Genomic DNA, 288,358 nt, shown 5'->3' with positions numbered 1-288,358 from the left:
CAAGCATGGCAGAGTCTAATTGTCACCCCGCTCCACCATATATGTACAACAGCGCTGACACTAAATACATTACAAATGCATGGTACTAAACTATTGGAAAATAAATTACATGCATGTAAGGTAATGGATTTTGTGTAAAAATGGAAGGATGACAATGGTGGCGGGAGAATGTTCCCATGTATGGAGCATACATGTTTTCCCCAAAGAGGCCAGAGTAAGTGAGGAGTGTGATCGCAGTCAAAATGGTGCAATTTACATCATTAATTACATAAAATGTTGGTATAAACCCATAGTTTAAAACTGGTTCTGCGGGGCAACATGTGATATTCCCCAATCCAATAAATGCCATTTCTCTAACAGTACACATGCGTGTTATTTAACACATTTTAGTGCAACCTGTGCCCAAAAGACCTCTTGAGTCCCTTCTCAACAATATCTGCCAGCACCTCATCATTCGTATGTGTGATTATTAATTAGGCAGAGAACACATCCCTTTTCCATCTTTTCAAGATGCTTTCTCAATTTGTCTTTGGCTTTTATTTCTTTTTACTTGCTTACTCTCAGATCTTTCATTGGGACTCACACGCCACCAATCAGGGACATGTCTGAGACTTCAGAATGTAGTGATAGTGAGGAACAGATTCAAGAAATGATCCATGACCCCCTTCTGTTTTACATGACTCGGGGATCAGATGGGTAAACTTCACAACTTTCGGGAGAAGATTTACTTACATTGGAAATGAAGACTTTTGTAACTGAGCTGTACTGCCATTTCTTATGAACTTATCTTAAAGAATTAATAGTGTTTTTTTTTTTGGACGACTAGGAAAATAAAACTACATGTAGTCCGATTGCTATAAAATGCAACCATCGCTTCATGGTCTTCAAAATTACTACTGTGCAATGAATTAGTTACAAGGTTAAATGTAAGCTTGAAAAGAAAGTAACATGCTTTTGAATAGCATTACAATTATTAATTTCAAGGCGAATTTTGAAGATAATTTTCAAATTGCAGACTTTTGTGCATCTGCTGTTAAGAAAGGGGTTATTACATTTGAAATACGATATTCGGTATTTCAAGAAAGATGTTTTTTTGTTTCTATTGTTGTCAGAGGGTTACTTTACTAAACCAACCAGGGATAACAACAGAAAACTTGGACACCGTTCCATATAGGTTCCCCATTCCAGCACAGAAGGCGGGTTACCCTCTCATACTCCTCAGGTAGTGATTCTACTGGGGCAGAACAATATGAAAATAGAGAGGGGTTATAACTGAGAAATCAACATTGTTTACATTGGGGTCGGGCCAGAGGGAGACCATGTGAGTCTTTTTCCAAGGGATCCTGAAACCAGGGTCCCGGGGAATAACCAGGGTACTCGTTGTTTTCTTTGTGTGTTTTTTTAGTTGTTTTACTGAAGAATAGAATAGAACTAGTGAAACTTAGCAAGGAATTCTGAGATTTAATGTATTGCACATCAGATACAATATGTTGGCCCTGCATACATTGAAATCAAACAAGATGTGTGTGTGCTCACTCCCCCTTTTTTCTCATTTACTTTTTTAGAGGCTTATTGTAATTTTAGTGAAAATATCTTCAGTTAATTGTGGATATTACTCTTTGCACATAGGATCCTGTCTCTTGTGTTTGAGGTCCTAATGAAGGTGTACAATGAAGTTGAGTGTGTTTTACCCTGTACGTACATGTTGACGAATTATAGCATGGAACAATTATTTCCCTATGCAATCGTTGTTATTCTGATGCTTATTCAATCGTTTCCAAAAAAAATCTCCTTTTAATATGTTAGAAATATGTTGGGGATTGTTTGTGTCTTTTTGCAATGAATAGTTAATTTTGATTTGCATTGTAATGACTGAATATAGCATTGACTGAATGTTAGAAAATGTGTTAGGGATTGGATTAATTTGCCCAAAGCTATTGTGGTGTGTGATATCTCATTTGTATCTGTTTTTTGTACTACATATTTACATGTTTTGCATTGGAAGTTATTTTTTATTTATTAATAAAACAATGACTGGAACACAAAGTGGGATGTGTAAACAGACATCCGGTGTCATTTGTGGATCAAAGCTAAATATTAGTGGTCTATTTCTAGAAGACTATTCTGAGATGTAAAATGTGTATGTCTTTCCTTTGAATATTTTCTTATTTGCTTGACATCTGTCCTGACCTCAGTTTGGTGATTCAGGTAAATGTTCATTCATTTCTTGATAGCACCACTTTTTTAAACACATGTACATCCGTTTGTTGTTCAAAGAAAATCACGAGACATGATTCAACAGTATATCCCAGCATTGCCACTGTAAATACATTGTCATAAAGCATGAGCAAAATGCAAGCGATGATGCTTGTCTCAAATAGTCAGACCAACATTGACAGCTTAAAACACATACTAATGCTTTTTATACCCAAAGGAAAGCAGGAGGCCTGACTCAACGATATGTGCCAGCATTGCCACTAGAAAGCACAATTCATTGCTAGTTGTTGCCCAGCACCTGTCCAGTGTTTCTCACCCTGCTCAACTGCAGCCCCATTTGCCCCAGGGACCAGTGTGCCCTACAAGGCCTCAGTGCTGAGAGAGTTATGTGCCAATTTTTTCCCAGTCCTAATATAGGTAAAATTTCGCACTTAACACTGCATTCTGTTCTTATGTGTACTTTGTACCAACTTCTGTGCCAACCTTGCTTCTCAGTCCGAAGTTGTGCCCAAATTACATCTTAGTGCTATGCTCTTCTCCAATTGTCGTGAGTGTTAAGTTCTCCCCAAGTATCCTCCTCATTCCCTAATTCTCCCCGAATTGCACCTTCATGTTCAATGCTGCTGCAATTTGGTCCTCATTAATGAGTTATTCCCCAATGTGCCCCTGTTGCCAGTTATTGCTACTCTTCAGTCCAGATTTCTACTCCAACTTGACACTCAGTGTATGCCAAACATTGCCCTGGTTTTACACTACTTTGCCCCTGAGTTTCAAATTTTGCTCCCCCTGTTGCCCCCATTGCAGATGTGTCCCCCATCCTAAACCTCATTGTCACATTTTGCTCAGTTGTACCCCTTTATCCCCCTTAGAGGCACGTTCTTCCACTATTTTCCACCCAATGCCACCCAATGCCAAGTTCAATCCCGAAGTGTCCCTCAGTGCCCAGTTCTGTCTACAATTTACTTCACAGTGACAAGTTCTTCCATAATGTACCACTCAGTGACACGTTCGGCCATATTCTGCCTCTCGTGCATTTACATGTATGCACGTGCATGCACATGTATGTAGGTGACTTACACAGCAGATGCCTAGCTAAAAGGCAAGCGAGAGCTGTACAATTAAGGTGACTAGAAGATAGTGGGGAGCATTGTCGGTCCATGGTGTTCATTGGTTAATGAATTGTTCCCTGAAAAGCAGGGTCTTCTGACCGTTCCTGAGTCGCAGAAGGAGGGCGCTAGCCTGATGCTAGCCTAAAGGTTGTCCCGGCCATGGGAGCACAGCAGGGGAGTGTTTGTGTTCTGCTCGTCACTCTCTTGCACTTCCTGGATACCAGTCCGGTGATTTGGTTCCTAGTGTTCCACTGACCAAAGAGATGGCGATTTTTTAGCTAAGTGTCACCATTGATTGTGCTTGCTAGGTCTGATGGGTGTTGTAGTCAAACACATCTATACACCTGCTATACTGCAACATAAATGATGAATTTTCCATTATGGATTTCATATGCAGCCTTAAGAGATCTGGCAGACTGGCATGCAGAAGCCCATACTACTATACACCAGAAATTACTGTATTGAACATATTTTGCAACAGGCTCAACAATCTATTGCGGGCTTTGAAACATCCAACTCAATACATTGTCATCAACACACATCTTCCTCTAGCGGGACACCACAGCTTTTCATGCCTGCAGATGCTGGCTTACTTGCAGGTGTCACAAACGTCTGTGTTTGTGCCTGTTCTCCTGAATCAGATTTCTGACATTAGCACAGTACGAGTGGACCCGATTTGTTAATCTGTCAACACTTCATGTTCTGATACTGTATTAATGATAAATCGAAAATCCGCCTACCACGTCCTTATGAAGCCTAAAAAGTGTTACATCTGTTTCATTTACCGGTGCATGGAAACATACTGGCTTGTGAATAACACACAATGATATATAAATTATATCAAAGATCTAACGACCCCCCGCCCTCCCCGTCTTCCATCTGCCTTCATTTGTTTTAATACATTGGCTCATTAAAACCCCATGCACTGAAACCCCCCGCTTTGGAAGGCAGATGAACTTGAATATGCTACATTAATGAGAATGATAATGAATACGCTGAGAAAAGGGACTTTCATGCAGTTTTGTGTTTCTGTACTATTATTATATATGTGTTAATGAGTTACTGAAACTCTTTCTTCCTATTCTGGAATAGGTCTGTACTCCAATAAATAAAATTTCGAGAGTGATCTTGTTTCATGATGCATCCAATTCGCTGTGAAGAAATATCAATTCTATGTTGATTGGGAAACAAATATTAATTTATTTATTTTTACATTCTTTTCTTTATTTTTACATTTATAGAAGCGTGCACTGCCCGTAGGCATCCAGGTGCTGTTACAGACAGTGAGATTAGGTATCCGGTACTAACAGTAGAGACAGATCATCAGAGGTTAGTTAAACAAGTGAATTTTGTTTTTTTTCCGGAATAGGTGAACGGAAGATTCTACTCGCATTTGGAGGGAGAGATTGTTCCAGAGAGTAGAAGAGCGAACCGGGAAGCAAGTGCCGCCAGCACTTATTCGCTTAAATCTCGCTATATTGAGGCAGTAGTTGTGAGTCGATCGGAGGGTCTAGTAGGCACTTGTCTTTTCATCTTCCGGTTGAGGTGTGAATGCGCATTGTTGGACAATCGTTGGTGAGCAATGGCGAGGATTTTGAATGTGATTCTCCTCGGGATGGGGAGACAGTGGGAAGATATTCTTGCCTCTGAGATGTGGTTGTGCTTCCTGAGGTCAAGCACAGCACGGAGAGCATCGTTTTGGATTATTTGTAGCTTGGACACGTTTTTGTCCTGATGTGCCACAGGGAAGAGCATTACAGTTGCCTAATTTAGACAGGATGAGTGCCCGTGCGATGGTAAGGCAGTTGTCGGAAGAGAGGCCTGGCTTACAGGTGGTTATGAGCTTAGTTGCATAGGCAGAGGTGGAGGCAACACGATTCAAATGACGTGTCATGGTAACAAATGCGTCTAAGTAGACACCTAGGCCCTGATTCATGGAATTGTTTCCGTGTAAAATGAGGACGTGCGTGCCATTCTGCCGGCAAATCCCTGTTTGATGAATGGGGATTTGCCGGAAGAATGGCGTGCAAATCCCAGTTTTACACGCAAATAATTCCATGAATCAGGGCCCTAATGTTTATACTGAGGTGGTGTTTGGGATAGTGTGGCCATCGATGGTAAAGTGGTGGAAGATTGGGACCCTAGTCGGGTATCCAATGAGTAGAAGCTCTGTATTTTCATCATTCAGACAAAGGCTGTCAGAGGCCATATTTGAATGATTTCATAGATGTTGTTTACTTGAGGGTGTCTCAAGGGTGGTTTCCAGAGAGCGGGATGAGGATTTGAGTATCCGTGGCATAGTTAGTGTAGGCGATACCCAACGAGTCGAGGTGGTCGAATAGGGGCTTTGTGTACATGTTGTAGAGGTTTGGTGAGACGCAAGAGCCTTGTGGGAAACCACAGAGGAAAGGTGTGGGGGGAGCAGCTGCCTTGCCAGAGGCTCTATTGACAAGGAATGCTGACATCCATTTAGCTGCCTCTTCAGAGAAATGCACAGAAGAAGTGAGCTAGTGACAGAGGGTTTGATTGTCGACGAGGTCGAAGGTGGCTGAGAGGTCGAGGAGTAGGAGGAGAGAGAGGTTGGCAGAATCCACAGCCTCATCAAGTTGTTTTTTGAGGTCTAGGAGGGCTGTTTCCATTCCATGTTTACAGGCAAAAGTCAGATTGGCAAGGACTCCAGATGTTGTGCTTTTCAAGGTAGTCTTGGATTTGCAGGTAAGCAATACTGTCAATGATTTTCAGAGGGAACAGGGCAGTGGTGAAGGGACGGTAGTTGGTCAGGGTAGCTGGCTCTAAAGTAGTTTTTTCTTTTTTTTTTAGTAGGGGGGAGACCCATGACTGCTTGAGTGATGTGGCAACTCAGCAGGATCAAGAAAGAGTTGACAATGGCTGTGATAAGGGGAAGTAAGGGTTCAGTGCAGTCCTTTACAAAGAAGGCTGGGCAGGTGTTGCCTTTGCAATGTGAGGGTTTAGAACCCTTTGATGGCAAGGTCCAATTCTGAGATGGGTTGGAACTTGAATGGTTGGATGTAGGCGTGTGGCCCGGGGGGGGGTGGGTGATAGGGCTTCTGAGATGGCAGCAAGTTTGTTACTGATTTTGCTTTTCAGTTGTGCAATCTTTCTATCAAGGGCATCCTGAGCATTGCTACACCAAAGGTTGTCTTTCTCAATATTGAGAGGTGGGAGGCTTGCATTCATTTCTAACCCTCTGAGAATTGCAAACAACTCTCGGGGGCAGGAGTCAGCATTTTCTGTTTTTCTATTGTAAGCAGATGCTTTGGAGGCATGGATCGCATTCTTGTATTGGGAGGATAAGGTGGAAAAAATTGTTTTTTGGAATTAGTTGGGTCTTTCTGCTAAGTGTATTCTGCTGATCTTTTTTTTTGAGTGAATGGCACATAGGTCGGTGCTGAACCAGGTGTTATTGTGACTGACGTTTTTGATTTGTAAGCTTTGAGTGGTGCTAGCGAGTTGACAGCATTATCTAACATTAGGTTGTAGTGGTTCACCACGGTGTCGATGTTATGGTGCATGGGAGGTTCAGCAGGGGGAAGAGGCAGGCACTGGTGAGGTTATGCGTACTGCGAGCAATGGTAGGAGGCAGTCAGGTGGCCAAATTAAGATTTTTGATGGAGATTGGGACGGTGAAGGTGATGACATGGTAGTTTGACCATGGGCAGGATAGATTGGAGGTGATAGAGATGTTACAAATATGATTAAGAATCCAGTCAAATGCAAAGCCATCTCTGTGTATTGTCAAGAATTCCTTGGATGCATCCCAAGGTATGTGTGGCGTTCGCTAGGACAAGTGTGTCTGCATCAGTGGCCTCATTGAAGCCTAGATTTAGGTCAACCAGGGTGAGTTGGGAGGTAGGTTTAAGGTTAGAGGAAATGGCTTGGGTGATCTCACCTTCAAATGTAGCGCTTGGTCCTGGGGGGTGGTTGATGAGTAGGAGCGAGATGGTAGTGTTGGGTGTGCTGCTAAGTCAGACTAAGATAGATTCACAGTTTGAGATGTCGGTGGTGGAGATGGCACGCAAATGGAGGGAGTCTATGTATATAAGGGCCACACCCGCCTTTTCTAAGCTTTCTGTCTTCACGTAGAAGTTCATTGCCTATGGCCATGGTGATACAGAGTGCAGGGCCAACAGTCAATGTAAAGGAAATTTCTGTGATGGCCAAGATATCAATGTCATTAGTAACAATGAGGTCTAGAATATCTAGTACATGGGCAACCAAGGATCTGGTATTGACAAGGGCAACCAGAGCATAGGGGAGGGGTGCGTGTGGGACAGGATAGTATGGACTTTGTGCCTGCATGACTGCTGTGGGGCCTTATTTAGAATTATTTAGTGGCTGGAGAGTCTGGGCTGGGTGTTGGAGGGGGGTAGAAGTTGTGCAGAGACAGAGCCTGAGGCAGGTATTTCATAGTGTGGTTGTAGGTGGGAAGGAAATGGGGTGGAAGGACCATGTATGTGTGCTTGCTACTAGGTGGAGTGAATGTTCACCAATAGGTTGTGGCCTGGTGTTTGACCTAACATTAGCAGTTGGCGCCTGAGTGATGGGGGTGTTGTAGCAGTGTGAGGCAGGTGGGGTGTTGTGCTCTCTTGCATTGGCTGAGTTTGTAAGGCTTTTATGCACCGTGGTGCCATATGGAGGCCATTTCTGGTGTGCAATATCCTCCTGACTTGCGCCAGTGTCTGCCAGCAGGGTCTGGGCAGGTGGCAAGAAGAGGGATGTGAGGGTAATGGCATCAGCCAGGGCTGGGCAGGTGGCAGGATGAAAGATAGTGAGGGTAAATGCATACTTGTTGCATGGGGGAATCTGGTTATGCCCTCAAAGTTAGATAGCTGCAGATAAAAGCAGCTGCTAAAGAGGAGACACCAGGTACTTGGCGCAGCACTGTGGTACACACAGGTAACCATTTGGGACAAGTAGCGACTTTAATACCTGATGGGGTCGGGAGGTCAGGGCGACACGGGGTTGTGGGAATCCTGCCATTATATATGGCAGAGTCTGGGGTGTTAGCGAGGAAAGAAGAGGGTGGGTCGTGGAAGTGGAGGTTGGGCAACGAGAACGATATTCGAGCTCTTCCATGGCATGTGCGGACCAGTGAGGAGTGCTTCTCATCACAGATGGATTGCAGCGGGTGTTCAGGTGATGAACGGAGAGCTGAGGGAGGAGAGGGTCTAGGAGAGGGCGGGTGATATGCATCCGTGTGCATGCATGTAAAGCAGTCAGGGGCAAGGACACACATAGGCAGTGCGCACGCAGGATGCTCATGCACATGTCGAGGCTTTCCTTGTAAGTGTTGTTGGACTGGCCGATCAGTGCAGTCATCGTTCCACTTATGGGTTGCATGAGTACTCGACACGCAGAGACCGGCAGGGACATCCGACACAGGCCTTTTGTGTGGACATTCTGGATGGACAGGCTTTGCCTCCTGGCTCACTTCTGGCTCACTCCAGCTGCTGTGATAATGCTGGAGGTCGGCCATTGGGCACGCAGGAGTCCTGGAGCAGTTTGGGATTCCTCAGGTGCTCTTGCTGATGCAGCGGCCATCTTAAATTGGTTCTTTGGGTCTCCAGACCCAATACTGCTGCTCGAAGTGCAGGGCACGCTGCATATGCCGGTTCCCAGTGAAGAAAGGGGACCGGCAGAGGAATCCGACTCATGCCTTTTGTGTAGGCATTCTGGGGAGGACAACTTCAACAACTTGCTCGCTATGGCTGCTGGGATAACACTGAATGCTTGGCACGGTTATGCTTTATTTTTTAAACTAAAACGTAGGGCATATCTCACATTTCAGATAAAAAATTGTTTCATCTGTCTATTCCATGATCATCTTTTTTAAGTCTGGTGAGTATCAAATCCAATGACAATTCAAATAGTAGCCACTTTGATAAGGCTGCTTAGCATACCAGGACATTCCGGTCCAATAGCACAGTGAGTAGAGGGCTCACTTTGACATCTATGCAGATCCTGCCGATGCAGGTTCGAATCCCGGCAGTGCAAAACTCAGCCTTTCATCTTTCCAATGTCAATAAATGAGCACCACACACCGTGTGTAATAATAAGCAGCGCTCAGATACCTGAAATTTCGTGCCCCTATATAAATGTTAAACTATTAAAATTATTATTTGGAAGGGCAAACTAGTTCGGGGCAAAAACCAAACTACCTGAAATTGTTGGTGGTTTGAGTAGCACATACCTTCAAAATGTTGCCCGAGGTTAATCTTGTGGGTGTTCAAGGTCAGCCATATTGAAAGAATTAGGGCTCCAATTGGATGCCAGGCTACTGTCATCCCTCACTCTGTGGCCCAAAAGCACACCCCACAGCCTATAAAGCCCCAAAATGGCAGCCAGGCCATTTTTTTTTTTATTCATTAGTCTTACTGTGAGAAGTGAGAAAACATGTGACACCATTCTTGGGGTACTGGATTTGGGGCAGGGAGGCCAAGAAATAGCTCCTTGCTTCAATTTAATTTTGACTGCCCCCACACCTTTCAATAGACCAACGTCACATAGACTGCTGGTCTACAACGTGCTTGGTATGTATGCCAAATAGTCCTGGAGAAATGACGGTACCTTTTTTATTAGTGACATTCCCTGTGGTATCTCTCTATGGTCAACTTTTTTTTTAACTGATATATAAGACTTATATTAAACATCCTTTGCTATCTGAGCTGTCACCTGCAAACAAGATTTCATCTGTTTAGTCAGTCAAATTATCCCCTTCGTCAAGAGCTATCACTGTTCTCCAATTTGCTCCTTCCTCATCAACTCAATGCAAAATTACTCTGTCTTCCCTCACTATTACTGCTTCTAACTCTATTATAATTATCTGCCCTTTCTCCATGTCCATGGGTACTTCTGGTTGAAAATATAATTTGTGGTTAAACTCAATATTCTGTCCTGTATTCTTGGAAGATATGCTAACAATATGTGCACTGCATAAAGGAAAACATTTGGGTTTAATAGCACTCCTCTGTGTGCTTCCTGACGATTAACTGCTGTTATAAATTCTTATGCATTCACATAATGAATCCCTGCGGAAGAACATATTATCCCATGGTCGGTTGTTCAGTTTACTCATCAAATCTCTCTCTAGTATGTTAACTCTTGTCTTGCCGAAATATAGTAGTGGCATGGACATGTCCTGTTCTCCTATGGTAATGGGTAAAGCGCCCGTAAAAGGAACCAATGTTGTCACCCCAGGAAATCTGTGTGCATTCATGGCAATGCCTGACATTCGGCGCCTGCCCTCTTTAACACTGGAATGAGTAGCCCCTGTATCTAATAAGAAGGAAAACATGTTGTCACCTATGAGCACACCTTACCTCGGTTCCTCTTGTGGGTCTGGTGTAATCGTAAGGATGGAGCACATCAAGTCGTTCTGGAGGCTGGCCTATTGTGGATATATGTACAGTCCTGTGTGCACGAGGAAGTTCAAGATTAAGTTCTGCTTTGCCGCTGAGGAACGCTGCTTTTCGTGTGCTTCTTGTGTTTTCCTGCTAAGCAGTCAGCTGATGCCACAGACTTTTGCTATGGACTTTTTCCTGATTCTATCAGTGTTTTCCCGCCCTCTTTCAACATTGTGAGTGACAGGATACTGTTGCCCCGCCCAGGAACTGGTGGCATTTAACGGCATATAATCTCCACGCACGCGCACAGCGTGCCCGCACGAGGAAGTTCATGATTAAGTTCCGCCTTGCCGCTGAGGGACGCTGCTTTTCGTGTGCTTCATGTGTTTTCCTGCTAAGCAGTCAGCTGATGCCACAGACTTTTGCTACTGACTTTTTCCCGATTCTATCAGGTGATTGACTTTGTTCAGCTGCCAAGTGCCAAGTGACTTTGCCTTTTTGGCTCGGCTGCCCTGCTGCCCTGCTGCCTGATTGCCCCTGTTTGATTGCTCCTGTCTGATTGTTTTGTTTTGTTTGTTTGTAGTGTTTTCCCACCCACTTTCAACATTGTGAGTGACAGGATACTGTTGTCCCGCCCAGGAACTGGTTGACTGTAAAAGGCATATAATCTCCACACACGCGCACAGTGCGCGCACTGAGGAAGTTCACGATTAAGTTCTGCTTTGCAGCTTCACCGCAATGCAGCAGCCGTGGCTCTTCCTCTCGTAGTTCCTGGGGTCTGGGTCACTTCAGTAAAGTAAGCGCCAAGTTTTTTTGATCATTTGTTGCTTACTGGTCTTTGAGGCTGGTACCTTGTTCATGGTTTTCATTCCCTATTCACTAAAAAGCGATATGCCTGACAATTCTGCTAAACTTAACGCATTCTCAACGATTCCAAAACATTTTCAAACACAGCTACCCCCTTTTACTTTGTCCACACGAATTCCAGACACTGACGTTTCAGCTCATCCTAGTGTGACTATGTCCCATAAAGCTAATCTTGAGCTGAATCTGCATAAGCTGCAACCTGAGACGAGTGGTGTGGTTGCCGAAGTGATATCCAACTCCATAGCTCAAACGCTACTTTGTACTCCTGGTCCGCCTCTCGTGGGCAGTCATATTGAACAAATAATCTCTGATAAAACCATGTTGGCCTCTCTGAAGGCAAGAAACGTAAGAAGAAAGTTTAGTGAAAGATCTCTAGCGGGTATCTCTCCAATTTCACCATTAGCCCTGGACAGCTCTAGCATCTCAATTTATGCTAGTCAGTGTGAATCTCCCACCACTTGGGTGCCACTAGAATTGACTTAGCACATGAGTCTTAGTCGACACCCTCGAACTCTGCCATTGCATCTTTTGCGCTTCCTACTCCAAGGGCTGTAAAACCGCCCTTGTGTGATTTGCCCTCCTTACTGCCTAATATGCTTGAATTAGCTCTCAATGCCGTTAACACCTCTGTTCTAGGCTTACACATTTTTTTTGAGCTGATGCAAGAAAAACTCAATTTCCAGGGAGCACAGTTGGAGGAGATTATCCGCTGGATTCATTTTCAAAAACATGGTCCAACGGTGGCAGCTCCCCCACCCCTAGAGGTAACATCTGTCAAAGAGGCCTCAATTATTACCTGTGGCAGCTTTACTATTGAAACTCTGTCTCCTTTTACGGCTCCAATGGAAATTGTTGACAGGACTAAACCTGCAATTCTGGGTTCTGTCACCCAATTACCACAATTCATCAATGTCATCCGAGCTATTGAAGACACCATAACCCCAGAGACCCCCATAATTTCTGCAGCCAATTCGCCAGTGGAAACTCTGTCTGGCGGAGAAGCGGAGTGCCCATTACTCGTGCCTCCTGTGGGGCATATCTTAGGTTCTCATGGTAAAAGACCAATGAGACAAAAATCCCGAAAACCTTACTCCATCATTAAAAAAACAAAGAACCAGCCTGCGCACAGAGGGAACAAGAACACCCTCAATGCCTTTTTTAAAGCGATCAGAGGCTCGATCCCTAAGGCCTCAACGAAGAAGGTTCTAGTCTCAGCTACTAGTGGAACCTCCCCTTCTGGGTCCTTTCTTCCCACTAAACCTACTATAACCTTGATTGCATCTCCTACAGAGTCTGTCCTTGAAAATGTTCTTCATCTTATGTGCAACCTACATCATATCAACCTTTAGATGCGCTGGTTGAGTCTTTGACACATTTAGATCAGGGGGTTCGTCTGGTCACTAAAAATGACACGATTAAAAACAAAAGTGTGTCATTTGGTTCCACTCATAAGGCGGCATCTTTACTTACAATGGAACAAAACCTTGGGGTGACATTGCAATTGAAACAAGCAGTTGATAAGTATCTTGAAGAAAAATGTGCTGATTGCAATGCCACCAAATTTCCCAATTACAAGAGAGCCATAACTCACAAATTAACAATGCTCAAAGATTTACGAGAAATGAGCCCTAAACAAGTGAATTGCAAACGCCAACTGAAAAAATATCTCATGTACAACATTCTGATATGAGACCAGTTGGCATGAATACTTCTCTTAATGGTGCCATGCCTAGAATTCCACAACCTCTGCAGAAACTCCTAACTTTTGCTTTAATTTAAAGTGTAGAGAAGGGCCTTATCCTTCCTACGATCTCAATAGAAGGAGCGTTTTGAACATCTTCAGAGATGTGGTTGAGCTACAAGATGTTTGCTCTCAAGACATTGATCAAATTGAGTTTGTTTCTGACATCTCCAATTTGATCATTCGTCTATGGATTCCATCAGGGTTAGTGGCAAACACAATCTGGCAGGCGAAAATGTCATTATTTGAAATGGGTTTTCTGTTGGCCCAGGATCCAAAAGAGATCTCATCTCAGCCCAAGGAATACTTTTCAAAACTCAACATATATGAAAGTTTTCAGCGGGATAACCAAATCGGGTGCAGAGCACAAAGGGCCCCAGTTAACGCGCAGCATTAACCATTAACTAATGAAAATGAGAATGTTTTAAGAATTGCAAGCTGGAATACAAGAGGCCATAGTCATTTGCAAACTTCCATCAAAAACCTTCCAGATGTATACCATCTTTTGTCCTTACAAGAAACATGGCTAACTGCGCCCCCTGTGTGGGATGGGTATGAAGTAATTTTGCTCCCAGCATTATTAACTAAAGGCAGACTGTCCTCAGGACTTTTGGTAGCGGTAAATTGCAAATTAGGCCTATCGATTGTATCATGCACAGCTTTTAGTATTCATCTGCAATTGGTCAAAGTTACTACTGCCTATCATTCCCTGGCAGTTTTGAATGTCTACAGAAATCCTAGTGCATGCTCAGATGTAGACTTCTATAATGGTTTAACTGCATTACTAGACATTGTAAATATTTCTGAAACCACATTGTATACCATTATCATGGGAGACTTAAATATGGATTGCACTAACTCTTGTCGTGAATCAAAGGAAAGTAAACATTGGTTGCATTATATGAATGAGAGAAATGTTGTCATGGTTAATGGATCCATCAAGGGTGATATTCCAGCTCAATAGACTTGGTATCGAAATCGCAGTACAAGTACCATTGATTACATTTTTGTTGATAAGACTTTGTTTAGAATGTCCCAAGAACTGATAATTACTGCTTTCCCCTGCAGTGATCACAAGATGCTAACCCTTTCTTTTGCATGGCAAGCACTTAACACCAGAGTCACCACCGCAAATTGTGGCTTTGGGATTAACAGTGCAAGGTCCAGAATAAAATGGACGGATGCTAGAGTTATTGAGTTTGAGAAACTGATAGCGTCTAATTTGTCTAATGTGGGTGTACAATATACTGAGATACTTGCTCCCTTTGTCCACACAATCACTATTCCAATCAAGAATTATATAACGCATCATCATACTTATGATCAAGTGGTCAAAGAGAGAAAGACTGAGTTTAGACAACTTAGACGTAATATTCTTGCATAAGGAAATAACAAGCGCTGGCAATTATTAAAAAATGCCAAAACTCGCTTTAAGAACTGGGTAAGAAGTCATAAATCATTAATGTTCCAAAAAGAAAGTGAAAGTATGGCTCGAGCGATGTCTAATAAGAACTCTGCTCAAATGTGGCACCTTCTTGGAAACTATGCTTACAATAGAGATGCGAATGCCCAACTAAACTCAGTTAACGAACAACAGTGAGTCAAGTATTTCAAAGCTCTTTATGCAGATCCCAAATTCGACCATAAAATATTTCTTCAAACCCGGCCTGTTCATCGACATTTAGATTTCACTTCTGCGGACATAGAAGAAATTATTAAGAAAGCAAGCGGCTCGAGGGCGTCAGGCCCAGATGGAATTTCTAACGCCACGCTTAAAGCTAATCGGGTCGAATGGGCACGCATTCCATATCGCATATTCCAAACAGTTGTCAACTCCAGTATTATACCAACATCTTGGAAATATTCGATCATTATACCGATTTTTAAGAAAGGGGATAGATGTAATCCCAATAACTACCGTCCAATTGCCCTCTTAGATTCCCCTGGTAAGATTTTTTCTAAACTTATTCTATCTGAATTTAACAAATGGACTCTTACAAATTCATTACGAGATCCTTATCAGACTGGGTTTATTGCAGGAATGGGCACGTAGATTAATCTGTTAACATTAAACTCAATTAAAGCACATTGCCATGTCACAAAGCAAGCACTATTCCTAGCTTTCCTTGACCTGCACTCAGCATTTGATTCAATATCTAGAGTACTTTTATTCGACAAATTGAAACGCGATCAATGCCCGTTAACCCTATTTGAAATTATTCTTGCCTTCCACTCAGAGACTTCTATTTGTGTTTGTCTGTCATTGGATGGATCCTTGTCATCACCTATACCAACGGCACGTGGGTTAAAGCAAGGTTGCCTTTTGGCCTCCTCAATTTTTAACTATTTCATTCATGATACAAAAGAAATATTCCAAAATGTGACCTCCGATTCTCCAAAAATTAATAACCATCAGGTAAAAAGTTTAATGTATGCAGACGACTTGGTCCTCATTTCAAAAACTCAAAATGGTTTGCAAAGGCTTCTTGGAGCTTTCAATAAATATATCGTGCAAAATGAATTGAAGATCAATACCAATAAAACCCAAATAGTTTTGTTTTCCCCAAAAAGGAAAGCTGAATCATTTGTGTGGTCCATAAGTCAAACAAATCTAATTGTTGTTCCCCAATATACATATCTAGGCATGATATTCGAATTAGGTAATCGTGCTAAAAGTCAGCTGGAAAGAGTGGAGAAGAAGGTGGATACTGCCATCTCGCAAACTAGACTAATCATGTACAAATACGGGACATTTTCGACTAAACCAGCTTTAACGTACTGGAACTAAAAAGCTGTTCCAGGATTGTTATATAGCTTAGAAACTTTACCCACAACTACTAGTCTAAAATGTGACAAATGGGAAAGCAAATATTGGAAAAATATATTAAGACTACCACCGTCCATTCCGGCATGCTGGATGCGGTATGAGATGGGGCTAATATCTCTCCAAGCCTTGTACAACTGGCGCTTATGCTCCCTCTTTAGGAAATGTTTAATATCATCTGAACACAATATACTCTTAAGGGAGCTCACAAGTCATCTGTTTGCCACGACTCATATTTATTTCACGGCATGGCTTAATACTGTTTATGGCATTTTGGGAAATGTGTGTGTCTCTATTGACACTTTAATAAAGAACCCGGATAAAGAAAAAATCCAAATTTACGCCTATGACTGGATCAAAACATGCAAGTAATGTTTGACTTATGTGGATGGTGACACAATACGTTTTCCCCCCCAATAAATGCATACTCTGCCATTGTACCTTATTAGAGCTCCCGCTGTTAAAATTTACTCTGCAATTGTGCGACTACGGTTTAACATCTGGCCGACCAGAGCACTATTGCTGAAGCAACGATTAATCGGAGCAACAGAAGGCTACTGTCGCTTTTGAAACAATGTTGCTAATTTGGAAACTCTACAACATTTAATTACGCAATGTCCGCCATTAGCCATCCAGAGATCAAAGCACTTTGGAAGACACTGTCAGTATCTTGGTAATTTAGAACCTGAGCAATGTTGGTCTGGGATACTAAATTCGTCATACCTACCAATCCAGGTGGCAACTGTATGCTTCTTGGAAACTCTGCATCTGGACAATGAGTTGACTGTTAATACATAGCTGATTTTTGTTTTCTTTACGGCTATATATGTTGAAAGGTAAACTACAGTTGAGTGTCGTCATCTGTAAATGACAAATTGCCATATCTTTATTTCTGTCTAGCATGTTTTATTTGTTTAAAATATTCTTTTTCTTCTTCTTCCTTTTGAAACTTTCATTGTTTTAAATGAATTTGTATAGTTGAGAATCAATATATTTAGTACTCTATTGTATAGACTGCTGGAAAAATTAATGAATTTTATGTATGTGAAATTTTATTTGTGTAATGAACGAATATTCTGTTTTGAAAGGTTGATTTGTTTCACCCGAATCAATAAAAAAAAAAGAAAGGATTCCCTCCTACTACTGTCACACTACCTTTTCTAGGCAGGGGTGCCTGTGGCACTATGTTCACGTTCTTTGGTGTCACTGCATTCTGTTGTGCTAAAGCCTGTGTGTGCATTGATGCTTGCTGTTTTTGAATTAGTGCTTGCTGTGCATGCATTGGTGCTTTTGTTTGGTGTGGCATCCATTATTGTGTCTGTTGTATTGCCGGTGCATGTGATCCTGGGCATAATATTCAGGCAGCTCCTCCCTCTTGGATTTGCTGCTTGCCAGTTCTATTGCATCCCTCCCATGTTTCTGTATACGAGCAAAACGTGCCCCATCTTCCTACAAAACAAATATTTCTGAGTCTGTCTCCCAAATCTAGGTTGCCCCCCCCATTAAACCCTACTCCTTGAGGAGCTTTAAATCCAAACTCTCTGCCTCTGGGTGCAAACCCTCACCCTTGTGGAAAATAATTATACTCTCCTCTTCCTGCAAAATTCCCCGTCGCTGCTAAATGTACCTGCTGTGTCCCATGTGCATTTCTCCTCCACGTGCTCCCTCTACTGATAATTTTGACAATTTCTTCAGGACTAACCATTCTTCATCAATCTTCCTCTCATGAACTTTCTTAATGTCTTTCTCTTGTTTTAACAGACAATGATGAACAATAGTCAGTTGTATCTCAGCCAATAGCTTTGCTTCCATTCACTCAATCTTTCTCAATTGTCTTTGCAGTTCATCTGGAAGTCCCTGACATAAAATGTGATAAAAAATAGTGACATTTTTTGTCCCCTGGCTCTTTGGTTTCTAACCACATTTTTCCTGTTTATCCTGAATATAGCCATTTGCTTTCACTTTGTGAGTCATAATTGCAATCCTGTCTGATGAATCTGTCATACTCATCCCTAAGGTCTCTCCATCTGTCACATTGACAGTTATTAAAAGGCGTTCCATCATGGTTCTGTGCCGTCACCCTAGGATATCCTGTCTACTTGCAAATGTCACATGATTGCTCCCCCAACAAGGCAGCAAGCAGGCTTTTTATGTCACCAACTGCTAAGGTCATTCCAGCTGTCATTCCCACTCACTCATAAATCTATTTGCCTGCACCTTATTTAAGTGATGGTAACAAATTAAATGTTTTTGCCCATTAGTGGTTATGGACTATATTGCAGCAGTCCTTTCCCTTTCTCTAATAAGGGGAATTGTGTTAACCCAGCATGCTCTCTGAGTGCAGCCACACCCTTTAGCTTTTCCCCTGCATATGGCATACTAATCTTCTTCTGTCCTGGTAAATTCCTCAGTCTATTTACATACAGTTTTCTCTCCTCTTAACTATTTCATCGAGTCTTCATGCGCCTGGGATATTCAAAGGGCTCTGGCCTTATCGGAAATTACTCTATCTCTGTCCACGCAACTCCTCTCCCTATCTGTGTACATGCCTCCTCTTTGATTTCCCAGACTTCTTCATCTTCAAACATTGCACCATCACGTTCTTCTTCTTCTTCGCCCTCTTTATCCTGAAAATCCCAGAGGAGGACTCCTATATGCCCCAGTCATCACCTCTTACGTTATATTTCTTCTTTCCTCTGGATTGCCTGTTCTACAACTGCTTGTTGCTTCAATGTCATACTTCCTTTTCCTAAGTAGGCTTTAAATTCTTCTTCTATTCACCCCTTTGTCTTCGTTATCCAAAAAAACGCATGACTGCTCATAATGTTATCAACTACTTTGCACCGTCTCTCTAGACTCCTTTCTCTTCCTAACTATTCCTGCTTCCTATCTCTTTCTCTGTCTGCCAGCGAGTGACCTCTAATAATATCATCAACTTCTTTTTGTCGCCTTTACATACTTCTTTCACACATACCGTTCCACATGTCTCTCTCTGTCCCTCTCTTCCACATTTTGCTTTTCTCTATAGCTTTCTGCATCTGTTCATCTCTTCCTTCTTATTGTCACTTCTCCTGTACTGTGTCTGCCGCTCGCTTCTAGTCTACCTCTTTCTTCTTCATTCCTTCTTTCTTTCTAAGTCTGCTCTCTTTTTTGCTTGTTTTCTCTCCTCCTGTTTCTTTTTCTCTTCTTCTTTCTCCTGCCTTTCTCTAACTTCCCTTTCCCTTTATTTAAAATTATCCATGCCCTATCCGTCTAATCTAATGTCTTCATAACCATTTGTGCCCACCTCCCTCTCTCTCCCTGAACTTCTACCTCGGCTTCTGTCAATGTTGACTGCAGATCGCGCTGCTCATCATATTCCATGTGCATGGACACTAGTCTTTCAGTACTTATTTTTCCTCCACTATAATATTTTCACTACTGTACGCAGGGGGCTCATATGTGGGATTAGTGTACTGTGAAGGCATCATGAAGTACAACACAGACAACAGACTTCAAGTTTAAACAAAAGAGGTTTATTTAACTGAATGGTTAGGATGGGTGAAGGCCTTACTTGCCCTATACTAATGTGGGGTTTCCCTACCGGAATAAAACTAAGGAAAGTCTGTGTCAAAGAGTTCAACTTAAAAGTTCAACTTAAAAGTCTGTTTGTGTCCTAAACCTATCCTTGCCCTCACAAATGTTTAGGGCTTTTAAACTCAAAAGAAACAATGTTTAATTCAAAGTTCTGAACTTCTTCCAGTTCACAGCTTTCTCTCAGCTCCACTTTCCCAAACATAAGGAAGTTCCATGAAATAAAAAGTCTCAAAGTTTCCCCTCTTCAATTCAAGGCAAATTAGTTCCAGAACAATCCTTGGGGGTGCCCTTCCCCATGTTTTAAGTAGTACCATCCAGAAGAAAAGGGGTCTCATGATTCTGTTCCCAAGACAGCAAGTATAGTTCAAAAGTGTTGTAATGGTTTTGTTGAGCTGGTTTCGTAATGTCTTTAGCTCTCACCAATTAGGATTCTCTGGTCTAGGCACAATTTTTAGACCACACAGTCTAGTCGTCACAGGTCACGCAACCATGATTCCGGGGCTCTTATTGGGCTTGCTTCGAGATGTCCTTTGTTTTGCCTATTCAAGGTCCTCTTGTCTAGGTGCAGTTGTCAGACCGCGCGGTCCACCCATCACAGGTTGTGTAACCAGGGTCCCTGGACTCCTCAGTCTAATATACAAGTTCCTTGGTACTTGCCCCTGTGCACCATGTCACCCTTACTTAACTCTGATATGTTGTTCTTCCGGCTTTTAGGGTGCAATCTTATATCCTATGGCTTTTCCTGTTGTGCCTCATGGCTCTGCCACAATATATCACACAACCTTCGCCAAGCACTGGTCTTGGCACACTGCATTCATTCATTAAAGTTCATTATTCATGTTTTTTTTGTCTTTACTGTGGTCAATGTTAAGGTTAGATATCATTCACTGTGCAACACTGCTTTACTATGATTTGAGTTTCAATCCAGTGTTCAAAAGGTATTTGTAGGTTTTTTTAAACAAATGTCTTTTTTTATCTCAATGAGAAGTTTCTTTATAATGCAATGCTCGAAAATCAAAATTTCATATAGGTCGGTATTCAGTATAATTGTATTTCCTAGTAATGTTATGTTTTCATATAGGTTGGTATCCAACCTACATTGGTTTCTTGTAATACTAAAGTTTCATGTTTTTCGGAATTCAGTATACCTTGGTTTCTTGTAATGTTTAAGTTTCATGTAGTTCGGTATTCAGAGTACCTTGCTTTCTTGTAAGATTAGGTTTTCAAAAAGTTCAACATTTGATATGTGGACGGGTACTTGCTTGCTGTCCGTGTCGAGCTCCCCAATGTTTGCGTCTGTCTTTGACACTCACCGGCAGCTTTCTCCTGTTGTCTGTGGTTTGTCCGGGTGCTCACTCGTGTTTGCTCGTCCCTCTGACAATAATCAGTGGCCTGCTCCTGTTCCTGGTGACTTCTGTGGTGGTTACCGCTCTGTTTCTGGGTGGGGAACACCGCTGATGTAAGCCTTGCTTGCCTCGCTGCTTCTGATGAACGCGGACAGCGTTCTGTGAGGCCTACATTTGCTGATATCCTGGTTTGGTGGCCTGTACCTCCACGGCGGTCCCTTGCTTGTCTCTCTGCTTCTCCTTCATGGTTCTCTTTTCTCCTTCACAGCTCTCTGATGTGCTTCTCCTTGTGGGCTATCTCATGTTATACACCTGCAGCCTTATAACAGGTGGGTCAGACTAATTAGACCTGCCTTCCATAGCTAGGCAGACATGACTGACCTTCCCAATGTTTGGGTTGCAGCTACCTCATATCAGTACCTAAGTGGTGAAGAAGAGTAATCTTCACTGCTCTCAGTTGCCTCTACTTCGTCTCAGTACTTTCAGGTGTTGTCTCTAGAATCATGAGAGGAGTTGGCTTGTAACAGCCTAAAAAGGTTGGGGGATGGTTAGGTTGATCATTACTAGGAAAAGGGGGATACCATGTGTCACCTACGGGCATCTCAATCTTCAAGGACCCTCAAATCAGGTGACCCTTCCTCGCTTCTCCACCCTCAGGGTCAGGATCCAAAAGTGATGGCCTGTCTCTGGCCACCTGCATTGAGGATCCAAGGGGCGTAGAAGTGAGCACCCTGCGACTTTTGGGTTAGTATGCACTATATAAGAATGTATTTAGTTAGTTAGTTAGTTAGAATTCCTGTGGATTGAACCGGGGCACTTCACCGGGAAACCAAGAGGAGATTGTCATCTTATTTTGATCATGATCCTCTTGGAATTCTACTGTGGAGCAACTGGTTTGACGGTCCGAGAAACTCTGCATATATAGATCCTCTAGGTTGACATATTGGACGCATTTCCAATAACTTAGGATTGTCCTCCTCCCTTCCGTTCTGTTTCAATTGGGAAGGTTATGATTGTATGAGGTGAATCCTTGAGAGCAGAAAGCAAATTATTCAAGAAGAAATAGAGGCTATGTTAAAAGCAGACATTATTGAACCATCACACAGTCCATGGTCTTCCCCTATTGTAATAGTTGCAAAACCAGACAATTCTTGGAGATTCTGCTTTTATTTTAGAAAGGTTAATGAAGTGTCACAGTTTCACAGCTATCCCAAGCCTAGGATAGATGATTTGATTGACAGATTGGGGATGCTGTATATCTTTCAACCATTTACCTAACTAGAAGTTATTGGCAAGTACCAGTCAAGCCAAGAGACAAGCCAACGACTAATTTTTCCACACCCATTGGAGTATTCCAATTCAAAGTGCATCTTTTTTTGTTGTTGTATGGGGCCTCTGCTACTTTTCAGAGACTATTGGATGAGATTTTAATACCTCTTGCATCATTTTGTGTTGCTGATTTTGATGACATTATTATCCATAGCAAATAATGGCCTCAACATATGTCACATTTATACCAAGTCACCCAGGCCATAAGGAAAGCTGGACTCATGGCAAACCCAAAGAAATGCCATCTGGTTTGATCTGCCATACAATATTGGGGTTCCTTGTCGGAAATAGACTGATTCAACCTCAGACTGAAAAGGTCAAGGCTGTCATGAAAACTCCATCTCCAAAGACTAAAAAGGAACTATGGGACTGTTTAGGCCTTGTTGGTTACTATTGTAGATGCATTCCAAATTTCTCTTCCATATGTGCCCCTCTCACTGATAATCTTAAAAACTCAGAACAACAAAACGCTGGTGGCGTCCAGATGATCAAAATTGTTTTGATCGATTGAAACACATTTTGTGTAGCAAACCTATTTTGAAGGTGGCAGAATTTAATAGGACATTTCTTTGCAGACTGACGACTCGCATATTGGTCTTGGGGCACTATTATCTCAAATTCATGATGGCATAGGACATCCTCTCCTTTGTATTAGTAGGAAACTGTTTGCCCGGGAAAATAATTTTGATACTCTAGAATTGGAGGCCCTCACCATAAAATGGCCAATACCACACTTGAAATACTATTTAACATGTAGAAAGTTCAGATACATTTCTGATCATGCTCCCAATGATTGGTAAATTTAAGGAAGGATACCAATCGTAGAGTCATGCACTGTTTTTAAGATTCACAGTCAAATTGTTTCTCTATTGAGTATTGAAAAAAAAAAAAAGGAACAAGGTAATGTTGATTTACTCTCTGGATTCCCAATAGATTCTCAAAAAAACAGAAACATTAGGGCAAGGGTATGTGATAAATCAGTGATGATTCCCCCAGAAATCCTGGGCTGGGACCCTTGTCATGTGGCCAGGGGAAGTCAGATGCTTTCTAATCCCGAACCTGGGGTGGTGTTCTGCTGGAGTATCACATGGCGGGCGGGGGGCAGATCAGGAGGAATGGGAAAAACCCCTGTTCAACTTCGCCCAAGACCCCAACCTTCTAAAGGAATATTGCAAAATAGAAGAAGTTAGAAAAACACATGTTTGTGTGAGGGACTTCAAGTCCCATATTCCCGAAGTACTTGGACTAAGAAGAGAGCTAAAGGGCTAAAGAGTAACAGGGCTGCAGTGTGCAGCTTGTTAGTTGGAATGACCCACACCTGAGGGAAACTGGGAGACTTCAAATGGCCCCACAGGTGCAGGCCATAAGTAAACAGAGAGAGCCATGTGAGCAGTGTAAGCAGCAGAAACATAAACTGGAGGAAGGAGAAGATGCCGGGACCAATATTGAACAGAGAGCAGTTGGCGGTCCATAGAGGGTCTTTACCTCCTGAAGCCTTGATTGGAGCGGTCATGCATTGGGAAGCATTAGAGAGGGAAGTTGCCCTCTGAAGACCTGTTTTGCAGAGGCTATGCAGCAGGAAGCAAAAGTGTTTTGTTAGTTTACTGGCATTTTACAGGGTGGACTATCACTGTACAATGGGTGTAGGAAGGGGAGATAGTGTTTGATGACAACTATATAGGAATGAGAAAGATAAAGGAGAACCGGGACACAAGGGATGTGGTAGTGCACTCTGGGAGTGAGGGCCCCAGAGGGGGGAGGTAACATTCACAACATATGACACGCAAAGGTGTCTTGACAAGTTAGGGCAGCCAGTACCATGGTGCAGGACCCACCCATTGATGCACATTGTGTAGGCAGTTTTCTTCAAAGGTGAATGGGTAGAAGGGATTATGAGTTGCAGGGCAAAGGGGCTGGTGGGGATTGGGTCTGAGAGGGAAATATCCATTAACACATCTTCTTTGAACACAACAGAGGGGAATATGCATGCCCTTTCTTGGATAACAAACAACAAGTCCCCTGTAAAATAGAACCAATCACACGTATTTATGTTTCAGAGCATGGGGCACTGTCAACCTGGGAGAACATGTGGATTATGCAAGACGATGGAGCTATCTGGAATGCGGGATGGGATCTCGTCTATAATGGACATCTGGTGGGCTTGCGGGCCCAACGCCAACCTCTAGTTGCCACCAAGATGGCTGCCCTCTGCTCCCTCATATAATTGCATACCCCAGCTTTGGTGGTGCCAAATTCAGATGTGACCCCTCACAATGTTCCTATGGTTGCATACATTTCTACAAATCTACCCCTTTTTAATGAACACTGGCTCCACGAACAGTTGGATTATAATAGTTTGCCTTCCCGGAAGAATATCAGACATTCACAGCCTAGGTGTAACATTCAAGGACTATCAAAAAATAGCTACAAACATTTGCATTCTAGGACATTTTGCAATAAAGTTTAGAATAACAGTCCTGTTGGTTCTAGCATGTAGAGGAACATTACATATCTCGCAAAAGGAGCAGAAGACGGATTAAGAGTGTGAACAATAATACATCCTAGAAATGCATGAGATACCACGAAAACTTTAATTTTTTTCTTCAACTGCTACATTTATGCATCCCTTATAACACCAGGTATTTAGGCAGCCGCCAATGCAAAGTGTCTTGAGATCACTAGATGGGAGCTTTTACAGTCGGCTTAGGGAGTGAGGTTGATGACTGTGCAAAACAGACTTGTTTTAGACCTGTTGGCAACTATAGATGGTGGAGTTTACGTGAAGATCACTGCAAGCTGCGCCACCCTAATAGCAGATAACGATGAACAGAATGGTAGTTTAACAGCAGAGATAGATGTTCTACACCAGTTGCACATGAAGATAAAAGCAGAATCTAGCAGGGTCATCAAGGAAGAGTGACATGATGCAATATTTGCATGGCTGCCCCTGTGGTAGGTTCAGGTCCTAAAGGTATTGGTCCCTGTCCTAGTAGTGGTGCTAATCATTCTTTGAGCAATCCAAGTAGTATTAGGTTGTTGGGTTGAGAGGGTAAGAATATGGGGAGGAGATTGGGTAGAGGAATGGGGAGAACGAGAAGTAGGACATTAAATATTGGGGTACATAAGGAAAGGAGAAGGTGTGGGCAATGGGATGATGGGCTGGTAACAGTGAGGAAAATGGTTGACACAGCAGATGTAGTCTTTACGGAACCACTATACCCCGACCATTATGAAACATACTTGGTTAGCTGCAGTGGTGAGCAAGATTGTGTAATTCACCTCAGCACTTGGGGGAGTGTGTGGAGGAGGAATATAGTTTTGGAGGGCTTGAAGAAGATGTGAATGAAAAGGAAGGATGAGGATGGGGTTGTTGGAGGGGAGTTTGATACTTATGTAAGAAAAGGGGAGAGTGTTGAGGAGGGTGCCCAGATTCAGGTGCACTGCCCACTGTGTGAGTGGAGGTACCGGTTGAGGGGGGTCCTGTAATGGGAAAATTAGGACCCTGGCAGAGGGGTAAGTGGCATGTGCCATGAGGACAGTGGTAACATTAACAGCATTCGGTGGCCAGCTGATAGATGGTACAAGATGGCACAAGCATACAGTAGAACATATTCTATTTATTACACAGATGAGTAGTGAATTGTAACGTTTGTTCTTTGCATTGTAGCTCTTAGTTCCTGACAGCATTATAACACATACACTATTCCCATTCAGAGAACATTTGTGATCGGCCTGCAGCACACTGCATGACACTTTGCCACACTTAACCTGCACAAAGGTATGTGGTGCATGATGCCACATTCCCACAAGCATCACCCGACACAAATAAAGCATAACGTTCATGGACATGCATACCCACAACCCAGCACCTGACACCAGATTTTCAGATCGCACAACAGCAGAATGGAAGGTGAAGAACAGCCACAGACATACACTTACCATCCAGCCCAGTGCATGCACACACACACCCACACAGATTGCTATGTTACATGTATTCATTATGTTGAACATGTGCACCCTTTGGTTTTTATCTTTTTGGGAACATGTAATGTGGGACACATGACACTGTGTTATTGTGCCCAGTGTTTTTAAAGTTACTAAACATTTTTTGCGCAAGAGCTTCACCATTTTCTAGGCATCAGTTAGAGGGATGTAGCTGCACTTTTTAAAATCTTGTCCTCCCTGCACAAAAGCTGAGAGCCCAAGGGGAGGTCGGGAGAAGTGTGAGATAGTTGCGAGCTATTTCTTGTAAGGGAAGCATTTCTCAAGGGATGCTTGCTCCCAAACAACGTGTGCTGCCTCATCAGGTCCAGAAAAATAGTGTTTGTTAAGGCTACAGTGAGGGTTCTCAGGCAGCCACAATATGAATAACTGCCTTATATGGATACATTAGCAGAAATGGTGCCAAGTCGCAATGTACCCGGACTAGCAATGTGTAACAAGATAAGGATTTACACAGTGAGAAGGTACAAATGGTGGGAATGAGAAATTAATAGAGAAGGTGTGTGCCGTGGTTTTTCATCACCCATTGGTCCACTGTGGTGGGACATTACACCCCCAGTTGTCTGAGGTGTTATGGCCCAAATAAAATGAAGCCCTTTATCAAACTATTCTCACAAGATGGGATTGGTGCATTCTTTGAGTGGATCAAGGGGGATGCAACCATGTTGGATGGATGGTGTTCTTTGTGTAACAAAATGGTAATGACTAATAGTATGCTAGTAATGTATAGAACTAGTTAGGTGGCTGGGACGCCTAGCTAATAACAATGTTAAAGTGATGATTTTGTTAGATTTGTATTGTGATATGTTAACATTCTGATGATGGCTATGTTAGGCCTGCAAGGAGGTGTGTGGAAGTTGGCTTGTTTTGCGCCTCTTCTTGGCCGTGATGTACAAATACATAGAATTTCTAACAAAAGCTTGGTATCGGCGGAACAAATGGTTTGAACGATGAGATAGCACATGCATTTTATCATTTTAGTGTCTTTTAACACGTTTGATTCACAAAACATGTTTTTATACGCAACATCTGTGTATTATTGTTTGCAAACTGGTTTATTGATATTTTTATCCCAATAAACTTTGTTGATGAAATACACCTTTGTCTTGAATGCATGTGGTGCACTCCTTTTTGAGTTTCTGTCGATGGATGTTTTCCCCTGGTTTTGGACACGGGTTGGCAGTGCATCCACCGTTACATTTCTACACGAACACATCTAACAGTGGCGAGAGTCTGTATATGGATGACAAAAAGACATTCAATAATTCACTGCCAGCGTTCAAAATGCTGAACAATAATGAAAACTGTTTATGCATGACAATGTACTGGGAGCTATGAAGTCCCTTAACACCCCTCCCATCCCCCAATTAGCGCAGTATATCATGCTATATAGGAGTTCATGGGTTGCCCCCCTCAACTCTTGTATAGCTGGTGCAATCATGCTGAGGAAAACATTCTTTTATCAACCCATATCATTCCCAAAGATAAAGTAGGAAATTGCATCTTTTAAGTCAAAAACCTGCACATCTGTGCATCTACATAGGGATAATAGATAAACACCCCTGATTACTGGGTGAACTGTAGTGACAGATCAGTGGCAACTGATTCAGCTTGCTGTGTTACTGCATTTGTCGCTGACATTTATTTTATGGGGCTGTTCCCCCCAACACTCCCCTCCCACAGACCCCATCGCTACCTCACCCCCCACCACTCTAAAAACAAATTAAACATGTTTCAACAAATTTATTGAAACAGCGAAGTGGGCAGGTCCCATAGTGGCACGGCATGAAGCATAAGTGCATAATACAATTGGTTTGTGGGGGCCGTCACCCGAGATGAAGGTGTGACTCCACTTCAAGGATTAGATCCAAACTGAGTACGTTTAGGATTTAAAATAATGTATATTAATGGAGAAGATGATCCAGTACTGGTGCTCGATCCCAATGAAGAAACTACTGCACCGCTGCCCATAGCTTACTCAACTCCTTTCTACCGTGAAAGATTGCCGTAACCCATTTCTCAAATTTGAGATTAGTAATAGCCATTGTGTTTTGTTTCCTGTTCTTTAATGTATTTTCCCCTGGAAGGTGTTGCTGGACAGAAGATGGTAAAGCTTCTCTTTCCGTCTGATTTGGGCAGTGACAACATTACACTCCACTGGTCAGCATCTTTTTACTTTTGTGACAGATTGTTGATTTCAGGCAGCAGTGTTATGCCGGGGAGTTATAGTAACAAGGGAGAACTCACATGTCAGTGATAGATCAATATGCTAATTCCAGGCGTGTTTTGACAGATTTTCGACAATTGGGATGTGGGAGAGTGTGGCACACGTTGTTGGCAATCAGAGCCAGAAGTGATCAAAAGTTCTGGGGGCTGTGGAAAAGCCAACAACATACAATACAGATAATCCTCAACTGCAAATGTGTGGTTTCTGGGGACACGAACAATCATGTTTTGGATCAGGAAAATGATGCTTTGGAACCTAGAGGATTGTATATTGAACAGGATCTCTCCTTTTAGCTTTGAACATAGTGTAGATTGTCAATCTAATTATACAAAACTAGACAGGGTGTTAATAGCCGATTGACACTGCAAGAACATACCATAGAGTGTTGTAGAAATCATAATTAGAATGGGATAAAAGATCCTTTTTTGGTTTCCAGTAAACAAACAACTTGATTCACTGATTAAGAAAACATCACTTGATTGCATAGCTAGAGTAATAGGAATGAGATAACAATAACCTTCTCAGATGGCGATGACATTGCACATACGTCATGCTAGTGACATCATATGCCATGTGACATTACGTGACTCCATTTTTGAACTTCATTTAGACAGCGTTCCGAAAGTTCTGCGCTTTTTACCCGACATATCAGAACTGAAGGAGCAAGTATACAAGGGCTCTCATGGATCAAGTAAGTGGGTTCAAATATGTAAGGAGAGTGAGTTGGTTGTGTAATATCAATGTGGTAGATGATAATATTTGGATTTTTATTGAACAGGGCATATGAACGTGGAGGTTAAATTATGGGTATAACACTGAACACAAGGAACACAAGAGTATGTTGACACATCAGTGATCAAAAGTGATACATATTGTAGAGAAAATGGGTAAAATTTATATTATCAAATGCACCCATGAAAATGGTATTGAAAATATGTCATATTGAGTTTTTTATGGAATACTCTATACACCATATTACTTCATTAGATGAGAAAGTGAAATGAACATTGAATGATGTTAGTGAACGTTGAATATCATAAATAATTGGATCAATACAGATTAGTATTTAAGCACTGCCTTGTGTTATTGATCATTTGTAGGAAGACATATCTGAACATCTCATGAGAAAAGAGAAACACATAGAAAATTAGGATGAACTGGAAGAAGAGAATACTGCTATCACTTTGATGTTTCAGGCATTGAATTATATTGGTGGAATTGTTATGAAGTTGTGAACGATTTAGGAATAACAAAAAGTGTTAATGATGTTTGATTAATATACTTTGTTTGAAGAAGTACATTGAAGATAATCTGAATACAATTCATTGAATTGAATCTGAATTAAATTTGATTTTGATAGATTACAGATTTTTTGTGATTGTCACATTAAATATTTGTTTACTAATTTAGCATAGTCAAAATTGCTCCCAGGGGGCTTTACCTGATTAGAGTGTGCGTTGGATCCCCATTTACATATATGCATATGTGTATGATCAGTTTAGAGAGTGGGGCAGCCACCTGGTCTCATCCAGTTGCACCAGTAAGTAAATTAAGTCTATTTTAAGAGAATCAGTATAACAATTTATGGAAATAAGAGTGTGCATCCTGCCCTATAAATATTGTATACACACTCACACATCACCAGTCATGTCTATTTGTAAGTCATTTGCAATGGTGTAAACAATGTATTTAAGAAAAATGAAGCAGGTGTGATTAACGTGTGGATTAATTAGCAATCTCTGAAATTCACTTAAATTATACTTCAGACTTTAGTCAAACATACACCAATCTCATATTCATAACTCGCAGAGCTTTCTTCAGAAATGAAAAGTTATATTTGAATGAATTGCTTATAATAACTAAATTGTATGCATTGCATCTCTGTTTCAGGGAGAAAAATGAAGGTACTGTTGAGCTATTCAGAGAACCAAGAAGGTCATATGGATTATCTGCAAATAATGCAAAGCACCTGGTGGTCAGAACTGAGTGGATGAGAATAGTTTTAAAGCCTGTACTACATAATTCTGCAGCATGTGAATCTCTCGATGTTTTTAACTACCGCTGCTATCATGGCTCATCATTATGTATTGAATGTAAGCGTCCCCAGAAAGGCACCCCCCTTAGTGAGAGGCAATGAAGGACACACCCCAGGAGGGAATGAGACCAGGACCAAGTGCGGGTGAGATCAAAAGGGTCTTTATCTAAATCAGTATAGGGCATGCAAAGGACTCTGAAAACTCTGAGAGCGCTCTGTCTGACAATAGCAAAGACAGGCCTACTTATTTACAGAACAACGTCATGGGTGGCACAAGCTATAGGGGGCACATAATCATGGGGATTGAGTGCTGATGTCTAGGGGTATACATTGTAGGCAGCTGCTCCTTCAGGATTGGTGGACATTGGTTTAGCGCCACGAGGGGTTGGAAGGTCAGCTGGGCTCATCGGGGTGGAGTGCCGGGCCGGACATGCCTTGTAGCGATGATTGGTAACTAAACTGACATTTGCCCTTTTGGCCACACATTCACACCCATTTGTCACACTTCATGCTTCCGTTGGCTTATAACTCTTGTAAGCACTGACCTTAGATCAATACGCAGACAGGAACATTGATATGCAATCGGAAGTGTCCCAATACATCAGTTGTGAAGATACCTTAGGTCCAAACAATCTGGTCCCATGTGCATAGTCAGGGGCATGGGAGGGGTTACTAGACCACCCTGTCTTGGTAGATTTGGTGAGGGATGGTATTATGATCTGTTGGTACAAGGGAGGGGCGCCCCCCTTTTGAGGGCCATTAACTTGGGGTCGGTAGAGATACCACTGGCCCGTGGGGGGCATGTGACTGGTGCCTGAGAGACGGTGGGATTTAGGACCAGGTAGCTCGCAAGTCATGGAGCCAGGCTGTGGCGGCCTCTGACATGGGGGAGGTGGATGCTTGAAATGGGTCCAGAAGGGTCGGGAGGGGAGGCGAGGCTGTGCTGTTTGAACACCAGCTATCTCTGGAGGGCCTGGGTGGGAGGAGGGGGAGATGGCCTTGCAGCTATGTGCGCGGCATCCTGCACAAGGCGATGTACTGTCCCTTGGGTGAGGGGCGAATAACAACACGTAGGGTCTCTAAAATGACTTGTATGCATTTGCATTAGAAGGGATACTAACTGGGGACTATACCTTTTAGCACAACAATTCACATCTATAGTTGACATACGAACATGAGGTAAAATTAGGCAGGTGTATGTGTAAAGAGGGCAACACATGTTATTGCATATTGTCATCAGTTAGCCAGTCTTCGTACATCTTCCCATTATAAGCAATATCTGTTGAATATTACTCTTTAACCATTCTTCTTCACGTTAGCAGTGAACGTTAGTCAACACGACATATATTACATAAATGGTTTCTACACATTACAAGAATTCTCGGGGTAGGCAGGGGTGTAGGGCACCACACAATCTAATGCTGGGGGCTTGGTACAGGGTCAGGGCATGCAGGTTTTGGGCTGGTTTGAGTTACTTCCTAATTTTCCCGTTCATGGCTATGGCAATGATGTACTGCGGGTTTTATTTTGTTGTTTGTTCATGTCTGGTGGCTCGTGTGAATGAGTCCTCAGCGGATCTGCCATGCGGTGGCGGGTGGGGGAAGTGTGGGCCTCTGTGAGCGTGGTCGAGTGGGGGTCAAGCTGCAGCTTTCAGTGTGCAAGTTGGCTCTGCCTGGGTTAGATCTAAACGTTTCTAACAAAATGGAGTTGGCTTTGTACAAGATGATGTCTGTGCTCTGCCACATAACGTGGTGGTGCAGCCTCATGTGTCGGTCTGCAGCCGCCCTGCCGCCTGGGCCCGGGGGCCGGTGGGCTGCCGACGAGTCATGAGTCTTCACCAGGGTGGGAGAGGTAGTGGGGTATTGACCTATCCTCCCCTACATTTCCCCACTTTCGTTACTTAAGTAACGAATACCTTAGCTCCCCCAACCACTCGCGCTCCTTCTCAGCTAACACTACCTCTTTCAAGGCCGGCGTTCCTTTTATTGGCATCCAAGCTCTGCAAACCCCCTGGAGGCTTTCTCCTCTTCTGGCATACTCATCTGGTGTGCAGGTCATATATATACATCCCCCATCTCCCTCCAGGTTCACCCATACCTCTGTGTACCATTCTAGTTCCAAGGGCTCTTTTATTGTGGTATGATATAACCTATCCACTATATCCCGTCATGATATATGGGCACCATTCTAAACGTGGTTTTGCCTCCTCACCAGTTTGTACGTGTGCTTCCTGTTGCATTTGTGCCCCTCCTCTGGGGTTTCCCATTGTCACCATCATCATTGTTCCATTTGGTACTGCGTTTGCGCAGCATCGAAGACCCAGCCTGCACACACAAAAAATCACAAGCAAAAACACGATGAGGGGCATCAGTAGTTTCACTGCGAGCCCCATCCAGGATGGCACCCATGAATAAATGTTGTCGAACCATGTGCTTGATTCTGCACCACCTTCTTTCTTCATGCGTTCCCCTAGGTTGTGCACTGCGGCGAAGACGTGCGATAGAGTCCCATTATCAGCATCTTCAGAAGGTACAAAAGTGCAACAGGCACTTCCGATTTTTTGGCAAACACCTCCATCCATCGCTGTCAACAGGTCTAAGACATACCTGTTCTGCATTTTCATTAGTCTCAAAGCCCTTAGCTCCACCTTGATCACGTTGAACCCTTCTTCAGTGTCGTCAGCCAATTGGATCAGCTCCCACCGTGTTATTTGCAGCCACTTTGTGTTTGTCCGTGCATGAATGCTTGGGATGAGGGAGACGAAGAAGGTTTCGGCTGAGCTGAATAGCCTCTACCTGTGTGGGATCTGTGCCAAGAGTTCTGAGGAGGCCCTTGATATGTAGTTTGACGACCTCTGTTTTCTGGATACGATTCCTTCGGTGTTCCCTTCTGACAGGGTGTACAGTGGTGGCTCTTCAGTGGGTGCTGCGTTGACTGCTGCTTGGGCCATCGTCCTGACCCCTTCTCCGATGTGGATTTCCGGTATTACCATTAGAGCTGAGTGCAGTGTCGCCAGGGAACACGTGCCCCTCCATGATGGTGGGAGGTGCATGTACGCCCGTTTGCCACAGACCCAGCAAGTGTCCATTAATGCTGCTGTTCCTTTCTTCATATCTGGGATCATCAGGCTTTTACTGCAGTTCGTGTTTCTTCCCATGTCGATTTTCCCTTCTCCCAGGAAGCAAAGTTCATTTGAGATTTCTTTCTGTAGTTTGAATGGTTTTTCTATAGCGCTCACCCAGGTCAATTTTGCTATATGTTCTGAACAGGCTGTGGTACATGTTTTCGCAATCCATTGTAGTTTTTCGGTCGGTAGCCCTCGCAGTGCTTCAGCCTTGCACGTTATCACATCGTCTTTCCATTTGTTTTCCGAAAAAAGTGTTCCCTTTATTACGAAGAACGGTTCTTTTAAACACACCACTCCTTTGGCTCTCGAGTAGCACGTTTTCTCGTTCTGCAGCATTTCAAACGATACCGTGTGTGCCTGGAAGGTGTTCTTAATTCTGCACAGGGTGAGATGGAGGAGACATTGGGCATCTGTGAGAGGCAATTCTTGTGGCATTAAAACTTTATGTGTGCCTGAGGCATGGGGGATCAGTGAGCACACGTAGCAACTTTCATTAGTCGTTCGTTTAGCTGTGGAGCTCATGTCTGCATACCATTTATTCGACTGGTGTGACTGCCTGGGATCTTCTATTGTATCTAGTCCCAGGCCATAGTATTTATTATATCTCTTCCTAACCACCTCTCTCCTTCTTCTACTGCTTTTAAGAAATGTTTTCGTGTTCCTGGCTGCATGCAATAGGGACTCCCTTTCCCCAGCCCCCCCCTTCTCCCACTCGTACAGAGTCATAAATTTGTCAGCCATTTCAATATTTTCTTTCATTCTCTCGGTGGTGTAGTCATTTTCTCTAGGAGGATCGGTTGTCGTTGTGGGCAAGGTAGCAGTGGTGTCATATAGCCATGATATAACAGAGGGATGCCGGTCATTTAGTTCATGTACACTGAAATTTATTGCATTGTGTTGGGGCTTTTGAGGGGTGGTTGACTTGTTGTTAGTATCGTTCTGACGTTTTGCCTGGTCTGGGTGGGGGCCATATCCCCATCCCAGCTGGAAACCATCCCATATTAAATAATTACCCTCCTTAAATGGTTTGCTTGCATTTTCCATCATGGTTCCATTACCTCCCCCCTCATATATCTCAATGCAGATAAATGCTATTATCCAATAGAGTATCAGGCCAAACATGAGTGTGAAAAATATAATTGCACAGACAGTCAAACCGCATTCATATGAATATGTACGTAAATCAAAAGTAACATTTCTACTCCTAGCGTCCCTATTTCTAGGTGTTGCAGGCTGCCTGTTCGTTGCCATGGTCTCTCCTATATATTAAAACATAAAAGGCATATTAAGCATATAGTTGCATTCATTTTCGCATTTCCAACTTTGGAATGATGATCGAGAGAGAGAGAGAGAGAGAGAGAGAGAGAGAGAGAGAATGAATGAAAAAGTTATAGTGTGGTAATAAGACATTGAGAGCGAAGATGGGGCTGGAAGGAGTATTTGAAGGAGAGAGAAAAAGAGAGAGAGAGAGAGAGAGAGAGAGAGAGAGAGAGAGAGAGAGAGAGAGAGAGAGAGAGAGAGACTGAGAGGAACAGATAATTCTCATTCAATACTCTTTTACTTTTTGTTGTAAACATCGTTATGGTACATTTGTCATTCAGTAAACCATGCATATTCACGTGAATACGTTTTTTTTTTTTTTTTTTACACACTTACTGTTTTATTCTTGCATATTTTCCCTATCAGGGCTCTCTGCACTTTCTACTGGTCCCACACTGTCATAGGCTTTTCGGACGTCTGTCAAATGTATCCAATATCTCAAACCCTTTCACTGCTGTGGGCGTGCAAAACACTACTTTGTATGGGCCATGAAATCTTGGAGCATTCCACCTACGAACGAAACTCCTAACATAGACCATCTCACCTGGTTCTAGCTGACCCATTGGGTTTTCTTGTTCTGGAGTAGGTGTTTCACTTTCCCCGTCACTTATGAATGGTGGAGCGAGTTGTTTTGCTATCATGCGTTCTGCCTTAGTGAGTTTTGTCAGGTATTCGTTGAATTCCTCTCCTAGTACAGTAGCGCTTCTGTGTGCATCTGAATTTCTACGGAGAGGTGAATGTGCTGTGTGCATTCGTCTCCCTGTCACAATCTCATGTGGTGACAAATGGTGGTCTTTGCTGGGCTGATTTCACAGCTCAAACAAGGCCAAGGGGAGACAATTCACCCAGTTTTTCTTAAGGGTGAAACATAATTTTGAGAGTCTTCCTTTAAGTAGTCCGTTTATTTTTTCTACCACGCCGTTACTTTGCGGGTGATAAATCGAGCATAATTTGTGTTTGATTCCTAGCATTGATGTTACTTCTTTGAAGAGATCGTTCACAAAATGTGTGCCATTGTCAGAGTAAATTACGTCACAAATTCCCCAGCGGGGGAGTACTTCCCGCACTAGAAACTTTGCAGCACACTTGGCATCTGGGCGGGCACAGGGACCTGCCTCTACCCATCGTGAAAAGGGGCAAACTACCACTATCATATACCTCGCTCCGTTGCACCTTTGACCCATGTCTGCATAATCTATATGCAGCTCTCTGAACGGACCTACCGGCTTGGGTATCGTCCCCCTCAGTGTCCTTAGAGTCATGCCAGAATTGTATATCTGGCACGTTGTACATTCCATTGTTAACTTGGAGAGTTGTTCCTGTAACCCTGGAATCAACCAGTGTTCTTGTATCTCTGCAGCAATGTGCTGTCTAGTATTGTACACTGGGAAATGTAGCTGCTGGAATGCTATTTCTAATAATTTAGTCAGAATAACTACCTTACCTGTATTGTTTTGCCGCCATAATAAATCAGTGGCTGACTGGCTGCACCCCCTTTTTGTCCACAATTCCTTTTCGTCCTCCGTTACCCCTTCCTGTAGCTCCAATATTTGGGATACTGGCATGGCATTGTACCCGTCTGTAAAATTGTCATCTGATTCTTTCCATACTAAGTATTCACTAGTTCTTTCTTTTGTTAGATATGATGCTTCTTTAGCGGCTGTGTCCGCTGTCCCATTTCCCAAAGAGACAAAGTCTGTATTATTGGTGTGGGCCTGGCATTTTACTATTGCTACCATGGTGGGTTCTTTCAACGCTTCTATGAGTTCTTTTAGAAGTTCTACATGCTGTCCGGTTGAACCATCTGCCCCGTTGAATCCCCTCCTTCCCCATCTGGCGAGCCCTCCGTGTACTGTCATAGTCATGTATGCTGAATCTGTGTAAATTGTCACTGCGCACCCCTTTGTCGCATGTAGTGCTTCAATTAGTGCTACCAGTTCTGATGCCTGTGCTGAAAAATGGGCGGGCAGTCGCTGTTGCATTAGAACCTCGTACTCACCTTCTTCCATTCGCACGACCTCCACCCCCACATGCTTTTCTCCAGTTCCTGAATTTATGGAAGCTGACCCGTCTATAAAAAATACCTCACCTTCAGCCAGTGCGTTCTCACTTACTACAGTTGTTCCATTTTCCTCACCCTGATATGTTGCACAGTCATGTGCTTGTACATCCTCCACAGTGCATGGTTCTGAGATGAATCTTGCGGGGTTGACTACCTTGCACCTCACTACATGTATATTGGCGCTTGACAGTATTACCTCATATGCAGTGGCTCTCTATGTGGTTAACGTGTTTTTTGATCGCTCTAGTGTGGCGAATAATGAATGTTCTACATACAGTGTCAGTGACCACCCCATTACTATGGTAGCACTTTTTTCAATGGTGAACGCAATGGCTGCGAGGGCCTGTTCGCACGCAAAGTGTCCCTGCATTACTGCGTCTAATGTCCGTCCCGCTGTAGTATGCCAGAGGCTTGTGACCTAGTGATGTTTTTTGTGTTAGGACTACTGTCATGAGTGATCCATTGCAGTGCGAGAACAGGTAGAACTCGCGTTCATAATCTGGGTTCGCGATAACTGGTGCGCTTGAAATTAGTTCTTTGAGTGAGGTGAATGCATCACACAATTCTGAGTCCCACTGTATCCCTGTATTTTTCTTCTGGGCTTCTTTGAGTGCCTGGAGCAATGGGCATGTGTATGCAGCATAATCTAATATCCATGCACGACAGTAGTTGAACATGCCTAGGAATGTTTGCATATCCTTCACTGTTTGTGGTCTTCCTACAGCTGAAATGGCTGCCACCCTGTCTGGTATTATCTTCTTTTCGTATTTCAAGATCAGTTGGCCCAGGTACAGTACTTCACGTTGACAATATTGCAATTTTTCTCTGTCTACCTTGTACCCCTTTTGAGCCAGCAATGTCAAGAGGGCAATGGAATCTTTTCTACAGTCGGCTTTGTTTTTACTGCAGATCAGTAGATCATCCACGTGCTGAATTATTGTGCTGTCTGCTGTCATGTTTCCGAGGTCTTCATGCAATACTCTGTTGAATATGCTGGGGCTCTCACATTAACCCTGGGGCAATCTGCAATGTTCGTACCTCCTCCCCCCTAGGGTAAATGCTGTCAGATATCTACACTCTTCTGCGAGTGGTATGGAAAAGAATGCATTCTTCAAATCCACCACGGTGAAATGAGAGGCATCTTTTGGGATACTGCATAAAATAGATGCAGGATTTGGGACCAAAGGGAACTCTTTCCGAATGACGTCATTAAGTAGGCGAAGATCTTGGATCATCCTCCATGCCCCTCCTTTTGCTTTTTTGATTGGGTAAATGCATGTGTTACATGGGGAGTTTGAAGGTACTATTATCCCCTGTGCCAATAGTGTGTTGATCATTTCTTTTATCCCTTCTTCCACTTCCCGGGACAGAGGGTATTGTTTTACTCGGGGCAGTATGGCTCCAGGCTTGAGGTTAATTTTCACGGGAGTGACCCCGTGCAGTAGCCCCACGTCACGGGGTCCTGATGTCCATAACTGCCAGGGTACTGGTTGCATGTCATCATTAAAAAATGACGGAGGGGCCCCAACTACCGCCATGAGCTGTACTGGCACTTTTCTTTGTTGTATCATTATTTCACAAGGGATTGCTATCTCCATTATGATTTCTCCATCACTCTCTGAATCTGAAAAAAGTTCCTCATCTGACAGATCTTGTAGTGCAATGTCGGTGTTTATGCATAACATTGTACGCCACTCACAACCGTGTATGTCCATTGCAATTACAGCTATTCTTTTGGCTGAGATTTGTACTGCATGTATGTCTAGCGACATGACTGTCCCTGGCACTATTTCTGGGCGGGCTATTGGACGAAAAACAAATTCTGCTGGTACCCTCCACTCCAGTTTTTTCAACTCTGGGACCAGCCGTGCCAATGTTTTTAACCCATGGATGAACATATCTGAGTCCACTGCTATGCCGCGCACCTCTGGGCATGTTGCTCGCGAATATATCACTAGCATCACACGCATAGAGCACCTCCCTGGGGTTGAGCAAACAATCCCTCCTCTCTTGGTAAAAGAAATAGTCATGTTGAGCTTGCTGAGGAGATCCCTTCCCAGCAGGGTGACAGGGGATTGCTCATAATACAATATGGGTGCTCTTACTGTTTTTCCCCCCACTTTCACGTCCAAATCTTCTGTGTAAGGAACTTCGACCACCGCCCCAGAAAAAACCTGCATCTCTAATTTACGATCAGATAGCGGAAACCGGCCTTCACGTATACATGATTTTTCGGCTCCCGAATCTACCATAAAGATGGATTGTTTATTTCCTATCTCTGCCCCTATCAATGGTTCCTCGCTTGCATTGAAGGTTGTCGATAGGAAAGGACACGCAAGTGCTCTCTGTGGGCTGTCCTATGCGGGATGCCTAGTTGTAACCCCTTGGCTGAAAACGTTACCTGGTACTACCGCTACTCCTCCATATGGGGCAGGCGTGCCGTTTGATGTTGTGGTGAAGGGGTTGTTTTGAGTGTAGGGAAGGTGCTCACTGCTTTGTGGGTGTTGTTGAACGTTATGTGGTCATTCCCTGTATTGCTCTTGCCCCCTTTGGTCTTGCTGGTCTCTTCCCCCATCCCGGGGCAATCCGTATGGGCTCCCCGGATGGGAGTGCCTGTAATATTGGTCATCTTGGTAATCTGGATTAGGTCTGCTTCTGCACTCGCGTGAGAAATGTCCGCACCTCCCACAATTCCAACAGTTTCCTTGTCCCCCTCTGGGTCCTGGCCCCACATTTCCGCCATTACCTCCATATCCCTGTCCACCTCCTCGTCGCCCTCTGTACGCAACTCTTCTGTTGCTGGGGTGCCACACTTGCCACTGCTGCCCTCCGTAATCCTCCTGTCCATTCCACTGTCTTTGCCCATTGTGTGCCCAATTTTCAGCCATCCTCCTCTGTATCGATACCAGTCCCTCCTCCTCCTCTGTGTCTCTATCGTGTGGGAGTGCTGCTACAGCTGCAGCGACCTTCACCAGTTTCGTTTGTACTAGCTTAGCCTCATCTGCCAGCCTTTTTTGTGCCACCTCCTTCTCCCTCTCTTTGATTCTTTTGCAATGGTGCACTATTATGCTCTGTATCTCTGGCCATCCTTTCGCTTCAATCCCCGTTATATTGTCAAGCGCTTTTTGGATTTCTTTTGGGAACCCCATCTTTATTATGAAGTAAAATAACGATGTCGACTGGTCATATGGTGTACCCATTTCAGCTCTCCACATCTCCTGGACTCAAAAAATGTAATCCATAACCTCTTCCCCATAGTTCATAGTGCATTGCATTACTGACTGTAAATCTGGCGTGTCTGGGAATGATTCCCTCAGGGTATATAATTTGGTCTTCCCGCCCCCAATGTATTAGTGGGAGTTGTAATCATCCCTTACTTGCTTTCCCAATACTCACCTTTGTTCCTTTCTTTCCCACCATAGCTATTTTTCCCATCCTGTTTCTTAATCTCCCTGTCCACTCCTGTTCCATTGCCCTCCCCAGGGGTGTCTCCCCGAACTCCACTAAACTTCCTCCTGCAGCCATTCCCAATCTCCCAGCTTCCTGTTCGTCTTCTTCTATGTCACACCATAGCTCTTCTCTCCCATCACCTTCCACTTCTCCTACCTCCACACTTCCTCCGGTATTGCTTGCTCCCAGTTCTACTATCTGGGTGGGCTCCTCTTGTATCCTGAATAGTATCTCCCCTTTTTTCCACCTTTCCTCATTTGACTTATCTAAGGTGTGTAATCAGGACAGTCGCTCTGACCTTGTTGTACCGGGCTCACTTCGTTCACATATGCTTTGTATCCTCGACAACTCTTCTCTGGCTATCGAGAGCCTGGCGTCTAAGTCTTCTGTTAACTTACATATGTTTACTGAAGGGGTACTCACCAGTCCATTTGATTGGGGGCAATCATATGATGGTGGTGCTGTTGGCCATGCTGTGGGGGCAGAGGTACTAGTGGGCACGTATGTGGAATCAGTATATCCTTCAGCAGATGGGGGCTTATTCAGGAGTGGGTACAATCGGGTCACCTCTATCACTCCCTCTTCCCCCCTGTCCTCCTTACCACCTTCTGCTCTTGCTGATGGGGTAGCCGTGAGGGCAGGTTGATCGAGTGTGGTGTCTATTTTCTTTGGTGGAGGTATTTCCTCGAATAATCACCACAGATCTAGTATCTCTCTCCTGTTATGAAAATGTTTTCCTTTGTATTTTAGGAATATGCAGGTGGCTACCATGTCCAGAACGCTTTTATCAAAGGACCCTCCTTGTGGCCAAACCTGGGGGAGATCCTCCCCTTCAGTTCCATGATCCACTGGTCATGGTGTTTAGTTATTCTTTTTGCATGTCTCAGTAAACTTTTACAAATGTGCGCTAAGGGTGTCTCCGCCCCCATGCTTAGACCTTTGTTACTCTATTCTTTTGAGTCAATCTCTTCTATCACTATGCGTGTGTAACTGTGTGCATGGGGCTCTAATCACTTTCAGGTTCTAATAATCAATTTATACCTTTACTCAACTAAAGACATTGCTTTGTCAAATCTTATCAGGTCACACTTACATTGACAGCAACCCGTGGAAAGCACTTAAATCAGTATTATTATATAGAGACAATTGATTGCAAAAAACCATAAACACGATGTGCAAAACACACAACAGACATTCATCATACCTCAGCATACACACATAGCATTTACCCTCCCTGCCTTGCCCTTGGCCTTCTACGGTGACCCCCTCTAACCCTCACACAGCTTCTTTTATTTATATATATATATATATATATATATATTTCTTTTTTTTTTATACGGACCTTATTTTACCCCAGATAAGAGGAATAAGAGAAGAATAAGAGAAAGAAGAGCTAGTTCTAATGTATTTTCCGTGTCTCTTCACTCAGACATCCTTAATTTATTTTTTTCGCTGCTTTTACTTATTCCCAGCACCAGTCGAGATAGCACTACGCGGTGCCGCTTTCTACCTCCTTGCAGAGTTAGGTTCCCGTCCTCTTTTCCCTTTTTCACTTTTGTATCCTAATGGCCATATGCAAAGAAAGAGAAAGTATTAGAAGTTAAAAGTCCCCTCTATGTCCCCGACTTATTTCCCCTTGTCTTCTCGATTTTTTCCCCTTTTAGTATCGCTCACACTTAACACTCACGTGCCCGTCTTGATCCGAGACTCTCCGGACTTGGTCCGTCCAAGTGGCGCGGCCTCGCACTAAATGGCCCCACCCGGCTCCGGCGAGCAGTACTAAGGGTTTTTTCAAACGGGACCCGTACCCTATCGCCCTAACTGCGTGCACACGTCTCTGCGTACCAGTTGGCGTAGGTGGGCAGCTCTGTTGAGCGGGCGCGCCGTGCGTCTCCACTGCGACCGGGGCCGTCTCATGCCAAGGGGACAGTTTAAAAGTTAAGAAATATATCACGTCTATGGGGTCACCACTGAATGTAAGCGTCCCCAGAAATGCACCCCCCCTTAGTGAGAGGCAATGAAGGACACACCCCAGGAGGGAATGAGACCAAGACCAAGTGCGGGTGAGATCAAAAGGGTCTTTATCTAAATCAGTATAGGGCATGCAAAGGACTCTGCAAACTCTGAGAGCGCTCTGTCTGACAATAGCAAAGACAGGCCTACTTATTTACAGAACAACGTCATGGGTGGCACAAGCTATAGGGGGCACATAATCATGGGGATTGGGTGCTGATGTCTGGGGGTATACATTGTAGGCAGTTGCTCTTTCAGGATTGGTGGACGTTGGTGTAGCGCCACATGGGTTTGGAAGGTCAGCTGGGCTCATTGGGGTGGAGTGCCGGGCCGGACATGCCTTGTAGCGATGATTGGTAACTAAACTGACATTTGCCCTTTTGACCACACATTCACACCCATTTGTCACACTTCATGCTTCCGTTGGCTTGTAACTCTTGCAAGCACTGACCTTAGATCAATATGCAGACAAGAACATTGATATGCAATCGGAAGTGTCCCAATACATCAGTTGTGAAGATACCTTAGGTCCAAACAATCTGGTCCCATCTGCATAGTCAGGGGCATAGGAGGGGTTACTCGACCACCCTGTCTTGGTAGATTTGGTGAGGGATGGTATTATGATCTGTTGGTACAAGGGTGGGCGCCCCCCTTTTGAGGGCCATTAACTTGGAGTCGGCGGAGATACCACTGGCCCGTGGGGGGCATGTGACTGGTGCCTGAGAGACGGTGGGATTTAGGAACAGGTAGCTCGTAAATCATGGCGTCAAGCTGTGGCGTCCTCTGACATGGGGGAGGTGGATGCTTGAAATGGGTCTAGCAGGGTCGGGAGGGGAGGCGAGGCTGCGCTGTTTGAACACCAGCTATCTCTGGACCTGGGCGGGAGGAGGGGGAGATGGCCTTGCAGCTCTGTGCGCGGCATCCTGCACAAGGCGGTGTACGGTCCCTTTGGTGAGGGGCGAATAACAACACGTGGGGTCTCTAACATGACTTGTATGCATTTGCATTAGAAGGGATACTAACTGGGGGCCATACCTTTTAGCACAACAATTCACATCTATAGTTGACATACGAACATGAGGTAGTGTTAGGCAGGTGTATGTGTAAAGAGGGCAACACATGTTATTCCATATTGTCATCAGTTAGCCAGTCTTCGTACATCTTCACATAATAAACAATATCTGTTGCATATTACTCTTTACCCATTCTTCTTCACGTTAGTGGTGAACGTTAGTCAACACAACATATATTACATAAATGGTTTCTAAACATTACAAGAGTTCTCGGGGTAGGCAGGGGTGTAGGGCGCCACACAGTCTAACGCTGGGGGCTTGGTACAGGGTCAGGGCATGCAGGTTTTGGGCTGGTTTCAGTTACTTCCTAATGTTCCCGTCCTGGCTGGGGCAATGATGTACTGCAGAAGGTTAACAGCTACAGTGTTTTATTTTGTTGTTTGTTCGTGTCTGGTGGCTCGTGAGAATGAGTCCTCAGCGGACCTGCCATGCGGTGGGGGGTGGGGGAAGTGTGGGCCTCTGTGAGCGCGGTGAGTGGGGATCAAGCTGCAGCTTTCAATGTGATGTGTGCTCTGCCTGGGTTAGATCTAAACGTTTCTAACAAAATGGAGTTGTCTTAGTACAAGATGGCGTCTGTGCTCTGCCACATAACGTGGTGGTGCAGCCTCACGTGTCGGTCTGCAGTCGCCCTGCCGCCTGGGCCTGGGGGCCGGTGGGCTGCTGACGAGTCATGAGTCTTCACCAGGGTGGGAGATGTAGTGGGGAGGGGGGTCCTATTGACCTATCCTCCCCTACAGTATGCTGGCTAGGGATGGTGGAAGTTGCAGTCCAAAATATCTAGAGAGACAAAGGTTGCAGACCACTGTCATATATACTTCGACATATGTGGATACTGTAGTTTCATTTGTTGCCTTTTGCACCCACAGTGGGTCATTTTCAATTGTAAAGATTTACAAAGCAGAGTGTGTTTGGGAAGTGTAAAAGAAGGCACACTCATCTTTACTCTTCACGTGTTTCTCTGTTTTCCATAAAGATAAACATTGCCTGCCATGTAGCATGTGCACATGTGAGGCAGATCCAACTGGAACCCATTGGTTTTAGATGAATGAAAATCCCACACAGACATAACCCCTGATGCTCTCTGCAGATGCAGGAGGGAAGGAAAGTGGAGATGCGAGCTCCCCTCTCACCCCTTAGAAAGTCACACACATGAGCTGGGGCACCACGGCATTCCTCCTTGCTTTCACACTTTCATGTTGCACTGTGTGCCTGAGATTAAAGGAGGTGGGGATTGATTAGTTCCAGAACGTTATCAAATTGGAGTATGACGTTTGAGAACTTAGGTGGTAAGCAACTGGTTAGATTCATATGAGATATTAATCCATTGAATGCCCTTGTTCTGAAGAATTGCTTCACAATGAAGTGTACATGCCATCAAAACCATGCTTGAATGCGTAATGCTTGATATTCCATATAGCTGTATAATTTGCTACCTTAAACGAAGCATAAATGTCATGCTAACGGTGAAACACCTGAGCGCCTGGACATATGCAATGTCTTCCATGGAGCACAATGATTGCTTTCATAGTAAATAAAGTGCCACAGATATCCTTAAACACTTTGTTTTCAATCATGTATAATGAAATGTAATTGTAGTAGTTTCTACTCTGTACAGGGAACATTGACATCCATCAGGGTTCTTCATATCTTGCCCACAGGTCTGGCCACGCACATTGAAAGTTAACATAAAAAGATGTTGAACCTCTTCCTGAACATAGAAAGATTGAGGCATGTTTGTCAATTATTTTGGTTTTGTATAAAGGCGGTCCCAGATACTCTACTAACAGAAAGAGGTAGATTTGGGGCAGAGATTGCAAAAATCTCGCGGGGGGTGAGGGGGGTTGGCCATCAATGAATTACTGCACCATGCCACACTCCATCACCTGTACCGTGACCCCACCCGGTAGCAAAATTAGGGAACTTTAGAATGCATTTTCTATGTTCCAAAAGAGTTGTAAATCCAGAAATTCAAATGAGCTTTGGAAAGGTTTATACACAGCGTGGCATTACCATGGAGGGGTCGGGGGGGGGGGGGAGGGGTTGGGGTTTGGGATGTGACACTATGGTGGGAGTCATTCATTCGTTTTTCGGGAGTAACATAATTACCAACATGTTTACCGCACTGTCAATTTAGGAGTTTTAACTTGAAGTGCTGGATTTGCTTCCAGCAAGTCGCTTGATGTAAATCCTCAGCTTCAACACCGAAAATGAGCTGAATTGCAGCAGGTGGAGATACCCACTGGCAGTAATTGCAGCAAAATTCCCATGTCTTGCTAAGGACTCCAAAGATGGGGACTAGCACTGCCATACCAGCACTCAGAATCTGGATGTCAACCAGCCAGTCCAAGTAGAGGTAGCAGTTGTTGAGTTTGGAGGTACTACCTTAGAAACACTGCGGAATGACCACAAAGCACACTCTGCATCTCTGTTGTATGCTGGTTATGTTTCTTGGCACACTAATAATAGGTGATGCAGTTTCCAAAGGGAGTTTTGCACGTGCAAGGATATATACACCTGAAAACAGCGGTTTAAGTCGCCCACGCATGCTAACAGTGAATGCATTCTGTCTTTCTGGCAGCTATTATTTTATGCGCTAGTGGCCATTACCGAGAAGATGCGCGTGATGAAACTAATGCGCTCCTGCCTACATTTAGACATTCTTCATGCAGACTAAGGTAATGCACACAATAACAGCTTCCACAATTCAGAACAACAAACCTAGCAGCGATCAGGACCAAGCAAGGGACTCCCTGGTGAATACAATTGTAAGCGAAGCTAGGAATGAGAGCCAGAGCATTATATTATTTACCAATATGTCAGGCTTCAAAGATGAAAATAATCCATGAATGTGAGGAGAAAATCATGCCTGTTTGCAATAGAATATGCATGTTTGGTGTTTCACTCGAAGAAAGGAAATCATGAAACAAGATATGAAATGGCAAAACTGATCATGGAAAGTAGGAGCATAACAAAGTATGGATTAAACTCTACAATTTCGAGAGGGGCACTACAGAGGAGGTGGCTCGGGTGCATTTACTCTTGTGAGTGTTAATGCGGTTCTGGAATTCACATATATGATATCTGTCATTAGGTATGCATGAAAAGAGCAATGGCCATGCTAGGCCCATGGAGAATGAGTAGTTTAAAGTGAATGCAGTGCTGAAGTTGTTTTTCTCCAATATAAAGAAAACAACGGATGGATGGAAGTTTGAGGACCCCTGAACCACTTGAATTGTGTAACCCTTCATTAAATTATTGGCTTTGGCACATATGGTGGTGCTTTATCAACACAGAATATTCGGGTCACATGCAGAGCAGCAATGTTATTGGCTTGCATTGACAGCATCACATATGGTTATTGTTTGTGTCCTTCCAATCACCATTCTTTTTTCCTAGTTCTTCTTCATCATCCTTCATCATATTCCTTCACCATCAGCATAGTCCTACCCCTTGATCATGGACATTGATCCTTTTCTTTCATCATATTCCTTGTCCATCTTTATAGTCCTTCACCATGGTCGGTCATTCCATTTCATCATAATCACTTGTCATATTCCTTTTTCTTTGTGCTGATCCTTCTCCTTTTATCATGTCTCTGCTTTTATTAAAGTTTATCAACCTTACTGAAATGAGAGTTGAGCTCATCACACAATAATAATAGTAATACATGTAGCATTTATATAGCCCTACAAATCCTCAGGTACCTGAGCACTGCTTATTATTACCCATGTTGTGTGGTGCTCTGAAGTATGAAAGGCGCAGTGTGGCCCTGCCGGGATTCGAACTGTGGGAGCAGGCTCTGCACAGATATCAAAGCAAGCGCTCTACTCGCTGTGCTATTTGACCGGCTTGAAGCAGTCTTGCACAATCATCTATCCCTTGTCCAATTAGCAGGAAATGCCAGTAAACCCTCTTCACCGCCGCATGCTTCAGGTGAGGATTCAGTCCCTCTATACCGCGAGCTTGGAATGCTTGCCTGGATGGGTTTTACGAAGAAAAGAGAGCGGATACGAAATTCTTTAGAACATAAACATTTTTCATTGACAAATACAAATATAAGTACTATGGGGCTTATTATAAATTGCCCGGTCTGGAAAAAATCTGGAAAAATGTAATTCCGGCAGCAGCATATTTTCTGGGCAAGTTTGCTGGAGGGGGCAGTGATCTACCAGCAGGCTTGACCTGCCAGGAGCTCAGACCCCCTACTGGCAAATAAAAGCTGGAATCACTGGCACTGCTACTGCCGGTGCCAGTAGTTCCGGCAATCCCATCCTATGGAGTCCTATGGGACTCCATGGAATGGGAATTTACCAGCGTCTCCATCGCCCGCAATATCCGGCTAATGCCGGGATATCAGACAGTCGAAACGGTAAGGCAGTTTTGCCAGTATCCCGCAGGAATTACCGGTGGGAAACCGGAAAATTTTTCATGAGGGCCCATGTCTTACAAAAGATAAATGAAGGGTCCACTCATATATTTAAGGGGAAAAGGGTTGTGGCCTGAACAAAAGTTCCCTGCCATTGTGTCTAAGTCCTGACATTGCGATCAAAGTTGGACACCTGATCATTTTCTGGAGAATTGTAGATAAAAGGTGCCAAGGAGTGCAACACCCTTCTCCCTGGATTTCCCTTTGCAATAGATTCATTATGGCTTCTAGTGTCAACATTTAGCTGACCAATAATGCAGGAGATTTAATCCGCAAATGTCTTTCTCCAAGAATTGTTCCCATAAGAGTCATGAGAAGCCTCGATAGCAAGAGTTATGCGTCGTGAGGTGCACATCTTTTCTGTATGCCCATCTAGATGGCAAAACATTGGTCCCCAATATTTCTGCAGCGAAAAGTCGAATCAAGTTATTTTGTTCAGTAAATCTGAAATTGATCTATCACAATGTGATGATAGTAAGTCATAGAAACAATGTCTGTAACTGAAATGCATTAAAATGCACATACAGATTATCAGCAAGGGTAATTGAGAGTTATTATGAAGCTAATTATACAAGAATGGATGGTTTTAGATCCTTACATCAAATAAAATTACATTTTGGAAATGTACTTCTATCAAATGACTTTGTGACTGTTTTTTTACATACTTGAGGACTGCCCCCATATGTCCACCGAACACTCACTCATGTCCGTATCCTTACCCCCTTTTTTTATGCCCTTAACCCCTAAACGTATCCTCATATATTACATCACCACAATGTGATTTAATTGAAGTAAATGTCCATGGAATAATTTAATTAGATGAAAGAATAGTACACTGTGTTACTGTACATTTTTGTAAGCACAACATACTCAATGAGGATGGCCTCTTGGGTTAAGTAATATGAATTGTGACAGCAGTCATAATGTTGGGTTTAAATGACATTTAACTTTTGACTGTGGTGGTGCAGTAGATGTCTGACCTGTATTAGACTGTGTGTATGGTTGATGTTCTACATTGTTTTATGACAGAAAATGATCCTGTATTATGATATAAGCCATTTATAACGAGCTTCTACACAAGTGTTTCTAGGCGTGACAAGAAAAGGGACGGAAGACAGAGGGAGGACAACAAAAACAATATTACTAGGCCCTGTGTCATTCCTATTGAGCAAGTGCGATAACGCAAAGTGCAGTGGGGAAGGGGGAAGTGCCAGGGAGAGGGATGGGGGAAGTGCAATCTGGCCAGCATTGCTCTGAGTAGCTGCAGCCAGGGCAGCACGGCTCTGTGTAAGTGCAAACAGGCTGGGGGCTGTAGGGTTACAGTTACAGCCCTTAAGTGCACGGTAGTCCCAGAGGCAGTGCAGGGGCCACAGGTCATGGAGGAGCCTGCTATCCACTGAGGCACTAAGGGTAGCCAGTCAACCAGTTAGCACAGCAGACAGGTAGGTCAGCAGGGGAGCGAGAGAGAGAAAGCAGAGGCGAAAAGGAAGGTCTTGAGATGCTTCTGGAACTTCAGTGGTTTCTGGTTCAAGTTTAAGAGGAGCAGGGAGGCAATTCCAGAGAAAGGCACCTTCAGAGGACAAAGATCTACCCCCCACTCTCTGCCTGGAGAAGCCTCTGACCCTCAGAGAGTTTGAGATGGCTGAGCGAAGGGCTTGAGAAGGAAGGAGTTTTGGAGGAGAGATTTGCATGTAGTGTGGGCCCCAGCCCCAGAAAGTCATGTGGATGATGCAGAGGGTCTTGAACTTGATTGTTGCAGCCACCGGGAGCCAGTGGGGAGATTTCAGGACTGGATACAGTCCCTGGGTTTGAGGCCAAGGACAAGTCTAGCAGTCCTGTTCTGGATTAGTTGCAAAGGGTGAAGAGTAGAGGAAGGCAGATTGAGAAAGAGGAGGTTGCAGCAGTCCAGCCTAGAAATAACCAGGGCTCTGGAGAAAGTGAGCTTCTGGGGCAAAGTGAGAAAAGTAAGAATACCTCCGATGAGGTGCAGCTGGTGGTAGGCCTTCTTGGACAGGTCTGTGATGTGAGGAGAGAATTAGAGAGTGGAGTCGAAGATGACACCAAGGTTTTTTGCCTCACATGATGGAGAAGAAAGAGGGTCCAATTCCAGGGCCTGATCAGTGATTGCCAGGTTATCACACAGTTGATTGATCAGGATGGCGCGAATGACCATGAAAGTGTCATAAGCAGAGGAAAGGTCAAGGAGGATGAGGACAGAAGGAAGGCTTGAATCAAGATTAGTGAGCAGATCTTAACAGGTGTTCAGGAGAGCTGTTTCAATGCCCTGAAGCCAGACTGGTGGTCATGACATGATATGATATGATATGGCATTTATAACGCGCCTATACGCAAGTATTTCAAGGCGTGATGAGGAAAGGGAGGGGAAACAGAGGGAAGACAGAGACAGCAATCCTACTAGGCCTGTTGACATTGAGATCATGCAAGTGCAGGGGATGGGGGAAGGAGAAAAGTGCGGGGGAAGGGAAGGGTTTAGTGCAGTTCATAGGAAACCAGTAAATTAAATAAAGAAAATAAATAAAGACATTAAAAATTAAATACAAGTGTGACCAGCAGGTGGCAAGTGCAAGGGTAGGTGCAGACATCAGATGTCAAGTGCTAGCAGGGGCTGTAAGGATACAGGAACAGTCCCCGAGTGCAAGGGTTCCAGGGGGGCAGTGTGATGTGCAACTGGCAGGGAGGGGACCTGGACCTGAGATCAGAGGGTAGCCAGGTAACCAGTGCAGTATTAGATTCAGCCAGGAGATCAGCAGGTGAGAGGAGAAGAGAAAGCAGAGGCAAAAAGGAAGGTCTGGAGATGTTTCCAGAACCAGGGATGGTTCTCCTCAATTTTCAGTGAGGCATGGAGGCTGTTCCAGATGGTGACCCCAGCAGAAGAAAGAGATCTACCACCAACTTGCTGCTTGGAGAAGTGACTAACCTTGAGGGAGTTGGAGGTGGATGAGTGAAGAGCTCGAGAAGGAAGACATTTAGGAAGAGAGAGATGAGGGTATTGAGGCCCCAGGCCACAGAAGACCTTGTTGACAATGCAGAGTTTTGAACTTAATCCTAGCTGCCACTGGGGGCCAGTGAACAGATTTCAGTCCTGGAGAGATGTGATCCCTGGGCTTGAGGCCAAGGACAAGTCTTGCAGTCCTGATTTGGATGAGTTGCAGAGGGGGGGAGGGGTAGAGGAAGGAAGATTTAGAAAGTGGCAGTTGCAGTAGTCCAGCCTAGAGAGAACCAGAGCTCTGGAGACAGTGAGCTTCTGGGGGAAGGAGATGAAAGGAAGAATACCAACAGATTCATGTAGACTACCAACAGATTCTGTGTGGAGATTAAGTTGGGAGATGGTCAGCTTTTTCAGGAGTTTGCCCAGGAAAGGAGTGATAGAGATCGGGTGATAGTTTGTCGGATAGGTAGGATCGACTGAAGGCTTTTTAAGGAGGGGGTGCACAAGGTAGTGCTTGAGGAGACAGGGGAAGTTCCAGTGGCAAAGGAGTGATGGAAGAAATCGGCAAGATTGGAGCAAGGGTGTCAATGTGGTCCTTGATGGTTCTAGAGGAGAAGAGGAGCACGTATTTGGACAACGCTTTCATAGATCAAACTTGTCTAGCAACATTATCAGGTGTAGTCGCAGAGAAAGTGGAGAAAGAAGGCAGAGAGGTAGAGGCAGCCAGACGGGGGCGGGAGAGGTAGAGGGGGAAGAAGAGGAGATAGAGGATAGGATGTGCTGAGTTGTAGTGGTGAAGTGTGAAGCCAGAGCCATACAGAGGGCCTGGGAGGGAATAGTAGAGATGGAGACTGCAGAAGGATTGGCCAGCTTTTAAAGAGTTTTGCCGTGTTGTTAGAGGCCACAGAGACACAGGCTTGGATGTGGGATCTCGTCTTTGACAGGACAGACCATCTGTATTGCCTTGGGAGCAGGCGGCAGGCCAGTTTGTCAGAGGATGCGCCCGATGCCGTCCACTTCCTCTTAGCCACTCTACACTTGTGTTTCATGGAGGTAATGTCGGAGTCATACCAAAAGTTGCACTTGGAGGGAGGCTGCAAGAGAACCTCCCACCGATAGCCACCAGTAATGGGAGAACAGGAGAAAAGAGAGAGAACAAAGACCATGTGAGGGGTCCATAGGTCTGGAGAAGTAATGACAAAGAGGATGTTGGTGAGAGTATGTTTGGAAGAAGCACTGATGTAGGTATCAGCAATAGGGAGGCCTGGTTTGGAGACCAGTATATCCCTCTTGAACTTCTTACATTCCTGACTTAGCAAGAGGGATGGGATAGGAGATAAAGTAGCAGTTAGAGAAGATGGGGGGATGGAAAGCACCATAGAGGGAGTGAGGTGAAGGTAGGAGGAGGAGGGAGTGAAAGAGAGAGGAAGAATGCACAGCCCAGCGGCATACAAAGCAGGATGCACCGAGGGGGGTTCACACAGTAGGGAGCACACAGAAGGTGCAGAAAGGTGCACTAAACCACACAAAGGTACCCCCAGCAGGGTGGGGACCTAGACAGTGGGAGAGAGCCAAATGAGACACAGTTGGCAGTACCACAGTTACCACAATGAAAAAACCAGAATCAACTTTTCTAAAAAAGGGGGAAAAACAGGCCTAGTTATAGACACAGCAGCAATGCAAAACCACCCATATTCAACTTTCCTAAAAAGCGGGAAAACAGGCCTAGTTATAGATCCAGCAGCAATGCAAAACTACCCAGATTTGACTTTCGTAAAAAGAGATAAAACAGGATTGGTTATAGACCCAGCAGCAATGCAACACCACCCAGAATTGACTTTCCTAAAAAGAGGGAAAAAAGTCCTAGTTATAGTTACAAGTGGAGGTGGCAAAAAATACAATTAATTGAGGCGCTGCAGGGTAGTCTGTTAAGCGAAAAAAGGAATCATTTGGGAGGGTTGGTCACTTTAGAGGAGTGCAGTGATTGCTGCCACCTCCTGACTGCACCGCACCTACATGTTCGTAGCAGCAGGTTAACTGCTGTGGCTTCTTGCTTCCCTGGCTGATACTGGCAGGCACCAAATTAAACTGCATCTGGGCACTGTCCTTTGCCACAGGGTGCTTCGCCAAAGGGGGTGGCACGGCAGGGCTGCCTTGAAAGTTGTCTATTGAGGGCCAGTTGTCTAATGGGAGCACGTGGGTAGGATCGAAGGAGTAGGGGTAAGGAATAAGAAGCATGGACAGGGGAGATGGGGAGTGGGTGCCGGGTGCTACAGCGCTGAATAAATATGCTTTCTTTAAATACATCAACACTGGTGTCACGGGCAAACAGGGAACTCACTAGCAGACAAGGAGCCCAACGGGAAAAAAACGGAGCACAAGAGGGTGACGGTCCTCTCTGGGGCCGGGCACCTTGTTCAATGGGAGCGCATGGGCGGGGAGAGAGGGTGAGTGAGCCGGGTGCTACGGCACTAAAAAAATATGGCTTCTTTTAAAACCAACCCTGGTGCCACGAACACCAGGGAACCCATCAGCAGCCATGGAGCCCAGGAATGGCAATTTACGTCACTGAATTTACCTTGTGGATTATTTTTTTATTTAATGAGACCATTATGACCCTAGTCCCACCCTTCACATCGCAAACCCGAACCCTCACTTGTATGCCCTCTACCCCTTAACATATATCTACATTTGTTTACCGTTTATTTTGGTGAAGTAACTTAACACACTGTAATTTACTTTAATGAAACAATATTGTACATGTGTCCAGGAGGGCATTAGAAGTCAGTTGACCTTCATTTTTGGTGTGCAATGTATATTATAGTGTTGTGTTGTTTGTTGTCTCTTCTTGTTGATTTACTCTTGCATACATGTTAAGGTGCATTGTATCATGTTATGTTTCTCTTTTAAGTTTTGTGCATTTGAATACAACTGTTCAAAAACATCAAATAAATATTACAGTAACATGATTTATGTTTGGTTGATATCTGAGAGCTTAGAATGTTACTCTTATGAAGTGCTTGGATGGTGATGGTGGGTGAGTGCTGGTTAAAGAATGGAGATGAAGGGGCGCTGTGGGACGACGACGGAAATGGCTGCCTAGTTGAGGAGCTGCGCCACACATCAAAATCCTAAAGAGCACATCCTACAGAACGAGACCTGCTGGATGGGAAATCTGCTTCGATTCAATTTGGAGGCACTTCAGAGCATCTAAATCTGCCCTTCTGGTCTCCCACCATACAGAAACCGTAGAGATTTTAGGGGTCAGCTGGCTGCCCACGAGGGATCGGCAGCGCAAACATGGGCCGCAATCCCCATCCCCCACCGGCTCCACCACGAGACTGGGACGCTGTGCCTGCAGCAGATCCCCGCTCGCTTGCATACCTCTGGCCGGGATGAGGTGCACTGAAGCGCAACAACAGGAACGTGATATGCGCAGGACGGCTGGCGGCTGAACCCAAATACGATCCGGCAGCCCCTGACTATACATGGGCCCCCCTCCCCGGCACCCGCCATGTGCACTGTGGATCGAGGGGCGCCCTGTAAGCAAGACAGGCACCCCGGCATTAAAGGTACGTGAAGTGGGCCCCCCACCCCCTGGAATGCCAGAGGAGTGGGAGGGGTGCAGGGGCATAGCCGCGGAGGTGGGCACGCCTGCGGGGGAGCTGGGGACCTTCACCCCCGAAACACGTTAGGCAGCATAAACAGAACCCGGAGGCCAATAAACCTTAAAGAGCTCCGCAGGGAAATACATGCTCTCAACAGCAGCCAACGCGTGACACCTGTGACCTGCTCCCCACAACCCATTGCTCCCTGAGGAGAACGTGGACTGCACTTCAGATGAAAGAACCCCGGGAAAGGGACGGTAACCCGACAGCCAAAGAATGCTGACACGGCCCAGGGCAGTGTTTCTAAAACTAAGCAGGAAGGGCCAAAATAGATGTATCCACCCCCAAACCCAGAGAGAATGATACTGCAGTAATAAAGGATTTAAGGCAAAACCCCAGAGTCAACGGGTGGCGCATAACTACGTGACCCCTGGGAGGCTATCTCTGCAAACACTGTACCATACCGCGGATTCTGCCTAGAGCTAAAAGTTACACAAACTGATTTAACGGGCGGAAGAGCAGGAGATAACATAAGACACAGTCACCCACATCCAAGGCCACTATACGCACAGGGACAAGAGGAGCACACTCAAAATACCGACACCTCCGCACAGATATGCCTAGGAGCAACAAGAGTGGCAGAAAGGGCCCCATGGACGCTTTTACAAACTCAAACATGGAATCACGGGGGGAAGTAACACATCAACCGGCAATCGACAATAACCCACCACCTGAGGGTAAAGCCTGAGACTCCTACATGACAGCCCTTTGAGCTGGATTTGCCGCGGTAAATAGGAAAGTAGATGAAATTGGCACCACCATTTTCTCCATCAAATCCGACCTACAGCAAGTAAATACCAGGGTTTCAGATGCAGAAACCAGAATAAGGGAACTAGAAGACACCTCGGTAAAACAAGATAAAGACAAAGAAGACATTAGGAGGAATCTGAAGACGGTTTAGATGAAATGTGAGGACTTAGAAACCATATCGCGACGAAACAACATCAGGGTGGTCGGGCTGGCAGAAAAACCCCTAAACGTCACAATGGAAGTCTTTCTGGAAGAAGTGATCCGCACCGTGCTCCCGGAAGCACAATTTTCACAGCAGTTCCTAATAGAAAGAGCCCACAGATCCCTTGCCCCCCCCCCTAAACCGGGAGCTCCACCTCAAACTGTAATCACCTGCCTACTCAATTATCGGGACAGGGATTTGATCCTGAGGTTATCTAGAGAGAAAGGAACCCTGACATATGACTCTGCCAGAATACATATTTACCCTGATTTTTCAAATAATGTGCAACTAGCTCGCCGATCATTTGACCAGGTGAAGAGAGCGCTAAGAACCCATGTCATACCATACCCCATGCTATTCCCGGCCAAACTCCATCTACAGTACTCTGGCAAATCACAATTCTTCGAAACACCTGAAGAAGCTATGAGCTACATTGAAAGAAACATTCCGCTACCTCCAGAAAGAAACACACAACCCAGAGGCTCTAACACATAAGGAAGCATGAGACCCAGAAAGGATACCCAAGTTACACATAGTCTTGTTCCTACCACAAAACGGTGCGGCGGTCCCCTGGACGGTCAGTCCGTCAAAAAAGTGTGACGTCTCCACAGAGTCACCTGCAGTTACAAATGTTGACACAGTTCCAAAAGGGTACACTGTCCAGTTGGGGGGATGGTGAAGGAGGGGGGAGGTGGAGGGTAAGGGCCGGTTGGCCAGTTCGAAGTCACTACAGACATAGGGCCTCATTACGACCCAGGCGGTAAGTTACCGCCTGGGCCGTGACTTTACCACCATGGCGTAAACTACGTTTACGCCATGGTGGTTGGCGGACTTACCGCCCCATTCCGACCTTGGCGGGGCGGTAAGTCCCCAATCCCCATTTACCCTTCCCCATTCCCATTTTTGCCCCATAGGGCATAATGGGAGTGGGGAAGGCGTTAATTACACCACCGTAAATTACGGTGGCGTAATTAACTCCATGGCCCCTTTAGCGCCATGGGTTTTAACACCTGCTAAAAGCAGGTGTTAAAAGCTCCATGGCGCTAAGGGACCTCGTACTCAGGCGGTAAGGGTCGGCGCTGTTTACGCTGCCGTAAACCCCTTACCGCCTGGGTCGTAATGAGGCCCATAGTCTGAAACAAGCGAAATTGTTGAAAAATAAGAAAACACTGGTAGTTACAGAGAATACAAAGTATCAAACCTGGAGAAGCCCGCCAAAGCCAGGGAGAAAAACTTGACACCAATGCCCCTAGTAAGAAAGATGCAAGGGGTTAAACTTTTAACATGGAACATCAGGGGTCTAGCTCACTCAATCAAACAAAATCGATATCCTGCTCCTGCAGGAAACTCATGCCACTAAGAAAATTACAGACACAGTCGCCCAAACCTGGGGCCCCATGAAAGTGGCCACGAACTATTCAACTCAAACACGGGGTGTGCTTACAGTGATACACAAACGAGTAAACTTCCAGCTTACCAGAACAGAAATAGATGAATAGGGCCGCTACGTGATCATAAGGGGCAAGCTCTACCATGAAGAAACAATCATAATAAACTCCCATGGCCCCAACACTGACTCCCCGAGCTTTTACTTGAGAATACTCAAGCTGATATCACCAATCGGTGGAGCCAATGTAATATGGGGTGGTGACCTAAACATGATCCTTGATCCCAACCTAGACCGCACCTCAGTTGGCAATAGAAGTTAAACGAAAGCAGCAGTGACAATGCTCCAAGCCATGACCATACTACCTTTAGCAGATACCTTGAGAGAATTACATCCACAAGAGAGGGAGTACACCTTTTACTCGAGTGTACACAGGTCTTGTTCACACATAGACTATTGGTTATGTTTGCCGAATATTATTGCAGATGTAAACGAATGCAGGATACTACCGCGAACAATGTCCGACCACTCCCCGGTCTGCCTCGAACTTATTCCTCACAACCTAGAAACTAACTCCCATATCTGGAGAATGCCACCAACCCTTCTCAGAGATGACACTGTGATAGAGCCGCTTGGGATAGACATAGTGTACTTCTTTGAACGCAAGTCCGGCTCTGTCAGTTCCAACATCACAGTCTGGGAAACCTTCAAGGTGTGGCTAAGGGGGATATTGATGTCACGGACACACGGAACACTAAAAGAAATCAGGCGAGAACTACATGCCACTGAACACAAGTTGATAGACCTTGAAGTGGCCCACGCACAGAGTAATAGCGACATCCACCTCCGAGAAATCTCAGAACAGCTAACAAACTTCAAAACACTGGCAGAACGTGAATTCCTCTACATGTCACAGCCAGTGAGAGCCAGGAAGTACGGCGAAGGAAACAAAGCTAGTAAGACCATGGCCAATCTCATAAGAGCAGAACAAGCGATGAGACACATGACCAGCATAACTGACATCAACGAGTCTATGCGGACCAAACCGCAAGAAATGAACAACATATTCCGAAACTACTACAAGGAACTCTATGCTAAAGCAGATACAGGAACCCCAGGGGAACTACGGGAATACATGCCCAGCTTAGATGAAACAGACAAAAACACTCTTGATCTCCCCCTAACCACCAAAGAAATAGAGCAAGCCATTATGGACCTGCAGGTGGACAAAACCCCAGGCTCTGACGGAATCTCAATAGAATTGTACAAAACATTCAAGGCTGAGCTTGCCCCGAAGTTACTAGAGGTGTGGGATGAGGCACTGGCAAAAGGACAGATGCCAACTACTATGAGAGAAGCAATATTTACGGTGCTTCTTAATCCACAAAAGCCACCTCACAATCCTGCGTCCTATCAACCCCTATCACTAATTAATTCAGACGCAAAGGTGTATGTTAAAGCAATCGCTAACCGCCTAGTGAAATACATGAACAAGTTAGTCCACCCCAACCAATCGGGATTCATCCCTACCCGATCCACCGCACTAAACCTAAGAAGGTTCTTCTCCATTACCTCACAGATGGACCCGAAAACCCAGACCATAGCAGTCAACCTAGATGCTCAAAAAGCATTCGACTCAGTGTTATGGAGGTACATGTATGCAGTCCTTAGTAAAATGGGATTTGGCCCAGTTTTTACCATATACATTCAAGTCTTATATACTGACCCAAGGGAAATTATAAGGACCAACAACTCCTTATCAGCAAGCTTCACGCTGGGAAGAGGGACCAGACAGGGGTGTCCACTGTCCCCCCTCATCTTTGCACTTACCATAGAGGGCATGTCAGCAAAACTGAGACTCAAACATGCCTGGAGGTGAATCCATATAAGGGGACCCCCCCCAATTCATTTTGTTGTATGCCGACGACACCATGTTGCACCTTAGAAACCCCACTACCACCAGTGATGTGGGAAATCCAGACTTTCACCAAGCACTCTGGATGCCGAATTAATCAGGAAAAATCTGAGATAATCCCTCTCACACCCTCCGCAAAGCAGTCCCCGGCCACTACACAATTCAAATGGTCACCCACCTCTGCCCGATACTTAGGAATTATCCTATCCACAGACAAACAGACCCTAATAGCAAACAACTACAACCCCTACTTGGAACTACTAGAGCATAAACTCTGAGTGTGGGACAAGCTCCCAATATCATTATGTGGGTGCATAGCATTACTCAAAATGGCGATAGTACCTAAATTGCTATATTTATTTTGTAACATCCCGATATGGCCTGGCAAACAGTTTTCCCAAAAATTACAGAGTATGGCAACCAGCTTTGTGTGGAGCTGGGGAAGAGCGCAAATCCAATGTCCCAAGACTTTGTGTTCTACTTTTAAGCAGCCCGAGAACACTTTGCTAAGTACTGGGCTGCAACCGCGAAAACATATGCACACATACAAGCTACAAAGTTTTCGGTTGCCCCATTGAATCTAAGAGCTATGCCATTTCCCAAAGCTACATAAAACAAGGGTGAGCTAGACCCAGTGGGCTCTACTGTGCATGCCTGATCCCGGTCATTCAACAGGATTGGTTGCCAAACTCCATTCTGGTCTCATTCCCCACTATGGCATTTCCCAGACCTTGAGCCTACCTTAGACACAGCCCTACAAAGGAAATGGGACCCAGGGAAAGAAATGCAGGTGGGAGATCTATTTCCAGATGGGCAGTTTGCGACCATGGAAATAGTCCAGGCCAAAGTGGGAACCGGATTAATGACATCATTACAATGTCATAGAATCAAGGCTGCATGCAAAAAGTGGGCCTCCATCCCGGAAATTCCCCCTACACATCCATTCTTAACCGAAGTCATGACACTGAAAGGATTTACGGGGGGTATCTCCACTATATATAGGGCCGCCCTAAGACACACCCTGTCTAAAAATACAATGAAGGCAAAATGGGAAAAAGCTTGGGTGTACCCATAGAAGATGCCCAATGGGCAAGATACTGTCAATACACAAAACCAGGCTTGATGTGTGCGAATTTTAGATTGATCCAATTTAAGATGTTAAATCACCTACATATCACACCAAGCAAATTAGTCAAATGTGGTCCCACATCAAAGCCGGAATGCCCCAAATGTCAGACCCCAGTGGCAGAATCTTTTCATATGTACTGGGCCTGCCCTTTAATCATACAATTTTGAGGTGGCTGAAACAGTGTCTGACATCATTGGACTCCAGATCCCAGCCACCTCTCTGAAGTACTTGTTCGGAGATGTAGGTAAGGTCCCAATCAAGATACAACGCCTATTCGCCGTGGCAGGAATGGTCGCCAAGAGGAACATTCTCAGAGCCTGGAAATCTAAAAAAAACCTACTCGACAAGCATGGTTGAAGGATCTCATATATTTACAGGAAATGGAGGAGACATATATCCGAAACATGAAGATCGCTTGCCGACCAAAGCACATATGAGCCTTCTTATGGAACTACCTAAGCCCTACCCCAGACGGGTCCGATAATTAATCGTTTGACCCAGGCCCCGACTCAGAGGACACACTCACGTAAAAGAAGATACTGTCAACTACAGGAACAAAAAACTGAATCACCAGTTCTCAAGGATCCAAAAGAGACGCATCTGAATAATAGGTTTTCCCCTAGACCGCATAAACAACGTGTATTTTGCAATATGTGTAATGTAATTTTTAATTCTATGCCAGTATAAAATAAAGATGTTAACACAAAAAACAAAAAAAACAAAAGAGGAAGGGAGATGTGTGGTTAAGTGCCTGGGTGGATGTGTGGAATTTGAGAGGTCAGAGAGAATGCCGTGAGAATGTTGGGGAGTGGCGGCGAGTGGCCGTCCTGCAGTATCCCTTGCCTGAAGAGTCTGCTTTCCCTGTCTTCATAGGAGGTGGAGCCAATTCTCAACTACTCTATAACTACCTCTACAGTCCGCGGAGCGGATGCGGAGTGGCGGCGAGTGGCAGTCCTGCAGTACCCCTTGCCTGAAGAGTCTGCTTTCCCTGTCTTCATAGGAGTTGGAGCCAATTCTCAACTACTCTATAACTACCTCTACAGTCCGCGGAGCGGACGCAGAGTGGCGGCGAGTGGCAGTCCTGCAGTATCCCTTGCCTGAAGAGTCTGCTTTCCCTGTCTTCATAGGAGGTGGAGCCAATTCTCAACTACTCTATAACTACCTCTACAGTCCGCGGAGCGGACGCGGAGTGGCGGCGAGTGGCAGTCCTGCAGTCATGGCAGGCGAGGCTGCGAGGACTGCCACCTCCCCAACCTCACCATTTACTGACTTGGAAGCAAAACGCTGGATGCGCAGTTTGCGTCCTCCCTCTATTTTAGAAGAACTGACAAACACTAAACAAAATCAAGTCTACTGTTTTTCCACAGCTTGTAGCTCATATGGAAAAACAGCAAAAACTGATAAGCCGGCAACGACACTGCTCATCTATAAACAGCAACGGAGGAAAGCAGCCTTTCTTACGGCCCCCTCGGCGCTCTTGTCAGAAGAAAAACAACGAGAAACGATGCCGGAACCAGAGCCAGGAGTTTCTGCAACATCAATCATAGAGGACTTACATCTTGAGGCCCGACTCACCGGGTACCTCGTGGACCCTGCGATCACTGTCCCTCTGGCGTCCTCACCTATTGGTCCCGGAGGAGATATTAGGTCAGTGCCGTCCAGGGGAGAGGATCCAGGCACACGAGGATGTACGTTGCCGTCGTCCAAGGCCTCACCAAAAGGAGAAGCAACTTTCCGACACCTCAGAGGCTACGCCACCACCGTTAAAACAGAAACCTCAGCCCCAGACGGAGAAGGGGAGAGAGCTCCAAACAAACCACCCCGTACAACCAAAAGCAACAACCGGGGAAATTTCCAACAAAAGCAATGACAAGGAGCACGACGTTGGCCTACCAAACAATACAAATGAACCAGTCAAGAACTCAACACCGGTGACCACAAAAGAGCAAGTTTTAACAATTCCCAGATCGGAAGATCTTCAGTCCGATCCCCAAATCTCTTGGTCAGACTCTGGACCTCCTCCAGACCAGGAAAGCATGATTCTATTCTGACGGCGGATTTGGCCCAACCTCTAACGCCAAATAGCGCCCTTACAGTGGACAAAGAACATTTTAGAAGCACTGGTCGTGAGACGGAAAGCCCAAAATCAATTTCTACAGTACCAGCCAGGCCTACTCACAGAAGATACTCTCTCGACCATCCCTCCACAAGACATTATCATAAATCTTACAAGACGGCGTCTACTGTTTTTTCGCCTCAAAGAAGTCCTAGCAACCAAGCCAAATCGCCTTCAAAAACTCCATCAGCGAAAAAAACAGACATTTTTTCCATCATGTCTGCAATTTCAATAGGCCTCACCCCATTCACCAAACTTTATGAATCCTTAAATGAGGCTCTCAAAGACCACACTTCAATTGAAGCGATGATGTACACTAAACTCATTTTCCTGGAGGGCTATGTGATGGCCCACGAAGAGCGTCTGAAACAAGCAAAAGATCAAAACCTTTATTTTACTCCATCACAACAGAAAGCGAGAAAGGAAAATCCAACACTTGCCAATTCACTGCATAATAAAACCACGAGAGAGGTGGGAGAACAAACCTCCACGTTCATAGATTTGACAGTGAAAACTACCATCAAAAACTGTCAAACCCAAACCGACACAAGCCAAACGAATTCTGTAACAAAACCTAGAGGCCAAGATGAGAAAAAGGAAGTTGTGCTGGTAGTAGATGACACCTTCACCCCAGACACTGGATACCCCTTCCAGAGCCAAAGCACTGAACAAGCCTACAAGATCTTTACCAAAAAGAAAACGGATAAGGACCAAAGCAAAAGGAGCGATGTCCAACCTTCCAACCCCAAGAAACAACAGGAACCCTCAATTAAACCCAGAACTAAACTGAACAGAGTCGACCCAGAATGTGCTAGAGTGGAGACTATTCCCTCGGCAACCCAGAGCACTCCCATCCCCCAGAACACAGCCACTTATTCTCCCAAAACGACTGAAGACTTCATGATCCAGGAATCGTTGATGAATATTAGCCTGCACTTAGAGGCAGGGTATCCATCAGACACCATCGAGGAAATAGCTAAATTGCAAGGAAAAACAGAAATCCTAGTGGGCCATCATTCCAGCTTAGATGCCACCTTAGAAGAAGTGCGCCTAAACCAACTTGTACCCTTCCTCACATTAGAAGAACGTTGTAACAAAACAATTCAAAATTTAAAGAAGCTGGAACCGAAAGCAACGGAACTTCAGCCAACAACCCAACAAAAACTAACAACGAGCTCCTACAAGGTGAGGGACACTAGTTCAAGGTTTGACTCACAAAGATATCACGCTCGGAGCCATGAAGCCTCGAAAGAGGTGCAATCACAAGGAAAAAAGTCTAGCGAAGAAAGACCTGAACAAAGTAACCGAAAACAAAAAATCGAGGTTCTGCATTACAGATCCAAAACAGAAAAATACAAAAAGATCTCCAAAGCCCCTCAAGAACGACTGTGGGTCCTCAAACTGGAACAAATTCCAGGAAACCATGACAACGTGATTTTGAATAGAAGCTCAGTACTAATACTATTCAATCATGTGCCCAAGCTGAGGATAATTAATACGAATGACCTAAGGATAGTTGATCAAAGCCACAGGAAAGGTAAGGCGCAAACATATCTTCACATTTCTTCAACAACAATCAAAGACCTGCTAAGAAGAGAAGCAAAAAATCTACTAAAGATGGGATACGACCTCACAGAAACAACAAACAGCAGAGATCACTCGCGCACTAAACCCCTCACCCCGAGGGGAAACGGAAAATCCCAAGGCGACTATTCAAAAACGAATTCAATTACCCAAACATGCCAAAGAAATGGGGAACGGTCAACGGCCAGAATAGAGCAGAGTGAGAACAGCGACACTAAAACCCACTCTTTACCCGTCCAAAGGGGCGAGTCAAATCTATCTCGAAGTACGATGCAACAGGACCAAAAACGAACCTGAATATTTGAATGTCCTCTACAAACACTTCATCTAGAGAAAACTTACGCAAGACCTTCAGCCAACCGGAACAACCTTTAACGTTGGACAAAACTGGAACTTTAACCAAGTCTACAGCAACGAGCCTATGGGCTTGGCTTCCAAAAGCACTAACATCAAAGAAAATTCAATAGCAACTCAAGTACTCGGAAAACAGCCATATAGACTACCAGACAACAGACGTGGGTAGACATGAAATCCGTCTATGTTCTTGGAACACGAGGGGTTTCTACCATTTGACCAACCCAGGCGAAATCCATCTAGGGGATTATGATATACTATGTCTACAAGAAACGTGGCTAACAAAACTACCGACTTTAGATGGCTACGAACTTGTCTTGGCGCCAGCTTTAAAAAGCACGAAAGGCCGGCCATCTTCTGGCCTTTTGACAGCCATCTGCATGGGGCACGGCTTACAACTGGAAAAAGTCTTAAGAGCCAACCAACACCTTCTAGTAGTTCTTCTAAAGTGGTCCCAACAAAGCAATCACGACAAGAAAGACCAAAACACATTTTTAGCTATTTTAAATATATACTGGAATCCAGCAAAAACAGAAGTGACTACTTTCCTTAGAGAAATGGAACTAGAAATAGACGAGATTCTGACAGTCCACCAAGTGACGCATATACTAATTTGCGGTGATCTAAATGCAGCATGTCCCCAACAAAAACCAAAAAAAGCCATAACCCCTGCCGTCTTAAGAGGAAGTCAGTGGCTCGACCTTATGAAGTCTAGACAGTTCCAGAATTTAGACACGGTCTTTCCAGACAAGTCACGTCCACCGACCTGGTCAAATGGGGTTTCCGAGTCATCAATTGACCACATATTCGTATCACGCCCTTTCTTGAACTTGATCTTAGACTTCAAGGTGAAACAAACAACGGCAAGTGATCACAACCCTCTAATTACAACGTGGCAAAGCTCCAACAAAGCAGTTGAATCGTTGAACTACCAGGTGGAACTAAATCCTCAGGGAAACAGATTACGCCTTACAGCGAAAGATATTATAGAACTATCCAATAAGTACAGTAAGGCCAAAACAAGTAACCTGGAGTTTGAGACCGATTACGGCCCCTTGCTAACAACATATAGGAAGCCTGGTACTACGAGATCTCTCCCCCTAGAATCAAAGCATTCGTATGACATACGGCTAGTGGAAAAACGAAGAGAATATCGCAAAGCAATTAGAATTGCCGGAAAACTTGAAGTTAACCAAGCAAAGAGGGAGAAAAGGAAAGTGAAGTCCACTTACCGCTCCTGGCTAAAATCTCATCGCAGAACTCTATAACAACAAGACTCCGAAGCTATTTTGAGAGCCATCTGCACAAAAAATTCGAAAGATTTCTGGACATTAATAAACTCCTAATCATCTACCAGTAGTGCAGTCATTGAAAACGCTATTGGAGAAGCAACTTGGGACAAATACATAAAGAAAACTTTTGGTCTACCTTGGGGCCAGAAACCCGCTACACTAGAGAGTCAAGAACTGCCCTGGGTAAAAATCAGCGATCAAGAAGAAATTTTCGACCTAATCGTCAACCTGAAAAATTCAAGGGCTCCTGGCCCCGAAGGTATTAAAAATGTAGACCTGAAATCCAACCCAGAAGCTTGGTCCTCTTTTATCTGTCAAGTCTTCTCAAGATGTGCGGAATCAAAATCCATTCCTGCTTCTTGGACCACAGCCACAATTGTACCCATATACAAGAAGGGAGACATCAACGATCCAGTGAACTATCGCCCCATAGCGCTCCTTGATCCAATAGGAAAGCTATTCGGCGCTTTGCTACTGAAAAGATTCCAACAATGGGCCTTGAACGCCGCATGTAATGATCCATTTCAATCTGGATTTAAAAAGAACTTGGGAACTACAGCCAATATTCTTCTGATAAGTATACTGAAAATCAAAATGCTCAAAGGAGGGCCTAGGTTACATCTGGCCTTCATAGACTTTTCCCAAGCATTTGACAGAGTCGACAGGTCTGCGCTTTGGAGGAAACTGAAAACCTGGTCTTGCCCTGAGTCCATACTGAACCCCATTAAAGCACTATATATGAACACGACAGTCCGTGTTAAACTGAACTACCAAGGCCTGCTATCAAAACCAATAGCAACCCAAAGAGGTGTCAAACAGGGATGCCCCTTGGCTCCCTCCCTCTTTTTGGCCTACCTCGGTGATTTTCAAATTTCAGAAGCCTCTGTGAGAGCCTTCCCACCCCGGGTGGGTCAACACACTATTAGCAGAATTTTCTACGCCGATGACCTTATACTGATCGATCAAACACCTATAGGTCTACAGCGTCAACTGGACAACCTGTACGAGTATACTACAGCAAATAACCTGGAAGTAAACAAAACCAAAACAAAAATACTTACCTTGGGAAAATCAACAAAGAAAACTGAAAAACTAAAGTGTTTTTTTCAATCAGAGGAGATCGAAAAAGTTCAAAACTTCAAGTACCTGGGTATTGTGCTGGACAACACCAAAAAAGAAACAGCCATGCAAGATCATCTGATAACAAAAACCAGGAAACTTGCCTCACAAGGAAAAGCTATCGATCATAAGATGGGTCACTTTTCTACGATCCCGGCAATTGATTTTTACAAAATGAAGGTGGTTCCTGCTCTAACCTACGGTACTGAAGTAATGATATTGCTCCCGCGTGAAATTTGGCCAAAACTTGAAGCCTATTACTGGCGACCTGTTCTCGGCCTTCCTACGTCTACGCCGGTAGCATCAATTCGAAGGGAACTGAGTCTTCTGTCCCTGCAAGGGACGTTGAACTGTAATTCACTAAGGCTTTACAGAAAAATCTTACTACCTGAAAGTCCACTGCTATACAGACTGATCAAAATCGAACTAGCAGCCGAGTCTAACAAAATTCTACAATCCTGGAAGACCTACATCTCAAGACTGCTAAAAGAAATTGAATGTGACGAGAATGACTTGATCACAAATCCGGGAAAAATTCTGAAAAAAACTAAAGAGCTAGACTGGATTAAGACGTTGGCAAAAGCTTCAGAAAACAAGCTAACTCAACACTTGCCACCGAATACAAAGAAACTGAATGAATTACAGGTATACATCAAACAATTTCCCAACAGAAAAGTAAGAAACTGTATTCTAAGAGTGAGATTGAATTTGTTGCCTACAAATGAAATTAGAGCCATTAGGGGTATGTCAACTCTATCACACTGCAGAATATGTCACAATACAAACAAAAAAGAGACATTTCGACATCTCCTACTGGGTTGCCCAGAAACCAAACCAATTAGGACCGCCTACATGCGACACTTCTCATTGGACCCTTCTTTAGACAGTGAACTTTGTTGGTGGTCAAGAATGACTAGTGGAGATAGACCGACCTGGCTAACGGCTACCATGCAAATAGTTCACCAAATCATGGCAAAACTGGACACTTTGACCTCTCCAGAAATGACAGCAGAAAGTCAGGACGCGACGTTTGCCCTCTCAACTTCGCGAAACCTAGAGGTAGCAGCTGCGAGTGAATGGAGATCATGATTAATCATATCTTCCACTCACTAATACCAGTTTGAAGAGGCCGTAGAAGGCTGAAAACCCTAGCAACTTTGCTTCTCATGTAAACAAAATCAACAAAAATACATTTAACAGACATGGACAAGCTCTTTGTAAAAATCAATCTTTTTATTTTGATTCATACAAATAAAAAAGAAATAAAAAATAAAAAAATGTTGCATTATAAGTGTTGGAATGTTTCAGATGTGAGGCTGGGTGATGGGAGCCAGTGGGATCCTAAGAGACATGCCTGATGTAAAGGAATAAAGGGACTTACCTGTAACTCACCTGAAGTGCCTGCAGAACTGCTTTATTTCACTTACACTTAAAATGATATGGTGTATGTGTAAGTTTGGAGTTGTTTTGCGACTTGGTTGAAACAAACAAAAATTCAACCTGAAAAGCATCCTGTGGGCCTAAAGGTTGTTTTTTTTTTTTTTTTGGTCATTTGAAAATCCCTGCAACCAAACGTATTGCGACCAATCCAGAACTGGAATGATTAGCATCATCTGGTTTATGGTCACTACATGCATGGAGTCAGTGAGCACAATTGCAGCACAGGCCTTAAAGGGCTAGTGACAGCAAGTGCAGTTGTGAGAATCTAACTCCTTTTTCTGGGATTGAAAGGAAGAAAGAAAGATGGAAACGCTCTTGCTTTGCATGGGTTTTTCGTTGTTGGCGTATCAATTAAGTTAGATGTCTTTTTGTGTATTCCTGCCAGCATTGTGCTTTCTCCTTCGCAACCCTGAAGCGAGAAGTGCAAGTAAAAGACCAGCAGATCTGCCACAGATCAAAGGTCTTCCTGTCGTGTTTCAGGACTTGCTTTGCTCTGGAGAAAAATCTACTGCAGCACTCGTTCGCCCGCATTTGTAACGGGGACTGTTGATTCACGGAAGTCCACCGTCGCATGCAGGGCAGGCTAACATGTCTGTGTCTCTCCACCTACACAATGCAGGTTTTTATGCTACTTGTAAAGGGGAAGTTACAGAAAGGATCTTTTGTTGTAAATCCAGCCCCTGGTGTCAGGATGACAGGTGTTAAGTAACACTTTGAAGGAAGATGGCAAAATAACCACGAAAAGCTTTGCAATCAATTCCAGGAAGTCCAGTGGGATATCATACAGAAATCCAGAGTAAGAAAAGTACTTAAAAAAACCCTTTTCTTGCACAACAATGTTTCATCATCACTTGGTGCTTTAACTGTTCCGTTCACCGACCCGCCTACAATGACACTCATATACACAACCTCTTACAAGTCCTCAGGGATGTTGGGTGACATTAATGTGCATGTCAGTTCAATTACTTTGCATTTGAAGCTACAAGAGAAAATTGGTTAATGTGATCAAGTCAAATAAGATCCAACCAAAGTGCCATTTGAGTCATCAAATTAGAACAGAATAGCAAAAACCATTAGCAATGCAAAGGGCCTGAAGACGAGACACTTTCTAAATACAGCCCAAATATTGTTTTAATTTTTAAGTTTTTCTTATTTCCGCTATTGGCTCAGAATTTACAAAACCTTTCACTGTCTATTACAAAATCAATCACATAACACTTTTATAAAACAATTCACATCAAACAAATGTAACACCATTTTCTTTTTTAAATCTAACATTCCATATATACATAGTCATCATCAATTGAACCATTTCTTTAAATATACCAATTTCATATTCTTTCCCAAATCCTCAATTTAAAAATAACATATAAAAAATGCTACCTACTAAAATACAAAGTTAATCGCTATAAGAAACCAAACCACCGCAAGAGTCATGTTAACATATCCGCCACCAGGCACAAACGTCCACCATTCTTCTCTGGTTAGAGTTCTACATTTACCCGCTAGCTTCTCAAAAATTTTAAAAAAAAAAAAAACTTAAGTTTGCTAATTTTTGACAATTTAGGAGCAGATGTTTTAAAGATTCTAGGTGGTGGGCAGTGTTAAGGCTGATTTTCTATAATCTGTCCTGGGGGGCATATGTATAGAAGGCCAACCTATATGGTGATAGGGACAATTCTGGTAGCTGTAGCCAAACCAGTTCAAGGCAGCACTGACGAGAGGTGTAGTCTACGTCTTCAGAGGTGATGAGCTTATAATGGGTCCACAATGAGTACACACAGTGGGAGTCACAAATTACACTTAGACAGTATGCATAAAAATACAGTTATGTATGGCCAAGTATCACTATGAAAAATGACTGCTAATAGGAATAAGTACCATACAACACTAATAATAGAATACATGCATACAACCACTAGAGTAGGGTATAATGCAAATCAAATCCCTTTAAAGGAAAGTGTAGATTAGTTTATGCACTAGATGTCCACAGAGAATTAACCCTAACTTGAAAAGTCCTTCCATAAATTGTCTGTGGCCTTATGCCCAAAAGTTCAGGAACATTTTTGACACAGATTGTAACGCTGGACAAAATGAAGGTAGAGTCTCTGGGATGCAGTGAATGATTCCAAGGGTTAGAGGACACGTTATTCTAACTAACCAAAGTGTCCCTAAATTTCGGAAGGTTTGCACGACCAAGCACTGGAAAAGCCAAAGGGCCTCATTACACGGATGGCGGTAAGGGTTTGCCGGTACCGGTATTTTACCGGTACCGGTAAATCCTTACCGCCTTACTACGAGGTCCCTTTGCGGGTTGGGGAATTTAACGCCTGCTTTTTGCAGGCGTTAAAAACCAACCGGCAAAGGGACCAGGGAGCTAATTACGGTACCACAATTTGCGGTACCGTAATTAGCACCTTCCCCATTCCCATAGAGCCCTATGGGGCAAAAATGGGAATGGGGAAGGGCAATGGTGGAATGGGGAATTACCGCCCCGCCAACCTTGGAATAGGGCGATAATTCCCCTTTCCACCCAGGCGGTGCCGGTATTTTACCGGCATGAACCCTGGCGCTAATAGCGCCATGGTTCACCGCCATCCGTGTAATGAGGCCCAAAGTATTGTGAAAGTTTTAGAAAAGTTAGCAAAACTTTTAAAGGGAGTTTAGGGGCAGGTAAGAACCACTGTAACTGAACCCCTGTGCTCCTGTTCTTCGCAGGACTTGACAGATCAATGGAAGAAGATGTGAGGTTGCTTTTCCCGCTGTCCACCTTAGTGCTTGATTTGGAGGGGTTGCAGGTTCAAGCAGCTCTTTGGTCTGTGGCTTTAGCTGAGCTGGTGCAAGGACTCTCGGATAAAGAATGCAAAAAAACACAATGCAGAACACCTGTCAGGACAGGACTCGACTAAGGTAAGCTGTTTCGAATGGCGGTCCCTGCAGCACGGCGACGTAAAGGGACTCACTTGCTGAGGTAAGACATACCCACCTATCTCGGGTGCCCTTGAGGCTAGGACTCTGAATTACCGCTGAGGTAAGTCTAGTAGGAAAAGCCAAGTATCCCCCAAGTTCCAGGCCTCAGGGAACGGCGACATCGGTAGTATGGTAGCTGAAACTCAGAGCTGGTCAACCACAGGACAGTCACGGGTACTTCCAAAGGATCTTCTTCACAGGGTACCAAGCAGACACCAGGAATGGATGTTCCCTTCACTCCATGGGGTGCAGCTCCCTCGTAGGTCTGCTGAAGATTAATAGCAAGACAGGGCTCTTCCGCGACAGTAGCGAAGTTGGTCGCCAGGCCTCCTTCAGATGGATCCCTGGTCTCCTCACGGGTCTCAGAGCTGGACAGCAGTCTTGACTCCTTCAGGTTACTCCAGGATCTATCTAAAGTGGGTGAAGGGGTCCTCTTCTTATCCTAAAAGCCAGGTAAGAGCAGAGACTCTCACTAGCCAATAGTAGAACTAGGCCACACACCCCTCTACAGCTGTCCAATCAGGACCACTCGCGGGAACACTCATGTATAATGCCCAGAAACACTGAAATCAGTTTGTGGATTGGGACCAGACAGTTCCAGCCCACATCCTGCCAGCAAACACAGATAGCCGTTCAGAAGCCTGGCAAAGGCTTTTGCTTTCCAGGCACTGGAAGTCCATAGAGGGGTTTCCCTGGCCTCACAGGCCAGGAAGAACGCTAAAAAACAAGATGGCCAAAGGACAAGCGAAAAAACTCTTGGCATGGTCATGTTTGGTCACTAGCTTGGTCAGTAGCCAAATGTGGTAAACACGGTAAGGTTAAAAATGAAAAGCACCAACAAAATGATAAAAAGTCACTGCTGCCACCAGCTTGACCATTTAGCACACCAAGAGTATCCAAAAAAATCCTTGGAGTGTTCGTCTAGGGCAAAAATATAAGTGTGCCCCATTGTACTGCATTGTAAGATGCATTGTACAATGACAAATGTTACCACAATTAATATCAAGTTACTAAGTCAAAAGACTAAGTGAAACAAGGTTTCCCAGTACAGACAGCTTGAAGGACATGTCAGTTTCCGCATAATACATTGGCAAAAGGCTCCAAGTAGTTGGAGACAGCTAGTCATTTGGTTCTCTGTTTAATACTCTTAACCAATTTGGATAATCTCTCAATTCGTCCGGTGGTTGGTTTATCAGAGCCATATGTCCTATTGCAGATTGTCTCAGCGCTTGTAGAAATGTGTTATGGCTGCATATGCCATCCAGCCCGGCTAGGTAATATTAAAGGGAATCCGAGGATTCAACCGCTAGGCATATATTAATATAGAGTTGGCCCTGTTGTGTTACCCACTACGTTTGCAAGATTGAACACCCAACTCTCATCTTAGGGTTTGTGCCGAAACTGATTGGGGGAATTCTAAGATTGATCTAAGTATTTTACCCTCAAGTTTGTCAAGCCATGCTATCATATTTTCAGGGAGAATGGCAAGTCCATGAAGTATAGCTGGTACAATACTTTTACTTTAGATGGCTACATTCCCCCCCAGGTTGTTTCCACCCTTTATACACACGGGGCCTCATTATGAGATGTGCAGAATGGATTTAACGGCGCTGGTAATGGTGCCGGCGCCATTAAACCCACTCGGCACTATTACGAGGTTCCCTCACGGGACCCGCTGTGGACGTCTGGTTTATCCAGACGTCCATAGCGGGTTCTTCGAGGGAACCAGGGAGCTAACAACGGGCCCATTATGAGTGGGCCCATTGTTAGCTCCCTCCCCATTCCCATTGAGCCCTATGGAGGTTCAAATGGGAATGGGGAAGGACAAGGACCGTGCCTGGGTTCCTCGAAAGAGGAATTACCGGGCCCTCCAAACTCGGAATGGACCGGTAATTCCCTATTCAGGGAACCTGGACAAGATTTTGGAGGCAGCCATAGCGCTATTGAGGCCCATGATCTTTTTATAGATGAACCATTTTTTCATCGCCTTAGAGGTCACAATGTTGCAATAGTAATCACTAGAGGGTGATTTACATATGTGGAAACCCAAATACATGTATTTATCCACCACTTCCAGGAGTGTTCCATTCACGTACCATTTGTAATTAACTGATTGGTGTTGTTTAGCCAGGCCATTATTTTAATTTTTCCGATGTTTATCTTTAAGTATTTTTCGATTGCTAAAATAGAGCGTTGAAGACCAATGGCCATTTTATGATAATATAGCATAGCTGAGCCATTGAATCTTTATGGGCCCAAGCTTGGGCGGAAAACTTTGCACAGTTAAATTTGCCTCCCCCATGTCACTCACATAGAGATTGTACAAAAGGGGTGCAAGTGCACACCCTTGCCTCACACCAACATTCATTTGAAAGTCTGTAGTTGTCGCCCCCTCATAATTCAATCGGATAGCAACGCTGTTCTGAGAATACACGAGAGAGATAAAAAAACAGAAGAGTGCCATTCATGCCCCAACTGTTTAGCTTTTCCCAGAGTTTCTGGTGTTGTACCATGTTGAACGCCCTACAGTAATCAATGAATCAATTAAACTATATATATATAGTTTTTAATTGTGAAAAAAATTGTTTGCAACCAAAAAACGCTTATCCCTGGCGACAGCTTCCCATAAGTTTATATTTTTCTTGTATCTTTGAATGTTGTCTGTTGTCTGCATGTGTAATGCTCAAATCCGTGTGTGGCTGCTACACAGTAACTATTGAAAATTGAATCGATGTGAGCTATAAAGTTTTACTCAAATGCGCCAACCTTAAAGTAAAATATGTTGTGGTGAGTTTTCGAAAGAGAAGAAATCTTCAAAACATTGTTTATATTTTCTGGTGCTCCTTATTTTGATTTCCACATGTTACCATCACATTTATATTCAGTCCAAGTGTTTACTCGAAACTTTACAATTCAATGAGCAAAAGTAGTTCTCAAATAGTAATATTTGTTCTTTCACATAATTAATTTAATTCCCACTCACTCTCGACACGTGTTTCCCCATTGCTCATTACAATGGTTCATCAGGAGAGCAAATCCTAGTCTTTTGTACACCTATTTTGTTCCTTCATAAACACTTTTTAGTAGTGTGTTCACTTATCCAAGTTAGTTAAATTTGCAGTCAATTTAAATCCAATAGCTGTGCATTTTTAAATTATAATTTATGATGTCATTTCTTTGCTGGTAGTTTTTAGAAGGCTCTTAGTTTGGCTGTCATCTTCAAACACGTCGTTCCTGGTCCTGGTATTTGGCAGAGAGCTGCAGGATGCTTTTTAATTGTGCATGTTTTCATTACTCTCAGAAACAAGATATTGTAGAATACTAATGTTATATAAAGTATTGAAGCTTCTTCTAAATCCGGATTGCCAAGGAGAAAGACGACCTGCTTAGATGGACCATTTGGTTGCCTTCCTCAATAAAATACTGTCAAGCATCGCCAAGAGGCAGTAATTATAAGGTTTGGCTCGAAAGCCCCTTTTAAAGACTCGTATTAAAAAGGCCCTCTTCCACGACTGCAGAAATGTTCCCTCATCTAAGATTTTATTGAACAATTATTCCAGTATATGAGCCCAGAAAAGCAGGTTTGACTTATATACAACATTTGCCAATGATTCAGGTCCTGGCACACATGCGTTTTTTAAAGACTTGATAATTAGTAAGATGCTTTCCCACCCAAAATCCACATTGAATTGAGGGCAGGGTATATACTCTGTGTAAGTCTTATACATCATACAAGCTGATACACCGTAGAACATGTTCCTAATAGTCGCTTGCCAAACTGACTCACCAACTGGGCATAATTTGATCTTAGAAGAGTCGTTTAGAAATCTTCGAGGCATTCCCCAAAAGTTTTTGTCATCCCCTGTACTAATGAGTTTATAGAGGGCAAGCGAGTTTGCCGATTTAAGTGATGCTTTATGCTTTTTAACCCATGTTTTAAACCTGGTTTTCACCACAATCATAAACTGCTTTTTGTCAAATACAGAGATGATGTTATTGTTATCGACAGCTCGTTGGAGCTCACGCAGTTTTTTTTTCTGCTTGGATCTCAGGAGCAAGGACATTTCTGTGTTGGTTCAAAGATTTAAATGATTTTGGAAATATCTTGAACTTGTGAACTGAGCCAGTTCATGAGTAGTGACAGATCCCAGTTGTTATTCTTAAGCCATTTGGCCATGGATGCCATATGAATATTTATAAAGTTGTTCATTTTGAGAATGCTCTTGTCATTCCAGGTGATGTGATTTCCTGTAAGGTTTACATTAACCTGGCAACTTATCTTATTAATGTTATACAGATTTTTCAACATAGTGGTCCATGACATGACTGCATGGTCGCTTAGAGTAGTGGGAATGAGCTCAGTGTTTTTAATTACCTCTTGTGTCCCTCTGTCAACAAAGACGTAGTCAAGACAAGACCATTTAGTTCCATTTGACCGAGTTTGACATCTAGTGCCCCTGCACTACGCAATCCTATTCTAACAGACCAAATCATTTTCAAAGAATAACCTGGCCCAGGCACCCCCTGTCTTTGACAGATGATGGGGGTTTGTCAGCCTGCTCCTCATGAATAAGGTCACATTCATCAATCGATCACAGAGCATTCATAACACTGGCTATAAAAACCCTCCAATCAGGATGTTTTTCATTCTAGCTGTTTAGTAGGTTTTGCACCATGATAAAGTCTTCAATGTATCCTTCCGTACCTGAAGCAGAATATACTTTTACAATTTTTGTTAGTAAGTGGGATGACCTCAGGCCAACAATGGCAGCTAATACAGATCTGCAGGCTAACTCTGTCATGAAAGGATCCAAATCCATGTAGCTTTTTACACCAATACTTATCACGCCTGAAGGACACCGTTGTTTGCCACCTACAGCATGGGCTGAGTTAATAGAGTACCCATCAATGAGGAGATCATCCTTCAACCAGGACTTTTGGAGTAAGAATATGTCACTAGACTTGATGATCGCAATTCCCTGAGGATGGGAAAGAAAAGACCTATGTCCTATTGTGTTCCGGCAGGTAAAAGAAATCTCCTCAATGTTCGGTGCATGTCAATCATTTTTTGATATCATTGAGAAACAACAGGTTTGGACACAGGCATATTATATCTAGCGACATTTGGTCTTGCATCAACTTCCCTTCTCAGGGTCAGACAGACTGTTAATTTGAATCCCATTTCTGTTAAAGCATTCGTACAGATGTTTAGTAGTGATGCAATTGCCAGAGATTTTAATTTTATAATAGCCCAGTTGACCCGAGTGTCCCAAGTTGGCAGTTCCACCCCAAAACTCCAACAGTCTTGTCTGATTTAAAAAAGGACTGTCATGCTTCGGGTACAGTTCTTCAATTTTAACCATGGGCTCAAATCCCGCAAATACATTCCTCCTTTTCCTCCCATCATTGGTCATTTGAGCGTGTAAAAATATGTTTCGATGAAAAGGGTTGGGAAATGTCCCCAAATAATTTGGCAGTTGATTAAAAGGCTTGGACACTTATTGATCATAGTTTTTCAATACTTCATTATTTCTACATTGTGAATGTGTCAGGATCCACACGTTCAGCCACAAGCTCTCTTTTACTTTACAATGGTTACTTAATGGCAATTCCCAATCTAGATTTCTCCTCTCCACAGATCTCCTATACAAATGTTCCAGGAGGTGAAGGTGCAATCATTCTTCTTCAGAAGTGTTTCTTTCGGCAGGCCAAATAGAGCGGTCTTTTCTGCTAAGTAACACTTTCTTAGGAATGACACACATTTCCACAGAACCATAGCAGTCAGAGAAAGTAGGCCTAATTCATAAAAAATAATTGTATCAGTGATTTTTTGGGAGAGACAGAACTTTCTTTCAAAATGTACCTTACAAGAGGTTCACGGTAGGTCCAGAATGTGAAACTTAAAATCTCATACACAAATACAGGGACTACTTTTTGTTTATAGAACCTTATCACAGGACATGGGAGTAGCAACCATATTTAAGGTGCAATACAAACCCATGCACAGTCAGTGCTTCTACCTTTAATCTGCGAGCATGTATATATATTCCTCTTCTCTTTCTACCAAAACCCTAGATTAGTGCTGTTGGGGAGAATTCTCCAGAATGGCTAATGTCCCTTACCTACTGAGTCCCTCAGCAGCTTTGCTGGATTTCTAGGATTTATTTTTTTCACCTGGTAAGAGTGTGAGCCTTTTTTCCCACTCTTACATGTGTTTTGCTATGTGTGTTTAAACATGTTTGTGTTCATAGACTGTGAAGCTTCACCTACTCCATAGGCATCATCTTTTTACTGTGTGTTACACAGCACCTTCAGTGCAGTGACACAGGGTTGTCTTTTTCAGGCTTCCCAACTTCGACTTCATTTTCTGGGACTGACTACAGTCTCATAGAACATGTAAAGTTGCCACTGACTTTATTAGTCTTTTTAAACTCACAGACCCAGTACAAACTATCTTACATACAGTTCTGGAAAGGGTTAATACTTATCCCTTTTTGTCTGTTTCTCATGGAACATTGTTTTGTTCCCTTTTCATTAAGATTTGGCTGGTGCCAGTGGTAACTACCCTATTTTTACTACTGCTGTTATTTTAAATAGCTTTGGTATTATTTTAGGCTATCTTGGTAGCCTCAAACTTAAACCCGCTGGACCATATATGTTTTTATACCGTCACTGATGGGTTCATTCACGGTACCTTTTTGTAAAAGTCTTTCACATGTTTTTCTCTGCACGCCAAACCAGGTTTGATTCCTTTGTTCACCGGCTTTTGGCAGGCTTTAGCACAGAAGCCCTCCTTAGGTGCCTGGATGTCTGAGGGGGACAGGATGTGAGGGAGGGGTTTGAGACTCCCTGTACAGGGTCTCCTTGGAGACCCATGTCGCACTCTGGTATGATTGGCTGTGGTGACTGTCCTGGCAGGATAGACAACCTGTGTGATTGGCAGCCCGGCTGTGTAAATGGGGGGAAACTGCATAAAAAACATGTCTCTGGGGCTGGAAAGGAAGAGTCACCACTGGAGCAAGAGAACCAAAGAAAAGCTGACAGAAGAGGACCTCTACCACGACTGAACCTCCCGGTGAAGCCCTGCTGCGGGTTTGAATCTTCAAACTTCGACAACAGGGAAGATCTGCAAGGAATCTTCTCCCCTTGAGCTGGTGGGAACAACCAGTTTGCCAAACTGCAAGCCAGGCCTCCCTTCTCTGGTCGAATTTGCTGTATAGAGCTACAGTGAACCGGATAGCCTGGAGGATCGGACCCTGCTTGGGTTTTAAGGAGCTCATATTTTATTTGTCGCTTTGCTCCTCTGCTGGTTTCTTCCCTGGGCACTGCAGGACCTTCCAGTCTTCCTCCTTCTTGTCAGTCCGACAGTTGCTTCAGGAACCGTGAGCCTGCAGGACCTGCCAGGAACATCTGCCTCAGCTACATCATTCTTCTGCTTTAAAGGTACTGTGCTAACCCGGTTGTTCCTGTCATCCAGCCGCGGTGAAAGTGTGTGAAATCTTTTGCCAATCCGAGGGCTTGTCCTTCTTCATTCTTAAAAGTAACTTTTCATCCGACCAACTTCGTTCTGAACTCTTGGCAAAGACTTAACTGCAAACTACTCTGAACTGTGTGATCCTCTGCCAAGACTTTGGTCCATTGACTTTGGGCCAAGCCCCTTTAATTTGATTTCCTCACTGTAGTTCCTCTTTCTAGATTGCCCTGCTTATTTACTTATTGGTGCTGCTCAATTTCTGCCTAACTTTGTCGTTCCCTCCCTTTTAAATTGCTGGAGTGCCATTTTGCTCACACTTCATTTTGAGCCTAACTTGTCAAGAATCTATTGGTGCAGAGTAGTGTATTAGAATCTTGTTTTTTCAAAGGCTTGATAATAGTGAAATGTTTAATAACTGATGTGTAAATAAATGTATATTCATTTACTCAGAAACCTTGAGTCAGTGTTTGTTTGAACCATAGTAATTGCTGTCCTTTGTGGAACTATTGATACTGCTCACTTTACTCTTGAGATAAGTCCGGCTGCTAAGCCAGTGCTACCACTTTACTGTGTAGTACAGGCTTGTACCAAAGGTGAATTTGTACTGTCACTTGTAGTCCTAATTGTGTGTGGTGTTCCCAAAGGGTACTGCATATAATTCTGCCCAACAAGTGCTATCTACATCCAGAAGACTACTTAGATCTAGCTGAGCTCAGCTCCAGGATGTTAGACTTGGCCACACTTATTTCCAAGTTGTTAACAGGGGCATATCAATGTATGGCATTTAACTGTCGCTGTAACCCTATGGGAGACTGCTCCAACAAGATCAGATCATCCGCAGAGTCCCTGCTGTACAGTATGTCCATTTTTATTCGAGGAGGACAGGCGTGTAACCATCATAGTGCATCCTAAATATCCAATATGAACATGTTGAACAAAGCTGGGGCAAAAACACACACCTGCTTTAATACTCTAAGGGCCTCATTACACGGAAGGCGGTGAGCCATGACGCTATTAGCGCCATGGCTCATGCCGGTAAAATACCGGCACCGCCTTGGCGGAAAGGGGATTTACCGCCCCATTCCAAGGTTGGTGGGGCGGTAAATCCCCCTTCTGCCATTGCCCTTCCCCATTCCCATTTCTGCCCCATAGGGCTCTATGGGAATGGGGAAGGCGCTAATTACGGCACCGCAATTTTGCGGTGCCGTAATTAGCTCCTAGGTCCCTTAGCGGGTTGGTTTTTAACGCCTGCAAAAAGCAGGCGTTAAAGCACCAACCCGCTAAGGGACCTCGTAGTAAGGCGGTAATGGTTAACGGTCACCGTTACCATTAACGGTGGCCGTTAACCATTACCGCCTTCCGTGTAATGAGGCCCTAAGTTCCCGATTCATGGAATCTTTTGCATGGTTCAGAGTGGCTTTGCACTGCTGAAAAGTGACTTTGCACTGCCGTCAAACACCCGGATTCATGGAACAGTGACTGCTCCATGAATCAGGGTGGCACAGTGCAAAGTATATCTTTGCAGTGAAAAGACACTTTGCACAGCAAACATAGCCTCTGCACTGCTCCATAAATCGGGGTGGAGCAGTGCAAAGTGCATCTTTGCAATGCAAAGACACTCTGCAAAGCAAAAATAGACTTTGCATCAATGAAAAGTCACTTTGCACCATGCACACAATTCCATGAAACAGGTGTTACGTCAGTTGGGCTCCGATGCCTGGAAGTCTTGAAGGCGCAGCGGAAGAGAAGTCCTGCCTACATGTAAAGAGATGGCATGGCACAGAACGAGCCCGCCGTTCTGAAGCCGTCACTCCATCTCCCTCTTTTGCGGCCCGTCATTCTGCTCTCCGCACTGTGCACGATTCCTGGGAGCTTTAATTGCGCGTTCTGTCTCTGTTAACAAATGGCCGCTGCTTGAATCTTGAAGTCTGCTCTGCGGCGTTATTAATATACATAGAGAAGCATGTAAATGAACTCACCAGACCCGACGCAGGGAGGGGCCGCACGGCGGGGGAAGCTATTCACACCCAGAGGTTTAATGCATCACTTTAATGTGCTGTGCAGGCCGCACTCTGTCACAGCATCACACACGATTGTTACAGTCACTTTCCGGGCTGGCACTGCTGCTATACGGACTAATGATGTGCAGTGTGCTGAGGCGACGGCGCCTCTTCAACAACCGGATGCCCAGCAGAACAATCACAATTTACAACTGCATGAGTGAAACTGACGTCCATAACCACAACACCACCCCTTTAAGTGATCCAGGAATATCCGGGCTTTCAATGTTTTGCAACACACACACCTAGCCAAATCCGTGTGCAGAGTACTTCAATGCCCTTGCTCGGAGAATATTCTTTAAAATGCACAATTTGCACCATACTTTACCAAAAAAATCCACCCTGGTTTCCAGGGGTGTTGCTAGGTCTGTAAAAGATCCAGGGCTACACTCATGTTGAGACTGTCAGAGCTCGGGTCTAGCTAGCCTTTTGGTTATAGCTCCTGAGCTTCGATCTGGGGCTGCAAACAAAAGACCCCAGGCCATAGCACACTCAGCCCCCCCTTGTCCCCGCCCACCTAGCAACGCCTCTGTGTTACTATTCAAACAGTGTAACAAAAGAAATGGACAGACGTTTGCAACTGAGGGCCACTTTTTCATTGGAGCCTGAGCAGTGGTCAAAGTAAGTGGGAACGGTCAGGGGCGCTGTTCCATTACTTTCATGTTTTATTGTTAACAGTTCCACTACTTTTTACAACTATTTTCCCCTCACGCAACTGTTATTTGCAAAATTAAAACACACTTCTCCATTTTATCACTCAATAGCCATTACTGAAATCGTTTTCAACTCAATTGGCTGACAATCAACATGACTGGAACCCTTGTAAAACTTGTTGCACGTTTCTCCCTTCCTGCCAACTTTGTCCCCTGCCGGTGTCCCAGTTCCACTACTTTTTTTGATCATTGCTACCACTGAACCCGAAACAATGTTATGGCCCAGTCCGACCATGCCTCCTACAACCCACTGTTCCCTCCATCCCTCAACAAAAACAATATGTATGTTCTATTTGCAATGCAAGTGCTATAGGGCAACTGATCAGGTTGCAAGGTCATGTGAGAGATGGCTGCAGTCTGCCCTCCAGTGGTAACCGTGGGCTGATTTCAAACCATTCTGGATGAATTTCCAGTGAAAGGACAAACAGCTGTGCAACTGCAAACCATCCAAAGTCCAGTCTGTGTCATGTATCACTGAACTTATTTACTAGGTCTCATCATCACAGAAGAGTACAGTAGTTGAGTCTGATTCTCATTCCACAAGAAGCAGATATCAGGAAACACAGAACCCCACTGCAGACTTTTACCTTCACATAGACAGAAACAACTGCAAGGGTGCAGGTTCCTTTAATTGTAAATGGATAACGTGGCAATAAGCCACTCAGTGGCGGGCCAATACCGCCACAGGTAATGCCCCGAAGCGAGTTATAGGCCCGAGCGAAGCGAGGGCCTCTACAGTGCCCCAGGGGCATTACCTCGGGGTGGTATTGGCCCGCCACTGAGTGGCTTATTGCCATTAGTACCCCGGCCCGTTAGACCGGGGTACTAATTGCTTTTTTTTGTGTTCCGAAACACGTTTCGGAACAGAAAAAAAAATAAAAATAAAAAAAAATAAAAAAAAATGGCTGCCGCCATGAAAAGGGAAAACGTAGTCCGTTTTCCCTTTCCATGGCGGCCATCAGGAGCGGACGCAGCACGTTCGCTTCCAAGACCAGAAGAAAAAAGAAGGTAAGTGGGGTCGGGAGGGCGGAAGGGAGGGGATGGGTAGGACGAAAAAAAAAAAAAAAAAAACCTATTGCGGTGTCCGGTGGGGGACGATGGAAGCCTCCAGCCGTGTGGAGGCTTGGAGCTGGGATGGCCCAGCTCCAAGTCTCCACATGGCTGGAGGTTTCCATCGTCCCCCGCCGGAGACCGGGGGATGGAAGATAAGTGGGTTGGGGAGGGAGTAGGGAGGAAAGGCTGGGGAAAAAAATAAAATCTTACCTGCGTCCCCGGCGGGGGACGAAGGAAGCCTCCAGCCATGGGGAGGCTCGGAGCGGGGATTGCCCCGTTTCGAGCCTCCTCATTGGCTCAGGGTCTGCCACGCCCATCGCCGGGACCAGAGTAGCCGGCACGCACGGCGTGGACGGGAATACCATGTGGTATGGCTCGCAAATGAGCTAATCACCACACAGTATTCCTGTTCAGCCGCACGTGCCGGGTACTAATGCCAAATAATTTGTCATAGATAACTGAGTGGAAAGCTCATAACTATGGAAGATCTGTTGTGACAGTAGTGTAAGACCCTACTCCAAACGATTATAGCGAAATGGAGGACCCTGTGTGCTCTTGAGTGTCAGACAGGCAGGTGCAGCACACTTTGGAAAGGTGTCATAACATTATAGTCCAGGATAATTTGATGTTGCAGCTGGGTGCTGCCATGTCAGAAGTGAGACAGGAGATTACCTTTGACTGGCAGGAGATGGACAATCATGAGGTGGTATGAGGGATACTCATTAACCCCTCCTGCAAGCCGTATAGTTGTGGGTGAGAGATGTGAGTCTATTAAAAGGTTGACTTTTACAGTGTGTCTGAATGCTGGTTTATTTATATGGTGAAGCACTGCCTTTTGCTTGACCTGGGTTAATCGATTTGTGTGATTCCTGACTGACTAATGAGATGGATAGTGGACCTTTAGGTGTGTGGTTCTTCACCGCCTCACTTCACTGTGAGTGTACCCAGCCTTTTTGTGAGAAGCGAAGGTATTTCGCCTCATTGTGAGTGACAGGTTGAACATGTGTGTATTGAATGATGTGTGCCATAGTAACAGGGCAGTGGATAGGTATCTTTGCTAGGTGTTTGGTGTGGTGGGTCAGTGCTCTACCTATAGAAGTGAGAGAGAGAAAGAGTTGGTGCTGTTTAAATGAGATGTGAATAGTGGAGGGTGGGGCAGTTGGGGCCATTTAGACAGAGCAAGGGCACAATTGCGACCCACACTGGCAGTGTTGTAAAATGGAAAAAAAAATAAATAACATAATATGTTCTGTGCCATGTAAACCAGACTACTATTGACCGTGCTTGGGCCCTTTGGGTCTTCCTCCAGAATGGTGCATGCCCATGCCATTGCGAGTGTTCTAAACCAGGCAGGCATGATCACTGGTTACCCAGTAGTAGGTGATAACCCTGCCAGTTTCCTTAAAATTACATTTTGTATAAACTCAAGCCATGCACAGGAAGAGACTCTCCAGAACTTGCTTCCATTTAGACTTGCCTTGTGAGTTTTAAACTTTAATACTGAGAGGCATTCATCCAGTCTCTTTCCCCATAGAGACGATGAACACGTGAAAGGCGCCTAAAGCTTACTGCAGCCTGCTTTGCCACCAGCTTTATGTGCATATCTCCACTGCCGTCTTGTGACCACACCAGCCCCAAATATCTATAGAATGTAACCACCACTATTTCCTCATTGTTATTGTTCAACTTGCCCTGTATCCTACCTTTTCCCAAAGAACACCATCTTTGTTTTTAACAAATTACATTTCAGACCATGGTCCCTAGAAAATGATTCTGCACATAAAAGGTTCTGCTGTGAACCCTCATCCGTGCGATCGATGAGCACTATATCATCAAGCGTATTTAGTTGTGCCGGAATAACCCTAGCTGATGCTTCATGTGCATTGAAATCAGAAAAAACAAGGTAAATAAAAGTATTGCTAATGGACAGCCCTGTTTAACCCCTTGTTCAGTAAAATAATCCTCTGAGTATGTGTTTGCCCTGGAGCACCAAATGGCTACTAAGGTATCCACATGCACCAGGTGGATTAGCTGCAGCAGCTTTAAGGGGACACTGATTGGATCTAATGTTTTCCATATCAAATTCCTCTTGATGGTGTTGAAGGCTTTGGATAAGCCTAGTAAAGCTGCATAAGCCGTGCTGCCTCTTATCTTAATGTATTTCTCTACTATGATATTCAACAGAAAACATTGATCCATTATAGACTACCCCTTTCTAAATCCAGCTTGGCTATCTGGCAAGGCATTGTTTTCTAGAGCCCAATCCTGCAGCCTCATTGGCATGGAGTCTGCAAAGATCTCGCTTGAGACACCTAGTAGTGATATTGGGCAATAGCAATGAAGGTCAGCAACCACAGGATTCCTAGCAAACTCCTCTTCCAAGATGCTGGCCACTTATAACCTAGAGATTGCATTACAAACTTGCTCCATTATTGGGGTTCTACTCTTGAAACCATATGAATAATTTTGGCCTTATCCGGTCAGTGCCTGTGGTTTTACCTTTTTTCATCTTCAGGCTATGGTTGGCAATTTCTTCCAGTGTAAAATAGAATTGTTCGTGGGACTGCAAATCTGAAACAGGAGACCTGAGTGACAACTCCAGGCTTCTCCACATGACCAAAGTTGTGTGATCCTCGACAAATTAGTGATTCTTTCTGTACCTCAGTACACTTGACAGGGAACTGTGGGGGATAAAGACAGCGCCAGAGTGACAGAGATGTAGAGGCCATGCTAGGCCCTATTGAGAGAGTGAAGCTCGTTCAGTGCGGAGTTTCATTGAAATATAAAAGCCAGTACAAAACAGTGATCTCAACATGAGTCCTAGTGAATGAGCAAGAATGGGCCTCCCTCCATTTTGTTACAATGTACAGGCATTCATCCAGAAAAGAGTGAGGCTTAAAACTGGAATATTGTTAACTGCGGCCAATGTATTACAAGTACTTGGGGCACTTCAGATGCTGACTTTGTGAAAATGCCCACTTTGACAGATTGAAAACTGTAACAGTGCACATGGCCAGAATACATGCATTTGAAATACTGTGCATATCAAAGCTAAAAAGGAGGAATGTTGCCTTACATTAGGAAAGTAAAGTCAGATGACAGACTTTGTTTTCAGGAATAAAGATACTACATTTCAGCACATCAAAATGACAACATTTATAAAGAAAGGCCTATTTTGTTTTTGCATAAATGAACACTGACTTCTTATGTAAATGGCATATTTTGGAAAGAATACCAAGAGTGAACTTATTTCTGTTTATACAGTGTATAGAGAAAGATTATATTGTGAACAACAGGCCCTGGTGGAGTATTGAATGTTACATGTACACAGTGGGTAAATGGAATATGCTAGCCTTTAGGAATTGTGAACTGCAACTTGTTTTTCTGTCTGAGCTGAAACTTTGACCCCAAGACCTTTGGGACTGTGCCCACCAAGGAAACAGGTCTGGTTGTCAGTTTAAATGCTAAAATATAAAAAGAAGTAGATTGAAAATATGGGATTTACAGATAACATAACGAACAGAAATTACCTTTAAGGTCAGGTTTCACATAAAATGTGCATTAGCTCTGAACAAATACCCTTTGAAGCTCAGCAGAAGAAATCAGAATAAACACTGGCCCGAGCAGGTGGCTGCCCACATGCTTAAGGAGAAATGGAAACTTAGAGGAGAAATTAAACTACATTTCATATCATGCAGTGCCATTGATTAAACATTGAACACGTTTTCCTAAATAAAAAGAACATTGGGCCTCATTCCGAGTGGGGCGGTAAGGGATACCGGGCACCAGTAAGGAGACCGGTGCCAGTAATCCCTTACCGCCCTACTATGAGTTTCCTTTGCGGGTCCCTCCTTAAACACCTGGTTTTACCAGGCGCTATGGATGGGAGCTGTTAAGGGAAATCAGAGCCAGTAACGGTACCGCAAATTGCGGTCCAGTTATCAGCTACTTCCCCCTTCCCATTGAGCTCTATGAGGGCTCAAATGGGAATGGGGAATGTTTTTTCAATGGGGATTTACCGGTCTCACAAAAGTCTGACTACACCGGTGAGTCCCCATTGAACGAGACCGGTGCCGGTACCGTTATTGGAGGCCGTCATGGTGCAAATAGCGCCATGACTACCTCCAATCTCGGAATGAGGCCCATTGTGTGTCCTATTGAGACCACCCTGGGTTCATTTTAAAGGGGATACAAAGCAATTGGGACCATGTAAAACAAATATGTATGTTGTACATAACTTAAGTTATGATCAAAAGTGTGATTCTGGCTTTGTCACAAATCTGACGATTTGGAAATATTGCTACACTAATAGACGGTGAAATTAATGTTGAAAGTATGTAGCAAACCGTGAAAAATGGTGGCTCTTCCCAGGAAGGGTGTGCCGGAATAAAATTAGTATTTTCTGACTCGCCATTTAATGTAGTATCCGAAAATATGTAGATTCATGTAGTTATCTGAACAATTTGCATAGTTGACCTGAGATTTTCAGAACACAAAAAAGTTAAATCCACTTGTCATTTTGAGATGACTAATCATTCTCCTCCCTCGGCCTACATCATACATATTTCCCAACGTTTGGTTGTATCCGCAGGCAGTGGGCATATTGGTGGGAGGCCAAGGGAGAGAGCTAGCCAATCCTTACTGTGGGAATTATGACAATGTTGGAGTGTCATCAGCCCTATAAGAAGGCATATTTGCATCAGAGCAAGACTTTTACACTTTATTCCGGGAGACAACCTGCTGACGGACTCTTGCGAGGAACAACTAGCAGAGAGGACATAATCCTTGCATTGGAGACAGTGACAGGGAAATCTAGAAGTTAGCTGGGACCCCATCGGAGGAGCAGAAGCAGTCTGTGTGCAGGAGAAAATCCTTGACTGAAAGCCCATGACCCGATCTGCCCTTGTCCTCATGGGAGCCCTGCAGTTTTCCCTAACCAAAGCCCCCAATGTAAGTAGACCAATTCAAAGGCCATCAATTGTGTGTGGAGCTACCTGACCTATACCTTTAGGTTAGTGGGTAGGGGGTGACACTGGGAAGTCCCTTGGAACATTCTATTAAATCCAATTCAAATTAATTACACTATAGACAATCACTCTATCCATTTAAATTGCATTCTATTGGGAACAGCCTAGTTTAATCCTTTATGTTAAATTGTCGGGAGGTGGTAAACTGTCTAGATCCTTAGCGCATTGAATTGAAGTTAAATCAATTAATTCCAATATAGAAAATCATGGGATGAGTATTGTTAGAATTCAAAACTAACAACTTTCATGCCCAGTGTGTTAGAGCCGGTATAGACCATAAAGACTTGGGTGACTATCCTTCTGAAACCCCTGACTCCTTTCCCGAATGGGGGTGTCCATAATCCCAAAATAAATCATCCTAAATGCTACATTTCAAGTGAAAGTAGAGGGTACAAAACAAAACTTGCCATTTATTCCCAGTGATTGCAAGCTCAGAATTACAAAGCCTTACATGTCATTTGTATGAGTGTTGCAAAACAAAATGTTCCATTTAGTCCCTTGTATCTCAAACCATAATTACTAAGCATTGCTCCTCATTTGATTGTGTGTTGAAAAAGTATTTTCCATTGTGTTGTGAATGTTTTCTTTTGGTTAAATTGAAATTAAATGTTTTGTAAGTTGTGACTGCATGTTTCAGAATTTTACCTGTGTTGTTTTAATAACCGAAAGGGATTTTGAGTTGTGATATTGGGCATTGGTGGCTGATATTAGATGCTAGTCTTCTTCATCAATCCTTAAATAAATAAACACATATATATTCTTACTAAACACCGGCCTGGTTCCTAGTCCTTTGGTGACACAGGTAATTTGGAGGCCTCACCAAAGTGAATCTGAAATAGCGATTGGGTGCGTGCCACCTTGCTTGGGGGGGAAGGAACTTTCTGAGTTGGGTGTGACCACCTAGTAAAGTGCAACCGAGCATTGAAAATGCATAAAACCATAAACACTATATGGACTTCATGCAACATAAACACTCAAAAGTTGCCTTTCTGTTATGCCTTATATTATACGTTGGTTCAGCTTGCATCACAATGCCGTATTGTGGGTTTTAAATAGTACCCACACATATCGATGTAAACGATATTAATGCTTTGTGTATTCAGTGTGTAGCATTCAACATAAAAAAGTAATTCACTACAAATAGCGGGCACATGAGAGGGGCACCAGAGAATGTTTCACTCAAAGGATGTCAATTGGGTTAATTCCAGCACGACAAGCTGGTCTCTTTATGTACATAATGGGCCAGAGTCATGGAGAAGCATGGCTGATGGTGGTGCAACATAGCCATATATAGAGTTGCTGCCTGGGCTGTCCCTTGCATAGTGGACCTAGTGCCATAAACAAGTATGTCTCCTAGATCATCATGTGTTAGCGATCATCAGAAATGCTGATACACTGGCCCATGCAGATGCAGAAGGTAGTGCATTGTGTGTGCTCTCTCTTAGCTACCCACAGTGCTGCCCTTAAAAATGAATTGCTCTGTTAAACAACACCCAAATATGGTTCCCTGTTTGTTTGGCTTTGCACATACCTTTGAATACCAGATGTGCAATACGGTGTGCAATACGCATGATTGCTTGCAGACAATTCACTACGAGGTAGGGTCCCTGCTCCATGGGCCACTAAGTTACAATACCCCCCAAGCCCGAGGATTGCCAGCCCGCCCCCCACCATGCACAGGGAGGTCTCCTGCGACTTTTCAGGAAAGGCCATCAGGTGCGATGCAGTGCTGCATCATAGGATACACCATCCTCTTTGGTACTAGGGTGGCCTTGAGTCATGCAGACAGATATTCTCGCTCAGTGGGGAGCCAATGTAGCCCTCTAGATAGGATGTGAGGCACTGCCTCAACGTTTAGTTGGTATCAAAGTGGATACCTTCAGGGATTGGGGCGGAACGAAAACTAAAATTCTGCTGTCATAATCCGTGTAGCCTTGGTGGAGATATGAGAATTAGGAATGCACTACATTTTAAAATAAATACTTTCATGTCCTTAAGGGGGTAAATTGGACCAAAGGACATCTTGTGAAAACCAGACTGAGAGTTGTCCTCCAACAGAGAACATACTCTACTGAAAGAGAGACAGTGGGTCGATGTGGAGACATGTCAATGACCTTTACAGCTGATCTCAAAATGCCCCCTCTCTCCCCTCCCTGCACCTTGTCTCTCCCCCATCGTGTCTACTCTAGCTGGTAATGTCATTGCACAGTCCTTGTCTGTTTACAGTGCCTTAAAGTGGCCACTCGTGAAGGAGATCCAAATGGCATAGCTATGTTGTTTCTGTGCCTGAGGCACTTTGCTTTGCCTGTACAGCTGGGCTCGCCAGGTGCTCTTTCCCTCCTTGCCCTCCTCTATACGTCTATGGCTCTGGGATGGTACTGTAGAATGAATGCAACGTTAGACAGACTATTCTAAGTTTTGCAAATCGCCCAAGGGAATTTTCCGGTGACCAGTTAATACTCTTAGGTATATGTTCAATACATTTTGACAAGGAAAGCATACATTTGAATGTATATTTTTACTTGCAAACTCAGATTCATTATTCAAAAAGAAATCTGCAATGTATGCCAAGGACTAGAAGACATGGAGGTTGCAGTGGCAGGCCAAAGCTCGATTTATGTGAACACCTCCATATAAGAGGAGAAGTGTTTATACTATTGGAAACACAAATGACACACAACATTGAAACCCAATTGAATCTGCATGGGAATACAATGCAAAGAATACACTCAGGACACGTCCTCAATCCACGTTCTTATTGCAAAATGCAGACCTGCTTGGTTGTAAACTAACAAGGCTATCAAAGTCCTTGATGCACACATTACAGTGAAACCAAGAAACGCTTTCCTCCATAAACATGCCTTCTGGAGCAGTGCAAGGAAAAAAGATGATCACAGTAATCAATTTGCTTGAGCACGTCGGAAGCGGCCATAGCTGAGCTTTGTTCTCGGTCCTTGCTCTTACTCTTGTGAGTGCTCACGGTGCAGCTTGATGTGCGGGTAAGGTGCTTTTCTCTAACAGACGTGGACGTGAGGCGAATCTGTGGCGAGTTTGTGGTTACGTAGGCGAGTGTTGTTCCCTCTGCCCCCGCGGTCCCCGTGGCCCCTGTGGCCCCACTGCTGCTGTGTGGAGGAGGAGGAGGAGGAGGAGAGCAGGAGAGCAGAGGGGAACGGAACGGAGCGGGACTGAACTACACCTTTGACTTTGCAGAGGCAGTCAGAGGTAGTCAGAGGAGACGCCAGGAGACGCCAGAGGCCACATTTGTGTGGAGAAATGGGTCTATGGTGAGCAGCTGCAGTGAGACCTGATCTCCACATATTGGGAATACTGTGAGTACTTAGAAGAGCTTGTGCGTGTGGTGGTTGGTTCTAGAGAACGCCTGTTTGACGGTTCTCTCGAGGTTGGCCCATGAGGTGCTCTTTGGGGGACCATTGGCACAGATATTTGCACAGGTCCCTCCACTATTGTAGTGTCCTGGTTATTGAATTAGCTATAGACACTAGTGAGTGGTTACAGCGAGGAGACTGCAGGTCTAATCCTTTGATACCGGCTGTTCATATTTTATCTGCAGCACTATGGCACTATTTTGATATATATATATATATATATATATATAATTAAGGCATTGTGATCAAACTCCTGATCTAGGTTATAGTAACCTAGCAATAAGTGATACGTGTGGGCGCACTAACATCGATTGACACTACTAATCAAACACAAATAGTCAATCATAATTTTTTAAAAAATGAAGTTGCGCAGTAATGCCCTCTTAGATGACCGTAATTGCCTGGAATGGGATGGTTCATGCTTAGAGGAAATAACATCTCAAGATTCACACTCTACACCATGTAGCGGGGAAGCAGTACCCTCAAGATCAAACATAACAGCGATTGTGCAGGTACACTCAGCAAAATCGGTGAATAGCAATGCAATATTAGACATTGCCCAACATTGGAAACGTGGTTTGAAATATACCACCACAACTGAAAAAATACAAAAACGAATACAAGATCATTCTTGTGAAGGAAAATATGTGGAAAGTACGACTACTGCCAAAAATAAGAACTGGCATATCTCGTATGCTGGGGAACAGGAGACGACCCCTAACCACAACCCTTTACCCCAATTGGTACTGGAAAAAGACGTCACGGCTGAGACTTTTATGGAGGGCACAAACCAGGAGGATGAATTTGTAAAGGTAATATCGACCCAAGAAACCAATGGTGGGAGGAAAATGAGTGAGGAAATTACAGACTCAATTCAAGGATCCCAACAAATGCAGGAGGAAGAGGCCGTAAAACAAGCAAGTACGGAAACGCTCTCAGCATTAAATTTTGTCATGAACTCCTTGGTTACAGTTTTTGATCACTTAAAGACTGAAGTTCAATCGCAAGGCGGCACCTTGCTAGAGTTGACTCATGAAACATCTTGCATAGATCCATCAATAGTGGGACTAACAACGACAATTTACACAGTCCTTATGCCCTCTATTAATGACCTAAGGGTAGAAATAACTAAACAAGGCTTGGATCTCTCAGCGATACAAAGATCTCTTAAACAGAGGTCAGAAGAAAAAGATAAGCAAGACGGCCTGCTGTCAGAAATTCTCCTACTACTCAAAACCCAGAGTGCAGAAAGAGGTGGAGCCACAGAATCTCCTTTGGAAGGAGAGGCTGAAGTTATGTGCATCGATGACACACACTTTCGGAGTCTGTCTTGGAGGAGTTTAGAAGATTGCCACATGTGGTTGAAGATGGTGAGGCTGAAGAAATGGAGGTCAGTCCAAGTGATCCTCAAAAGAGTGTGCATAAGGCCCCCCAAAAAAAACAGCCAGAGACCACTCCAGAATGGACAGAAGCGGGCAACCATTTATCAAAGGGTAGGCGGAAAGCAAGGAAAAAGGAAGCCATAAAAGAAATGTACTGCTACATTTCCACTTGCACTAAGAAGAAATCAGAAGAAAATCCCAAGTGGCGCACGAAGGGTTAAAATCCTGAATAGCAGGGATCAATCTAACATCAAAATCAATGACATAAGCAAGCATAAAGAGATACAAAAGGAAGAACTAAAGTATCTCAAGGACAAGAAAAATAAAGGTGCTGGAAATGGGGTGGAGAAAAGTACTGTGGCACAAAGAAAAGGAAAAAGAAAATGGAAACCCCACAGAAGATATATCACAAAATCAGATAATTTTGACAGAAGAAAAAGAAAAGAAGGTCAGTGTGGGGCTCCAAACTGATCCACCACAGGACAAATCAGGAGCTGCACATGAGGCACAGTTGGAACCCGACAATTCAATGAATAGATCGGGACTTGAAGAAGTAAATCCAAGGAAGACAACCACAAAAACATGCCCCTCGGTAAAAGGTCCCCCATGGGCCCCAATGTTCCTAAAGAAGGGGGCTAAATGCACGTCAAAAAGAAATTGTACCAGCAGTTGAACCTACCAGGAAAATTGCGCCAATCTTCTTACAACATCCTCGCCAAAGAGATACAACACTGCCTAATCAGATAGTTAGCAAAAATGGTCAAGACAAAACAAAGGAATTGGGGGAGGAAGCCAAACAACATGAGCATGAGATTTCAGAAGAAACCGGTCAGGGGGTAACGCCGGAAGCCCAGGTGCAGTCACTGGTGGAAGCTACTGAAAATCACGAATATGCAATTCCAAGACTATGGTTTGAGGCGACAAACAAAATCGAGGAACACAAGTCACTTTGCAGAAGAGCAATTTTGGGCTATATCAATAAGATTCCTAATCTCTTCCTATTTGGATCAGGAGACATGGAATACGTAAAGTTCCCAAATAGCTGCAATCAAAAATTGCAGAGGTGGGTTTTACATCATTGAAAGCTTGGAAGGCAATAAAAGCTAACAGTAAAGATCTAAAGAAAATTCACCTGGTGGTTTTGGGTAATCTGCCGGAGGAAGAGGACAAAGAAAGAGGTAATGGAAATAGTAACCCCAAAGAAACAAACCTAAGAACAGCGAGTGCATTCAACAATCAAACCTCCTCCAGTTCTAATGCAAATAAGATTGATCTTAAAGACAACAGATTGGCCTTCCACCTTTTTTTATGCAAGATGAAATAATAATTACAAGCTAGAACACCCGTGGTCCAAATGCCTTCATGACAAATACAATGAAAAATACCCTCTTTCAAAACATCGATATAATATTACTTCAAGAGACCTGGAATACACATCCGCTGCAAATAGAAGGATACACGGTCTTCACAGTGCCAGCAATACAGAATGCACTGGGTCGGCCATTGGGTGGGGCTGTTGATTGGGATCATCAATTCACTAAGTAGAGATGTCACAATTCTACATAGTGATACAAATGGTATCCTCGCATGCAAAGTCGGGCTCAATACTATGGGGGGGCAGGTAAAACTGGTAATAGTGAATGTATATTGGAACCCGGCACGTTTGGATCTCCAAAGTTTCCAGGCCTTGTTGACCACAGTAATGTAAAAAATACTGTTAACTCAGTGTGATGTAAACGTGATTTTAGGAGGTGATTTAAATGCCCAATGTATAACAACACAGAACAAAGGCAATAATTTAAAATGGGTAAAAAAACAAAAACAAAGACAGGATCCCAATGGGGAGAATATCTAAGCTCATGGGGACTTGGTATGTTAAATGGATCAGTTATAGGTGACGGACCAGCAAATCCAACCTGGTCGCGGGGCAACTCCTTCTCAACATTAGATAATTATTTTGCATCTGAAACTTTACAGGCAAAAGACATTTCAATGGAAACTATATGTGGAGAAGGGAGTGACCACGCCCGCATAAAAATCAATATACCTGACATTCACAACACTCAATCAGAAAAGTATATACATAATCTCTCTGTAAAAAAAGGAAGGGCATCGCTGGTAAAATATATTAGAGAGAGGGGAAGAAATTAAATGACAAATTGTCATGTCTCACTATCATGGACCTAAAGGAAAACTGTAACCCAAAAGGTTTCAAGAAATTCATTTGGGCCATTCATCCTCCAAGTATAAGCGGGTCCCGGAAAATAATTCATCATCAACATCTATTTGATGAAGAAACCTGGGAGCGTAAAAAAGTTTTAAGAAGAGAAAGCAGACATCTGAAAAGGCTTATAGCAAATCCATCAATATTACACCGAGAATTAAAAAATCTAGCGAGAAACTACAAACAGTGGTCTCGTGCAAGAAACGTCCAGCATCATCAACAAGACAACGCACAGATGCTCAAAGTTTTCTGTGAAGATAATTCTTGCAACTTTTGGTCCATTATAAATAATCTGGGCAGGAAACCTGACGATAACACCACTCAATGTAACTTAGTCCTGGAAAAGAGCTGGGTGGACCATCTCACAAACAACTTCAAGAATACATCCAGGAGTCTAAGAGGAGAAGAGGTTAACTCAAAATGGGAGAGCAAGTTTGATGTACAACTAATAGAGGTGCTAATTTTAAAAGCTTCATCATCAAAAGCAACAGGACCAAATGGGTTAATTTACCAGGTATTAAAATACAATGTTAAAACCTGGGGTAATCTCCTATTCATTCTATATACGGAAATACTAAAAAAACGCATGTTCCCCCCGTCCTGGAAACAAGTAGTGATCATACCATTCTTTAAAGGGGGAGATCGGTCGCTGCCAGAAAATTACAGGCCAATTGCCCTCCTCGACATCGAAAGTAAAATATTTATGAGATTGATCATGACAGAGTTAGAGGATTTGGCCAAGCATGCAAAAACAACTTCTAAATTTCAAACTGAATTCAGAAAGGGAATGTCCACCACACTAAATGGGCTAACAATGTCCCTGCTGTCAGAATATTCCAAAGCTTCAGGAGAAGGTCCAATATATGGAGCATGGATAGACTTCTCTAGGGCCTTCGACTTAGTAGGCAGAGATCGCTTATGGGAGATGCTGAGAAACTGGGGAGCACCAAAGGGCTTGCTGGCCATTCTTTCAGAACTATATAAGGACACAACATTGTTGGTACGCCTGGATGAGGCTGGGCACCTAAGTAGCTCCATAAGGGCTGAGCAAGGAGTGAGACAAGGTTGTTTGGGAGCACCATTCTTCTTCAACCAGTATCTATCAGATCTAGGGCCTTTTTTCGAATCATGGGCAATGGCGAGCCCGAAACTATATGCAACCAAGGTTTTGTGGCTCGCATACACGGACGATATAGTCATGATCGATAGAACAGCAGTAGGATTACAACATCTTTTGAATGGCCTAAGCAAGTACATCAAAGTGAACCGCCTTCGGGTAAACCCTAAGAAATCAAAAATCTTGATAATGAAACAACCAAACAAACGAATAAACTATACAAGCTCGTTCTTTGAAGGTGAGGAGATCCAGAGAACGGAAGAACTAGTGTATCTGGTGTATGTGATTTACGCCGCTCCTTCAATTTATAAAATCGAAGCTGAAATAACAACAAAAATGGAAAGAGCAATAACACAGATGAAAAAAATTTTTGGGGAGCTTTGTAAATTTTCTATCATACCATTGATAAAGTTTTACATCGCAAAAATAACTCCTGGGTTATTATATGGTTTGGAGGCCAACCCAATCCTTTGGGAGATAGACTGGCAAAAAATCGAAAGCCAGGTATGGAAAAGATCACTAGGCTTGCCAAACTGCCTACCTATGTTGGCCCTGAGGTTTGAACTTGGATTGAAATCCCTGGAACAACAAGTACATTGGAGATTAATATCACTCTATAGGCTGATAAAAGACCCACAAGATAACTTGTTATACGAGGATGTAAAATTGCAGATGCAAGCAAGGAAGTCGAACTCATTAAAAAACCTAGAAGTAAGAGTCTGTAAAATACTGGTGGCAGCGGATACTTCGACAGAAGTCTTGATGGCTAATCCTTTGAAAGTTAAAAAAGAAACAGAAATACTGGACTGAATTAGAACAGGAACTAAAATGATTCAAATAAAACCCCAAAACAGTTTCCTCGCAGTAGACAAAAAGGTGGGGCAAGTGGCGAAATATCTACAAAAACACCCAAGTGCTGACTCGAGAAACATTTCCTGAGGGCTCGCCTAAATCTAATTCATACAGGAGAAATCTTAAGTATTCGAGGTCAACACTCTAAAGCCATTTCTTTATGCAATGGCTGTACAGAACCATCTAAGCAAAGCCTATACCATCTGCTTCGAGAGTGTAAAGGAACATGGGATGTAAGAGCTAACCATTTCTACAAATTTGTGGACAAAATAGCAAGGCTGACGTCAGAAAACTTCTGGAACTTAATGATTTCAGGTAACAAAATTGCCGTAACTATAGCAGTTAATCAAGTTCTAGCAAAAATTGGACTGCTACAACAAGAGACAGACGTAATATAGGCTCAAATTGAAAGTTGAAGTAAAGGAACATTGGGGGTCAGTGGTTTTGCAGTAAATCAAATTGGGTTAATAAAGGGGCAGGATATGATCTGTATCAGCAGTTAACAGGACACTAATGGCCAGGTAGTTATATCTTGCCTATACTCCTCTGCCTTTTCTTCCCCTTATTTTCACATCTATGTCTCCTCGATCCCCTGTCTTCCTGTTGTCCTCTTTCTCCCCTCATTATTTCTTATTTTTATTTCGTTCTTAATTTGGTTTTATTGCTTATTTGCCTAAATGAAACTTAAGTGTTATAGAACGTTAACTATTTTTAAGCTGTAAATATGTTGATGTTTTTGTAAAGGTCAGACTTGATCCAAACAAATACAAATATATATATATATATATATATATATATATATATATATATATATATATATATATATATATATATATATATATATATATATATTTAAAGTAATCAGTGTTCAGTTATCTGAACATCTCATGTGTTGTGTCATGATGGAACTCTTTCAGAAGGAATTAATTCAAATGACCTGTGCCACATGGGGTATGCACATATAGCTCTGTTTATTTTAATTGTTTTGTTCTGTGACTTGTGGTTTTGCATTACCCATTGTAGATCCAACATTGCAAATGTGGCAAAAGCAGTGAGATACAAGCCAAGATTAGGTTTAATGAAATAGCACGAGTTCTGATGGGGAATGATGGCATGCAAGTTTAGGTAAGAAGTTTGAAGAGTAAGGAGATGGGTGTTAAGGCTACTGGGGGCCATAGTAAATACAAAATTCAAAATGAACTTACTTAAACCTATGCTATCCTCACAACATAGCCAGAAACCCCCATATGCTCTAATGGGATCAGAGTCCCATAAAAAAGTTCATCTCATGTTAATTCATTAAGATCTTTTTTACTAAGTAAATCTGCCTCTCAGTGTTAAAATACCAACGCTAGAGTCTTTGATGCTTATGGAGAGTGATCCCATTGAAATCAATAGACATGAACAAATGGATAGTGATGGTATTTTGCTAGGAGGGTCATCCCATTGCCAACAGAAGTTATATAAATTGTTGGTTGGCACATTTTTTAAGTTAGGGAATGACAACTTCCAAACAAGGTCCAATTGAGAGATTGTGGGGGGCAAATTCTCCAAACCTTGTTGGCACACGTGAGAAAATGTGCTACTGTGTCATCTCACACCAAAAATGGGGGCAGCCCAATTCCAGAGGTTATCTGAATGAATGCATTTTAGATTAACACATTCAGATGCTGCTTTGTCCACTTTGATGCAAATAAGCCGCATTTTAGGGCATTTAAATGTGCATCCCAAATTCACAAATGCGATGCGCTTTTAAATGCAAAATAATTGTCTTGGCGGAGCGTATTCCATGGAGATACAAGGCCCAAACTCGGTAAATTGTGGGCGCTCTCTGCCACTGACTATCCTGTAAGATTATTTAGCAATTTTTTCCTGCAGCACCACTGCATGGGTTTGGTGCATTGCTATAATGCGGTACAGCAAGGCATGTGTTGCCAGTGTGACATGGACATGTAAATGAAAACGGGCTATTCAGTCAAAAACGATTTCTACATCTAAAATGCAAATATTTTTTTTTCACAGTTAAAAGCACATATTTTTTTTCTCACCTGAAATTCCTCTGTTGCAGGAGACACATTTGAGGATTAATGAACTAACCTCATTAACAATACTAACAGGATTCTAACTCATTAATAATATAATGTGTTCTCCAGTGCAAAATGAGATGGAAAATGACAGGCTCTGAAAGTCATTTTAAACGTGCATCCAGATTTTTTTTTCTTTGCTTCTATCTGTGCTCTGTGCACAGTATTTGCAGGAAGCAAAGACTCGAATAAGCAGGAAATCAGTTTGTTACAGTTGTAACTGTATAAGTCAAGCCATTGTTCAAGAGAAGGAGGGTAGGACATGATTGAATATCATTGGTTGAACTCATTTGGTAGGCTGTAACAGAGCTTTTATAATGAACCTCGAAGAAGAGAGGGAGAAGACATTTTTACACAGCTCAGAGAAAGACCTGGCTGGTGGCTGGGGAGTTTCCTGATTGAAAAAGCAGATCCCAGTGCACTGCTGCAAAGACTGGGAATTCCAGTCAATAAGCCCCGGTTTGAGTGACGGCAGATGCTCGTCCTTGCTGGGGTGATTTAAGGGGGAGCATTAAGCCACTTCCAGAAGGTGACCAGCTGAAGAATTTCACATGCTGGACAGGCTTGGTAATTATATTACAGAGTGTGGGGGCAGTGTGTATATGTGCAAAACTATTCAGTCAGAGTAGAAGAGGGAATTCCAGTGTTTTATCAACATGTTTAATGTTGCAAATTGAATATGTTCTCGCCGCTCTCTTCTCATTTTGTTACAGATAATGTTGTTACTGTGCAATTTCCATTTATTTCTGTAAAAAGAGTAAGATCGTGTTGAAATGCAATTTTTATAATACACAAAAATATCTGAAAGCAGATGGGTAGTGTGTTTTATTTTTCTCTTTTCTTTGTGCATCTACCATTACAGTACTGATAATATGGGGAGATGTTTAGACAGTGCAATTGTCATTTTTAAGGTAGCTAAAAATAAGACTTGGCGGTAGCTGTGTGCACGATTCCATTCAGTATATAAGTGTGTGTTTTCTGAACGGAACATAATAATAACATAATGAAATAGCCTGCTGCTGGAGGTACATGAGTCAGCAGAAAGAGAGGCCCTGGACATAGTTCACCGATGTAGATAAGTTGGTGATGAATACAACATGTTAGCTCGCTGTCGTAGATAAGTCAGTGAGGACAGCCCATGGTGGCACTCCAAATGAAAATGTGGTGTTCCTGAAATGTAAGCCTGAGGCCTCTCTAATGATCACACGAACAAACCAAACAAAAATAAGGGGTTCTGGATATTGGGGCCACATATAAAACAAAGGAATTATGCTCACCAGAAATACCACCAATAACGCCTACCAACATAATGTATACCACTAAATGTATCAGTGTGCTGAAATAATGTATGTATACTGTAGTACTATATACCAAATCTAATCTGATTGCAAAGAGTGATTATTGCTGAATTATTTTCATTTTGGCGGTAAGAAAAATACTGCTAGGCCCCAAATCTATACAAAATACCCAACATATTTATGGTGCGTTACAGGCCGGGATAGTGATCATAGAGCACCTACTGGGCGTGGCAAGTGTGTCTCACACTGCCATCTGTGCATTAAAGGGAACCCATTTTATAATAACAGTGTGTCACCAAAAACGAATTTCAGAATGTCACAAAGGGAAACCACATTCTCAGACCTAGTGCAATATTTAGAGGCAAAGTTGTTTGCACATGGGACGTGGTCATCAAACAGTACCTCAGAATGGCATGACCGCATTCAGAGTGAGGTGCAGAAAGAAAAACTAGACAATATTTTTGCAGAAGGCAGCATAATTCACGTCTGCCTTACCAGGTTATTGAATGCAGCCGATAAAAGTGCAGAGAAAGACTGTTTAATACAGCTATGCGCCAAAATATGGTTTATTTTGAATAGGTCCCTGTGAATGCAAGAAAATGATACCCAGCTAATTAACAGGTTAAAGACTGACTTAGATGGGGCAAGTAAAAAAGAGGAGTTGTTAAGAACAGAATTAGAAGGATGTCAGAAAGACATGCAATTAAAATGCAGAGATTTTGATATTCAGTTGTCCAAAAGCAAGAAACAGTTTGAGGATAGTGAGCAAGAATTGGTACACTTAAAAGCCTTAGTGGACCACATTAGACAGGATAAAGATGAGATTGTTTCAGAAATGCAGATTTTACAAAAAGAACATTTTGAAAAAGAAAGTGATCTCCAAGGTGCAGAGCAAGAAATGGTTAAAATGATTCAAGAAAGAGACAAGAGAAACAAAGAATTCAATGAATGCCAAATGCAAATGTGCGACATGCAGGAGGTAATAAATAAAATGAGTGATGAAAATAACTATCTGCAAAATGAAGCAGACATGGTCCTTAAAATGTGCAAGGACTTAGAACAGCAAATGTGCATTCCCAGGTCCCAGGAGAGGCAGCAGGGTACTACATTCAATGGAGTGGAGGTGAATTCTATTTCTACCCAAAGAATTGGTGCTCCAGTGACTGGGCCGGTGACTGAACTTGGTTGCAGCGCCCTTGGGGGATTTGATACTCCCATTGGGGGCCGCCACCAATCCCATACACCTGGAACCAGGATTGAGTCACCAAGTAGTGCAATTCCATGCATTGCAACAAGTAGACCCATAAAAATAATGAAATCTATTAAAGCTCTGATCAAACCATTTAAAAAAGGAGGGGAATACTGCATTGAGGATCACTTAGAAGCGGTTCATGACATTTTTAAAGCACTCCAGAACCTAAGGAACAGTATAGACAATATTTTCATTTAACTTTAGATGCTCCGACGGCCAGCATCATAAGGCGATTAGATGAACAGCAGAATATGACATGGGTGGAGTTTGAAAAAGAAATTATGCGTCATTTTTCTCCTTTCCAGTCATTACAGTAGGCAAAGAAAGTTGCTTACACACTTACTGCTGGGCCTAATACATCCCCTTGCCAGTTTTTACAAGACTTAAAAAGAGCATTTTCTTGCTTTGATGTATCTTTTGACCCCAATTCTAATGAATTTAAAACCGCCTACTTCTATGGGCTACAGAAAGACATCATATCCCAATTGGTTCGTGAATTTGATCGTGACAAGTCCCTTGAGTGGATTGTTCATCAAAGCACAAAACTATGTGAGGTACTCTATGGTCAGGGTAGAGAAAGTGATAAAATGAAAGATACTATACCTAAATCTAAAGAACCCTCAGCAACAGTGATGGAAATCAGGTCAGCCAAGATGTCTCTTGAGTCTGCTCAAAGTCCAGGTAAAATAATTTGGCACCTGAACAAAGGGTTAATCAACAAAGGTCATCACACTCTGCACCAATGTTTCAATCACATGATCCTAGTAATAGGGAGAGCTACATCAGTCCTAGGTATTTAGGAGATAGGCCCCGGGCAGGCTATCGGCCTAATATGTCAGGTATGAACCATAATCAGAGACAAAATCAAGATCAAAGAAATGATGGTCCCTACCAGACATTGGGGACACAGAGCAAATTTGATCCCAACACCATGATATATGGTAATCAGGATAGACCCCGATATGTGGATCGATTTGCTGATAATGGGAATCAACATAGGGGCCAGTACCCACAACATGAGAGACAGGACATGCGACAGAACATGAATTATACTCCACGTCAGTACAATGATTCCCCACCAGGGGACTACAACCAAAGGATGGGTGCACCCTGCTCCCCTCCACAAATGAATCAAGAGTCCAGAAACTATCCCAATAGAAATCACTCACCTGAGAGGTATCAGAATAGATCCAATCAGGGAGAAAGCAACCCATATCGATCTACGCCACAGAGGGAGGATTCTAGAGAGATGGAAAGGTTCCAGTGTCTTGAGGCCCAAGTGAAAATGTTAGCTGAACAAATAGGGAAGCTTTGTTCAGCACAAAAACAGTCATCAAAGGAGGGGGCAGAGGGCCATAGCAATGACGAGGGGGCTTCTTCTGAAAACTGACTAAGTACTCAGGATACATACAGCGCCAAAAAGACAGATTGCTCTGATATAAATTTGCATAATGACTCTGAGATGTCTAATGATTTAAAAGTGAAAATGCCAGTAAATGAACATGTAACAGAAAGTGCAAATACTTCTAAAAGAGAGGTAGGGTTTAACCTAGAGCTAAATCAAACATTGAAGATATGTACAAATGAATTAAGAAAACCTGAAACTCCAAGAGAACAAAGAGACAGATTTAAGAAAAATGACTCATGCATGGGGAATACCAGTAAAAGAGGAGTAAGTGGGGATGCTATAATTTCTTCCCTGGACACTCAGAACAATGACCAAACACAGGCAGAAAAAGGAAATATTCAAAATGAGGGTACAAGTCAATCACCTGAAGAATTCTTTGAGCCACTTATCTTTGAAGAGGCTGAAAAGGCTGGTACCACAATAAATGATCACAAATGCACAGAATAAAAACATGACAGATTGCTAAATGATATTGTTACACATGTTCAGTTGGAGGGTTGTAATGTGGCCCCTGATGATACCTGGATGGGTAGGCGAACAGTGGCCACACTCCAAAAAACCTCTGAACATGGAGAAATGAATAAAGTCTCTCGTGCAGAAATGGGTAAAAAGGAGGGAAAAATGTATTTGCATTTACCAATGTGCTTAGCCAAAAGTGAAAAAGGCCTGAGAAAAGTGAGTCCTGAAATCAGTAAGAATTCACACTTCTTATGTGTATTAGAGGAAGTTGAGGACAGGTATTATGCTCCCATCACTGTAGAAGAAAAATGCCAAACATTTGCAATGATTGACACTGGCGCACAGGCCACAATTATGTCCAAGGAGCTGGTAAAGAGTATCAATGAAGGGAGATCCCCACACAATCAAATCACAGTGAAGGAAAATCAAGGTCCAGTGCATAACTTTAATGGGGAGGAGGTGCCCATCATAGGTATAACTGAGGTTGATATAAAAATAGGAAAACACAGAATGAAACAAGAGGTATTGATCACATCTATTTGTGAAATTCCATTTCTGATGGGGACAGATTGCCTGAAAAGATCGTCTCCTCTCATAGATGCGGTGAATGGAGTGCTGTGGTCCTTAACCAAAAAACCATTGAGACCTAAGAAACTAAAATCACAAAACAGCGACATAAGTGAATGTCACACCGTTGCCAAAACAAATGATGCTGTGGAGGTATATAGTTGCATACCTAGTGTCACTGTTATATTAATGTGTCAAGACAAAATGCAGAGCGACAATGAAAAACTACCTGTAAAAATATACTTGGACCCAAGGAAAAATTGCCAGCCTGCCATAGATGAGCACACATTACATTTTTATTTAAAAGAAAAGACATGCAAACAAAATATTACTCCTAAAGCAGATTCAGAAAAACACATTACCACTCTTGCTGAAATACACATGGAAGATGAACAACCATGGGTTCATGTTGGTATAAATGACTATTTTAAAACCATAAAAGCCACTTTAGCGCTTGAGCAGGAGAGGAGCTTCATTAATGAGAAATTGTTGCAAAAAATAATGGAGAGGGAGGAAATCCCGGAATTTAGGATTAAAAACCAATATGTTTCTGGGTTGGACAGTCCAGACTTTGAAAACCGAATTGCAGGCAGATGCATGCTAAAAATTAGCATCGGGCAGAAATCAATTTACCATAATGTATGGATAGTGAGTGGAGCACAAAATGATTTTTACACGGGCAATGACATCATGCACAGAATGTGTATGGTGTTAGATTTCCTTAATCAAAAAATATGGTCACGCCTTGGTGGGCCAGCACCTGAATTTGAAGACAAAAGAAGGGCTTATCATTGTGCACAACCGGTTCCTTATGCAATCAAACTACAAATGAGGAAAGATACTATTATTCCTGCATTTACAAAACAGTTTGCAATAACACTGAAATGCAAAAATGGACAGCAGATGAAAAACTCTGATGCATTTGTGTGCCTGAATGAATCCATAAAACAGCAAGGCCTGGATTATGAATACATTCCATTGGTAGATATTGGTGAAGGGCCTGTAAGAATTATGGTAAATAATAAGGGTTGTCAAGATATTCACTTAGAGGAAAACTCCCCATTAGGAATGGCCATACAAAAATCACATTATACTGCAGATCTAAATAACATGGTGATTGGAAATATCCCTGAAAAGTATGTAGATGCCAAGGGTGAGTTGCCAGAATACCTGGACTCTCAGCCTAATGGAATATTTAAAATTCATTCTGTGTACCCTTATGATTCAAGTGAAACAGTGTGCTGTTATCAGGAGAGTTGTATAACATTTGATTTAAGTGAAAATGAAATGTAAAATCAGCCCATTGAAATGGAAGCTGACATGCCAAAACATTTAAAAGTGGCAGCTTTACAAAGAGACACAGCCACACAGCTAGAGGAAGGCGCCGAGATTCCACTACCAGAACATTTTCCAGAATTTTCCAAAATGGTAGAAGAGCAGATCTCCTTAGCGGATGCGTGTGACGATGAGGATAGAAACGAATTGAGGAAGATATTTATGGAATTTAAAGATGTATTTGCAAAAGATGCCTATGATTGCGGGTTAACTAATTTACATGTGGCCACACTTCCGGAAGGGTGTAGCAGAAGTCCAGTATTTGTACGCCAGTATAGACTACCGCTGGCATGTTTAGAATCATTGGCAGAGATTATAAAAAATTTAGAGTAGCGAGGAATCATCAGGCCTATCCATAGCACATCCAACACGCCCATTTTAGTTGTGTTAAAGCCAAATGGTCAATAGCGGCTAAGTGCAGATTTGAGGGAGTTAAATAAAAGAGTACCAGTGTCCAGATGGCCACTGCCATTCATTGATCAGGATCTAGCTCAGGTACATGGTTCAAAAGTGTTTACCACATTAGATCTCATCTCTGGATATTGGTGCGTGCCATTGGCAGAGGAGATACAGAATTTATTTTCCTTTACATTTGACTGGACTCAATACGCATGGATTGGAACTCCGTTCGGGTACCTTAATAGTAGGAGTGAATTTGGAATATTTTTGAGGAAGGCCATGCCTGATGCAGCGGAAAGAGGAACCATAGTTTATGTGGATGATGTCCTGATAAAAAATGAAAGCTTAAAAAACCATTTTGATGAAATAAGACATGTTCTTGGCCAATTGCAGAAAGCAGGCGCCAAAGTATCTTTATAAAAAGCACAATGGTGCAAGAAAAAAGTGCATTTTCTAGGCCATGAAGTAACTGAACATGGACTAAATCCACAAAAGAAGAAAATAGAGGCCAAACAAAAACTAAAAGACCCTAAAAATGTGAAAGGGGTGAAAAGTTTATTAGGAATGACAGGCTATAACCGAAAGTTCATTGAAAATTATGCTGAAATCACTCAACCATTGACTAAACTGCTAAAACTAAATACGCTCTGGAAATGGGAGAAAGAGCAGTCTGATGCAGTAGCCAAATTGAAGGAATGTCTTGCAAAGGCACCATGTTTAGCATACCCCATAAAGGATAGGGATTTCTTTATAGAAATATGTTTCTCTGAACAGTGTATGTCAGCAGTGTTATCACAAAATCATGATGTGAATCACAAAACCATGAGTAAAGCATTTTCCCAAGTTGAAATGAAATTCAATGAATGTGAAAAGGCCCTATTAACCACTGTGTGGGCGCTACAACATTTCCGCCCCATTGTTCAGGGAGAAAAGGTGATTATTGAAACAAATCATCAACCTTTGCAATTCTTAGAGAGTAAGAGAATTAGGTCAGGTAATCTAGCGCAGTCCAGAATCACTTCATGGACGCTAGCATTACAAGGTTTTCCTGTAGAAGTGAGATATGGCCAAAATAAAAAGAGCCCAATTTCTCAAGTTTTAGCAGATTTACACGACTGTGCAGCTGAACAAGCATCAAACAAAATGGAAATAGAACCTAATTTACAGGAGTTTGAACAATCACCACACAAAGGTTTTGATGAAAAAATATGCAAGGACTTGCCAACTGTATATGTTGATGGCTGTGCTTTTCACACTGAAAACGACAGTAATAAACAATTAGTGTCAGGAATAGGAAATGTCTGGTTGAAATGTGAAGGTATAACCAGCATAGGGATGAGAATTGGAGCTAGGAGCAGTCAAGTAGCGGAATTGGCAGCCATTTATAAAGCCATTGCTACTGCAATTGATAATAAATTCAGTGAAATTGTCCTGGTGACTGATTCTGACTATGCACGAAACAGCTTTGTGGAACATCTACCTGGCTGGAAAGCGAGAGTCATGATTACATACAACAAAAAGCCACTTAAGCATGGAAGAATGATACAAGCCATAGACAAATTGGTGTCAGAAAATAATTTGACAATATACTGGAGAAAAATTTGTGGGCATTTAAAAACTCCAGGAGAGGATAAGGAGGGGAATGATAAGGCAGACCACCTGGCTAAAATTGGGGCTGTGATGGGAGAATTGCTACCTATTGAACATTTACTGTGTGAAATACAGATTGATGCAGTAACACGCTCTAAAGCACCAAAGGAGACAGAACAATCAGTGGTACAATGGAGTTACAACACCCCAGACCAAGATTTGATTGAGGCACAAAAGAATGATAACATTTTGGGAATCTATTATAACCATTTGATAGATCCTGGACAAAACCCTTTAACAGCAGATGATTGTGTGGGAAAAGAGGAATTGAGGGTGCTATTAAAGAATAAAAAACAAATTAGACTACAAGATGGACTCATGGTTAGAGAGTCCATAACAGGACAGATACAATGGGTGGTACCCCTTTCATTTAGAGGGTTAATGCTACACCATGCACATGATGCCATAACTGCAGGCCACAGAGGTTCACAAAAAACATTGGAAATACTAAAAGGTTATGCTTATTGGCCACATATGTCCCAAGATGTGGAATTGTATACTAGAGGATGTCTAGTATGTGCCCAATTTAAACCTGCTTCACCAATGCACAGAGCTCCACTAATGAAAAGAGGCCTAACCCATCCATGGTCAGATTTGCAAATAGACTATGTTGGGCCTTTAAAAAGGTTGAGCAGAGGAAACCGTTATATTTTGAGTGTGGTATGTTTGATGTCGAAGTGGATTGAATGTATTCCTGCACCAGATTGTAGTGTGCAAACAGCAGCCACATTGCTAGTGAATCATGTGTTCTCAAGGTTTGGGTTGCCACAAAGAATTGAGTCAGACAGAGGAAGTCATTTCACAAGTGCTCTAATGAGCAAGGTATGGCAAATACTGGGTGTGAAAAGGAAACTACATATTGCATATCGAGCGGCGTCTTCAGGTGGAGTTGAACGGGGTAATAGGTCTATTGTGGACATTTTAAAGAAATGTGTAGCTGAAGCAGGTTCCAGCTGGGATTTACGTTTACCATTGGTTTTGATGGCAATCAGATCAATTCCTGCCAACGCAACATGTATTAGCCCACATGAGGTCTTGATAGGTAGGAAAATAGTGTTGCCCCAACACCTGCTACACAGAACACATGAGCAAACACTTGTAAGCGCATATACAGTTCATGAATACATTGATGAGCTGAGGAAGCATTTACAACATGCATTTGCTTTTGTACAGAGAAATCTGGAAAGGGCTGCTGACAGTGCTAAAACATATTATGATAAAAAGTCAACAATAAAGGAATATTGTGTAGGGGATCAGGTGTATGCATTTCATTTTGGAAAAAGTAAACAGAAACATTCCAAATTCCTAGCAGCCTGGCCGGGGCCATTCCGAATTATAGATAAAGTCTCTCCTGTAGTTTATACAAATTTTAAGGACTGAAGGTTAAACAGCAACAGCACAGTTTGTGCATGTAAACCAAATCAAGCCATGTCATTCAAGACATGAGATAAAAAATCTGGAGCGTGTAGAAACAGATAAAGTCCAGTGAACACAAAAAGGTAAAATAAATGGGTACAGTCAGGAGGCAGTGACAGAGAAGTTAAATAAAGATGGTTGATTATAATGGGACATAAACACTGTAATATATGTAAATATATATAATATAAAAAAATAGAAGCTGAAGTTTATGGAGTTGGTGTGCAGAATGAAAATGTATTGAATATGTATGTATACATATAAATAATGTATGCTGTTTTATGTATGATTGTTTTCTTTTTAACCTGTGCTTAATTTCAGAAGGCGAAAGAAAAAGAGCAAAATGTTTTACAAAGCATGTTTTATTTTTGGCAAAAAGGTGAAGTTAGTATTGTGCTATTTACTTAATCTGTTTCTTTTCTATTTGATTTAGAATATTAACATATTTGTACTGGAGGTCACGGGAGACGATGGAGTCCTGGAGTCCCCTGGATGAAGATGGAATGATGCCTGCCTCCGGGTGGAGGTGAAGACAAAATAACCGGAATGCCAAAGAAATGATGACCTTTATAGAAAAGGATCCAAGAGTACCAAGATGCAAGAACACCCGAATGAACCAAATGATGTGACATCGCTGGTCGGGACATATCAGAGGCAGACAAGTGTCCTGGCATATGTAGTTCCACGTATTTATTATTTTAATTAATTATTTTAATCTGTTATGTTAATTCTTTGTTTTAGTTATTTGTTTCATCTTATTGTTTTTGATTGACTTCAAGTATAAAATTGAAGCACTGGACTATGGACAATTCCATTGGGAAGGCGCATATGGACCCAAAGATGAATTTTGATATTATGTTGATTGGACAGTGGTTTTTCAACTTTTTCGTTTTTGCATGTGAATATTCATTTAGTTGGATTGCTACATTTTAAAAGAAGGAAGGGAGCAAGTTGATTTTCCTCTAATTATGGCTTGGACTGCCAAATTCTCAGAAAAAAGGAGGGAATATGTAAGATTATTTAGCAATTTTTTCATGCAGCACGACTGCATGAGTTTGGTGCATTGCTATAATGCGGTACAGCAAGGCATGTGTTGCCAGTGTGACATGGACATGTAAATGAAAACAGGCTATTCAGTCAAAAACGATTTCTACATCTAAAAGGCAAATATTTTTTTTTCACAGTTAAAAGCACATGTTTTTTTCTCACCTGAAATTCCTCTGTTGCAGGAGACACATTTGAGGATTAATGAACTAACCTCATTAACAATACTAACATGATTCTAACTCATTAATAATATAATGTGTTCTCCAGTGCACAATGAGATGGAAAACGACAGGCTCTGAAAGTCATTTTAAACGTGCATCCAGATTTTTTTTTCTTTGCTTCTATCTGTGCTCTGTCCACAGTATTTGCAGGAAGCAAACACTCGAATAAGCAGGAGGCTGTAACAGAGCTTTTTTAATGAACCTCGGGGAAGAAGAGAGGGAGAAGACATTTTTACACAGCTCGGAGAAAGACCTGGCTGGTGGCTGGGGAGTTTCCTGATTCAAAAAGCAGATCCCAGTGTACTGCTGCAAAGACTGGGAATTCCAGTCAATAAGCCCTGGTTTGAGTGACGGCAGATGCTCGTCCTTGCTGGGGTGATTTAAGGGGGAGCATTAAGCCACTTCCAGAAGGCGACCAGCAGCCGAAGTATTTCACATGCTGGACAGGCTTGGTAATTATATTACAGAGTGTGGGGGCAGTGTGTATGTGTGCGAAACTATTCAGTCAGAGTAGAAGAGGGAATTCAGTGTTTTATCAACATGTTTAATGTTGCAAATTGAATATGTTCTCGCCGCTCTCTTCTCATTTTGTTACAGATAATGTTGTTACTGTGCAATTTCCATTTATTTCTGTAAAAAGAGTAAGATCGTGTTGAAATGCAATTTTTATAATACACAAAAATATCTGAAAGCAGACGTGTAGTGTGTTTTATTTTTCTCTTTTCTTTGTGCATCTACCATTACAGTACTGATAATATGGGGAGATGTTTAGACAGTGCAATTGCAATTGTCATTTTTAAGGTAGCTAAAAATAAGACTTGGCGGTAGCTGTGTACACGATTCTATTCAGTATATAAGTGTGTGTTTTCTGAACGGAACATAATAATAACATAATGAAATAGCCTGCTGCTGGAGGTGCGTGAGTCAGCGGAAAGAGAGGCCCTGGACATAGTTCACTGATGAAGATAAGTTGGTGATGAATACCACATGTTAGCTCGCTGTCGTAGATAAGTCAGTGAGGACAGCCCATGGTGGCACTCCAAATGAAAATGTGGTGTTCCTGAAATGTAAGCCTGAGGCCTCTCTAATGATCACACAAACAAACTAAACAAAAATAAGGGGTTCTGGATATTGGGGCCACAAATAAAACAAAGGAATTATGCTCACCAGAAATACCACCAATAACGCCTACCAACATAATGTATACCACTAAATGTATCTGTGTGCTGAAATAATGTATGTGTACTGTAGTATTATATACCAAATCTAATCTGAATGCAAAGAGTGATTATTACTGAATTATTTTCATTTTGGTGGTAAGAAAATACCTCTAGGCCCAAAATCTATACAAAATACCCAACTATCCCTAGTTTACTGAACGCTGTGCTTGTGAAATCTCTAGGTGTGTGAAATATGTTATACTATGTTCTGTTAGGCCGGTATCTGTATAGAGCCTGCTGCCATTGGAATGGCCTTGAAGCGCCGTGTGGATGAACACCGTTTGGAAAACCGCAGTCTGTGTTTAGAAGTAATGAAAGGAGCGGTAACATGCTTCTATGCATTTATTGCCAAATCAAAAGGTAGGTAGAGAATGGCTAGGTCATTAACAACAGCTCATATTGCAAGGGCGTGACGACGGTTGATGTGTCAAAGTGTGAAAGTTGTCAAGCTATGTGAACAGCTAGACTGAATATTTTGTGGGACTCGGCTGTATTCTATGAGTCGTAGCCCTCAGGGGCAGAGGGTGATGTATGTTTAGGCCAAGGTATTAGTCAAATAGTGTATATCTCAAAGGTGTGTGGCTATGTGAACAGCTGGACCAAATTTTTCTTGAGACTCTGCTGTATTTGGTGGGATGCAGAACATGAGGGTCCAGTGAAGAAGGACTGAAGCACATTAGTTATAGTCTTGTGGTACATATCATAGAGGCGTGGGTAGGAGTGTTATGTTCCACCTAACTAACTCCTCTTGTGCCCCCTTTTTCCCGTGAGGGACGGTTGATGTCGGTTAGTGCTCATGTTGGGCATGAGATCCGGACTGAGTGTGCAAGTTTGCCACAGGGAAGAGACAGTTTATGAATACCTTCTTGATGGCAAGATGGTCCTCTATGAGGTGGATGGTTAATGGGAAGGAGTTCCAGATGGTGGGTCCTTGTACTGAGAAGGATGAACTCCACGTATGACTTTTTCACTGGAATGACAGTTAGAATTCCTCAGCCTGATCAGAGGTTTCTATTAGATTTGTAACTTGTAAATGTTTGATGCAGGTATTCCCGTCCTTTGTTGTAAAAGACTCAACGAGTGATGCACATCTCCCTGAAAGAGAATTTCCACCCGATCGGAAGCCAGTGAAGGACACAGAGGGTAGTGGAGATGTGTTCTCTGTGCCCTAAGGCAAGGAACAGCCTTGCGGCAGTGTCTTTTCCTCAGCGTTTTCTTAGCTGCGATGCAGGGTGCCGCAGGTATAGGGCGTAACCATAGTCTAGGCATGAAAGGATGATTGCAACAATCACAGAGACTTTGTGCAGGAAGGTCAGGAAAGAAAAAAGGCAACAGAGGATTTGTATGTTTAGGTAACAGTATTTTACCATGGAGTTGAATGCATCTGAGATTTTTTACTGTGTGGGAGGAGGAGAGAGGAGAACGTCCAGGAGGGGAGTTGAGGGAAGAGAGTGTCCTTCTCATATAACATGATCTCGGTTTTGCCTGGATTGAGTAGGAGGTGGTTGGCCATCATACTGCAATCGATCTCAGATGCAAGTTGCGAGAACGGGGGAGGTAGACGCAGGGCTATTTGGGATTTTGAAGATGATTTGGGTGTTGTCTGTATAATTGTAGCACTATAGACTATGGGATGGAATGAATGTGGGAAGCTGAGGTTAAAGAGGAGCAGCGAGAAAGAGGTACCCTGCGGCACTTCGCTGGCGGCTGGGTGGGAAGCCGAGGAGAACAGAAAAATGTGTACTATTTGAGATCTGTTTGCGAGGAAGGAGGATATCCAATTCAGAGCTGTTTCCCTGATGCTGAGGGTATGTAGTCAGTCTCTCAGTGAAAATGGAGTGGTCAATGGTGTCAAATGCTGCCGAGTAGTCAAGTAGGGCTCTGCAGCCTTCTGAGTCTGAGTTTCTTTTAAGATCTTCCCAGATGGAGACTAGGTAGGATTCAGATCCTCATAAAGGTGTGAAGCCAGATTGGGCAGAGTCGAGGAACTTGTTTGATTCTAAGAAGGGATATAGTTGTGAGTATTCACTGGACCAGCTAATTTAGCTATATAGCAGTAGTTTTAGATGGGTCTATAGAGAGGGGGAGAGAGTTGAGATTTTAGAGACAATGGATTTGTTTCTCTCTTGGGCTATGTTGTGGAAGTGGTCTGAGAGAGAGTCACAGAGGGATTGGGTGTGACTGGGAGTGTTGGTGATACTGGCAAGGGCATTGAATTCAGAGATGAGTTTGAAGAGTTTTTATTTATTTTATATATTATTGATTTATTTGTGTATTTATATACAGGAGGAGCAATGTTATTTTCATCACAAAAGAATCTACAATAGATCCGGAATCAGATTTGATGGGAAGTTGTGAGATTCTTGTAGTGGGGTGAATTTGAGGGGCATTGTGGCCAGGTTGTGGAGGTTAGTAGATGGAACAGTCACCGGAAGCAATACATAAGTGGAAAAACATAGATTATGGACGAGAAACATTGGACCTTTTTAGGTGATGGTAGGTGAAACGGCTGCTGTGCAAGGGATGTGACCATGATGGGTGAAATGCAAGAGTGGTGGAGGCAGAGGAAGTAAGGGGGAGAAGCAGGTTATAGGCGATGGAAAATGTTAGATAGCAGGCAGATGAGAGGTACGTTAAGAGGATAACTCAGAGATGAGGAGTTGGGCTTTTATTGTGGTTTTTAACAACTCTGTGTGGACTGTTTCTCGGATGTCCGGAGGAAGAGAATTCAATGCAAGTGGAGCAAGAATAGAAAAAGAATGGAAGCGAGAGGAAGCACAGGGAGGGTGCAGTGCCACATGGTGAAATAAAGACTGGGGCGAAGGTAAGTATGAGTTGAGCTTTTATTTACGGCCCCCGGAGGCAAGGGCTGTCAGTTGGGGAATGTAGTACAGCGTTCCGTGGTGAAACATGGGAGGGAAACATTCTCCATTCCATGTGGAACGGAGTGACATAGTAACATTATAACATCTCGTTACCTATGGGAAAGTGAGGGGCGGAGAGGGGGGAAGAACAAGGAAAGGTGGGGTGGGAAGATTGGCTAAATGAATTTAACATGAGTTGACAGTTGCTGATCAATAGTAGATGAAATAATTTCTGAAGTTCTGGATGATCCTGCGTTTAATTTTCGACAGACTCCTGGCGGATGTCTCCTTATCGTCGGGACGGTGTTCATTGTTTCTTGTATGCTTGAGGTGATATGTCTCCTCAGGATTGGGTTCATTTCTTGACCATGCGCCATCATCTGAGTATGTAGATGTGTTGGGTCTGTGTGTGTCGTTGGGTGTTCTCTTCACATCTTTTCTTGACCAATTGTCCTTGAAATTGTTTTTGGAAGTGCTCGGTCTGTGGGTGTCGTTGGTTATTCTCACAAGATCATCATGGGACCATCTCTTTCCATCGTCCAATGTGACAGATTTTTCGTGGCAATGTGCGACTCTTTGTGGAGACCTGAATTTGGATTCGCCTTTGAGTGTTTTCTTAGGCTCTCTGACACAGACCCAGTCTCCTTCCTGGAGGAGCATCTGTTTTGTTGCATAGCTCCGGTCGTAGTATGTTTTGTACTTCTTTTGTTTCTCCTTTATGGTTTTATGGATTTGTTCCATATTCATTCTTGGTTCTAAGTTCATTCTTGCCTCACCAGTGTCTAAGAAAATCCATGCCGGTCTAAGCTGGTTGGTCGCTGTTCTGCCCCGCATCGGTGAAAGGCTCTGAGTTGGTGGTGGAGTGTGGGTTGTTCTATATGCGTATAAAGCTTCCTTGAGGGTTTCCCTCCATGGTAGGGCATTAGCTGTGGCTAGTTGGATGATACTTTTTACCAGTCTATTCATCCTTTCCACCAATCCGTTGGACATTGGATGGTAAAGAGACGTGGTGATGTGGTTGATGTATTTGTTCCTGAGGAACTCTTGGTATTCTGACGATGTGAACTGGGATCCGTTGTCTGAAACTATGTCCCTGGGGTCACCTTCTCTGTTAAATATTTCGGTTAAGAAGTCGATGACCTTCCTTGTGGTTGCGCTGGTTTCTACCACACCCCATTCTGTCCATTTGGAGGTGTAGTCTACGATTACAATAATGAATATTTTTTCTGCCTCCAGGTTTTCGAAGGGGCCCATAATGTCTATTGCCAGCTTCGATCATACATGTTTGGGGGTTTCTACAGGCTGAAGTGGGGTTTTTCTTAAGGTTTTCGATTTGTCACTGAAGGTGCAGGCACAACAGTCTTTGACTATCTCTTCTGCTTCCTTCCACATGTTGGGCAACCAGTAGTTGTTCCTCATCCTGTTCTTTGTCAAACTCCTTCCCAGATGTCCTTCATGGGCTAGGTCAAGCAGTTTCCTTCTGAGTGCCACGGCTGGAATTACTCTATCTCCTCTAAAGATGTGATTTTGTCCATGATTTTGTCCATGGATATCTCGTCTTTAAAAGGTGTGAAGTTCGCTAACTCTTGTCCAACACCTACCCAGTCGTTCATCACGGCTCTTCTGATTTCCTGTTGTTCTGTGTCAGCTTTGGTGATGCGTGTCCATTCATCGGAGGGGATGGCTGGATTTATGGTGGCTATGATGTCTTCATCTAGATCTTCGGTCTCGACGTCGTGTTTATCTTGAATGGTGGGTAGTCTGGAAAGGCAATCGGCTACCTGATTTTGAGGCCCAGGACTGTAATAAACTTGAAGGTTGTATTGCATTATGTCTAGGAACCAACGCCTGATCCTCGGTGATATAAGGTGTGGCGTTTTAGATTGTAGGATGTTCACTAGAGGTTTGTGATCAGTCTTCAGGAGGATAGGCAGGCCCCAAATCAGGTTCCTGAAATGTTGTAAGGCCCACTTGACAGCCAAAGCCTCTCTCTCGATGGTGGAATAGTTCAATTCAGCGCCTCTTAGCACTCTGGAAGCAAATGCGATGGTCACGATGCTACCATTTTGTTGCTGCTCTAGTACTCCACCAAGGCCGATCTTGCTGGCATCCACTGACACCATCGTTTTGGCCTTATAATCAAACATGCTCAGCGCTGGAGCTCGGTTGATGTCGGACTTGAGGTTCTCAAACTCGTTTTTACATTCTATGGACCATTCAAATCTGTTTGATTTCTTCATGAGGTTCCTCATATTTTCCGTCTTGTTGGCATAGTTACTCACGAATTTGGAGTAGTACTCCGTCATTCCTAAAATCTTTCAGCTGGTCTTTGCTGGTAGGTTCAGCCAAACTCAATATGGTGTCCAGGAGTTTTTTCTTGGGACGGATGCCCCTAGCGTCAATGGAATGGCCGAGATAAGAGACTTGGCTGCACTTTATGTTACATTTCTCCAATTTGAGGGTGAGTCCACTTCTTTGGATTATTCGTAATACGCCCAATAGCTTGGCATTGTGTTCCTCCTCAGTTTTGGCTGATATAAGAATATCGTCCTGGAAGCACTGCACTCCATCGAGGCCCCCGAAAAGATGTGACATGAGTCTCTGGAACACTGCCACGGCTGATGCAAGCCCGAAGGGCATTCTGTTGATCATGTATGCTCCCATAGGACGTGAGGGCTTTTGAGCTGTCGTCCAGGACGATCTGGTGGTATGCCGAGGAGAGGTCCAAGGTACAGAAGAAGCTTGCCGGTTCCATGGTCGAGAGGAGTTCAGATATGTTAGGAAGTGGGTGTCTGTCGACCCATATATTTTTGTTCAGGTCCCTTAGATCAACACACATCCGTATGGAATTGTTGGGTTTCTTTACTAGGACGATGGGTGCAAGCCATTCAGAACTCTCTATGGCTTGTATGATGTTTTCATTGCATAGATGCGTGAGTTCGTCCTTAAGTGCTGCTTTTGTACCAAAGGGGACTCCACCCACTCGATGGACCACGGGAACAGCACCTCTTTTCAATATGATCTTGTGCTGGAAGCCCTTGAGTAGTCCGATTTTGTTGCAGAACACTTTGGGGAATTGCTCAGCCAAATTGGACTTGATGTCGGTATTGTTTTTGAACACACTAAGCACAGGGATATCTTCCCCGGGGTGGATTCTCACCTGGAGGGCTGCTTGTTCTTCCCAACCTACTACCGAGGATAGATTCTTAGCTATAAACAACTTGCAGTATGTTTGTCTGTCGTGAAACCTGAGTTTGATCCACGTGTACCCAATGATATCAATAGGAGTCTTCCCATATCCTGTGGCTTTCACCAAGGAGCTCCGTAGGTCATGGACTTTGCCAGAAAGTACCTTTACAAATGTATCGAGGTCCACCATGGTATAGGGGGACCCTGTGTCCACCATCACCTTCAAAGGTATGTCATTGACATACATGTTGACCCATGGACCGCAGGATTCTTGGAAAGAAGTGACAGTGAGGATTTGCACTTGTGGGCATATCTGATTAACGGACAGCATGCTATCTGATATCTGGTCATAGTCCACTGTCTTCACAGACCCATATCTATTGAAGGGTCGTTTGCTGCTGTTGCCAGATCTTCCTGGTCTCCCTCGGGTGTTTCGGCAGACTTTGGCGAAATGACCATATTGGCCACATTTGTAGCACTCAACATTATTAGCCAGGCACATCCTCCCAGCGTCGTGGCGTTTATACCACCCGCACTTCTGACAGTGTGTGGGGTTTTGGTTGTCATACGCTGATACTCTCCCTCTTCTGGAGTTTCCTCTTGTATTTTGAGGTGCACTCCTCACGGCTGCCACCAAAGCTCCATCATGGTCATACTCAGAGCTGCCTTCCACGAACTTCACCTCAACACCCTCTTTTAGGACCAGTCTCTCCGCTACATTGAGCACAAGCTGGTCTCTCAAGTATTCATCACTAACACCTGTGAAATCACACGTAGACATAAGCACCCTGAGGGAAGCTAGGTATGCATCGACTGACTCGCCCTTGGCTTGCTTCCGAGAAAAAAACTTGTATCTTTCTAGTACCACATTTGTTTTGCTGCCGAAGTGCCAAGGCAGTGTCAAACTTTCGATTGCCGTCACCCCCTGCACCGTCTGGCTCTGGAAGCGCCCTGAACAACCTCAGGCCCTCGGTTCCAATGCAGTTCAGGAGGGTTACTTCCTTGAGGTCATCGTTGAACTTGCTCCCACTTATGGCCCTGAGGTATATTTGGAAGCTGTCTAGCCATTGCTCCCAAGGGCAAGTTGGTGTTCCAGGGCAGGGAAGAAACTTGGTGGGGTGCAGCACGTTTTGCATGGCTGGTTGGTGTGAATGGGGTGGTGAGGAGCACAGTGAGGAGCACAGTGGGTGAGTTGCGCTGTTGGCAGAAGCAGATTAGTGGGGCAGCAATGTGGTTTGATGCAACCAGTGTCTCTGGATCAGTGGGGCAGCAATGTAATTTGATGCAACCAGTGCTGCTGCACCACTTGGCGACTGGTCACAGGCAATGTTCGCATAGAGCGTGCTCTGGCGCTGTGGACGACTGATAAATGTGATTTTCTATGTGCAAATGTCCAGTGTACTCTTAGTTCAGTGTGCCTTGGGGCCTACGCAGAGTCATCTGGTATCACAGTTTGTCGGATATGCTTCATTGTGATACATCTCTTCCCCATGTGGGATGGGCAGCTGGCTGGAGGCAGTGCGGCGGCGTTATGATATGTGAGTCCGTATTGTTTTTTTTTTCTTTCTACTGTTGAGGCTGCTGGGCACGGCTGGTGGAGATCCACAGCGTCGTTGCTGTGGAAACAAAGGCTGGGCCTGTCAAAATTGGCCGCACGCACGGCAAGCAGCGAGGTTCTTTTCATCTAATCACAGTTGGTTGTGATTCGTATGATGCACGCTCGCGCAATGCACCTGTGGCGACCGATCGGTCTATGGCCCAAAAATGGAGGAAAAGCTCATACCTCTCATCGCCGTTGTCGCTGCGTGGCTGTCAGGCGGCCCCTCCTCCCTGAGAGCAGCAGATTCAGGGAGGCAGGCGGGAGTGGCGCCCGGGAAGGGCCGCTGGGGGCCGCCGGGGCCGCCGCCGTTGCCGGGGGACGGCAGGAACGTGCGTAGAGGAGCTCCGGGGGCCAGGTAGCGCTCTTAGAAAGGAGCCTTGTCGGCAAATGAAATAAAGACTGGGGCGAAGGTAAGTATGGGTTGAGCTTTTATTTACGGCCCCCGGAGGCAAGGGCTGTCAGTTGGGGAATGTAGTACAGCGTTCCGTGGTGGAACGTGGGAGGGAAACATTCTCCATTCCATGTGGAACGGAGTGACATAGTAACATTATAACACATGGGTAGTTGAGGAGGAAGAACAGAGATTACAAGAACGCTTGTAGAGCTGGTAAGAGGAGGATAGATATAGTGGTTCCTTAACATGGATAGAAATGCTTGCCCTCCATAGCTGATTTTCCAGTGGCATGATGTCCAGGGATGCCTCCCGCAGTGCTGCCATCAAGTATAGAATGTTAAACTTCTAGTTCTTTATTAGTACCTGTGGAGCCAATGCAAACAGTATCTGGCAAACAGAGGACGCTATGAGACACTTCATGACGGCTAAATGCATTAGAATTTGTTATATCTGCACACAGGGCAGAGAGTCTGGCCAATCAGGTGGCCTGCAATGTAGTAGGAATCTGCCAGTGACTGCCCTTCTTCTCTAAGCCACACACGCATCTCCCTTGGATGTCTGCTTTTTTGGCCCATCACCCCCAGACCTCTTCTCTTTCCCAGCTTTCCTGCCAACCTGTCCCCTGCGGCAACCCTCCCCACTCCACCCACCTTCGTGCTCATGCCGGGCTCTTGTTGCGCTGTGTTGCCTCGCCATCACTGCCATGGAAAAAGAAGAGGGCTTTACCGCATTGTTCTTGTTTCCATGGAGTTGGCCTTTGTTCTTTGACTCTTTTTAGGGGAGATTGGGCACGTGCAACACATTTGCAGCCCATTTCCCATTATTAGAACTAGTAATACATTACAATATTTGTTCCCCAAATGGCTCCTTTGTTCGGGCATGTCATTACTCAGGCTGGGGGCTGTTACCAGTCTAGTACACCCCTGAATGCAGGGGTGATCAAAGACATGCTTTGGCATGCAGAATTCGTTGTACAGTCTTGTTAAATACATGCATAGTTTGTATTGCCTTCAAAGAATACTGCTTAAATAATAAGGTGATTATTTGGGTAATAAACTAATAGTCCTGTATTAATACAAAAACATTTAGGGCCCGATTAGTGGAATTCTTTGCACGTTGCAAATTGACTTTGCACTACTGAAAAGTGACTTTGCACTGCTGACACAAACCCTGATTCATGGAACTGTGCAAAGTGTATTTGTGTGGTGAAAAGTCACGTTGCACTGCAAAAATACACTTTGCACTGCTCCACCCATATTCATGGAGCAGTGCAAAGTGTATGTTTGGCATGGCACGTCACGTTGCACTGCAAAAATACACTTTGCACTGCTCCACCTCTATTCATGGAGCCGTGCAAAGTGTATACATGCCATGCCACGCCACTTTGCATGGCAAAAAGACATATTGCACTGTTCTATGAATCAGTGTGTGTAGGCAGTGCAAAGTCACATTGCACCAGTGAAGTCATTTTACACCGTGCAAAACATTCCATGAATCAGACCATATATCTGCATTTAAAATTGTTAACTGGTTTCCTAAAACCCCATGTTATAGCTGGAATGTTTAAATCTGTATGCAACGCACATTTTAAAATAGAATTGTTTCTGGCACCTATGGCCCAGCTGTATTGTCTATTTGTCTATAATGCATGTCTCATGTATTTAAAACTGGCCCCTACAGGCTTGCATTATTCCATATAGTCTGCATTTAAAAGATATTTGAATCTGCATGCAAAGGTCTTGTATTACTGTGGGGGTCTGTGATTCGTTTGTTGGTGCACATTTCACTTCCTGGTTACCCTCTACGATTCATGAGGTCATTCCTCTGTTGGATTTTCTGGTCTCCAGAATCAATGTATTTTATGTGAACAATCACTGATCCAGGGTGAGTCATTTTGCAAGATGGTTAAAAAATGTTCTAGGGCAGCAGTTCATGTGTTATAGCTGTATTAATACCTTGTTTATGGATCTGTGAGGTGTTTTTTTTTTGTTTTGGGGCAGGGTGGGGTGCACTGAATAACCCATGTCCATCGTGATATCTTCCAACGCCTCAAACACGTGGTTGTATTTTGATGCTAGTGTTAGGCAATGGATTCTTATGGCATCCGCCTCGTTTTTATACCTAGGTAAAGCATGCGGATGCAGTAAGAATCCATTGCAGGTGCCTCCTGCAACCATGAATGGCAGGCGGCATTCCCATGTTTCCTAAAAATCGATTGTTCTGGTTTTTACACTTTACCTTTGCACTATATACGTGGTCGAAAGGTTGGAAACTCCACAAAGGGAAGCCTATCACATAGAGCTGCAAATTAAATGTCCCTCCAAAATGCTATTAACATATATTAGGAATGACTTGAGTGTCAGATTCTGTGGTCCGATTGGATAGATTCAAATGTTGAGCAGGGCCAGTCCCCGAACGTCCGTGTGTCCAATAGGCTCTAGCGAGTGGGAGAGCGCTGCTATGAGGAGGGCAGTTCTGGACTCTTTCCTGAAGAAAGGAAGGACTCTTTTCTAAATAAATCCACAGAGTGTGAAAGTTAGGTGTGAGAGTAAGGAGTTAGCTGCTGTTTACAGCTTGATTTACTGCTTGGGTGGGTGTAATTCTGTTTGGCGGTGCAGTGGGTGGTCAGAATGGGATCCACGTTTCCGCTGCACATTCAAATGCCACATGGTTTTCCACCCGTATGTTTTTTTTGGAATGTCTACGGAAAACCAGTGGGTTCCTATGGATTCCACATAAGTTTAAAACCTAGTAATAACAGGGAGATTAAATAGTGATCCATTGTAAATACCTCCCACAATCATTAGTTGGTGGAGCAATGTCCACTTTTATCAAAACAGGGTAGAATAGTGAAGAGTCCTGGTTGTTTTTTTTTTTTTGTCCTTGTGCATCCCTGCTTCATTTTTGGAAATTACATAAATTGCACAGAGGAGACCTTTTTCAATTAAGTGGAAAAGGAGATGGTCCCTTCCAGCGCAATTTACGAATTGGCTAAAAGGACTGCTACAGGTTTTGAAATGTGTTTTTTGCTCGATAGATGTACACGTTTCAACTCTTCAAATCCACAGAGACAACATCACATGGAATTAAAATGTAAAAGCTACTTGCTCACCTGGCTTGACCCGCTCTCCTGGCCCCACCATGTCTGATCCTTGTTCTGTGTGCGCCCTGAGGCCTATGGGCCAGCAGCGCTTTACAAAAATTAGAATAAATAAATAAATAAATAATAGAGATGTGCAAATTAAGAAATAAGTAAAACAAACTTTGGCAATGCCAATAGATTTGGTGTTTACTGTTCCTTGCATTTTGCATTTATCGGCACCAGGGTGCAAGTTGGAGATTGCAAAGGTTTAAAGGAGGATGCGATAAAGGGTGCAAGTGTGCCAAGGAATGAGAAGTGGCATAGAGCAGCGGAGAAAGCCATTGAAAGAGGGTGCCGATCATGAGCAAGAGGAAATATGAGCGTGAGAGCGTAAGAGAAAAAGTGAGGGAGAGGGAAGATGAGAGAAAAAGCAAGGGCTGAGAGTAAAAGGTGAGAATTGGAGAAGAGGGAATACGGGGATATCTTCAAGAGTGTCAGAGAGAGCACAAGTGGAGAGAGAGAGCGACAGCATGTTTGTGCAAAGAGAAAGAGCGACAGCAAGTGCAGGGAGAGAGAGAGCATACACGGGAGAGAGAGAGACTGCATGTGCAGGGGAGAGACAGAGAGACAGCATGCAGGGAGATAGAGAGAGAGAGCAACAGTGTAAGTGGGGACAGAGAAAGCAACAGCACGCAGAGAAAGCAAAAGCGTGCCGGCCGCTCCACCAGGGATAACATTGTCCTGCTGAGATATTAGTCCAGGTTGCACAGACAGGCCTGGCTTAAGATGTCTGGTGGCCCATTTCAACACAATTGTTGGGGGCCATCCTTGCCTAGAGAGGAAACCAGTCTGAGGCGCATACATGCACATCAATACAAAGAAACACAGCAGGAAGTTGATGGCTGCAGATTAGTGTGAGATGGCCAGCAGTGAGCTGAATCATTAAATGACAAATGGAAAGCTATAAATCATTCTACAAGGTGATAACACGTCTGTATACCCCAAGGGATGTCACAGCCAGGAGGCTTGAGCAAACACAGAACGTACACCTAGCCATTGTGATAAAGCCCCATAGTGCACACGGACAAACATGCTCAACGGCTGAGTCAAGGTACGTGTACATTGCTACCAGAGTCCTGGATTCAAGCATTTTGGAACCTGTGTTTCAAATGCCAGAATGCAAGGATTGGGGGTAGGCAATGTCACTGTGTCGAATTCTGCATCTAGGTATTATAGTCAAGCAGCATTGAGTGTGTGCTAAAAGTATTCTGTGTTATTCTCCGCCTCTAGATAGTGTGGCCAAACAACATTGAGTGTGCCCACACATTTCAATGTGTTGAATTCTGCACCTAGGTATTATGGTAAAGCAGCATTGAGTGTGCCCTAAAAGTATTCTGTGTAATTCTCTGCATTTTGATAGTGTTGCCAAACAACATTGAGTGTGCCCAAAAATGTCATTATGTTGAATTCTGCATCTAGGTATTATGGTAAATGCAGCATTGAGTGTTTCCTAAAAGTTTCACTGTGTTGAATTCTGCATCTAGGTATTATGGGGAGCTGGGGAGCAGGTGTAAGTGGATCTAGGTCACCTGGCCTAAACCCCGCCCACCTGGTGCCTTCCTGGTTGCCGCTCCTTTTCACCACTTAGCAAGCCCCGCCCACCTATTGGCTTCTTGCTTGCTGCTCCTTTTCACCACTTACAAAGCCCCGCCCACCTGGTGCCTTCCTGCTTGGCGCTCTTTTCCCTACTTGAGGAGCCCTCCAGCCTCTTTTCCTTTGCAGCTGGGGAGCAGGTGTAAGTGGATCTAGGTCCCCTGGCCTAAGACCCCCCCATCTGGTGCCTTCCTGGTTGCCGTTCTTTTTCACCACTTAGCAAGCCCCGTCCACCTGGTGCCTTCCTGCTTGCCGCTCTTTTCCCTCCTTAAGGAGCCCTCCATCCTCTTTTCCTTTGCAGCTGGGGAGCAGGCGTAAGTGGATCTAAGTCACCTGGTCTAAGCACCACCCACCTTCTTAGCCCTGCCTCTTCCTTCCTGCTCTTAACTCTTAGATCAAGGGTGTCTTTCGCCCGGGCGTCCAAAGCGAAGGGCAGTCAAAGAAAAGGGCAATTCCTGTTTGGACCTGTTCGGACAAGGAGGATCCAGGGTCCGACCCCTTGCTAAGACAGCAGGTAAGCATGTACCAACGTGTGCTTACACCCTCTGTCCCCACAGGCCATCCCCACCCTCTGTGGTCCCCCGTGTTGTTCTCTTGTGCCCCCCTTCCTGCACACAGGAGTCTGTCCTGATGCATTCTGGTTTCACCATCACCGTCTTGTGGCCAATGCTGGATTTTACTTTTATGGACTTCATTGATTCACGGTGCGTCACCCTTTCTTAACTTTCATGCTGGACTTACTTTGCATCTTGTACTCATGGTGGCCCTGAATCATGCTGTTCCCATCTTCATCTTGTATCCAGACCTGCAACATTATGTGTTACTACTGACTTCTGCAATTGTATTCACTCTCCCCTCTTGTTTCTCCACTCTTTTTGACTGCTTACTCTCTGTTCTGTCCTCCCCTCCCCTCTCCCTTTTCCTATCTCCTCCCCTCCTCCACTTAGTTTCTTCTATGCACTTACTCTATCAGAAAATTATCCTGGACCTAGAATGATAGCAATCTCGTCTGTCGCTCCCCCATCACCTTACTGTTCCCCTGCCCCCCTCCCTCCAGCACTACATGAAACAATGTCAGGCCTAGTACGATAGTCGCTTGTTTTGTTCCTCTCCCCCCTTTCTGCACCCCTCTCCCTCACCTTTTTGTTTTTCTCTGGCTCTACCAGAAATGTCGTCAGGCCTAGTATGGTAGTCGCCTGTCAGTTTCTGTTACCTTCCCACTCTCTCACTCCCTTCCTTATCTATGTCTTTGCACTTGCACTATCTGAAATGTCGTCAGGCCGAGTACGATAGTTAATTTCACATCCTTACTGTTCATGGCCTGTAAGAATGTCATTGTATTTTCCCTTGTTCCCTCCCTTGCCTTGAAGCGCTTTGAAACACATTGTGTATAGGCGCTATATAAATAAACTATCATATCATATCATATCATATCATGGTAAAGCAGCATTGAGTGTGCCCTAAACGTTTCACTGTGTTGAATTCCGCATCTAGGTATTATAGTCAAGCAGCATTGAGTGTTCCCTAAAAGTATTCTGTATAATTCTCCGCCTCTAGATAGTGTGGCCAAACAAAATTGAGTGTGTCCTAAAAGTTTCACTGTATTGAGCTCTCCATCTAGACATTATGTCCAATCGATAATGAGTGTGCCCAAAAAGCTTCACTGTGTTGAATTCCGCTTCTAGGTATTATAGTCAAGCAGCACTGAGTGTGCCCTAAACGTTTCACTGTGTTGAATTCTGCATCTAAGTAATATGCCCAAGCGATATTGAGTGTGCCCAAAAAGCTTCACTGTGTTGAATTCTGCGTCTAGGTATTATAGTCAAGCAGCACTGAGTGTGCCCTAAAAGTTTCACTGTGTTGAATTCTGCATCTAGGTAATATGCCCAAGCGATATTGAGTGTGCCCAAAAAGCTTCACTGTGTTGAATTCTGTGTCTAGGTATTATAGTCAAGCAGCACTGAGTGTGCCCTAAAAGTTTCACTGTATGAATTCTGCATCTAGGTATTCTAGACAAGCAGCATTGAGTGTGCCCTAAAAGTATTCTGTATAATTCTCTGCCTCTACATAGTGTGGCCAAACAACATTGAGTGTGCCCTAAAAGTTCCACTCTGTTGAATTCTGCATTTAGGTATCTTGGTCAAGCGATATTGAGTGTGCCCTAAAAGTTTCACTGTGTTGAATTCTGCATCTAGGTAATATGATCAAGCGATATTGAGTGTGCCCTAAACATTGTCTGTGTAATTCTCTGCCTCTAGATAGTGTGGCCAAACAACATTGAGAGTGCCCTAAAAGTTTCACTGTGCTGAACTCTCCATCTAGACATTACGTCCAAGCGATATTGAGTGTGCCCAAAGCTTCACTGTGTTGAATCCTGCACCTAGGTATTATGGTAAAGCAGCATTGAGTGTGCCCTAAAAGTTTCACTGTGTTCAATTCTGCATCTAGGCATTTTGTTCAAGCAATACTGAGTGTGCCCTAAAAGTTTCACTGTGTCGAACTCACCAACTAGATATTATGGTCAACCAGCATTGAGTGTGCACAAAGTTTCACTGTGTTGAATTCTGCATCTAGGTATTATAGTCAAGCAGCACTGTGTGTGCCCTAAAAGTTTCATTGTGTTGAAATCTGCATCTAGGTAATATGATCAAGCGATATTGAGTGTGCCCTAAACATTGTCTGTGTAATTCTCTGCCTCTAGATAGTGTGGCCAAACAATATTGAGAGTGCCCTAAAAGTTTCACTGTGTTGAATTCTGTATCTAGGTAATATGCCCAAGCGATATTGCGTGTGCCCAAAAAGCTTCACTGTGTTGAATTCTGCATCTAGGTACTATAGTCAAGCAGCACTGTGTGTGCCCTAAAAGTTTCATTGTGTTGAATTCTGCATCTAGGTAATATGATCAAGCGATATTGAGTGTGCCCTAAACATTGTCTGTGTAATACTCTGCCTCTAGATAGTGTGGCCAAACAACATTGAGAGTGCCCTAAAAGTTTCACTGTGCTGAACTCTCCATCTAGACATTACGTCCAAGAGATATTGAGTGTGCCCAACGCATCACTGTGTTGAATCCTGCCCCTAGGTATTATGGTAAAGCAGCATTGAGTGTGCCCTAAAAGTTTCACTGTGTTCAATTCTGCATCTAGGCATTTTGTTCAAGCAATACTGAGTGTGCCCTAAAAGTTTCACTGTGTCAAACTCACCAACTAGATATTATGGTCAACCAGCATTGAGTGTGCACTAAGTTTCACGGTGTTGAATTCTGCATCTAGGTATTATAGTCAAGCAGCATTGAGTGTGCCCTAAAAGTATTCTGTGTAATTCTCTGCCTCTAAATAGTGTGGTCAATCAACATTGAGTGTGCTCTAAAAGTTTCTCTGCGCTGAATTCTGCATCTAGGTATTATAGTCAAGCAGCATTGTGTGCCCTAAAAGTGAATGAATGAAATGAATAGAGTGAACAGAATAGGTAGAATAGATGACATAGAAAACATGGGTGGAATAGATTGAGTAGACGAAGCAGAAGAAATGGACAGAGAGGACTAAATGAATTGGGCAGAATGGAATGAGTTGTATCACTCTGCACCCTGTTCCCTGTGTTGTTGCTATATATCTGTAACCCCCTATATATGCTATTGTACCTGTATCCCCATACATCCCTTTATCGACCCCTATCCCTATATATCTGTATGTCGCTATGTCCCCACCATCCTGTTTCACGTGCCTGGTCTCGGGTGCTTTAAAGATAACCACCATATCACACAACTATGCTCACTCTCTACTATGCACCATCATTCAACTAGAACACAGCTATACCCCTGATAATTGGACCTAGCTGTTCACGTACGAATACAAACCCATGAACAACTCATCACCCTAATAAAACACAACTAGCCGAGCACATTAAGGCCTAGCTGCTCACATAGGTGTTCCTCAGACCTAACGCAGCCAGAGCCGGTCTGGGTGTTCACCCACCAGACGGCACACATCCAACTGATATCCTCAGCACCAACTATCACTAGGAAGCAGCTACAATCCGACAATTACACCAGCTGCACACATACCCAGTGCACCCACATTCCTTATGACTCCATCTCTCTCTACTGACCTAAACTACGGTTCCTGAGGGTGTTCTACCTACCAGCGATTTGAGGTCATACCAATGATGTATAAAGCGCTATATAAATGCCTAGTAACATAGCATTAAAGAGGGCAGGCCAGAGTAAGTGTGCATTAGAAAAACTGATAAGGCACCTGGTGTGTCATAACCTTAAACCCTCAAAAAGTTGCACACAAACCTAAACAGAAGCATTTAGCAACTTGATTATCACCAAACCCTGGTTGCATGTAGACCATGTGTATTTGCAACAACTAGCGAAAAAGGCCTTAAAAATGTTAAAACATTTGCTCTTTGAGCTGAAGCTATGCAGTGATGTGAAGAGCGGGGTTCAGGGGACCTGTTCTGTTTTGGAGTTGCCGTGAAGCTCCATGCAGACACAACCTCCGGCTGCTGACAGTCACCTCTGTGCTCCACACAGGTACCTCCTGCAGCCCCGACTCCACGAGTAGGACTTCCTCGGTGCACAGCCCACCTGCCCCTACCTCAGTGATGCTGTCAGCAATCTGAGGGTTGAAAGAGGAGTGCCGCCAGCTCCTTCAGCATCTCCCGGCTGAAGCGGGATAAGGCACGGGCACAGGGACAGCAGCCCTCAGTCCTCCTTGGTGTCCTCAAGCAGAGATCTTTAAATTATATTAACAGATGGTGGCCATTTTGGAAGTAAAAATGGCAGCCAAAGTCACCACACAGTACATATTTGGCAAAAGATTACAAAAAGAGATGTGCTTGAAGGCAAGAAGGGAATCAATGGGAGGAAAATCCTATAGATTTCACTTAGCAATGAGCGTTAAATGGCAGAACACATAGCCAAACTACATAAATCCATCCTCATGTCATCTGCATTGAAAAGCATTACAAACCTACATTCAAAGCCCCTATTTCAAGCTCTTATGTTAAAGCCCTTATTTTAATGACAATAGTTTGTGGTTTAAAGATAGCACATTCAGCACCACCTAATAGCCAAAACTAAAAAGTAACGGATTAATTCATGTTACTACGTGATCTCATTCATTTACCAATCACTACGAAAAATATGTCCTAATGCTGCAATCGCAAGGATGTCAACCTACGCAAAACTAATGACCCCAATAAGGGTCTGTGAGGTGGATGTAGTTGGTTGCAGCATCATTAAAAGCTGCCAGTCTTGATAAAGATATGAACAAAATAGCACCCCCTTACATGACAATGGCAGTTTCCCACATGTGGCAAAAAAGAATAAGCTTTCCAGCCAATTTGCATACCCATAGTGCATTGCTGTCTGGCTCTGATCTGGAAGTGAACTTCCAATGATGACTAATAGGTGGTGCTGTGCTTGTGGCTTTATTTTAGCAAAAATGGCCTGATCAATCTCATTTGGAAAGTGTAACTTTTGTGATTGGCCTGCTTTAGTTCTAAACTCTAATATAAGAGTAACTCCATTCTTCCTTCTTGTATACCATCTAAAATGATTAAACCAAACTCCAAATGTTCACCATTTAGTTGATAACTTGGTTTTAAAGAAATGACATTTTCCGATCACGGAAAAATAAAGAGAATGCCAGATCAGGCAACCCATGTGACGAGAGAGAGAGAAGAAGTGCTCTAAAAATAGCTCCTTTCTTATTTGCTGAGCATAAAGTTTGCCAGGAAATTCCCCAGCTATCCTTAATGTACTGCAGTATAAAATAATGGGCACCAGATGCCGACATCTATAATGTGAAATGTGGGCGCCGACATTATGAATAGTATGTACAGCTATTTTTAACAGCAATAACCATCTCGGTGCATTCTCTTCAAAGTACAAATCGGCCATTGAAGCCGAATAGGAATTTTAGAGTCTTGCGTTTGTGGTGGAAAAAAAAAAATGACTGGCTCTCTAGAGTACACGTAGAAAATGAGTTCTCGCAGTGGATGGAAAATAACTCATGTTAAGTATAGAAATGCTGGTTACACCGATAAACATGCACATACCCCAAGAGCGCTCATATATATTATGTTGTTTACATTTTCATTATTGAGAGTAATATCTATTAACATTTTAACTATTGGGAATAAAGTGTACAAAAAAACACAAAACCCCCTACAAATGTCAGTGGAAGTGCCCAGTTTTACTTTTAGAACCAGTCGCTAAGTCCTCTTTGCGTGTGCGCCACGTGCCAGTCTAGAAAGCTCTGCAGTAAGTGGACAAGGTCAGACTTATTTGACAGTCGTCAGTGATCTCATTTTGATTCTGAACCTGTAGAGTTTCTAGTGTTCGATGTTCACTCTCATTTGATTGAACATGGCTTGGCCTGAATAAAAGTGTGCACACATGAGAAACATGGATGGCTAGAGAGCGACAGGATAGCTACCAAGCTGTGGTGTAGGGCTACGCTGACCCTTGTATTAGGGGTCCTCTAGGGCTCGTAATAGATAAGGTACCAGTATTTGTCCAAAAAAGAGCAAACAGCTGGGCAAGCACAAATCAAACAGTACAGTAACAGAACTGGTTGATGAGAGCTGACAAAATGCACATAGCGGACATCACTTTTATACTGCTAATACAATGTGCATGGAGTTGGAAACAGTTGCATTTCAACCTTCACGTCTTCACAGTTCCCACACATTTAACTGGTTAGAATACATCGTACTACTAGAGCTAGACATATGTTAGTGAGACATGATTGGAACGAACAGACCTGTTGTCTCCCCGCTCATATCCTCCCAGAGTGGCACAAAAATGCACAAAAATGCTTTCTGTTCCTCCCTGAAAATAGTTTGCAATTAGTAATAACATAGTTTTGCTGACCTCCCGGCCTTTATTCATCTGCCATTGGTCAGCACCATAAAGGAAGGAACACAAGACACCCTGAATTGTGGGAAGGGAGACATTCACACGGCACCTGCAAGATAGTGACCTTCCAAACACTCTAGTGGACACTCCGAGGGCAGGTTACTTTCGAGGGACACCAAAACGTACCGTCTGATTGGTTCTTCATGGAGTGCACCTGCATTCCACATCCTCGTTCCCATACTTGCTGGCCAAGGGGCAATTTAAAACTGCCTTGGTGCCATGCGAGAGCTTCTCTGGTTCAAGTTGATTTCCCCACTTCCCACGAGTAGTAGTGGGACTGGCGAGCCAACCTTGATTACATCACCCAATGCGTTTCCCAGTGACTGCGGTCTGCTGTAGATGAGCAGCCTGAATTCAGTTTACCCCCTCCCTTACCTGTGATGCCCGGGTCATGTGTTTAGATTGACCCTACAGGGTGAAGCCCACCTACAGCACCCGCATGCAGAGCACGCACCTGTGGTTCTGCCTTTCTCGCATTTATGCAGCAAATTTCTTGTGCCCATGTTGTGTTATATACATAGTGTCCCTCCCTTGTTCTCTTCCATGCCTGGTCCAGGCTTTGTTACAGCTCTCCGAGTCCCCCTTCTTTCACCGTAGAGGGTGTCCCAGTCCGCCCTCCTTATTCCCGCAATTGGTAGGTGTTCCCCATGTCTGGTGCCGAATCAGCACCTTTATTACACCCTAGAGGACGGAAGAAAGGAATCAGGAACACATTTGCTATGATGGCTCATTAGTTGGCTTGAGAAATACAATAGTTAATCTCTATTCCCAGGTTAGTCACTTGAACGAAACATGTGATCCTGGGGAAATTATTCTATGTCCCTGACTGCCAGGTATATTATCAGCTGATCTGGGGCTTTCTTAAGAAATATCTAAGCTTCCCTGATGCACTGAGGTTGGGGCAGGAGCACCCTATGTTCCCCAATATGAACATACAATGAGGCCCTCGTCCACTGCAGCACGAATTTCCTGCTGCCTATGTTGACACACACAGATGCTAAAAGCCAGCACACAGCAGTCATGGCATTATTGGAGTTTGGTAGCTCATTAGCAGTGTACCAAGGATTCCAATATGTGGGTGCTATCTGCAAACATGCCACACCCTAAGAGACCATTCTCTCCACCTTGCAATGCACACTCTCCGTTTATTTGTATATATTTCGTATTTATTAGGATTCATTCACAACTTTTGGCAAAAAGGTTTCCAAAAATTAATTAATGATACAAAAATGATGAAGCAATCACAAAAAGTTAATTAAGCAGCAGTGGTGGATTGTTACATTTGTACATAATTCAAATTGATATAGTTTTTGTAATGAATGTGGAGGAATAGTGGAACCCTTTGTAAGGATAGTGGAACCATGCGTGAAGGTTCCATGCTGGAATCTGGTGGGGAAGAACTGGAGTGGTTGGGTTTAAAGGGGGAGTTGGTTGAGAGAGAGAAGGAAAAAGAGGAGGAGACTGAGAAGCCTGAGCTGCTGTAACTGTGTAACTCCAAATGAAGAATAAAGACCTGAAGCTCACATCAAGCGTGAACGCCCTTCTTAAAAGGGCCATGGACTGAACACAAAACAGATAGAAGCTGGGTTTCAATCCTGTTGCTTTGGAGTTAAGAGGGAGAATGAACGGAAGTGGGATGGAGCAGCAGGGTGATTAGGGACAGAAAGAAGAAATTCTATGTGTGAGTGGTGGGAATGTGTGGTAGAGTAGAGTACAAGAGAAGAGAGATAAAATGGGCTAAAGCAAAGAATTGATTTTTGTAAACAGTAGAGAGGAAATGAAAAAGATGGGGGTCAAAAGGTAGCAATAAGATTGGCAGGAGAGAAAAGACGATGAAAGAGCAGGGGAGTGAGAATAGAAGACAAATAAAGAATTAAGAATCAAGTGATGGACGTAAGATGAGAGGCAGAGAGGCCGAGGAGAAAGCAGAGCAGTAATGAATGCGTGAGACGATGATGGATATAAGAAGAAGTGTGTTGGCCTGAAATGATGGGAATGCAAGAAAGGCAAACGTTAACGAGGAAGAAGTGTCAAGTGTGAGCAGTGTGTTTAACATGTGCAAAGAAAAGAATAGTGAGGAATAAAAAGTAAACCAAGTTTAAGAGACAAGGAAGAAAATGAAAGAAAAGATGCAGAACAGGAGAGAGCACGTGGGGGCAGATGAAATTGGTGTAGTGTGAGGCCCTGCCACCTCATGTCTTAGGAGGGTCTCCCAAGGACTCCAAAAATAAATAAATTCTTTATGAAGTCACTCTGACTTCAGGAAAACATTTGTAGAGAAGGAGCCAAGTACCCCCACCTCAACCACTATGCCCATTTTGCCTACATGTTGGGAACCAAAGTGTGAGACACGTGCGGTACCAATGAAAATTCTGACACCAAGGAGAATCCTAGAGGCAAGGTTCCCATTGAGGAAACCATACCTGCATATGAGACAGTATGATGGCCATTTGAATGAAATCTCAAAAGAAGCAGGACCAATGAATGGCAAAGAAAAATGGTGACGTCAAGCAGAGCCGAACTGACATACATAGAAGAGATGCAGAGACTAGAGAATGAAGAAAGGCATCAAGAAAGTATGGAAGATATGTGAAATCTTGGGATCAAGATGAAGTAACTTATGCTACAGAACTAATGAAGATATCAAGTCATTTTAAATGTGTACAGATGCAAAGAAACACAAGCAGACAAAGTATTCTTGAGGCTAGCATTATAGTGAATAGATTGCGGCATGCGCCAACATATACATATATATATTGAAGTGAGTAAAGAATGGATTTTTCCATTACGTGTTACAGCGGAGCTGGACCAGTGAAGGAATGCCTCGTTTCCAGGGTGTCACAGTTACAAAAAAACAATTAAAGTACAGAAGCAGATCTCAGAAAGAAAAGACTGGATGAGCCAAGAAGCCAAGGTCTTATCAGGATGGGGTGAGCAGACATTGGATAACAATTGTGTGAAAGAAAGAAACTCTTGTTCAGAGGGCATGGACAGAAACAAGGAAGACATAAGAGGTCTATTAGAAAACAGTTTTTTAAATACACTAGGGCTTGATTTTGTGGTCTTCAGTCACGTGGAAGGATGAAGTTGGAGGAACACGATGGTCACACATATGCATGAGGGCTGTAGGGTATTCTGTGGAGATTTGGGGCCTGACGGTATTTTATTACCGCCGAAAAATAACTTAGCAATAATCACTCTTTGTATTCAGATTTGGCCATGTGCAACAATAATACAATGGACATGCATTATTTCAGCACCTAGACCTGCATATTTGGTATACGTGGTTGGTGGTATTTTGGTGAGCATAATTCCCTTGTTTTATTTGTGGCCCCAATGTCCAGAATCCCTTATCTTTGCTTAGATTTTTCGTGTGATCACTAGAGAGACCTCAGACCTGCATTCTAGGAATACCACATTTCCAGTGATAGTGTTGGTGCGCCACCATGGGCGAACTCACTGACTTATTTACGACAGAGAGCTATATGTGGTAGTCTTGTGGTAATTTCCACTACCTTATATACGGTAGGGAGCTATGTTCAGAGAGTCTCTCTTCCCGTTGGCTCATGTACCTCCAACAAGTTATGCTACAGTTACTCACAATTATTCATACTGATTCTGACATACACACATCTGCCTTAAAATGACCATTGCACTGTTTAAAAATCTCCCCACATCATTGGCATTGTAATGGTAAATAGAAAATAAACCACCCGTCTGTTTTCAAATATTTTCTGTATTATAAAAGTTGCATTTAGACATGATCTCATTCTTTACAGAAATAAATAAAATGGTACAGTAAAAGCATTTTCTATGTCACACTGCAAAGAGCGTGGCGGAGAACAGAACTCAAATTGCAACATTGGTATTTGATTAAGACACGCACAGGAATCCTACACTGACTGCATATTTTCGTGCACACACCCGGCTCCCACGCTTAGGTAATTACCTTATCTGAGTGTTCTTCAGTTGTTCTCTTTGTGAATGTGGCTCTCTTGGATTAACTCCAGCAAAAAGGAACGCTTGCCTTCTCAAGCCGGGGTCATTGCCTGGAATTCTCAGCTTTTTCAGATAGGAATGCCTCAGCCAGTGGAAAGGTTTTTCTTTCAGCTCTCCCCAGTCTCGACTGCAGCAGGACACCGGAATTTGCATTCAGTCAGGACCCCACAGCCAGGTCTTCTCCCCAGTAGTGCAGAAAGATGTCTGCCTGTCTTTTTCCCTGATACTGCCCACTAAAACTTTCCTCTCAGCCCTCTGTATGACGTGTCCCAATGAAATCCATCATCTCTCATCCTCCTACTCTTCAACAATAGCCTCGCTTATACATTTGCAATTGTTGCAAATCTGACTTCCTCCTTCCTGCAGTTACTGTGCACAAAAACACGGAGAATCAGGCAGAGAAGAGAAGAGAAAAAAAAATCTGCACACACATTTAAATGGTTTTCAGAGTATGCCTAATTCTGCAGTGGAGAACACATTTTATTAGTGGGTTATATTAAAATAAGGTTTTATTAGTCAGGTTAATGGTTAATAGGTTAGCTGTTAATTTTCAAATGTGTCTCTAGCAATATAGGCATTTCAGGTGAAAAATAGTGTGCATTTTTAAATGAACACGTGTGCTTTTAACTGTAAAAATAGATTTGCATCTTATATGTTAAAATCGTTTTTGACTGAATAGTCTGTCTTTCCTTGTTAATCTGCTAACCCATATAGCAATGCACCGCACCCTTGTGGTGGTGGTGCTGCAAAAAAAATGTTGCTACTTGTGCAGTATTGCTGTACTCTGTACTGTAACACGCCAAATATCCTTACAGGGCAGAGCCTTCACTCCCCTAAATTCTCCAGAGCAAAAGAACATGACCAAGGACAAGTTCAAAGCCTTAATTGACAGCAGACCACTGAGGTAATGACATATGAATATGCAAATTGGTGGGAAGCTATGGTTGAAGACTAGATCACCAGCACCTGGAAGTCCAGTCTGTTTGCTGCCAACGTAGGTGGAAAAGTACTGATGGAGGTTAAAGTGCCAACCAATGGTAGGGGACCACGTGATTAAGGTCCTATAGTTTGTGTAACCAATGGGACGTTTTGTATTTAGTGACGTTCATAGTGACCTCTTTAAGGGGAGGGCTTATTTGCCCCACCTGATGTTAAGAAACCTATCACTTTTCTTCACTCTTTTAGATGAGTATGGATCATATACTTAGATTTTCCCTCTAGTTCTATAACTTTCTTCAATAGGTTTTTGTAGTTTGCCAGATAGGATGACATTAGTAATACGTAGGTTGACGTCATCAATGACAATTTTTTGCTATAAAAGAAATGTTTTTTTAAGATGCATTGAGAGATCTTACACTGAGAAGTCTTTTGATATGTGTTGTACTCCCTGTTTTAGATAATTGATATTAAAACAGATATCCTTTTGACAACTAGCTGAGTCATTTTGATTATGGATATTTGAGTAACTTCTGCATCCCCATTCATCTGAAAGGCATTCCTACCTCATTGTAAAGGGCTGGAAACCTCCAGTTCACATTATTTCCATTACAAACATTATTTTTTTCTGAAGTCAGATTGCTTTAAAAAAGAAATGTTGCTTTAAAGTCTAAGGGCATGGATGGATGCCTCCTGCTTCTCTGCTCTGCCCATGACAGAAACTGGTTCCTGCTACATGGAGCACACAACCGAGTCCCTCAGAGCAATGGATTCACTGAAAAAGGTCAGAATATTTTAGGCTATTTAAGTGTGTGTGTGTGTGTGTGTGCGTGTGTGTGTGTGTGTGTGTGTACATATTATGTATTAAGTAATATGAGTGAGTGTATGATGTATGGATTGCTCGGTGTGTGTGTGTGTGAGTGTATGGTGAATGGGTGCATATGAAAATGAGCGAGTGAATGGCGTATGAATGTGTTTAGTGCTGGGATGAAGAGCATATTTTGCGCAGAGAGGGGTGGGAGCGTTAGGGGACGTGTGGGGATTCATATTTATATTATGCAATGTGTGTGAATGAATGAGTGTATGATGTATGGGTGGCTGGAAGTGTGTGAGTGTATGGTGAATGGGTGCACACATAAAATTAGCAAGTAAATGGTGTGCAAGTGAATGGAGTGCAAATGTGCAAGTGCTTGTGTTCAATACTGGATTGAAGAGCTCGTGTTAGGGCTGGAGGAGGGGGCGCAGGGGAGAGGGTATGTGTGGGGAGAGCATTGAAACATTGTTTTAATGGGCATCCATTATAAAGCAGGCTTGATATGTGTTATTAGTGGCTAAACTGCCATTTTTGGAGCAACCAGTCCAAGCATTTCTTATTGTGGCATGGCATGTGGTACTTGTATTCTATAATAAAGTATGCATTATAAGTGTTGTTACCTGGCAGACTATCTAGCCATTTCCTACTGTGGCATGGCATATTTGTCTGTGCGTCTATAACATTGTAAACATCATAAGTGTTATAATGTGGTAAAACTGGCATTTTGGTGCAGGCATTCAATCTAGCTATTTATTACTGTGGCTTGGTATTTCTTACTGGGCATCTCTAATAAAGCAGGCATGATATATGTTATTACCTGGCAGGACTGCCATTTCGATGCAGCTAGTCTAGCCTTTTCTTCCTGTGGTATTGCATATTGTATGGGCATCTATAATATAGTAAGTATGATGAGTGTTATTATGTGGTTAGCCTGGCATTCCGGGGCAGCCAGTCAGGTATGTTTTCCTGCAGCAGGACATTGTTTTACTGGACATCAACAAGGCTAAAGCAAATATAAATATGTTCATGAGTCTAGGATGGCCTACAATGTGCAGCCAGTTTGGACAGATTTTGCATTTTGAATCAGTGACTTGTACCTGTTGGATGTTTGCATTGGAGTTACTAGCAATATCATGTTTTCTCCCTAAGCCAGATTTTTACTGCAATTGAGGGCAAAGCCAGCCAAAGAACTTGTTTACATGGGGATATTGGCATATACTGGCAGAGCCAGCAAGCACATGTTTTCTTATGGTATCATACTGTGCTCAATGCTACTGGCCATGGACAGTGTTGGCTGGTGAATTTGGGCACACAGAGCCAGGCACAGCTGCCTTGCTTCTATGCTAGGTGAACGATGTATATCTAATATTATTCACCTAGTGCAGTGCAAGGCGTGGCCCTGCAGTAGCATGGTCATCATGCATATTGCACATTTGTGGTGGTCCGGGTCGGCCCAGAGTGTGGTGCAGCCTGTGTTTTGTTCCTGAGCTTGGTGGGGGGGGGGCTCATCATGTCTCGTGGGGGGGGGCACATTGTGTGCTACACCACATATAGAGGAATGTGAAAGGTGAGGGTGTCAGAGGAATAGGACCTCAGTCTTAGTGGTGTTGAGGTGAAGATACTCAATATCAGATGCCCAAAAGGGGTTAGAGACAGTGGAATGAATGGAGCCAGTAAAGGAAGCAAAAGAAAGAAAGATGTGATTGTTGTCAGCATAACACTGACATGACAGATTATAGGATGTGATAAGAGCCGGGCGAGGAATATTGTAAAGGGGGACAACAGTGGACCAAGCATGGAGCCTTGAGGGACATCATAAAGGGGAAGAGAGGGATATATGTTTCCGGCCTAAGAAATGTAATACCTTTGATTGGAAAGATTGGACCTAACAACTGAAGTTGAGAACCAGATAATCTGTGTGAAAAAAGGGAAGAACAAAGGATAGAGTGTTCAATAGTATCAAAGCTTGGATGATAGGTCAAAGAGTATCAGGGTAGTGGAGAATGTAGGATGACGGCCAGAGAGGAGGGCATTAGATATTTGTGGATGGGCATTCTTGGTGAAATGGGAGCATCACAAAATCAGGCTTGATAGTGAGAAGGAATGAATGCAGATTCAAAAAAAGAAGAGACTTGGGAATAAACAGCACACTCTAAAGGTTTGAAAAGAAACTGAAAAAGGGAGATAGAGTGAACATTTCCAGGAATAGGTGCGTCAAGAGTGGATTTTTAAGTCATGCTTGAAAGAGACGGGAATCATGAGGTGGTTATGGATATGTGGAGGAAACAGGTCATATAGGACATGAGTTGTTGATATATTAAAGGCATGAGAGAAGAAGGAATGAGGTCAAGGGGAAAAGCCATAGGGTGAGCTGAGGCAGTATCAGAAAGATAATATTGAGACAGGGAAGGAGGACAATTAAAGATCAGAAGAGATGGGTGGAGTTAAAGAGGAGCATAGGGGGAACCTTAGAAGAGGAGTTATCAGAAGAGCACAGGGGGTGACAGGAAAGGATCAGGATAGTGTTGAGAGAGAATATTGCTAACAAGTTGGAATATTTGGGAAAAGGGATTGTGAGTTCTTGGGAAGTCGTGTTTCTTAGCCACCAATAGAGATGTATCATAAGATTAGTGGGGCGTGGTAAGAGCAGAAAGATCAGAGGCGGAGGGGGATTTTCCACCCCCTATATGTATGAAACGTCCTCTGTGCAATGCGTGGACACCAAAGCGAGACAGGACTGGGCGAGCGGCGGAAGAGAGGTAAATGGGGAGCAGGAAGTGGTAGTCAAGGGATTGGGGCCAGCAGACTTTGGAGTGTAGGGACCTGAGGCAAGCAAGGGAAGAAAGGGGGAGGTGGAAGTGGTGGGGGATCTGGTGGCGCCCCTCAGAGCATGCTAGCATGAAGCTGGTGGGACGGTGTGGCAAAAAGGACGGGCATCCTGGGGTGCATCTCTTGGAGACAGTGAAGGAACTGAGAAGGTGTGGGACAAAGGGGAAACTCAATCCGTTTTGCAACTCCATTGTCCGATAGACATGAACAATGAATGGGCCGAAATGGACAAAGGACTATGTGTGGCGTCTTCTGGGTGACACACATGCACGGCGTTTGATTGATCATGTCCATGCGTTGGTAATCCAGCATGTAATTGGCCATTAGGACTACCTCACTTGCATAGGGCGCTGCAAGAAAAGCAGCAGCATTTACGAATTAAGAGGCCACAAGAGGGATAGAAGCAAGATAACTAGCAGGGAAAATAATACTGTCAGTTCAAGTTAAAGGTCTCTGCATGAAGAACTGGAAAAGGCATATGTCAAGAGAATATGTTTGAAAAGAGTGAAATCCTGTAAAGGTCAGGAGAAGTGATTTAATGGGATTCACCACTGCACATGATGTTATCACAATGCCCACAAAAATACAAGCACTCGTAGAACCACAAAAACATACTTAGCATTTCAAAGCTATCTCAGAAATGTTTTGGAAATAGCTGTGGTCCTTTGGTCGGATGTGTTCTAATTCCACAAGGTCGATACGATTCTACTGGAATGGATTCGCCCTCTCATTGTGTTCCCTGCAAGTGATTGTTTAGTCGTGTCTTGGGTAAACATTTGAAGACGGGGCACAGGAGGGTCGTGTTTGTAAGATGTTTTATGTGGAATAAACGATGAGGCCAGTTGACAACACTGGGGACAATTCACTGACATTTGCCTCATGTTCAGAATCCGGGGTTGGGTCAGAGAGAGATTAACACAAAATGTGCCTGCATTTCACAGCCCTACATGTAAACATAGGCGCAAGATATGCGAGCTTCCATTTTATTTTAACTTTTCGAAACACTGAAGAAAGGGCTGAAATAAAAAAACACATTTGTGTCGAAAAGCCATTAAATTCCCTCAAGTGCCAGGCTATTATGCAAGTCTATGTGCCTCATTACACGGATGGTGGTAAGGGTTTACCGGTACCGGTATTTTACCGGTATCGGTAAATCCTTACCGCCTTAATACGAGGTCCCTTTGTGGGTTGGGGAATTTAACGCCTGCTTTTTGCAGGCGTTAAAAACCAACCCGCAAAGGGACCAGGGAGCTAATTACGGTACCGCAATTTGCGGTACCGTAATTAGCACCTTTCCCATTCCCATAGAGCCCTATCGGGCAAAAATGGGAATGGGGAAGGGCAATGGTGGAAGGGGGAATTACCGCCCCGCCAACCTTGGAATAGGGCGGTAATTCCCCTTTCCACCAAGGCGGTGCTGGTATTTTACCAGCATGAACCATGGCGCTAATAGCGCCATGGTTCACCGCCATCCGTGTAATGAGGCCCTATGTCTATCCAGACGTGGAACCCTTGCTCACTATTCTTAGAGAGGCACAGCTCCACCCTAGAGATGAGGTCCAACCAGACCGAAACACGTGTCTGGGGTTGCTGTTGGTACTCTTGTTCAGAGGAAAATTGTCTAGCATTTTGGTGCTGGACTGCCCCAGGGCAGGACAAAGACCGATATGTTTGGGATATTTCTCCTCTCTGAAAGATAGTGAGCTAAAGACTCTGGGTAAGGCACCCGTAACCAGGACTAATGTCTGGCAGATAGACTCCCAGGACCGCTCCAGCCCACATTTGCCAGTGCATGGAGGGGCTGGATGCAGATCCCTTGTGCTGCTTCCAGCCCCTGTCAACAAGCAGCCTCTGTGAAAGCATGGACTTGTGGCACAGAGCCCTTTGCACCTCCTATTCTGGGGCTGTAATGGTGCAGTCCACAGTGAATGTGCACGTGGAGTGCATCTTTTTGCGGCACATTGCAGCACGAATCAAGGTCACATTGGGCAAGTTTCAGGGGCTCTTGCTCTCATGTCAGGCCTTCAGGTAAGTGTTACTTTTCATCCTCTGAGGTTTACTTTACCGCCACACACATGTCATCCACGTCCTCGTTGCCTTAATGTCCACATTCATAGAATCAGGGACTCTTCCACACATGCCCCTCACTCTTTACTCATGGATGCCGATCTCTGATTCCTTGTCTAGCTTCAGAGCAATTTGAAGACTCATATGGTCAGATAACAGAACCTTTGCACCGGTGCATATGGACAGTTTGCACGCTATTAGCACTAGGGCAAAGTTTGCCATATTTTTAAAAACACTTGGACATATTAGAAACATATTTCAACATGACAAGTGCAATTTGGCAAGGGCAAAAATTGCCATATTGCAAAAAAGATACATTTCCAATGGGATTTTTTTTCTTGACCAGGGCAACGTGTGCCCTAGTGCTAATACCATTCCGTATTAGCACTAGGGCAAACTTTTAAAATTTATTTTGCATTTTTAAAGCACTCACACAGCCCGCAGGCATCGAGGCGCTGTTACAGTAATTGTTTTTTTAGTTGCGTAATTGTTTTTGTGTGTGTCTTAGTTGCATATTTATAACGTGCTTAAATACCCAGAGGTTTCTAAGCGCAGCCCCGGGGATCGAACTTGTGTTGCTTTGTGTCGTCTTGCTTCCGAGGCGAGCATGTTGCCGCTGAGCTATACTCCCGGGACATCTTTCGACACCAAGGGCAATGTTTGCCCTGGTGCTTATACCATGGCAAACTGCACTTGTTATGGTGCAATAGTTTTCTAATATGTCCAAGTGTTTTTAAAAATAGGGCAAACTTTGCCCTAGTGCTAATACCGTGCATACTTTGCACTTGAACTGGTACACTGTTTCTGTAATCTGGCACCTGGAGTGTCTTTAGCGGTTGATCAGTATTCTCACCAAGAATACCACATGCAGTAATTGCCGCATACAGTACAGGGGAAATATGCGACTATTCATAATGAGCCTAGTTGGTAAAAACAGGTACAGTACAGGGGAAATATATGACGATTCATAGTGAGCATAGTTGGTAAAAACAGGTACAGTACAGGGGAAATATATGACGATTCATAATGAGCATAGTTGGTAAAAACAGGTACAGTACAGGGGAAATATATGACGATTCATAATGAGCCTAGTTGGTAAAAACAGCTACGTTTCTGTTTTGCTTTGAAGATATTTATGAAGAAATATTTTGGGTTCAACTTGTTCATTCAAGGTGAAAATAAATGAAACTTTTTTTTTTTTAAATCATTGATGCACTGAATACTAGTATATGTTGTGATCATTGATTAACTAGCCACGAAGAAGCTCAAGACAGTCCCTCACGTGTTGGTGACTGTTTCTGATCCTATAGGATAATTAGTTCTACATCCAGAGTCCTATGTGATGTATAATGTACAGGTTTCATTCAGGTAATATGCCCACACATATGGCAACAATTCCCTCATAATGATATTCTCTATAAATATGGATGCGTCAAAAACTATCGGTCTAGGGTGTACTTTGAGTGGATGCTTCTGCAGAGGGCTGGCTTGAAACAGGACCTTTACTTCTGAAAGACAGAACCGCTCCAGGGTGACAGCTTCTTTTTATCTGTGAAGAGAATGTCTTCAAAGTAGAGGCTGCCCCCTTTTCTTTATTGACTTTGCAGATCATAGAGCTTAGCCTGTGGAGTGGGAAGCCATGATTCTAATAAATGATGTAAACACTGACCAGATTATCACACATAGGTGGTGCATAGGGCAGTGCTGGCCGAGGAGTTAGAAAGAAGCAGGGGTATGATAAAAGAAGCGAACACCATCCGGGTTACCACCTGAACAGTAGGCCCTGGGTGCATAACGAGCAAGAATAAGACATGGCTGAGATACAAGAAATGACCACTTTCCTGGTAACCAACAAAGCAAGGTGCACAGGTGGGTGGTAACCAACAAAGCAAGGTGCACAGGTGGGTGGATGTCCAAAGATTCAGAATAAGGCATAGCTATAGTAAAATAAATCCTAATTGTGTGAATGTGTGAGTCTGAGCACGTCTGATTCCGGATTAGGCCTTGCCATTAACATGAACACTATACAATAGTAAAGGCAACACAATGAGCCAGCAGGGAATTATTATTTGCAATATTGTTCATTAACTGTATTTTTTGAAGATGCCAAAAACAAAGGATCACATTTTCAAAACGATAAATTGCAAAGGGTGGTGGTCAAAGTTCAAACTAAGCTCTGCTGACTTCTTGCCGATGCAGGCAAATTCTATCACTGCTTCGCAACCATTACAATGATGGCAAAACCGTGAGAAGCGTATATGGGCTTCAAACCATCTCCATGTGTCTTATTGCACATGGTTTTGGCAATACCTTGTACGTGGGCAGTGCTGCTTTCATCTAGTGCCACACTGTGGAGAGAGTGGAGAAGTGCAGTTAGTTTCTTCTTGGGCATATTGGTGAGAAGAAAAAAGAAATAAATGAAGCAGAGGTCACTCGCCGAGCAACAGGTCTCATCAATTGTGAAGGGAGGCAATATGTGGCCAACAGCATTACAAGTCTCACAGGCGGGCACTGCATCATTCTTCTCATTGTTAACTACATCCCTGCACCTTTGACATTTTGCTTTGCTCCCTCCATTGTTAACATCATTCCATCAATGGGCTCATTTCATGGAATATTTGCCTGGTTGAAATTGAATTTGCACTGTCGACACAAACCCTGATTCTTGGAACCGTGCAAAGTGTATTTTTGCTGTGTAAAGTCATTTTGAACTGCAAAAATGATTATGCGCTGACTTTGCCCAGACTTAGCACGTCAAAAATACACTTTTCACGGTTCCGTGAATCAGGGTTTGTGTCGGCAGTGCAAAGTCACTTTTCCGCAGTGCAAAGTCACTTTGAACCGTGCAAAATATTCCATGAATCAGGCCCAATATGTCCCCAGTTCCTGCATTTCACTTTTTTTACATCCATGCTCTCCCTGCATTCGTTGTTCCTTCGTCAGCATTCTAATTTCTGCTCCCACTTGATAATTCTCCATAATTTATTGCTCCCAAAGCGACTTCTATTCCCATAGATCGGTTCAAGTGCAACCCCTGTGTTTACTTCCATTCTATCACGCGTCACCCTTCTTTACATCCATACCATTCTTTCATCCTCTCTGCATCGCTCCTTATCTTGACTTCTGCTCCCTCTTGATCTTAGTGCACCTGTGTCTGCCTTTCCCTTCTTTTCCCATGTGTTCCCTAACCTGCTGAGCTTTGATGTGTTCCCCCTGCCTCCTCCTTTTGCACTCATACCCCTTCTTTCTTGATACTCCCTCCTCCACTGTGTAATTGCATTCTATCATGTGCAACCTCTCCTAATCCATCCTCACATTCAGTCCCGTTCTTCTTCATCCCCCACGTCCTTGGTGTTGAGACTTCCAGGTGTGCATTTGTTTATCTGTAGCTCCGGGGGGCCTGATTCATGGAAGTGTTTTATAATGGCACAATCCCATGGGAAAACGTTCCATGAATCAATATTATTTTCCACATGTGAGCTTTGCACATGTTTGGAAACAGTCTTCAGTGAATGCCAGGAGACAGAGGTTGTTATTTTCTAGTGTAAGGAAATAGGATGCCTGCTGGCACCCTCCTAACATTACTAATGAGGGCAAAGATCCCAAAAGCATTTAAAGATGACATATGAGGAATTATTTATGAGGTAGACACGAGCATGGGGCAGTTTCTTGAGGTTTTATTGTCTGCATTTATTTCAAAGACTCATGCCCTTATTGCTTTCAAGTAGTAGGCCCAGGTTTGGAGGTCCTGCAATAAAAAAAGAGGGCAGACCTCTGCCATGCTGAGTAAGCTCGCCATATTAATGTCAGGGAGATCAGAGGTAATACACAGTTATGACCTGAGAAATTAGGCAATATTCTGAATGTTCAGTTGGGGAATCCTTCATAACACTGTTGTATGACCATTTCTTTTACATTACATTATCCAAGAATGTTCCTTTAATAAATATGAGTGTTTTCGAGTGCCCAGAGAGGAGTTCATGAATAGGCTTCACAATGCAGGATGAGTTTTCGAGAAATAAAGACACATATTTCAGCAGTGAGCACTTTGGAGAGAGCAACCAAACAAGATAATAGAGTAAATCACATACTCCAGAGAGGCCAGAGCGGCAGATAGGGAAAAGCACTGAGAATAAAACCAGAGCACAGTGAGAGAACGATAGGACAATAACAAGGAGACCATGAACTAGGGAGAAGTGAAAATGGCAGGTAAGAATAACAAAGAGAAAGAACTAGTTAGATCTAAGGCTGCGAATACCAAAGGAGATGTGTTAGAGCAGAATTTGAATGAAGAAGGGGTCAAGACAAAAGAAAGGAGCACAAGAATGGAAGCAATACTTGAAAAGTGTTGAGAACAAAAGCAAGATGGAACAACCACCTAATAGGAGAGCTCACAGAGGGGGATACAACAACATTCAGGATGCTTTTATTTTTCATTCTGTTTTGTTTCTTTACTTTCAACTTCCCGGCTTGCCGTCCCATCTCCACCTTAGTTCTCCTCGTTCCCCACGGCCCCCTGCCCGCCTCACTCTGCCATAGACTGGTCTGTGACCTTTGGTCACGTGACTGTCAGCAACACATGGTCTCTGTTACGGCTTGTTTTTGGGCCATTTTATACTGGGCCTACAGAGAGTGACCCACGTAGTGAGTTGTGTGCATACCTCTAGCCCGAGGCTTATATTTTTCAATCCTTGTTTGTTTCTATACTTTTCCGCTTCTGACTTACCTGCCCCTATCCACCTCAGTTTTCCTCCTTCCCCACACCCCTGCATGCATCCCACCTTCCTCCACGCGTTGGTCCGTGACCTTTTGCACGTGGCCACCAAACCTCCTCTTCACAGGCCCTCTGAGGGCAGCCTTGCCCGAGCAGCCAGCTAAGGGCCGAAGGCAAAGGGCAGCTCCCTAGAGCAGCTCCCATTCCCTGTTCGCCCCTGTTCAACCGTTTACAACCAACGCTGCTGCTACAACCAGGCACATTGGTAAGGGTGTGGAACACTGCAATTACTGTGCTACAGAAAACCCTACCACTCTCATGTTACTATCTCCTAATCTAAAACTTGTACTGTTTCCTCTGCACTCATTGGGTAGCGACTGTGTTGTGTGAATTCCACTGTGTTGTGTGAATTCAGATGACATTTGAGGGTAGCCATTGTATTGCGCTAAGAAAATGTTATGATGATAGTCTGTCTATTGCACTTAGAAGATCCCATAAGGTTAGCCAGTGTATTGCACTTCAAAGATTATATGATTACTGTTTGGGTATTGCACTTAGAACATGTTAGGATGGTAGCTTTCTATTGCACTTGGACGATTCAGGAAGGTTTGACTGTTTAACTCTACATGATTACAATAAGCCAAATGTACTGTACAAAGGCAATTGTTTCAGTGCAACAAATGTATTCTAACCTTATCACACTCCATGCTTATGGAACTTTAGCTGAAGGTATGACCGCCATCCCGCATACATCTGCTGCCACACACAAGTTGAATGACACTTTGCACACAACTTCTGCCATAACAATGCAGCTACCTCTCACGACAAAAATACAAACCATAGCCACACACATGACCACTATCATCTTCCCTATCCCTCTGATTACCTCTCTAGCCTATCTCCCTCCACCCATCCACATGCCTACTAGACACGCGGGCAAGGAGGGACTTGGTCACCCCCTCATATCCTCGTATTGGCTATAATGTACACCAGCATATCAGCACCCCCCTCAAATTTCTCATACCTTGAGAGTCACTCCCTCTGAGGGTGTTCAACCTACAGCATGTTGTGACCATACAAATAGCGAAATACATTATACAAATGATTAAATGAAATTCAGTGGAATGGTGTGAGAGAGTGGGCAGTTGCAAAATAGATTGACAAAAGTAAAATAACACGGTGATGCGTACCACACACATCCATGGCATTTCTAACATTCTGGATGTTGGCACACGTCGTCCAATTGCAATTATAATGGCAAATAAATAACACATAGCTTTTATAACGAAACATAAACAACGAAACAAAATGTAATTTTTTGGTTGAAATTATACATGGAGGTAGGGTAAGAGATTAAAAAGGGTGGGTGGAATTTGTTAGGGAAATGTGGGTTTCATTATTTTTAATTCATTGACAGATATTTTGTTATTTATTTATTTGTTATAAACACATGGAACCCCCTAAAACCTGCCTAAGGAGAGGAAAGTTCCGACTATGAAGGCTGCCAGTTCAGTCTGGCATTGCAGGGAGTTTGAGAAGGAATTAGAGGAAGGAGATTGGCATAGAGTGGCAAGAGAGGAATACTGAGAGATTTGGAGGTTTAATGGCGAGTTTAGAGGTAGTTGGAGGAACAGGGTGTGTGTTATCTCAGAGAAAGAATTGAAGCTTGGAGAAAGTAATACAAGGAGGTTGGAATGAGAAGCTTACATAGAGGGGAAGAGGAGTTGTAAACTATAGGTGGCGAGTTGTTGAGAAGTACACAAGGTTGACCATGAGAAAAATGGTGAGAGTTGTGAGGAGGCTGGAAGGGAATTGGGAACCATCTGGAGGAGGGCATTGAAGGCCAAATGGAGATCCACAAAGAGGTAGAAGATATGTTTAGTGCACTTTGGAGTGACAGAGATTAGGCAGGTTCAAGGAAAGGAAACATTAGGTTGCAGGGAGACTAGAAAGGAGAGGCAGAGAGGAAACCTAGAGGGGAGATAAAGCGGTGATACTTGGAGAAGCAAGAGGAGAACAGGCCCCCTTACAGGAATAAAAGATCAGGCAGGTTCTGGCAGTCGAGGTTGGTCCAGGGCAGACTCTTGTGCTAACAGAGGGTACAAAATGTTGCAGTTCCACTCTGGGTCATGGAACATACAACATGAGTAGTCAGATATTGGTGTGTCTCGAGACCACGACATTAGAACAAAGAGTTGATCAGATAGGGAACACCCGAAGCCCAAGCATGCGTTTCTGGGAGAATGAACACGAGTGGAAGATGAACAATCAGAGCATCAACTGCCTGGAGACATTTTTCAGATGTTTTCCAAGCCTGGAATTTGTTGGCCTCAGAGGCCCTGAATATCCTACAAAACCAATTACATTTGGATAATGACACAACATCTGCAAACTCAAGACAAAGACAATGATCTTCCATTATTGGACAATCGAGCTGGGCTATGCCCAGCCCATCCTTGGGACTTTGTAAGAGCCTCTTTTCTTGCTAATATTGTTATTGAGAGTGTAAGGATATTTGGAGTGTTACAGCACAGAGTACAGCACTACTGCACAGGTAGCATTTTTTTTTTGATGCAGCACCACCACATGGGTGTGGTGCATTGCTATATGTGTTGCCAGAGTAACATGGACATATAAGTAAAAACAGGCTATTCAGTCAAAAACGATTTTTACATATAAGATGAAAATCTATTTTTACAGTTAAAAGCACACATTTGCACATTCAAAATGCACACTATTTTTCACCTGAAATGCCTATGTTGCAAGAGACACATTTGAAAATTAATAACTAACCTTATTAATAACTAACCTGACTAATAAAACTTCATTTAACATAACCCACTAATAAAAATGTGTCTCTACTGCAGAATTAGGCCTACTCTGAAAGTGAACTTTTAAACGCACATTCATTTTTTTTCTCTGCTGCTCTGTCCACATAACTACAGGAAGCAAAGAGCTCGAAGGAACAGGAAATCAGTTTGTTACAATTTTTACTGTAGAAGTGAGCCATTGTGTAGTGAGGGAGGAGATGACATGTTTGATTCTGATTGGAGCAGCGTCATAGCAAGTATCATGCTAGAGGCTGTGATTAGAACTTTGCTGAAGAAGTTTGAGGGGAGGGAGAGAACAATCGAGATCTTGCAGAGCTGGGAGAAGGATCTGTTTCCTGGCTGAGGCATTCCTGCTGCAAAAGCTGAGAGTTCCAGGCAATAACCCCGGTTTGAGAATGGCAGACGCTTGTTCTCACTGGGGTTGATTTTCAAGGGAGCCAAATTCAGAAAGAGAATAGCCGAAGAAAACTCATGCTGAACAGATAAGGTAATTATAGAAGCAAGTGGGAGCTGTGCGAAAGTGTGCGAAACTGTTCAGTCAGTGTATTAAAGGGAGTCTCAGTCGCTTATCAGCATATTTAATGTTACCAATTGAATATATTCTCGCAGCTCTCTGTTCATTTTATCACAAATAATGTTGTACCATTTCATTTATTTCTGTAAAAAAAGTTAAACTGTGTTTAAAAGAAATTTCTATAATACAAAAATATTTGAAAACAGATAGCTAGTGTGTATTATTTCTCTCCTTCATTTTGCATGGGAAAAGGTTTAAACGTGGGTAGATTTTTAAACAGTGCAATTGTAATATTAAAACAGATGTTTGCATGATTCTATTCAGTATGGACAGTTGTGAGTGACTGTTTGTAGCTGGAGGTACATGAGCCAACGGGAAGAGAGACTCTCTGGACATAGTTCCCTACCGTGTATAAGGTAGTGGAAATTACCACAAAAATACCACAATAGCCCATGGTGGCACACAACACTAACACTGAAAATGCGGTATCCTTAAAATGTAGGCCTGAGGTCTCTCTAGTGATCAAGAACAATCTAGATAAAAACAAGGGATGTTGGATATTGGGGCCACAAATAAACCAAACACTATACCAACCAACCACGCAAATTACCGCGCACATCATCTAAATAGGTCTGAATTCTGAAATAATGCAATGTATCATTGTCATATGTGACCCAATATGAATACAGAGAGTGATTATTTCTAAAGGTATTTTGGCGGTAAGAAAATAACGCAAAGCCCCAAATATCCACAAAATACCCAACATATTTACGGTGCGTTGGCCGGGAAACAAACCCGGGTCAACTGCTTGGAAGGCAGCTATGCTCACCACTATACCACCAACGCACCATAAATATGTTGGGTATTTTGTGGATATTTGGGGCTTTGCAGTATTTTTAAGATGGTCAGAGGTAAATGGTTAATCAGCACCTGTTTAAAGAACATGACGGTAGTACATTTAAACCATGGAACATAGGTGGTTAAACAGGTGAAATATAATGTTTTTTATTTACAGGTTCCAAAGGATACAATTGTGTCAATTGGGGGGTTAACATTGTTTCATGTAACAAATGATGTCTGGGAAAGCCAAGTGGAAAATATCGATTTTTTTCAAAGGGATACTTTTCCAATAGATCCGGATGTGGAATATTTATTGAATCACAAAGAAAGACATGTTATAAAAATGAATTTGAGAAAAAACTATTATAATTAGTAATCTGGGGATAATAGAAGTGGAAAGATTTAAATGGGGAACCTGGAGGGAACGCTCAATAGTGGGTTTTGCTGTCCTGGTGCTAATCATGGGTGGATGGTTGATTGTGCTATCAGTAAAAATGAAAATGTTACTGATTTTAGTAGCTACGTCAGGAAGAGAAAGATATCCCAATGCACATGCATTTTAAAAGAAAAAAAAGAACAAGTTGTTTTTAGGAATTGGCTTGGATCGTAGCCAAGTTCTAAAAACAAAAGGAGGGTATGTAAGGATATTTGGCGTGTTACAGCACCAGAGTAACATGGACATATAAGTAAAGACAGGCTATTCAGCCAAAAAAAACGATTTTACATATAAGATGCAAATCTATTTTTACAGTTAAAAGCACACATGGGCACATTCAAAATGCACACTATTTTTCACCTGAAATGCCTATGTTGCAAGAGACACATTTGAAAATGAATAACTAACCTTATTAATAACTAACCTGACTAATAAAACTTCATTTAACATAACCCACTAATAAAAATGTGTCTCCACTGCAGAATTAGGCCTACTCTGAAAGTGAACTTTTAAACGCACATTCATTTTTTTTTCTCTGCTGCTCTGTCCACATAACTACAGGAAGCAAAGAGCTCGAAGGAACAGGAAATCAGTTTGTTACAATTTTTACTTTAGAAGTGAGCCATTGTGTAGTGAGGGAGGAGATGACATGTTTGATTCTGATTGGAGCAGCGTCATAGCAAGTATCATGCTAGAGGCTGTGATTAGAACTTTGCTGAAGAAGCTTGAGGGGAGGGAGAGAACAATCGAGATCTTGCAGAGCTGGGAGAAGGATCTGTTTCCTGGCTGAGGCATTCCTGCTGCAAAAGCTGAGAGTTCCGGGCAATAACCCCGGTTTGAGAACGGCAGACGCTTGTTCTCACTGGGGTTGATCTTCAACCCCAGTGAAATTCAGAAAGAGAATAGCCGAAGAAAAACTCATGCTGAGCAGATAAGGTAATTATAGAAGCGAGTGGGAGCTGTGCGAAAGTGTGCGAAACTGTTCAGTCACTGTATTAAAGGGAGTCTCAGTCTCTTATCAGCATATTTAATGTTACCAATTGAATATATTCTCGCAGCTCTCTGTTCATTTTATCACAAATAATGTTGTACCATTTCATTTATTTCTGTAAAAAAAGTTCAACTGTGTTTAAAAGAAATTTCTATAATACAAAAATATTTGAAAACAGATAGCTAGTGTGTATTATTTCTCTCCTTCATTTTGCATGGGAAAAGGTTTAAACGTGGGTAGATTTTTAAACAGTGCAATTGTAATATTAAAACAGATGTGTGCATGATTCTATTCAGTACGGACAGTTGTGAGTGACTGTTTGTAGCATAGCCTGTTGGAGGTACATGAGCCAACGGGAAGAGAGACTCTCTGGACATAGTTCCCTACCGTATATAAGGTAGTGGAAATTACCACAAAAATACCACAATAGCCCATGGTGGCACACAACACTAACACTGAAAATGTTGTATCCCTAAAATGTAGGCTTGAGTTCTCTCTAGTGATCAAGAACAATCTAGATAAAAAACAAGGGATGTTGGATATTGGGGCCACAAATAAACCAACCACTATACCAACCAACCACGCAAACTACCGCGCACATCATCTAAATAGGTCTGAATTCTGAAATAATGCAATGTATTATTGTCATATGTGACCCAATATGAATACAGAGAGTGATTATTGCTAAAGGTATTTTGGCGGTAAGAAAATACCGCAAAGCCCCAAATATCCACAAAATACCCAACAGAGACTGCACTAGATAAATAAGTTTACATTATTCCGTACCCCCTTGTTCCATGAAGAGACAGATTCTAGAGTATTTACACTCATGAGGAATCTAGGAAGAAATCCTGCTGGAGCAAGCAGAATTTCGATTTACTCATTGACACACATTTTACTTTGAGTTGTTGTGCCTGAACCATCTTTTTCCTGTAAAAATAATAATTATACAAGTCCCTAGTTTACAATCGATACTATCAGTATTGTATCTTCCACTCGCACACTCTGTGACAAAGGATACAGTGTGTGGCAGAGACATCTGCCAAATGAGGCTGAGGTAAGAGGTACGTGACCCTGCAGGGGCTGTTATGAAGGCTCAGATGACACAGTGTTACTGAAGTATAAGGGAGAGAGAAAGCAGAAAAGGGAGGGGGTGGATGCAAGTCACCCAGAAATGATGCATGCTCATTTAGAATTATTCTTCGCCATTTTGGAACAGTGCTTGTTCTAAATAATACCATGCGAGCTACTCAGAACATTGCACATATAGTAACCTTCATTTTGGAATAAAACCCTACCAGACAGGTTTGATGAAATGATATTGATCACTCAGTGCTGGTGTTGTGAATTGAATATTTTAACTGAGAATGTTCCTTCATTTGTTTCTGTACTGAAGGGACGGGCTGGGCACGTTCTGTTCTTTCAGCGTGCTCTGCCATGCACTGTCTGTCAGCTAACTTTAAACATGCTACTCTAAAGAATATCCATAGGACCCAATGGGGAAAATGGCCGAAAACGGTCGAAAATCAGCAGTAAGTGGATTTACCTCCATCTTTTTGCTGGAGGTAAAACTCCAATTTACTGCTCACCTCAAGATTGGGCCACCCTTAAATGATAATAGCGTTACATCCGCATTTAAGGACTACCACCTAACTCATGATGAGGCCCTTTAAAGTGTCAATTAACAAATGCTACAACCAATTTCCACTAACCCTATACATGTACTAAAATTGGCACACGTGACATGTTTAATGCTTTACAAGATTCTGAAACTGATTAAACAATCCTTCCACTATTCAGACTAGTGGAACACTGTACTGATAACTGAAATTATTAAATTGATTTCAACTCTAAAATAGTTGGGAACATTCTTTTGCATTAAAGCAACACGTTGGAAAGCCGATACTCATGCATTTGTTTTCTTTGATTGTATAGTTTGTGTAGAAAGCTTAAAATGCAGAAAATACTTCTTATTTGAAAGATCCTGACAGGAGTGTACAGGAGGCAACAAGACACCTGCATGACATTATGCACAATGTGAGATGAAACAACATTCCCAAACGTTCCAAGTCCCTCTATAGTGATGCAAGCATTGCCGAAAACCAATGTCCTCGTGTGACCCAGACTGGACTCTGCTAGAGAGTGTTAGGCGGAAACCTGTGCAGTTCCCTCTGGGACCACTGCAAAAGATTTAGGTCTACAGGTGTTTGGCAGTAAACCCACTTGGTAGCAGTCTGTACAACACAGATTCACTTGGTAGTTGTGACTGAGCAGTCAGACTTCCGTCAAGAAGAGTTAGGCAGTATGTGGAGTATACAATATAGGGCAATTTACACAGTAGAACAAGCAAACACGGAACAAGGCTTCAGTGTAAAGGTATAAAGGTATTTATTTATAACAACACATCTATAGAAAACACTCTGGCACTAATACGGCAAACAACTTCAATCACAATACTATACGAAGAAAAAGAGCAATCCCCCTAACAATAGTTCGACAAGTCTAGGTTTACCGGCATCACTTATTTGCAGACAGAGGTATATGCTTTAACCTAGATGGCACTCTAGTATTCGTTAGTTTGGTAGAGAAAAATAAGGCAGGTAATGAAATCAACTCAGTACCAATACTTTACGGACAAATGCAAGGCAAGTAAGGCAAGGTCTACTGCAGAACACAAAGTTCAGAGGCCAGGCCCACTCGGAGAGAGGCAAGGCGATATGTCCCAAAAAGTGTCTCAGTGGAAATGCGCTTCAAGTCTTTATCGCAAATTGTTATGGAAAGTTTGGACCAGTTCAGAACAGAAAGTTAAAGAACGCTTGGAGGCGACCCAATGGAAAGGCGAGGATTAAGGCACCTCACTCTATCCGGCAGAAAGGAAAGCCAGGCGGACACGGTACCTTGTTTGTGGAGAGACAGCTCCAGCGGGGGCAGTTGTTCCTGGTGGTGGATGCACGTCGGGTCTTTGCCAAGAGAAGAGATGATCTCGTCGTCGAAGGAAAGTTGAAGATCGTTGCACCACCAGGGAAGAGACCAGCCGCGGAGTGCTCCGTCACAAGGCACCACCTTTTGGTCGCGGTACAGGGGTAGTGGCTGTCCGGTTGCCGAGGTGCTCTGCACGGGCAATTCAACCACTGCGTCCTGGAGCGAAGAAAAAGGTGACTGGTTGTTCCCACCAGTCAGGGGAAGAGACTCTCCGGCAGGGATATCTCCTCTGTCGTCGGGAAGTGGTGAGTCGGTTCAGCAGGGCTCCACCGGAGGTGTCGTCGTTGCAGGTCGGCTCAGCTTTACCCTCGTCGGATTCTTAGGTCCTGTGGCAACTTCTGAAGATCCAGTCCCAAAAGCCCTGCTTTTATGCAGAAAACCCCCATTCATCCAGCCTAGCTGTCAATCAAAACACGCTAAGTGGTGAGCGGGGACGCTCACCACTTGGGCCAATCACACCAGAGTGCGACCGGAGTTGGCAAGGCAACTCAGTCCAGGGTGCCTAAACCCCCTCCCACACCCCTGTGGTAACCCAGACAGAATGGCACCACTTTGGAGGGTCTCTGTACAGAAGCCCGCCAAAAGTGGAACAAATGGCTCAATCTTTGGTTTAGGAGTCACAGAGACGAACACAGACGCCATTTTAAAAACCGAGTTCTGGCAGAAAATACCATCCGATAGACTTATTTAAGATAAGTAAACCGGTGGTATGTTAGAGATTAACGGGAAAAAGGTATTAATCTCCAACAATGGGAAGAATCCCATAGGGTTATATTCGGGGTCGAATATAACAAGTAGTTTCCACTGCCACCAGCCAAAACTCGACGAGGGGGGACAGGACAGTGCCTCCTCGAATAACAGACCCATGAGTAATCAAATTACCCCTACTAGTACGTCCACAATAGGATGGTTTGTACTAGTTCTGTTAGTAAATTTAGGTCTAGTAAAGCCAATGGTGGCTTTACATGCCCGGGGAGACAGTAGTCAGTCCCCGGGTATGGAGTCTATGATGGAGGTCCGCTAGGACGCCCCAGTGTTACGGCAAGGAGGGTGCGGTGTAACACGCATAGAAAAACATATGAGACCCTATGGAGTAAAAGACCCCATAGCCCATAGAACACATTGACATTCAAAGGAATTACACACATTCATGTCCAAGAGTGGGAGAAAAAGAGTCTCACTCTTGGCAGGATGGAAAAACAAACTCCAGAAATCCAGCAAAGCTGCTGGGGGACTCACTAGGTTAGGAAATTCAGCCTAAACAGAGAATTCTCCCTAACACTAGAGAGCGTGGCATACATTATCTGTCCACATAAAGCACAATGGGGAGCCACTGAATTGCCAACAGTCCCCGAATGCTTCTTGGAAATCTCAAGCTATTCTGGCAATGTTCAATCCCAAGTAAGATACAGGAGGTGAAGCAGATGCTACCATGGAAACCTGATCAAGTTATAGGCATGAGGCCTTGCTCACAGGCCACACACAGAGAACACAAAGCATTTGGCACCATCCCTTTAACATGTCACTCCTGTATATAACACAATTTTTTAATATTCTGTTTAGCCCACATCTCAAAGAAGAAGTGTAACTTTCTGAACAGTGTGATAGTCTGTTTATTCATATGATATTTATATTAAAGAATGCTTTGTGACTGCTTCTTCATTCCGGGTTAAATGCCTGAAAAATGTTTGTCGAAGTCTTGTGTCCACTAGTAAATTATCTTCACTTGCATCCATTAGAATGCATAGATTGTGTCCCTCTTGATAGGTTTGGCTGGGCTCTCTGCAGGGCTTGTGGAGTGTTGTGTAGAGGGGCCCTGCGGCTGATCAGCTCCTCTTTGATGATTTGTGGTAAATGCTTTGTTGTAGTGTTGACTGTTTTGTAGATGTGTGAGTTGGTGAGATATCTGTCGAATGTTATTATTCAGAAGTTGTTTTTCATGCTTCTTGTTACATTGATTTTTTTGTAACTTTTGTATGCACAGCAGTGTCCTCAATGTTATGAACATATGTTTCCAGGTCTAAAACAGGTACTTTTAAAGCCACCACATTGGAATGGCAGGACACGTCTTCAATTCTATTGTTTAATTCTACATGTCAGCTTCATGATACTCTTCCTTGTCAGTGTATGTTTCCTAGTGTGTGACAATTCCTTGTTACAGTGACTGAATAACTGCATTGTATTATCATAGACAACTTTTGGTGCGTTTGTTTCACTCGTGTGTGATCATTTAGAGCTGTCACATGTATTTCCTAAGCTCATTATTTGGAAACAGGATTTTCAAATACATGTCTTACAGCGGTATTGTAGCAGAAGCACGACAAGGTAAACAAAGTAATTTCGTACGCAAGCAAAACGTTTTGGTCCACCAGATTGAATGCAGAAGTTAAATCAATGGATGCCATGTATGTACATCTAGTGGAGTGAGTCCAAACATGCTCCTGAAGTGTCCTAATAATAAAAATATTTGGATTTGTAGAGTGTCTTTATCTAAATCCAGTTCGCAATTTGGAAATCCTGCCCGTACATTGTTCCCAGTTTTCCAAATGTGTCAATAAAAGAGAAGCAAATACCTTACTGGCTGCTTGAATGAATGATATTGGGTGGTAGCTAAATTCCTCTAACCTTGAGCCCTTCTTATAAATGGGAACAACGCCAAGAAGGGTAAATTGAAGACTATTAACAATGCTATCATACAGAATCAATAAAACAGTTTCCCAATTTTTTGTATCCCCTTTTAGAGTATTTTTAGTAAGGCCACTAACTCCTGCAGATCTGGGGGTATTATATTTCATTATAATCTCAGAAACCTCCTCACCATCAATGTTCAGCTTCCAATCATCTTCCCCTGATATAACAGAAGGAGGGTTAATTGTGCTTTGAATACTCACATTCAGAGAATACAATTTCTTAAAGTGTTTAATCCATATATGCTCAGGTAACGGGATTAACTGCATCATAAAAGTATGGGCATCTTGTCTATTAACTAAAGCCATCCCTCTTAAGAGTATGTAGCATGTTTTCTGCATCCTGCTGCATCAGGAAAGCATTACGAGATTTACAGTAGTTCCTATTCTCTTAAACTTTTTTTTTTTAAAAATGTTACTTCCAAAACTTCATTTGAAATCTGTATCTTTCGGATCTGCTTCCTCATTATATTTTCCTGGCTGCTAAGGAGTCATAAAATTTGTGTTGCACCACTGCCAACCATTTTACTCATCAGAACATTAATAGTAGAGGGTTTATGGCCATTTCATCTAAAACTATTGCATCTAATGCTATTCCATCGACATTTTTCCATCCAAAAAATGTCCATCTAAGGCATTTTATTTTGTGGGGGGGGGTCCCCACTCAAACCCTCATGTTCTACCCTTTAAAATGCACCTGAACAAAAATGAACCCTTTATCCCCCAAAACATGCATTAGATGAAAATCTTTTTGATGGAATTGTTTTAGATGGAATGGGTTTAGATGAATTGACTAGATACGACAGTAGTGTAATAGTGAACTACATTAAATGGTTCCTTTTTTCAGTATAAATTAGAATTACTCATAATATGGCCAAGGCCGGCATTAAATAACCCAATCTTATAAGGGGTCCAGCAAACACAATTTTGTCCCCCATTAACCTGTAATCCTGTTGGTCCACACGTATTCTGAGCATACAATTCCATATTAAAAAAAACACTTTTAAAATACATGAATCACTCCACTTGTTTTCTAAAATGGTGCATTTAGTGTAAGATGATAGAAGTGCTTGATCCACAAAGAACTAGTCCATTGTGGACTTACTCTGTCCTCGATGACAGGTAAACTGCCGCTTTGGTGCTGCACAAACGTAACCATTCAGCAGATCTAGACCAACCAATGCTAAACAAATGACCCACTTATGTCCTTTCATAGTTTCACCCTCCAAATCGGGGATCATGCAACTCGCATTCAAATCACATGCCAAATGTATTAGTCCATTGGCAACCTTCATACACCAAGACATAATATAATCAGCAATACTTTCCCAAAAATCATCTAAATTCCCCACTTCTTTCTTGTTTCATCGCAAAGACCAAATCCGATTCAGAAGGAATAGCTGTGACCAGGCCTCCTGCTGACCAACCCTGTCCACTATATTTATCTAGTTGACAAAAGAACCTGAAAGCCATCCAAAAAGGGGGAAGAACACAGCCAAGTCTCCTGTAACAGAATGCACAATCAGTTTCTAATTTTAACCACAAACTCTGGGTTAGTTAGAAGCTTAAAATTGTCCTGTGAGTTCCACGATATTACTGAAAAAACATGATTCTCATTTACACTCATTCCATGTTTAATTGTAGCTTCTGGCTCTTGGTTCAACAACCCCCAAACCCCCATTCTTAGTATCTCCAATTTGCTGTTCTCCACAAAGAATAGGTGACAGCAGACCAGACAACTGTATTTATATTGTATCTAGGCAAGTAATTAAGTAATTACCTGCCACACCCCGACTAGCCTTACCAGCCTTATCGCGCTCTGAAACATCTGTGTACAGCAATTTTTTGTTAAAAAGGAGCATACAACAATTTTATCTTTTTGATCAGGAAATTAAACTCTCTCTATATCCACTGTAGACAAAGCCCTGAGATATGGTATTTAAGCAAAAATCAAGAGAACATTACTTCTGTTCAAACACAAATTGTATCCACTTCCCACCAAGTTTGTAAACATTAGTTGATTACCTTTCATTTTGTTTTGGCTGATCTCATGATCCATACAAAATGGATATCCAGGAATGGTACACTTAATTTTAACCCCATTGGTACTGTCAGAAATGTTTGCATTTCTTAAAATACTAAAGGGCATATTGTTTCCCGTAAGCTTCAAGTTCTCACTTAAAGTAGAGATATTCTCTCTACCAGAGTTAATGGATATTGCTCAGCAAGATGTCCAATTAAGTGTTGGGTATTATGCACCACCACAGGTGGTTTATACATACGTTATAAAGATCATTCAGGTTAGCACTTAAATTGGAAACTTGCACAAAGTTGTTATCATTCTGGAGTGAGGGGTTCTTTGTCAAACAATCCATTACAGGTATTGATTCAGCACCCAGTTCCAGCAGAGGAGATAAATTCACATGATCCCCCTTCCTGTTGAGTCAAGATGATAGATGATACCAGGTTTAGTCTTTGTATTGGATTATCTCTTTGCCTTATTTCATCTATCCTTAACTCACCAAAACAGATATCTGTTTGGGAACACATATTGTATTGTAAAGGAGAAATATTAATGTCCTTCTGAGAATCAGTAGCTAGTGTTCCTTTGGTCATCATAATACTACATTCACTGTTCAAAGCTGAATTTTTAGCCACGTCACAAATAGCATTATTGGCAGCGTCACCTATATCCGCCCAATGTAAACATGTTGACCTCTTGATATCAATGTTAATTGACTGCTTATATGAACAATTTATACCAGGCAAATCTAACCCTGTCTGAGTTGCCATGCTCCCAGTATATTGGTTATTCCCACCCTTCTCAATTTCATGAGTAGTACCAGTTTCAATTATATAAGCATGATTATAAGATTCTACCGAGTTATACATCATGTCTGTCAAACCACACATGTGACACTACCTGCACCGGTATTAACTGGTGGCTTATTAACACAATGAGTGAGGCCAAGATTGACAACAGGCTCACTCTCTTTCCTCTCAATCAATGGTGATAACTGTCCTCTCGCAGTAGACATGGACACGGACGTGATGAGGCACCATTTGGCCTGCCACTCCTTAGTAACAGTAGATTGCTTAGCAGTCTCATTTGGGGATTACCAGGCGCTAATTGAAAAGGACTCCCCCGGGATTGTTTGTTCTACCAGTTACGACCACAGGAACGGTGGCAGACCCTGTTGCTTGCTCCTTACTGTACCTCCAATTCCTTCAAGGCACGATTGAACAGCCTTGGATGAGGCCATTGGAAGTCTGCTTGAGAACAAGGATTTAACTCTTGAACCATAGATCCAGTCCTGATTAAAACCAGCCCCCTCCTGGGCCATGGTTAAAACTAGCGCAGGGACCACTTCACAAATGGACCCATGCCGAGCTCAACATTGAAGACAATTATTACATTGGTCTCATATAGTAAACTGTCATTTGTAAACTGCTAGATTCAAAAATCTTTTTTCTGTGCATCAATATTGTTGGACTGACAACTGTATAAATTCCCAAGTTGGTGGTGTACAATAGTATTTCTGGACCATATGAGAACCAGATTTCTTATTGTATGTTATTTCATGTTATTGTGTTGTGACTTCCCTGTGTGGGAGCAAGGGAAGCACTTTGCACTCAAAAACTGTTCTTGATATTTGGTGTCCAACACCGTCTGTGTTTACTGTATTGCACATGTAAGAAGTGTTTAGAATATAAAGAAAATGTATTTTTCTTCAAAGTGTTAGGTTTCATTTGTTAACCTGAGACACATCTTTGTTAAGTGCTTAGGATCACTGTCCAACATGGCGTGCCAAAAGGCCAATTTTTCCTCCCCCCTCCCCCCTACCCTCCCTCATTCTCACCCTTATAGCCCTTCTGTTTCCATCCTCTTTCCCTTCCTCCCCCTTCCCTCTTCCCTCACAGTTTAATTGCTCTACTTACTGTTTTGTTGGTTTGATTCAGAATTGTAAATTGCTTCTACTGTTATACTGTTATATTTATTCTGTTGTTAAAATGAAAAGCATTTTGGATTAAAGTGCTATATAAACAAAATAAATACAAATACAAATATACCCTTCAGTGATTCCATTAGGGTCATGTTTTTTAGAAATGTACGAGAAGCGGCATTGTTTTATTTTTCAGAATTTTCAGAATTTTAAGTTTTCTTTTAATGAGAGGTTGTGGCCACAGAATCTTTGGCCACCTTCTTTCTGCCCTTCCTGGGTTCGGCATTATGTGTCTCTGAGTTATTTTGTTCAGAGAATATATCCTTATCTTTGACTGATGGGTGAGGTTCTTTGTTCATGACTATAAAAGTAGTCATTCCAACTTCTTCATCGGACTCGATTAAAATTACAATTGGAGAGTGATTTTTAATTTGCATATTAGGCCTCAAAGGTGGTTCATTTATGTTTGCATGACAAGTAGCAACAAGAGGATGGTCAATAATAGAGAGTTTGTCAATCTTAACATTAATATTGGCAAGCATGATCATATGAGCGTTTATCTCTTCCCATATGTTGTCATAAAGAATAGCAAAAGAGCTTAAATCCATATTGAGTATAGATAGGGAAGGCATGTTAAGGCGAACATGTGTGTCCACCTCTTCAATTGAATGATGGATATAATCTGCCCCATAAGAACCATCATTCTTCAAGGAATTTGTTGTTGAATCATCCTCCACCACATTTTCTATGAAGTTTGTAAGTTCAGTCGGGGAATCCTGAAGGGATGGGTCACAGTATGTTGTACCGAGCTGTTACCATTATGCCTTACATTTTCCATTATTAGGAAGTCTACAAGATGAATTAAACTAAGATCATTCAGATTGCCTTAAATGCCTTACATTTTCCATTATTAGGAAGTCTACAAGATGAATTAAACTAAGATCATTCAGATTGTGCATATGTGTACAATCTATAGTAGTCACATACACAGTCAGGGACTTAACCTATTTTAGTAGACCTCTCTGGGTATTAGCTCCATCCTTCTAAAACAAAGATCCATTAGCACACAAGGAAAAGGTATATGAATAAAGGAATAAAAGTTTGCTTAGCTACCGCCACTTGAATAAAGTATACCTTTCCTCTTTAGGTCACGCTTTGGCTGCCAGCTCAACAATGAGGGATGACAGTGATCTAGTCCAGTGATCAACATTGCTGGTCCTGAAGAAGATGACACCAATGGGATAACTCATCGAAACCAGTCAACCTTTTTTTGATGTGATGATATCTATTAAGGGATTAAAATACAGAAAAATAAAAACCTCTGTGTTATACCTGCTCATTGATTTGGGAGCAGGCTTTTGTAATTAATTACGTGTGGCAGTGGGTTGATACAGCATTTTTCTATAACAGTGGATTACCTCTGCTTAGCATCAGACGCACATACTGTAGTGTGGGTGAATACATTACGCATAATTGCAATGAAAATAGTCCCCACTGAACATATACAAGATGCTATGAAATTTTAGTTTTTCTTGGTAACTACCTTGTTTTTGGTGGAATTATAGGATAATGTTTTGTATGGCGATAGGGAAAGTTCATCCTTTCTTTTCTTTTAGATATGTGGCACATCACCGATGTCCTGGGGAGCACCCTCTGCTAGGGAAAGGGTGTTTTTCTATGTAGGTATAGTCTTATTGTGACACAACAGATTGATTCTGATATGAATTACGCAAAACAAAAACAAACTACTCTCCATATTCCTTTTCCTTGTGTGTTAACCAATCTATAGTAGTGATAGCTTTAACACAAGCAGGTGTATTAAAATGTATTTGCATCTTTTTTATTATTTTTATTTTTTTAGTTTGTTTATTGTGTTAGTTGATTTTTACAACTTTTTCAATATAAATAACATTTCAACAACTTACAATTCCATTAAAATACATAATACATCAACACATGTCTAAAAAACAACCTATGTAAATCATTTCTTCATTTCATATAGTTTTTTAGCTTCTTTAAAATTCCATATGTCCTTCATTCCATTATGTTAATAATTACAAGCCACATTCTTCCGTTGGCATACTCAGTTATCAAATAATCATCATGCTTGTAAAATTCTGAAGTCAACATCGCCAAACCTATCACCTCATATCTTAATTGTGGCAAATCGATTCAATTTCATCAGGAATTGGATAGTAGATATATTCAATGAAACCCGGGAGGCATTAATGTGACTGCTAGCATACATGATTCTCAGCATGCACCACACTTAGAATTCCTAACCTAGCTTGCGTCGCATCTAGACAGAAATGTGATTGTTAGCATATGCCACACTTAGATGGAATCTCAGAAATGTGACTGCTAGCATATATATATATATATTTTTTTATTTCAAACCGTTGTTTTCTTAGTTCGATCAACAAACTTTTACAACTTTTATAAAATATATTTTCTTCTTGTTATACAGTTAAAACATTATTATTTTTTTTAATTTTGTTTTTTATATCAATTAAGCAGTTTCCATCTAAAAAATGTCCTTTCCTGTGTACACTTGCCTTTGCATTCTAGGAACAATTTAGATACATATAAATAACAATCAAGGTAATTTGTTTACTATCCATCATGTGGACGCAGTTTAAGCATCTTCTTATTTACATAATGTTGCGAAAGTCCAAGTGGTAAGAAAACACTAGTACTCAGGCTTCATTACAATACTTAAGGATAAACTCGCAATTACCATGCAGGTTCCAGATATTATAATGTAATTCTAACTTCTAAGTAAGCTTATGTATGAGGAAAGCCAAACCGCTAACGAGTGTCATACAAGATTATAGCAAGAGATCAATATGCTTTACAAAAACAGAAGTGATAGAAATGCGGTGTTCCTAACATCAGCAGCTAGCCTGCCCCTTGTTCATTTGAAACCTCTTCTCAAGTTCATTATTTATGGTCATTAAACGTCTACACAGAGCTAATATAAAGCTTGTTCGCGTTCCCCACATACAGTCTAACCAAAGCCATTCCCTGGATGCCTCAGTTAATACACAATTATTTGCAATTGTTAATGCACGTGTTGACTCAAAATATGGACAGAATATGACTAGGTGTTTCAGGGTTTCTTTAATAGAACCATCATTACAGAGCCTGCATCCTGACTCCGCTTCAACCTTCCAATACGTGCTCCAGCCACTAATTCGTTCTAAGGTAAGGGATTGGTTCAATTTAAAACGTAAATAAGTTTCCCTAGCTTTATTACAGGGAAACTGAATTATATAGGGTTTGTGCGGACGTCTAGAGGAAGAAAAGCACGCTGCTTCCTTAAAGCCGTTTAATACCTCCATTCCAGTTACAGTTTTACACCAGTCATTCTCTATAATACGATGTTTCACATATGCCGGTCTAAATTCTAAGTCTGCTGGTACAAGTGCAATTTCGTCCAATAAATGAACCATTTGTGCGTAATAATTTGTGACAGAAGATCGTTCAGACGCGACCATTAAGAGTCCCAGATCTTCATACAAACAATTAGCAAGTGGATATAACATTCTGGCGAAGTTAGCCAACAAACGCCAGTTACGGCGTGCAGATAGAGCAGTGATACCTAGTTCCTGCCTTATTATGATATTTGGTGTGGATTTGGCCAACCTCAAGGCTCCCTTCCACATACAACCTTGTAATTGATCAAGATAGTTATTGATATTCGCTAGGCACATGTCTAAAGCAAAAAGGATGACGGACTCCACTTTTAAGATGTAAAATTGCAATAGTGGCAGCAATGAGAATTTACAAAACTTTAGATATACTATCCGCATTTGTGTGGAGAGGGGAGCCGCTTTCTTATATAGTACCTCTTTCCACATTGCTAAAGAGTGGGAGTCAGTTATGGTATAACCAAGATATCGAATTTCAGGGACTGTGGTTATAGGAACGTTTTCAATCCTCCAATTGTGTGTGATGTTCTTCCTCTTGCGATTCCTGAATACTACTATATTAGATTTTTCCACATTACATTTTAGGTTGTGGGTAGAGCAGTAAGATGCAAATAGATCTGATTTAGTTTGCATACCTTTGGGCGTACGATCAAATAATACAATATCATCCGCAAAGGCTAGCCATTGTATTTTAAGATGGCCAAGCCTTGCTGGATAAGAAATTAGGTTGTTCCAAGTGTTGTTAATGTCACATAAATAGAGATTGAAAAGCGTAGCTGCTAAGTTGCATCCTTGCTTAACACCCAAGCTGATCTTTATTGGATGGTAGTTGCACCTTTGTTATTCACCCTTACCAAGTAGGTAGAGTTCGTGTGGAGCTCGGATATCAGTTGTATAATATACTCAGGTATGTTCATGGCAGCCATTTTTTTCCACAAAAGTGAGCGTATGACAGAATCAAAGGCGGAGGTAAGGTCTATAGAAGCCATGTATAGTGGGCCAGAGTCCCTATTTTTATGCTTGGCTAGGAGATGGGCCATAATTGTAGCATTTAACGGAGTACCCATCCTTGCGCAGAATCCAATTTGGTACTTGGACAAGATCTTAAGCTCTCCAATAACCGCTTGTAATTAACCCAAGAGCAAGGTCGCAAACAGTTTAGCGGCAGTGTCAATTGGCGCTATCGGGCGAAAGTTACATGGCTGCGACCTTACTCCTTTTTTGTATATTGGTACAATAATGGAATTGAGCCATGAAGGGGGGTGTAAGCAGTTGTCAGCATATTATCAAAAAGTTTCTTAAGGATCCTAGCCCACATATCTGGCTGACGTTTAAGAACACAGGGTGGAATCCCATCTGGGCCTGCTGCTTTTGAATATTTTAGTGAAGTTATCGTTGCTGCAATAGTACAGATATCCCATGGCGGAAAAGAGGCAGGGGATAAACAGGTCCATTTATATTCGATTTCTACAAAGGCTGGAGGCAGGGCGAAAATAGGTCCTCCAGTCCTGTGCAGAAATCGATGAGGACTGGTCTGAGGTGAGTACCGATGTTCCCGCCCTGAGCAAAGCCCAAGCGGATCGTCTATCCCTGTGGCAAAGTGTGCTAAACATTTTCTGGTTGTCCTGATTGTGAGTGAAATGCCTATGATCTCTGCATCTATTCCGATATCTATTCAATACACTTTTTTTCTCTATCAAGTAATCCCCCCATGTGGGTGCAGTTTTAAGAATATGTCACAAAGCCACCCTCTTAGATCTTTTAGCTTCAAGAATGAAATTAGAATTTTGCGGGGTAGATCTCGATTCGGAGTGCGATATATACCCCCGCAAGGATTGTAATACTTCAGTTGTTATTCTAGCTATAGCGTCAATCTCTCGATTAGGCGAGTTACGATGGACACCAGACTTGCGATAGAAATTCAGACGTGCAGAGATCATATCATTTACCCTGTCACAAAGTTTGGTGGCCCATTGAATTGACAAACCAGGCCGATCCCCTTCCAGAAACCCTTGTTGATGGTCCATGGGTAAGGGCACAACATCCAATTGGAGATTCAAGTGGATCATATAATGGTCACTATACCCAGGATCATATATTGCAATGTCCTTGGAGTGCGACTGCAACCCTCGCGATATGGCAAAATAGTCAATGCAAGTCGATCTATCCCCTCTTCTCCAGGTATGGCACCCATCACTAGAGCAAAAAGGGAGTATGTCAAGTTCCCAAGATTCTAAATACTCTTGCCACAATTTGCCTCTATGCCATGTTTGATGAATGCCCTCACAATCTGCAGTTCTAGTTTTCGTACAATAGGCGTTGAAATCACCTCCTAATACAATGTCACATGTGGGATGCAGAGTGAGAATTTCATCAAATAGCGTGTCGAGCTCGTGGAATGCACCTGTTTGGTTGAGCATTGCTGGATTGTGATATAGGGATACCAAAAGAAGAGGAGTAGGCCGAGAACCTTTAAGGATAACTAGTACGGCCATCATTGCAACTGCCTTAAAAACGTCTAGCACCAATGCATTTAGATTGGTGTTTATGCATATCGCCAGACCCCCGTACGGCCGACCGCATATGCCACGTTTCGCCTTTGTTTGGAGAACAGTGTAACCGGGCAGCAAGAGTTCGTGGGCACACATAGTTTCCTGGCATAACATGATATCACACTCCATTTCTAGATGAGGGTTACTAAACCCACATGAATTCCAAGACAAGATAGATAGGGGAGCAGGCTCCTTAATGAGGAGTATTGTTCATAGCTGGGTTTCGAGTATTTTGTAAAGCGGCTAACCATGACCAGTCCTTGCTGGTATTAGATAAGCTTACTAGTTGTGCAATTACCTCTGCATTCACCACACTCTGAGAATCACCAGGGGCCGAATTTGGCAGTTGCGCAGGGGGAGGCGCCAAAGGTGTTTCGTTAAAGGAGATAGCATCATCGATTGAATCGAACGGATACGGCATTAGTCCAATAGAACGTAGCTCCTCCGTGTATTGCAGGAGGAGGTTGGTGATAATAGCCGATGGCACCTTGCACACCATACGATGGTTTTGAATGGGAGGCAGTGTAATCCATTCAATATCATTCGTATGCAACGTACGCAGCCCAGGGATGCGGTTGAAGGCTTGCATCAGAGCTGAACGATTAAGTCGCTTTGTGCCATTCTTAAATGATATAATCTCCCATCCTATGATGGTGGTGGACTGTTTCGGTACATCCCCCAATACTTCAGAGTCCCCCCAGGCCGACCTGGAGATGAGTCGCGCTGGTTTTGCTTCTCACCTCCTCCCTTTGTGTCCTGCACAAGTGAAGACTTCTTAACAGTCTCCCGATCATAGCCGGAGTATAAGGACTGCCGGCGTTCATTGTTTCCTACGACCGTGACCGCAGCGGTCTCCATGCCCATCTCCATCTGACTATTGCATGATGGAGTCGCATCTACTCTACCTCTTTGAGTGATTTTGTTATCTATATGTTTAAAGATGTTGGGTAGTTGCGTCTGGGATGAAGATGGAACTAGCTCCTCAATAAGAGAGTGTGTCATTTGCAGGGGCCGTTCCTTTGGGTTTTTGTTGGAAATTGTTTCATCAGGGTCCAAGTCATTTGCAGGGATTTTCAGTACTGCAGGTTTAGACAGGGACTTGGCTGTACTATTACTCCCAATTTTTATTTTATTTTTTCCATTTACTTTTGCATGGGGGATCAATTCCTCTTGGGAAGCTTTGGACGCCTTTTTTCTATCTGCTTTCCTTTTCAAGGCACGGAGGAATAATCTTTTTTCCTTCCTAGAGATAAAGGACCGCTCTGCAAGTTGCGGGAGAGTTTCATCATCAGCAGATTGGCTGTTCTGAGTAGCAACTGGAATATTATCAAACGCCGAGTCAGGTTGGGAGGTGGTCTCAAAGAGTTTAGTTAGTGCTGAGGGGCTATCTGGATAAAGGACCTGACCCCCTTCCATGGAGGTTAAGGAAAGCCCCACTTTTTCCACCTCCTGGCTAGGTTGGAGAAAGAATAGCAGCTGTTCTAACTTTTGAGCGTGTGATGCAACTTCCCTACATAATTGGGCATGCGTAAGAATTTGGCATGTGGTATCAGGTCTCGGGGCAATCAAAGTTTGTGCAAAAGATTGCGGGAATGCATAAGTAACTGTGGGAGCATTTGTAATGTTAAATTCATTCACTGGGACATCTGAGTCATCTGTTTGAGTAGTCACGGAGCTTTTTGAAGAGATTTCCCTTTCCGGCGGCTTGTGGCCATCTGCTACCTGTCTAAGGCTATCTGCAAATATGAAGCCTTCTAATTTGTTAATTTTGAATAAAATTTCTGTCAATGCTGTTTTACAATCTCTCAATTCGTAGTGCGTGTACTCATGTCCACGATCCAATAAGTTAAGTATTCTTGTTAGAACCGGATAGGAAGCTTCAAGAGATTGCATATCCCCTGTGGGTTCCAGAATATCAAACCCCAGTGGGTGATTCGAATCTTTTTAGGTGGCGAATTCAAAAGATACGTTGCCAGTTTATTAGTACCAGGTGGAAACCGGATGGGGGAAGATGGCCGGGAAGGGGACGATGGCCACAAACTAGATACAGGAAAATTAGATAGACTCGGGTACATTGGACAGAGGTGTTGTGGAGATGTTTAAGTCCTCCATGTCTAGAGCATCTTTACAGTGAATATGCACATCAGCTCTTTTGCCTCCCGGAAAGGTAACTGGTGTCGAGGGCCCACTGATAACCTTACCCATTTTTCGAGGGCAGCAAGTACCACCGGGGCTAATATGGAATTAGCAGAGGGGGAAGAGGGGGTGTCTTCGATAGGAGGTTATAACTCTGCGGGTACGGTATCCATCCGCATGCTCAGAAAGCTTTTACGGGCTGGTTTGGTTGTAGGCTTCCTAGGGGGCAATTTAGACTCAGAGGGGGGAGACCCATTTACTCCTGCTGCGAGTGCCTATGAACGCGCGTAGGAGAATGCCACCTCATGTTTTATTAAGTCCTGATCAGTAATTGGACCCCAATGCGCCGCTATACCAGCGCTTTCACCCAACCTCGGAGCGTCGCTCTTCCCAAAGTCTTTAGGGAGTGACATTTTTTTATTTTTTCGGCTTTTTTTCGTAATTTTACTGGGAGACGATTTCAAGGGGCGCCCACTGCGCAGACTTGAAACCATTGAACCCACACGTGCAAATTAAGACACTGAGTGATAGCAACTTACATGACCCGTGCTCCCAGCCTCACTGCCTAACAGCCCAACAGCCACTTGGAGCCCACTTCGATGTAAAGGGGGAGGCAGATAGGCGGGGCCAGTCAGGGAGTGACTGCAAAACAGAAAAAAGAGAAAGAGAGAAGGCAGTTACCTCTTTGAGCACAAGAGCAACAGAGGTATATGAGACCTAATGAGGCAGCCGTGGCGAAGCCACGGCAACAGTATACAAACTGAAACTAGCAAGACTTTCCAAAAACATTAATGCAAGTCCATTTACTTGATGGAATGTCCAATACGACGTTTCGCCGTCCAAGCACTTCCTCTTGCGCACCGCGCTTGTGAAGCACTCAATGTAGAACAAACATAAGTTCACTGGAAAGGGGCAAGTCCAGCAGCGAGTCCGGGCAGCCCAACAGCCACTTGGAGCCCACTTTGATGCGCGCGCGCGATGCGCGTGTGCGAGGGCTATATAGGAAGTTCAGGCTGTAAAGGGGGAGGCAGATAGGCGGGGCCAGTCAGGGAGTGATTGATGGAATGTCCAATACGCCGTTTCGCCGTCCAAGCACTTCCTCTTCCGCACGGCGCTTGTGAAGCACTCAATGTAGAACAAACATAAGTCCACTGGAAAGGAGCAAGTCCAGCAGCGAGTCTGGGCAGCCCAACAGCCACTTGGAGCCCACTTCGATGCTAGCATATACGATTCTCAGCATGCACCACACTTAGAGTTCCTAACCTAGCTTGTGTCGCATCTAGACAGAAATATGATTATTAGCATATGCCACACTTAGATGGGAATTCTCAAACTTAGCCTGTGTCGTATCTAGACAGAAATGTGATTGTTAGCATATGCCACACATAGATGGAATCTCAGAAATGTTATTACTAGCATATATGATTCTCAGCATGCACCACACTTAGAGTTCTGAACCTAACTTGCGTCGCATCTAGATAGAAATGTGACTGTCAGCATGTGCCACACTTAGAATTATGAACCTAGCTCGCGTCAAATCTAGATAGAAAAGTGACTGTCAGCAGGTGCCGCACCTAGATGGAATCCCACCATTGCAAGGACAGCAATGTCAACTAACCAACCAACTAACAATTCCATCCCTCTGCATACACCTCTCAAACTCTAACCAAACACAACCACAAACCTAAAACGCAGCAATCCGCACAAACTTCACAACAATGCAACAACAAAACAAACCACACATAGACTTGCACAATAGCACACAACGACTACAGACCACAAAACACCCCAAGCCCAGCCAACGGACCCACCGGGCTGAGGCTGTCAACAGCACATCACTGCTCTCTTGCACTTTTCCTGCTTCCTCCCACCTGCTCAACCTCCCCTCCTGTTTCAGAGCCTCCAGAGCACTACGGTGGTGATAGTGCGCGGTACAAATGTCCTTTAACATTAACATTAACATTAAATATCTCTATCCACATAGTATCATATGTTAGAAGAATATTGTTTGTGAGAAACCTTTGAAAATAGAATATTCTTTCGATAATAGTCCTGGACATTCAGTAATAATGTATTTCAGAGTTTCGATATATGCAGCTTAACAATAGCGGCAGGTAATATCTAGATGAATAGGAGGCCATTTTCACTTTCGTAAGGCATACATTGAATCGCATTCTCATATTCTTATCAGCACAGTCTCTGCTAGGGATTTTTTTTTAAATAGTCTGGGAGCTCATAGACAGATTTTATCAAATGTATTTGCATCTGAACATTTTAAAAAGTCAGTAATAGTCTGCCCTGCAATTGGGCACATAGATGAATGCAGTGATGAACCATATCCCTGAAACCATTCCAGAGACTTTGATGCTATCCTTCCCCGTTTTGGGTGAGCACTGGTGCACATAACATCTTAATCTTGTTCTTCAATTACATTTAAAGGGACATGTGTACAGGGATTTCACCCTCCCAAATTATTCATCAATACAGCAACAAATTATGCTTCCTAATGAGGTTGGACAGCTAAACTGGGAGCATGTTCAATGAAGTTAAAAACCTCACTTGTCTGTGCCAGGTTATCTTCGGTATTAAATATAGTTCACTTGTAACACAATCATTCAAGCAAGGCAACATTATTGAAAGGTTTGAGTGTTCACTTTACCACTGTTAAGGTCTTTAGCTTTAGTTGAGGACCGATGCTTCCTACAGCCCCTAAAGTTTCTGATGGACCACCACAGACAATTTGCACCACACCAGAAGGTTTTTTGTTTGTTGGTGAGCGTCTTCTTCCAGGTTACGTCATCGAGCCTGCACAAAAATTAAAGTAACAACAACTTCAGTATAGGGGTGCTGTTAATTACATAGAGTAACTCCTCCAGCAGAGTTTCTTTATCCAGGCACACAGGGAGCCTCCACAGTTAGTACAAAGCACTTGCACACAATTCCGCGTGCATTCCATGCCGTAAGGGGTTATTTTGTTGGTGAGTGTCTTATTGCTGGTTACACCATCGAAGCCACACAAAATTAAAGTAACAGCACCTCCAGTATACGGGTGCTGTAAATTATGTAGAGTAACTCCTCATGCAGAGTTTCTTTTTCCAGGAACACAGGGAGCCTACACAGTTACCAAAGACCACTTGCACACACTTCCATGGCTATTAGGAATAAACGTAAGGGAGCACATGTTCTAAGATGGCTGTGTTAGATTACAGTTACACCCCTTGATTACAAAATAAGGGTGAGGTGGGGTCAGCCAGCAATGCGGAGAGATTAATTAGTGGTGTTCATAGGGTGCTTGGAAGAGGAGGGTCTTTAGCTCCTTTCATAATTGCATGATGATGGGCGCGAGAATGATGTTTATGGGTATGAGGTGCTGCAGCCTGGGGACATATATTGAACATGACTATTTTCAATTTTCTGGACATCAGAGATGGTGACCTTGTCAGCTTGGTAGCAAGGAACATGTAATGTGCTGGATTATTAAATGATGTAAATTGTCTTGCAGGTGATGAGTGCTTAAAGATCGAACACATATGGTTTGATGACTGTGTCCATATTTGCTGAAGCCTTTGATGATGCAAGGCATAGTTTGGACGACGATATTGGTTGATGAAATTGTGGAAGTGGGTAAGCCAGTGAGTATGGTGTTTCCACTGTCCAGGTGAGTAAGGACTATGGACTGCAAATTATCGTCTTGAAGGCAGAGCTTGATTTTCTGCACAATTGATTTGACCAACTGTCTGGATTTCCTTTGCTCTGGGTATTTTGCAGGGTAGATGGATGTCAATCTGGAATCACCAACACTTGGTGTTACATGTTAGATATGTGGTGGAACCCTCTTGGATTATGATGGTCAGTCAGGGATAAATGTGGGAGTGTTCAATGTAATAGGAGTGGAGGAGGAGTCTGGCTTTGTTAAGGTTAAATTTGCATATGCAGAGGATATCCAGGTCTGCATAAGGGTAAGGCAATCCTTAGCTGGTGGATTCCTCCGACAGTGTTTGAGTCAACTAACTATTTGTCTATTTGGATGACGAGGACGGCAATGAGGGAACCAAGGGGGCTCCTGGAAGATTTTTCAGGTAATTGATGAGAAGACCTGTACCACATTCCACCAGTGACCTGTCAGTGGGTTGGTCTTGAGGTATCCATTTGTTTGAACTGATTGTGACCTCATTGCAGTCTTCCAGGCATGAAGTGAACAACTGGCGGATTGTATTCACAATTCCGATGCAGATGTGTAGTTTGGTCTTGAGGTATCCATTTGTTTGAACTGATTGTGAACTCATTGCAGTCTTCCATGCATGAAGTGAACAACTGGAGGATTGTATTCACAATTCCGATGCAGATGTGTAGTTTGGTCTTGAGGTATCCATTTGTTTGAACTGATTGTGAACTCATTGCAGTCTTCCAGGCATGAAGTGAACAACTGGAGGATTGTATTCACAATTCCGATGCAGATGTGTAGTTTGTCAAAGAGGGGTTGATGACCCACTCTAAAGAGCACTGCAGAGAGCTTGGTTGTACCAGGTGGAAGGTGTGGCCATCTTCAAGAATGCAGAGTGCCTCCTCTATCACTTGGATGGTGTCAGTCTCTGCTGCATCCTGGCGTAAAGCCAGATCGGTAAACTTTAGGAAGTGTTTGGTGTCAATGTGTGCATGAAGTTGTGTTGCAATGGCTCTTTTAAGGAACTTGCACAGGAAAGCGTGGCCTGTGATGGGGTGATAATTAGTGACTGTTTTGGGGACCATTTTATTTTTGGTGTTGTTGATTAGCCTGAGTATTTGTCCAGTTTGGAAGGTATTGGGAATCCATCTTCAGGTGAGGATACACTGCTGATAGACAGGAATTGAGGACACTCATTGGTGAGGAGTGCCTTGTGCTAGCTTGTTACTTAGGTCATAGGTAAAGATTTTTAGGTGGTTCATGTTTTTTCATGTGATGTAATGTTTAGTGTTTTGTATAGTGCCCTTCCGCCAATACTGATGGACTTGCTCGGCGTAGCTACCTTCAAGCGGTCCGTGTGGACCAGTTTGTATAATGTGGTTGGCATCAATGTGTTGGCTGATTTTATAAATGAAGAAGTTGGTGAAGGTGGTGTATTGTTGAATTGAACAAGGTTTTGGGGGGTTCGGGAGAGGTTTTATGAACTGTTTGACTGTTTTGCAGAGAGCTTTGCTTCCATGTTTGACTTCAGGAATGGTCTTCTGGTAGTAGGTGGCTTTTGTTGTGTTTGCTGACTGACTATCAAGAGTTCTTTGGGTCAGGTTAGTTTAGGTGTGGTTTTGGACATGTACCAGGTGTTATTTTCTGTTCAGTTGACTTCTTCTGTATTAGATTCATGTGTGCACAGGGGGGGGGGGCAGGGCTGATGTTTAGGTCAGATAGATTTTCATTTGTGTCTGGTTGATTTTCAAGGCATTGTTGAGATCTTTTGGTATGTTGTTGCAGCCTCTGTATTAGGGTTCTGATGAGGAGGTGAGGTTAGTGAGGTCATCAAAGAGTGGTTCTACAGGGAAGCCTTTAAAGGAGGGAAATGTTAGATGACCACCTGGGTGGAACGAACCAGAACATTTAATTTGCCTGGTGTATGGATGTTGCCTCATGGCAAATGGCCCACCTTTCCTCTCCACACAATTCATCTGAGAGCAGGAATATTGACTCATTAGCCCTGATGGATCTGCTCTTCCCAGCAGTTGTCGGATGGGTAATAGATGTCCAAACCAGTTGGACTGGCAAGGGACACACAGTAAGATTGCTTGTCTGTTTATCAGGTCTACACACATTGCCCTTTACAAGAACCCTTTGGAAAATGGTGCCAATCTGGTTACAGCTTTGTCATGTAAGTTATGTTGTCTTGAAATGATTTTTTAAGGCCTCTCCCACCCTCCCTTTCCTCATCTAAGGTTAAATTCCTATATCCCCACACACCTTCTGCCCCAATTACCAAGTGGGGTCTTGGGGCACTCCTTCTCCACCATGTGCTGGTTCCAGGATCAGCTGCTCCACATGGCCTCCTTTTACCTTTGCCCCAGGGCTGGACCTGACCTCCCCATCTTCCCTTTTCAAACTCCAACCTCTACTCCTTCTTAGACACCTCTCTCCCAAATTCCTCTCCATCACTTGGCTAGTCATGGTCTCCCCTCCCTACCCTACCCCTTACCCCACCTACTGCTTATTCTGGTCTATGAAATGTCCCCATTCACTATCCACAGCTGTGATATGTGTGTTTGTGCACTCCACTCCCTCCCCATTCTCTCTCAAACCCTCAACTCTGGGTTGCTTGTGGACTCGCCCTTGTCTTTTCATGCCCTACTCCCAACTCCCCTGATAAATAGATCTGGGTGACCCATCCCTCCCCACTATGGCTCTGTGAATACCCACCCTCCCAATGTCCTCAACCACCCACCTGACCCTGGGTTCATTATGGGCTTCCCTCATTACCCTTTCAATCTGTAAGTTAAACTGCTCTCAAACATGATCTACATGATCTATACTCGAGTCATTTTTGCAAATGTTTCCACTTCTCGCCTTCCATTTGTAAACACCCAGAAATGGGATTGCTGCCATTGTAGTTTGTCTTCTGCAAGTTATTTTATGTTCCTCCAATGCATTCAAAAGCAAAACACTAATGCAGCTGGAATGCTCCTTTATCATGCTTTGGTGATGGCAACATTGTCAACTGGTGAGTGACGAGGTAAAATGCTATGCTCCACATGGCATCAAAGCCAATACAAGTCTGCCAATATGTCTGTTTAGAGACACTTTCCATGGTGTCTAAATGGTATGCAGGCTTATGGAGACATATGGAGTTTGTTACAATTCTGCAAGTACAAAAGATCTCAAACTAGATCTTTCAGTCCACCATTCACCAGAACCACGTGATACAAGAATACAATTATAATGGCTAAATGTCACTTCCGTTTCAAGCGCCCGCCTCCAGAAGTTTATACAAAGTGCTCTTTCCTCTTTTTCTGATCAAGAGTTTGTAACCAGATCACTGGTTAGTACTGGATGTCCGATGATTGCTTTCCACAGACCCCCTCCCACCCTCCCTCCCTCTCAAGTTGATCCCACTAAGCCCTTTGACAGATACGTGCATTATTTCTGGTAGGATCAGCTTGTTTATAATAACTTGGATACAGTGGTATATGAAATAGGAACCCAAATCCAAACAAATCACGTAGGGAAAGAAATGTGAGCTTTGTGACTGCTTAGTATGTTCTTATACGTCACCACTCGGCTTATATTTTTTTAAGCAGCACCACATAACCCACTATCAACAAGCCCAATAGACTAAGAAATCATTCGTTTTTTTTAACCTTGAACTCACTGTTCAATTTTGTTTCATTACTATTGCGGTATTAAGAGTTACTTGCACCCTTCCCAACTAGCTGTTGACCTCAACGTATTTGAAGGCATGGAAGCAATCGGATAACCCCTTTAAATGCAATATTGTAAACTTTCCTTCAAGTCTATAGACGGAATTATTGATGGAACTCTTTATTCCTCTCCTCTGAGCCAGACACAATGCTTCGAAAGCAGTCAATGACTGCTCATATTGACTGGCCTCGAACATTCTGAGTTCAACAGCAAACGGGGGCACAGCAGAACACATTCTGGAAAAAGCAATGCAATTTCCGAGCAACATTTATGTCAACAAATACTCATTCTCTGAGGGTACCTTTTTTTCCCTGAACCTTCAATGTGACAGTCAACTTCCAACGTAATACTCGAAAGAGAAAGCTTAAGGCCGATTCATGGAATAATTAGCGCGGCGCAAGTGGGCAAAAACGTGCGAATCGCAGTGGAATAGCGAAAATCGCAGTGCAATTGCGAAAATCGCACGAAAAGCAGCGCACGTCGATTCATGGAAGGCCGTGCGCGAGAAAACCAGCGGATGTGCGATAAAAAAGTGCGCGGCGCACGTTGGCGCACAGGCCATCTAACAGCGTGCGCCAGGTCACAGCGAAAATCGCACAGGGCACAGCGAAATTCGCACATAGCGCGGCGCACGCAACAAAAGTAGGCGGAACACGGGCGTAACACTCGGAATGGGGAACAACTTGTCAAAACGTGGGCGTCACGGGGGAAGTACAGGGCACAAGTGCGCGGAACGCCCACACGCTCGCCTACAACACGTATTCATGGAATAGAATAGGGCAAAAAAGCGCACGCTCAAACCAGCGCACAGGCACAAACACGACCGCCACAAGAAAGCAGGCGGTAGCGTCTCTGCGGCTGTAAGAAATGTGCGCCAAAAGGTGCGCCAACAAATAGCACCTATATACTGCCATGATGAATGTCCCATACTGTGGCCCTCCAGGAAAAATGACGTGCAAAGGGGTACCCACAAACACGGACACCCGCTGACAAAAAATACGTGTGCGTGTATACCGGGGTGCGCGGGAAGTCTAACACGCGATTTCAGCAGGGTACGTGCATCACAGTGGTTCGCGTGAAGTTATTCACGCGATCGGGCCTGGGGGAGCGGGCTATGTGTATTTCAGGGGTTCGCGTGAAGTTTCACACGCGATCGGGTCTGGGGGAGCGGGCTACGTGTATTACAGGGGTTCGCGTGAAGTTCCTCACGCGATCGGGCCTGGGGGAGCGTGCTGCGTGTATTTCAGGGGTTCGCGTGAAGTTTCACACGCGATCGGGCCTGGGGGAGCGGGCTACGTGTATTACAGGGGTTCGTGTGAAGTTCCTCACGCGATCGGGCCTGGGGTAGCGGGCTACGTGTATTACAGGGGTTCGCGTGAAGTTCCTCACGCGATCGGGCCTGGGGGGAGCCGGCTACGTGTATTCCAGGGGTGCGCGTGAAGTTCCACATGCGAATAGCCTGGGCGCGTGTATTTCAGGGGTGCGCGGGAAGTTCCACACGCGAATAGCCTGGGGGCGCGTGTATTCCAGGGGTGCGCGGGAAGTTCCACACACGAATAGCCTGGGCGCGTGTATTTCAGGGGTGCGCGGGAAGTTCCACACGCGAATAGCCTGGGGGCGCGTGTATTCCAGGGGTGCGCGGGAAGTTCCACACGCGAATAGCCTGGGCGCGTGTATTTCAGGGGTGCGCGGGAAGTTCCACACGCGAATAGCCTGGGGGCGGGTGTATTCCAGGGGTGCGCGGGAAGTTCCACACGCGAATAGCCTGGGCGCGTGTATATCAGGGGTGCGCGGGAAGTTCCACACGCGAATAGCCTGGGGGCACGTGTATTTCAGGGGTGCGCGTGAAGTTCCACACGCGAATAGCCTGGGCGCGTGTATTTCAGGGGTGCGCGGGAAGTTCCACACGTGAATAGCCTGGGGGCGCGTGTATTCCAGGGGTGCGTGGGAAGTTCCACACGCGAATAGCCTGGGCGCGTGTATTTCACGGGTGCGTGGGAAGTTCCACACGCGAATAGCCTGGGGGCGCGTGTATTCCAGGGGTGCGCGGGAAGTTCCACACGCGAATAGCCTGGGCGCGTGTATATCAGGGGTGCGCGGGAAGTTCCACACGCGAATAGCCTGGGGGCGCGTGTATTTCAGGGGTGCGCGGGAAGTTCCACACGCGAATAGCCTGGGCGCGTGTATTTCAGGGGTGCGCGGGAAGTTCCACACGCGAATAGCCTGGGCGCGTGTATTTCAGGGGTGCGCGGGAAGTTCCACACGCGAATAGCCTGGGGGCGCGTGTATATCAGGGGTGCGCGGGAAGTTCCACACGCGAATAGCCTGGGCGCGTGTATTTCAGGGGTGCGCGGGAAGTTGCACACGCGAATAGCCTGGGCGCGTGTATTTCAGGGGTGCGCGGGAAGTCCCACACGCGAATAGCCTGGGCGCGTGTATTTCAGGGGTGCGCGGGAAGTTCCACATGTGATTTGACAGTGTGGGTCCTCCCAGGTGTACCCTGTACACCCTCCACGGCCCCTGCAGGCAGCCCACACCACAGGGGACTACCATGCATCCCTGGTCATGTCCCGCAGACAGCCCACCCACCATGGGCATGCCCCCCAGCAAAGGCACATGTCTCCTTGAACTAATGAACACCAACTCATGTCCCCTTGCACCCCCACCCCCCAGCACTGTGGGGCACCTGCCAGCAGGCCCCCACCCATGTCCAACTCATGTCCCCTTGCACCCCCACCCCCCAGCACTGTGGGGCACCTGCCAGCAGGCCCCCACCCATGTCCAACTCATGTCCCCTTGCACCCCCACCCCCCAGCACTGTGGGGCACCTGCCAGCAGGCCCCCACCCATGTCCAACTCATGTCCCCCACCACCCCCACCCCCCAGCACTGTGGGGCACCTGCCAGCAGGCCCCCACCCATGTCCAACTCATGTCTCCCACCACCCCCACCCCCCAGCCACCAGGGTCACCCTCCACCAGGCCCCCACTCATGTCTCCCATCACCCCCACACCCCAGCAGTGCAGGGTCACCCTCCACCAGGCCCCCACTCATGTCTCCCACCACCCCCACCCCCCAGCCACCAGGGGCACCCTCCACCAGGCCCCCACTCATGTCCCCTATCACCCCCACCCCCCCGCCACCAGGGGCACCCTCCACCAGGCCCCCACTCATGTCTCCCACCACCCCCACCCCCCAGCCACCAGGGTCACCCTCCACCAGGCCCCCACTCATGTCTCCCACCACCCCCACCCCCCAGCCACCAGGGTCACCCTCCACCAGGCCCCCACTCATGTCACCCACCACCCCCACCCCCCAGCCACCAGGGTCACCCTCCACCAGGCCCCCACTCATGTCCCCTATCACCCCCACCCCCCAGCCACCAGGGTCACCCTCCACCAGGCCCCCACTCATGTCTCCCATCACCCCCACACCCCAGCAGTGCAGGGTCACCCTCCACCAGGCCCCCACTCATGTCTCCCACCACCCCCACCCCCCAGCCACCAGGGGCACCCTCCACCAGGCCCCCACTCATGTCACCCACCACCCCCACCCCCCAGCCACCAGGGGCAGCCTCCACTAGGCCCCCACTCATGTCTCCCACCACCCCCACCCCCCAGCAGTGCAGGCTCAACCTCCACCAGGCCCCCACTCATGTCCCCCTGCACCCCACCCTGCCCTGTGGAGCTGCCTCTGACAGTGCGGCCAGGCTGGTGGAGGAGGCATCCCTGCCACAGTCGGGAGTCGGACGTCCAGCAGGGGTGGCCACATCAACAGGTGCACCCCAGCCGGCGGAGGATGTGCAGGCAGCAGGAGGCAGTGCACGGGCAGAGGCAGAGCAGCAGCAGCAGCAAGATGGTGGGAGCCATGAAGGCTCGGGGCCTTCGACATCGGAGGGGCAGGCATCGGCCGGAGGGCAGGAGGACCCAGGACAGAGAGTGTCTTCCGTGTGGCAGCGGTTGGGCCACGCCATAGGTGCGGAGCGGCGGCGGGCGGAAGAGGCGCGGCTCACAATGGTCAGGGCGGAGAACTCCATGCGGAGGGCCCTGAGGCGGGCCGAGTGCCTCGAGGCAATCCGCAGGGGGTTGGAGGAGGACACGGCGTCGTCCCTGCGGACCCTCGGGGCCATGGAACTGGACCGCCTCCGGGACATCGAACAGGAGTTCGATGATGCCCTGGCCCGTAACACCACAGAGTGAGCCGCTGGACTTGCCCGCCGCCTTTGTATATAGTTCTTTAGTTTTAGGTTTCCTTTGTTTTTTCTTATGATTTGGAGTCGACGGACACTGCTCCACTTTTTGTATATAGTTGATATTTAGGTAGGTTTTTTAGGAGGTTTCCTTAGTTCTGTTGTGATGATGGACCCTTGTTATTTTTGTACATAGTTCTTTGTTGCACGGAGAGTTTTGACATTTCACTTTGGACAAAATTTTTTGGATTAGATTTTCTAGTTTTGTGTTTTTATGCGGACATGCAGCTTCTTTTTTCACATTTACATTGTAGTTAGTTTTCTTTCTTTAGCATTCGTATTTTTTTCTAATACATTATTTTTTACATTGTTCACTGTGTGGTTTCATCTCATTGGTTTCATGCATGTCATGTTGTGTGTTTTCCCATTCAATTGGAAAATATGTGTGTGACAGACATGGGTTCATTTGCTTCATGAACATTGGGGGTGTAACATGTGATTTCCATTTCCATGTGGGTGAATGGGTTACTTGGTAGGGCTTTTTGGCTGTGGAGGCTGACCATTATGCACATTGTGAGGACCTGGTGGGGGCTGCACATGGTGGCAGGGGGGTGGGGGTGGTGGGAGACATGAGTGGGGGCCTGGTGGAGGGTGCCCCTGCACTGCTGGGGGGTGGGGGTGGTGGGAGACATGAGTGGGGGCCTGGTGGAGGGTGCCCCTGGTGGCTGGGGGGTGGGGGTGGTGGGAGACATGAGTGGGGGCCTGGTGGAGGGTGACCCTGGTGGCTGGGGGGTGGGGGTGGTGGGTGACATGAGTGGGGGCCTGGTGGAGGGTGACCCTGGTGGCTGGGGGGTGGGGGTGGTGGGAGACATGAGTGGGGGCCTGGTGGAGGGTGCCCCTGGTGGCGGGGGGGTGGGGGTGATAGGGGACATGAGTGGGGGCCTGGTGGAGGCTGCCCCTGCACTGCTGGGGGGTGGGGGTGGTGGGAGACATGAGTGGGGGCCTGGTGGAGGGTGACCCTGGTGGCTGGGGGGTGGGGGTGGTGGGTGACATGAGTGGGGGCCTGGTGGAGGGTGACCCTGGTGGCTGGGGGGTGGGGGTGGTGGGAGACATGAGTGGGGGCCTGGTGGAGGGTGCCACTGGTGGCGGGGGGGTGGGGGTGATAGGGGACATGAGTGGGGGCCTGGTGGAGGCTGCCCCTGCACTGCTGGGGGGTGGGGGTGGTGGGAGACATGAGTGGGGGCCTGGTGGAGGCTGCCCCTGCACTGCTGGGGGGTGGGGGTGGTGGGAGACATGAGTGGGGGCCTGGTGGAGGGTGTCCCTGGTGGCTGGGGGGTGGGGGTGGTGGGTGACATGAGTGGGGGCCTGGTGGAGGCTGCCCCTGCACTGCTGGGGGGTGGGGGTGCAGGGGGACATGAGTGGGGGCCTGGTGGAGGGTGCCCCTGGTGGCGGGGGGGTGGGGGTGATAGGGGACATGAGTGGGGGCCTGGTGGAGGCTGCCCCTGCACTGCTGGGGGGTGGGGGTGGTGGGAGACATGAGTGGGGGCCTGGTGGAGGGTGACCCTGGTGGCTGGGGGGTGGGGGTGGTGGGTGACATGAGTGGGGGGCTGGTGGAGGGTGACCCTGGTGGCTGGGGGGTGGGGGTGGTGGGAGACATGAGTGGGGGCCTGGTGGAGGGTGCCCCTGGTGGCGGGGGGGTGGGGGTGATAGGGGACTTGAGTGGGGGCCTGGTGGAGGCTGCCCCTGCACTGCTGGGGGGTGGGGGTGGTGGGAGACATGAGTGGGGGCCTGGTGGAGGCTGCCCCTGCACTGCTGGGGGGTGGGGGTGGTGGGAGACATGAGTGGGGGCCTGGTGGAGGGTGACCCTGGTGGCTGGGGGGTGGGGGTGGTGGGCGACATGAGTGGGGGCCTGGTGGAGGGTGACCCTGGTGGCTGGGGGGTGGGGGTGGTGGGAGACATGAGTGGGGGCCTGGTGGAGGGTGCCCCTGGTGGTGGGGGGGTGGGGGTGATAGGGGACATGAGTGGGGGCCTGGTGGAGGCTGCCCCTGCACTGCTGGGGGGTGGGGGTGGTGGGAGACATGAGTGGGGGCCTGGTGGAGGGTGCCCCTGGTGGCTGGGGGGTGGGGGTGGTGGGAGACATGAGTGGGGGCCTGGTGGAGGGTGACCCTGGTGGCTGGGGGGTGGGGGTGGTGGGTGACATGAGTGGGGGCCTGGTGGAGGGTGACCCTGGTTGCTGGGGGGTGGGGGTGGTGGGAGACATGAGTGGGGGCCTGGTGGAGGGTGCCCCTGGTGGCGGGGGGGTGGGGGTGATAGGGGACATGAGTGGGGGCCTGGTGGAGGCTGCCCCTGCACTGCTGGGGGGTGGGGGTGGTGGGAGACATGAGTGGGGGCCTGGTGGAGGGTGACCCTGGTGGCTGGGGGGTGGGGGTGGTGGGTGACATGAGTGGGGGCCTGGTGGAGGGTGACCCTGGTGGCTGGGGGGTGGGGGTGGTGGGAGACATGAGTGGTGGCCTGGTGGAGGGTGCCCCTGGTGGCGGGGGGGTGGGGGTGATAGGGGACATGAGTGGGGGCCTGGTGGAGGCTGCCCCTGCACTGCTGGGGGGTGGGGGTGGTGGGAGACATGAGTGGGGGCCTGGTGGAGGCTGCCCCTGCACTGCTGGGGGGTGGGGGTGGTGGGAGACATGAGTGGGGGCCTGGTGGAGGGTGTCCCTGGTGGCTGGGGGGTGGGGGTGGTGGGTGACATGAGTGGGGGCCTGGTGGAGGCTGCCCCTGCACTGCTGGGGGGTGGGGGTGCAGGGGGACATGAGTGGGGGCCTGGTGGAGGGTGCCCCTGGTGGCGGGGGGGTGGGGGTGATAGGGGACATGAGTGGGGGCCTGGTGGAGGCTGCCCCTGCACTGCTGGGGGGTGGGGGTGGTGGGAGACATGAGTGGGGGCCTGGTGGAGGGTGACCCTGGTGGCTGGGGGGTGGGGGTGGTGGGTGACATGAGTGGGGGCCTGGTGGAGGGTGACCCTGGTGGCTGGGGGGTGGGGGTGGTGGGAGACATGAGTGGGGGCCTGGTGGAGGGTGCCCCTGGTGGCGGGGGGGTGGGGGTGATAGGGGACATGAGTGGGGGCCTGGTGGAGGCTGCCCCTGCACTGCTGGGGGGTGGGGGTGGTGGGAGACATGAGTTGGGGCCTGGTGGAGGCTGCCCCTGCACTGCTGGGGGGTGGGGGTGGTGGGAGACATGAGTGGGGGCCTGGTGGAGGGTGACCCTGGTGGCTGGGGGGTGGGGGTGGTGGGTGACATGAGTGGGGGCCTGGTGGAGGGTGACCCTGGTGGCTGGGGGGTGGGGGTGGTGGGAGACATGAGTGGGGGCCTGGTGGAGGGTGACCCTGGTGGCTGGGGGGTGGGGGTGGTGGGTGACATGAGTGGGGGCCTGGTGGAGGGTGACCCTGGTGGCTGGGGGGTGGGGGTGGTGGGTGACATGAGTGGGGGCCTGGTGGAGGGTGACCCTGGTGGCTGGGGGGTGGGGGTGGTGGGAGACATGAGTGGGGGCCTGGTGGAGGCTGCCCCTGCACTGCTGGGGGGTGGGGTTGGTGGGAGACATGAGTGGGGGCCTGGTGGAGGCTGCCCCTGCACTGCTGGGGGGTGGGGGTGGTGGGAGACATGAGTGGGGGCCTGGTGGAGGCTGCCCCTGCACTGCTGGGGGGTGGGGGTGGTGGGAGACATGAGTGGGGGCCTGGTGGAGGGTGCCCCTGGTGGCGGGGGGGTGGGGGTGATAGGGGACATGAGTGGGGGCCTGGTGGAGGCTGCCCCTGCACTGCTGGGGGGTGGGGGTGGTGGGAGACATGAGTGGGGGCCTGGTGGAGGGTGACCCTGGTGGCTGGGGGGTGGGGGTGGTGGGTGACATGAGTGGGGGCCTGGTGGAGGCTGCCCCTGCACTGCTGGGGGGTGGGGGTGGTGGGAGACATGAGTGGGGGCCTGGTGGAGGGTGCCCCTGGTGGCGGGGGGGTGGGGGTGATAGGGGACATGAGTGGGGGCCTGGTGGAGGCTGCCCCTGCACTGCTGGGGGGTGGGGGTGGTGGGAGACATGAGTGGGGGCCTGGTGGAGGGTGTCCCTGGTGGCTGGGGGGTGGGGGTGGTGGGTGACATGAGTGGGGGCCTGGTGGAGGCTGCCCCTGCACTGCTGGGGGGTGGGGGTGCAGGGGGACATGAGCAGGTGTGCAGGGTAGTCCCCTGTTTTGTGGGCTGCCTGCAGGGGCTGTGGAGGGTGTACAGGGAACACCTGTGAGGACCCACCCAGCCTAATTGCGTGTGATAATTCCCGCACACCCCTGTAATACACGTACCTGGCCAAATCGCATGTGAGAATTCCCGCGCACCCCTGTAATACACGTACCCTGGCCAATCACGTGTAGAACTTCCCACGCACCCCTGTAATACACGTACCAAGCCAAATCGCGTGTGATAATTCCCACGTACCCCTGTAATACACGTACCTGGCCAAATCGCATGTGAGAATTCCCGCGCACCCCTGTAATACACGTACCCAGCCGAATCGCGTGTAGAACTTCCCGTGTACCCCTGTAATACACGTACCCAGCTAAATCGCGTGTGATAATTCCCACATACCCCTGTAATACACGTACCCTGGCCAATCACGTGTACAACTTCCCACGCACCCCTGTAATACACGTACCAAGCCAAATCGCGTGTGATAATTCCCACGCACCCCTGTAATACACGTACCTGGCCAAATCGCATGTGAGAATTCCCGCGCACCCTTGTAATACACGTACCCAGCCGAATCGCGTGTAGAACTTCCCGTGTACCCCTGTAATACACCTACCCAGCCAAATCGCGTGTGATAATTCCCGCGCACCCCTGGAATACACGTACCCAGCCAAATCGCGTGTGATAATTCCTGCGCACCCCTGGAATACACGTACCCAGCCAAATCGCGTGTGATAATTCCCGCGCACCCCTGTAATATACGTACCCAGCCAAATCGCGTGTGATAATTCCTGCGTACCCCTGTGATACACGTGCCCTGGCTAATCGCGTGTAAAACTTCACGCGTACCCCTGATATGCACGTTACCCGCTTTGCGTTCCTTGTTTGGCAGCCCTGTGGACTGGTCCAGGGTTAGCGCTGCCCTTTGCGATGATTTAGCGATTTTGATGGCTTTTCCTTGCGCGAGGGCGTTCTTGGGGGCGTTACTGGCGCTGCTGCAGGGTCGCTGCGATACTCTGCGCCACGGCTGGTTTGGGAGCCTGAAATCCATGAATACGCTGTGCGCGGAAATCGGTTTTAGCGCACGTGCCTGGCGCAGTCAATCGCACGCGGACACTCTGCGCCAGCCGCTTGCGACACTTTTCTGCGAAATTCTATGAATTACCCTGAAAACATGGAAAATGATTTTACTTTGCATAGAGAAGACGTTTACCTTCACCTTACTCCCAGTTCATGGTCATTTTATAACGGTTCTTGTTCAGCCAAATTGGCCAAATGAAATGCTTACCAAATAAAAAGAGTCTTGTTGCACATATACTACAAAATAAAACTATATTTAATTTACAAACACGTTTCGTCCATTTATTTCCGTCACCATTCAGCTAACAGATATGTTTCACAAGGTATCTGGTCATTGCATCGACTGCTAAACCGTCGAATGCCATACCATTGAAAATAATGCATAGGGAAAAAAAGCATTGAATGCTTTTTTTTTAAATGGTAAAGGCTTTAGTTTAATTATAATAAGGTTAAAAAAGGAGGGTCGGGGGGGGACACCCCCATTAAAAAAAAAATTAAAAATGCATTCAATGCTTTTTTTTAAATGCATTTCTTTCAATGGTATGGCATTCGACGGTTTGGCAGTCGATGCAATGACTAGGAACCGTTTCACATAGTAAGGTATGCACTGCTGACATGTGAGAGACATGCATGTTTCCTTCATGGTTAACCTGACCCATGCTGGACATACAACACATTGCTTTCAACACTTGACATGGGGAACAGGTGAGCTTGAAATGAACATATTCACGTTGGGCTGCATGAGCCTTAGCTGCCCCACATATATGTGCTGGTTGTAAGACTTTCCGGGGTCAGATGGGGCCGGCCCAGGACAGTTCATACGTCTCATTCTCTTGAGTTTGACAAGGCTACTTAGCAAGTTGGCGAAAGTAATCACACCCACTGGCTGATAACATTTCAACATTTGTATTTCTTGTACTTTCATTATAAAATACATCATTTTTCATGGCATATTCAAAAGTTATAGTTGAAAAACCCATTAACATCCTTTGTACACCAATCATTTGTAGAGCGTGATGATCACACATTGCAGTATTTCTTTGTAAGGTTTTCTAAGGCCATCGATAATAGGAGTTCTTGACCTTTCGCTCACAGAGCTTTGTTCAATGTATTTTACTGACATATTTGAATGGAGCCTTTTTCTTTCTCCTTTCTCTGAGTGCACTTGACAATATTCTACTGCCTCGGTTTCACTGAGAGGTGTTAAAATATTCCCTGCTTTCAATTACTTATGTCTGTTCCCAGGGACCGGCAACGCAGAACAAAAGGCTACATTTTCCTTTCAATTACTAAGACAGAATGATCAACAGGCACAGAAAAAAAAATAAAAAATGAACGTAGATGGAAAACAGCTCCTGCTTTATTTGTACTGAAACCAAAAAACACACAAGTAGATGCTTATATCCTGTGATTATGTATGTCAGTAAGCTTCCCAGTGTGCATTTTGTTACAAAAAATACATCTGCTGTAAGTTATAGATGTTTTCACTTCTACAAAGGCAAGTAGATAAATACACCTTTTAGTGCATCTGCTAAGTGGGTTCTCTGTACGTCTAATTTCCCCGAATCTACCTTAGAATTTGGTAACTTGTTCGTTCCTTCGCTTGATTAGCGACGCGCAACTCCCCCCTAGTCACTTATAATCAGTACCCTTCAAGTAAACACTTGCTATTGGTAACTTTATATTCTGGGTGGCTGGCTGGAGACATAATTCACATGTGAAGCGTGATTGCTAGGCAGTGGTCGAAGTGTACCCTAAAAAGCAGTGGAACTGTGACCCCTGCCGGGGATAGTGCAGACAGGAAGGGAGCAAAGTGCAGCACATGTTTCAATGGTTGCAGCATATTAGCTCATTTCAAAATCAAAGCAGGTATGCTATTCCAAATGTGGGAAGCCACCACCGAGAATCTGCATTCTCCCCTTTATTTTAAATTAGACTTGAGAGTTGCAAACAGGAACTGGGGTGCAGGTTCATACTATTGCACATGACTCTCTAGGCATCTAGGCACAAGACCAGGAAAATATTTGATTGTCAAACATAGGGCCTTCAACACAATTACACATTTTACAGGTAGCCAATATAATGATTGGTACCATAATGATACAGTATCCAATTTGGACAGATTAAAAATCAGGCAAACTATATTTTGAACTTCTTTTTTTTATTTTTTTTATTTTTTATAGTTCATTGCAAACTTTTAAAATATTCACTAGAAGTGACAATTCTAGAAAATATTTCAAAACATTCACAATCATTACGATCCTCCAAAGATTTCCGATCTTACAATATCATTGTTTCACTTTTGTCAAGGGTTTCCGAAGTATCCTAAGCTGATCGCTTATTATTCTTCAGCGCACATTATTCAGCCATGAGACCTTCTAATTTTTCCAAATAAGCTGTTAAAGCAAAGGTTATTTTCATTACCATCCATTTGACATTACATTCCACCAATCCTCAGGATCTAGATTTGGTCTCTTTATAATTTCAGGTCCCAGATGAGTAGATCTCAAAATAGTACATTGTTTGCAATATAGCAACAGGTGCTTTAATGTTTCTGGTGCTCGTTTACAAAATCTACAATGCACATCCTGATTATTGTCATTTTTTTTTTAACTACGGATTTAGTTTGAAATAAGTTCATCCGAAATGTCAGGAAAATATTCCTTCCTTTCCTACATGGGAAATTTTTGAGGTATTTCGGGAGAGTGTTGAATGCTCTTGCTTCTAAGGCTACTTGTGCCATACTTCTATGAAGCACTCTCTTGTCTGAGTTTTCACACCAGTCTTGGTTCCACAGCTTCTTTTTAACTAAGTCAGGGTTTCCAATCAACTGAGCTTGATCTACTAATAGTTGCTTTAACGTATCTCCACAGGTTAATTTCCATTTATGTAATATCTATTTGCTCTGCTGTTCTCCCGCTGTGCGAAGAATTCGATATTGGGGTAAGTCATCTGCTCCTAGAACCTTTCTGTATACCGTGAGCATATTCCACATCACTTTAGCATTGATTGATATTAGTCCAAGTTCATATCTAATGCAAGCAATGGGGGTTCCTCTAGGCAGCATTAATACTCGACTCCAAAAGGTGTTTTCGCACCAAGACCATATGTCAGCCAGACAGCCCAGCATAGCTTCACCACCAAAGGTCAAAGCCGGGATAACCTTGGCTTTATAAAATTCAATTACCGGCTTCAAGGTAAAGCTCCCATACTTTTTGTTTATTACCGACTCTTGTGCAGCCAGTGCTTTACATTTTCGGCAAATTTTCTCGACCATTTGGTCGTCATTGATGCAAGAGTTTATTATCACACCAAGATACTGCATCTCCATCGTCAGTTTGATTGAATTTTTTCCTAAATTCCATTTAAACTTTTCCGTAGTCTTCGTGCCCGTTAAATTTTGGAGTACCAGTATCTCTGTTTTTGCTGGGATTATCACAAGGTCATTTGCCTCTGTGTATTTTTTAAATGCCGTCAATTTCCTCTGACGATCAAGCTGTTTTACATCAATTAACATGATGTCACCCACATATAGGATGTGTCCCAGTCTGTTCCCATTTAATTTTGGGGCAAAAGCTATTATTGACTCGAACACCAACCCTTTATCTGATATAAATGTACTGAAGAGCGTGCTCTGAGGAGGCACCCCTGTTTCACTACTCTAGTTGTTTTAATCAGTGCTAAAAGGGTTCCCTGCAGGTTCAGTCTGACTTGAATATTGGTATCAGTATAAAGTTCTTTAATTGTGGCAAGCAGACTTCCAGGGCATCCCCATTTGTTGAGTTTCGTCCAAAGTAACTCACCATCGATACGATCAAATGTGTGAGCTAAATCTACGAAAGCAAGATATATTATGATTTTATTCCGTATTGCTTCCATTTTCAGTAAGTTGATTAAAAGGAGGTTTAGCGCGCATTCTACACCTCTCACAAAGCCAGTCTGGCAATCGTCATCAATATTTGAAGATTTTATCCATTCAGTTTGCTGTAGTAACAGTCGAGTGGCAAACATTTTATCTACAACATCCAGAAGTTTGATCAGCTGGTCTGTTTAGGGTCCGTTCTTATTCCTTTTTGAATGCAGGCACTATTATTGCTCTTTTCCAGGAATCTGGGATCCTTTTTCGTCCAAAGATGTTTTTAAACAGAATGATTCAAAATTCTGCCCATGCTTCAGGATAGTATTTTAGTTTCTTGTTTGTGAGGCCGTCAAATCCTGGGGCTCTGGATGTACTTAACCTCTTGATGTTTTCAAAAATGTCAGTCCTTGTTATGGTAAGGTCTAATATCTTACGGGGTTTTGTGCCACATATACAGTCTCCATACTTTTTGAGAAAAGATTTGTAAAATGCTCTATCCATTGCATTTCGGGCACCATGTTGTGTTGTATCGCTTGTTGTGGCGCGTCCATGTTGTTAATAACTTCCCAGAACAAGTGAGCATTTTTTGATGACAAAATTTGTTTCATTTTTTTCTGCATCGTTCTGGGCCATGATGCCTTTTTGAGATCGTAGCCAATTTGTGTACGCTGTTTGAGCCATATGTTTTTGTTGTTTTACATAGTCCTTGTTCGGGTTTTTCTGCAAAATCCTGATAGCTTTCCTTAATTCTCGCTTTTTCTCCACAACTTCCCGGTCAAACACATGGTTTTTCTTAAAGTTGTCTTTCTTTTGGTCTCTAGATATTTCTGTATAAGTGGATACTAAAGCCAGATATTCTACCATATCAGATGTTTCGTTTGTTGTTTCTCCGGCCAGAATCTTTGTCATTGTCATAATCTGGCACTCACTTAATTTCAGGCGATTTCTACCCGAAGTAACACAGATGTCTTGACTCCATACTAACTCTTTATTTAAGTTCAGCCCTTGTATGTTTATTCGAACTAATTCTTGGTCACTATATGGTCTTACAGTCAGTCCTTTATTCTTTCCCAACAAACTCTCCGATATGTAAAAATAATCCAGGATGGATTTCAAGTTTCCATTTTGCCAAGTTGGTTTCCGAGGGATATAACCTTTCAGATTTCCGTTCAGCATTGTCATTCTCCGGGCCTCCATTTCTTCTTCCCATGTGGTTTTTAGGAGATTTTTTGTTTTATACACTGTTGTACTGTTTGAGGCTTTGACGTTATGTATTTTTAGACATTCCATATTAAGGTCGCCACAGAGTATTATATTAGCATTTTCTTCAGTAATCATTATTGAGTCAATAAGGTCTCCTATGGCATCTAAATATGTCCATATGTCAGATGACTTATGTTGCCAGTACAGGTTGATTACATGCAATTTCTCATTTATTACAGGGCTTTTCTTCTTAATTTCGATAATTATATGTTGTATATATGGTGTTAAGTTTGACGCCTTTATTATTCTCAGCCCCTGTTTGATCTTCACCAGGGTCAATATTCCTGCCATTGGTCTTCCTTTTGCCTGCTTAATAGCGGGATTCCAGGCAACTTCATAGCCTTCTACTATGGCTTGTTACAGAAGCCACGTTTCTTGAAGGCAAATTATTATTATTCAAATGGTTAAACTCTCTGTGTATTCCACGTGCCCATTAGCAGGGACAGAATTTTATCACTGAGTTGGCATTATTTCTTAGTTTGTAAATTTAGAGTACTTGACACCCAACTCCAGCTTTGCATGTCATCACCATTTTAGTACTCTCGTTGTCATGGTTTGGGAACCCATCGTTAACACATTTGCATGAAAACATAATTTTTATTTGTTTTTCTTATCTGTACGCAGTTCATCAAGTGTGTGCTGGTCATGCTCATCTTCAACAGAGTCTCCAATGCTTTCGAAATTGTTTTTCTTGTTTCCAACCATTTGTCCTTGTTGGTTTGCCCACTCCATTTTTTTTTTGTTGTTGCCTTTGCACAGCGTTCTGTTTCTCTTGTGTTGAATCTATCCATGGTTCACTTATTCTGAATCCCAGATCATGAAGATCCGGAGCATTTTCTACGATGGTATCTCTTATCGCTCTTAAGTAGATGTGCAGCAGCACTCTGTTTGTTATTGTATAAATTCAACAGTTTTTATGTCGTTTGTTGGTATCGAACAAAGCTGAGGAAGATGGTTCAAGAGTTGCAGGATGTTATATTTGTTTAGAATAAACCCATCAGTGGATTAGCAGATCTTCTCTAACAGCAGGAAGAAATTTGAGGTTATGTCCTGCAGCTTCTTTGTTGTGTACTTCTGTCTGTCATTTAGCTTTCGCTTGTCCTCTCTCCACTCATCTTTAACTTCTTCTTTTTTTCCGTTTCTTCTCTTTTATTATTTAGAAGGAATTTGGTACTTCTTAAATCCTTGTTTTGCAATAATCTGCTTCCCAGATTTGATTCCAGCACTTTGGTTTGAGATTGGTCACAGTTTCCTGTGACCTTTCGGCAAGCCAGAGCCCATCTTTCATCCAACGTCTGGCGTTTCCTTTTTTGTTGTAGTTCATCTTCTGGCTCTCGAATTTGAATACACCGTTTATTTGCTTTTTCAGGTGAGACGTGCATAGTGCATATTCTTAATTGAGTCCTTTTTTCTATGTCAGATGATTGTAGATCATTGGTTAAATTTTCCTCATCGTGTTCATCGTCATCTTGCGTTAGATCAACGCTATTTGAATCATATGTGGACAAATTGGCCAACTATTCAATCATTTGATCGTCATCCACTTCCTCCTTTTCCACACTTTCCTTTATTTCTTGTGGTTTTTCTGTTTGATTGAAAGATTCAGCCAACACTTCTGCTCTTTTAGCCATCTCAAAGTCTGATTTAGATTGAGCTGCAACGGTTTGTATTGTTCCGTTTAGAGCATTAATATTCCATAAAAATTTGCAGGAATTTCTAGAATTAGCATTTTTCTTACTAGGCATATTTTTTTATTTCTTTGTTTGTTTTACAGGTAGTTTGTTTTTCTCTTCATGTTTGTCCATTGTTTCTCTCCTAGATTTATCAAAAATAGCGAACGTGTCTGTTTTTCCAGATGATTCCACAGGGGTGTTTACCAGAGGTGAGTTTGATTTCCTATAAGACCTTCTACATTTGCTGATGTTGAGGGGGCGAGCGAGATCCAGATCTTCGTTAGTGTTGTCTTTGTTTTTTTTTTCAGTATGGTTGCTGGGTGCGTGTTCATCAGACTGTGAAACCACTTGTTTCCACTTGGAATCTCTCTAGAATTCACTGAGAGATCCGCCAACTGCGTTGGCAGTTGAATTGGATTTCTGGATAATGTTTCTGTGGCGACTAAGCTCACCACTGCTGGGCAGGTTCATTGCCCACCTTTTGTGCTTTGTTCATATTTGGCTGTGGGCACTATTTTTCGACTATCCAAGGTAGCTCTTATTAGTTTGTTTCCTTTCCTCTGATTTTCTTCACTATCCCGGTGCTGTTTTTTTAATATATTGAGTGCTTTGCGGGCCACTTCTGCTAGCAATCTTTTATCTTCAGCAATGTATTTTAGTTGCTCTTTAACTTGAGTAACAAAGCTTTCATTGTTTTGCTGATTGTTCAATGTATGAATTTTGACCTCCTGTAATAACAACTCCATATTTATGAGTTTTACGTTTGCCAATGCCGTCAAAGTAGACTGATCTTTTAGACTCTCTTTGAAGTGTTCATACAGTTTTATCAGTGGGGCAACCGTTATTGTTAGAGCCGAGATTAGGTGTGGTCTTAGTTGATTGATTACTTGCTCCACTAGTTCGAAACATTCATTCCGAGGATCAGCAGATTTTTGCAAGATGTTTTGTTTTATATGCTGATTTTGGCGTCGTACCTTAGGGAATTCTCTTTCAATTACCGAAGAATCTGAGTCGGTGGAACTATCATCACTTGTTTCTGTGGAATCTAAGGCAGGACGCCGTCTTGAATGGTTCTCATTATTACAACTGTTCTTCGAATTTAGGTTTATTACCTTGCACTGTTTTTGGGTGATTTTGAGTTGCTTTTTTGGTGTTCTGTGAGCAAACTACCATAGTGGAACTAGTGCTTGATATAATTCTTCTGCGTTTGTTTGGCCGATGGAAGTTTTGAGATATACTTTGTTTTTCTTTACCTGCGTCAGGCTGATTGCCGCTCATCTGATCTCTTGTAAGGGTGCGCATTACATTTATCGTAGGAAAAAATTCAATTGTTTGATTTGGGTTTGCAGTATTCACCAACGGCAAAGTTGCGCTATTCAAATTCAATTTTCCGTTTATTTTCTTCAGATCGTCTATTAGCTTATCAGCTAAATACAATGAATTTCTCCTCCCATTGTTTGATGCTTGTTGATCTAGCAGACTTGCTTTCAGTGTGTTACCATTTAAAAACTTGGAAGCACTGGCCGCGTGAAAGACTTCATCATCAGGACTGTAGCTCATTTTATTTTCCTCTGCTACCCTTCCGTCATTAGCATCACCAACTGGATCAGTCTCATAGCATGTTTCAGCTGCCGATAATTGATGATTTCTCAAGTTGGATTTTTGAACTTCGGCTTGTTCATGCATTTTAAGGAGGGCTTTTTGTGATTTTTTATTGGACTGGTCATACACCCGCCAGGACAGAACTCTTAGCGAGGAGGGCGTAATTGATGTTATCTCAGTGTATTGATCAGCAATTGGGGATTCACCTTCCATGTGACAAAAGGCTTGGTTATTTTGCGTCTCTTGTTTACCATATCCATCCCATTTGTAGCTATATGCTTCTAAACGGGATATTGATGTTTGTTTTCCATGGGGAAGTGCTTCGTTACAAGATGCAGAAGTGTCCCCGCGCTCTCGACACCTCCTGACAGAATCAGCCATACATTTTTCGCAATCTGCGCATGCGCCGCTCTCCACATCCGTGATCTCTGCGACCGTGGCCACCGCTCCCACTCGAACCCTACACACACTCGCTCTACCAGATGCCATGGTGCCCCCCGCTCAGCTTGTACACGTAAGGCATCTTGGGCCGCAGCTTTACACGATGGAGCAAAGACCGAGGCAGAGGCAGACAGGCAAGAAACTGGCAAGGGAGGGGTGGGGTTTGAGTAGATTTGTTTGGATAATCGCGGCAAGGGTAGCGGCAGAGATAGCAAAACAGGTCCATGGAGCTTGCATACCGGTTGTTTTGTAACAGCTGGTGTCTCATCTTGGCCGACGCATACCCCTCGCACTTCAGGGGCATATTTCAAACACTGTAGTCGCGCTCGTGTGAGCGGCGTCTGTGTTTCGGGTATGCTGATCAAAGGGCAGGTCACTTCGTCTTCCATTTCCATCCGCCCCACTGCACACACCGAACACAAGGAACACTCCCAGACACTCTGCGACACTATGAGTGAGTAGGTTTTTTTTGACTGTTTCTCCTCCTCCTTCCTGTTCAATAGAGGTAGTAGAGGTACTCAAATCCACCACAGGTCCACAGTTCCACAGAATACCGAACACAAGGAACACTCCCAGACACTCCACCTGGGCATTCTGTAATCAGGTAATCCTTCATAAAAAATGCTAAACTTGTCCACTCTTGAATACATTAAATTAAAGATGAAAGATTAAATTAGATGGTACTTTTTATCGACATAATGTAAGGGGGAGCTGATATATTTTGTGGAATTATAATTTAAACAATGTCTGCTTGCCCATAATTACGTATGATTTGCTATTTCATTGGTAAAGAATGTAGGAAGGTGAAAAGTATTGGGAGTGGGAAAGGGTTGTTCACATTTCTAAAGACTATTTTTTGGTCCCAACAAAATGTCCTCCATTTTGTTACGATTGATTTGGAGACAGTTAATGAGCATCAATGATTCCACTTTATCCGTGCAGCTGATCAAAATGCCCAGATTGCGCTGGAACCCATTAGCTTTGAAGATACACTTTGGTGTTGTCTGCATATGAGTGGGATTTGGTGACCCACTGGATGAAAATGTAAACCAGCGTTCTGCTACATATGTTAAACATTGGTTTTGATAGAAGGCATCCCTGGGGAACCCCACATTTGCTTGTTATTTTAGACAACAGCAAAGGACCCAATTTCACCTGTTGCATACCTGAATTTAGAAAAGAGTCTAACCATCTTATAGCAACCTCAGAGATGCCAATTCGATTTTGTAAATGTGAAGGATATATGTAATAGACCACACTATCAAAGGTTGCAGACAGATCTAACATCACTTCTGAGCACTGAGGCATGTGGCCGAGCTGAGCGTACTAAGTAATAAATAACTATAATAATAGTAATATAATAATAATAATAATAATAATAATAATAATAATAATAATAATAATAATAATAATAATAATATATACTATGAAATGGCATCCATTATATGCTTTCCATTATATTAAAAGCTTGTTTATTGATTTAACTGTATAGTCAGTGATAATCTCTGCAAAGTGTTTCACTGAGATTCCAGGCAGGGAATCTTTGGCAGAGCAACTGCTAGGTAACTTACCAAGAAGAGGAAGAATGTCTTCCTGAGGCAGGTCAGAAATTAAAAGTCATGTTAAGAGCATTAAAGGGGCATTACCCCTTAAGGCTTGCATGGCCGATTCTGAGGGATGTGTCACTGGCCGTTGAGTCATACTATCAGCTTGAATAACTGTAATGTGTGGAAATCGATATAATATTATGACCCCAATCGCATCGTTTAAATGTATGTTGGCCTACGCCAAGCTGTCTAAAGGATACTATGTACATAGGTTCCGCGGCAAGGTCTTGACCTTAATGTATCATGTAAACCGCCATCTTGGATCTAGCCGCCATTTTAGGTACTCTTGCAGTGTGGAAGTCACCCTGAATCACAAAATGGAGGCCGAATGACATTTCGAGTAAGACTTCGGCCATAGTGACCTCCGCACACATGAATGAATAATATGTCTGTAGGCTACTTGTTAGGGTCATGAACTAAGACCCTGTCCTCTGTTTAACCTATGTGTAAATATGTAACCGTATCAGCGGAACTGATCTAATGTATGGAAATTGTGTGTTCGACCTGGCTACGAACCCTAGCCATGGTTCCAGAAATGGTTAACTTGTAAGAGGGCTGGCCAATGCAGTACTAAATGTATAAAAAACCCAAGCATCCCGATGATCGGTCTCTCCCACTTTCAGTGCGAACCTAACGTTGAAGGTTTGTGTGTTAGTCAGAGAGCCGAATAGCTATTCGCATGTCAATTGACTTTGGTAACTTTGTAACTTTGAAATAAAGCGCTTTGTATGTCCTTTGTAACCTGTGTTGGTGTGTTTCCTTTTGGGCTTCCCGGCCTCATGTCAATTTCTCTGTTTCCACAGTTGGCGCCCGAATAGGGACCCTCAAGATTGATGCCGGATCATTGAAGGTTGACGCAGACTATCGAATCGGGATCGGACGGTGTGATTCTGTGGGCCCGACCGATCGAGACGCGATACCTCGGCAGCGCTGCACGATCCGATCCTTGGGCGATAGTCGTGCGGTCTGACACGGCATCTTGACGAGGGTCCAATTCCGAGGCGGGCAGATTTGCCAAAACCACCGAACGCAGGTAAAATTTGTTAGTTGAAGTCCTTTGTAAACCGTACGGTCCTCCTTAGGTTTGGTCAGGTGCAGTCGTGACCCGGCTCTTAATTTAACCCTGACAATTTGAATTTGGCGTATTGTATCTGCAGACACAATTATTGGACCAGGTAACACCAATTTTTTGAGAAATGCCTGGGAAATTGTCTAGCTGCTTTAGGGTTCTGTTCCGCAGCGATCGACAATCTTTGGAATTTAGCCGTCCGGCACCACAGGAGGGGTCGCCGGCGTGTACTATGTACTGTAAGTATGGCATTGGTAGTATTGTATTTAATGACATTTGGCACAGACAGACCAGAAATGCCTCCGAATTTCAGTGGCCAATCAATGGTAGCTTTGAGATCCCCCGTATTGAATACTTAGAGTCGATCTTGCTTAAAAAGAAGGCTAGGCCAGCAGCCTTTGATGTGTTACAAAATTGGAAAAAGGAAGCATTACAGCAGCTTAAAAGTAGGGATAAACATGCACGACGTCATAAAACGAATGCCGAAAAGGCATTGTTGTATGACAAGGAAAAACGATTAGATGAAACTCAGAAGATGGATAGAGCTTTCTCGCTTGGAGTCAAGAAAATTTACCCTTCTAAAGATTTTCATGTTTCCGAGGAGTTTATTGAGAAAATATTAAACGAACGGAGGCCTGATTCTTCAGCGCCACCTCCGTATGCTCCCGTTGTGGGCACCTTGCCCGTTCCTGCTATTACTCCTATCGTTATTCCTACTCCTCCTGCGCAGCCTACTGCCCCTAGTTCTTTGGTTGTCGCTCCTCTGTCTATTTCATCTATTACATTACCTCTTTCCCCTGCACCCGTGTTAGGTTCACCTACACCTCCGATTCTGGGGAGTCCCGTGTTCACTAAATCAGATCCCGGTGCAGGGTCGAAAATTGTGACTCGTAGTACTGTTCCTGCGGGCAGGAAACAGGAACTATTTGCTTGGGCTAAACATTGTATGGAAAAAGGTGATCAAACTGATGTACTTTCAACATTATCTAATTTGCACGATTTTCCCGAGAAAAACGTTTTTATTGAAGGACTGGGGATTCATTTAGGTGTAATGTGGGGTAGATTGCAGACTTCGGATCTCCCACAAGGGGTGAGAGATCTGAATGCCTTGGCACTTTCAAGGGATACAGAGCAGAAAGTATATGGACATGTTGACAGATTGTTTGAGTTTAGGAGGGATTTTGAAAGGTTACAAAACGAGGATGATGAGGACGACAGGATGTATGCACAAAAACGGTTCCTTTCGTGCCGAAGTTCAGCACCTGAGGAAGTACGAATTTGTACCAAAGACGCGATTCGATGGATCTCGGATTCATCGATACCGCCAGATGAGGTGTATGACACATATAGTCAATACACGGTAGAGATGCAAAGGAAGGTAATCCAAGTGATGGTACAGCACTTACAGGAGGAATGTATAAGGAAGAAGGTTGGTTGCCCCATAGAGTTATTGGGTATTTGTAAAAGAGCTTTTTCGCCCGACACTTCTACAGCTGCTTTAGCGCTCGATTTGGCCCTATTACTCAGTAAGCGGTCGGAGGTCCCTATATCTCAGTTGCCTATGAGAGAGGTCCCTCCGACCTTTGTCCCAAAAGTAGAAATCCCCGCCAACGCGGCGACTGGTGCTGCCGCGGTGGATATCCCTGCACATTATGTATCACAGTTTGTTCACGTCCCGTTCTCTCGACAGGAAGTGAACACGATTAGACAATCAGTCCCTGATATCAGGAAGAACCCGACAGGGTTTTACAAAGAAATAGAATCCGTTTTGCAGTCTTCTGTGTTCACCTTAAGTGACATGGATTTATTGTTTCCAGTGCTTTTACCTGTTGATGTATGGAAACAGGTACGAACAATAGATGATGTGCCGGGGTTAGGGGATACATGGGTAAACTTAACTAGAATAGATGGGGAACGACTAGCTGGTGAGAAACCACCCCAGGTAATACTCACTTTACCTGATAGAATAGTTGCCAAATTAAAAACTATAATCCCGGAAAAAAGGATTATTTGGGACAAGCTTACGGCCTGCGTCCAAGGGAAAACTGAAGGTACTACTGAATTCTTTAATAGATTCGAACAGGTGTTCTCCGACTTCAGTGGACAGGATTTAGGTACAGAGTCGGGGAAGAGGTTGTTTGTGGACAAATTTGTGCGTGGATTGTTGCCCGACATCCAGTCACAAATTATGTCCTCAGAGAGCGCTTGGCAGGCAAAATCTCAGTCAGAGGTCTTGCATATGGCTCAGTATTACGAGAATCGGGTTAATAACGAAAAAGAGAAAATCGAAAAAAGAAGGGGTGACCTAAAGACTAAGGTATTGTTGCAGCAAATTGTCAGAAACCCCAGAGGAGGTACGACACAGACTAGAGGTCAGTACATTCCAAGAGGAAATACTCCTCCAAATCCTATAAATATTAATCAGTGTGCTTATTGCCGCCAGGAAGGTCACTGGCGAGCACAGTGCCCTGCCCTTCGTCAGAGGTCAGGAGGCACATTTGGAGGTATGGGTAGGTGACCAAGGGGCCGCCCCGGAGCAGGGGGCCCTGATAGGGGTCAGCTTCTACAAGATCCACAGCAACCTTTTTCACGGGAAAATCAGACTCCGAGTATGGACTCGAGAAATATATTTGATCACCCTTCCGCCGCCTATCTTTCTGAGGAACTTCCCTTTGATGAAGTTCTGCCTTACTAGGATTGCCCGAAGCAGCGTTTGGAACCTTTACCTATTCCCGTTATTCAAAAGGGCCCCTATGTTCAATTATTGGTGGGGAATAGGAAACATCAGTTCTTGATCGACACTGGAGCACAAAAGTGCTCCATCGACCATTCGAGGGTTCCAAACATCCCACTGTCAGGGCAAACAAACGTCTCTATAGGGTTCTCTGGCATACCAACTGTTTGTCCGGTTTCTGCGCCGGTATCCATTTCTTTGGGTCCTTTTACAGACCAGTGCCCTTTTCTTCTTACTTCAAACTGTGGAGAAAATTTCCTGGGGTTGAATTTGTTGAAGAAACTGAATGCAGTGATTCATTGTTCCCCTGACGGAATAAGATTAACAGTTTCACCACAGCAACCCTTTAACTCCCAATACTTGATCCGACCTCTACCTCCCGAATTTGACATTGTCCCAGAATGTTTGTGGGCAATAGACGATAATGATGTCGGGATATTGCACATCGATCCTGTTAAGATAATATTGAAACATGGGGTTAAGCTACCGCGCATTCCGCAATATAAAATTTCAATTGAAGGAGAGCGCGCTCTGAAATGCATTGTCTCCGATTTTGTACATCGTGGAGTGATCGAAGAGATTACAGGTAGCTTATGTAATAGCCCGATCTTGCCAGTATATAAGAAAGGCGACAATGCAATTCCGTACCGGTTTATAATAGATCTTCGTGCTATTAACCGGGTGGTAGCCCCACAATTTCCAATCGTGCCTGATGTAACAACGATCTTAACAATGATCCCTGCTACGGCTACACACTTTAGTGTTGTAGATTTAAAAAACGCCTTCTTTAGTATTCCGATACATGAGGAGAGCAGGTATTTGTTTGCGTTCACCTTGGGGGGACGCTCGTTTACATTCACAAGGGCACCTCAAGGGTATACTGAAAGTCCTAGTATCTATAGTAGAGCCTTAAAAGAGCAGCTCGACACCCTTGAATTACCATCTACTTGCACGCTGCTTCAATATGTAGACGATTTGCTCCTGGCTGCAGACTCTGAGAAAGCTTGTAAAGAAGGCACTATATTGTTGCTTGTTCATTTAGCTGAAAATGGTCACAAAGCTTCACTTAAGAAATTTCAATATTGTTGTCAGGAGGTTGCCTATCTAGGCTACCTCCTGTCAAAGGAGGGGAGAAGATTGACACCTGAACGAATAAAACACATTTCTGGCATGTCTATCCCAAAAACACAGAAGGAAGTCAGAGCCCTGATAGGGATGGCGTCCTACTGTAGACTGTGGATCCCGAACTTTGCCCTAGTGGTAAAACCGATGTTGGCTTTGACGAAGAAGGGCATTTCTCTGCCATTGCCATGGGAATCGGAACATCAACGATCATTTGAGCTTCTCAAAGCCGCGCTGTGTTCAGCACCGGTTCTGGGTACACCAAATTATGATAAGGCCTTTGTGTTGTTTGTGCATGAATGTAATGGATGTGCTTTGTCTGTGTTAACACAGGAACATGGAGGGAAGAATAGGCCGTGCGGCTATTATTCCTCCGCCCTCGATCCTGTTGCATGCGCTTTGCCGCGATGTCTGCGTGCTGTTGCTGCTGCCGCTGCATCTGTAAAACAGAGTGAGGGGATGGTCCTAGGCCACGATTTAATTTTGATGGTACCTCACTCTGTCGATATTCTATTGAATAAAACTCAAACACAACACCTTACTTCTGCCCGGTTGACCAGGTACGAATTAGTTCTATTTGCTCCTCATATCCAAATTAAAAGGTGTTGTGTTCTCAATCCGGCTGAACTTTTGCCTCTCCCGCAAACTATTGCTTGCGGCGATGACGGATCACATGACTGCCTGTATGCCACCGAACAAGAAACAAAGGGCAGAATAGACCTTTCAGATACTCCTTTGGAGAATGCGGAAGGGGAGCTGTTTTGTGATGGCTCCTGTTTTAAACTTCCGAATGGCACGTCTACAGCTGCTTATGCAGTTACTACTTTGAACAAGATCGTAGAAACTAAAAGGATTCCGCATAACTCCGCGCAGGCCGCAGAGATTATAGCGTTGACCCGCGCTTGTGAGCTCTCCCAAGGGCATAGAGTTAACATTTATACGGATAGTCAGTACGCCTTTGGGGTGGCTCACAATTTCGGAAAACTGTGGTCGGAAAGAGGGTTTCTGACCTCACACGGGACCAAGATTCAGCATGGTCCCTTAATAGTACAACTACTTTTTGCGCTCTCACTCCCTGAACAATTAGCAATCATGAAATGTGCAGCACATCGCAAGGTCATAGACAATGTGGGAAGAGGAAATGCTTTTGCAGATTTGATAGCTAGACAAACAGCTACAGACCTTAGCACAGACATGTACACCTCGAGGGAAGTGAGAGATGGTTGTATAATAGATGAAGGCATTGGGTCTGTGCGAGATATTCAGACTGATGCCTCTGTTGAAGAATCTAGGAAATGGGCTGAAGGCATGGGGAAATTGGATGACGAAGGGTGTTGGGTGGACGCATCTGACGGGAAATGGTTGCTTCCTGATTCTTATGTATTAGCAATGGTTACGATGGCACACGGTCCAACACATGTGTGTGCCCAGCAAATTGCGAAGATATTACAGCAGGTTTGGGTGAATGATAAAATTTTGGAAACTGCAAAAAAATACATCCAGAACTGTATGATTTGCCTGCAGCACAATGTGGGTAAAGGGACAGTGACTCCAAGGGGAAGTTTCGGGCCCCCCTCTGTCCCCTTTGAAACCATTCACCTTGATTTTATTGAAATGGAGCGATGTAATAACTTGAAATATGTTCTTGTTATCATTTGTGCTTTTAGCAAATGGGTCGAGGCTTTCCCCGTCAAAGATGCTACCGCCATGACCACCGCAAAGATCTTGGTAAAAGACTATTTTCCTCGATTTGGGCTCCCGAGGATAATTTGGTCGGACAACGGCCCCCACTTCATCGCAGCCGTAATGTTGCAAATATGTGTTGCCTTAGGGATAGAGAAACGTTTTCATTCAGCTAGGCACCCTCAAAGTGCGGGGTTGGTAGAAAGACACAATGGTATTTTGAAAAACAAACTTGCAAAAACATGTGCCGACACTAAATTAAAATGGCCAGATGCTTTACCTATTGTGTTGTTAGCTATGCGCACCACACCCCAGACTAGAACTGGGCTCTCTCCATTCGAGGTAGTAATGGGAAGGCCTGCTAATATTTGGGGTCTCCCTAAACCTAAAGCCCTGAGGGATGTGGAGAATGTATTGCTCATAGACTATTGTAATCAGTTGACTAAAAATCTGTATATCATTTACCACCAGGTGAATGCTGCCTTACCTGTACGGTTTACGGGCCCAGGACACGATATATTGCCCGGCAGCTGGGTCCTGGTGAAGGCCTACGAAAGGTCTTCCTGTCTCGCGCCTCGCTGGTGGGGACCCTACCAGGTTTTATTGGTCACCAGGACGGCAGTGCGGGTGGCAGGAAAGAAGAACTGGATACATGCAACACATATCAAGAAGATCCCTTACCCGACGCCACACGTTACAGAAGAAACAGAACCCCTCGCTGGTGCTACACTCTCTGATCTCGGAGTAGCAGGCAGCGTTGTGAGTGCGTCGGAGAAGTTCTCTGAGCCTGAGGAGCTCGGGGAGCCGTCCATTTTGTCTCTACACTCCCTTGATCAATCACTTCCGGAAAACCTTGTTTCGAGCTCTGCGACTTCCGTCGCTACTGATACGACGCTCCCCTCAGGGAGCGACGATACTTTACTTTTGGATTCAACAAACTTGGGTACCATCCGGTACAACCTTCGACCACGCAAATAAAATCGCCGCACGAGTATCGTGCATCTGGAAGAAAAAGGAGTGATTGAAATACTATCGTCTTCCCTTTTTTTGGAACAAAGAAAAAGGGGGCGTTCTGTTGGCCAGGGTTGGGAAGGACTAAGAAGTCGCGCGGCCGAAGTGCCACCAGCAACGAACATTGGGGCCGTCGATCGGGATAACCATGATGCCTGCCGCCTTCACCGCTGCTCCTCGTATTGAACTATTAGATAAGGAGGTGACCAATTCGAACAATGGACAATGTGCCTGGGCCCCGAAAACGTACTGTTGTGTTCTCGTTTTGATTATTGTTAGTTTTGCAACTGCTGCCGTGGGACTTTGGTACTTTGAAGAAATTTATCCTTTGAAGCCTCTGTTACCGACCAAAATTGTACCAACTGTTTTGACTCCCTCTGTACATCTTTACACTCTGTCCCCTAGGGACTCTCGGCATAGACAGAAATATTATAATAACACTTTGATGATAGTGATGAATGCTACGCATGCAATTTTTAATAGGAGTAATTGTTGGGTCTGCACTCACTTACCACAACATGGGAACAAGGGACTGGGATGGTATGTACATCCCTTACCTTTAACAACCTCTTGCTATGCCTCTCTTAGAGCACTCTTTTTTGGCCGATGGAATGATAGCATCTCAGGGAACTTCGATGGGACTAATTTGAATGAATTTGAAAAACGTGAATTGACTCCCCTGGGATGCTCGCTTTTCGCAAATAGGAGTAGACCTAATATCGCTTCTATTAGGCCGTCTGATAAACTTTCTTTTCCTTTTCAAAATCTAGTTTCTTTCAAGATGGCTCCGATAGGCAATAAGGATGCCATGCCTCCTTCTTATTCTGTAAATCACAGTCCTGATTCTGTCCCTTTCTGTGTACAAAGAAACGGCACTAGGCCAATGGGAGATTTCGAGCCTTGTATAAATATTGTAAATTTGACTGGGGAAAATAGGCCTTTGTATGTAGGGGGACCGGTTTATTTTGTGTGTGGTAGTTTAGCTTTTCCCTGGTTGCCCAAGGATTGGCAGGGGACTTGTTATTTAGGGATATTGTTACCAGACGTATTTATAGCCAGTACCTTAGAGGTATCTAAGGCTCGCCCGCGACGGGATAATGATGGAGATACCCCTGGACAAGTGTTCGGGGATATAGCCAAATCAGTAGTTCCCTTCTGGGGACAAATAGCAAATTCAGAAAACATCAGGGGATTAGCGAGGGTGTTGGAGAAAACAATCAACCGGACCACGGACATACTTTACAATATGACCTTAGAGCAAAAGGCGATAAGATTGGTAGCACTTCAAAATCGAATGGCATTAGATGTCATTTTAGCTGAACGAGGTGGAGTATGTAAATTAGTGGGGTCCGCTTGCTGTGTTTTTGTACCAGATTCTTCACCAACAATATTCAAAGCAATTCAGAATTTACACACTCTTAGTTCTGAAGTCCATATCCCCGTAGGAGACTGGAGCCTTAGTACTTGGTTTTGGGATTCTCTACGATCTTGGGGGTGGAAGGTGCTTTCTGTTATTTTAGGTATTTTAGGGACTCTGTTATTCCTTTGCTGCTGTTTTCAATGCCTCCCGAGTATATGCGGAATGATAGGGGGATGTTGTGCCCAAGTTATGAGCGCAATAGGACGTAGAATATATACCCCGAAGACAGCATCTAAAGAATTCATGTTGCAAGAAGTTCTTATGAACAACTTTATGGCTATTGACATTTCAGACAATGATGCGGAACCTATGGATGCTGATGCCTTCAAGTATTTTCAAAAGTATTAGGAAATAATGTTTTAGCACTTGGCATAGGCCAAAAGGAGGGTCTGTGGAAATCAATATAATATTATGACCCCAATCGCATCGTTTAAATGTATGTTGGCCTACGCCAAGCTGTCTAAAGGATACTATGTACATAGGTTCCGCGGCAAGGTCTTGACCTTAATGTATCATGTAAACCGCCATCTTGGATCTAGCCGCCATTTTAGGTACTCTTGCAGTGTGGAAGTCACCCTGAATCACAAAATGGAGGCCGAATGACATTTCGAGTAAGACTTCGGCCATGGTGACCTCCGCACACGTGAATGAATAATATGTCTGTAGGCTACTTGTTAGGGTCATGAACTAAGACCCTGTCCTCTGTTTAACCTATGTGTAAATATGTAACCGTATCAGCGGAACTGATCTAATGTATGGAAATTGTGTGTTCGACCTGGCTACGAACCCTAGCCATGGTTCCAGAAATGGTTAACTTGTAAGAGGGCTGGCCAATGCAGTACTAAATGTATAAAAAACCCAAGCATCCCGATGATCGGTCTCTCCCACTTTCAGTGCGAACCTAACGTTGAAGGTTCGTGTGTTAGTCAGAGAGCCGAATAGCTATTCGCATGTCAATTGACTTTGGTAACTTTGTAACTTTGAAATAAAGCGCTTTGTATGTCCTTTGTAACCTGTGTTGGTGTGTTTCCTTTTGGGCTTCCCGGCCTCATGTCAATTTCTCTGTTTCCACATAATGTTAGTTACAAAGTAATAGTTCAATTCCTGACCGTGCTCAAGTGACACTAAAGCAGGGAACATTTGTGTATAGGCTTAACACAATTCTGGATTATCTGAAAACTTGTCCTAGGCACACTGTCAGCATTCTGGTGGTTTGCTCTGACTCCAGTGTCTTTCAGTCTTATTTAGTATTCATGTTTGCTCTTTCAAGTGTGGAGTGAACACAGAGAAGATACCAACGTTTTAGAGAGCAGCAATAATGTCACAGAGCAGACAGAATATCATTTAAATCAGTACAATGTGCTACCAAGTCAATTAGAATTTTCTTAAGTGCCTCCTGAAGTTGATAAGGACATAGTTTATTTGTCTTCTGTGTACCGGGTCAATACGTTTCTGCCAGGGTATTTACCATAGACTGGGATGGGCAATGTTGAGCAATTGAATACAATGTTCAGACCAGGATTCTTGCATGGTGTTGTCATGGATAAATGACAAGTCTTTAAACACACAATGTCCTAAGTGGGGATATCAGAGAGATGTTTGATTTCTAAGGAGGTAAGATCATGGAAGAAACTAGCGTCCAAATGTTCTTGATAATCCATCCAGATAACCTGACGTTCAAGTCAACTAACTCAACAAAATTTTTAAAATCAAGAGCTTCACACATAAGAATGAGTCTAGACCCTGAAAAACCATTAGAGGGCCAGGCAGGCGATAACAGAAATATAGGGCCTCATTACACGGAAGGCGGTAATGGTTAACGGCCACCGTTAATGGTAACGGTGACCGTTAACCATTACCGCCTTACTACGAGGTCCCTTAGCGGGTTGGTGCTTTAACGCCTGCTTTTTGCAGGCATTAAAAACCAACCCGCTAAGGGACCTCGGAGCTAATTACGGCACCGCAAAATTGCGGTGCCGTAATTAGCGCCTTCCCCATTCCCATAGAGCCCTATGGGGCAGAAATGGGAATGGGGAAGGGCAATGGCGGAAGGGGGATTTACCGCCCCACCAACCTTGGAATGGGGCGGTAAATCCCCTTTCCGCCAAGGCGGTGCCGGTAATTTACTGGCATGGTCCAGGGTGCTAATAGCACCCTGGATCACCGCCTTCCGTGTAATGAGGCCCATAATGTTATAAATCATTTTGTTCAGTCCGCATTTAGATAAAATTACATCTGCCGCCTTTGCCCAAGATAGTAAGGGAAGGGGATTAATATCAAGAGCTACATTTATCCATTTAGCTGCATAGTTCGATGGGATTAGATTGTGGAATAAGGACTCACAATTGTCTTTAAACCAAGTTTCAGTAACAAAGTAGACATTTAAAAAGTTATCATCAATAAAATAGCAACACTCAATGTGATTATTGACCTCTCATCAAGTGTCTATTTGTTCGCAGTTTCTGATTCTACATGATGGACCTGAAAGTGTTGCGCTATACTTGTCAGATGAAGACCTGAAACTATGTTAACATATTTTGACTAATGTTAAGCAGTAAGTGTTTAGGAATTATTCCTATCTCATTAGATAAGATTATAACCTGACCCTTAGATTCCTCATAGCGGGATTGACCCCAGTCTTAAAAATATATTAGCAACCAGCCATTAAGTGCATACCGAATCGACTCACAGTTATGAGCCAAACGAACAAAGTCCTTGCCGCAAACACTCAGACAAAGAGGCTCAATGGGTTTCATGTCAGTGTTCCATGATGACACAATCCAGTGAAGGCTGTGTGGCTCTGCTAAGCGTTGTAATCAGCAAGGGGTCTGCTGGGAGATTTCTTTCAGGAAATCCACTCAGCTAAGGGCAAAGATTTAGAGCACAATGAATAAAAAGATGATTATATAATAATTAGGTATGTACAGCCGCAATATCACCTACAGGCCATACAAGTCGTGAAATAATCAGAACTAAATTAAGTAAATACTATATCTGTGGACATGTCTAATTCCCCTCTACTTGTGAAGTACCACAGCACACTGGTCTGTATGGCAATAGTCCCAGGGTGGATAGATACACTAGACATTCTAGCAGACCTAGCCAGAGAAAATATTGTGATTAAGTGAGATTCTAGTATGGAGTCCATGTTTTGTTTATAACACATGGTACCAAATTTATTGTTGATCTATTCCTCATGGTGTGAAATATTTCATTAAGTGATTCAGTTAACTTAAGTAACCAATTCTGTTTACCTCGAGCTCATACGATATGTGTTGTCTTTAGTACTGATTCATTGATTCAATGTTCATTTTTAATTACATGCATGCTAACCAACATCAGAACATACTACCTCTAATAAATATACCCAAAGTCCTTGACCATGGCCTTCAGCTGCAGAATTTCAGTATCATCATTTCTTGTAGTTCGCATATAACTTCAATTACACATTCTTGCATTCTTGGAATGCCAGACATTCTAATTTCTGTTTTCATTTTAGAAATCTAGTACACCATACCATCTGAAAGGGATTGAGGGAAGTCTAGAAAGGGAATGAATAAGGCATGTGTCCAATAATGGTAGGATTCAGTGGCAAGCATCTTCCAGATACTAGTTTGTATTAAATGGCTTAAAAATATCACCTTCACTGTATTACCTTATCCTGATTTGGCCAAATCTATGCATTTAGACATGATTATTTTCATCTCATTATGAAGCTATCTCAAGAAGATTAGTCTAAGTATGAACCCTGTCGTGTTGACACATGATGAGGTAGCTGGAGCGTGTGCTATGTAACGGGCCATGTGCTGTCTTTCATCTTGATAATTGAGGGAATCAACAAAAAGATGAGGCTAAAAACAATCAGTAATTTGCACTAAGGGGAAGAATGGGTTTACATAGAAGAGAATTTACCATTTTGCAAGGGACACACAAAGGGTATTTGTGTTCTTCTTTTATGTATTCTGATTCATTTGCACCCCATAGAACTGCATTCCTCTGAAGAAGATGGTGCGCTGAAAAGCATTGGGCTTTCTCTTCTGCATTTCTGACTTCATTTGGTGTTAAATAAACCTCTTGTCTTCTTTTGCTTTAAGAAAAATAGCAGCATTCTGCTATTATAAAAATACCCACTTAAAAGATTGCAATCATAAAGTTAACTTCAAGTTCCTTACAAAATATAAATTCATACAACACAAATACGTATTTATACAAACTTAGAAGTAATACTCACATCATATTTAATCTAAATATACAGGAGCCAAATCCATATATAAACAGCTAATTTAACATTATATTGATATCGATATGTTATTTGTATTGCGCTATTACACAAGTGTTTCAGAGCTCAAAATATATAATTTATCAAAATCAGAAGACCAGCCTCTCTACGTTGTAATGCCAACTTCACATACATTATGAATTTAAATAAATATGTGTTCCCTATTCAATCAATATTAAGAAATCAATGTGAATGTGTATAGCTCTTGCAGCTTTAATCATGGGGATCAGCTGTCTAGACTTCAAACTTCTACCAGCAGCAGAAAAAAGTAAGAAGTGTCAATTACTTTCAGGCAGCCCCAGACCACAATCACACAGATCTCATCTAGCCAAAAGAGAGCCTCATTACAAGTGGGGAGGTCCGGAAATAAGGGTGCGGCACCCTCTCTGGACCACTACACTACAAGTCTGCCTGCAGGGGACGTTTCACCCGGCAGGTATGACCTGCCGGGCATAAAAGTCCCAGTAGGCAGACTTGTCACAGAAGCACCAACAACCTTAGAACAATGTTGGTGCTTCAATGTCCCCGTTCCACTTACACATTCACCCTCATGATATCCTGGGCCACCAGGACTTGTAATGTCCCAGTGACAGCAGGATATCAGGTGGTGGAAAGAGTGCTACAAGTTCAGCGGCAACCCACCAGTAGAACCGGCGCATTACCGCCAAACTCGTATTGAGTCCTGCCTCATATTAATGGCTTCCCATCAATCAATATGAAAGTAAGTTATTGCCTTTATAGACTATACAACTACAAAAGGGTACACAATTGAGATATAAAAGATACCTTTTTGTAGAAGGTCATTACAAATATGAAACTATGTCTATACACCACACAATTGGAGTTAAGTATTGATTTCACCAAAGTTGGAATGGAATTAGCATTCAAAACCAGTTCTCTCCAAACAGCATAAACTACTATTTGCCACTTGACATTATAACACTCTCACATGGTCCTTAAATCTTCTAAAATATCTTTATATAATGAGTTTTATTCAGCCAATCAAAACTTAACCCACTGCATCATAATTAGATCCCCACACTGAGCTATATGCAGCTCACTGGGACCAGATATTGGTGAGAGATATATGAATTCCCAACAATCTTGTAATTAACACATTTTGAAATGTACGAACATTTTCTCAAAAATGTATGGCCTATATCTCACTGGTATAGGTGACGTGGGCCACCACCACTGACTGTTAAACTGTTGCTTTTTCACTCCCAGTGGCTCTATTATCCCAAATGAGATATGTGTTTGAAAACACATCTGTTAAATCCTTTTGAAATGCAACCTGTAAAATCCTAAAAAGAAATAGGACAGACCTAAAAGGATTAAACGATCAGGAATGTAGGGATAGTAAACAACATGTTATATGTTTGAAGACTATAAAAGAGGTTCCTGTCATACCTTGCCTGTTCAGGAAGCGCCACCATTGAACCGCACATCACGCTGTTCCTTAACGAGTGAGCACACTCTAGTTGTTTTCTCCATAGCGTCCTTCTGCAAAGCTTATCAGCAGAGACTACGGAAGCTGCCTTGCGTTGAAACCATCCAGTTTTCCTGTGGGTTAGGCGCTAGTGTCTCTTGGCTTTCCTTTGCTTCCTTTGTCTTGCTACCTTAGTCCACTGTTTCCCTTTCTGTCTTCCTGCTGCTTCTGCATCCTTTGCTTGTGATCCTCCATCTGCTGCTACCCTTTGTCCTTTCGCCTTACGTCTTCCTGGCACTTACCTATCTGTGCATTCCATCGGACTACTATCATCATCAGCAAGGTTATCCTACTTCGAGGGTTTTTTGCAGCCCATGGCTTTTCCCCTTATCGGCGGTTGCCGGGATATGGGTCCCTTGCTTGACACTTCTTCGGTCGTCTGGCCTAGTGGTCTACTCTTGCAACTGACCATTCATCTACGAGGGACATCGGTCATTGAGGAAGAATACAGCCTCTAAACAGAGAGAAGAAGGGTCCTCTGACTTCGCATCTGAATCCTCAGGTGAGCCTGACAAGCCAAATTCCTCCATAATGAATACATAGCCTTAATATTGAGGAATAAAAATATCTAAACAATAATAGATGTGAGGTATTAAAGCAAGCATGGATTTGAAAGGCTGGGGAAGCATTTGTAACAAGGGGTGACACCTTTGACCTATGTTTACTCGAAATCCAATTGACAAGAAACATGTGGAAAATATATTTTGAATATCTTTATAATATACTTTTTAAGAAGTGAGTGCTTCCGTGGGAATGATACAAGTTTAAACATGATTCGATCAGACATTGTTTTGCCTCTTAACAAAGCCAGCGGTGCATTTAGCCCTCATACATCCTAGAACCAGAAACGCTCCGTGTTTAAATAATATACAAATGGAAATATTCAGATCAGAACCTGGAATTTGGATACCATTTATGTACCAATTAATCAATTACTTAATTACTAATGCCGAAGTCCCCAGTACATGGTGAGGGTCATAAATTGTAACCAGATTCCGTCCCATCCCTCTGAAGATAGTGACACAAAAATATATGTTAACGTTTCCAGATGTATGGAGATTAGGTGACTGAAAACCGTGGGCCTTATTATGACTCTGGCGGTAGCCGTGCCGGTAGAAACGGCACAGCTGCCACCAGAGTACATTTTTTTCTGGCACATGTCAATGGGGACTTTCTGGGGCATTACAGCCCCGGGAGTCCCGGTAATTGGCCATTGCCGGGCGCTGGAAAAAATTACTCCCCATTCCCATTCCAGTCCCATTGGACTCAATGGGAAAGACGAGGACCGTAACACCAGCACCATTCATGAAGGGTGCGAATGCTACCGTCAAGGTATATGAACAGGTGCCGTTCCGCCGACCAGGTCAGACTTGGTGGGTTGAAAGGCACCCGCTCACAGAACTCCGAGTATGCCGGTCCGGTAACAACAGTGCCGGTAGCTTACCGGCACCATTGTTACTGGACTGGCATACTTATAATAAGGCCCAATTTATTTTCTGATTTACAAGCAGGGCTCTGCGATGGAGTAAGCCCAATTGACCAAATCTATAGACATTTCTTAGTAAATCAGAAATACGAGGTGTACTCCATGAACTGTATATTCTTTGCTGATTTACATACACAATTTGACACTGTTCCTCATCATAAACATTGACACACGCTGCTTGTAAAAGGATTTCACATAAATGTGTTAACTTCCATTAGTAATCTGTATAGACATAAGATTGGAACAGTACACTTTGGCATGGGTTGGGTGTGCACAAAGCTCGTTGTGCTATCTACAGGAGTTTGAAAAGGATATGTCTTGGTCCTCTTACTCTTCGTGTTGCACATAAATGATATCATGACCCACCCACATAGAAGGGTACACATTTGGCGCTGTATTCAGCACCACCAATTCGATATCCCCACCTTCCACCTTCCCCCTAGTATGCCACCATGTTCTACTCACTTATGAACTTCTTTCCCCTCCCGCCCACCTCACCTTCCCGCATCCTTCCCCAGACCTGGCTAACTCCTTTCTCTCCTCCTTTCCTACTCTCCTTCCCCAAGGAGGAATAACAGCCATAGAACTCTTCGACTAATCACTCTCTGATGCCCTCACGCCTTTCAGATCCTCTACTCTGAGAGCAGGACCGTGTCCAAAGTGGTTTGTGCCCTCCCTCAAATCCCTCACAACCCTCAATCCACCACCTAGAACATAAATTTGATCTTATCCATCCCCCTTTAACAAAACTGACCTTACCAGCCAGTTCACGGCCTACAGGGTCAAAGAAAGGAAAGCCAAAAGATATTTCTATGGTTTTCAAATCTCCAATGTCTTCAACCCCAGCAGAGAACTCCACAAGATCATTACAGAAATGCAAGTCTCCTCTCTGCCCTTCCCTCTCCACCCCTTACTCTCAATTACTCTGTGATGCCCTGTCGGATCACTCTTATACCATCACATTGAAAGGAACCTCACCATCAGCACTAGATTAGCAAAACCTCTCCCCACTCACTCACTCACTCCATCTCCCCCTTCCTGTTCCTCCACTCATGCCTGTCTTCCACAGCTTCTACTCCTCCTCCTATCTGGAATTCCTGAAGATATTCTCAAGTAGCCACCCCTAAGGATCCCCTGGACACCCCTTCTCCCACTCATAAAAAATAATATCTCCTCCACTTGCGCAGGCACCATTGCTTGATCAATAACTAACCTTTCTCTAACATCTGCCGTTTTCCTAGCAGCCTTCAAAACATCTCATGACAAACCTTTACTTAAAAAGCCCCCCCTTCAACACTCTCCTTCCATCTAACTATGGGCCAATCTCCAAAAATCACTTCATTGCCAAACTCTTAAATCTCATGGCATATTCCCAACTTCACAGAATCTCATGCCTCCTCGAAGCTGCTCAATCTGGTTTCAGGCCGCTCCGTGAAATTAAATCCTCCCTCGTCTCTATCTGGGGTGACATGAGAACAGTAGACTAAGAAGGATGTGTTCCCTCATCCTCCTTGACCTATCAGCAACATTTGACACAATCAACCATGTCACCCTCACAGACAGACTCCACTCCCTAGGCACCAGGGTTTCTGCTTTTAGATGGAGTTACTCTTTCCTCTATAACCACTCACAAATCACCATCCTCGCAGCAGTGATGGCAGCTCTGGATAGTGTACCCTCACAATAACTTTACTTTATCTCACAAATCTCCATCCTCTTGCCCTTCTCCTCTCCCCCTTGCCCTGTCTCCGAGCTGATCACTCGTGGAGCTTCCCTTTCCCCCTCTTCTTCAACCTCTACCTAAGCCCCGGTGCTCATCTGCTCCCACAACCTTACCTGTTACAACTATGCCAATTACAATCAGATCATTTTCAAGATTCCTAATTCCCCAGCCTATCCCCACCCAGATCTCACCTGCTGCCTCATTAATATTGTCCACTGGATGACTGCCAACCACCTCCTCCTCAATCCTAGTAAAACAGAAATCCTGATTGGTGGCAAGACAGAACTCCTCTCCCAACCCATCCCCTGGCTGACTTCCATAGCCACCCGCACGCAGCATCCACCTCAGGAAAGAACCTAGTATGTACCCTCAGCTTGGATCTTACTGTCTCTCACAACATAATACTGTATCCAGATCTAGCCACTTTCGCCTATGCATTTGCAGGCAAATCTTCCCAAATCTCTCCTACCCTCACAGAATATCTGCAATCCTGGCCATCATCCTCTCTTGGCTAGATTAAGCCAACTCCCTTTACCTAGAAGCCCCTACCACCCAGCTCAGAAAACTCAAACTGATCCAAAACTCTGCAGCAAGTGTCCTCCTTGCCCTCTCCCCAATAGAACACATATACCGTGCACTCAGGGTTCTCTACTGGCTTCCAATTAGCCAACAGGCCACTTTCAAAGCCATGTGCCTGACCTACTGTGCCCTCCACAAGAAAGTCCCTTAATTCCTCGAAAACAAATTATCTCTCTATCAACCCAACATATACCTCAGATCTGTGTCTGCCCACCTATGGGTGGTTCCCCCTTTCAATTTCACCAGACTAGGAGAATCCACCTTCTGTTTCCAAGCACCCACAATCTGGAACTCCCTCTCATTAAAGCTCTGCCTCTGAAAGGACCACCTGGCCTTCAGAAAGGCCCTTAAAATGTGGCTTTTCTCTCCCGCATGTTGACTTTCCACCCTGCCTTTCATGCCTACATGAAGATACCTAGCCCAGGACTCCATTCCTGAACTGCTCAGGGAAGTCCTCTTGAGTCAAACGATTAGGGCCTAAGGCAAAGGGCAGATCCTGTGTCAGCACCTTGGTCCCCGTCTGGTCCCTGAAACCAGTCTTATGTACAGAGAACACTCGCTCCTGGTGGCTCTACCAGGATTCTCCTGCCCCGGGGTGCAGCCAGGAGATGGGGGAGGTTATCAGGAACAGCCCCCATCAACTGCGTGCCCTTTTCGCTGATGGGAGGTTCCATCCCTGCATAGAAACCAACCAACAGCAACTGCCAGGTAAGAGACAATGCCCCAACTCTTGGTGTCAGTGGCTGCATGCAGCCAGATGACCGTTAAGGTGTAGGCACTGTCTCAAAGTTGATTGTCACAGTGCAACCAATGTATTGAAACTAGGTGATTGCAGAATGCAGCCAGGCTCGAATCTATGTAGATTAAGAACACAGCCAGTGCATTGATTCTAGATACCCGGGTAAAGTAGCATAACATTATTCCTGGTCTTTGCTGGTTTGCACAATGCAGCCAGGCTCAAATCCAGGGAATGAAGACTACAGACAGTGTATTGATCCTATGTACCTTTGTAAAGTAGCCATAACTTTATTCCAGGCCCTAAGGAATGCAGCCACTATATTAATTCCAGGTGATAATAGAATGTAGCCTTTGCACTTAATTTAGGTGACTGCACTATACTGAATATAAGAAAAAAGAAGAACGTTAGCTAAGGTTTGAGTTTGAAGAACTAGGAGTGCAGCCAGTGGTGGAATCTAGAAGAAATGTTGATGGTAACGTCTCCACTGAACACAGGAGCATGTGGAATTTAACATCTAAAATAAAGTAAGTAGACTTAAGTTTAGCCATCATATGTATCCTGGGTCACTGTTTAGAATGCAGACAGAATGCAGACAGTGCATATAACCTCTCACTCTCCATGCATAGGGAATCTAGCTGAAGGAACGTCCGCAGACCCACATGCATCTGCCATCATACGCCACCAGAAGACACTTCGCACTACACCTCTGCCATAAGAATGCAGCTACCGTTCATGACAAATATTGATAAGCAGCTACACACATAATCTTGCATACCCCTCTAGACCACTTATCGCCACCCATCCAAATGCCAGCTCTACAGGGGTGGCGTGCTGGGACTTGCCCACCCCTTATATCATTGTACTGGCCAATATGCACACATGCATACTAGCACCTCCTCATACCTATTCCCATACGCGGACTGCGGTCCTCCCCAAGGGCTTTCAACCTACAGTGCGGCGTGACCATACTAATGTTGAAAGGTGCTATCCAAATTACACATTACATTACATAAGGCACCTGCAAAATTTGTGTATGGATGCCCCTTGTATGTATAGAGAAAATCAATGTATTGCTTTCCATTAATAAGGCTGTATTGATAAGCAAGAGCCTAAGAGGCCTAAAAGCATGGATCAACACTTTTCATAGAACATGTAATGACCTAGGTTTTGAAATCAATATTACAAAAGCGACATATTTACTTTGGCCAAACAAAAAGAAACTGTAACCAAAAATTTTTCTTAAGGCATTCCCTACTGCAAGGGTATATTTTTATGACTTTATCGGTACGTATCAATGAAAAAGGAATGTGGATGGAGCCATTGGATAAAAGTACACTTACTCTTGTAGACAAGGTGCAATTGTAAGGTTTTCACAGTCTCCCAGGGGATGGGGATACTGGTGGGAGTCACAGGACAGTAAGGAAGGTAGGCCAAAGAAGTATTCTGACTAGCAGTTGTTCAAGGAAAGACAGATTTAGCTATGGGAAACCTGACTTATTTTAGTGGATTTTCAGTAACCTTGTAGCTGTTCTGATTGAGAAGATAATAATAATAATAATAATAATAATAATAATAATAATAATAATAATAATAATAATAATAATAATAATAATAATGTATTTCTTATATAGCGCTACCCACCCATAGGTCACAGTGCGCTGAAATAACAGAAGACGTTATTGAAGATGTATTGAAGTGTTTGGGTGAGAATGCCATTACTGTCTTTTTCTTAACCAGGAGCTCCAGGAAGTCATGAGCTCCCCAATCCAAGATACAAGAGGAGCTTATGACAAACAATGAGAACTATGCTGGAGCCTCTGGCAATTTGGAGTATTTTAGAAAGTAGGATCCTCTAGATGGTAGGTCTTTTACAGAACCTTATAACATTAAGAAGATGTGTCTCTTCAGCAAAGAGGCACACGCTCCGCAATCACTGATCGGGCGCATGCAGCTCAGAAAGATTTTTTTATATTACTGGTCTGCACAAATTATTCAAGCTGTGCAGTTATGGCCTCTGTTACATGCTATCCAGATCGTGTTTCAAGGGGAGCAAGGCCACGTAGAGATCTACCTTTTGCCTTGCTGCGAGCTCCCTTCCTTTGACGCTGCCTTTGTGTCATCATGCAGGTGGCATGGGTAGTTCCTCATGGGGCCATTCAGGGCCCTTATTCAGAAAGCCTTTTTCAATGGGGTTTTGCCATTATAAAACGCTTCTGTGAATTAGGCCCACTGTTTTAATAAGATTTTGCTCTGCTCTCTCTTAACGATTAGTATTCGCCTGTGAGCAGTGTTTCACTGTCCCAAAATATACTACATTACGCTGAATGGGAATTGCAAAGAATTCTTTGATCTCATGAATCATAAGAGGGATGTATTGAATGCAAGTATTTGCAAAACTCAAATTAATTGGATCCCTCCAGTTTAATTGCAATAATTGAAAAGATGTGTTGGTTTGGGCAGATTAGTGAAGTAACATTATGGAAAGTGAATGTGAGTGACAGATTGACAAAATCACAAAATTACAAAATCACAAACAACTATTGCAGGAAAACCAAATGCTTTCTTTTCATACCTTTGAAAACGTCCATTACTATAGCCTTATAGACCTCTTGAGGGGTTATTATCATAGGATAATAACCCACTACCAAATTGCGGAAGGGTCATTATCCCAAGTGATAATGATCTCTCCCGGGGTCTATAAGGCTAATAGCACATAATCGTAACAGCAATACATGTTTTGTAGTGTTGTTGGTGAAGCAAATAACAGTACTAAAATGGGTTAAACATGAACATGCATTTGGTGTCATGTAAACATTAACCATTTCTCTATACAATAAAACAAGAAAATGTTTCCAAATATTAGCTTTCTCTTTCATGTGTTAAACAGGATCTTGCTCCAGAAGAATGGCCGTTACATAGAGGAAGTGTCTTGTTGAAAGAAATCTTGCTTGTAAATTGCACTGTTGTTTCCCTATCTGCTTTTGAGAAAAGAATGTTCAGAACACAATCAATATCAGTAGTTAGTAACAGCACTCTAAAGATTCTGATTGGCTTTGTGGAGCTCAAAAATGATCTCCATGTGCTGACAAGATTTGTTTGCCGGGTCTGGAAGTAAATATAAAGCTGTCACGGATTACACTGCTAATGTATCATATACAAAAATCCACAGATGGGTGATAATGACCATACTATGCATCATGTTTTAACAGAGTTAATTTGCTTCTGAATTTGAAATTCACTAGGTCATTGCTTCGCGTAAGGGAAAAAAAATGTAAAAACCCACTGTTACAATTGCTGGAAATACATGCTCTTGAAATACTAGTTATTATTATTTTACCTTCACTGATAGTGTGCATGTAAAACTGTGCATGACACACATGCCAATTCTCATAATTGAGTCATAATCAGGTGCTGGGAGGTGAAACCAGGCAATACCATAAGTACCACCTGTTTCTATCTTTACCCACTTTCTCATAAAGATGGCCTGAGCATGTGAGTAGGGTTTCTGATGTATGACCAGCCATTCATAGAATCGGGGGCACACAACTGTTGAAGACATGTTAAAATCAGTGTGACATAATTGTCCTCCACATTAGATCCATATTGCCACATAGCCGATCAGTAATAGAAGCATTATCTTAAAAGGGAACCATCCTTAATTTTTAGTGTTGCCGATTAGGTGGTGCTGAAAGCACTACCTTTAAGACAAAACTATTTGTCAGGTATATCTTTAACTCCTTGAGTGTCACTTAATTCAATCTCCCCCTCCTCCTCACCTGCGTCTTCAGAAGAGCTGTCTTGCAGGCGTCCCTTTTTTTTCGGTCTCTTTGTTTTTTCCTGAAGAGATACGGCCTCCCTCGGATTGGAGTCACTCTGCCGCCTTAATAGATAAGGTAGACAGAGGACCCCGCTCTGAGAGTGTCCTAGAGAGGAAAAAACCCAAACAGTGGAAAAAAACTCTCATATTCCGTGGATCGCGGTAAATCCGGAAGCAAAAGCAGTAGGGTTGCAATGCGCGGTGCCAAGGAAGGGGCGTGGTTAAAAAGGAAAGAACACGGAAACAGACAGAACGACATGAATTCCATAGTCTCCGGGACGGCAGGCGCGTGAGGCGCATGACACTATTGCCATTAAAACAAGACCTTTAACATAAAAGTTTCAAATAGGGGCTTTGAATCAAGGTCTGTCATGTTTTCCAATGGATATGACACAGGAGGATGGATACATGCTGTTTGGCTATATGTCCACCCACTTAACACCCATTTCTAAGTCAAATCTATGTGGTTTTTCACCCATTCCTACCCAGCTCCACCCAAAACCCCACCCCGTTTGCACTCTTTTCCTGCATTTATATTGTTTGCTGAATTTGACAGCCATTTCTACTTCCAAAAACGTGGCCGCTATATGTTAATGTTTCTAAAAAGTGATTTGATTGAATAAAAATATCTATACTAGTGTTTTTAAGTTATGTAATGTATTTTTGATTTAATGTATATTAAAAATAAACAGGCTTACAGTTATAGATACATTGTGTTCCAAAATGTCTCTCAAAATATCCATATACTTGCTTGTGGGTACTGGTGTATGTTAGTGATGTCAGTAGGATGTGATTGGTTTCAGAGTATGTGTTTGTTTCCCCATGACAGCCATTTTCTTTCAGCCAGCATTGGAAGAGAGAGGTTATTTGTTTTGTCTGTTGAACTGATAGGTTTTAGGTATTTGTTTAATTGTGAAGTTAAACGTTTACAAACTTTATTTTTTTTTTTTTTAACCAAACATGTGCAGTTTTATGGATTTGCACGATTGTTAATTTTCCCACTTAAACTTGGTACTTACACCAAGTGAGCCATTAACTAACATGGTGGTAGCAGCCCCGCGTGATTGGAAAGGACAACTCTTTGTATTGCCACTAACAGTGTAAACATTGTTTGATTGAAATGTGTGTTTGCCGAATGAGGCATTTTTGCTGTCATCCTTGTGCTTTTAATATGTGTTCGCCAAATGGGGTAGCCGCTATTTCTTTGGGGCAGTGACACCAAGTGAGCCATTGACTTATACGGCGCAAGCAGCACTGAGTAATTGTAAAGGGTGACTGTTTTTAATCATTTAGTCTCAGAGCATGTCAGCTCCTGGACCTTAATGCAGAGAGTTCATGGCGGCTTATTTGTTGGAAAAGGACCCTGTTGTTAGACACACACAAGCGTGCAATTGCGCTTTAACAAGCTGCAAGAAAACGTATATATATTTTATGACGCATAAAGTACTTCTGCCCACACCGATATTTGGTGAGGAAAGATTGCAGTGAGCTATTGACTGATATGGTGCCAGTAGCACCGAGTGATTTTAAGGGTTGACTGTTTTTAAATATTTATGGCCTCGTTATTCCTGCTGCATTACTGCTGCACCCGATCCTGAGTTTGGCTGGAAAGTAGCAAATTTACCTCCAGCTTCGAGACAGAAGTAAATCTTGCCACATTCTGCCTATTTGCTGCGCTACTTCAGCTGCAATATTATCGCCGGTGGTAATAGCGCCGATACTGCCCCTAGATTCCTATTGACTCTTAACAAAATGGTTAGCAACAGCCTTACCACATCTCGGGATCTGGCGCTAATAGCGCCGGACCGAATTGCGGCAATGCTATTTGGGTTGGCGGTATCCCAGCAGATTTACCTCCGGGATACCGCAAAACTTCTGATGAGTCCCTTAGTCTTGCCGCAAGTTCATTGACGTTCCACAAAGTTGAGTGCATTCATTCCTTTTCTGTAATATTTCATGCAAAGTGTTCCATTGGGAGGGGAACCAATGCTCGATGGCTTGAAAACGAGGAAGGAGGCTGCTTTAAAGGGATTACTTGCCCATATCGATTACAGTTTAGGTGGCACTTCATCAAAGGAGGTGGTTAAATCCTTTTGAGGCTGCACACATCGTTATTTGAGGGACAATATAAAAATGTGCCATCACAATTATTGCCTGATGGTTATGTGCCCTGCTGTGATAACTGCATTAAAAAGAGTATAATTTGAGTGTGATCATTAACACGATTAAACAGCAGTCTAAGTAGCTCTGTGTTTATGAACCAGCAGTCGCACCTTAACTGATCCAAACAACAATAATGATTTGGAGGGAAATATATATTTATTTTTGCGGCAGGACAATGTTTAGTAATGCAGTGCTCGCCCATAACATGGACATACACAAGTTCCTGGTTTGTGGATGTACAGAGGCCACGTTCTCGTATGTTTGGATACCTATGCGGGTGTTGGTTTTGTGCATTCGTTTGTTAAAGGGGTGGTGTTCCCAGTTAGAAAGGTGTGCAGGAACGCCAGTAGGTACTGATATTATGAAGTCAAAAACGCAAGGGATAGCACAAATACATGTCTTTGCTTGCTGGAGCTCATGCATTAAAACTTTGGAGACCCAATGGTGGCCGCTTAGCAGATGTTCGACAGTAAAGCGTCAGGCTGTCTTAGCATGCAGTTTTATTATTGCCTAGGAATAAGAAAAGCACATGCACTGAAGGAAGCATGTTCAAGGCCACGGCATCTTGGGATTACGTTACCTGGTTTTAATGGTCTTGCCCAGTCATTGGGCATAACAGGATGGTGCACAGAAAAGGACAGTCTCATACGATAGCGAAGAAGAATTACTAGCATGTGGGTTCAAATAAATGACTGAGTTTACACCCTGTTTCTAAAAGGGAAATGTGAGGGATACTTGGCAATAACTTAATTTATGCTGCCACGTCTATAAATCTTCACCTGATCAGTGGATGAAAGGAACGTCCAGCTGAATAGTGCGAACGATTTAAAATGGATCACATCTGTTGCTGTGATGGCAACAATGGGGTTGAAAACAGCAATGGTGTGGACTATAAAGCCAGAAAGGAGGCAATAGACTGCCTTACAGTTTGTGCTATGTGGGAAGAATTAAGTGCAATTGGTGGGGGAGGGACGCTAGAGAGCCCACGACCAAGATGGCCGTTTCTTTGTGAGCTCTCTGCGTGCCCGCAGTATAGGGGGAAGAAACTCGACCCTCTGGGTCTAATACCGTCGAAAACAGCAAGGTCTGAGCTGCAACAGTGCTGGGGAAGCTCGAGGCACGATCTGAGCCGGCGTGCATTTCCAGGAGAGGTGCTTGGCCCGCTGCGTGGAGAGCAGGGATGGGCCATTGGCGCGGCTCAGGGCTTCCAAAACCGAGTGCTTGTGCACTGCCAGACAGGAGGGAGCTCCACGATCCGGTGCTGCTGTGGGGGTGAAAGAAGGCAGGAGGCTACAAGTCGGACCTGCAGAGTGCGGCGTTGGAGAATCCGGAGCCTCCGCAGGGCCGGGATCTGTCCACTGACTGGGCCTCACCCTGTTGGAGTGCGGGAGGGGGAGAGAGTCAGGGCGGAGAATCGAGGCCGCAACAGCTGTAGGGAAAGCAGGAGGCGATGTGGGCCAGAGCGGCTCCCCCTCCCCAACATCTACGAATGCTGCAAAGGACTTCTCCAGGGCACCCTGAGACATTCTGAGCTGTTGCCTCGGGTGGGTCGCACTGTGTAGCATACAGCGAGAGGGCGGCTGATATCACTGTGAGTCGGGACGGCGTGCAGGAAGGGCAAGCCCAGTAAAGAAGGAGTGAATCGCGCGATTGACGGGCCAGATCAGCGTACATAGGTGCCGTAGTGGTGAACGTTCTGAGCCACGGGCAGGCCGGATTGACCTGTTGGAGAGCGGCAGTAGTAGGCAAACAGAGACATAAACAGACATAAACAGAAGAGATTAACCTGGACTTATATATCTTGCACTGTCCTTAAGGGAAGTGGGGAGTGGGCCTCCCTACCTGCAGCGCACCGCACCACCCTGGGGCCCATATAGCGAGGAACACACTGGACTGTGGTGTTTGTGGCAGGGAGGGAAGGTGCTTGGCCCGCCAGTGCTTGGCCCGCCAGTGGCTCCCTAGATAAATGGGCACACGCTCCACGGGTGGTCGGGGTTGACCTCGGAGAATATCACTGAGAAGGGGTGGCCCAGGAGGGGGCCCGGGATGACAATTTGCAGGCCCTGCAGGAAAGGAAGAAATCAACCTGGATCGGTGTCAGGAAGAGCTGCAATAAATAACAGACAGAGTGCCTTAATACCAGGGCAGGTTGGCTTGGGCTGGCAGTGGCAGGGAGAGAACAGGGCTTCACTCGCCTGGAGGGGAGGTGGCTGAGTGGTGTGCAAGCTGATCCGCCGGTCATTAGGCTCAATAGTTTGACCTGGGGAGGATCCTGTAGTTGCTGGGTTGGGAAGCTGATTGAGGAGCACAGACACAAGGAGAAGGCCAGGCATGAAGTGGGTGGCAACTTGGTAGACATTGATGGCGAAGGGGGCAAGAAACAAACCCGTCTGCCATTCACACATAAAGAGGGCCCTCGAGGAGACAGAGTTAGGCCTGAACCCACACCAGAAACAGCTAAAATGTCCCATACTTTACCCCCTGCGGGGTCGGTGGCAGGACCAGGTGACAAACCCCGGTATCGGAGCTGAGCATGATCCTAGCAGAAATGCGATCTGGATTTGCGGCCATCATCTCAAAGCTGGATGGCCTTACATACAAGGTGGATAGGATGCATGAAAGGATTGATAAGGACAGTAGCTGAACTTCGGAGGTGGAGACCAGAGTGAGTGTGCTGGAGGATTCGAGTAATGAGACTACTCAAGCAATACAAGAGTTGCGGAGGGAGGTGCGGACCATCAGAGACAAAAATTATTATCTCAAAGCGAAATTGGGCAGAAATAATATAAGGGTGGTAGGGATTCCTGAGTCCGTCCCCCAACAGAACATGGAAGTGTTTATGGAAACCTTTATTAAAGAAGTTCCACAAGGCGCATCAGCTATCACAAGTTGTCCCGAGGCCTGGGAAGGATCCGAGGCCTGTAATTGTGAGATTGCTTAATTACCAGGATTGCAACATCGTACTGAGAAGGGCGAGGGAGCTCTGAGACCTCATGTATGAGAACTGCAAGGTGTCTTTCTATCCTGACTTTGCACCTGCAGTCCAGAAGGCCTGCATGTCATTTGTGGCGATAAAAAGGGCACTACGGGAAAAGGGCTTGCAATACTCTATACAATACCTCTCCAAACTCAGGGTGCTGTATAATGGCACTCTGCCACTTTTTTACAGACATGACGGCAGCTCATGAATTCATCGAAGGCCTACCGAAGTGATGCGACAAGAGCCTAGGTTAGGGATGTGTTCTTGTACGCGGTGTACATTAGGCAGCTAGGCCCAGTGCTGCCGTGGGAGTAAGCACAAACAACACGGGGAGAGCTCACCTCAGGCTCTTCCTTAAGGGGCCTTACAATAACAATGCTAAATATGTACCTAGTCAGACTTGTGGCATGAATGATTGTTCTATTATTCTCATAGTTAGTTCTCCTCTGCTGTTAAAGCGCGGGCGGTCTCCTGGGTAGTGGTGCCCAGTGCCCCCGGGCTGGTGCCCATGTTGCTCATTCAGTTGGGTTATGGGGGGGGTTAGCCACTGCAAGTTGGGGGAGGGCAGTGTGGGTGGAGGGTGGCGATGGGGGTTTCGGGGAATGGAGTGGGGGGGGGTGAAGATCTGCCCGGTTGGCAGAGTTGAAGTTTACAGAAAAGGTTCACATCCCACGTACGACCATGAAGCAGCAGACATTGCAAAGGTCAGGGTGGAGTACTCTGGCAGTTTTCTGGGTTCCTCATCCGAGTCATGGCATGTAGGATAATGAGCTGGAACGTGCAGGGCTTGAATGACCAGCACAAGTCCAGAAAAGTGGTGCAATATTGTGAGGGGCACAGAGCAAAGATAGTCCTGCTACAGGAAACACACCTTAAAGGGCATGGAAATGAAAGGATTGCCCAGGGGTGGGGTAACTGTAAATACTATACCACATACTCAGCATTCTCAGCAGGGGTGATGACCTTGGTCCACAAGTCATTGGGGTTCACACTTAGTGAGACGGAGATTGACCAGGGCGGAAGATATGTCATTCTATCAGGGTGTATAGGACACTCAAAACTTACCCTGGTCAACATTTTTGATCCTAATGTGGATAATCCGTGCTTTTTTTAGGAGCTTCTGGGGAAATGTCTCAAGTACAGTGATACCTATGTCCTGTGGGCAGGTGACCTTAATGTGGTCTTAGACCCTAGCTTGGATATGTCGGATGGGAGGGAGAGACCCACAGGAGCGGCCAAAGCAGTACAGGGGGCGTTGGAAGCTTTACACTTGGGGGATATAAGAAGGCTACTGCATCCAGGAAAGGCGCGATTCTCACATCACTCTACGGTGCATAAAACCTCAACTAGACTAGACTATATACTGGGGTGTCCCCAACTTTTTCAGAGTATGGAAATGGTGTGTAATGCTACCGAGAACTCTATCAACCACTCCCCGGTGTTATGGTCCATGAGTCTAGAAGTGACGGTACTCCACACCAGATGAGGTTCAAGCCAGCAACCTTGCTTGACATTGCTTTTAAAAGTGATATACATAGTTTGATCAAGCACTACTTCCAAGAAAATGGGGGTTTGCTGCATGGGTATCATCTGGGAGGCGTTCAAGGTAGTGCTGGGGGGTGCCTATCTACGGAACTGGGGGTGTTAAAGACGATACATAGAGAGCTGCACACCATGGAAATGGAAATAAAACACTGGGAGAGAGAAGTGGAAACATTGAACTCACCTAGTTCAATAGCTAAGCTGAAGGAAGGGCTAGATAATGTCCAGGCAATTGCAGACCGAGAGGTGAAATACTTACCCCAACCTGCCATGGCCCGTAGATATGGGGAAGAGGGGAGACCAGTCAGATACCTGGCGACACCGGTTAGAGGCGAGCTGGGATTCAGGGAGATATCTGCAGTAAGATCTAAGCACAGGGCGGTGTTAGTGAAACCTAGTGAAATAGCAGCGGAGTTCTGCGGATTCTACGAATCCCTGTATGCTGCGAGAGAGACTCCAATGGCCCACGAACACAGAGGCAGTGAAGACCCTTTCAAGACCCATATCGGTGGATGATGTGTTGGGTGCGGTTAGGGCCCTACCTACCGCGAAGACACCGGGGACGGATGGTATAACTGCGGAATTCTATAAGGAATGGGGACCTGATGTTGCTAGCCACATGCTCGATGTGTGGGAGGAGGAGATGAGTAAGGGAATTCTTCCCCCCACGTTGAGGGAAGCCGTCATAAAACTAATACTGAAGCCAGGCAAGGACCCACTCGACTACTCGAGGTACTACCCAATATCTTTTATAAACCGTGATACAAAAATATTTGTGAAGGTACTGGCAGTCCGCCTCCTTCCATATGTCACACAAATAGTTCATTGGGATCAGTCAGGGTTTATTCCTGGGAAGTTGACAGCTTTGAATCTTAGGTGCTTGTTGACCCTACATCAAAAATGCAGTGATCCCCTGAAGTGATCCCCTGAAGAATGTTCACCCTAGATGGGATTTGATGGGATTCGAAGAACAGAAACATGTCGAAGAATGTTCACCCTAGATGGGATTTGAAGAACAGAAGCATGTCAATGTGCTTATCTGCCTTGAAGAATGTGATATGCAATGTGTATACAGCTGTGTTTGTGCCATACGTTGTAATTGTAATGTGGTCTAAGGTGGAGATTTGAACCAATCAATAAAGAGATGTAAAAAAAAAGTGCAATCAGTAGAACATAATTGCACAATTGGGATTTTTCATCGAAGTTGCCATTTGTGTATAATCAGATCTCATAGCAAGAAATAAAACTGAGATGGCACGATTGAAAAACACTTGTATGTGAACAGCTCACTTTCCCCTGCCTCTTCATAGAAACAGAACTCGATTTGGGACATCTTCATTGAGATCCCTTTTCCGTTTCTCGCCCCCAATGTGACAGGGACCATCACCTTTATGCTGGCATGCCTCCCCCTCTTTAAGCGGTTAATCTCCTACCCCCCTTTGTACTGTTAATCACACTTTGCGCTGTCATTTTTGCAATGCTGGCGTTACTTTATACTTTTTTTTTTAATTCTCCCTGTTAGTGCCATGCATTCCTTGTTCCTGGCCCCACCAACCCCATAGTACACCAGTCATCCTCCAGTGTTGCTTTCCATTCCCTCACATGCTGGGATGTCTTACTCCCTGCACTGTCTTTCTTGATTGCTTCCTTCCATGTCTTTGCATTTCAGGGTGGGAGGAGTGAATATCATGAAGACACGACTGTCAAATGGTGAATGACCAAAGTGGGAATGACTTTGCCACTTGCACAACTGTGTGGTTTAAAGTTACAATGGAGAAAAGAAAAGAAGCAGAATGAATTGTGATACTTAGCATATACAGGGCCTCATTACACGGACGGCGGTAAGGGTTAACGGTCACCGTTAATGGTAACGGTGACCGTTAACCCTTACCGCCGTACTACGAGGTCCCTTTGCGGGTTGGGGAATTTAACGCCTGCTTCTTGCAGGCGTTAAAACCCAACTCGCAAAGGGACCTTGGTGCTAATTACAGTACCGCAAATTTGCGGTACCGTAATTAGCACCTTCCCCATTCCCATTATGCCCTATGGGGCAAAAATGGGAATGGGGAAGGGCAATGGTGGAAGGGGGAATTACCGCCCCACCAACCTTGGAGTAGGGCGGTAATTCCCCTTTTCGCCAAGGCAGTGCCGGTAATTTACCGGCATGGACCAAGGTGCTAATAGTCCACCGCCTACCGTGTAATGAGGCCCACAGATTAGAAATTCGCAATAACATTTATATGCTTCATGTTTCTGTAAATTGTCCTACTTAGACCTCCTATTGGAAAATCTCTGCTCGGAGATGCTTTTCAGTCAAAACACATACTTGCACTCAATCTGCATAAAAATATGAATGGTCTTTGAAGAGCTTATAGAGGAGGTAATCAGATGGAAGTCTGAGCAAAGAGAATGCAGAAGAACAACCATTGTTTCTAAAGAAAAACCTCCATCTTATTTAGAAAGCTTCTGTATTTAACACTAATCTAGACATAAGAATTGAATGCATGTTTTTCATCAGATGTGGGCAGAGCCTGCATATTTTAAAGTCCTTGCTTGTCAGTAGCTGGCGGTTAGGTTTGTTGCAGTGTGGCATCTTTCATGTGCCTCTCCCATCACTAAAAGCCAAAGGGGCATTATCATTCTCTTTGAGTTGTCACCTAAAGAAATTCAGCCACTGTCACGATGACGTGTGGTGACTTGTGATCATACACTCCGAGTTGACACTTGGTCAGCTGAACATGTGATGGTCACTGGATCCCCAGATTACCTGTAGATCAAACAGGATCACTACAAAGCTGAGTGTTCTGGGTGACACCAGTGGCCATCTGAAAAGACAGAGCTCTGGATCAGTTGCGTCAACATCAGTATTACATTCCAGATGAGGCCAAGATCAAAGTGAGAAGTTTTGGGGTCATAGTTTAATATTTCTCTCTGGGTGGGCCATCATTTTGAAGAGCCCTCGTATTATCCTGAACGGTTTGAGAAGAAACCCAAAAATGAAAGTATGTGTAATATCTTGAATAATGTACACTAACATAACTTTTTAGTATAAGGGACAATTAAGTGGGATAGTGGTCAATTAATAATAAAGTCCTCATTACGTCCCACGTCAGAAGCCGTAGGAAAGAGCCAGAGCTGTTCTACACACTGCAGGATCTTTCCAAGAAGCCTGTTCATATAAGGCGTGATGCAGAATCAAGTGCAGGAGCCTGAGTATACTACAGGATTTTGTGTGCAACACAACATCATGGTGTAAGGTCTCCTTGGTCTATGCCATTACAAAAGATCTGTATGAACTCTGTCTGCTTTTACAAAATGCTAAAAGTTGGGCAGAGTCCATAGGGATTCTTAATTCTCCAGTTGCATCAACACACTGATGTGGGTAGTGTAAGACTATTTTATTTAGCATTTTTATGCAGCGCCACTGCATGGGTTTAATGCATTGCTATAATGTGGTACAGCAAGGCATGTGTTGCCAGTGTGACATGGATATGTATATGAAGACAGGCTATTCAGTCAAAAACGATTTCTACATCTAAAATGCAAACAATTTTTTTAACATGTAACATGCACATTTTTTTCTTTTCTCATCTGAAATGCCTCTGTTGCAGGAGACACATTTGGGGATTAATGAACTAACCTTATTAACAATACTAATGATTCTAACTCATTAATAATATAATGTGTTCTCTAGTGCAAAATGACATGGAAAATGACAGGCTCTGAAAGTCATTTTAAATGTGCATCCAGATTTTTTTTTTCTTTGCTTCTATCTGCGCTCTGTCCACAGTATTTGCAGGAAGCAAAGACTCGAATAAGCAGGAAATCAGTTTGGTTACAGTTGCAACTGTATAAGCCATGCCATTGTTAATGAGAAGGAGGGTAGGACATGATAGAATTTAATTGGTTGAACTCGTTTGGCAGGCTGTAACAGAGCTTTGCTAATGAATCTCGGGAAAAAGGAGAGGAGAAGACTTTTTACACAGCTGGGAGAAAGAACTGGCTGGTGGCTGGGTATTTTCCTGATTGAAAAAGCAGATCCCAGTGCACTGCTCCAGAGACTTGGAATTCCAGTCAATAAGCCCTGGTTTGAGTGACGGCAGATGCTCGTCCTTGCTGGGGTGATTTAAGAAGAATTCATTGAACCACTTCCAGAAGGCGATCAGCCGACGAACTTCACATGCTGGACAGGCCTGGTAATTATATTACAGAGTGTGGGGGCAGTGTGTATGTGTGCGAAACTATTCAGTCAGCGTGGAAGAGGGAACTCCAATGTTTTATCAACAGGTTTAATGTTGCGAATTGAACAAGTTATTGCCGCTCTCTTTTCATTTTGTTACTAATAAGGTTGTTACTGTGCAATTTCCATTTATTTCTGTAAAAAGAGTAAGATCGTGGTGAAATGCAATTTTTTATAATACACAAAAAATATCTGAAAGCAGACGGATAGTGTGTTTTATTTTTCTCTTTTATTTGTGCATCTACCATTACAGTACTGATAATATGGGGAGAGGTTTAGACAGTGCAATTGTCATTTTTAAGCTAGCTAAAAGTAAGACTTAGCGGTAGCTGTGTGCATGATTCCATTCAGTATATAAGTGTATGTTTTCTGAACGGAACATAATAATAATATAATGAAATAGACTACTGCTGGAGGTACATGAGTCAGCAGAAAGAGAGGCCCTGGACATAGTTCACCGATGTAGATAAGTTGGTGATAAATACCGCATGTTAGCTCGCTGCCGTAGATAAGACAGCGAGGACAGCCCATGGTGGCACTCCAATTGAAAATGTGGTGTTCCTGAAATGTAAGCCTGAGGCCTCTCTAGTGATCACACGAACAAACTAAGCAAAAATAAGGGGTTCTGGATATTGGGGCCACATATAAAACAAAGGAATTATGCTCACCAGAAATACCACCAATAACGCATACCAACATAAGGTATACCACTAAATGTATCAGTGTGCTGAAATAATGTATGTATACTGTAGTACTATATACCAAATCTAATCTGAATGCAAAGAGTGATTATTACTGAATTATTTTCATTTTGGTGGTAAGAAAATACCGCTAGGCCCCAAATCTAGACAAAATACCCTACATATTTATGGTGCGTTGCAGGCCGGGAAAGTGATCATAGAGCACCTACTGGGCGTGGCAAGCGTGTCTCACACTGCCATCTGTACATTAAAGGGAAACCATTTCATAATAACAGTGTGTCACCAAAAACGAATTTCAGAATGTCACAAAGGGAAACCACATTCTCAGACTTAGTGCAATATTTAGAGGCAAAGTTGTTTGCACATGGAACGTGGTCATCGAACAGTACCTCAGAATGGCATGACCGCATTCAGGGTGAGGTGCAGAAAGAAAAACTAGACAATATTTTTGCAGAAGGCAGCATAATTCAGGTCTGCCTTACAAGATTATTGAATGCAGCCGATAAAAGTGCAGAGAAAGACTGTTTAATACGGCTATGCGCCAAAATATGGTTTATTTTTAATAGGTCCCTGCGAATGCAAGAAAATGATACCCAGCTAATTAACAGGTTAAAGACTGACTTGGATGGGGCAAGTAAAAAAGAGGAGATGTTAAGAACAGAATTCGAAGGATGTCAGAAAGACATGCAATTAAAATGCAGTGATTTTGATATTCAGTTGTCCAAAAGCAAGAAACAGTTTGAAGACAGTGAGCAAGAATTGGTACACTTAAAAGCCTTAGTGGATCACATTAGACAGGATAAAGATGAGATTGTTTCAGAAATGCAGATTTTACAAAAAGAACATTTTGAAAAAGAAAGTGATCTCCAAGGTGCAGAGCAAGAAATGGTTAAAATGATTCAAGAAAGAGACAAGAGAAACAAAGAATTCAATGAACGCCAAATGCAAATGTGCGACATGCAGGAGGTAATAAATAAAATGAGTGATGAAAACAACTATCTGCAAAATGAAGCACACAGGCTCCTTAAAAAGTGCAAAGACTTAGAACAGCAAATGTGCATTCCCAGGTCCCAGGAGAGACGGCAGGGTACTACTTTCAATGGAGTGGAGGTGAATTCTAGTTCTGCCCAAAGAGCTAGTGCTCCAGTGACTGGGCCGGTGACTGAACTTGATTGCAACGCCCTTGGGGGATTTGATACTCCCATTGGGGGCAGCCACCAATTCCATACACCTGGAACCAGGATTGAGTCACCAAGTAGTGCAATTCCATGCATTGCAACAAGTAGCCCCATAAAAATAATGAAATCTATTAAAGCTCTGATCAAACCATTTAAAAAAGGAGGGGAATGCTGCATTGAGGATCACTTAGAAGCGGTTCATGACATTTTTTAAGCACTCCAGATACCTAAGGAACGGTACAGACAATATTTTCATTTAACTTTAGATGCTCCGACGGCCAGCATCATAAGGAGATTAAATGAACAGCAGAATATGACATGGGTGGAGTTTGAAAAAGAAATTAGGCGTCAATTTTCTCCTTTCCAGTCATTACAGGAGGCAAAGAAAGTTGCTTACACACTTACTGCTGGGCCTAATACATCCCCTCGCCAGTTTTTACAAGACTTAAAAAGAGCATTTTCTCGCTTTGATGTATCTTTTGACCCCAATTCTAATGAATTTAAAACCGCCTACTTCTATGGGCTACAGAAAGACATCATATCCCAATTGGTTCGTGAATTTGATCGTGACAAGTCCCTTGAGTGGATTGTGCATCAAAGCACAAAACTATATGTGGTACTCTATTGTCAGGGTAGAGAAAGTGATAAAATGAAAGATACTAGACCTAAATCTAAAGAACCCTCAGCAACAGTGATGGAAATCAGGTCAGCCAAAATGTCCCTTGAGTCTGCTCAAAGTCCAGGTAAAAATAATTCGGCACCTGAACAAAGGGTTAATCAACAAAGGTCATCACACTCTGCACCAATGTTTCAATCACAGGATCCTAGTAATAGGGAGAGCTACATCAGTCCTAGGTATTTAGGAGATAGGCCCCGGGCAGGCTATCGGCCTGATATGTCAGGTATGAACTATAATCAGAGACAAAATCAAGATCAAAGAAATGATGGTCCCTACCAGACATTGGGGACACAGAGCAAATTTGATCCCAACACCATGATGTATGGTAATCAGGATAGACCTCGATATGTGGATCGATTTGCTGATAATGGGAATCAACATAGGGGTCAGTACCCACAACATGAGAGACAGGACATGAGACAGAATATGAATTACACTCCACGTCAGTACAATGATTCCCCACCAGGGGACTACAACCAAAGGATGGGTGCACCCCGCTCCCCTCCACAAATGAATCAAGAGTTCAGAAACTATCCCAATAGAAATCACTCACCTGAGAGGTATCAGAATAGATCCAATCAGGGAGAAAGCAACCAATATCGATCTAGGCCACAGAGGGAGGATTCTAGAGAGATGGAAAGATTCCAGTGCCTTGAGGCCCAAGTGAAAATGTTAGCTGAACAAATAGGGAAGCTTTGTACAGCACAAAAACAGTCATCAAAGGAGGGGGCTGATGGCCATAACAATGACCGTGGGGGTTCTTCTGAAAAGTGACTAAGTACTCATGATACCTACAGTGCCGAAAAGACAGATTCCTCTGATGTAATTTCGCATAATGACTCTGAGATGTCTAATGATTTAAAACTGAAAATGCCAGTAAATGAACATGTAACAGAAAGTGCAAAAACTTCTAAAAGAGAGGTACGGTTTAACCTAGAGCTAAATCAAACATTGGAGATTTGTACAAATGAAATAAGAAAACCTGAAACTCCAAGCGAACAAAGAGACAGATTTAAGAAAAATGACTCATGCATGGGGAATACCAGTAAACAGGGAGTAAGTGGGGATGCTATGATTTCTTCCCTGGGCAGTCAAAACAATGACCAAACACAGGCAGAAAAAGGAAATACTCCAAAGGAGGGTACATGCCAATCACCTGAAGAATTCTTTGAGCCACATATTTTTGAAGAGGCTGAAAGGGCTGGTACCACACTAAATGATCACAAATGCACAGAATTAAACAATGACAGATTGCTGAATGATGTTGTTACACATGTTCAGTTGGAGGGTTGTAATGTGGCCTCTGATGATACCTGGATGGATAGGCGAACAGTGGCCACACTCCAAAAAACCTCTGAACATGGAGAAATGAATAAAGTCTCTCGCGCAGAAATGGGTAAAAAGGAGGAAAAAATGTCTTTCCATTTACCAGTGTGCTTAGCCAAAAGTGAAAAAGGCCTGAGAAAGGTGAGCCCTGAAATAAGTAAGAATTCACACTTCTTATGTGTATTAGAGGAAGTTGAGGACAGGTATTATGCTCCCATCACTGTAGAAGAAAAATGCCAAACATTTGCAATGATTGACACTGGCGCACAGGCCACAATTATGTCCAAGGAGCTGGTAAAGAGTATCAATGAAGGGAGATCCCAACAGAATCAGATCACAGTGAAGGAAAATCAAGGTCCAGTGCATAACTTTAATGGGGAGGAGGTGTAACTGAGGTTGACATAAAAATAGGAAAGCACAGAATGAAACAAGAGGTATTGTTCACATCTATTTGTGAAATTCCATTTCTGATGGGGACAGATTGCCTGAAAAGATTGTCTCCTCTCATAGATGGGGTGAATGGAGTGCTGTGGTCCTTAACCAAAAAACCATTGAGACCTAAGAAACTAAAATCACAAAACAGCAACATAAATGAATGTCACACCGTTGCCAAAACAAATGATGCTGTGGAGGTATATCTCCAGAATAGTTGCATACCTAGTGTCACTGTTATATTAATGTGTCAAGACAAAATGCAGATCGACAATGGAAAACTACCTGTACAAATATACTTGGACCCAAGGAAAAATTGGCAGACCGCCATAGATGAGCACACATTACGTTTTTATTTAAAAGAAAAGATATGCAAACAAAATATTATCCTAAAGCAGATTCAGAAAAACAAATTACCACTCTTGCTGAAATACACATGGAAGATGAGCAACCATGGGTTCATGTTGGTATAAATGACTGTTTTAAAACAATAAAAGCCACTTTAGCGCTTGAACAGGAGAGAAGCTTCATTAATGAGAAATTGTTGCAAAAAATAATGGAGAGGGAGGAAATCCCGAAATATATGTTTCTGGGTTGGATAGTCCAGACTTTGAAAACCGAATTGCAGGCAGATGCATGCTTAAAATTAGCATTGGGCAGAAAACAATTTACCATAATGTATGGATAGTGAGTGGAGCACAAAATGATTTTTACATGGGCAAATACATCATGCACAGAATGTGTATGGTGTTAGATTTCCTTAATCAAAAAATATGGTCACACCTAGGTGGGCCGGCACCTGAATTTGAAGACAAATGAAGGGCTTATCATTGTGCACAACTGGTTCCTTATGCAATCGAACTACAAATGAGGAAAGATACTATTATTCCTGCATTTACAAAACAGTTTGCAATAACACTGAAATGCAAAAATGGACAGCAGATGAAAGACTCTGATGCATTTGTGTGCCTGAATGAATCCATAAAACAGCAAGGCCTTGATTATGAATACATTCCATTGGTAGATATTGGTGAAGGGCCTGTAAGAATTATGGTAAATAATAAGGGTTGTCAAGATATTCACTTAGAGGAAAACTCCCCATTAGGAATGGCCATACAAAAATCACATTATACTGCAGATCTAAATAACATGGTGATTGGAAATATCCCTGAAAAGTATGTAGATGCCAAGGGCGAGTTGCCAGAATACCTGGACTCTCAGCCCAAAGGAATATTTAGAATTCATTCTGTGTACCCTTATGATTCAAGTGAGACAGTGTGCTGTTATCAAGAAAGTTGTATAACATTTGATTTAAGTGAAAATGAAATGGAAAATCAGCCCATTGAAATGGAAGCTGACATGACAAAACATTTAAAAGTGGCAGCTTTACAAAGAGACACAGCCACACAGCTAGAGGAAAGCGCCGAGATTCCACTACCAGAACATTTTCCGGAATTTTCCAAAATGGTAGAAGAGCAGATCTCCTTAGCAGATGTGTGTGACAACGATGAGGATAGAAACGGATTGAGGAAGATATTTATGGAATTTAAAGATGTATTTGCAAAAGATGCCTATGATTGCGGGTTAACTAAGTTACATGTGGCCACACTTCCGGAAGGGTGTAGCAGAAGTCCAGTATTTGTACGCCAGTATAGACTACCGCTGGCATGTTTAGAATCATTGGCAGAGATTATTAAAAATTTAGAATCGCGAGGAATCATCTGGCCTATCCATAGCACATCCAACAGGCCCATTTTAGGTGTTTTAAAGCCAAATGATCAATGGCAGCTTTGTGCAGATTTGAGGGAGTTAAATAAAAGAGTACCAGTGTCCAGATGGCCACTGCCATTCATTGATCAGGGCCTAGCTCAGGTACATGGTTCAAAAGTGTTTATCACATTAGATCTCACCTCTGGATATTGGTGCATGCCATTGGCAGAGGAGATACAGAATTTATTTTCCTTTACACTTGACAGGACTCAATATGCATGGGTTAGAACTCCGTTCGGGTACGTTAATAGTGGGAGTGAATTTGGAATATTTTTGAGGAAGGCCATGCCTGATGCAGTGGAAAGAGGAACCATAGTTTATATGGATGATGTCCTGATATAAAATGAAAGCTTAAAAAACCATTTTGATGAAATAAGGCATGTGCTTGGCCAATTGCAGAAAGCAGGTGCCAAAGTGTCTTTACAAAAAGCACAATGGTGCAAGAAAAAAGTGAATTTTCTAGGCCATGAAGTAACTGAACATGGACTAAATCCACAAAAGAAGAAAATAGAGGCCATACAAAAACTAAAAGACCCTAAAAATGTGAAAGGGGTGAAAAGTTTATTAGGAATGACAGGCTATAACAGAAAGTTCATTGAAAATGATGCTGAAATCACTCAACCATTGACTAAACTGCTAAAACTAAATACGCCCTGGAAATGGGAGAAAGAGCAGTCTGAGGCAGTAGCCAAATTGAAGGAATGTCTTGTAAAGGCACCATGTTTAGCATACCCCATAAAGGACAGGGATTTCTTTATAGAAATAGGTTTTTCTGAACATTGTATGTCAGCAGTGTTATCACAAAAACATGATGTGAATCACAAAACCATTGCCTATGCAAGTAAAGCATTTTCCCAAGTTGAAATGAAATTCAATGAATGTGAAAAGGCCCTATTAACCACTGTGTGGGCGCTAGAACATTTCCGCCCTATTGTTCAGGGAGAAAAGGTGATTATTGAAACAAATCATCAACCTTTGCAATTCTTAGAGAGTAAGAGAATTAGGTCAGGTAATCTAGCGCAGTCCAGAATCACTTCATGGATGCTAGCATTACAAGGTTTTCCTGTAGAAGTGAAATATGGCCAAAATAAAAAGAGCCCAATTGCTCAAAGTTTAGCAGATTTACACGACTGTGCAGCTGAAAAAGCATCAAATGAAATGGAAATAGAACCTAATTTACAGGAGTTTGAATAATCACCACACAAAGCGTTTGATGAAAAAACATGCAAGGACTTGCCAACTGTATATGTCGATGGTTGTGCTTTTCACATTGAAAATGACAGTAATAAACAATTAGTGTCAGAAATAGGAAATGTCTGGTTGAAATGTGAAGGTATCCCCAGCATAGGGATGAGAATTGGAGCTAGGAGCAGTCAAGTAGCGGAATTGGCAGCCATTTTTAAAGCCATTGCTACTGCAATTGATAATAAATTCAGTGAAATTGTCCTGGTGACTGAATCTGACTATGCACGAAACAGCTTTGTGGAATATCTACCTGGCTGGAAGCGAGAGGCATGATTACATACAACAAAAAGCCACTTAAACATGGAAAAATGATACAAGCCATAGACAAATTAGTGTCAGAAAATAATTTGACAATATACTGGAGAAAAATTCGGGGGCATTTAAAAACCCCAGGAGAGGATAAAGAGGGGAATGATAAGGCAGACCAGCTGGCTAAAATTGGGGCTGTGATGGGAGAATTGCTACCTATTGAACATTTACTGGGTGAAATACAGATTGATGCAGTAACACGTTCTAAAGCACCAAAGGAGACAGAACAATCAGTGGTACAATGGAGTTACAACACTCCAGACCAAGATTTGATTGAGGCACAAAAGAATGATTGAATTTTGGGAATCTATTATAACCATTTGATAGATCCTGGACAAAACCCTTTAACAGAAGATGATTGTGTGGGAAAAGAGGAATTGAGGGTGCTGTTAAAGAATAAAAAACGAATTAGACTACAGGATGGACTCATGGTTAGAGAGTCCATAATAGGACAGATACAATGGGTGGTACCCCTTTCATTTAGAGGGCTAATGCTACACCGTGCACATGATGCCATAACTGCAGGCCACAGAGGTTCACAAAAAACATTGGAAATACTAAAAGGTTATGCTTATTGGCCACATATGTCCCAAGATGTGGAATTATATACTAGAGGATGTCTAGTATGCGCCCAATTTAAACCCGCTTCACCAATGCACAGAGCTCCACTAATGAAAAGAGGCCTAACCCATCCATGGTCAGATTAGCAAATAGACTATGTTGGGCCTTTAAAAAGGTCGAGCAGAGGAAACCGTTATATTTTGAGTGTGGTATGTTTGATGTCGAAGTGGATTGAATGTATTCCTGCACCAGATTGTAGTGCTCAAACAGCAGCCACATTGCTAGTGATTCATGTGTTCTCAAGGTTTGGGTTGCCACAAAGAATTGAGTCAGACAGAGGAAGTCATTTCACAAGTGCTCTAATGAGTAAGGTACAGCAAATACTGGGTGTGAAAAGGAAACTACATATCGCATATCGGGCGGCTTCTTCAGGTGGAGTTGAACAGGGTAATAGGTCTGTTGTGGACATTTTAAAGAAATTTGTAGCTGAAGCAGTTTCCAGCTGGGATTTACGTTTACCGTTGGTTTTGATGGCAATCAGATCAACTCCTGCCAAAGCAACAGATATTAGCCCACATGAGGTCTTGACAGGTAGGAAAATGGTGTTGCCGCAACACCTACTAAACAGAACACATGAGCAAACACTTGTAAGCGCATCTACAGTTCATGAATACATTGATGAGCTGAGGAAGCATTTACAACATGCATTTGCTTTTGTACAGAGAAATCTGGAAAGGGCTGCTGACAGTGCAAAAACATATTATGATAAACAGTCAACAGTAAAGGAATATTGTGTAGGGGATCAGGTGTATAAATTCCATTTTGGAAAAAGTAAACAGAAACATTCCAAATTCCTAGCAGCCTGGCAGGGGCCATTCCGAATTATAGATAAAGTCTCTCCTGTAGTTTACAAAATTTTAAAGACTGAAGGTGAAACAGCAATAGAACAGTTTGTGCATGTAAACCAAATCAAGCCATGTCATCCAAGACATGAGATAAAAAATCTGGAGCGTGTAGAAACAGATAAAGTCCCTTGAACACAAGAAGGTAAAATAAATGAGTACAGTAAGGAGGCACTGACAGAGAAGTTAAATAAAGATGGTTGATTATTATAATGGCACATAAACACTGTAATATATGTATATACATATATATATACATTTAAAAAAAAAATAGGAAGCTGAAGTTTATGGAGTTGGTGTGCAGAATGAAAATGTATTAAATATTGAATGCTGTTTTATGTATGATTGTTTTCTTTTTAACCTGTCTTAATTTCAGAAGGCGAAAGAAAAAGGGCGAAATGTTTTACAAAGCATGTTTTATTTTTGACAAAAGGGTGAAATAAGTATTGTGCTATATACTTAATTTGTTTCTTTTCTATTTGATTTAGAATATTAACATATTTGTACCGGAGGTCACGGGAGACGATGGAGTCCTGGGGCCTCATTACGACCCTGGCGGAGTGGGTTTCCGCCAGCGCTAATCGCGGCGGACCCGTCCGCCGTACTACGAGTTCCCTTAGCGCCATGGCGCCGTTCTCCGCCTGGTTTTACCAGGCGGAGAAAACCATGGCGCTAAGGGACCTCGTTGTTAATTACGCCGCCGTACTTTACGGCGGCGTAATTAACTCCTTCCCCACTCCCATTATACCCTATGGGGCAAGAATGGGAATGGGGAAGGGCAGAATGGGGATTGGGGATTTACCGCTCCGCCAAGGTCGGAATGGGGCGGTAAATCCGCCAACCCCCATGGCGCTATCGACGGCTTTCCGCCGTGCTTCGCGGTGCATTTAGCACCGCGAAATCCGCCTGGGTCGTAATGAGGCCCCTGGAGTCCCCTGGATGAAGATCGAATGATGCCTGCCTCCGGGTGGAGGTGAAGACAAAACAACTGGAATGACAAAGAAAAGAGGACTTCTATAGAAAAGGATCCAAGAGTACCAAAATGGAAGAGCACCCGAATGAACTAAATGGTGTGACATCGCCGGTCGAGACATATCAGTGGCAGACAAGTGTCCTGGAGTGTGGAGTTCCACGTTTTTATTGTTTTAATTAATTATTTTAATCTGTTATGTTAATTCTTTGTTTTAGTTATTTGTTTTATTTTATTGTTTTGTGATTGGACTCAAGTGTACAAATAAGACACTGAAATATGGACACTTCCATTGGAAAGAAAAATGTAGAGAATGTTATAAGAACTGATGGACTCAGATGAATCTTAACATTATGATGATTGAACAGTGTTTTTTTTTTCAATTTTCATTTTTACATGTGAATATTGATTGTGTTGGATTGATACAGTTTAAAAGAAGAAAAAGAGCAAGTTGTTTTTTTTCCCCAATTGGCTTGGATTATAGCCGAATTTTCAACAACAAAAAATAGGAGGGAATATGTAAGACTATTTTATTTAGCATTTTTATGCAGCGCCACTGCATGGGTTTAATGCATTGCTATAATGTGGTACAGCAAGGCATGTGTTGCCAGTGTGACATGGATATGTATATGAAGACAGGCTATTCAGTCAAAAACGATTTCTACATCTAAAATGCAAACAATTTTATTTACATGTAAAATGCACATTTTTTTCTTTTCTCATCTGAAATGCCTCTGTTGCAGGAGACACATTTGAGGATTAATGAACTGACCTTATTAACAATACTAATGATTCTAACTCATTAATAATATAATGTGTTCTCCAGTGCAAAATGACATGGAAAATGACAGGCTCTGAAAGTCATTTTAAATGCGCATCCAGATTTTTTTTTTTTTCTTTGCTTCTATCTGAGCTCTGTCCACAGTATTTGCAGGAAGCAAAGACTCGAATAAGCAGGAAATCAGTTTGGTTACAGTTGCAACTGTATAAGCCAAGCCATTGTTAATGAGAAGGAGGGTAGGACATGATAGAATTTCATTGGTTGAACTCGTTTGGCAGGCTGTAACAGAGCTTTGCTAATGAATCTCGGGAAAAAGGAGAGGAGAAGACTTTTTACACAGCTGGGAGAAAGAACTGGCTGGTGGCTGGGTATTTTCCTGATTGAAAAAGCAGATCCCAGTGCACTGCTCCAGAGACTGGGAATTCCAGTCAATAAGCCCTGGTTTGAGTGACGGCAGATGCTCGTCCTTGCTGGGGTGATTTAAGAAGAATTCATTGAACCACTTCCAGAAGGCGACCAGCCGACGAACTTCACATGCTGGAGAGGCCTGGTAATTATATTAAAGAGTGTGGGGGCAGTGTGTATGTGTGCAAAACTATTCATTCAGTGTGGAAGAGGGAACTCCAGTGTTTTATCAACAGGTTTAATGTTGCGAATTGAAGATGTTCTTGTCGCTCTCTTTTCATTTTGTTACAGATAAGGTTGTTACTGTGCAATTTCCATTTATTTCTGTAAAAAGAGTAAGATCGTGTTGAAATGCAATTTTTTATAATACACAAAAAATATCTGAAAGCAGACAGATATTGTGTTTTATTTTTCTCTTTTATTTGTGCATCTACCATTACAGTACTGATAATATGGGGAGTGGTTTAGACAGTGCAATTGTCATTTTTAAGCTAGCTAAAAATAAGACTTAGCGGTAGCTGTATGCATGATTCCATTCAGTATATAAGTGTATGTTTTCTGAACGGAACATGATAATAATATAATGAAATAGACTACTGCTGGAGGTACATGAGTCAGCAGAAAGAGAGGCCCTGGACATAGTTCACCAATGTAGATAAGTTGGTGATAAATACCGCATGTTAGCTCGCTGCCATAGATAAGACAGCGATGACAGCCCATGGTGGCACTCCAATTGAAAATGTGGTGTTCCTGAAATGTAAGCCTGAGGCCTCTCTAGTGATCACACGAACAAACTAAGCAAAAATAAGGGGTTCTGGATATTGGTGCCACATATAAAACAAAGGAATTATGCTCACCAGAAATACAACCAATAACGCATACCAACATAAGGTATACCACTAAATGTATCAGTGTACTGAAATAATGTATGTATACTGTAGTACTATATACAAAATCTAATCTGAATGCAAAGAGTGATTATTACTGAATTATTTTAATTTTGGTGGTAAGAAAATACCGCTAGGCCCCAAATCTAAACAAAATACCCTACAGTAGAGACACATTCAGATTCCCCTAAGGAGTGTGAGTAAATACAAAGAGCTGTTATCCGCCACGCTGCAACGCTGCACTCAGGGGACCCACATGATCATTACATGGATGCATGCTTACCTGCAGAATGTTTGCTGCCCCAGTTTGTATGCATTGTACCATTTTCTGGACCCATGTAAACAATACTGTAGGATGTTCCTTGGCAATTGAAAAGATAAGACGATTATCAAAACATTGAAAAGAAGATAAAAATACAGGTAAACAAGTTAATCTTTTTTTTTTTTTTTATTTGCTCAAACCACTTTCAGGTGGATGCTACATCCTATATCCATATCATTGTCTGAGGATGTCTTTGTATTTGGAACTTGCCTGCTCCCACAGAGGACCAGCCCCATCTTGTTTTAAATTGCCTGGAAACAAGAAACAAGGCAATCCTAGGATGCCAATGGAATAGATGCCAATAAGAAGCAAAATAGTCATGGGAGGCCTTCAGTGCTCGAGACCCAGCTTCTGTTGCCTCCTGACTGTGGTGCACTGTGTCCACCAACAGGGATCACTGTTAAACATATAAAAAGGACTTTACTCATAACACCTCACTACATCGGCATTATGCACTCCTGCAATCAACACAATTCAAAGGGCCTCATCACGAGTTGGGCGGTAACGCCGGCGCTATTAGCGCCAGATCACGGGTTTGGCAGAAGGGTTATTGCCCATTCCCCATTGGGCCCATTCGGGAATTCATCATTCCCCATTGGGCCCAATGGGTAAAATGTGCACTATTACCGCCGGCGGATTTCCCGTGGTGGTAATTGTGCCGAAAATCAGCAAATTTTGCCGCGGATTTCCCCCCAGCTTAAATCTGGGGGGAAATCCGCCAAAGCCATGATCTGGCGGACCCTTAAATGTGTAGGTAATAGCGCTTCCGCCGCATTTAAGGGTTACCGCCAGACTCGTGATGAGGCCCAAAGTCTTCAAAAACTCAAGATCTGCAATTAGTGAAATTGCCATTCAGGTTGCCATTCCAAATCAGATTCCTCCAAGGTAGTCAAATCTCAACATATCACACACTTCCAGACATAAACATCCATCTCTCATTGCTGCTTTAACACCAAACAAGACAGGCACAACTTTCAGGAGAGTCTGTAACTCCTGGGACAAAGCCCATTTCACCATAAAGCACAGCTCTCTTGAATGCTGAGATCACTAGACAAGAGCTAAAGGTACTGCTGAGGTACCTCTACTAGCTTGCTAGAGGGCACAATCCTGCTGAATGGCTGCTTTCACATTAGCTGTGAAAGTGTGTACCCTGTTTAGCCTTGATGCCTATGGGTCTTTGTTCCTTTAAATAAATAAATACATACATAAATAAACAAATCATATTGTGATATCCCATATAAAGTCACTGTGAAGACCCCAAAGGTATCACAAAGTCCTGATACATGTGTGTAATCCTGTGAAAAAATGTGTGTAGTTCATGATGAATATATTGTGAAGTTCTATCTCAGGAAAATCACAACATCTGCTTCACAATACCAACCACCACAAAATGCTAAAAGTAATTTGTACCACTAAATCCTATGAAGTGCCTGCCCAGCATTATGGGAAAAGTGCTCAGATACAAAACACCTTCACCTAAAGACACATTTGCTGTATCCTGATCACTGCCCAGGCCCATCTCTCATCTCTGTAAACTATGTACAGAAATACAGCAAAGCGTGGGCGTATTAAAACTGGTCATACCGCAAAGGAGGTGCAGTTAAGACATGTTTCTGGCATTGAAAGATCATAATACTATGTGCAGCCTCATCCCAACATTATCCTGGATCAAATTGTCACTCAGTCCGAACATCACCACCACCACCATCTATGTGACCCACTCAACCGAATGTGTTCTCTATAAAAACCACTCTTAGCCTCTGCATCATTATCTTTCCCAACAAAGATCCTTCTCTGCTCATTGGTCATTACATCAATTATCATTACCAAACATACAAATAATCATAACCTCCTTCCTCTACCTTTTCCTCCCTCTCTTCCTCTTTCCATTCTTCTTTGCCTTACTCTTCCTCGAAATAACTTCTGACCCACCAATCCACACATCTCTCAAATACCCCATACAAAAATCAAAGCCCTGTTCAGCAAAACCAGATCTGCAGTATAGAACACTTCATCCATGATCTACACATTAATACACAAACAAACGTTCTCTTCACCACTGAAACCTGCTCTCTGACACTTCATCCTTGAAAATAGCCTTTGCCTTGAAAAACCTCCTCAAAATGTGATCCATTAATACTCCACCCCTCCCCAGTTCCAAATTCTTATGGCTCAAATGTGTACTATCACTGTCCTTCTCAGAAAACATGTCTTTCATCTGGAGATCCCCACCACTGAAACCTATTGTCATGCAATTCCCTTTTGCCTTCTTTGCCATTTCTTTCATTTCCAGACCCCTCCTAATGATCTTGGGTGCCTTTAATTTCTGGTTTGAACAAGATATATTAAGGGACACCTAATCCATGCTCAATTTACTCTCCGACTATGGACTTACACAACTAGTTCAAAGCCCGAGCCACTCTGCAAGACAACCTATTCAGGCTAGATTCCTCCATCTATCACTCTTGATCACACATCATGCCATGGTCTGACCACAAGGGAATCATGTTCCACATCTTCCACCTAGAAAACCCTAACATCCAGCAGAACATCTCTCATCCCATCCTTCAAAGAAGTTGATGCCTTCCGCTCACATTATTCATCAATCAAAAACCAAGCAACAATTCCTACTGGCCCACCACTAGTCCTCTGTGATACAATTGCCCCACTCAATCACACAAAGATCAACACTGCAAGATGCAAAACACAAAACGGGTACTCTTCTGAGAATTGGAAAAAGCATGTGGCATTTGGAAAGAAAATGGATCAACCCTTACTGTCCGCAAGCCAAAACCACATTATTATTATTATTATTTTTTCACACTACACAAACTGGATTATAGAAGCCAAAATACACCCCTTCACAGACATCTCACTTCAGAACTGACTTCTGCAAAAGAACTCTTCAAGGTCATTGATTTACTCTGAGGAACCAACTCTTCACTTAACCAAGTCAAACCTTGATAAGTACTGCACAACAATCCTATTCTCCGAAAACAAACCATAATGACCACCCCTTCATAATGAGACTCTGGTGCTACCTACACATGTCAGAAGCATCCGCTCCCACCCTCATCATGTCACCTCCCTCAAACGAGAGGTCTTTGCTGACACAATTCATGTATGTTAACTTTGCAGGGTTTCCTAGAGCCCTTTCCACATCCAAACTCATGAAACATCTGTGCCCTCTCACCTCCACTCTCTAATGAACATTTCCTACCTCACACGCAGTGTTCGGAAAGAACCAACACATGTATGTGTTTGGCATATTTTGCGATCCATCTATCCCAGCAAATGACCATCCGGTTTCTCAGCTCCCATTCCAAGGACAAATACTGGAGATAGCTGTAATCTGCAACCCTGCAACCACCCATTGACAGAAACAACCTACTCCACCACCAGTAATCCAGTTTCCAACATGCCAGAGGAACATAGTACATTCTTCTAGGTGTAACCAATGACATCATAAAACTTTCAGATATGAATACTGCCTGTGCCATAATCCTTCTTGGATTCTCTGCTGCTTTTGAGATTGTTCCGAGGCATTTACACTACAAAGGGATTAAAAACTACAGCTAACCTAGACCAGTTCCTTATGGACAGATTGCAATTAATATTTTGATCTACAGCCTTTTCAATCAGAAAATAGTCTTAGCTTTTGGAGTACCACAAGATTCCATTCGATCACAACTCTTTTTCAATATTCATCTCAGGCTATTGGCAGAAATCATGATCTCCGACAACATTCCCCCCCCCCCGCCACCCCCAATGTAGAAGACACCCAAATACGCCTAATACTCAGCAAATTAAACTTGATTTTCACTGACAGGAAGACACAAGTCTACATTTGGATGAATGCCGACTTAAAGAAAAACTCTGCCAAAACACATATCATGTTTGTCAACTCAGACCTGCTACCCTAGATTATTAAAATATAGACTCAATCGTTGAGACCTTGCCCCAGTTCTACCGCAAACTGCCTATAACCTCAAAAGCATCATCAACTTGGAGCTAACTTCCAGTGCTCAGATTAGATCACTAATCAAAAACTGATTATTCTCCCTTAGATCAATATGCCACATTACTGGGCACTTCCCAATTACCCACAAGATTAACCACAAGGTTCTCACCATGAACACTTTCATCTCATATCCACTTGACTACTGCAATGAAGCAAGGAGACTCAGTGAATGGAGGATAGTGCAGGGGCAACATTCTGGTCTTGAAAGTAAGACCACTCAGAGCAGCAGAGGTTCAAATCCCGGATCCTCGCTTGGAAACCAAACTCAGATATGGTATAAGTTGCATTATCAAAAAAAAAAAAAAAAAACTATTCAATAAATTAAATAAACCTGGCAGCCCAACTCATAAATGCACAGGCTCCAACTAGAACAGAAAACTGTTGTCCACCTCATATTAGGACATCGACAACAAATACATCTTTTACTGGCAATTACATGACCTCATTGGCTCCCCAATACAAGAATACCATTCATGGCATTATTCATCATGTATCGTGACTGATAAAGCATTGGCCACAATTTCACCCAGGAGAGCATGAAGGTCACTGAGATAGTCAAACAAAAAAACCTTATCCAGCCCAAACCTCACCTAATAATGAAAGGAAGTGGCACCACCTTCTTAAGCCAGCCATCACTTGAACTCTCCCCAAACCCATATGGACTCTAGACAACTACTCAAAAAGGCACAGCAAATACATGTGGTTATATCCACGTATACATCAACAGCATTCATGTGCTTGCCAACTTGATTGGCTCATCTTCCAGTAGTTGCCAGCACCAAGATACTTTAAGAGGAATGAGGTGCTTTACAAGAAATTATGTAAAATAAACAAATACACACTGTGACTGATGTTGCACTCCCTTTAACTTCAATCCCAAAGACTTTGGCTACACACACAAGTATGTATGTTTGCAAACATTGTAGAGTTAGGGTGAGGTGAAAAAATTAAATGAGCATCTAGACTAGTGTTCATTATGGACTCGTGTATTCAAGTATACAATCCTTTCGTCATAGATATACAGATGTATGCTCATGCTTATGTTCTCAAAGTGCTTTTTCTGTGTTATGCAAAGCAGCCTGGAACCCACGTTGGTTCAAAGTGCACACACCCCCTTTGTCATGTGTACCAGACTGTCCATCTTTGAATTCTATCAGAAACTAATTTATATGGCTATTATAGGTTTTGATAATGCACTTTGCTTAGTAAGATAAGTGTAACATGCTTGTTATAACTACTGTATATACTGGAAGTGAAACCTACAAACACACATTATACAGTTTTAAAATGCACTTTGCTTAGTAAGATAAGTGTAACATGCTTCTTATAACTACTGTATATACTGGAAGTGAAACCTACAAACACACATTATACAGTTTTAAAAACAGCGACTTTACAGTCTTAGTACAATTACATGTCCTTCGTTAATAGCTTATTTTGCGGAGAAATACAGCACATCTACCCTCTTAAAGGAATGGTTCGGTCAGAAATGTTTATTGTCCCTACGGGTCGGCCATGTGTTTTTAAGCCTAAGTCGCTCGATTTTAGAAAAATTTCCTATGGACCTTACCCAAGTTTTCGTCCATTAAACGCACGCGAAAGCATGCACCAGGGCGCTGCCATTTTGTGATAATCCTATCACTTGCCCCATCGCCCTGGCTGACCTGCTTTTGCGGCACTAAATCATATCCCCGCCTCTGAGCCTGTCATCACAACGCCAAAGCACGTCTCGTGTCAACATTCGCTGCGCTTCAGCTAATGAAGGACGCCTCTTTCCTCAATAAGTATAAACAGACTATTTCAAAACACACAGCAGCAGATTTTCGATTCCATTCCTCTCTCTGTGTTACTTTGAGTATTCTGTGACTCGTTTCTGTGCTCTGGTCAGCTACCTTTGCCGCTTGTAGCCCGTGTGAACACCTGTACCATCACTATAAATTATTTTAGTTTGTTTACCACACAATGGCTGCAATAATGCCCTACGTGTACGAACCCAAGTATACCGAGGACGAACTACTGGAATGGGAAACATGCGAAAACGATGGGGCTTCAGACGGCAGTTGGCAGGATGAATCAACGGATGAAGACACTGGACCTAGTCGCATGGACGGTGTTTCCACCTGGTGCACATGCAATCGATGCAAGCTAATGCCAACCGAGGACGAGAACTGATGCTGCTGTGAAAACTCGGGATGCGTGGCCTACATTTCGGAAGGTGATCCACGACCGCAATGCATCACCGAGCTGCCAGACTTCAGGGCAGCCTGCCTCATACGGTCCGTGTTGAGGATAATGATGGTGTTTATGCACGAACTTCACGCAACTGTTCGTCCTCGTAATCCGAGTAACAAGTAAGTATACTCTGGTTGTGATGCCACTACTATTTCATGGTCGTCTCCTATATCCAAAATTACATCTACATATCATTGTAACGCATGAAAATCTTTCAATAGTGTGCAGTGTCTAGATAGCATTTGTCTGAGCAGAATGCCATTAGTTACAAGAATTGTCATTGAAAACAAATGTTTAATAAACTTATCTTGGTCATTTAAAAACAGTTTGTATCATTCTTTTTCACAGGTCGTACAGGCTGGTGGCCTATCGTTCCTTAACATGGTGGCTTCACGGGAGGCTTGGACACCGTGTTCCAAGAGTAATACCCGTCTGTGCCGTTCGTGCCATAAGACAAACTTTCACCAGTGACAGCGGTCAGTACAGGGGATTTTCCCTCGCTGTGCTGCAACCTGACCTGTACAATGTGTAAAGTTTTGTATTTTTGTGCCATCAAAATAAGAAACAAAATAAAGCACCACATATATTTTAACAACGGTTGTTTCAATTTTTTAAATGAATCAAGTGTGTCTCCATTCACCAGCCCATCCACCACCCCACCCCGATCAAAGGCGGTTCGCACCAGTGGATGCGCGCTGCCACGAGGGGCTGTCAGGGGCGCAAACGGCCATGGTGCCAAACAACAAGTACACTTCACAAGGTATCCCAGGGGCCATCTCTCACATGGCCTCTTCAGACCCCGTGTCTCCAGGAAGGTCTCCTCTGATGCTGGCCGCCCCCCTGCAATCCACATAAGTGTGCCTCCATTCAGCAGTTTTCCTGTGCCTTGTCTGCATGCCCACCGGCCCATCCACCCCCCCATCAGAGACAGTTCACACCTGGGGATGAGCGCTGCCATGGTGTGCTGTCAGGGGCGATAACGGCCAAGGTGCCAAACACCATGTACACTTCAAAAGGTATCCCACGCCCAGGGGCCATCGCTCACATGGCCTCCTCAGACCCCGTGTCTCCAGGAAGGCCTCCCCTGATGCTGGCCACCCCCCTGCAATCCACATAAGTGTGTCTCCATTCAGCAGTCATCCTGTCCCTTGTCTGCATGCCCACCGGCCCATCCACCCCCCATCAAAGGCAGTTTGCACCTAGGGATGAGCGCTGCCATGGTGTGCTGTCAGGGGCGATAACGTCCAAGGTGCCAAACACCATGTACACTTCAAAAGGTATCCCACGCCCAGGGCCCATCGCTCACATGGCCTCCTTAGACCCCATGTCACCCCCCCACTCACACCGGCCGGCCCCGGCAAACCACATAATACCACAACATACACACGTCATTCATTCACAAACACACCCCTGTTTCTAATACTTTATAAACCACTTGATATGTCTCAAGAGAACTTCTTTGTGCTTTGCAAGTCAACTCCTGAACGTGCTACCTGAGAACCACTGAGATCTATGCTAATCTGCTTGTCGTCGTGCTATCCATGAACTTCTGTGACCACTTCGAGCAAACTCGTCAGTGTGCTACCTCTGGCCATCTACCTTTTCGCCTGCAACATACTGCTCGGATTGTTGAATCCAACTGTTTGTTGGTCAAGGTAAGGCCATGTCATGTATCCTAGTCATATTTCGTTGATTTTTAAATGTCTATCTATCTGCGAGTAGAGTACTCAATAGTGCTATGTTCATTGGTCTCATTTCTGTTGACTTGAGTTTCAATTATTATGGTATCAATAGATGTATTTATTTACATCTGTGTCAATTGTCATTGAATTGCATCCTTTGGGGGTTCAGTCTATAATGTAAGCATGTTTCCTTCTCGTGCAAGACAGAACATCCAAGGGACGAGTCACTTGTTCAGAGTTTAGTGACATCATTTATACATTTCTGCAACTTATTCAAATACTAAGCCGCACATGATGAACTGGTATAGTTCCGGCGACCTAAACAAACCTTGCATTGAACATTGTATGGTTCATTTACTTTTGTATCACATTTTTATTCATCAAGATTGTATAATAATGTCGATATATTTACTTTTCAGAATTTTCAACAATGCCTGCCTGTTCGATTAGTGGTTGCCCTTCGAAGACCCATGCCAAATCTGAAGGCACTATAATGCATGTATTCCCGAAAACAATTGATCGAATAAGAGAATGGGTCAGACATTGCGGATATCCACTGGTTGAGCTGGAAAGTAGAGTCCAACAAGTCTTAGAGGACAAGGGGGTGATCGATACCGCATCTGCAGCCGGCACTTTTCCACAAATATGTACTCCACATCTTGGGTAACAAAGAAGAATAAACGGCGAACGACACGAAAATTGCTCGCAAACGCTATTCCCACTCTATTCGTCCACATTCCACCACTGGTGAGTCAAGTGTCCGGATTTAGCTTTAGGCCTTGTGGTAGTGTGTAGGTAGCTGAATGGATTAATTGATATTTTAGGTGTTGTAACCCTTGTAATACTTTCGACATTGATATGAGTGTCTAGCTTTTTGAATAATGACATTTATCAATAAATTCTTTTTTGATTTCATAACTCACAAACAAAATCTATACATGGGAACAGGGAACTGTGCTATATTGCGCATTTTCAATAGCATTACTCTCAAGTATTCTGTCGCCTTACATTGCAATTTTTAAAATTGGCATTTCATTATCAAACAATAATTTACCTTTACAACTGCTTGACTATCCCTTGAATCTGAAGCAAGAACATTCTACATCCGTGACGTTCTCACAGTTATCAACCTCTTCTAGCGCGTATCAGGTAATCTTACTTGGCTATTCCGCTACAGACTTGTTTTATGCATGTCAAGTAATAGTTTTTATGTATCGTGTAATTATTTTACCAAATGTTTGGTTAGTGCTTTCCAATTGATATACACCTTAGTTATCGTCCACCGGTGTTTGTTTTCAGTTATAATTATTGTTATCCGTACTAATGCAAGTACTGTCTTTCAGGGAGATGCTGAAGTGTCCACCACATTGCCAACATCCACAGATATTCTTCAGCAGCACGAGGTATGGATACTGACAGCTCCATCAAACTAGATCATCAGAGCTGGAATACTTGTCGTTTGATGGTTCTACACAATGTTTCATTCGTGGTTAGCCATTGAGATGTACCTGTGTGGTCGTCCTCACGTGTGTTTTATGTTTTCAATATTGTGATACATAGTAATGAAAGTACTATGTTTCAGGGAGTCGATGGAGCGTCATTCCGTGCTGTCTATGCGGATCCAGAAAATATAGTCGTTGCAGCGCAAGAGGAAGGGAAGACATGCGGAAACGAATCGGAGAAACAGCGTGCAGATGTTGAAGTTCAAGTCAAGAAAGTTGCAAAGAAAAGAAACAAAAATAAGGTTAGTTACAAACAGTTCATAATTTTAGAAATTGTTTTGTGCTGGGGACTTTATTATTTTTTTTCCTGTCAATTGTACTATGCTTTATCTTCTGTTTAAACTGAACATCCCTTTTCCAATCTGTCCTCTAGTTACCCGTGGGTGTACGAACTATACATACACAGACAGTGAAGCAAATGAGAGATGTTGCTTGCCAGACCATTTACACTATGGAGGAACTATTAATTCAGACGCAGCGTGTTGAGACTCGAGATGCTTATGTCCAATACCAGAACATTTATTGAATGTGTCCGGAGAATCCAGTAAAGTTTTATTGGACCATTGCTACAGTGCGACCGTACCACCACATGAAGATGATACTGAATGTATTGAAGATAGCTCTGAAGTAGTCACAGATCAATTCACACAATCTACACCCGCCAATAAAATGCCACCCAAAAAGCTGTCGACATTGTTGTGTTCTCCCATCAATGTTGAAGTAACAGATGTTGAAATGACAGAGAATGAACCAGCAGCAGTATTCACCGATGCATCAGAACTTGATATCAGCGACATTTCTTTCAATTGTGGTGATATGTCCTCAACGATACAGTCTGAAACAACTTTGATGCCGGATGACAGTCTAATGAAAGAGGCCAAATACATAGTATTCGGCAGTTGTTTGATGGATATTATAAGTATGCTGAAATGTGGGCATTCAGTTAGAGGGGAAGTATGTGGGAAGCCATTGACTCAAGTGACTCGTCAAAAACAAGGCAGTAACGTCAAAATACATGCCGCCTGTAGATTAAATCATATGTTCTCATGGTCTGCACAACCGATGCTGGGGAAACTGCCAGCAGGCAATCTACTGTGTGCAGCTGCCTCACTTTTTAGTGGCTCCAGTATAGAAAGTTAGAGTCTTTCTTTCAGTTTGTGGGACTCCATTTCATTTCTAAAAAGCAGTACTACAAATTCCAACATGATTATCTATTTCCGGCCATTAGTGATGCTTGGAAAATTGAACAATTGTCTCTAGAAGGTACATTTGAGGGCAAACTATTCAGGCTAGCCGGAGATGGACAGTGCGACAGCCCTGGATTTTCTGCCAAGTACTGCACCTACCACTTTCAGGACATGGATAGTAAGAAAACTGTGAGTTCGGTAGTCGTGCAAGTGTCCCAATGTAAATCCTCAGTGGCCATGGAGAAACTAGGATTTATAAAATCATTGGAATATCTACAATCGAGGGGAATGCACATCAACCTCATAGCCACGGACAGACACGTTTCAATAGCCAAGACAATGAGAGAGCAATTCCCACATGTTAAACATCAATTTGACGTATGGCATCTTGCTAAATCAATCAATAAGAAAATCTCGGCTGCAGGGAAAAAAAAGGTTTGGAAAGTATTTCACAGTGGTCCCAGCCTATCAGCAACCATCTTTAGTGGAGCTCCTAAACTTGTGAAGGGTCAGTGGAAATCCTACTTGAAAAATGGCAGTCACTGATGCACCGCTGGACAGAAAACCAACATTTACAGCAATGTGAACATGGCCCTTTGTCCACAGAGAAGGCAGCGAAGAAGAAGTGATTGATTCCATCTTCACCTACACACAAAGCCATTGAGAAGATTGTTTTCGATAAAACTCTATCAAGAGATTTGAGGGGACTGACAGAATTCTGTCACACAGGAAGTTTGGAGGTGTTCCACAATATGTGCCTAAAGTACAGGCCAAAGCGATTGCATTTCGGCATACAGGGCATGAAACATAGGACTCTACTAGCGGTCTTGGCCCATAACGAGAATGTGTGCCGTGAACAATCTAGGACTACGGGAAATGTAGGGATGCCTCGCTACACTACGGCCTTTGCAAAAAGAAGTAAGAAATGGGTGGTGAAACCAGTATATGAGGAAATGGAGTTTGACTTTGTTAAAGGCCTGATTGTTACTGTACTAGAGAAGCATAGATATGGAATTTTGAGCGTTTCTGGACACAGCACTGATGCATTGCCACCAAACATTGCCACTGTGCCATGTCCACCCAAAGCAGAGCTTGTTGAGAAGTACAAATCCTGGTTTTAATCATTGTAATCTGATTGTCTTTTTGAAAATAATGTTATTGTACAGTGTACATAGAAAGTATGCTAACACTAAACCCTCCCTTCACCATCCTGGGTGGCGAACAACATGGGTTTCATCTTTGACTTCTCTCCCTATTCACCTCATATCGCTGACCTTGTGAATATGTGTATGTATATATTTTTGTTGCTGTAACTAAGTTTCCCAATCTCATGTAAATGCTGCGCACTGTTAACTGAGGGGAGGCTTGCGCATTGCAAATAATAAAACAAACACACAATAAATCTCACTTTCAACTCAACTCCTCGGGTACTTTATACTTTCCCTGACCTTCCCCCAAAAAGTCAATGGGCCTCATTACGAGTCCGGCGGTAACCGTGGTGGTAAAACCGCCTGGTTACCGCCGGACTCGTATTACCATTCCGCCTCTGTGACTCCCGGAAATACCAGGGCATTACGACCCTGGTGTTCTGGGAATCCCGGAGGCGGAATGGTGTAAATCCCCATTCCCATTGAGTCCTATAGGACTCAATGGGAATGGGGAAGTGGAAACACCGGCACCATCTTGTGATGGTGCTGGTGTTTCCACGTCCGCCTGCAGGCGGGAGGTGTTCAACCGGCCAGGTCAGACCTGGCGGGAAGATCACCTCCCGCCTGCAGGACTCGGGATCGGGTGGTCTGGAATTAACAGTGGCGGCGGGTTTACCGCCACTGTTAATTCCAGACCGCCCGACCTGTAATGAGGCCCAATGTCTCCATAGTTATGGTTCTCTAGGGCTGCAAAGCTCGCGGACAACGAGGACAAAACTGGGGGCCTTAGAACGCGTCAAGCGAGGCGTTGCAGATGGGAGAGAAGCCAGTTTGCATTCGCACATTGAGGCCTAGTACAAAGATGGAGTCGAAAATTCATGTTCTCACAGATGGCTTTACACAGGATGTTGCAAAGTAAGAATGTATGCTCATGCAGAGTGAAGGTCAGCGGCTTTGATTTTTTGCTCGTGGGCTGAAGAGGCCCGTGTCTCGCACTGGCAGTATAAGGTTCAATTGTTTTTTGACCTTGAGAGACAGGGACCCTGCCGAAAGGACTTCATTTGAAGGAGGGGTGCAATAACGTAAGAGACGATAAGGCTGAAAATTCTGAAACTAGATCGAGTTTCATGTTAGTTCAGTATATGAAAAATCGTTGGCACGAACACAGTGGGATTCACGGACTGCATTACGCAGAGACACAATGAAAATGGCAAATATAATGTAAGTAACTCTTTAGACGCTTTTATACCTGAATGAATGAATGAATGAATGAATGAATGAATGAATGAATGAATGTATGAATGAAGAGCAAGTAAAACATTTGTGGGATCGTCTTTCTACCGGGCACATGGACATGCATGTGCCCATTCGACACGCATATAGACAAACAGTCATTTCTCAGTGGTTCAACGCTAAAAAATCATTACATTGTGTTTTAACCTTGATTTATTTAGTTACTTTTCGCATTGCTTTTAGAGCCGAACATACTCCATTGCACTATCCTCGCAAGCAAATAGTTTCAGCTCGGCCGTAATAAATAAAATGAATAATAGTAATAAAGGTCGGCTGGTAAGACTAATTTCAATTTTTATGTTTTCTAAACAGGTCATCCTACCGTACTGCTACTGCCACCTATTGCAGACCCCGGCCGACGGATTTGTTAATCGCCAGCTGCAGCTTCTTGTAAACAACAGCACAATGTTGACAATTTTATGGGATGATCGCCAAGGGCCCATATGCCCTTGTGCAGTACTAGCGGCTAGAAGCAACATATCAACCTTTACGGTGGCCTAGTGCCTAGTTGATGGAACAGCCTTGCGGTTCAGCGTGCAACCAAAGTGCTTCTTTTAATGAAAACCAACACCCTGTGTACCATAAAGGAACAGCACGTGACTCACGATAAACTTTAGAGGATTTGCGGATCGAGAGAAAAGAAAAAGAATTCCATTCCGATTTATGCCAATTGCTGAATATTCTCTAAACATTTAATGTCAAATAAATGTACTTTACCAAATTTACCGTATGCTGCTACTATGTTGTTACTATCTATGTTAATATCACCTGTAACGGTATACTGTATCACCCCTTCTGCAACCTGTAACCTCCTTTCTGTAACTTGTAACTTCCTCCTAAACATGCGCCCGCAAGCCTCTGGGCAAGGTGCGCAATATAAATAAATAAATACAAATACAAATACCGTGTTGCTGTTTGATTTTAAAGTAGAGTTTCATATTCCGAATTGTGGCGCGCTGTGTTGAGAGTTGATCTGTGTTGGTTTCTGGGTTCTGTGTGAAGTCGCGTAGAAGACGACTGGGCGCGTTTGCCTACGCAGCACAGTAACGTCACGGAGAGAGGCAGGGAATATGAATGTTTTGATAATGTCAGGCTCAGGGGCGGGGGATATGATTTAGTGCCGCAAAAGCAGGTCAGCCAGGGCGATCGGGGAAAAGATAGGATTATCAGAAAATGGCAGCGCCCTGGTTCCTGTTTTCGCGTGCGTTTAATGGACAAAAATTCGGGTAAGGTCCATAGGAAATTTTTCTAAAATCGAGCGATTTAGGCTTAAAAACACATGGGGACAATAAAAATGTCTGACCGAACCATTCCTTTAAATTGATCTGTGTTTTTTTCTCTGATAGCATTGCTGTCATGGTAGGTGGTAGCTTTAGCAAACACGGACATGGCCAGCCATGTACCTGGACCCCGGGCCACCTGGAACATTCATGATGATAAATGTACTATCCTCATTGAACTTATTAATACGTTCAAAGAGTTGTAGTAATACAACTTGGAGGATTATTCCCAAGAGTGACAGGATATTGCTTCAATTGTTCAATGCGCATAGTACATTTAGTTTCAGTCGCTATCACCAGGAGCATATCCAGGGCACCTGAAATGCTGAGTAAACACTTTAACATACATTGAATATTCTTGAGCTATAAGCATTCTTTGAATTAGGAGTCCAACCCTCCTGGTATTATTGACATTTGTGTTCCTAAACAGGAGAGGTCTGCCAACACTACCCTACACCAAATCGAGTACCCACCCATGTATGCCAAGACCAGTGTGGCTGGCCAATGAACTGAAACTATAAAGATACGTTTATTAAAAATACAAACAAAGTGTGCTGAAGATCTTCCCGGCTCAACCACCGTTCTCACAGATTCTATACAGTCTCCATACGTGGCAGTTTGGCCTGTGCATATCTAATGCTATTGTTATTTTATTTGTATACCAGAAATATGCAGCTGTATTATATTTTTAAAGAACAACAATAGTGTTTTGGTTGGTACATGTGTTTTGCAGAAAATATTCTAATTCAGCAAATTCGTGTGTTCTCTTTTAGGTGCAATTTACTATATTGGAACCGAGTTGATTATTTATTTTCTACCTAAATATCGTTATATTGCAGGTATGTTCATACCGTCACATCTATTTTACAGAAAAAGAGGCATAAGGTACCGTCCTCATAACAAAGTCAGTGCCTAGTGAAAGAACCCTACGCGGGCTAGCAATCAACAACATTTGTCCAAAAATAAAATCTTCTGCCACCTCGTGTTTGCTCCCTCTGAAGCATGGTGTCTGGAGCGGGGACCCGTTTAGTAGTGGGGTCGGCAGCAGTGGCACATTTTTATGGTAGAATCTGCGTTCAATTTCCTACATTGTTTATTTTGTTTGATCGAAGCAATGTCCCCCTTGAATAAGAGCAGCAAGTAGAGGAAAGGCGAGCAGAAATCTGAGGAAGTCAGGTCTCGCCAGCGGTGCTGGGAAACTGACACGCTTTTCTAATCAGGGTTTTTTTTTGTTTGACTTGGGTTTGGGGGCGGGAAGGTGGTTGGAAGGGAGGTTTAGGTTTAGTAGGCAAACTGGAGAGTCAGCAAAAGAGTACTTCTTTGGAATATGTATCTCGGGGTCCTCTCTTTTATCACTCTGATATAAAGTAGCTGACCTTGTGATGCCTCAAATGAACTTAGAGCAGTGCAATGTAGATCCTTCTGCAAACCAAACACTTCTAAGTAAGCGCCTTGTTTTGCTTAAATTATTTATTTGCATCTATATTTTATCTTATTGCAGTTCTATCACTTTAAAAGGCCTGCCATCATTGAAGAATAACTTGCACATTCCCAAACAGCCGACATGATCAATCTGTTTAAGGCCATTTGCGTATACACATCTTCAGATGTGCCCCTTCACTGTTTGTGTGTAAAGCGGCGATATGTGGATGTGACTTGCCCCTCTGTGGTGCATCCGTTCCTTGCAAAAGGTTAGGATTTCCTCTGCTAGGATGATGTCTGCTGACTCCTCTTGTGCTACTAGAAGGCTCGTGAGGGAGGGAGGGAGGGAGGGAGAGTAAACAGGGTTTGGCCCTTACTCTAAAATAGTTTTAACACAAACATAGGGCAAAAACCATTGTATGGAAAAATGGGTTATAGCTCATCAGGAAATCCAGAGGCCTATGTGGACCAGGACCAAAGTACTAGCACCCAAAGAGAGGGTACATGTACAAACAAGGCTGTGATGGAAGGACAGAAAGGGATAGAGTGAATATCTAACTATCCCTGCCTAAGTACAAAACCTCCTCTAGGTAACTGTGCTGTGCAAACAGTGGATAGAAAAAGAGATAAACTAACCACTTCTAGGTAGGTAATGCGTTCAGCCTTGTTGGACCTATGCCAGTCTCTTCCACTATATGTAAGTGGAAAAAGGAAGAGAAGTGCTCAATGGTCACTTAAAAGGGAACACCTATGGTCAATTGGAGAGGCCATGGTGGACTCAGGTCTAAAAACGAAACAGATACATTGAATACAATGTTTGACATAACAAACAACGAAGAAGACACCAAGTCCCATAGTCCGTCGTGAAATGATGTAGATATGACGGGTCATGGGTAGTTGGTAAAAAGGAATGCTCAAACTACAAGGTAGGCGTGATTTACGCCTCTTGTAAGTAGCAACCACAGTCGACCGGTTTCTGTGGCATTTGTGCGGGTAAAGCCACTATCATCAGGACAATCTTCTGCTCACATCAACTGGTACAGTCTGGTATGGGTAATTAAAAGACTGACCATATTGAGGGAGGAAGGGTTCAACATATAGGGATTGACAATACTTTACCCCCAAGTTGTAAGTGCCGTGCGTCTGGATCACATGGAGAGGGAACCTTAGATAGGTCCCTGCTCAGGTAGTCATAGCTGGAAAAATAGATGTACCCACATGTAAACGGCACACATGGATCCCAGTCCCTGGGTCTTTGCACAGGGGAATGGGCTCATCGAGGTACGCGCGATGCCTTTCTCAGCGGATGGTGTCGCGTACACTCCATTCCAATATGAACTGCAACATTATTTTCAGCTTAAACAGCTCAGAACAACATCTGCCACCAAACACTAGCCGAAAGCACTCACCCTCCCCTGGAAGTATGTTTATTTATGTATTTATTTATACATGTATAAGGTGCTGAAAGCCTGCAAGCATCAGAGCGCCAAATCAAAAAATAAACTTACAACATAAAATACAAAAGAAACAAATACACCTTCATTACAATAAATGCAACATGACAAAGTTCATCAATACAGCCTTCCCATCCAGGGATACACGCTTTCAGGCTAATCGACTATGAGTTTTAGATTAGAAGATCATCTGGGCAAATAATGGCACTTACTAAGGTAACTAAGTAAATTACTGGACCCATATCCGATGAGGAAACCGTCCCTGTTTTCCTGGGTACACCACTTATCTATTTCCAACCTATGTAGGATTTTCAGGTCTATGTGTCTCACCACCCCCGGCCCAGTTCATTGATGAAGCCAAGCCAGGACCTTTTCTGTTGGTTTTTCAACATTGGTAATGATAAAGTTGCTTTTGTTCATGACAGATTTTCGAAGGGTCTTAACCCTGGGCCGTGGCTTAAAGGACTTCCTTACGCAAACATTTTTTTGAACTAGGGTTTTTATGTCCTTTCACAGAGTAGCCCAGTGGCAGGAACTAACATGAACTTTGCGGGGTCCACATGAAGAGGAGGGTGTAGATGACTCACCCTCTCCTTTTATCTGGAATAAGGAACAACAGGTCCCACTGAAAATTCAGAGCCAAGGATACGAGCCGGTTCACAGGATGTTAACAATGTGGAAGCTGGTTCTTCAACACCACTTCGGGGCAGCAGCTCCACACCGATGGCAAAGGGCAGAGGTACTGTCAGGTACTGTCCGGTTGGGGCGACATATTCTTTTACATACAGTATCATATACTCATTTACATTGGGTCAGGGGAGACACATATTTAGTATAGAAAGGTTTTGGGAAGTTATTATGGGTTATATTTTTAAACAACCAATTTTGCCCTTAACCTTCATTGCAGTCTATGGAAAATGCCCCAAGCCAAGATGGAGGTTCTCAGTCTAAATTCTAATTGGCTGGAGATTGTTTATAGGGAGGACAGTGAACATTCTAAACTGCCTTTCATCGTCTTTGCCCAGCTGAGAGGTCGTGTGCTATGCTGCTCCTGCTTAACTTGTTCAAGGGTGTCAAGTTTCAAGCAGTGTAGCGGCATCTTTGAAAATATAACAGGAGTCGTGTATGGAGTTTGGTGGAGACACAGGACAGGAGTGAGAAATTTCCTATTTTCGGAGAAAAGAAGTTTTCAAGACTCAATCACAAGATAAGTGACTTTCCATGTTTTGATGAACTTTGTAAAAAGGTTATATTAATTTAAAAGGATTAAAATCGCAAACCTGTATCTAAAAACTGAAGCACGTACGTTTGTTTTCTTTAATAAGTATCGTTTCAATCTAGCGCGTGATTTTTTTCCGTTATCTTGAGCCTGCGCGTGTGACTCTGCGCCTGAGAGTGAAGCGCGAGCGTGAACTTTTGACTCGCGTTTACTGTTCATATACGCGAGGGTTTTGCTACGTGAGTTCGCGTGTGTATTTTATTGCGCGTTTCGAATCTGCACGTGCGCAAGAACAAATCTATGTGGAGCTTCCGCGCGAGCTCTCAGAAGTGTCACGTGATAAAATAAAGGCACGTGTGCTTTTTCCCGCGATTTGGTTTTTGCGCGTGTGCGTATTTTTTCGTGGGTTGGACTTTAGCGCGAGTGTGTGTAACTCGCGTCTTGGACTTTAGCACGTGTGCGTCTTACCCGCTATTTGGATTTTCAGCGCGTGTGCGTATTTCCCGCGACTTGGAGTAAAGCGCGTGTGTTTTTTCCCGCGGTTTGGATTTTCAGCGCGTGTGCGTATTTCCCGCGACTTGGAGTAAAGCGCGTGTGTTTTTTCCCGTGGTTTGGATTTTCAGCGCGTGTGCGTATTTACCGCGACTTGGATTAAAGCACGTGTATTTTATCCTGCGGTTTGGATTTTCAGCGCGTATTCGTTTTACCCGCGGTTTGGATTTTTAGCGCGTGTGCTGGATTTTTCCACGTGAAGATTTCATCGCAAGTTTTAAATTCGTTCCAGAGTAAAAGACACTCTAAAAATAAAATATAAAAATAAATACAAGAACTTAAAAGAACTTCCTTAAACTTATTTAAAGAACTTTAGACTTTGTTCAAGAACATTGAGGTTGAGAAGTCGAACTACAAAGTCAAATATTACATTCATGGACCTGCTGAGAAGGCTGAATGATCTTTAAGATTCTGGTCAACAAGTAAGGAAGTCTTGTCTGCTTATCACTTCTCTGGACATACTGAAGAGAAGTACCACGTATGGTTTTTTGACTATTTTGGTAAAGGATATAGAGTTTTAAGGTTAGTATAGTAACCCATTGAGTAATGAGGTGTATTACATGTTTATGTTTTTAACTACAGGTGAAGAACCAGCGAGTTGATAGCTTCCAGCCTGGTGTTTGTTAATTTGTCCCTTCCCCCTTTCTCCTGGAAGTGAGGTAAACTGAGCGGTTATATATATTATCAGCTCAGAGTGCCACATTTTGGGTGGATTGTCGGGGGTTCAGCAGCTTCCGCAGACACCAGGATCTCAGCCTGACAGGTACCTTCCAGGAATCCTGGCAAATTTCTTTACAATTACTGTCATTACTTTTGGACGCATATCTGTGTTAGCATCCCTTTGGCAACCCCCAGAGGACGCATTCGGATCTTGGAGCATTTAACAGTGGCAGTAATTAGCATATCTGAGCATGATGAGGCCTCAGTGAGGGATTAGAGCCGCTACTGAGCCATTCTGCCCTTGAGCACAGACATGAACAATGTTAGAAGCTGCCACGTGAGTGGGTTGCTAACAGTGTAAACACAGACATTAACATATTTGAACCTATAAGTGCTGAGAGTGTGAGCACAGACATGAATACTATTTGCACTTGGCACACGGTGAAAGCTTTGACTCCACGTAAGCCTTTTTTCAGTTTCAATGACTGCAGGTAGCATGACTAAGGAGGACACAGCAACGCAGGTGGTGGGAATGAGGAGGATGCCTGCAGCATGGCCAGCAGTGGGTTTAGAGAGGGGATTGGAGCAGAGGTGGCTTGGAGGTAAATGGCATGTGGCAGCAGAGGGGCAAATTGGAGAAGGCGCCAGATGAGTAACACACGCTTATGTAGAGAAGCAGACATGTATGTCATGGATAGGACCTGGCCCTCACCTCTGAAATATTGGATAAAGGACAAGAAGACACTGTGCATGATGCCAGGTATCATTTCAATACTGCATCAACTGTATGAGAGACGTTATGCAATCAGGCAACCGGACTGAATCTATCCAAGAATGGAAGTGGTAGCAGGAGAGTTGCCAACACCACTGAATATGGAAGAGCTGTAAAGGAAATCTGACAGGTGCAAAGTGATGTCATCAGGAGAAGACACAATGACGCACAGAAACGATATAAGAATACTTAAAGAAGGAATATGTAACTGAAGCACTTGTGTATGAGCGCGATATAAATACATTTTCATATCATATCATATCCTATCAATAGTAAGCCTACATTCGAGTGAGAAGAAACCATATATACAAAGAAGAAAAGTAACCAGATGAGAAGTAAATGCATATAGACAGGACTGCAAGGTAGAGGAGCCACATAGAAGCTTCCTGCAGTAGAAAATATAACACAAGTAAAGCAGCCATGTTGAAAAGATGGACGTTGGCTCTGTATAATTAAGTGAGAAGCTCGAAGGAGGGAGCCCAGAGCTGCAGTGCTGACAGAGGCTGTAGATACAAAGGTGTGCATGAAAAAGGAATAGCTGTTAGCCAGATATCAAGGATTCCCCAGCAAGAAGCAATTTCAGGGTACAGAGGGAATCAACAAGCATAAGCAATGTACGCAGGACATATTTCTTAAATGAGTGAATGTTTGTGAATGCTAAGTATTGAACAATTAAAGATGAAGAAAGCATATGTGAGACGGAGCAACCACGTCAGAGGCCAAAGAGGGTAATGTCAGCTGACATTATTGAATGGAATAACACAAAATAGAATGGCGAGATGGACAAAATCATTGTCTCTTCACACGTGGTGCAAGACCAGAAAACAAGGCCTATTCAGGTCAAGATAACAATGTACCTTTACTCCCTATAAAGTTCCACAGAACAGAACAACCAGCAAGGTCAAGTACAAAGAAGAAGTGTAGACAAACATGAATTCATCTTTTGTTGCTGTGTGCATATTATGCAAAATAAAAATGTTGAAGGAGAAAAGTTGCTTATTATGCTGATGCAGTCCTTGCTATCTCTTTGGATTATTGGACTTGTTGTCCTGACGTTAAAACGGAGAAGGACAACTATACATATACTAATCCAAAGAATCAATTGGGGATTATATGCACTCCAGTTGCCTGACACAAGGCAAGGTAAAAGCCAGAATGAATTGTGTAGTGTACTCCAAGAAATGAACTACTCAAAGATAATATAAATCAAGGTGTTCAAGAAAGGAAAGGGAGCTACTGGAGGTACATAGGAAGATATAGCTGTATATTAATGTTCAAAGCTGAATAAGAACAAAGACCTGAGCAACCTAATTTTAATATACTTATGGGGTACTAATATTCTGATCACAGAGATTACAATGGAACTGTTTTTAAAAATAAAATGTTTGCATATTTTGTAAGTGGATGGTTAAGGATATTCTGGAACATTAAATGGTTATTTCATTTAATGCAAATTATGGATTCCAAATCGCAGATGTAACCTTGTTATACTTTAACTGAACTGTATAAACAATGTTGCTGGAATCTTTGCAATATCGAACAAGATGTGACCTTTCCATGCCCATTTCTGAAAAAGAACTTGACAATGGGTTAGCGTTTGTTGGAGGATCTTTTCTAACATAAGACATCACTTGATCAAGAAGTTCATTTGGATCAGCAGTGTAAAGTCACTAACTGAACTTTTTCAGCCTTTTAACTTTGGGAATGCAATCATTAACTCCAAATTTCTACTTATTTCCAAAGCCAAATATGTGGCCCATACAATGCATAATTATATTAGATGAACATAATATTCAGTGATACTTTTCAGTTTAGATCATCATATGCAGTACGAAAATGTCTGAAAATGCCCACTAGATGGCAGGACTGACCTTGTATTTAATTTTCACTTGATTACAAGAACCCATGTTTAGCAAGGTCAGATGTGCCATTTAGTGGACATTGTTAGTTATTTTCAGACAAACCTCGAAAAGGGAACATCATTATCGTGGAGGCATGAATGACAAAATCTGTGTGAGGAATAGTTGGAGGTTTTCAAGACATTGGGCCTCATTTGGAGTGTTGCGGTAAGGCAACAACGGTGCCGGTAGTGCTACCGGCAATGTTGTTACCTCGCCGCAACATTCCAAGTATGCTTGCGGGTGCCGCTCTGGAACACCGGGTCAGACCAGGCATGCAGAGCAGCAAGTGCAAGCATTACCGGATGGCACCAATGGCCCCGTTATCAACGGGGCCGTTGTTGCCATCCTCCTTCTATGGGGGCTCAATGGGAATGGGGACATACCGGGTCAGGGTCCCACGAAAGGGATTTACCATGCCCTCCAAGGTCAGAATGGCCCAGTAAGCCCCCCTTTGCGGGTCCCGGACCCGGGTTTGGTGTTACCATGCCCACCTCCAAACTCATAATGAGGCCAATTGGCCCTTATATGTATGGAGGTCTGGAAATAATGGTGCTGGTGCAATGTACTGGCACCCTTTCCGGTCCACCATACTACAACAATGCCGGGAATGGCCACGGATGGCCTGACCTGCCAGGGTTTGCAGGCCCTTACCGGCATGGTTGTAATTAAGCACTGTCACCATTAGCAACAGTGTCAATGCTTAATTAACCCCATTTCCATGGAGTCCTATGGGACTCAATAGAAGTGGGGATTTACCATTACTGCTGCCGTTTGTTATATCCTGGTGGCACCGGGATATCAGACAGCGGTAAGGGTGTTACGGGGTTGCTGGTAACCCACCACCTACCAGCAGGTTTTACTGGCAACCCCGTACGAGATCCAATATGTAATACATCAAACCGTATGTGTGGTGGGGCTGGGTGCATGTTAGGGACCTTTCCCTGGCCCATGTCACCAAAAATAACTTGAATGGGCTAGTGTTTGTTGTAGATTGTTTTCTAATATAACACATTACTTGATCAAGAAGTTCATTTTCATCTTCTTTGGCAAGACACTAACTGAACTTTTTCAGCCTTTGAGCTTCGGGAATGCAATAATGTACTCCAAATTCTTATTTTCTTTTAAATGGATTACATGGCTCATACAATAAATTATTATTACGAACAAGATATTGTTTAGTTATGTATTTCAGTTTAGAGCATATGCAGTCCAAAATGTCTGAAAATGTCCACTAAATGGCAGGACTGACAATGTATTTAAGTTTTACTTGAATACAGGAATTCATGTTTAGGAAGGTCAGATCTGCTATTTAGTGGACATTTTCAGACATTTTCAGAACATTCCCTAAAATGAAAAATTATTGTCGGGGAGGCATAAATCAGATTAAATTGGATTTTACTGAAATCCAAAAAGCTGTCTCATAACATAATTTGTGTGAGTAATAGTTGGAGGTTTTTAAGACATTGTATAATACACAGCATCAGACTGGGACAAGAAATAGGCCCAGTCACCCAAATAAAAGTGGCCCATCCCTCGCCTCAAAAAAGTAGCCCACCCCTCGCATCACAACACTTGCCCTTGATGACATCCCCAGAAGTGATGTCATTTGACCCTAGCCCAAAGTGACATCCCGGGCAGCGATGAAAACCGAGCTTTCACCCATTGACAAAACAGGAAGTGGCATCAAATAGCCTTGTACCTAAGTACACTAAATTACTGTGAATCCAAGCAGACTTCCAGGGCCAAATTATAATATGTTATTGTATTGCACTTACGCTTAAGCTCTTTTTTCTGGTACAAATATACATACAATATCACCCAACCTGTGCTGGTACTCATTTATACACCTACGAAGGATAAACAGCTTTTTGAAAAAAAAAGGAAAGAAGAATTAGAAAAGAAAAGAAAATTTGTTTTCCATTTTTGTTCTTCCAAACCGGCCCAGGCATGGCCAGAAACCAGCCCCCACTACCCAGGGATGATTTCGGCCCAGCCACGGGCCAAAAGGCAGAGGGGCCAATCCAGCCCGGATAATAAATCAAAACTTGTGTGAGGTGGGGCTGTATGTCTGTTTGGCGTGGTTCTCATTGCACAGCTTTTGAGAGGTGTTGTTGCTGAAATCTACTCTATCTCACATTCACATGATAACATAGGTGTGGTTACATGTGTCTACAATACCATACTTCATACCATTGATTGTGTGAGCCTGCTCTAGAACTATGTAAAAAACTGATTTTGTATTTCATACCCTGGCCTGTGTGGTCTGGATGGAGCTGCATATTTGAGCCTGTGAGATGTGATTGAAGGTTTCAGAAAGGATGAATCATCAGAAGCCCTCTAAAATAATTCCGTTTTTTCTCATTGTCAGGAAAAGTGTCCCTTCAGATTTCCAAGTATGGAAGAAGTCTCTGGAGACAAAATAGAGGTGTTAGTGTTCCAGCTTTGGAAAGAGATATGTAAAATGTCCTTGCCTAGACAGATATAACTTTATAATGTTTAAATATTTCTTTAAGGATAATTTAATATTACGTATACATCTTTATGCTAGATTCACCCTCTGTATTAGGAGTTTTTTTTTTCCAAGTTAAATAGTTACTGATTAACCATAAAGGATTACACCAGGATATGAACCAGTGACAAGAAGCCACTCAAACCTCTCTTAGCAGACCACCTCATGTCCACAGCCGTCTTGCTGGCTATGATGTATATATCAATTTTGAAGTTTTACTCCGTCATAGAATGTACATTCATTTATGATATAAGCTGCATTACTGATCCTTGAGCATTATCCTCGACCAAAAACAACTACAATGTGTGTTGCCCTGTGGTTAGAAAAAGGGACAAACGAAGTGGGGTTACAGCAGTTTATCCTAGAAATAATTGCGTGTCTGAACCCAGGCTATCCTGCTCACGGTATAGGTGAAGCACCAAGCAATAATTTCCGGTAAGATAGAAAATGTGCAGGATTCACAAAACTTTAACCTGAAGGTGATAAAAAATTCCTTTGAGCAGCCCATATTTGCTGCTGCAGCCTTATAGCTGATTCACAGAGACAATAATGCAGATAACATGGAGGTGCCCTGAGCATCTCTGAGATGCCTTTGAGCGCATATTTGAGAATTGTGTTGGCAGGTCAGCGTCCCAGAGGTGTTCCACGCATCACCAGTTTTTCTCGAGTTTTAGCCTCTATGAATCAGGTATAAAGGAGCAGGAGCAAATCATAAATACTTAAGGCATCTCTGATTTACACAAGTGCAACTTTTTAGAAATCAGTCCCATAGCATTGAATATATATAAAGCAGTACGAGGAGAATGAGGAAAAGGGGATTACATGCCAAATTTCTGCAGTATTAATATACCACAGTCATTGACACGCAACGTGAGGAATGGATCTCTGTAAAAACCAAAATAACAACATAATTTTGAAGTTAACCACTATGCACTATGATGTATTTTCATATGGCCCCATATGTTGGCCAGATGGCCTCCTGCACCGTTCAGGTATAGGGAGTCATCACATTATTCTTTTAAACAGACCATCCAACCTATCGGAATTAAGGATGCATCAGTATCATTTTTATATTTAACCTCGCAAAAACGAATGTATTATTCACTGATTAGACAATATTTACGGTATCCAGTCATTTTTTCTAAAACATATTTTTGAATGACAAAAGTTTTTTTAAAAATGCATCGAAAAAATGCATTTTTTGTAGGTAAAGTTTTTTTTTTACTAAAATGGGTGTTAGGGGGTAAAAAAATAGGGGTTGGGGGGGACCCCGCCATTTAAAAAAAGGCTTTTTTTCAATACATTTTAATTCTAAACGTGCCATTCGAAACTATGGCATTTGAAAATATCACTATAAACCAATACTTACATTGTCTCCCTGTTAAGCAGAGATCCAGTTTTTACCAGATCACAACTACTCAAATGTTTCCATGGACTTGCCCCTGCATCTTGCAAGCATGCTCAATTGTGCCAACCTAGCATTGCCCTCTTTGTTATTGAGCAAATGTCTGTTGACCATTCCCAGCTCTCATTGCAAGAAAAGGGGCGATAGGCGACTTTCTATGCTTTGACCCTGCTTAGGGATCTCCATTTCTCGACAACTTAGACACATCACCTCTCTCCTTCCTTTCAGGAAAGCCTGGATAACTCATTGTTCCCTTCCTTTGGTTGCCCAGACAGTTCTCTGATTGATTTGTTATCCACCTGCGCCCAGGTGTAGTTGATCCTGCTGTGTCTCTGTGATACATATATTCTAGGAAATTTAATGAAGGAGGATGCCTTAATAACCTGGTGAGAGCCTTGAGCCATCAGGCTTTGTAGCCAGTATAGAAGCAGCGCAAGAGCAGAGCCTATCCCCTGTGCGGGTTCTGAAGGGAGATTTCAACATTCGCTCACAGAGAACATCCCAAAGTACTGCCAGTACCCAAATCCCAGCAAGGAGTGGTTAGTTATTGCTTAGCATGTAAAGAAAGAGGCATTGAACTAAAGGGCCACCTGGATTATACGCTGGACTAAGTTCACAGAAGCACTTTGTTGTGACAATGTAGTACAACTGATACACGAATGATATGGCAATGTCAGAGAAAAAAACACTTCCTATTAACCCTCTCATTTACCCAATATTTTCTACATTTGGGCTGGGCAGCCACATGCATTATATACCCTTTTTTCCAGAGATATGCATATGTCCACCTTGGAAGTCCATATTGCGGGTGTTTTGCAGCCCCCTTGTTTGATCGCAATAGCTTGTTTTATCAGACCAACTGTGGTATATAGGAACGACTTTTCATAGCAATTGTACCTCGATCTGCCCCCTAATCCCAGTAATAACAGCTTCAGGTCTTCTGGAATTATATTACATAAAACTGTGTTCAATCTATTCAGACATTTTCTCCCAAAATGGTGGACCTGGTGACATTCCCAAAGAATTTGAAAAAAGTTTGGTCGGCACTCCCACATCTTAAACAGTAAGCATGTTCTGCACTCCCCCATTTCAATAGTGCAGTGCATAATGGTACGCTCTGTGAAGTAAGACGTATTTTGAGCTGTATTAATCAAGGTTTGGCTGAAATGCCAACCTCCCTCGAGAACATCAGTGCCTCAACCCATTCCTCTGGTTCAAGTGTGCCCATACCCACCTCCCATTTTGTTTTGAAGTTGGACAATTCCCTGGTTCCAAGGACAGTTATGACCTGATATAACAGGGATATGTCTTTGGTAGCAATTAATTTCGGGAGGACGTTCTCCTCAAGGGGAGAGCATGGTGGGATGTCATAAAGGGTTTGAATTTGTGAGTGTAGAGCATGAGTAAACTGCAGATAATGTTAGCGTTCAGTATCGGGTGGCCCAAAAGTGAGCTGCAGGTCTACAAAGGATATGCAATTACCCTCATTCACTACATCAAATAAAGCCAGAATGATAAAGAGCTCCTATACCTTAAGGTTTCTGACCTTCATTATTACGTGCATGTGTTCATTACCACAATGGCAATTTCTCTTATACAAAGAGTGTAAAAACGAGAAATGTATGCAAAAGGAAAAATCGATGTTCAAAAGAATAAAAGGAAGTTGAACCAGCTCTCCTACTCATGTTACACCTCACGCAGTAAGGCTGTCCCTGTAGGCAGGATGACACACTCTGGCCTGGTTTCTAACATTCTAAGCAGTTGATTGAGGCACGCCTGGCCTTCCCCATTAAAGTCTTTTTCTTGACATTCCAAAATTGTAATTCCAACGTAAGGTTCACAAGGTCCCCCTCTGTCAGGCTCAGACCTTACAGCACACAGTTCATGTAGGTCCACCTCTGCCGGGCTCATACCTCCCACATCACAGTTCAACACAAACTTTCAACGGGGCTCCCTTCCCCTAGTTTATTGCACTTTGGGTCTCTCTCAATCAGGGTTGGACCCCTTTCGACATTTCGAAGATTTTCAAATGTGCATGGCGCTTTTACCAGAACACAGCAGGATTACTTCGACTCAAAGTTCATGGTTACTGTCACTTAATTTTATTTCGCTGTCTGTGTGCTTTATAACTTCAAACAATGTACCTTTTCCAGGGAATTGTGAATGGGCTACTTCCTTTTGCCGGACCACTCTGTTACTTAGTATCGCTGATCTTACAGCTGCTTTTCTTCAAAGCCCATTCACAGGTCTCCCTTTATTCGTGTCACACCCACACAAGTGCAGACTTCACTTGGGATACAGTGTTGCTACTTCATTCGCTTTAACACACACTGGCCTCTAAAGTCACTTGTCAACTCAAAGGCTGTGTGCACCTCTTTCTTGTTTTGCTATTTTGAACTCACAAGTCAAGGTTAGTATGACAGGCTTGGCCTGCCCCCCACCAACTCTGCTGTTCACCCACGAGAGTTGCTGGCGTCCTTGGAACACAATGCAATATTTGCTTAAGGGATCTGGGCTTCTCCACGCGTCTTTTGCGGTCTGTCGGGGGCAATGACTTCCAGTAGGGAACCCTTGGTCCGTTGCTCTGCTCTGCTTCAGTAGATGGGCCCACATCCCAGAATGTCTGCTCTTCCTCATGTTCTGCCTTGTGCACAGTGTGTCTTTAAGTATTGCCTTTTGTTTGTGTGAGGAGAGCTAACTGGTATCAGGTGTATGGAGTTAGTGTAAAGTGTCTGACTTTGCCTGACCCCGTTAACGGGACATGTCAAGTACGATATGAAAGAGTTAGTCTGGTTGCTCTCAGTCATTCTCTTCCTCGGCTGAGTGTTTGTGAAAGGGGGGAGTTGGGACTTCAGAAAATCCTATAAAATAGATGGGGTAGATGAACATGAAGGGGGTAATACCACATCTCAGCATTGGCTGCCTCACCCCCACTCTCTAAAGAACCCTCACCCAGGTGATCCTCCCGCACTGGTCCACCCCAAAGAACTGGATTAAAAAAGAAATGTCTGTGTCCTGGCCACCTGGATGAAAAGTCCCCAAGGACTAGAGGGGGAGACACCCTTTGGTTTCTCACAGTCCCCTATATATGTCAACAGATCTTCCACATATAAAGAGACTCTGTCCTCCCATCCTGGTGGCCATTCTAATCCGGCCAGCTCAGGTCTGTTCTCAATCATATTGCAAGGGGCTAAATAGCCAGCATGAACACCAAGAGGGAGATGGGACACTGCTGCCTAGACCTGTGGCCTAGGGGGAAAGTCCTGAAGGATACCTTGTTGACCTTGACCTCTGCAGATGGTGAATTGTAGAGAAGTTGAACCGAGTCAAGCAAGTTTTCCCTAAAACCCATCCGTATCATGCTTTCCCACAGCCATTTTTACATGATGGAATCAAATGCCTTCTCGATATCTACAAAAATCAAAGCCAGCGGGTCCTAGAGCTTAGGGAATTGATTTATTGCCAGATATAACCTGCAAATATTCAGGCGAGTAGACTTGTCTGGCATAAAATCCACATTGATTTGGATAAACCAGAGTATAAATCACTCTGACCAAATGATTAGCTATGGTTATCAAGCACCCTAGCCAACATATTGACCACCCCATTTATGAGGGAGATGGACCTATGAGAGGAGCAGAGTTTTGGTGGCTTGCCTTTTTTGTCAAGGACTACGATGCATGCCCTCCTGTGATCAGGGGCAGAATCCCTCTGTCCCTGCTGTGAGAGAATAGCTTAAACAGGGGAGTAATTGTAAGGTCACAAAATTTCTTCCAGGTTTCTATTGGGGCCTTGGAAGCAAGAAAACACAGAGAACCACAGGTTCGATCCAAGGTCTGCATTTAGAAACCTCTGGTTATTAAGCTCATTATAAATAACATATCATAAACCATTTGGGCCCAGTGGTTTCCCAATTGGAGATGGGAGAGGGAAATCTCTTCCTCACTTATCACAGCCTCCTGGTCTAGTTTTTGTTGACACGACTGGTGGGGAAGAGTGATATTGGCCATGACGTTCGATCTGCTGAACAAGTCATGGTCCCACGCAGGGTCGCACTGGCCTATAGGGCCATAAGCCCATGATCGAACCAAAAACACAAAATGCTGGTGTGGTCCCATTTCTTGGGTCAAAGTGGGCCACTTTTTTGGCCAATGTGGGGCCTGTTTGATGAGGTACTTCACTGTGCGGCTGGTAGTTTTAACCAGTGTTGTTGAATAAATATTCTTTAGAATGCACAATTTGCATCACGTTTTATCAAAAATCACCCCCTTGGGAACTATCCAAAAAGTGTCACAAAAGGAATGAATAGTCATTTGCAACTGTGGGCCACTTCTTCATTGGTGCTCATGACAATTTTATGGCCCAGTCTGACCCTGGTCCCACGGGGCTCAGTAGAGCTCCTCGTAATAAACAGCAAACATTTCTGCAATATCTGTATCTTCAGTGATCTTGTTCCCTTTGCTGTCTATCAGTTCTCTCACATGCCTATTCCCTTTGTCCCACCTTTCTAGCCAGGCAAGCATTTTCCCTGCCAACAGGTTTCATAAATTTGGCTCCATTTTGCCCATTGTGTCTGTCTTGCAGGTGGTAATTTGGCTGTGAATTCATTATACCTTAGCGTTGTGATAAATTAGCGGTGAACATATTCATAGCACTGCCCTATATGATGAGACAAACCTTCCCCTTCTTATAATAATGCTCTGTTTTAGGGTTGAGCATAAGCATGTATATGTGAACCTTATACATTTATCAGGAACAAAACATTACCACATATTGTTCTTATGACTTATATACGACATCAGCCTGCCATGTTGAAAGGTTATGTCCAGCTCCAAGCATGCACAGCTGAACACACTCACACAAACACATTGGTTTTCTGTCTTGCTTTTATGGTTTTCTCCTTTTATTTCACCTTTTACCACTATGGTGTATGCACTAAAGTGCTTCCTAATTACCTCCCCTCAGCTAGATAATAATCACCAGAGACATAAGAAAATCTTACACCAATTCCGTTTTTACCACTTTTATTTATTTTATTTATTTATTTTAATTCTTGATAACGCGCCAAATCGCCCAAAGGCCTCACGGCGCACTTAAAACAAGTGAGACAAGACTAAACAAGACAGTTGAAAGGCGGACGTCTCGGAGGAAACTATGTAACAGAGAGTTAAGGAGCATTGAAAAGATGGTTCTTGAGATTTTTCTTGAACTGAATTAGTGAGGAGGAGCTCTTAAGGTGAAGAGGAAGAGCATTCCAGAGAGTAGGGGCTGAGACACTGAAGATAGTTTTGCCAAACTTGACTGAGCGAAAAAACGTGGCTGAGTGAGCATGGCTTGCTTGGTGGACCTGAGTGAACGGCCGGGGACGTCGCGATGAATGCACTGGGTAAGATAGATGGGTGCAGAACCAATCAAACATTTGAAGGTGAGAGTGAGTATCTTAAAGGATACCCTGTGCTTGATAGGCAGCCAGTGCAATTTCTTCCTGGCATCAGTGATGGAAGAGTGCCTTGCCAGACCAAGCACAGCTCGGACTGCGACGTTTTGAGTTGTCTGGAGAGCAGTGATATTGGCAGTAGACGTACATGCTAGGAGACTATTGCAGTAGTCTAACCTGGAATTAACAAGGGCAGATGCTAAAAGAGATATATTGCTGACCGAGAGAAAAGGATGCATTGCACAGAGTTGCTTGTTAATCCAGCAACAAGATGCCGTGGTTTGCGCATTGAGAGCTCGGCATCAATGGTGATGCCAAGAGCCTTGACGCTACGTGCCACTGGAATAGATACATCGGCAATGGCAAATGAGTCATATTCCTTAGACAGATTTTTTAACATGTGACTTTAACCTGCAATGAGAAGCTCAGTTTTATCGGCATTCAGAGCCATGAAGTTCGTACTCATCCATGAATGGATGACAGAGTAGATGGCCGAGATGGCCTTGGAGTCTGTGGGGTAGGAGCCAGACAATTCAAGGACGACCTGGGTGTCGTCAGCGTAGTTGGTATAAAGGAAACCCAGATCATTAAGCATGCGAAGCAGGGGGAGAATATAGATGTTGAACAAAGTGGGGGATAGGGAGGAACCCTGGGGGACACCATGTGTGAGCAAGGAGGGTATAGAGGAGGCACTTTGAATGATGACGCGAGCATTACGAGGACCAAGAAAGGAGACTAGCCATTGTGTGGAGAGATTTGAGCAACCAACAAGTGATTGTAGCCTAGATGCCAGGAGCGTGTGATCGACTAAGTCGAACACTGCAGAGAGATCCAACAACATTTGGAGTGCCGGATGACCCTGATCAATGATGGATCCATGATTTGATTTTAAATCCAACATGGCAGTTTCATTGCCATGACAGGCACAATAACCAGACTGACGAGGCCCAAGAATGGTATTATCGTCAATACATTTCTGTAACTGAAGATAGGCGACTCGGTCCATGACCTTCAGAAGGAAGGGCACGTTGGTGATAGGACGATAGTGTTTAGCCAGGAGGGGATCAAGATTAGCTTTTTTGAGCAGGGGCGTGATCCAGGCCCTCTTAAGATTAGTTGGTACTTGACCATCTGTGATTCACTTTTAATGAATATGTTAAAACCATGTCACTTACAATGATAGCATAATTCATTTCACAACAATAAATTTGCCAATTCTTACAAATGCATCAACACTGCTGTGGTTACCTAAGAAAAGAAATATAAACATGCATTGCAGTACTTGGAAAATATTTCTAACATTTTGTTCTGTCCTATGTCATTGAGCATGTGCAAAAGAAAACAACGAACATTTTGTTTTAAAAAAAAACCCTCTACTAGCTGATGGGAATCACAATCAATTGTCCACACTCTTCATGTTTTACAACTAATTACATTGAATTATGAGATTTCTACGTTTTTTCAGGAAAACTCCTTTTCTCTCGTGGGTTATCTGTACTGAAGTGTTACAATTTCTGCGTTGCTTTCTCAACCCCCTGAAAGTTGGCCTTGGAGTCCCAGAAGCCTTCAATGCGGGTCAGCTCAGCGCTTCCCTTAGATCTCTTTCCCAACCACCAGAAGACCCCCCACCCTATCTCTCACCTCTATTTATCTCTCCTGCCTGTCATTCAAAACTAACTCTGCCCTTTTTCTGACGTTTTCAGCAACTTCCAGATTTCTGGCCTCTCTGTCCAATCCCTAACGAGGGCTCATATGTATCTCTTCTTGCTTCCTGCACAAACACTAACCTCTCTGAATGGAAAAGACAGCCCATTCATCTTTGCAGTGCACATTTCTTTCCACAGTACAAGAGAAAACAAAATAAAACTGAATTTTCCATCTGTAATTGTGTTGCAATGTTAATCATGAGGACTATTTAGTTAATGGAGTATCATTTAATAAGGATGGTTAGTTAATTAATCTGTGTTAGTTTCTTCAATGCAAATATTACACAGATGGCAATTCATATAACATGAGTCTTCTTCTATGTGGTTAATGGCTTTTGAATCTGCTGCCTTTTTGCAATCATTTTTTTTTTTTTTTACCATTGAAAGCCTAGTTCACTGCCCTAATGAACTCAATGGGCCTCATTACGAGTATGGCGGTAGCCATTCTACTTTTAGCGGCATGGCTACCCCCATACCGGGTATCGGGTTTGGGTTCCTGGAATGAGGAATTACCATGCCATTCTGACCTTGGAGGGCCCGGTAATTCCCTTTGCTTGGACCCGGACGCGGTACATCCCCATTCCCATTTGAGCCCCCATAGGGCTCAATGGGAATGGGGAGGATGCTAACAAAGGGCCTGTTAATGACAGGCCCGTTGTTAGCATCCTGGTCTGCTAGCGGGTCCCACTAAGGATGCCTGGTTTTACCAGGCGATCCAGAGCAGGACCCGCTGCAGACCTAGTGCAGCCCATAAAGAACGGTGCCAGTACCTTACGGGCACCGTTCATTACGGGTCCGCACTCCTCGTAATGAGGCCCAATGTGTCATTTTAATTATTCTGGCTTCACCTGCACTACCTAATTTGCTGTCTCTTTTTGCATTCATTTATACTAACTCCACTAAAAGTACTGTCATGTAATAACTAATTTTCTGTTCCCATCTGCACCCATTTTACTGGCTACTTTTGAAATCACTGCCATAGCCTCTTACAGCTCCTTCTATCGAGAAAAAGTTGGAGAGTTTCTTGGGTGCTGTCAGGTCCAGCAGCCAATGCTTTCGGAAGAGCTTGAAGCAAGGGCCTTCCTCTTTTTCCAGGAGCCCTGGGATACAGAGATGGTTGTGTCTGGATCGACCTTCGCTTTCTTCTGCCCGGTTTTCAAGTATGTTAAACTGCTGCAAGATCAACGATAGTTGACACTCCACTGTTCTGATGGTGTCCTTCAGGATCTATATGTGCGCCTCTGATACCCCTACTCTTGAGGACAACTTGTGTAGATTGTGACACAAACGGGATACCCCCGATGACAGCCTGTCTATCTACCACTCCATCGAGGTCCTGAAATCTGCTGTATCGCCGATTACATTCTTGAGATAGAGGGAACTCCCTGTTGAATCTGAACCCTCAGTCATGTCAGCAGATGTTGGGATCCTGGAAGTGGATGTGTTGTAGACTGCAGAATGATCCATCTTATTCTGAGTTTGTCCTTCATCATGTTCTTGTGATAGTGCAGTCAGAAGTAAAGATCCTTTATTCAATGTTATACAACTAGTGTAAGGGGTAGCCAGCAGTGGCAGGTGCACATTTCTGTGATGCAGGACAGCAGAAGCGTCGCCAGGCCACGGTCTTGAGGGAAAATTGCCAAAAAGTTGCCTGGTTACCGCAAAAGCTTGTGTTGCATTGCAAAGCATAAACCCGAGGCCCTCCCACAGCTGCAATGGGGAAATTTAGATCGAAGGCCGGCCACCGTGGCACCTTCCTGGACATTTGCAGTGCAGGAATTGCTGGTCTCATTGTGATCCAACCCCAATAGCCGGGAAGGTACACTAATCATATGGGCTGGCCCCTTCTCTGTACAGGGGGGGTTGAGTTATCTCTGCCTGTGTGATTGTTCAAGGGAGACCCTATTCGGTGGATCCTTGCACTCAGTGGGAGGAGATCACTGAGCCATCGCCGAGAGCAGTGTCCATGTAAAAGTACATGCGGGTATTGTCTCACTGTTCCCGGATGTACCAGCGCATTTCCATCCCCTACAGTCACCTCCTCCACTCATAATTTGCAGTGTGTGCCTCGGGTATGGTTGACAGTGTGCGGGCCATCTCTCTCTGCATTCTGCCAACGATCACTACTCCAGGCTATCCCAAAAACCACCGGCATTTCACTCCGGCGGGGCCTCTACAGATGCCATCTACCTTCCTTGGTGATACCTCCCGCCGCTGGCCTTCTCCTGGTATGCTAACCTCCTCTAACGGCACCCATTGGCTTCCCAGCCACTGTTCGAGGTGAGCAGTTAGCAGTCCATATGGAGCTTTCAAATGCGTGGCCACTGGACAGCCAGAGTCAGCAAGAATGGTGGTCTCCACACCAATATGGCGCTCATACTCTGCAGTGCTCTGGTCCTGCAATTCAATCTCCTGTTTGCTAGCACCGATTTGCACCAGAGCCGCAGTGGGCTGGTCAAGCTTCTCTCCGCTGCTTGCACGACCCAGGTGCCACAGTATTCAATGGTCAAACACAATTGTAATACTAGGATAAGTTAGGACATGACGAAGCTAACAGAAGTCATGTCTATATAATTCGGCAGCTCAACATCGCCCCCAACTGTCCATACTTGAGAAACATCATACCAAGTGAGGTTTGACTGATGAACAACAAAGGAGGAACAGGCGTAGGAAAGGACATTTATAAAAAGAAAGGGAAAGGAAGAAAAAGAAAGGAATAATGGCCCATCCGAAGAACAAGATCAGAAAACGGCATGCATGGGGTGGGGTATTCTAAGAAAATCCAAACAAAGACAAAGTGTCCATCGGATTTCCCTTAAATGGTTGGCATTACGTACCTAGAACCAACTTAACATCTGACCAATCAACATACTTAGGAACATTCTTTACTCTCTATGTGTCAAGGGTTTCAACAAGGGTTTGAAGTCCTGCTGTTCACAACTTAGACTAATATGCAGGTAGGCCTAGAGTTTCTGGGATATGTGAAACACTTATTTTCTTTAGCCGTTTTGTATGTGAAACTATGTAGCTATGGTCATAATGGTCTGCACTCTTCTGCTTGTTATGTATTGTCACACATTATTTGGACGACCACCATGTATTGTTAGCAAACACGACTGGAGAACATATCAGCTTTGCCACCAACAGCCTTCATGTTCCTCATATCCTTAACTAATGCTAATATCACATATTTTATGGCGCCTTATGACAGATTCGGCCGGCTTCTAAGAGAAGTCATAAAAGGTGTTGTTATTACCCCATTCAGTGCTGTTCCATTTCTGAAGCTTGGGAAGAGTACTAAGGTGAAAGGAACCTTCACAGGTAGTGTGGCATCTGATGGAGGTCTCATCGGCGTAGCAAGCAGGGTATCGGGCTCGATGGCCAATCGGTAATGGAGGGTTGAGGCCAAGAAAAGAGTGCAGCGGCAAGGAAGGCCAGCAGGATGATAGAAGCAAGGAGGGCCAGCAGGATGATAGAAGCAAGGAAGGCTAGAAGGATGATAGAAGCAAGGAAGGCCAGCAGGATGATAGAAGCAAGGAGGGCCAGCAGGATGATAGAAGCAAAGAAGGCTAGAAGGATGATAGAAGCAAGGAAGGCCAGCAGGATGATAGAAGCAAGCAAGGCCAGCAGGATGATGGAAGCAAGGAAGACCAGCAGGATGATAGAAGCAGGGAAGGCCAGCAGGATGATAGAAGCAAGGGAGAGCATCAGGATGATAGAAGCTAGGAAGGCCAGCAGGATGATAGAAGGAGCGATAGAATTGGGGGAAAGGAAGGTGAGTGCTCGTAAAAAGTATGAACTGTAATTTGTTTGGATGAGACAAAACATCATACAGAGTTTCCAGGCCACTGTTGGGGACATGCTTTTTACTGATCCTGATTGAGTTAAACTTGAAGTGCTTCCACTGGCAACACATCCAACTGGAAGAACCACTTTAGAGATAAAAGAGTGGCAACCGTTCAGCCAGCCGCCATCTTCACCCAAGAGCCATCCTCACAAGCTGGCGAGTGCAGTCTGACACCATACAATGCTCTGGGCATGGGCAGTGATAATTTGCGATAAATTCCACAGACGCTTGCCAGCCTCGTCCCATAACCCAGACACCTTTACCATCACCTGAAGGCAAACCTGTGAACCAAGAACTTTAATTTAATTGTTTTTTATAACGTGCCTAATACCGTACCTGAGTTCGCTTTCTAAGTTTGTTGCCCCTGCCTATCCTATCAACACTGACAGATGTAGGGATGAGTTGTAGCTACCATGATTTAAACCTTTGGCTACAGGTTGCACAGGCATACAGGACAAACGCTTAACTAGCTGAGCCATCTGACCTGCATTTAGTTATAGACATTCACGCAAATATCACACAAAAGATACCATGTTCTAAAATGTGGTATGTTATATATGTAAAAGTATGATTAAATACAAATTCAGACAAAACATAATTTGAAATGAATACAGATAACCCAATGTAGCCAATGTTTCTTTGCTACAAAATATCAGTTGTTTCCCTTGCAACCATTGTTGTTGCAAAGCGTTTTTCGGTATAGAAACCATAACATGCACATCATAACAAAAATAATTCATCAGTGTCACAATATGCAATCAGTGCCATAACTGCAATAAATGTTCGAAAACACACCAACTGTCATTCGGCAACATCGCAGTTTAAGATCCCAATGTATAAGCAAGCGTTTCATAGCAATTTTAATGGCCACAAAGCTCTTAGACTAGACATGTCTCTCTTATGTGTCATGCTTTGCCCACATATTGAGACTGCGTCCAGTGCATACCAGTGTTAAAAGACCAATGCACAAGTATACAGCACTAAAAAAAATAACAAAAATACATCTATTGTAGCAACACATTTTGATACCAGAGGAATATTTGGCTGAGTCTTTGGGCCTGATTCATGGAAATGTTTTGCACTGTGCAAAGTGTCTTTTCACTGGTGCACATGGACTTTAAACTGCCAAATAAACCCTGATCCATGGAACCGTGCAAGGTGTCTTTTTGCTGTGCAAAGTCACTTTACACTGCAAAACAAAAGAGTTGATGGCTGGAAGGTTTAGAATAAATCTTGACCTCTGGCGTTTCTCTGGGCAACCCTCCAGACCATCGTTCTTCGCCTGCCAAGCCATTACAAAAGGGGAAAGACCATATTCAAATCAGGCTTGGTCCCACCCCCAAAGGGGTAGTACAGCCCGAACTGCTAGGTCACATCCCTTTTGCACGAGACCACAAGCATCCCCAGACATGTTTCAGCCTTGTTGGGCGTCATCAGTGAGGAGTAGCTTGGGTCTCTAGGCCCAGCAGGCAAGGGACCCACGTCTGGGCATACCCTTCCCACTCGGGGTGACAATAGCAAAACAAAAGAGTTGATGGCTGAAAGGTTTAGAATAAATCTTGACCTCTGGAATTGCTCTGGGCAACCCTCCAGACCATCATTCTTAGCCTGCCAAGCCATTACAAAAGGGGAAAGACCATATTCAAATCAGGCTTGGTCCCACCCCCAAAGGGGTAGTCCAGCCCGAACTGCTAGGTCACATCCCTTTTGCACGAGACCACAAGCATCCCCAGACATGTTTCAGCCTTGTTGGGCGTCATCAGTGAGGAGTAGCTTGGGTCTCTAGGCCCAGCAGGCAAGGGACCCACGTCTGGGCATACCCTTCCCACTCGGGGTGACAATAGCAAAACAAAAGAGTTGATGGCTGGAAGGTTTAGAATAAATCTTGACCTCTGGCATTGCTCTGGGCAACCCTCCAGACCATCGTTCTTCGCCTGCCAAGCCATTACAAAAGGGGAAAGACCATAGGCCGAAACATGTCTGGGGTTGCTTGGTTTTCTGTGCAGAGGGGACCTGGCCTAGCAGTTTGGGCTGGGCTGCTACCTTCGGTGGCGGCAGCTGCTGACTGATTTGCACATGGCTGGTCCCCTTTTGCAATGGCGCAGACGGGCTAAAAAACGGTGGTGTGGAAGGTTGGGCCAGAGCAATTGTCAGTGGTTTAGATTCACTCGAAACCTTCCACCCATCACTTTTGTGGGCACTTTACACTGCAAAGCTGCACTTTGCACTGCTCCGCCCTGATTCATGGTACCGTGCAAAGGGTATTTTTGCAGTGCAAAGTGACTTTGCACAGCAAGAAAAAAACTTTGCACGGTTCCATGAATCAGCTTGTTTGTTGGAAGTGCAAAGTCAATTTGCACCGAAGAAAAGTCACTTTGTACTGTGCAAAATGTTCCATGAATCAGTACCTTAATACTTTGCTAGAAAAATCTATTGAGAATATTTTGTTTGCGCTAGAGCAATATGTGGTGCAGTTCAAATTTCACATGGAGCGGTGCAAACATTCTGCAACACGTCCCCAGCTGTCTTATAAAGAGTGCAGCAAACACAAGCTGCTGACGGCTCATGCTGCCCCCCCACCCTCGCTCACCCCTGTGAAATTAACTAGAATAAATAGATCAAAATGTCCCATTGAAGCAAGTGAGCGTGAGAAAATGCAGACGAACACAAAACCTAAGTAGTGCTTTTACTATTGTTTGCCCTTCCTATGGATCTCACATCGAACACAACTTCTATTTGAGTCAGTCAACGCACTGGAGGCATTTTATGAATCTGCAGTGCAATGTTTGTTAAAGCTTTTCTTTAGCTTGTATTTTGTTGTATCATTACAACCTCAGGGCCTAATATTCATAAGTATTTTATAATGGCAAAACCCCATTGGAAAACGCTCTCTGAATAAGGTGCTTAGCGAAGAAAAGCAGGGAGATCTGTGCAATGGCTCAGAGGTTCCGCTTGCATTGTGTAACCACAGCCACAGCGAGTGAAATCTTGGACGGGGAAACTGCTAAAGGAATTCTGCGTGAGTTGGCAACGACATTTTAACCTCCGAGTAGAAATGTAACAACTTGGCACAGGACAGGACCTACTTTGGCGTAAAGTGTCTGAAATTAACAGGGCAAGAGGTTGTCCAACGAACACCTGCAGAAACCATGCCTAGAGGGGAATCTCACTGGATCCCCTCGTGCCACTGTTTCATTGTGCCAGCTTTTCTGATGGAGTCACTTTGAATCGGGGGATTAGCGGGGCTTAATCTACGGGGGACAGGCCCAATGTCACTGCACCGCATCATACATGTTAGCATATAAGGATTAACGCAGGTCGCGGAAGCGCGCACTTTGCTGCCAACCCGCTGCATAATTGAGGATTATGCAGCCGCCTCGGCGTTGCTACATCAGATTAGAGTCCGGCCTGGCTCAGGGGTCGGATATGGACTGGGTGCGGTAGGGGGGCTTAGTCTAATTTTGGCGGTACCCATCCACACACCAGCAAAATGAAAACACCTTGAGAATGGCCTTTCATTATCTGCTTGAAATCCAGAGGCCTCAAATACACGAGAAGACGGATGATTTCATGTTATTGCGATGTTCAGCTTCACCCCGTCCCCATAGTTGCCAAAATGACCCATTCCAATTTGTAGGTGCTTATCCAGTCCTGTTTTTTTTAATTATTTTTTTTTTTTCTACAAGTGCCAGAATGCAAAGGAAAACAATCAGGACTGGGTAAGCTCCTACAGATTGGAATGGGTCACGTTGGCAACTATGCATTCCAGTGTTTGGACAGATAAGCTGGGAGAGTTCCAGGGAAGTGGGAAACAACAAGTCTGCTAATAAAATGAAACAGATTATTCACATATCCCCCAAAAATAAACATGTTACAGTTTTGCTCAAGGAATCACGCATTCTGAAGATTATATGTGATGTTACCGACCACAAAAACAGAGTGGTGCATAACAGAGGGGACCAAACATTGAAAAACACCTTTTTTTATTTTTATTTGGGAGTCTGCCTCCCAAACCCCCCTTTTAAAGCCACCGCAACCCGACCCATTTTAACTCCTTACCCCACTACCCTTTATATATTTATTTAATATTGTCAGTTTTTTTTTCGGTGTCCACTCTGTTAATAAAATGACTGGACACCATCCTGCAGAGTTCTTAAATTGCCCCACATGTAGGGGTAGGTGGTCCTCTAGCCCTGTGGCTCCTTTGCATGTTGGCCCTAAGTGCCAGACTGCAACAGAAGTGAGTCAGTTACCTAACTCTGCAAAATGGTCACTCAGTGCTCTTGAATACATGACTTGCAGTTCTCAAGCAAAGTTAATTCCTGGCTTGGGAGGTGGGCCTGCCTGGTAAGGTCCCACCAGCCTGGGCCCTGTAGTCCCAAGCAATGCAAGGGCCTGGGCGAGGGCTAAGAGCCATGAACGACCACGCCCACAAGCCACGCTGACCCCGCTGACACCAATGCTATTAGCACCTGGCAGTGATGATGTTGCTACTTTTTTTTGTAAAGGAATACAGACCACACCTATTGAGGATGCCAAGTTCTTTTAAACAAAATTATAAACAAATATTGCCGGTGGGATGGGTAGGAATAGAAGGAGGATACGTGATTTTACTATGTGCTGAGACCAGACCACCGCTGTTGAGTGAGGGACAGTGGTCAGAGAGAGTAGAATGGGGGACAACGGGCAATGGGTGACACTGTGCATGTCCAGTGGCAAAAGAGGACGTCAAAATGAAAACCTAGGGACAGGACTATGGGCGAGCAAGAATGTTAGCACAGTGATAGGGGTATTTGTAACTGGTTATTCATAACGGGTTTAACACCCAGAGGTTTCTGATCACAGACCGGGGATCGAACCTGTGGTTTTCTGTGTCGGTTGCTAAGGGGGGGGCACGTTGCCACTGAGCTATCCATACGAGACTGGGACTGTGAGGGGCGGGGGGATGGACCGGAAGCTTTCACCGGTGATTCAAGCCCATGTTCCGAGGTTCCTCATTGCCAGCAGCATTCGCCAGGATCCTGATATCCCAGAATGCATCTATCAGACTGAAAGTGAAGCAGGAATAATGAAGCCACGCGCCAAACTCTCACTTTCTCCATTTCCTCACATGCTACTTTGGCAAAAACAAAAGGCGACGAGGGTCAAATGATTGCCAACTTGGAATGGCTTCGGACAGCATATGCCGCTGAAGCTATCAATTAACTCCTGACGCCATGCCGATTTATGACTATTTTAATATTGTGTTTTACTTATGTTTGATTATTCGTTTTTCAATGTAGCTTTTTTATGGCATTCTATAACATGCATTTTGTGAAGTACTGCGGTGCATAGCGTTCTACTTTAAATGCTAGGCAATATCTTCTTCACCACGTAATGGGCCTGATATACAGACACGTTTTAACTTAGAAAAGTCCCATTGAATTGTTTGTTGATATTCGAGCCCAATACCTCTTTATGTTTCTGAACGAATGAACACGTGAACACAGGAACGCATTTAGACATAATGGAGCTTTTCCTATGATTTTCTGGTTGCTTCAGCACCACATTAGGAGGGCTGCTTTCATTTTGGGATATGTGCATGTCAAAGCCCGATCAATGACGTCATGCTTTTTTTAGGAATATCACTTCTTGAAGAGCGAAGTGTTTCCAGAGAGGAGAAGGAGTGAAATGTGCAAACTTGTCTCTCAAGTACACTTACTCATTAAAGACTGCAGCCAATTGAAATAATAAACCCAGAATGTTTAAATGGAGGACATGCAGTAAGAAAAGACCTCATTACATGTGTGGTGGAAACAAGTACAGCAAGAGGGATTTTGAACAGCAGTTTCTTTTAAAATACCCCCTAATCACAGGATGGACATGCATGGGATATTTATGCAATGGGGTTCAGAGAAAGTACTGTTCTAGTAAATATGGGATATTTTAATATGAAGAACTTACTATGGGCCTCAAGCATAGCATAGATTGTGTTTTCCCAATACAAACATTATTGATTAGAGTCAAGACTAACACATTAATAAGTTAACAAACAGACATTTCGCTTGCTGGAGACATTTGGATTCCAGATTCAGGTAGGCTCACAATTTCACCATGATAATTGTGTGCATAATTTGCCAGATGGGTAATGAAGCAATGAAGCATTTGCCCAATGCACCCACTGATATTATGTTGGGATCTGCCTAGTCTATGGTTAAAAACTGCTTTATTCATCCACCTTCTCCTGCCAACATTAGATACAAAATAAAACTGTGAGCACTGCTGTATGGAAGCAAATTAGCCTTGTTGCTTGTTCCTCGGATGTTCGGTTCTCCTCACATGCTCACAGAACTCTCCACAAACACGGAGGATGAGGAAATCCATAAATGATCTAGTGCTCCTGATCCGGTCATTTACACATCCAGTAATAGTCTACCAATTAGCATGCATACTTCCATCCAAGATGGTGTCCATCTCCTCTATCATAGCTATTCAGTACTAAATAATCATGCAGTGAGTAGATCCATAAGTATCCCATGTGCCATTCCTCGGTGCCAACTTTCCCTCCTGCAGAATATCAAGCCTTTCATCCTGGAGAACAAGTACAATCTGCTGTCCAAGCCTTCGCCCTCTCTCAACTGGACGTTGGAAATGCCCTCCTTGAAGGCCTTCTGGTAACCACCCTCGCGCCTCTGAGATGTGACCTACATGCTGCAGCACAACTTATCAAAGGACTCCACAAGTTCTACCATATCACCCCAACCCTAATCAAACTGTACTGCCTCCCAACAAAATAATGTACCACCTCTGAATCCTGCGGCATCACCAACAAGGTCATTGCTGTCAAGCCCACAATCTATTAACTCAGCATCTCCGGAGGACTACGATTCACTAGAAACTGGGACATGTGCAGACTTGAACTCTGCGGTTCCAAGAAGGAAAGAAGCACAAGACAGTCCTTCACCGTCTATGCCCCAGACTCTGGAACCTATTTCAGGTAAACACCAGACCCATTTCCTCACTTCTATATCTCATGGAGGAGCTCAAGAATGTTCTCTGCAAAGAATGCCTCTTCACTAGCACCTCCACACACACCCTCTCCTCTCCAAACCTGAGACTAGGCCATCAGCCCCTCTGTTTCTTCCCCTGGTTGCCTGTAGATCCCTTGCTGCCAACTACTCACCCTGCCCAAACTGTCATTGTCTCTCTGGTCCCTTGTATTGATCCCAGGTGATCTGCTTCCTTCAATGTGTACTTCACCTATGACTTGTAAAGCACTCCATTGGTTTCAGAAGCTAGGTCCTCATCATATAAATGTAATAATAATAATAATAATAATAATAATAATAATAATAATAATAATAATAATAATACTTCCTGTACACATCTGCAAACAATTGACACAATAAGAAATGCATTAACCCCATATATACTACCACTGCACAAAGTTGCATGCCACACACTGTCAGAATAGCTGCTGCTTCCCATCAAACCCCTCAGCCATGAACACTCCATGCCACAATCCTCACACATCCACTAACATGTCCTGCACCACTACATACACTACGCGAAATCCACAACTATTTACACCACATGTCAATATCAGTTTAGAGTAAAAAATTGAATGATTGTATACATTTCTGCACTCAACATGTTGCAACACACACTAGAGTTACCGACCCCCCAAAATACACCTTCACGGCAATACAATCAAATCTTTGCACCGAAGATTCATATTGCACATGCAAAAAAACACAAACTGACTGTGACTGTGTCACCTTCCACTTCCCCACAACCACAACATGAATCCTTATTTGGTGGCATATTTGCCCTTCCCATTACCTCTAACCATAATGATTATATGCCTTGTCTCGTAAGTGGCTTAAGTTTTATCTGTGTGAAAGAAATGTCAGGCACTGCATTCTTTTAGTCTCATTTTGGATGCATGTACGGTACTTTGAAATCTAAGGGATGGTACCATCTAAGCATACTTTTTCAGTTAGTCCAATAACGTTTTTTTGGTACTTGGATTTTGTGACCTTGCAGAGCAGGGAATGTTATGCTTTTTGGGAGGCTAACATAGAACAAATGATCCCGCTCCACTTGGGCCTTTAACTCAGACCCTGGGCTGATAACACCCAATCCGGCTCGCTGGATAGAGGGTTAACGCAACAATAACATATTGAAGATGATCTAGAATGGAACATTCTTTAGATTGCTAAAACCAGATTCCGGCAAAATATTGACTTAAATAAAA

This window comes from Ambystoma mexicanum, chromosome 9 (genome assembly GCF_040938575.1).
Source record: "Ambystoma mexicanum isolate Mex_15411 chromosome 9, UKY_AmexF1_1, whole genome shotgun sequence".
Taxonomy (NCBI): domain Eukaryota; kingdom Metazoa; phylum Chordata; class Amphibia; order Caudata; family Ambystomatidae; genus Ambystoma; species Ambystoma mexicanum.
Note: the sequence above shows the minus strand (reverse complement) of the source record.